Source organism: Muscardinus avellanarius (assembly GCF_963383645.1).
Source record: "Muscardinus avellanarius genome assembly, chromosome: 4".
NCBI lineage: Eukaryota > Metazoa > Chordata > Mammalia > Rodentia > Gliridae > Muscardinus > Muscardinus avellanarius.
The window spans coordinates 126,577,750-126,856,058 of record NC_137789.1 but is presented as its reverse complement, the minus strand read 5'-3'; the positions used below and the strand labels follow the sequence as shown (position 1 = coordinate 126,856,058).

The following is a 278,309-nucleotide window of genomic DNA, read 5'->3' as shown; positions in this document are numbered from 1 at the left end:
TGTGTTTTATGTCCTGTCCAGCTGTCCCACGAGACACGCCCCCTGGTCCATACACGTGGGGACCAAAGGCCCGGGCCCTGCTTCTGACTCAGCTGCCCACTGAATGACCAAGGCCTTTTCCACATGTATAAACTACAGGGAATAGCTGCTTGTGAAAAGTCGTAAGGGGAGCAACATCCTTGAGGAATATACTTATACTTAAACACTACAGTCTTTGTTGTACTGTTATGAGCCAGAATGAGAACCATCTGGCTGAAGACTACTCATTGTTTGTCCAACTATGGCTGAAGAGACTGTGAACCTGAGACTTTTAAATAAGGGCAACATTTTTATTTCCATACATAGATCTATATAGTTTCTACGGTCTTTTGCTACCTAGATAGTTTAGCATGCTTACTGTTTTGCCCTTGACACACATAAAATTCTACTTATTGACTGAGAGTTACTATCTGTTCAACAGAGATGGCGGAAAGCATCTGTTCCTTCTGCCTCCCTCGCACAGTTGCTGTTTCTGGAGTCTCCTTAACCCCCTCGTCAATTCAGAGCGTATGTTAATCTGGAACCCTGGCACTCCTCTTGGGGTGGAATCTTAGAGTGTCTTTGACATACATATACAATAGACATAGCAAAACTTATTAAATGATTTTATTCTTTTCTCCTTTACATTGCTAACAGTAGCCCAGTGCTTACGCATGTTAGGAACCTGAAGAAAAAAAAATGTTTTTGGTTTACATAAAGCATTTGCAAAAATCTAGTCGGAGAAATCAACATGTGATAATGACATTGCCCAGCTGTAAGGGTGCCAAAGATAAAGAATAATAGACATAAAATACCTGAAAATCCAGTGAGAAGGCAAGATGGTTCTGTTAAAATTCATTTTAACAATTTTAACTAACCAACGTGCGCTAGTACAATCGAAGTTATTAACAGTTATAACCAGACAATGTGAGAGAAAACGTTTGTGGCCACGTAAGAGAATCCTCAAAGGGAATCTGCTTTGTGCTTAAAACGTAGCTTGGTTTACAATTTCAACAGTCAGCAGCAATAAGATTATGAAAATTCCCAACTTCTCTAGTAACCGTTCTACAATAGAAAGAACAAACTGGAAATGGCATCGCTACTTTTTAACAATGAACGTCAAAACTGTAGTCGCCGCTATACTAAGTGCTCAGATAAAAAATGTCAACACAGAAAGATCCTTGGTTAATTACCTCTGATTTTTTTTTAAAAAAAAAAACCCTCCAAAATATAAAATATTTGCTTGCCAATACAAAAGATTTAATGCACAAGCAATAACCTGAATTCTCTTTTATCAAGTATCTGACAGTGCAAAGTGTCAGTAGTCTCAGCACACACTTCTCACGCATCCTGTCATTACAGCCTGGTCGGGAACCCTCCTGGGAGGTATTACTGCCAAGAAAAATGGAAAGCAGCCCCAGAGATATGACAACAGGCTCATGTGCCAGAGTGTCAGAGGTCGACAGTTCCTTATGCAAGATGTGGAATATAGAATTCAAAACGTCCCTAAGCAAACATAAGATACAGTATGAAGTCTTTTGGCACAAAAACAAAGAACACTTGGTTTGCTACTTGGAACAGTATTCAACGTGGACGAGCAGGTCGCGGTGCTCCGTGGCTGGGTACTGCACGCTGCACTTGGGGCACTCCACCAGGCTCTCGTTGAGAGCAGCGGGGGGGCTTTTTGGCGAGGCGACCTTGGCGGGGTGCTCCGTCGCCCCCTGGAAAGCAGCTAAGGGCTCTGTGAGGGCAAATTCATGAAGCTGTTTCTGAAAAATACATTTCAAGTAAACACTACTTGTATATAGGCCCGCCGTCCAGCAATTCTAACCATTCCCCACGTCTTCCACCGCCTCCAGCCTGCAGACAGATTTTCTTTGGAATCTCTGCGTATCAATATTTTGATGATAATATAGGAGCTGGTTATAAATTATACTGCTAATTACTCAACTATTAAATTGCCCACTGACTAAATTTACTAGTTTTATACAATGGGTAACTCTGGCAATAAAAAACTACGTGGAATTAAGACCCGCCAAGAATTTCAGCAGATGGAACAGGCAATACACAGAAATGAATAAGGTCTTCATAATACCCTTGAGACTTTTCTTCAGGTGTTTTTTTTTTCCTAAAGAACTTACAATAGTTAAAGTGTAAAAGTGAATATTTTATAGCATACCATGAAGACACCAGACAGTAGGAACATAAAGAAAAATATAGGAAAATTTCAAACCCATTCACGTATCCTCTGCCTTCCTATACTTAAAAAAGAATTAATGGAAATGATTCTAACTTTAACTTCAAATATTATAAATGGCTGAGATCAATGACTTACTAAACAATAGTCAGACATATTTTCTTTCTTTTATTCATCTAGAAACTATAAATTACTTTTTAATTGATTTTATTCTCTTCTTTGAAGACTGAAGAGTTACATTTGTAACATTGCACTATCTCTAAATAATCTTCAGTACTAGAATGATCTATGACATATATACTAATGGGATACACACACACACACACACAAATCAGGTTTGGTCTGAAAGCTTATAGTAAAATGAAAATAGAGCTGAGCATGGTGACACATACCTTTAATCTCAGTACTCGGAAGGCTAAGATAGGAGGACTGCAGAATTGAGGCCAGCCTCTGCAAGTTGGCCAGACCCTAAGCAACTTAGTGAGACGCTGTTTCAAAATAAAATAGATAAAAATGGATGAGGGTATAGCTCAGAGGTAGAATGACCCTAGATTCCCCAATACCAAAAGAAAAAGAAAAGTAAAAAACCATTTCTCATAGAAACAATGGTATTTAAAAGGTTTTTTTGAGCCAGGCATGGTGGCGCACGCCTATAATCCCAGTACTTGGGAGGCTGAGACAGTATCGCAGGTTCGCAGCCAGCCTCAGCTAATTAGCGAGGCCCTCCGCAAGTTAGTGAGACCCTGTTTCAAAATAAAGAATAAAAACTCAGGCTGGGGGTGTAGCTCAAAGGTAGAATGCCCCTGGGTTCAATCCCCAGCACCACACACACACACACACAAAAAGGTTTGAAAATATTGTTTTCAGGGTTACCCCTAAAAATATACTTAATTCAAAATATAATGAAAAGCATATAAACAATAATCCATTATCTTTAAAAATAGCATTTTCTTTTTTCTCTTTTACTAGAAAATCATCATGTAGGATTCTACGGCGGCCCCTCCCTTCTACCCTCTCTCCTCTAAGCCAGGTGTTGTTTAGTATCCCTAGAATCACAGCACCTAAGGGGGGGATGACCCCAGACACCCAGACACCAGTAACATAATTATTACTGAAAGCTACAGAATGTCCCCTTTTCTGAGCTCTGGATTGATGCTCTAAGGATAGTTGCTTCAACTGAGGCAGGGACTTTGCCTGTTGATTTGACCTAAAGCTGGTTGTTCTTTCTTTTTGTTTTGTTTTGTTTTGTTGAGATAAAGCTATATGCTCCTAGTTTGGGAAATGCTCTGACATAGAAATGAAAAGATGGCCGGGGGTGGTGGGGCGGGGGGGAAGAAGAAGAAAAGTCTTAGGCTAGCCATACCAGACTCACCAAGGATTCCAACTGTGTTATTTGGTCTCTTGCTTTTCGGAGCTCCTTAAGAATTACATGCAATTGATGCTGCATATTTTGACGGTCAAGTTTTTCATTTTCAAAGTCTAAAGTACAAGCCTGCATCTGCAAAATGCCCAGGACAAGACAATCACGGCCGGCAGACGCTGTCTCGTTCTCTTGAAGCTGGCATCTTTTATTAGCACAGTAAGAAAACACGTTGTGCCACCACAGCAAGGATTCGTCTGAACACAGTTTGACATTAATAAATGAATTCACGGTGGAGGGAAGGCTTGGCTTAGCCAAGAAGCAAAGCTCAGGTTTGCGGTACAGGTGAATGAAGAGGGGCCTGGGAGACTGCTGTTTGGAATTGTTCCTCCCCATTCCTCTTTTTTGGGGGGAGAGAGAGAGAGAGATGAGGAAAAGAGATGGCTATTCCCTGGTTTAGATACACTAAGAATCTCTGCTCTACATTCTGAAATAAGTGGAATCTTTCTGAGTTCTGCTTGAAGCTACCAGGCAGCGCTGTTAAGAGACGCCATGAGGCCAGAGTGGGAGCTCTAGCCACAGGAAGAGCAAAAGGTGCCAAGGCCGACCTTTACCTGTCAGAAAACTGCCACCATATCGCAAAGATTCTGGTTTAGCACGGAGATCTGGGTGATACCGAATCTCTCGAAAAATTGTTAGTCTTTTAAAGACATTTCACAATTGTCAAATAATTCTCCACAGAAGAGTGTAAGCACAAGGCACAATTCCATTTTCTGACAGATCGAACTGAATTGAGGAGAACCCCCAGCGAGTACCTGTTGTTCCAACAGAGCTATCCTCGTGTGTTCTTCTTGCTGCTTTAACAGCGACGTGTAAAGAAACTGGACCTGCAGGAAGCAAAGAGCCAATGTTCTCTCATCTGACCTGGGATGGAGAGGCCTTGTCACAAGGTGGTGACTCACGCCAGCTGGTCGTCGGAGAGCTCCCTGCGCAGCAGCCCAGCGCCGCCTGGCTGAGCACTCCCCGGGTCACCAGCCTGACCCCCACCAAGGGACATCGCACTCCCCAGTGGCCGCGCCCGCCTCCCAGGGGGGGGCGGGGATGGGGGGCGATATTGCTACCATTTCACAGTAGGAAAACAAAGCAGGCCGCGCCCGGCCGCCTTGCCCATAGAGCTGGAGTACAAATGAATCCTTTCTGCTTAATCTTTCCCAAATATCACTGCTCACACCTACAGGTAGACCTGAGAGCTGTGAAGGTGAAGGAGGAAAATGTTAAGCTACTAACTCCTCCTCCCCTCACATCCAGCTTTTAGAGGATCTTTTAAAATGACTATGAAGGTAGCAATAACCAAGATTGACCTTTATTTAGTTGCCAAGGCACTTTCACGTCCCCTCAACTGGCTCTTGCAAAAGCCCTATGAAGCAAGTAGAGGTCATTATTCATCGGACCGGAGAGTAATCTGAGTCAGAGGAGGCAGGGAGTCTGCCCAGGGCCATGGATCTGGGACTAGAGACCAGGTGTGGACTCCAAATAACGTTCTTTCCATCTCTCCAAGCCAAACATATAATGGTGCCATGCAAAATTTATAATAACGACTTTCTGTCAAAGTTGTAGTCAACGCAAATAATCCTAACGTATGACCCCCACATTTCCACGCCATTCTAGCTCCGAGCTGGGATTTTTAAGGAGCACGGGGAAGGCGCGGAGTGACTTCACGGAGCACGGAGATACAGATGCCATTCATAGGTATAGCTGTAATTACCAATATTAAAGATAGAAGTGTTAAGATGGGATGGCCATCAGCGAGGCCCGGAAACAGCCTCATTCTTCTCCCTGCGTCACATCTTCTTTGGGCTTGTCACCCACACCCACCTCCTTCTCTCCCTCAGAGGGAATTCCCACAGAGAGCCACCCCGTGGGATGCTTCTTGTCACCAGGACTTTGCCCAAATGCCACCTCCTCCGAGAGGCTCCACGTCCCTCTGTCATCTCACCTAAGTCATGTCCCTTACTTTCTCACTTAAATAGGTTCTTCTTTCTGGTCTCTCTCCAGGCTGGAACATACACTCCTGTGAGGGGCAGGGACTTGCTTTGCTCCTTGCTAGTTCCCTAGTGACTGCACTAGTCCCTGCCGCACGCCAAGTGCTCAGTGAACACGGGAACGGCGGCTCGGGAGGAAGCGCGCTGGCTGCGCTCACCTGCGACAAGAGCTCTTCGGACCGCTTCCTCTCTTCCTCCAGTTTTTCCCGGGCAATGTCATTCTCCTCCTTGAGTCTCTGAATTTTCTCGGTTTTATGCCTGTCGTCTTCCAGATGCTGCACATCTGCCTTTCTTTGCGAGCACAAGAGCTGATTTAAATCCTGAACCTCTTTTTGAGTTTCCTCGTATTTTCTCCGAAATTCACTAAGTTCAAAACTCAGCTGAGTTATGGTCTGTCGTTCGACTTCCAGATCCTTTTTGGCATTTGCCAAGAGGTGGTTGTAGTATTTCTGCTTCTCTTCGTGAAGAGAGCCTACGATAAACATGAGGGCGCAGTGTTTTATAAAAATGGTGCTGCTCCCAGGAAGTGAGACTTTGAGCCTGTCTCCATAAACCAGATCACGCCATTTCTTTAGTTTACAAAATGAAGAGGCAGGAGAGGGGCACAATGGCTGTTATTTGATGGATTCGGAAACAGAAACTCAGGTACGTTAGTTGAAGTTGCAAAATAAACAAACAAAAGAAATAAAACAGTTATATAACTATTCAGTAGAGAGAGGAAGTCCCTGAGGTCTAAAATAAACCACCAAATAGGGACATAGGTCATAATGCATAGATACAGATGTAATTACCAATATTAAACTTAGAAGTATTAAGATGGGATGGACAGGTATGGCAGAGCCCAGAGCCCTTCTGCACTATTATTAAGTATTTATTTATTATTTATTTATTTATTTACTGAGACTGGGGATTGAATCCAGGGCATTCTACCTCTGAGCTACTCCTCCAGTTCTTTTTTTTTTTTTCAGTACTGGGGATGGAACCCAGGGACATTCTACCTCCGAGCTATACCCCCAGCCCTATTTTTTATTCTTTATTTTGAAACAGAGTCTCACTGAGTTGCAAAGGGCCTCACTAAGTAGCTGAGGCTGTCCTCAAACCAAGATCCTCCTGTTTCAGCCTCCCAAATGCTAGGATTACAAGCGTACACCACTGTGCCTGGCTCCTACTTTTATTTTTTAATTTTGAAACAGGGTTTCATTAAGTTGAAGAGGGCTGTCCTCAAACCTGTCATCCTCCTGTCTCAGCCTCCCAAATACTGAGATTACAGGTGTGTGCCACCATGCCCAGATCATAAGATTATTTTACTAAGTGCCTATACTGCTTTGAGAAAACAGAGGTAGGTGAGGGAGAGGGAGAAAGAAAGACAACACTGTGTTTCCTAAGAAAAATATTAGACTTAGCCCCTAACTAAAATCCTACTTGCATATGGAATAAATAATATAAAGACACTACAGCAATAACTTTGTCCTGTTAAGGCTGAACAGCTTCAAATTGCCTCTAGAGATGTTCCCCTTGTATTTTCTTTTTAGCATTAGCTTCATTTGAAATATCCCAACGGGCGGCCCCAGAAGAGGAGCCTGGCTCCCCGTCTCCCGCCTCCTCTCTATGTACGGCGAGACTTCATTCGCCTGGGGCTGGTGGTCTTTCAAGCAGGGCTTTGCACAGGGGTTGCTCTTTTTTCCTCGCTAGTCATGTAGAAGTACTGACCCCAGTTCTTCATCTGAAAAATGAGACCAACAGTCCTTCCTGTCCTACCTTTTAGAGTTGCTGTCAAACACAACCGAGACCGGTGTTGGGGAGACGCAAGGCAAAAAGACAGCATCGTGTCCATGGTGAGGTCGGACCAATCCACTACTAAACGTGTCGTTGGTCCTGATATGAGTGAGTGTTGAAGGTAGGTGAAGGGAAAGGATAACTGGCCATGAGACCAGCTCTGCAGGAGATAAAGCTAGAGGGGGTGACGAGGCCAGGGGCACGCGGGGAGCGGGAGGGGGCGGGACTTCAGAGCCTCCGGTGCTGTCCTCTACCCTGACGCTTGAGGAAGAAAACAGATCTGTGGCATGGCATTTCTTACTGCAGACTTAGACCACTTGCTCTCATTCTACTTTCTAACACATCTCTAGAAAAGTCTAAATCTGATGAATCACTCTTGTTGGAAAATGTCAGGCCTGTCCCCAAAGAACATTTTTATACCAGTCGGTACCTTCTGATTCGGTCTTTTTTGTCTGCTGTGGGAGTAAAGGAGCAGCTGTTTCCGTTTTCTTTTCCAGCTCAAAGATCTTGGCTAAAAGTCCTTTAACATAGGCTTCTCGTTGCTGGTCATACACAAGCCACTGCTGATTTTTCTCTAGAGCCTTAGAGTGAAGAGAAAATATAAAAATCAACCATATCATAAAAATGAAAATCTTAAGGTGGTCAAGGGAGTGCAAGGGATGCAGTCATTTCCAACACATAAAAAGGCCTCTGAAGCAGAGACAGGACCGCAGGTTGGAAGCCAGCCTCAGCAAGTTAGTTTCAAAAGAAAGAAAGAAAATAGGGCAAGGGGTATAGCTGGGAGCTACAATGCCCCTGGGTTTAAAAAACAAAACAAAAAAAATCCTATAGCTAAGAGAATTAAGGGCAAGCATCGTGCGCCCCACACCTTTAGAACGCACAGCAAAGAGAGTTTACACAGGACACAGTCGTGTGCTTGCCGCCTCCTCCAGACACAGGTGGTACTGTGGTGGAAGCCAGGGGCCTTCTATCTCCGGGCTCCACTCCCAGACCTATTTTATATTTTATTTGGAAACAGGGTCTCTTAAACCAGCTGAGGCTGGCTTCGAACCTGCGCGATCTTCCTGTCTCCGCCTCCCAAGCGCGGGGATCACAAGCGTGCGCCACCACATCCGGCTGACACAGCGGGCTTAGCATCTCCTGCGTGTCCCTCTCTCTAAACCAGAACACCTTTGTGGCAGGCAGGTGCTGAGCTGCTCACGTCCCACCTCAACAAACAGCCCTGCCTGCTCTGCTCTGCAGGGAGAGACATGTTGGCTGCCAGCCTCCTGAGGTTAACTCCTTCAAGTCTCTCAGCATGGGGGCTGGGCTGAGTGGACCCAGCAAAGGGCAAAACAAGGGACTCTGCCGCTCCCTTGGGGCTCACAAAGATCTGGTCAGGTTTTCACCAAGTCTGGCTGCCCTCTGGTATTCCTGCCTCCTGTTTTTTTTCTTTTAGAGGTTGTTTCTCAATAAACCATTTGCATTCCTAACTCCATCTCAGTGTGTCTACTCCCCCAAGAACCAAACCTAAATCATCCTTTTCTTCCACTACATCTTTTAGAACCCAACTAAAACTCCGAGGCCAGGCGTGGTGGCGCGCGCCTGTAATCCCAGTACTTGGGAAGCTAAGACAGAAGGATCACAGGTTCAAGACCAGCCTCCACGGCTTAGTGACACTCTTAGTCACCTCGCGAGACTTGGTCTCCAAATAAAAAACAAGACAAAAAATCAGTAACTCAGAGGTGGAATGCTTCAGGGCTCAATTCCCAGTACCACAAAACACAAAAAACAAGAACACCCCATACTGGGATCGTCCACCTGTTTGTCCAGGGACTGCATTCTTGCAGTGGATTGAATGGTGTTCCTCCCAACTCTGTCCAACTGAAGCCCCAGCATGTGACTTATTTGGAAATAAGGTCTTCATAGATGTAATTAGTTAAGGAGAAGGGTGAGCCCTGAATACAATGAGCAGCGTCCTCATTAGAGGAGAGGGCATACAGACATTCAGTGCTCACACAGAGGAGGGCAGGAGAAGATGGGCAGAGGCTCTGCCGCGGCACCCAGCAGCGCAGGGAGGGGCTGGACTTCAGGCTTCTGGCCTCTGGCTGTGCAAAACCACATTCTGTTAAGCCACCTATTTTGTGGTGATTTGTTTGGGCAGCCCTAGGAAGCTAACACAGGACTTCCTAATTCAGTTGTTAATAAATGTCTACTTCCTTTTTAAAATGACTTTTATCAACCACCGTCAGCCTTTTCTCTGTTGTTTCTCTCAAACAGGTAAGTTCTTTAAGGTGAGATCATGCTTTTCTAAGGTTTTGACTACAGTATCCACTCAAAAGAAGTTATTTGTTTGATGAGATATTAAGAAAACAGCAGAGTCTGTTTCTGTGAGCGGGTAAGCAGGTGGGGATTCATTTTACTATTACAGCTACTACAGTGTTGCGCTTCAACCATCTTTTCCTCAAGAACCTGCAGGTGCTCTTGAGGGAGCCAGGCCACCCCATAGGAGGTTCAAATCCTATAAAATCAATCTACACTCTCTGTGGATCATGCAGCTGATCTGTCCCAAGATGTTGACAAACATGTAAGGAGTTAAGTGGATAAAACAAAGTGGAGCAAATGATCATGGGCAGTCGTAGGTCGTGGGTAGAAAATGGTCACGTATAGATTTCTGAATTGATTTGCTTTTTCTTAATCAAAAAATCCTATTAATACTGTTAGCTAGGGCAGACTCATAGGTCCTCTGACTCGAGTGATGCTCACTGTTCTTGACTATCTGGTTCCTGGGAACTCAGTTACAGGCACAGCAGAAGGGTCTGTCCTCGGCCTGGCCATGCCCAGGAATCACGCTCCAGTCCTCCCCTCGATTTCCACCCTGCCTGACCCGGGAAGGCGACAGCTCTGTTGCTGAAGGCAGGACACGTTCAAGTTGAAAGCTAAAGAAGACAAGTAATTTGTTGGTGCTAAGGGGGAAAAGACTAGAAATGTCCACACACGACTAATGTGCAGTGAGATCATAACTCCTCTCTCCCAGTCTAAGTGTTAGTTCCCAAAGAAGAGGCTTGTCCCCTCTCATTCTTTTTCTGAGAAGCCAGACATCTCAGTGACGACTTGTGCCAAAAGGACACGCACATCTAGACCTGACGTCCACGCATATAAAATGTTTGGGATGAAGGGTCCCAGAAGGGAGGCACACCCAGGGCTGGGTACCGGGGGCCAGCACTCCTTCCCATGGGCAGGTTCCTTTGTCCTGATCACTCAACCCTGCTGCTCACACTAATTCATTCCTTGAAGACCTACAACAGTACCCACCTCAGCCTCCCAAGTGCAGGGATTCGAGGTTTGTGCCACCACGCCTAGCTCTTAGGACTTCTTTACTGACACAAGCAGTCGAACCTCGTGTCCATAAGATCCGTGCACAGGGAAACTCTCGAGACTAGACAGTTCCTCCACGTTTTATTAGTCTCCTTCTATACGCATCCTACAAACAGACGCTTCCAGGTGTGGGGTTCAAAACATTTTCAGTGTTTGTTTTCTCTAGAATTAAGAGATGGATTAAGAAGCAGAAGGAGCCTCTGGAAGCAAAGACAGTCCAGGGCCCTCAGCCCCTGGGCCAGATACTCTGCTCACAACCTTTAGGCAACTGTAACTGTAGTTCCCCTTGTGTTGCTTAAGAGTTTATTTTTCAAGATACAGATATTGTACATCCAATCTGTATTATATCCTCAATAATGTAAGATGCTATGGATGGCTATTTTCTTTTTTTCTTTTTTCTTTTTTGGTGGTACTGGGGTTCCTGGAAGCCCTTCTACCTCCGGGCTACACTCCCAGACCTATTTTTACATTTTTATTTGGAAACAGGGTCTCCTAAGCCAGCGCGCGCGGCTGGCTTCGAACCTGCGCGATCCTCCTGTCTCTGCCTCCCAAGCGCGGGGATTACAAGCGTGCGCCACCACGCCCGGCTGGATGGCTATTTTCATTGTAGCAATTTGATTTAAAGAACCTATCTCTCTGGGGAGGTGGCACGCACCTGTAAACCCCAATACTTGGGAATCCGAGACAGGACAATCACAGATTTAAGGCCAGCCTCAGCAACTTAGCGAGGCCCTGTTTCAAAAGAAAAAAATAAAGTAGGGATAGGAATGTAGCCCAGAGGTAGAAAACCTGTGGGTTCAGTTCCTAGTAACACACACACACACACACACACACACACACACACACACAATCTCAATGTTGAATCCTACTGGGAGATCTATGATTGATAATTGTACTTTCAACTTTCTTATATATTTACAATTTTTCACAATAAAGGTTGGAGAAAAAATAATCAACCTCAAAGAAATATAAATACTAACATCTTGACTCCACAGTGATTGCTAAGATTCACGGTCTATCTCAAGGCAGGTCGCAGTAATCATGCTATTATTTGGATCCACAGCCATCCTCTCTGAATCATTCAAAGAAAAAGACTCACGAGGACCTCGGGTTCACACTCAAGTTGAGTCGCTAAGAGAGGTAGCAAATTGGTGTTAAACTTTATATCAAGCCTTATATTTCAAAATTTTAATCCAAATAATTTCAGTCAGCACTGGATGGTTATGAAATTATTTTCTTTCAAAAGAACCTGTCAATATTCTACTGAAATGGGACCAAAATGCACATTAGTTTAGAATTTAAAAGGCAATATTCTGAAAGGCCACATGGTGGCGATATTACTCCAATAAAGTAAACATTCTTTCCTTGCAGCCTCTTCTGATGGTGTGCACCTGCTCTGTCCTCTCTACTAGTATCAGTGGATGGATTAAATAGCTATCAGTAAACATCGATATTAGTTTTGAATCTTTAGAGCCAGACTGCATCTTATCTTGTGTTATCTACACATGTGTAAGGCATGCACTTCACATATATACGCAAATTATTGGGCATGGTGGTGGTGCCTGTAATCCCAGTACTTAAAAAGCTGAGACCAGAGGATCACAGATTGGATGACAGCCTCAGCGAGTAGATACTTTTCAAATTTTCAAAATAAATAAAATAGGAGCCGGGCTTGTTAATCCCAGCATTCAGGAGGCTGAGACTCGGAGGATCACGGTTCGCGGCCAGCCTCAGCTACTTAGTGAGGCCCTCTGCAACTCAGTGAGACCCGATTTCAAAATAAAGAATGAAAAATAGGGCAGGGGGTGTAGCTCGGAGGTCGAATGCCCCTGGGTTCCATTCTCAGTCCCACAAAATAAATAAATAAAATAAAATAAAAAAGGACTGGGGGTGTAGCTCAGAGGTGGGCTGCCCTTGGGTTCAATTCCTAGTAAAACACACACACACACACACACACACACACACACGCACGCACGCACAATGTGGACAGAAGGGAAGCTGTGTGGGATGCAGCTGATGTTCTTGGTCCTATTTTGACAGGACTCTACTAAATATTCTGTGGGCAAAAATTCCACTGGAGGTAAAATATTTGCTTATACTGGAGAACTGTTGGGGGGGGGTACTGGGGATTGAACTTAGGGTCATTCTACCTCCAAGCTACACCCCCAGTCCTATTTTTTAGTCTTTTTTTTTTTTTTTAATTTTTGAAACAGGGTCTCACTAACTTGCAGAAGGCCTAAGTAGCTGAGGCTGGCCACCAACCTGTGATTCTTTTATCTCAGCTTCCCAAGGGATTATTGGGATTATAAGCATGCACCACCATGCCCAGCTTTCAGAGTAATTTTTAAAATGTGATCAACTGATGAAATTAAAATTAGTGATGGTAGATTAGATAGAAGTATTGTATCCATGTTAAAGGTACTGAGATCACTATCTGAGCTGTAGTCATGTTAGAGAAAATTCTCTTTCTCGGGAAAAACACTGAAATATTTAGGCTTACAGCAAGATGGATATGAATAATCACTCTTGAATGGTTTAGAAAAAAGTAGTGTGAGGATAGGAAGAAGGTAAAAAATGGGGCAAAATGTTAATAATGGTAGAATTTTGGTAAAGGGCATATGTGCATTCTCTGCCAGGTACGGTGAAGCTTGCCTATAACCTCAGCATTTGAAAAGCAGAGACAGGAGGATTGAAAGTTCAAAGCCAGTCTCTGTTTCAAAATATTTTTTTAAGAAGGGCCAAGCTGGACATGGTGGGACACGCTTGTAATCCCAAACTTGGGAGGCTGAGACAGAAGGATTGCAGGTTCACAGACAGTCTCAGCTACTTAGTGAGGCCCTTTGCAACTCAGTGAGACCCTGTTTCAAAGTAAAGAATAAAAAATAGGGCTGGGGGTGGAGCTTGGAGGTAGAATACCTTTGAGTTCAAGCCCCAGTTCTACAAAAAAAAGAAAAAAAGAAAAAAAATGGCGGTAGAGGGTCTAGCTCAGAGGTAAAATGTCCCTGGGTTCAATCCCCAGTACTCAAAATAAGATAAAATAAAACTAAATTTTCATTCTCATTCTTGGAACTATTTATTCATTTTATTTCTTCCAGATTAAAAATGTTTTAAATAATTATTTCTCTTCACTAAATTCAATTTAAAAATCATATTTTAAAAATTTAGAGCAGCTGGGAGTGGTGGCACAGGCTTGTAATCCCAGTACTTGGGAGGCTGAGACAGGAGGATCGCGCAGGTTCAAAGCCAGCTTCAGCTAGTGAGGCTCTCAGCAACTTAGTGAGACCTTGTTTCCAAATAAAATATAAAATGGGTCTGGGAGTATAGCCCAGAGGTAGAAAGCCCCTGGGTTCCATCCCTGGTACCACCAAATAATAAAATAAAATAAAATAAAATAAAATAAAATAAAATAAAAAAAAATATAGAGCAAGCCAGGTGTGATGGTACACACTTGTAATCCTAGTAATTGGAAGGCGGAGACAGGAAGATCTCAGGTTTGCAGCCAGCCTCAGCTACTTAGTGAGGCCCTCCACAACTTAGTGAAACCCTATTTCATAAAATAAATAAAAAATAGGGCCGGGAATGTAATTCGGAGGTAGAATGCCCCTAGGTGTAACCTCCATTTCTACAAAAAGAAAGAAAAGAAAGAAAGAAAGAAAGAAAGAAAGAAAGAAAGAAAGAAAGAAAGAAAGAAAGACAGCCATAGGTTTTTAGGACTTTAAAATAAGCCCCAAAAGCCAGGTGTGGTAACACATGCCTATAATCTCAGTACTTGGCAGGCTGAGACAGGAGGATCGCAGATTAAAGACAGCCTTGGCAACATAGCGAGGCTCTCAGCAATCTAGTGAGACCTTGCTTCAAAACAAAAAATAAAAAGGTCCGAGAGTGTAGCTCGGAGGTAGAATGCCCCTGGGTCAATCCCCAGCACCAAAACAATGATAATAATAACAATAATAACGACGATGATGAGTGTAGTCCCTATACATGTCTATGATGAGCGAGCCTCTACAGGAAGTTTTCTGGGAACTCTGAGGGGGTGATGGATGGTACTAGAACCACCAAGCTCTCAAAAGCCAAATAATGCACCAGTGATACCACTGAGGCGTGAAATGTCTTCCCCACTCCCTAAGTCCTCCAACAACAATTCTTTTCTGAGTCACAAAGATTTGCTGAGACCCCGAAAGGGAGATCAGCACTAAACTACCTCTTGCTTCCCAAACAAAAAATGAATGGTTCTCAAAGTGTGGTCCCAGGACCAGCAGCAACACGACCTGGGAGCTCGCTGAAGACCCAGAGCTATCACGTCAAGAGTCTGCATTCCGAGAAGGCTTCCTAGATTCAGACACAGCCTGGGAAACACTGCTCCAGCTAGACTACCGTTTGAAGGCTATTTGGGTTAAATTTTATTGCATTTGTCTGAAAGCCTTTCTAAGGTAGAACAGAGCAGAAAGCACAAGCCTTAAAATAAGACCAGAAGATAACATAACAAAAAGATTGGACATAACTATAGTGCACCAATAAAAAAATTAAAAAAATAAAAATGTTAGAAGGAAAAATATGTGTAATAATTCAAAGTTAATTTTATAAAATGAATGGTCAGTATTTAAAAATCACTTAAGGTGCTATTTGAAGCAGTTAGTGTTCAGAAGGGCAAGAATCACCAACGGATTTAAGATAACAGCATCTATTTCCAGTTCTTTCTAGAAGAGACATGAGTAAAACTCAAGAAACTTCACAAGACTCTGTACGGTCATTGTGCCGAATGTTCTAGACACTGCGGAGATAGCAATGGGCTCAACAAGCAAATACCCTTCCCTCATCTACCTTGTACTCTAGTGGAGGAGTAGTTTAATAAGAGAAGAAAGTAAAATAGATGGTAAGCTTAGCAGTAACACATGATGGGGAAGCAGGAAAGGGAACCAAATTGTCTGGGGGCTGAAATTTTAGTCAAGGATAGGAAAGTCCTGTTCTTTTCTCTGCCCAAGAAAGTGATATTTAAGTACAGACCTGAACAAGGTTAGGGACACGCCAAAGACCTGAAGAAGAGAGTGTTCCCGGCAGAGGAACAGAAAGAGAAAGGCGGTGCCTGCCAGGGATGATGGGTGGCGAGCCAACAATGATAGAAATGGTGTGAGGAAAGGGCAGGTGAGTCAGGTGAATACGTGCATCTTACAGGTGGTACTAGTATGCACTGACTGGCAAAGCTCAGTGTTATGTATAACGTGCAAAAACAAAAAAGACAAAAAAAAAACTACCTGGATGGCTTTTTAGAAATTATGTTGCTTCTTTATACCAGTTATCTCTAGGCAAATCACTTTGATACGGGTATTGTAGCCCCTAAATACAGATGCATAGGAGCTTAAAAATTCTTCTTTTGGTCGGGCGTGGTGGCGCACGCTTGTAATCCCCGCGCTTGGGAGGCGGAGACAGGAGGATCGCGCAGGTTCGAAGCCAGCCGCGCTGGCTTAAGAGACCCTGTTTCCAAATAAAATAGTATAAAAAATAGGTCTGGGAGTGTAGCCCGGAGGTAGAAGGGATTCCAGGAACCCCAGTATCACAAAAAAAAAAAAAAAAAAAAAAATTCTTCTTTTGAAGATCAAATAAGACTTGAAGGGATATTTGCTAAATTAAATAAAGTAGAAGTCTTAGGAGCATGCTTATCAGGGTAGAACATGCCAGTAAGATTTCTACAATCAAAACACCTATTTATTGACCTAATAATTAAATCAAGAATTTTATATCTCATATATCTAATATTAAAACTTGAAAAGACACACTGTGACTAGCAGTCCTGTGTCCTCAGTTTATTCAATTCCCAGCAAAATTTACCTATCCATTTAAGACTGAGTTTGAAATATAGCTTTATCACATAACTAAAATAACCTCATATCAAATTCTAGAGAAAAGTACCGATGTGTACAAAGAATATATTCCCTTTTCAAACTAAAAAAGGAAATCCTTGTTTAAAAGAAAGATTTCAAACTAAAGAGTACATCTTGCAGAGATAAAAAAAAATCTATAATTTAAATTCCATTATAAAAGTAAAATAGTTGGGCATATTAGATTTATGTGGAGAAGGGATGTTGTTCAGATGTTTGGTAGCAATGATTAATATCTAGGGCTTTCTAAAGAGAGCACGCTGAGAGGACATGGTTCTTCTGAATGCTTGGACACTTAGGCTATGACCACAAACTCAGGCAGCCTGTCTCATCACTAAATTTTGTTTTAGGTCACAGCAATAATGCCACCAACTTCTACAAAATTTAAGAAGAGATGAATTAGTCTCGTTTCCCATAACGTAAAAGAAATGAACTTACATCTTTCAGCTGCATTTCCATTTCATGAATGTCATTCATTGATGAATTCAAGCAGCTCGCGGCCACAGTCTGTAAATAACCCAGTACTAGTTAACACCATGCATTCAGTAAGTTCCCTCATTACAGTTAGTTCCATAAAAATGTAGTATACGTCTCAGAAGAATCCCCAAATCCAGACCCGATATAAGACGGTAAAGCACCCATCCAGATGATAATTACCACGAGCTCACTGTCAAAATCTCTTGGACGTTTCCTTAAACAAATTGGAAACCCTGAGATTTCAGATCTCATTTGACTTCTAACGTCCCCCGAGCCCCAGGACCACCAGAACAGCCTTCCGTGCACATGAATAACCCAGTGGTATTTACCAAAAAGAGTTCAAATAAAACAATTGGGCTATTTCAATGAAATCTGAAAAATACATATTGTCAAACGAGAGATAAAAAGTGCTCTTCTAGAATTATATTTTGTATCAGGACAGGCTGAGTATCCCTGATTTGAAAAGGCTAGGACCAGAAGTTTTTAGTTTATATTGTTTTCAGCATTTGAAATATTTGCATATACATAATGAGATTATCTTGGGGTGGGGGCTCTTCTCGAAACACATACACCTTATACACATATACACTGTCTGAAGGTAGTTGTATACAGAAGTCCGGTCTGTCTGCACTCTGACAGTGGGGGGTCACATGAGATCAGGTCGAGAATTTTCCGCTTGGGGTGCCATGTGAGCATTCAGAAAGCTGCAGGTTTGGGAGCATTATGAATTAGGATGCTCAACCTGTAATAGCATTAATTGCTATTAATTCATAAAGATTATATGGAACTAAAAATGAAATTTCTCTTTTTTTTCTTCCTTTTCTCAAAGAGAAAGAAAAGGGGAATTCAGCAGCCTATGCACCTGAGCTAGCCAACAAGCTCAGGAAGAGCTGTGGTTTAGATTTTTTTACATAAGCTTTAAAACGAGAGATTTGTGTGAATGCTGCTAAGGAAGCCCCCCTCCAACACACATATGTATTTCTCCAAAAGATGCTCTATTCACGCACCCAAATATGTAACCCTTCTCGTGGTCAATTTAGCCCTCCGGGTGAGAACTATGACAGGTTTCTTAAGCCCTTTTCTCCACCCACCCCCTCCCTAGGCACACTGAGATTGTTTCCCGGTCTCACCTGTGATGAATTCTGTCTAATGAAGTATGGATACAAGCAAAATATACTGATCCCCAAGTCTGGTCCCCAAACCCTCCTAGGCAAGTCTCCACCCGCTATCTCAAAGCTGGACATAGGGCATTTAATGGAAGACCGCATCCTAAAAGATGGAGAAGCCCCTAGGAGGGAAAGGCTGGGATGCTGCGTTCCCTTGTTGGGGGGCGGGGGAGGGTACCAAACATAGTCTGAACGTATGCCATTTTCAGTATGTTCCACATAAAAAAAATAAAATAAAAAAATAGCTGGGGAAATAGCTCAGTGGTAGAGCATCCTGGGTTTAATCCCCAGTATAGAAAAAAAAAAAAAATAGAGAAACTAACTCTTGAACTTCAAGGAAAGATTATGGTCAACCATTTTGGATCTGGCTGTAATGCTTCCTAAGTTTCAGCTCTGTAGAAATTCTCTGGGAAAACTCAATCTCTTTGTACGCATCTGGAGAAACACTTAGTTGCCTCCTTATGAAAGTTACACATAAATGTACAGGTGAGATCACTGTGCCTCCCAAAGAGAGGATAAAGACAAACCAGTAGAAGCACTGAGACATTATATTTAAAAGCTACAGATTGTCTTCTATAGGTGGTATTAATAGTGCTAGTATTATTCAAATATCCAAATTTCCAAAAGAATTAAGGTTTGACGAATAACCTTTTATAGAGCACTTAGTTTTTTGGGGTTTTTTTGTTTGTTTGTTTTTGGTGGCATTGAGGTTCCTGGAAGCCCTTCTACCTCCGGGCTACACTCCCAGACCTATTTTTATATTTTTTATTTGGAAACTGGGTCTCTTAAGCCAGTGAGGCTGACTTCGAACCTGCACGATCCTCCTGTCTCCGCCTTTAGAGCACTTAGTTTTATGCCAGGCATTATGCTAGGTAATTTGCAAACATTGGCATATTTAACCAGAAGTATCTTCTTTTTTCTTTTGGCACTGATGACTGAACCCAGAGGTATTCTGGGTTCTACCTCTGAGTTACACCAGCCTTCCTTGTTGTTGTTCTGAAAGAGGATCTCATTATATTTATGAGGATCTTGCTTAATTTATGAAGCTGGCCTCAGACCTGTGATCCTTCGGTCTCAGCCTCCCAAGTATTGGGATTATAGATGCACACTACTGCACCCGGCTCAATTAGTATTAATGTATATTTTGGTGGGGGCACTGAGAATTAAGCCCAGGAGCATTCTACCTTTGAGCCACACGTTCAGCCCTATCTTCTTTTATTTTGAAACAGGGTCTCACTAAGTTGCTGAGATAGGCCTAAAACGTGTGATACTCCAGCCTTCCGAGTATTGGGATTACAGGCATGCGCCGCCATGCTCGGCTTTCACTCGGTTTTACTGATGTGGTAACTGAGGTTTAGGAAGGGATCTGCTGGACTCTACTACTGTCTCCAAGGCTAAAGGTGAAGGAATTTGTTCAGGACCACACAGCTAGCAAGTGGCCACACCAAGAGCCAGTCCCAGGGAAGTGGCCAGTAAGTCTGCTATGCTGCCTCCTCATTTAGTTAACATCTTTAACAAACACATCCTTGGTAAGAATAAGAAACGGTAAGTCAGGCATGGCTCATGCTGGCAATCCAAGCAGTGGGGAGGTTGAGACAGTCGGAGGCCCTCTGCAACTTAGTGAGATTTTGTTTCAGAATAAGAAATAAAATAGGGCTGGAGGTGCAGCTCAGAGGTAGAATGTACCTTGGTTCAATCCCCAGTACCTCCCCCCCCAAAAAAAAATGACAAATTGTATCAAAGAGAAATCTGAGTAGAAAGAAATGATCGGCACCTGTGACACATGGAGAGTGCTGGCTTTGCTCTCAAGTTCGGCGAGTCTTGCCGATGAGGCGGACAACTGTCTCTTCAGCACATCCGTCTCTTCAGATAAGGCTTTCAGCAGCTGTTCCCTCCTTTCGCCTTCCTTTGTTTTCTCCTCCAGCTGTTCAAGTAATGAATTAGTGCTGTATCTGGCTTTCAGCTGCTCTCTGAGCCGCTGGATTTCTTTGTCCTTCTCTGTGAGACGATACGCATTCTTCTCCCTCTCAGCTTCAAGAACTCGAATTTTCTAGATGGAAACTGAGAAGAAGCTTAGAACAAAGCCAGGTCAACCATCCAGCTAAATGAGGTCATTCCACAAGCGTTTATGAAATATGATCCTATGACAAGTTGGCTTTATGATACCAGGACCAAAAAAAGAAGAGGAAGACAAGTTCTATCCCCGGACAGTTCACCGAGAGACAGGCCGAGACATGAATGCGATAGGTGCTCAAGTTAACACACACAGACAGCCAGTGGGCACAGACAGAGAAAGGAGAAATCATGTCTGCCAAGGGCAGTGAGAGAAGAGTGACAGAAGGCTCTCTTAAGTACGAGAGAGTCCTCCCTTCATCATATTAGATCTTCTAAACCAAAATGCAAGTGTGGGTCCCACAAGGTATACGTGCATTACTGAACTCGAGTCAGCAAAATTGAAAAGTTACACAATGTTACAGGAGAATAAAGATGCACTCATCACCAGCTTACTGTAGCTAAATTATTTGATAGCAAATCTAAAAGGTGACCTTTACAGGAATGCTCAAGATTTTCCAAGATTTGAAAGATAATAAGTACACTGCTACACTGTAATCTGCATGTAGGGAAAAAAAAAACAATAAAAATAGCTGGGTGTGGTGGCACACGCTTGTAATCTCAGTACTTGGGAAGCTAAGACAGGAGGATCATGGTTCACAGACAGCCTCAGCTACTTACTGAGGACTTCTGCAAATTAGTGAGACCTTGTTTCAAATTAAAGAATAAAGGAGCTGGGCATAGTGGGGCACGCTTGTAATCCCAGCATCTGGGAGGCTGAGACAGGAGGATCATGGTTCATGGACAGCCTCAGCTACTTAGTGAGGCCCTTTGCAACTCAGTGAGACCCTATTTCAAAATAAAGAATAAAAAATAGGGCTGGGAGGGCTCAGAGGTAGAATGCCTCTGGGTTCCACCCTCAGTACCACACACTCACAAAAAAAAGAATAAAAATTAGGGTTGGGAGTATAGTTCGGAAATAGACTGCCCCTGGGTTCCATCCTCAGTACCCCCCCCCCACACACACACACAAACACACAATAAAAAGATGAGAGAAATGATTATGAGATGACTAGACTTTGCCAGGCATAGTGGCACATTCCTCTAATCCTAATACTTGAGAGGCTTATACAGGAGGATTGGTAGTTTGAGGCCAGCCTCAGCAACTTAGTGAGAGCCTGTTTCAAAATAAAAAATAAAATAAGGTTAAGAGTTAGCTTAGAGGTAGAATGGTCCAGATTCAATCCCTAGAATGTGTGTGTGTGTGTGTGTGTGTGTGTGTGTGTGTGTGTGTGAGAGAGAGAGAGAGAGAGAGAGAGAGAGAGAAGGAGAAAATGAATGACTAGGCTAAGAAGGTCAAAACTTGTAAATCGGGAGAAAAAAGAAGCTATTGTCCAAAAAATAAGATGGGGAAATTGGGGAAATTACAGGTTAGGTAGATGGTTGTTAATGAAAATGAAGAGGGGATCTTGGCTGGCCACAAACTTACATCCAGTCAGTACAATACAGACGAGACCCATACGGCTTCTGGCTTTAATCGAGTACAATGCTCAGGTAAGTGAGTATAACAGTGTTATTTCAATCTGTGTTTGCCAACAAAACATTTGGGGCCCTGTGTTTAATTCTGGGTGCATATTCAGGAGGGACACAGACCAGTCAGCAAGTGCTGAGGGTGACAGGAAGCCAGAAAAGCTGAAGAATGTGAGGCTGGTCTGCAGAAAAGCAAGAGGAAGCAAGATCTCCTCACACATCTGATAAAGCGTCAGTGCAGAGATGAGACGAGGGGCTTGTTCTGTATAGTTCTAACAGGCACGATTAGAACAGCTGGGTAGCGAAATTTAATTGCAGAAGTTTAACTGCAACTGATTATAAAGGAACAAGGCATTCAGTGCTTCTCCAAACCGGAATGGGCTAAAAAGATATCTATAAAGAAAGCTGTAAGATTCCTTTACCTGGTTGCAAACAAATCATTATATCTGTGATTTGGTGATGGTTCCTTCTCAATGCTTCAGTAAGTATTTATCTCAGTGTATGGTGTTAAAAAATAACAAATCATTCAGTTTTATGATGTCTCTAAATAATATAGTTTAGCAGCATAAAAATGCCAATATATGTAATAATTTGACCTTGAAGAAACTGGAAATGAGAATACTTGGAAAGCAGCCACTAGAACAATAAAATAGATTGTTCAAGCCTTTACAAGGAAATCTGAATAGTATTTATCACTCTGAAATGGAAAGAGGATTTACGATGCCCTAATTGGATAGGTTTTATTTTTTATAGCTAGTGAACTTATATATTATATGAACTAGTGAACTACATTATGTGATTATTGGGTACTTTCTCCTCTCATATACTATAAATAATATAAAAATGGCAAAGTATCCTTAAATTACACTTCAACGACTAAGAGAGTATTCTAAAAAGCATAAGCCAGGCGTGGTGGCACACACTTGTAACCTCAGTACTTGGGAGGCTGAGATAGGAGGATGAGAGGTTCCCAGCCAGCCTCAGCTACTTAGTGAGGACCTTCACAACTTTGTGAAATTCTGTTTCAAAAATAAAGAATGGCTGGGCGTGGTGGCACACACTTGTAATCCCCACGCTTCGAAGGCAGAGACAGAAGGATCACACTGGTTCGGAGACAGCCTCGCTGGCTTAAGAGACCCTGTTTCCAAATAAAAGTATAAAAATAGGTCTGGGAGTGTAGCCCAGAAGTAGAAGGGTTTCCAGGAACCCCAGTACAGAGAGAGAGAGAGAGAGAGAGAGAGAGAGAGAGAGAGAGAGAAGAAGAAGAAGAAGAAGAAGAAGAAGAAGAAGAAGAAGAAGAAGAAGAAGAAGAAGAAGAAAGAGAGAGAGAGAGAGAGAGAGAGAGAGAGAGAGAGAGAGAGAGAAAAGAATGGAGGGAGGGAAGGACTGGGGGTATAGCTTGGAGGTAGAATGCTCCTGGGTTTAATCACCAGTACCACAAAAAAAAATAAAATAAAATAAAATAAAAAGCATAGAAATAGAGCACTTCTAAGTTACACAGTCAATTTAAAACAGCGAAAGCAGGAGCCTGGGAGTGTAGCTCAGTGGTGAAGCACGCGCCTAGCTTGCTCAAGCCTCTGTGTTCCATCACCAACATGACACACACACACACACACACACACGAAAACAATAAACTAGTATGTTTAACAAACTTAAGTAGGATGTGCTATGGTTTGAATGTATCTCCCCAAATTCACTTAATCCTTGGTGTGCCAGTGATGGGAAGTGGGGCCTATTAAGAGGTGACTGGGTCCTGAGTGCAACTTTCATGATGGATTAGTGCAGTTGTTTCAGCACTGGGTCAGTCTCACCGTTGGTTGCTATAAAAGTAAGCCTGGCCCCTGGTGCACAGCGTTTTCTCTGTCATGTGACTGCTCCCCTTCTACCATGTTATGATGTAGTACGAACGCCCTCTCTAGATGCCAGTACCATATTATGCCACACTATGGGGTTTTCCAGCCTCCAGAATCAGAAGCCAAATAAATCACTTTCCCTTTTAAATCGGTGTAGTTTTATCTAATCTGTGGCATTTTGTTATAGCAATAGAAAATAGACTAAGACATAACAAAAATTATCAAGAATAGCTATGTGATTCAGCTAAAATACAAAAAAAAGGAGAAATTATGAATTGGGTTATTACTTTGTTTTAAATAATGAAAAACAGATTATAATTTTGTTGAAGGTGCAGAACTACTAATCAAGATGGCTTTATTCCTGAAACAAACAATACCTAATAACCTTAAAACACGTACTCGATTATATTTAAAGAGCAAGAGAAGTTAAGAAGAACTAAAGCATGTCAAAAAGCTGGCAAAGTCATAGCAGGGCTTTTTTTCTTTTTCTTTTCTCTTTTGCAGTACTGGGGATTGAACCCAGGGGCATTCTACCTCCAAGCTACACCCCCAGCCCTATTTTTTATTCTTTATTTTGAAACAGGGTCTCACTAAGTTGCAGAGGGCCTCCCAAGTTGCTGAGGCTGGCCGCGAACCTGTGATCCTCTTAAGTCAGCCTCCCGACTACTGGCATTGCAGGTGTGAGTCACCGTGTCTGGCTTATCGTAGGAATTTAAGATTCCTACTTTAGATTCCAAATCCAAGGTCAACTTTCCAAAATTAATAAATTGGGTGAGACCAGGATAATGGCAAAAAAGAAGAAGGTAGCATGAAAAAACAGTAATTCACTATTTTCTAAGGAAGTTAACTCCAAGGTAAAGGGTTGATAGGTCGTTTACCTCCAAAAGCCTGTGTCTGTCTTTATCCGCCAGTTTTCCTTTGCCACTTGTGCCACTTGTGATCTCATCCACCGATGTTTTCAAAGCTGCAATTTCTCCCTTAAATTTCTCTAACGCAGTTTCTGATTTGGAGTTACCAGGCTTCACTCCCCATTTACTCTTTATTAAATCTTTGGGACTTCGGGAAGACATCTCTGAAATGGTCTGTAAAAATAAAATCATTTGTATTTTATGAGTCCGACAATGTCAAGCTTGAAATAGGTCTAACAGCCTATTCTGCTCTAAATAGAAGTGATATATCCAGAGCTTCCTTAGAAAATAGTGAATTACAGTTTTCTTATGCTACCTTCTTCTTTTTTGCCATTATCCTGGTCCCACCCAATTTATCTGGGATAAAGACTTTTGGGGGTATTGTAACAATCATCTTTAAAAATCTTGGGTGGTAGAAACATAGGGAGTATTCACCTTCTAAAAATGTTGCATACATGAGCCGGGCGTGGTGGCACATGCTTGTAATCCCAGCGCTTGGGAGGCTGAGACAGGAGGATCGCACAGGTTAGAAGCCAGCCTCAGCTACTCAGTGAGGCTCTCAGCAACTTAGTTAAGACCCTGTTTCCAAATAAATTATAAAATAGGTCTGGGAGTATAGCCTGGAGTAGAAAAGCCCCTGGGTTCCACCCCCAGTACCACACACACACACACACACACAAAAAAAATGTTGCATACTTAATGTTTTGTGTGTGTTCCATACATGTGATTATCATATTTTGTTTGGGTTTTTTTTTTTTTAAGTTTTTTTCTTTGTACTGAGGATTGAATCCAAGGGCATTCTACCGTTAGCCTTTTTTATTTTTTATACAGAAACAAAGTCTTGCTAAGTTACTGAGACCTATGATCCTCTTGTGTCTCAGCATCCCTAGTACTGGGATTACAGGTAATGTACAACTAAGCCCAGAGTGATATAGTTTAACAGAAATATTTTGTCCAAAAAAAAAAAAAAAAAAAAAAACAATGGACAGCCAGGCATGGTAGCACATGACTGAAATCCCAAACTTGGAAGGCTGAGACAGAAGTTTATGAGACCAGCCTCATAAACTTAGCAAGACCCTGTTTCCTGTTTCAAAATGAAAAATAAAGGCCGGGCATGGTGGTGCATGCTTGTAATCCCAGCATTCTGGAGGCTGAGACCGGAGGATCGCGGTTCGCGGACAGCCTCGTCTACTTAGTGAGACCTCTGCAACTCAGTGAGACCCGGTTTCAAAATAAAGAATAAAAGTTAGGGCAGATGGTGTAGCTCGGAGGTCGAATGCCCCTGGGTTCCATCCCCATATCCACAAAAAAAAAAAAAAAAAAGAAAGAAAGAAAGAAAGAAAGAGAAAAAGGGCTGGGGATGTAGCTCAGAAGTAGAACGTCCCTGGGTTCCATCCTCAGTACCAAGAACAAAACAAAACAAAAAACAATGGAAACCCAGCTGCAGGGGTGCACACCTGTAATCCCAGCATTGAGAGACTGAGACAGAAGGATCACGGGTTCAAAGCCAGCCTCTGCGATTTAGCAAGACCCGCAGCAACTTAGTGAGATCCTGTTTCAAATAAGAAAGGGCTGGGGTAAACTGGGCGTGGTGGCGCACACTTGTAATCCCAGCATTCAGGAGGAGGATCATGGTTGGTGGACAGCCTCAGCTACTGATGAGGCTATTGGCAACTTAGTGAGACCTTGTTTCAAAATGAAGAATAAAAAATAGGACAGGGGGTATAACTTGGCAGTCGAATGCCCCTGGGTTCCATCCCCAGACCCTCAAAAAAAAAAAAAAAAGGCTGGGGTGTATACCCTTGGATTCTATCCCCAGTAACCCCCAAAATGGAGGGGACCCCAACCATTATTAAATGGAGAGACTGAAAGAAGTAGGTCATAATCACCATACCCAAGAATAAAAAACTGGTGAATAAAAAACTGGTAGTAAATCTAAATCTGAATTAATTGGCATTGAAATGTCATCATTCAACATCCTGTGCCTTAAAGGGTACGTCTATATCAGATCTAACTTCATAGCTACTTGCGAAAGCACACTTGGAAAAAGTGCGGAGGATCCAAGAGGAGATACTTCTAGAAAACGATGGAGAACACTCAGGGATCCAGAGATGAAAGGAGCTAAGAACAAGGGGCAAAGTTAAGAAGAGAGAAGCTTCAGATCTGCTACGCTGCTCCATGACAGTTTAGAAGCAAGTATATAACATGAACTCTAGCAGGCAATATATATACATACATTATACATATAGTGAAAAATGCCATGTATATAATGGAAAAGGAGCTCTAGGGCTGGGGTACAGCTCAGTGGCAGAGTGCTTGCCTGGCACATGCAAGGCCTTCAGTTTGATCCCCAGCACCACAATCAATAAATACATACATTAATACATGGTAGCTATTCATTGGGAAGGTTAAAAAACATGTTTCCTACACTTTTAATCCCAGTACTTGGGAGGCGGAGACAGGAGGATGGCAGGTTCCCAGGCAGCTTCAGCTACGTAGTGAGGCCCTCCGCAACTTAGTAAGATCTTGTTTCAAAATAAAGAATAAAAAAATAGGGCTGGAGGTATAGTTTGGAGATGGAATATCCCAGGTTTTAATCCCCAGTACTGCGAAAGGAAGGAAGGAAGAAAGGAAGGAAGGAAGGAAGGGAGGAAGGAAGGAAAAAATAGCTAGGCGTGATGGTGTACGCTTGTAATCCCAGCACTTAGGAGGCCAGACAGGATTGCAGTTCACGAACAGCCTCGGCTACTTAGTAAGGCCCTCGGCAACTCAGTGAGACTCTGTTTCAAAAATAAAATAAAAAATAGGGCTGTGGGTGTAGCTCAGAGGTAGAATGCCTCTGGGTTCCACCCCCAGAACCGCAAAAATAATAAATAAATAAATAAATAAATAAATAAATAAATAAATAGGGATAGGGTTGTAGCTTGGAAGTAAAATGCCCCAGGGTTCAATCCCCAGTATCACAAGGAAAAAAAAAAAATGTTTCCACCTCATGTGTCCCAGGGTAAAGCAATGGTAATGTAAGGAACCTAGAGAGTATAAGATCTTTAATGTGCCAGGGATGGTGGTGCTGAGCATGGTGGCCCAAACCTGTGATCCCAGTTCTTGGGAGGCTGAGACAGGAGAATCATAGATTTGAGGACAGTGTCAGCAACTTAGTGAGACCCCATTACAGAACAAAATATCAAAAGAGTCTGGGGGTGTAGCTCGGAGGTAGAATGCCCATAGGTTCAATCCCCAGCACCACCAAAAAAAAAAAAAAAAAAAGACCTTTAATGCATTCAAAAATTATCAAAAAGCCTATTTACCAAGCACCCTAATCAATACTGGGTACAAACTGGTAGGAAGAAAAAAAAGTTCTCTGATGGTGTGGAGCTTTCAGTGTAATAAAGGAAGCAGGCAAGAGCCAGAAAAAAAAATAGATTCACAAATTCTCAGATTGTAATACTATACAGGAAGTGAACACAGTACAGAGATAATGATACCAGTAAAAACAGGCAATCTACTTAGATAAGATGATGGGGAAGTGACTTGTAAGGTGGTCCTATGTGAAGTCAAAGTCTAAAATACTAGAACTTGGAGCCTGAACTGAATAAACCATGTATCAAAAGGTTGGTCCTGGATTTTTGCCCATTAGAAGGTCAAAGACTAGGAAAACTAGTAAATCTGCTGAGGCAGATGTGACGCTATGGTGTCTCAGGAACCTGCTGCCCCAGGAAGTTCCTTTCCTTTTTGTGTGCTTCTATTGATATTCCGCTATGAACTTGAGATGTACTGGGCTGATAGAACAGAAAACTACTAAGTCGTTGACAAGAAAAAACGATGGAAATATGGATCCCTATAACCTGAAATAACACAGGGCATTTGCTTCCTAAACTTTCCAAAATCATGCAGTGAATAATGACTCTTGTTTCTAGCTTCTGGCCTAGACTCTGCTGGCATCCCACCCCACCCCACCCCACATAGTCTTACCAACCTTCTTTCCCTAAATTTTCTATTCCAGTCACCCACAGAGTCAGCCCTTACCTCACAGTGGCATCTTCCTTTGTGACCTTAATAAGGGATACAGCACCCCACCTAATGTGGTGCCCAATCATACTTGACGCAACCTTTTCTTTTTTTTTCAATCGTTCAACAGTTTAATGGATTGCCCTTGGCATTTTTTGTCATCTATGGAGTCTGTCAGCAGATGCTTAGAAATTATGTTGATTTCTAAGTCACGCTGGACACGAAGAGACCAAAGAGGCCCTTCAATCCAGTAAACACAAGGTATCCATCATGGACCATGTATTGTTACAAGGGTAGGCAAATCGCACAGAACCCCTCACATAAGATCTTATGTGGGCAGACAGGAAAAGAAAAACTAAAATAAAAAGTAATAGTAAAATAAATTAATTTTTAAAAGGAGACACTTGTTTCCTCACTTCTAAAGTGAAGGTGTTTGTAGGACCATGAAAGCGCTTGCCACTCAGCAATAAACTACTAACAAAGACCTTGGCAGAGTCACTGGCCTCGCTGCAACTCTCGGTAAGGAGGTGAGAATACGCCCCACTAAAGTCCAAAGGACAAATCCAAAACACTACGGTCGCAAGGCGCCCAGCCCGGTGCCAGGCAACCAAGCGGGCGAGCGCCGGGGCATACAACAGAGCGAGCAGAGATCGAGTCGGGCGGCCGCGATCTGCCCTCCCACCCACCTCCCTCGCTGTCCGGGGACCGCCGGCCCGGGCGACCCTCTGCGACCGCCTACCTGGACCTGCCAGCACCCCAGGAGAAGCGCAGCCCTCGAGTCAGCCCAGCCACAGGCTGCGGCGCGAACGCGCTTCCGGGAGTTTGAATCCCGCGGCTGTAGGGCGGGGCACGTCACTGCCGGCGGGACGCGGCTTCCCGATTGGCTGCGGCTCCTCATCCGTGGGGGGCGGAGCCTGAAACATGATGCTGCGTGGGCAAGGTCTGTGGAGGGGCGTGGTCGTCGTGGGAGGCGTGGCCGATAACGGCACCGCCTCTTCCCTGTGAGCCACCCAATCAATTCTGGGGCTGTCTCAGAGTTCTCTCCCGGCCCACACTTTACTACTTTTAATGGAATAAACCTAGTGACGCTGGGCCTCCGTGACTAGCTCATTTTGTGTCCTCGATCATAATTCACTCCTTTAAGGACCAGTTTCTTCCCATATAAAATAGTTTCGCCATCCCTGAGAGAACTGGATTTTACAAGGGAACACAGCCTCGCGGCCTTTCCGTGGACAAAGCCATTTTTATGTTGCCAAAAATCGGTGCAGCCACCGAGAAGTGCAACTGGAGAGCTCAAAGGCCACGCCCAGGTTAACGCTGAGACTGAATCTCTGAGCGACCGAGTAGTGGCTCCAGGTCGCTCCCTCCAGCCCAGCCAGCTCTCTATCAGTTAAATCTAGGTCTGGGTTAGCCCAGATCGCTCCCTCCAGCCCAGCCAGCTCTCTTATCAGTTAAGTCTAGGTCTGGGTTAGCCACCTTGAGGTCTTTCTTTCTTTCTTTAGTATGGTAGTAGAAATTGAACCCAGGGGCATCCTACTTCTAGCTCTGTTTTATTTATTTGAGTGTGTGTTGCGGGGTGGGGGTAGTGGGGATTGAACCCAGGGGCATTCTGCTTCTTAGTTACATCCCCAACCATTTATTTGTTTGTTTGTCTATTTATTTATGCTAGGGATTGGACTCAGGTACGATCTATCTTTGAGGCACACACCCTAGCCCTATATTTTATTTTTATTTTGAAATAAGGTCTTGCTAATTTGCTGAGACTAGCCTCAAACCCTGTCTCAGCCTCCCAAGTACTAGGATTGCAGACCTGCACCATCACGCCCAGCTTATTTTATTATTATTATTTTTTTAAATTTTGAAACAGGGTCTCCCTAAATTGCAGAGGGTCTCATTAATTTGCTGAAGCTGGCCTACAACCTACCTCCCTCCTGTCTCAGCCTCCCAAGTACTGGGATTACAGACATGCACCACAACACCTGGTAAGGAGTTTCTTTATTGCTAAGGTTTTATTTTAAGTTTCTTTATTGGCAGGGTTTATCTGTGACCAAGCACAAACTCACCTGAAAATTAAAATGCATATACATAGTAATAAAGCATCCTAGGAAAATTGTATTGTTCAAGGGTTAAACTCTAGGACTATCTGGTTTAGGTCCTGACTGCCTCTTACTAGATATGTGACCTTGGGTACTGAACTTTGGTTTTCTGATCTGTAAAATAATGCAAATAATATCTACCACATAAACTTAAGTGGTTATGAGACTTAAGTGAAAGTCCATGCAAAATATTTAGCATTTAGTAAATGCTCAACTGATGTTAGCCATCATTAAGCAAAAGGCAACAAATTCGTATGTTACTGAATAGAGTGGATGAGAAAACATCCAGTGAATTTTAAAGAAAAAAAAGTACAAGAAAATATTTGGTACTGCTTCCAAGGAACTCACATTCCTGGTGGAAAGTGGATAGTCTTGGTCTGATTACTAAACAGGGTCCCACTAAGTTGCAGAGGGCCTCACTAAGTTTCTGAGACTGGCTTTGAACTTGTGATCCTCCTGTCTCAGCCTCCCAAGAACTGAGATTACAGGTCTGCACAACCACACCCGGCCTACCTCTGAACATTTTTGATTTGCTAATGGTGAGCTTTTAATCAGTGTCAAAGTATCCAACAGGCTTAGGATGGAAAAAAGTCTGCAAGTCTTAAATTATGATGTGAACATTAGTCATTGCCCAAAGTTGAGATGAGGGGCAAAATTAGTTTCCAAAGCCAGGCACAGTGGTGCACACCTGTGATCCCAGTACTTGGGAAACTGAGCTAGGAGGATCACAGGTTCGAGGACAGCCTCAACAAGTAGTGAGACTATTGACCCTGTTTCAAAATAAGGCTAAAATAGGGCTGAGGGTGTAGCTGGGAGGTAGAATGCCCTTGGGATCAATCTCCAGCACTACACACACACACACACACACACACACACACACACACACACACACTTTCCAAAGAAATATGCCAAGTTGTGATTTGTATGTGGGGGGGGGGGTAGAATCTCCCTTCCTACCTTAGAACTAAATGCGGAGCAAAAATGGAGGAAAAGTAGGGGAAGGGGCTCTGTAGAGAAGGGTGGCACCAGCAGACTAACAATTATGCAACCATGCTGGGTAATATGCCCACTGAGCCGGGCGTGGTGGCGCACGCTTGTAATCCCTGTGCTTGGGACACTTAGACAGGAGGATCGCACAGGTTCGAAGCCAGCCTCAGCTACTTAGTGAGGTTCTCAGCAACTTAGTGAGACCCTGTTTCCAAATAAAATATAAAAAAGGTCTGGGAGTATAGCCCAGAGGTAGAAAGCCTCTGAGACAGACACTCCAATTCCACACCTGCTTTCCAGGACCTTCTTTTTTTCTTCTTTTCTTTTTTTCTTTTTCTTTTTTTCTTTTTTTTTTCTTTTTCTTTTTGCAGGTCTGGGGATGGAACCCAGGAGCATTCGATCTCCGAGCTACACCCCCTGCCCAATTTTTTAAATTCTTTATTCTGAAACAGGGTCTCACTAAGTTGCAAAAGCCCTCACTAAGGTTGTTGGCGAACCATGATCCTCCCGTCTCAGCCTCCTGAATGCTGGGACTACAAGTGTGCGCCACCATGCCTGGCTCAGGACCTTCTTTTCTGGTGCGAGCTCCTTCTGTGAGTAAGAAGCCCTAAGGAAGAAAAGCAGATGGGAGGCTTATTGGTCTGGCCTGGAGGTTAGTGCAATTTTGGCACTGCCCTTGTCAGACCTAAAAATCCGAGTTTGTCTTTGCAGACGGGTGCTGCCTGTCATGAAGTTGTTGGGGCTGGTGGTCCCATGAGGTCTCACAAGGTAATAGTACTTGGATGTTGACATTCTCTCAAGGATATTCTAGGACAAGAATTGAAACTCATCTTTATTTATGTGGAGAGAGAAATAGAACAGCCAGAGCAGACTAGGTCTTTATCTCTGCAGGTGAGCTCATTTTCTTCCCAGTAGGAAAGTGTTCGTGTTCTTAAGAAACCAAAGCAGTATCAAAGTGCTGCTGTGTGGATTTCAATGTTATTAAATGGAAATTGGGAGGCTGTTGTGGTTGAGAGTGTCCATCACCTTTAAAGGGTTACATCTCCCAAAAGGATGCTAAAGAATGCGCAGGGCCTCTTGGGATGATGGGCCTGCATGTTCCAGTAGAACTTTCAGCGTGATCTTCTCCCTGCTCTACCCAACACTTCAGCACTAGCCATGTGTTTCAGTCAAGCATTCTCACTCACCGTAACCCCAAATACCTGATGACCACAACTTAAAGGAAGAAAGATTTATTTACTCTTTGTTCTGGAGGTTTCAGTCCATATTACTCTGGGTCACGGGTCACATCTGCAGTGCTCAGGGGATGGTGGCAGAAGCAGAGTGAGGGGAGGGGGTGAAGAACATGTATAGAGTCCCCCAGGCCATACCCCAGGGACCTACTGCCTCCAGACACACCCTACTGGCCTACCTGGCCACCTAATAAATACATTAATCCACCAATAGCTTTATCCACTGATAAAATTAGAGCACTCATGATTCAATTATTCCACCTCTGATTTTGGGGGGTACTGGAGATGGAACTCAGGGGGATTTTACCTCTAGGCTATACCCCCAGACCTATTTGATTTATTATTTGGAAACAGAGTCTCACTAAGTTGCAGAGGGCCTTGCTTCTTTTTTTTTTTTTTTTTTTTTTTTTTTTTTTTTTTTTTTTTTTTTTGGTGTGTGGGGGTACTGGGGATGAAACCCAGGGGCATTCTACCTCCAAGCTACACCCCCAGCCCTATTTTTTATTTCTTATTTTTGAAACAGGGTCTTATTGAGTTGCAAAGGGCCTCACCAAGTAGCTGAGGCTGTCCGCAAATCATGATCCTCCTGCCTCAGCCTCCCAAATGCTGGGATTACTAGCGTGTGCCACCATGCTAGGCTAGGGCCTCACTTCTGAGACTGGCTTTGAATCTGCAATCCTCAAATTTTCCCAAGTACTCAGATTATAGGCATGCACAACTACACCTGGCCTACCTCTGAACATTTCTGAGTTGCTAATAATGAGCTTTTCAATAGGACATTTTGTATCCAAACCATAACACCATATATGGCTAATGAATGCTTAAAATATGGCTACTGTGGTTGAGGAACTGAGTCGTGTGTGTGTGTGTGTGTGTGTGTGTGTGTGTGTGTGTGTGTGTGTTGCTAGGATTGAACCCAGTGACATTCTGCCTCCAAGCTACATCCCCAATCCTATTTCATTTCTTATTTTTAAATAGAGTCTCACTAAATTGCCATCAGCCTCACTAAGTTTCTGAGGCTGGCTTCAAATCTGTGATCCTCTTATCTCAGCCTCCCAAGAACTGGGGTCACAGGCCTGCGCCACCATTCTCAGCTGAGACTTAAATTTTACTGTGTGAGTGTGTATGTGTATATGTGTGTATGTGTGTGTGTGTGTGTGTGTTAGTACTGGGATCAGAGGCTGGCTGAGTCTTAAATTTTACTGTGTATGTGTGTGTTACTAGGAATTGAACACAGGGACTTTCTACCTCTAAATTATACCCCCATCCCAGTTTTTTTATTTTGAAACAGGGTTTCACTAAGTTGCTAAGGCTGAGCTTGAACTTGTGACCTTCCTGTCTCAGCCTTTCAAGTCCTGGGATTACATGACCATGCCAGGCTTTACTTTTGTTTTAAAAACTGATATTTTATTCAGTTGCTAGAAAACTTTTAAGTATGTGTGGAATTACTCGGATACCTATCCTTATTTTTTCAATTATAAATTTTATGAAATCTATATAGATCAATTAATTATTTCTAATGGAAATTTTGTACCTACATTGATATGTGTGATACACATGGCACATTTCAAAGGCTTAGTATGAAAACGAATTTAAAATATTTCACTAAGCCAGGCATAGTGGTATACGCCTGTAATCCCAGTCCTGGGAAGGCTGAACCAGAAGGATCACAGGTGCCAGCCTCTACAGTTTAGTGAGACCTAAATTGCTAGCAAGATCCTGTTTCAAAATGAAACAAAAACATTTTTAAAAGGGCTGGGGGTGTAGCTTGGATGTTGAATGACCTTGGGTTCAGTCCCCAAAACCACTATATATATGCATATATATAGTCCAAAGAAGTATGTATGTTGCACTAACACTTGCTTATATTATTACATGTTAAAAATCACAAAATTCTGCATATATTGGGTAAAATAAAATATGTTAAAATCAATCTCATTGATTGCATTTTACTTTTTTAATGTGACTATAAGAAAATTCAAAATGATAAATATGGCCCAGCTTGCATTTCTGTTATGTTCACAAGAGAGTTTCTTTAAAATAGGGCATTTTTTTCTAGGTTTATTTTAGAAAATACTTGACTGGGAGTGTAGCTTAATGATATAGCCTGTGCCTTGGGTTCAGTCCCCAGCACCACCATCACAGCAACAACAAAAAAGAGAGAGACAGAAAGAATACATTACTGCTTTCTTAGACAAAGTCAGGTTCATTCTTGTCTTATATTTAGCTCCAAGCATTCGAGTAATGACAATATGGTGATGCCAGTCATTACGAAATACTTTATCTCCCCCTCACGTAGACTCAGTCATTGTCAACCACTTTCATAAAGGATTGGAACTCAGGTATAATATATAGTCAGCCCCCTGTGTTCTCAGGTTCCACATCTATATTCCACATATATTGCTGGATTCAACCAACTCTGAGTCAAAACTATTTGAAGGAAAAAAAAAGGCATCTGTTCTGAACATGTACAGACATTTTTCCTTGTATTTCCTAAACAATATGGTATAATAAGTATTTACATAGTTTTAGGTATTATAAGTAATCCAGGGATGATTTGCAAAAGGATGTGAGAGGGCCAGAAGCAAACGCCACTCAGTGTCCTACAGGGCCTTCGGCACCTGCGGGTTTGGGATCTGAGGTGGTCTTGGAGCCGGTCCCCCAGGGACGCCGAGGGATGACTCCGTGAGGGTACCTGAAGACAGCGTCTGTGCAAAACCCTATAATAAGCTACTAGGAAGAACTAGTACTTTGCTTCTAAAAGCGTTTTAGTTATCAACTGAAATAATTCTTGAATAAGTATTTCAGCAACAATAGATCTTAACAAGGGACCATCCGTGTGTGCCAGTTTGAAATGGCTGTTAGGTAATAAGTACCTAGGATCCTCTTGAACTGGAACTGGAATTACATGTTGCGAATCAATCTTCATTTCTCTTCCACTCTGTCCTCTCTGCTAATCCCTATTGCTTTGCTTCTCGCGTCTAGATGTATTTATTTATTTAGCTAAGTTTGCCCTCTTTCCTTCTGCATGTTTTTCTTTTCTCTAACCCTTGTCTTGTGACCCAGGGCTCAGGGCAGGCCTGAGGGATTAATGCCCGAGTTTGCTTAATTAATGAGACAGGTGAGGAATAACGGGACGGAGACAGCTGAGATCAGGAGGGAGTTGGATGAGAAGACACGCATTCAAACCTTGGCTCAAGACTAATTCTTCTGAACCCCTATTTCTTCAGCTGTGAAGCAGAGGACAGGATTCCTCTCCCACAGAGCCCTTGAAAACACTGATAAGCTTTGTGGAAGCAGGTGGTCTCCACGAGCCCAGAACGCCATCAAGATAGAACTTTGTCTGCTGGTACCTAATTTATAGTCTGGCTCCAGAATTTGTTGAACAAATGAACATATTATTGATAAATAGATGGTCAATATTCCCTTCATATTAATTTATTCTTCTTTGATTTTTTCCACAGGGAAATATTTTGACTGGCAGCCTCTCAGACCTCCACCCTCCCCTAAACACAATCTTAGGCTAGTTTCTGTTACTATCTCCTACTCTTCATGGGCCTTAAAGCCCACCTTTCCTCTTTTATTTTTATTTTTATTTTTATTTTTATTTTTTTATGGATCTGGGAATCAACCCAGGGCTGTTTTAACTGTGGGCTATACTGCCAGCCCTATTTATTTTGAAACAGGATTTTGCTAAGTTACCCTGCTGTCGCCTCCTCTTTAAACCCTGCAAGGACTGGGATTCAAGGTGTGCACCCCCATGCCCAGCTTTTCTTTTGTCAATGAAACAGCTCAGAGCCTGCCTCAGGAGTCTTGCTGATTAACCCTCCTTACTCCCTCTGTCCTGGGGGCTGAAGCTGACTTCGGGCCGTCTACCTCTCCTCTCACAGTTTCCAATCTGTAGCTTTTCTACTCCAAGTATCCCAGCCTTCTCCTCATGTGTTTATTCCTGACAGTGAAGATGATGTTTCTTCCATGGCATAGAAATTTGTAAAGCTTTTTAACAAGAGTCTGGGGAGCCGGGCATTGGGGTGCATACCTGTAATCCCAGTATTTGGGAGGCTGAGACAGAAGTATCTCAAATGTGAGGCCAGCCTCAGCAATTCAGGGAAATTCTCAGCAATGTAGAAAGATCTTGTTTCAAACCAAAAACTAAAAAGGGCTAGGGGTGTAGCTCAGAGGTAGAAGGCCTCTGGGTTCAATCCCCGGGCCACACGCAAACAAGGGGTTTGGGGGTTTGGTCCTTTTAATATTCCTACCTATGACTCACCTCCCAATCTCCATCCTTTGTTTATTCAGGGTTACATAAAGTAGTGCCAAAGAGAAGACTCCATGAAATACTAGGGATTGGGGAGTGAATCCTTGTCAGGATTTACTTAACAATTTGACAGGATCTTACTTTGGGATATATCTCATTGACACACTTAAATGTACTTTATGTGACATTGAAAATAAGTTTTTGGCCGGGCGTGGTGGCGCACGCTTGTAATCCCCGCACTTGGGAGGCAGAGACAGGAGGATTGCGCAGGTTCGAAGCCAGCCGCGCGCGCTGGCTTATGAGACCCTGTTTCCAAATAAAAAAGTATAAAAAATAGGTCTGGGAGTGTAGCCCGGAGGTAGAAGGGCTTCCAGGAACCCCAGTACCACCACCAAAAAAAAAAGAAAAGAAAAGAAAAGAAGTTTTTGCTGTAAAAATATGAAAGAATTTTAAATAATTATGCTGTTTAAAACTCAAAGTATGAGTTACTTATGAGAGAGTGTGATTTCTCGGTATTTATGCACACTCAGGACTTCTCTCACAGTTTGGAATCTAACTAAGTTCTTTTCAAATAAAAGAAATGTTTTATGAATAGGAAAAATTACCAGTTAATGAAGCAGACATTCTTGTTTTGCTCATAGGTTATTTTTTATTAGACTTTAATGTTTAGACTCATAGCCAATGAGCATAAAGGACATTTTCTCTGTACAGCCCTGCACCTACACCATAAATTTCCCCACTAGAGTGGCCCGTTTGTTATTAACCAAGATTGGCTATTACCAATTTTAAAACATGATCAGACAATCCCCAGGGTCTTTGCAGAATGTTAAATCTGGTATTATGGAAGAGTGTGTCTATATCTATAAACTCCCTTTTATCCAAATGTGTGTTCTGTGTTCACCCTGATCCAGCATCCTTAGAATCCATCCAGGGCATGGTGTCCCACACCTGTAAAGCCAGTACTTGGGAGGCTGAGACAGGAGGATCGCAGGTTCCAGGACTACTTGCCTCAATAAGTAGTGAGACTCTCATCAACTTAGACCCTGTTTCAAAATAAAAATTAAAAAAATGGGCTGGGGTAAAGCTTGGAGGTAGAATGCCCCTGGATTTAATCCATAGTGCCACTCACCCCATGCACACACACAAAATCTAGCCCCATGTGTACTCTTGCCTTCAGGAGGCTTAGTACACCCCAACAATATGTTAGGACATACCCTGGGATATTGCCCTAATGGCCAGGAGGGGAGGGGAGAAGAGAGCCCAACGGAGGAACAAGTAGCTGTGCAGGGGAGAGGCCTGTGCATCATCATCCAGCTCCCGAGGGCTCAGGGGACTCTGCGGATTCAAGGTTTTCAAGGGCAGCTGGGTGTGGTGGCACATGCCAGCAATCCCAGTAGTTGGGGGGCTGGGACAGGAGGATCGCAGGTTGAAGAACAGCTTCAGCAATTTAGTGGGGTTCTCAGCAACTTAGCAAGACTGTTTCCAAATAAAAAATAAAATAGGTCTAAGAGCGTGGCTCAGAGGTAGAATGCCCCTGGGTGCTCAATTCCAGCACTTCTGTCTTTGTGTGTGTGTGTGTGTGTGTGTGTGTGTGTGTCTGTCTGTCTGTCTGTCTGTCTCTCTCTCTCTCTCTCTCTCTCCCCCTTCGTCCCTCCTTCCCCCCTTTCTCATACACACACGCACACGCGCGCGCACGCGCACACACACACACACACACACACACACACACACACACACACTCAGCCCATCCCATGTTCGGTCCATTCTTCCCCACGCAGGGCCTTGGCCCTGTCTTGGTTGGGAGTTGTCTTCTCGGAGCTCTTCTTCTTTTATGACTAAGTTTGTCTACGGGTTCTGAGCGTTTCCTGCCCTCTCCCTGCAGGAGAGGAGGCCCTCTGGCTTTCATTCTTAGCTTCTGGTTGGGAATTGGTCATCCTCAGCCTTTTTTGTTACTCTTTTCCAGAGTGTCAACTGTGTTTAGCACTAGCCACCCAATGCAAATCCTTAGAGTTATGATTTCCTCCATATATGTCATCTGCCTCCTATCTCCTGCCAGCTAACGTGTTCCTTTCCATTATATACCTGCCTAGTTGGCTGGCAACACCTTTTACAATTGTCCTCTGCCATGAATTAACAGTGATCCCCCTACCACCAATAATGGGGTCTTAGTTGCCAGCGGGGTGGAAGGTGATCACACCCTAAATGCCAGTTAGCATCTACTTCCTTGAACCATTTCTGGTACCTATTGTGACAGATTGAATCCCCCAGTGGAAAATCCAGAGATGAAGATTAACATACAGGGCATTTTTATTTTTTATTTTTTGTGGTACTGGAGACAGAATCCAGGGGCACTGTACCTCTGAGTTGCAACCCCCATCCCTTTGTTTTTAAAATATTTGTTTGTTTATTTATTTATTTATTTATTTATTTATTTATTTATTTATTTATATAGCAGTACTGGGGATTGAACCCAGGGGCATTCTACCTCCAAGCTACACCTCCAGCCCTATTTTTTATTCTTTATTTTGAAACAGGATCTAAGTTGCAGAGGGCCTAAGTACCTGAGGCTGGCTACGAATCTGAAATCTTCCTGTCTCAGCTTCCCAAATACTGGGATTACAAGTGTGCACCACCACACCTGGCTGGCCTTTTTAAAATTTTGTTTTTGTTTTGAAACAGAGTCTTATTAGGTTGCTGAAAATCTTGCTAAGTTGCCAAAACTGACCTCAAACCTGTGATCCTCTTGTCTCAGCCTCCCAAGTACTGGGATTATAGGTGTGCACCACCAGGCCTGGATCATACAGAGCACTTCTTAGAAAGTATTCTTTCTTTTTCTTTTTTGACTATTTATTTATTTATATTATAAATTAAACCCAGGGGCACTCTACCTCCGAGCCACACCCCCAGCCCTTTTTATTTTGTTGTTTTTTTTTTTTTGGTTTTTTTTCATATTTATTTTTAATTGGTGCACTGTATTCATACATCATAGTGGGATACATACTTTTGTAGACATACATGCACACATTGCCCAGTCAGGCCCCACCCGATCCCCACCCCGTTCTCTCCCTATCCCCCCCTCCTATGCTTGGCTTAGTAGTTGACATCTAGTATTATAGCAATTTATCCAAAATTAAAAATGATAATCTCACATAACAGTTTCATTTGTCTGATACCAAGCTTTTGATGACTTAAAGATAACATTTCAATATTTCTTTTTGCTTTCTTTCTTACCAGAGAATCTATTTTTCCTGTTTTTTAGGTGAAACTATCATATATTTATATATTTATTTATCAGAAAAAAAAACTCTATCCTAATATGGAATATGGACTCTAGGTACCCACAACGATCTTGAAAAAGAACAAAGCTAGAAGATGTATATTTTCTGATTTCAAACCATATAAAGCTACAATAATTGAAACAGTGTAGTACTATTCTAAAGGCAGATATATAAACCATTGGAGTTAAATAAAAGCCTAGACCTAAATTCTTCCCTATATTGTCAAGTTATTTTTGACAAGGTTTCCACGAACATTTGGTGGTGGAAATATTAATCTTTTAACTAAATATTGTTGAAAAATAATAATTACATGGAAAAGAATAAAATTGGACCCTTACCTAATCCCATATACAAATATTAACTCAAAATAGATAAAAGACCTAAATATAAATCTTAAGACTATAAACTTTTAGGATAAAATCTGGGTCATAAAACCTCACAACATTGAAATTGGCAGTGATTTCTTGGTTATAATTTCAATGGCACAGGCAACAGAAGAGTATACAAACTCCCTAAAAAATAAAAAAACATATTGTATATCCAAAGACAATGTAAACAGAGTTAACAGTTACTAATAGAATGGGATAAAATATTTCCAAATGCTATATCTGAAGGTATATTAATATTCCAACTAGAAATCCTATAAATTAACAACAATAAAGGCAAACAATACAATTTAGAGATAGGTAACAGACTAACATAAATAATGAATCTCCACAGATAACCAATCTTAGTTGTCTGTTGGATGGAAAATCTTGTTTCTCTAGTTCTGATGTGTGTTACCTATTTCTTCTTTGTAGTTAATCTCTTTGAGTATTTTCTCTAGTGCTGGTTTTGAAGACATAAATTCCTTCAGTTTCTGTTTGTCATGGAAGCTTCTTATTTCTCCATCTAATTTGATAGAAAGTTTTGCTGGGTAGGAAATTTTTGGCTGGAAGTTGTTTTCTTTCAAAATAGGGAATATGTTACTCCAAGCCCTTCTGGCTCTCATAACTTGGTTTGGGAAGTCTGGAGTGATTCTAATTGGTTTGCCTCTGAATGTCACTTGGCCCTTTGCTTTTGTTGCCTTTAAGATTCTCTGCTTGGCTTCCACATTGGTCATTTTGACAATTATGTGGCGTGGGAATCCTCTTCTCTGATCCTGTCTAAAGGGAGTTCTATAAGTTTCCTGGACCTGCGTATCGACCTCTTGCTCTATGTCTGGAATATTTTCTGCTATTACTTCCTTGAAGAGATTGTTGATCCCTTTGGTTTCACTTTCTTTTCCCTCCTCTATTCCAGTTATTCTTAGGTTAGCTCTCTTAAAATGGGCCCATATTTCTTCAATATCAGATTCCTGCTGTCGGGTATTTTTTTCTAGATTAGAAACTATGCGTTCATTTTTGGATTGCTCATTTTCTAAGAGCGAGATTCTGTTCTCCATGTGTTCTAATCGGTTGTTTGTGCTTTGAATTGAGGCCTTTACTTCATTAATTGCATCCTTTATCTCTTTTTGGCTCTCTCTGAGTTCTTTTCGAAGCACCTCTATTATTTCTACAGTTATTTTCCTGATTTGATCTTCTAGAAATCTCTGATTTTCTGTTTTATCGGGTTCTGATGTTGTGGGGTTGTGAGCATTCATTGCTCCAGTATTATTCCTCTTTCCTATGATTTCGGAAGTTTGTGCCTTCTCTGGGTTCTTCCCTTGGGTCACTATGACTTCACTTAAGGTGTTCTGGATCTCGATTCAGTAGTATCTCAGACCCCACTACTCCTTTACTGGGTTGTATCACAGAGTCTCCGACCCAGAGAGTCGATAGAGGCTGCTTTAGACTGTGTGGGGTGCCAGGTTGCACGTTCTCTTATGGTGTGATATCACTGCCACCGCCCTTCTCCCACTGGGTCAAGTCCCAGTGAGTACAGTACTGGGATTTCTCCGCTGTGGCCCGCAATTTGACTCACTGTTCTTGAGTACGCAGATGTAGCTGTAGTGAATTCGGTGCTGCTGCCGCCGGTAGCAATATGGTGCCGCTGCTACGCCCTCGGCTGTTGGGCTGGCGTTTTTTTTTTTTCTTGTTTTTGATTTCCACTCTGAATCCCTGCAGCGTGTGCTGAGCTCAGACACTGGGAGCTTTATATGTCCTCTGCGCTGAGAAATCCCACCTGGCTGTTCCGCAGCGGCTCCCCTTGGCTTGCTGTGGCCGTCCCGTGAATTCGCCGGTACCGCCGGCAGTATGGTGCTGCTGCCGCGTCTGCCGCGTCCTCGGGCGTGAGGATCTCCTCTGTGGCTCTGTTCTCAGTCCGCTTTCTCTCTGGAGCCTGGTGATTTTTTTTTGTTTCTCTGGTGATGTTGTTTTCTGGCTTTGAAAGGCGCTGATTTTGTGGTAATGGAGATTTGTTGTTAGCGGGGCTCTTAAGCCCCGCTTTTCTTGGTCGCCATCTTCCCGGAAGTCGAGTTACTCCCTTTTTATTTTGAAGTAGGGTTTCACTAACTTGCTGAGACTGACCTCAAACCTGTGATCGTCCTGTCTCATCCTCCCAAGTACTGGGATTACAGGCAGGTGCCACTACGCCTAGCTACTTAGGAAATATTCTTGAGATCAGTGTTGTAGGTGGGAAGAGAAGAAAGCAGAACTTGAAATGATTCTGACTCTGTGGGGAGCCCAGGGTCTGGGATGGAGCCGCAGATTGTCACCACTAAGGCAACCAAGCCTTGATAGCCCTGCCCTGTGAGCCACGGGAGGCAGGCTGCTCCTGGGGAAACATGATCCGGGAAAATTTATACAATTTGGAGGACATTTAAGTTTAAAAACAACATACTAATCAACTTAGAAAGAGAAAGTGAGAAGGGGGGAATAAAAGAAAAGGTATAAAGCACATCATAGTATACCTCATGGCTTAGTTGTGAACAGTGATTATAGAGTTAGAATTAGAATAAATAAGCCTTGTTCTGTGTATGTGTGTGTGGTACTGGGGATTGAACCAGGGCCGTTCTAGCTCTGAGCTACACCCCTCACCCAACTGTAACTGATTATATTTTGTGTAAAGTTGAAGGTCATGTTTCATTTTTTTCCACACAAATAGGCAAAGTACAAATTAAAACTACAGAAAGATACTATTGCATACTCATCAGAGAGCCAAATATGTAAAAACCTACCAATGCTAAGTGTAACAATTTAGAGGCACCAGAAATCTCATGCACCATTGGTGAGAGCATAAACCACTTGCCCATTGTGGGGCACGACTCAGAATTGCCTAGGATGTGAAGAAACGCATACACACCCTGCTCCGGCAGTTCCACTAACACTCTCTCTGTGTCCACTAAAAACAGTCCTGCACAGAACACTGGATACGTGGCTTCTTACTTTGTGTAAGGCTTGAAAAAATTAACTGAGAGAATTCTGCAGGTTAAACCACATTTTTTTCAATGTACTTGAAGTGTTTGCTTATGGATGGGGTCTTGTCTGGTGTGTGTTTAGAAGCAAAGAGAAGTCTGATGTGTCTTTACTCTGGCCTTTTCTTCTGAATCACAGTGATATCCTGATTTAAAGCCAGTGTGCGTTCATAGTAATGCTGCAGAAAAAGCACGAGTGTCTGGCATGCTTGGCGCCAGGTCCCACATGACATTTATCTTATAACAGACTTTCTATTTCACAGGTAAGGAAACTGAGGTAGGCAGTGGTTAAGAAATTGCTAAGGTGATGTAGCTCAAAGCGGTTAAAGCAGGGACTCACACTCGGGTCTGGCTGTGAACCCTAGGTCTCCTCTTGGGATCGTAACCACCAGGCTACAATGCCCTACAGTATCTTCTGGGACAGGAAGACAGTACATACCCAGGGGTAGGCCCAGAAGCAGTGGAGAGCCACTTTCTTCTTTTTTTGTGGAAGACGGTAGCACTTGATGGAGCAAGAAAACTTGGATTCTCACTTCTGAAAGATTTTTTAAAGAAATCACATGGTAAATCCTTTTAAAAAGCAAAGGGCCAGCACCCCCAGACACCAATTTTGTAAATCCATACACTCCCCAAGCCTGGATTGGGCTTATTTAAAATAGTCATTCCTTTGCCATACAGTAGGAGGCGTCTTTTAACTGCTTTTTAAAAGCTGTCTGTAGTGGCTGCCGAGTGGGTGTGTTCCACAGTGTGAGAAGAAATAGCAAAAGTAAAATAAAAAAAGAATGACTAAGTTTTAAAACTGCTTGAAACTCAGAAAAGAATGAGAGAGATAGCAGAAAAAGCAATTAATTTGGTTTCAGCCGTTTTTACTAAAAGTGGGCAACATTTTAGTGACTTTCTGATCTTCCCACATTTACTAATCAAATCCAGTTTAGTTTCATTTGTTGCGAAAAATGTTTTGGGTTGGGGTTTCCTCCACTTAACTTCCACATTTCCTGAATTCTTAAGTCGGTGCCTGCGCCACTGCGTGGACTCTGGGAGTCTGGGTATTGGTTTACACATAGCCTTCAGTAAATAATCCTCCGAGGTCCACCCATTTGCCTTTCCCCCTTCCCTCTGGCCGGGAGAAACCCTCCCTCTCTGGGAGACAACTCCCTCCCGGGCGGGCGGAGGGGCCGGAGCTCCAGGGCCAGCTCCCGTCTGCTGAAGGAACTTCACTTGCTGAAACTTGCTTTCTGCCAACCAAGAGCCATGCTTCGCGTGATTGTGGAATCTGCCAGTAACATCCCCAAAACGAAATTTGGGAAGCCGGATCCTATTGTTTCTGTTATTTTTAAGGGTAAGAAAAAGTTCTCTTGTCTTTCTGAAGTCCTGTTTTGGAATGTTAGTTGATTGGGTTGCATTCTTTTAAAAGCCTGTGTGGAGGAGGCTGATAAAGCAATATACCCCTCTCTCTTCGCTGGTTACCTGTACAGGTCAAGGGAGAGGACCTGCTTGCTCTTGGAAGGTTTTTAAATTTACCCAGAGCCTTGAGACTCATTGAATGACGTGCTATTTAACTCTAATAATGTGATCTAGGGGGAAACATGCATTTGCTTATATCTTAAATTCAAGTATCAAAATGATGTTGGTTCACAGTTCAATCCCCAGCGGTCTTGCGTGCATTTAATTTTTTTCTCTGCCTGGAAGAAATGGATAAAGGAGGAAAAACAGCAATTAAATTGTTGGAGGCACCATTGATGTGCTGAACAGCCCCGGGCTGTTTTTATTGTTACTGGGCTTCTGGTAGGGTAGATGGAGTTAATCTTTCTCGGATTAGTTTGATCTCAAGTTATTTTGTGCCTCTTTGCAATTGTTCTTCTTCGCTAAGCAGTTGGGTGTTGTGTGTGTTCTGGAGCTTTTAAATTGCTGTTGGAGAAAGGAACCGTGAATAGCACGTCTGCAGTTTGGAGAGCTGGTTCTGTCTTGCTTAATGACCTTGGGCAAGTGACTTCATTTTTCCAGATCTCAGTTTTCTTCTGCAAAACAGGCGAGGACTAGACCAGCTTTGAGAGGCCAGTCGTGATTCCTCGCAGTTATTTTTCTATGACATTTCACTGTGATTGCGGTGGAGGGGCGGGCGTGCCTGGCTTCCAGGTAACTTAAGTCATCTCAGCTCTGGCTAGAGCGGTGTGTCTAGATCTGGGTTGGGGGTTTTATCTATTTTCTCTTTGTCTGTGGTCATTGATAAGGTTGCCAGCTCTCTTGGTGGGGGGCAGAGTGAGAAGGGAGCTTGGATAGGCAGATGCTTCCTGACCACGCCTTTACATATTTCTCTCTTTCTCCATGAACTGAACTACTTCTCCCTTATAATTTCTGAGTCATCTATCCTTTTTTTTTTTTTTTTTTTCAGTACTGGGGATGGGACCCAGGGGCATTCTACCTCCAAGCTAAACCCCCAGCCCTACTTTTTATTCTTTATTTTGAAACAGGGTCTCACTGAGTTACAAAGGGTCTCACTAAGTAGCTGAGGCTGTCCAGGAACCCAGATCCTCTGGTCTCAGCCTCCTAAATGCTGGGATTGCAAGCATATCCCACCACACCGGGCTCCTTCCTCCTTTCTTGTCTCCATTTTTGTTTTTTTATTAATCCCTATTTCTTGTCTCAAACTTCTTGTTTTTTTTAGGGTTGTCAAGAAAATGAGGTATGGTGGCACATGCCTGTAATTCCAGTACATGAGAGGCTGAGACCGGAGTATTACAGGCCCTGGGAGACTCTCAGAAACCTAGTGAGATCCTGTTTCAAAGCAAAAAATATGCTGGGTGTGGTACTTGGGAGGCTGAGACTAAAGAATCACAGGTTCGTGGCCAGTCTCAGCCACTTAGTGAGGCCCTCTATTACTTAGTGAGACCCTGTTTCAAACTCAAAAATAAAAATAGGACTGAGGTTGTAGCTCAGAGTTCATTTGCACGTGTTAGGAGGGGTTTTTTCTTTCTGGAAGCAGTTACATAATAGGGACATAAAATGAAGTCTTTGCATCCTGCACCATTGACATGTAAAAACACGTCAAATGTTAGGTGTGGTGGCACGTACACTTCAATCCCAGCATTCGGGAGGCTGAGACAGGAGGATCGTGGTTCGAAGACAGCTTCAGCTACTTAGTGAGGCCCTTTGCAACTCAGTGAGACCTTGTTTCAAAATAAAGAATAAAAAATAGGGTTGGGGGTGTAGCTCAAGGGTAGAATGCCCCTGGGTTCTATCCCTAGTACCGAAAAGAAAAAGAAAAAACCTTCAAATATATTAGGTCCAATCTGACAATGTCTGTATTTGAAGCAAGTCATATAGATTATAAAGGAATTAGAACTGACACTACTGAAATCTGACTTGTCTGGGGCGTATATACATTAATTGACTAAATGACTAAAAAGGAAGTCTAAGGCTATGAGTGTTAATATTGGAAAGCTTCAACTCGCAAACAGACTCTATCCACGCAATTTCATTTACTTCACTATTTAGCTTTTCTCTCCTTTCTGCAAGCCGATACATGAAAAAAGTTGAACTCAGCGTAGGAAGATCTGGACTCTAGCTGACATTAGCTAAGTATCTGAGCCGGCCCGGGGTTAACCAAGTGGGGCTCAAATTTCCCGGCTGTGGAATCCAGGGGACTGATCTTCTGGCTTTGAGATTCTAGGATATTCTAGTTCCATGTTGGACATCAGCTCTCAGCAAGACACGGAAGGCAGAGACGCTGGAGGGGATATAGAGATGAACATGGCATTCTTCTTGCTTTCAATCTTTCTCGGTGGCTTTCAGCACTGGTGATAGTAAATTCCTTCCAGCCATGCCCCCCAATTTGGAGCACTATGTAAAATCAAGTAACATTAAGTTCTGACAAAACTGAGGATACCGATACCACGATAACGTTCATCAGCGGGGATATAGAACGCAGCCAGACAAGCTCTGCGGTGTGGAGTGGGGTCGTGTGCGGTGTGGGAAATATAAAATCCCTAAGAGATCCAAGTGGAGCCAAAGAAGGTCCATGTGTCAACAGAAACGTGTAAACACTCTGCCTCTTGAGTACACAATGCGGCAAGGACAAAATGATAGCAGCTCTCTCAAACCGAAGGAGGCAGCAGGCTTGGCCAAGAGAAGGGCGTGTCCGTGGGAAGCCAGCGGTGAGGCTGCCTTAGTCAGCTCCCGTTACTTTAACAACCACCTGACACCAACTTAGGAAGAGCAGAAGCTTGCTTGGGCTCACAGTGTTGGAGGTTTCAGCCCACAGTGGGGCAGGCACATTGCTCTCAGTCCTCTAATGGGGGGAAGATGGCATTATGGTGGGGGCATGTGGCACAGCAAACCTGTTCACATCCTGGCCAGGAAATGGACAAAAAGCCAGGTGTGGCAAAGGCCCGTAAGCCCAGTACTTGGGAGGCTGAGACTGCAGGATTGCAGGTTTGAGGCTAGCTCAGCAATTTAGGAAGACCTTGTTTCAAAATAAAAATTAAAGCTGGGCATGGTGGCACATACTTGCAATCCCAGGACTTGGGAGGCTGAGACAGGAGGATCAGAGGTTTGTGGACAGCTGAGGCCTTCCTTGACTTAGTGAGACTCTGTTTCTAAATAAAAAATAAAATTGGAGCCAGGTGTGGTGGCACATGCTTATAATCCCAGTACTTGGGAGGCTGAGACAAGCCTCAGCTACTTAGGCCCTCCACAATTTAGTGAGACTCTGTTTCAAAATAAAGAATAAAAAATAGGTCTAAGGGTGTAGCTTGGAGGTAGAATGCCCCTGGGTTTCATTCCCAGTAAAACACACACACACACACACACACACACACACACACACACACACAATTGGTCTGGGAGTGTAGCTCAGAGGTAGGATGCCCTTGGGTTCGATTCCCAGTACCACAAAATAAATTAAAATTAAAATTAAAAAGGGATGGGATGTAGCTCAGAGGTAGAATGCTCCTCCCTGGGTCTAATCTCCAGTAGAAAGAAAGAAAGAAAGAAAGAAAGAAAGAAAGAAAGAAAGAAAGAAAGAAAGAAAGAAAGAAAGAAGGGAAGAAAGAAAGAAAGAGAGGGTAGAAGAAAGAAAGGAAGAGGGAGCGCAGGGTCAGGCGTCTCATAACCCCTTCCAAGGCAATGATCTAGAAACCCCACTAGGCCCTCCTTGTAAAAGTTTTTATCACCTCCCAATAGCAGCACACTGGGGAGCGAGCCTTTGGGGGACACTTCTCCAATCCACAGCAGAGGCCCTACTAGACTAGAGCCACATGGCAGCTGAAATTGTACTATACTGACAACAGGTTTAGAAATGACCTCAGTCTTCTGTATTCAACCCCATTTGGGGGTTAACTGTCGAATTACTCAGGGCCTGCTGTGAGCCAGAGGATTTGGGGGTGACTGCAGTTCCTGTTGGGCAACTGTCCTTGACAAATCATGGGAGCCACAAAGCTTCCGTGATGTTTCTCTTCCTTCAGGTGCGCGAGGTCCATGAAGCAGCCCTGAATCCTGAGGCCAGCGTGTCTGAGCCGCGGGTGACCATTTCCCCTCGAGAGTCACACAGACAGCCACAAATTAGGTTACACAGACCTCTATCAGCGCTAAGACATTGTGACTCCGAAATCATGGCAGGTGTTAAAAAGTTTTAATAATATATATAATATAATATAATAATATAACTTTAAATAATATAATAATATAACTTTAAATAATATAATATTTTGTAGCTGGGCGTGGTGGCGCATGCTTGTAATCCCAGCATTCTGGAGGCTAAGACAGGGGGATTGTGCAGGTTCGAAGCCAGCCTCAGGTACTTAGTGAGGCCCTTTGCAACTCAGTGAGATCCTGCTTCAAAATAAAGAATAAAAAATAGGGCTGGGGGTGTCGCACAGAGGTAGAATGCACCTGGGGTCCATCCCCAGTACCACACACACACACACACACACACACACACACACACACACAAAATATATATATATATATATACATATACACACACATACATATATATGTATATATATATGTATATATGTATATATATGTATATGTATATTTTATATCAAAAGTAATGCATGTAAAAATAAAATAATCTAAGCCAGGTGTGGCGCATGCTTGTAATCCCAGCATCTGGGAGGCTGAGACCAGAGGATCACATTTCAGGGACAGCCTCAGCTACTTAGTGAGGCCCTCTGCAACTTAGTGAGACCTTGTTTCAAAATAAAGAATAAAAAATAAGGCTAGGGGTATAGCTTGGAGGTCGAATGTCCTTGGTTCCATCACCAGACCCGCAAAAAAATACAATAAAATAAAATAATCTAAAAGGGATTATAGAACTGAAAAGTGAAAATTCCTACCCCACCCTTTCTTCTCTGGTTCCTTCTCTTAATACCTACAGACCCACCACGCTGGATATTCTAATTTATATGTCTGTCCATCTTTTGCCATAGACGCACAAGTTCTCCAAATCACTTGCCACCTGCTAGCAGTGATACTGCAGTGGATATCCTTGCAGTGCATATCTTTGTGCATATGTGCATTTCTGAAGGACTGATTCTGTGGTGTGTTTCACTTTTCTTTCTTTTTCTCTTCCTTCCCTCTCCTCTCCTCTCCTCTCCTCTCCTCTCCTCTCCTCTCCTCTCCTCTCCTCTCCTCTCCTCTCCTTTCTGTCTGTCTGTCTCTCTCTCTCTCTCTCTCTCTTTCTTTCTTTCCAAGTGCTGGGGTTACAGGCGTGCTCCACCACATCTGGTCTAACTTTTAAAGATGTTTTTTCTGGATACTGGCACTTCCATCTCCCTTGCTTCTCTGTGTTCAATCTCTTGAAAAGGTTGGTTGAGAGGAGCTTTTCTTGTAGATTTTTCTATCTGCGTGCCTTTGCAATGTGGCAACATTGAATTCATAGAAGACATCCATCTCCTGGGGAACTGAGCTGTTGTCTGAGTAGCAGTTTTCTCATTCTGTCCTGGGGATATTGTCCGTTCCACACGCCAGCATTTTCTCCTGCTTCTAGCCTTGTGCAAATCTTTTTCTTGTGGAATGGCCACTGCTGCTATTCAAATGAGCACCAAATAATTGCTAGACTATTGCTTAGTTTTCGAGATTTTTGTTGTTTTATTTGGACATGTTTTGGGAGTGCAAGCTTAGATTTTTCTAGGACCTTATTCCAATTAGCACATCAAATTTTGTACCTTGGATAAACTTTACCTTTCTGAGAATCTTTTTTTTTTTTCTTAAGAAAAAAAAAATCAGGGCAGTAATGGCTCATCTGAAAGGAAATAAATATGTAGCGGTTCCCCAAAGCTGTAATTTATCCAATAGAGACTTGCCTATTTTTAGCAAGAATCACTTTGCTATTTTAAATTGTATAGTTGATTTTTTTCCCCTTGGGGACATTAACACTGGAAAAAAATATATATATACACACACACATATATATTCCAATTATATGAATAAATATATATTCTATTGTATGTTTTTTGTTTTAAAATGTTTTATTTATTTACATATTTATTTTTTGGTACTGGGGATCAAACCTAGAAGATTCTACCTCTGAGCTACACCCCCAGCCCTATTTTATTTTTATTTGAAAACAGGATCTCACTAAGTTGCTGAGGCTGGCTTTGAACCTGAGATCCTCTTGTCTCAGCCTCCCAAGTACTGGGATTACAGGCATGCACTACCATGCCCAGCTTATATTTTTTAATGACATAGTAATTGTACATTTTTGTAGGGTACAGTGCAACATTTCATTATATGTATACAATAGTAGTGATCAGATCAGGGTAACTGGCCTATCTATCGTCCTGGACATTTATTTATTTGTTCATAGTAGAAACATTCAAAGTCCTGAAAAAAATTTTTTTTGTTTTTTCCAGAATCTTTTAAGTAAGCAAAAAAGCTGTGAGACTGCATTTACGAATGGCGGAATACAGAGGGGGAAGGATCTCACGGGTCACTTTTGCCGTGATCTATGAAGGTTCCTGGGGAGTTGCCCATGTGGAACCTTGGCTCACTCAGGCCACCCCAGAGGACTAGTCCAGAAGATTTCCCCCAGCTCAGATGATAGTCACACAAGTGGGTGCTCCAACAGAACCACAGTATTGTGTTGACAAAATACTTGGGAAAGCAAAAGTGTTTGATCTACTGAGTCATTCCCGTGGCTTCCTGGAGAACAGGGCTGGAGACTCCCCGCCGAGGCACAGTGGCCCCACCCTGCTGAAGCATGGGAACTCTCAAAGGTACCCTTCCCAAAGGCACGGTCTGCGGCTCTCTGCCACGTAAAGACACAGCGGCCTGTTAGAGATAATTAATGTGCCTTTTTTTTTTCTTTCCTCCTCCATAACATATCTCAACCTTCATGCCCTCAGCCAGAGGTACTGGTATTTTCCTTGTTTACGTTTCTCTTCTGATTCTTGATGGGTCTCTCCAATCCCCAAGGATTTGGCCTTGTCAAGAAAGCATGGCGTATTCTAAATATAACATCACCGATGTTATGTATCCATTTTCAATATTGACCTTGGAAGCAAGAAGCTGGCTGGCAAGAGGTTGGAGATATCTTGGTGTAATGAAGTCACAGATTCTTTGTCTTGAAAGAGACCATGAGCCGGGCGTGGCGGCGCACGCTTGTAATCCCCGCGCTTGGGAGGCGGAGACAGGAGGATCGCGCAGGTTCTGAGCCAGCCTCGCTGGCTTAAGAGACCCTGTTTCCAAATAAAAATATAAAATAGGTCCGGGAGTGTAGCCCGGAGGTAGAAGGGCTTTCAGGAACCCCAGTACCACCAAAAATAAATAAATAAATAAATAAATAAATAAATAAATAAATACATATAAAAAAGAAAGAGACTATGAGAAGCTAGCCAGTGTCTCTTCACCCAGGCAGAATTACACTTAACTATTCACTCAGGTGCTTTGCTTGGCAAAAGGCCACGTCACACATTCCTGAACACTCAACACAGCCAGTTCCCAGCACCTGCTACCCAGGAGCAAAGTGCTGTCTTACACTTTCATATTCCTGTTGCTGGCAAGAAAAAGTTGGACCTGCCAGGCTTTGTGCTGAAGATTCCTATGCAAAACATCCAGTGGTTTATAATACATGTGATATTTGGAATGCCATGATATGGCATCGGTCACCTTACCTGCGGTGTCATTTCTATTGAACAGCTGTTCTGTTGAACAGGGCAGTACTTTGAACATAATTCTCACTCAGAAATAGCCATGGAACATCTGGCATCTTGTGGTTTTATTTGCTGACTCCTTATTGGGCATTAGGGAGCAAAGGCCCTGGGCTTTGGAGCCTGGGATGCCTGAATGAGGGTTCCCGTTGCCACCTCTTGTTCCCTAATTATCCATGAGCAAATAAAATCTCCTGCTTCAGTGTTTTTAATAATAACCTCTTAACAGGCAGAGTTCTTTGAGCATCAAAGATACATGTGACATTGCACATGGGGATTGCTAAATTTCCCTAAATAATTTGATAACAGTTACTTTCATAGAGCCCATATACATGGCCTTGGAGACCAACTAGTTAACCACTAAAATGAATTATAAACTAGAAGTTGCCAGGATGGCCAAAGCGGCCTAAGGACCTGTGTTCAGGTTGAAGTCTCCTCTGGAGGCAGGGGCAAGCGTTTGAATCCCGGCCCTGATAGTCGTTGTTTTTCCTGGTTCGTGGTTGACCTACCTCTTGGGCTGGGGACGCAGGTCAGTAGTGAAGTGCTTATCCAGCATGTGGAAGGCCCTGGGTTTAATCTCCTGTATCGCAAAAACAAAAACAACTACAAGATACAAACCAGAATAGACAAATGCAAAAATTACAATTGAAGAGGAGACAGAAGAGTGAAAAGCTTTGTGAAGAAAATGTCATTTGATTTGGTCTTAAAGGGTAAGTGGAAATTAGAAAGAATGGGAGGGAAGCCATTCTAGCTTTTGGAACAGTACAAAAGAACCAGAGGCGTGGACTGTGGTGAGGTTGACTTAGGAGTCTCTGGTATGGCTATGAATCGTATTTTAGCTGGGCGCGGTGGCGCACGCTTGTAATCCCAGCATTCTGAAGGCTGAGACTGGAGGATCGCAGTTCAGGTATATTCTCAGCTACTTAGTGAGGCCCTTTGCAACTCAGTGAGACTCTGCTTCAAAATAAAGAATAAAAAGTAGGGCTGGGGGTATAGCTCAGAGGTAGAATGCCCCTGGGTTATATCCCCAATACTGAAAAAAAAAAAAAAATCACATTTTACTTACCTGCCACTGCGGATCGCCTAGGCAGCAACGTGTGAATGGCAGCTTAGTATTAGGGAGACTACTTAGGTTCACTAGTTGAAGCAAATACTTTCCAGGGCAGAGTGAGCTCATTCCAGGCCTGGAATCAGAAGGAGGAACTAATAATGAAAGATACTAAAGAAGCACCCTGATGCATTTAAATTAATAAGGAAGAAAACCAAACCTTCCACACAGGTGAGCTGGAGCGTGAGACTGCCCTCCTGCTCGCGAAGAGTGCAGGGCCCTGGGTGGCCCTGTAAGAGGCCAGCATTAGCCATCTGAGAGGGGAGGGAGGCCACTCCGAGAAAGAAGGAAGACTTGGAAATGAAAAGTGATATTTGAAGATAAATATTGCTGTCTTCCCAAAGGTCAGGCTGCAATGTGGATCTCATTCCCGCGAGATCCTTCTCTCCCTATGCCATTGTTGGACCTGGAATGTAAGGGTCACTGTCAGGAATTGGGTAATTGCAAGAAATGGGATCCACTTAAGCTTGCTCAAGGAAGTCTTGAGGGGAAGGAGGAATTCTAAGGCTAGAGAGGAATCTCCCAGAATCGAAAGTCTGCGCCCCACAGAAGCCAGAATCCTGTCAAACAAGGTGTGCGTTCTCCTTCCCCAGGCGGGACGCTGGCTACTTTAACGGGCCTCTTTGGGTTACCACCGGGTGACTTGGTCCTCAATTAACATCAACTAACATGTCACTGTCTCCTAATTGAAATGTCAAGAGAAAGACTCTAATTGGCTCACTTTGAGTCAGATGTTCATTCCTGGTCCAATCAGCTGTGGTCCAAGGCTGCAGAAGCCCAGGACAAATGAAGTAGGAATACCATGTACATGGAAAACTTCTGAGGACCTGGAACATCAACCACGCAGCTTAAAGTGGGAGCTTTAATCTCTTATTTCACAGATTCTTCCACATCAAGAGCCCCCTTTTTTCTATGATCAACACAGTTTGTAGAAAGGCATGACTTTTGGAGTGGGTCCTGGTTTTATCGCTAGGAACTAAATATCCTTGGATAACTCTATTTCTTTTTCTTATTTTATTTTATTTTATTTTATTTTATTTTATTTTATTTTATTTTTGTGGTGCTAGGGATGGAACCCAGGGGCATTCGATCTCTGAGCCACACCCCTAGCCTTATTTTTTATTCTTTATTTTGAAACAGGGTCTCATTGAGTTGTAAAGGGCCTCACTAAGTAGCTGAGGCTGGCTGTGAACCACGATCCTCCTGTCTCAGCCTCCCAAATTCTGGGATTACAAGCATGCGCCACCACGCCCGGCTTGGGTAACTCTATTCCTAAGTCTTCATTTCATCGTCCATAGCACGGGGAGAATACGCTGCATCTCCTAGGGATAGTGTAAGGAGCAATGGTGATAAAGTATCTAAAGCACTCACCACAGTGCCTGACGCATAAGGATTGTATGGCAAAAGCTCTCATCCTCCCCCTGTAAGCCTGCTCCTTCCCTACTAATGAAGGGGGACACACAGAGCCTGGGGGACATGTCTGAGGGGCGGCCATGCTTAGATGTTCAGAATAAATGGGATGGTCTTTGTTGTGGCTGCACAAGGCCTTGAGGCAGAGCCCATGTCTGATTTATTGGCGAGAGCGTACCATGGCCTCTTGATTAGGCACATAGAGGGCTCTTTGTTTGGGTTTGATTGTGGGCAGGGGCTGAGGTACTAGTAAGCAAACTCAGGAGCATTCCACCTCAGAGCTACACCCCCAGACCTATTTTAATTTTTACTTTGAAACAGGATTTTGCTAAATTGCCTTGAACCTTCGATCTTCCTGTTTTAGCCCCTCAGTTACTGGGATTATAAGCCTGTGCCACCACACCCGGCTTCCAATAGAACTTTCCAAGTTATTGGAAATAGTCAAGATCTGTTTAAAGTGGAGCCACTAGACACACGTGAATACTGATAACTGATAGCCTAAATGCAGCCACTATGACCAAGGGATTAAAGTGTTAATATCAGTTAGAATTAATGTCAATGTGCATAATCACAGGTGGTTACAAATGGCCTCAGCAGGCAGCACAGACAGCAGCCGCCGCCACAGCGGCTGAGAGTCCAGCACTCAGACCTCAGGTGCTTCACCTGTAGACTGGAGAGGGCAAGGGCCCTGCGCAGAGCGCGGTGTGAAGAGCCGCGGGAGGACCATGAATCCACACAGATGGGGGGCTGTAAGTGTCAGTGGATGCTTGGGTCTTCCAGAAATTTGGGCATGGATGGACAGTCTGAGGAATCACAGCTACTTACTCTACACCATGTATTTTCTTTGCCCCCATGGCCACACCTGTGTGTCTTACCTAACCCTCCTTTCCTTCTTAAGGAGGGGTGTTACTTCATCTCATTCTCCCTATGGGGAAACTGAGGCAGAGTCAGGGCAGGGTTTTACTGGATTCCAGAGTGTCCAGGTGTGTCCCCTGAGCTCTGCAAGGATAGGAGGCAGCGAGCCACCCGGGCCATGTCCAGCAAGCCAAGTGAAGGCTCCTGCCCCCTCCTACAGAGAGCGATCCTCAGGGTATTGGGGTCATTTGGATCTAGCCTGGAAGAGGAAGAAAGTGTATCAAGAACAAAAGAGAAGAGGGGGAGGAAGAGGAGGAGGAGGAGAAGGAGGAGGAGAAAGAGGAAGAGGAGGAGGAAGGGGAGGAAGGGGAGAAGGAGGAGAAGGGAGAGGAGGAGGAGGAGATGATGACGAAGAAGAAGAAGAAAAAGAATAAGGAGGAGAAGGAGGGGGAAAAAAACCCTCCAGGCTGTTTGCCCCAGGGTAATGAAAACCTTTACGACATGCTGTGACTCAGAGGCTCAGGGGTGTCATAGCTTAGCAGTGAGTCAGTTCCACTGATCATCAGGTTGGAGCCATTTTATTAGTGGGAATTAAGGCCCTGGCCTAGTATATGTAAAGTATTAAAGGTCTAATATCTAACTGGCAGGATGAGGCTCCGCGTCATTTCTCCTGTCTCTGGTTTCTTACCTTTTTCACCTTTTCTATCCCAAGAGTGCGGCTTATAAGTTAGAAAGAAAAATACTCCCTGCTTTTATCTTTCTTTCTCTTAATAAGTAACGTAAAAAGTTGTCCTTGCTCACCTTTCCTCACGGGATGAGTTCTTGTCTCTCTCCCTCAATTTTATTGCAGCCGCCTCTTCCTTCCAAACGCGAATTCCTCCTGCAAGCATTGAAGGAGCGCAGTGGGCTCTGTGGGTCGGGTGGAACGAGCCGGGCGGGCGTGCCTGCACGCAGCTTACAGTCTAAGCTCTAAGTAGAGCCAGAGCGCCATGACTCAGGAGTGCAGTGGGCTTGGGCATTATCCTTCCCTACGCATCAGACTGCTGTAAAGCTAACTAGCTGTTAAGCTCTATGCTAAGGACTTCCCATAGATCTACTTACTTAATTCTACTTTACTCATTTATTTTCTCACACACAAAAAAAGAATAAATTGCAAAGGAGTCTTTTAGAGCTGAAGAGTCCTGGCAAGGTGAGAGTTTAACACCTGGCCGAGGTCCCACAGCGGGGTCCAGGCAGGGCTGAGACCTCAGTGGCCGTCCCCGCCGAGGCTGCAGCACCCAGCATCGTCCCTCATGAGTCGCTGGGTGCAGTCGTGGCCACATCTACGTAAGGCTGGTGACAGGTGCTTCTGGGCTCTCCCTTCCAGCTTCCTCCTATCATACTCCCTCGGGCAAGTTCTGCCCTGGTGGGTATCCGGCCAGGACAATGCCAGGGCCTGGGGATGGCGGCCTTTGAGGACACTGTGGGCTCGGAGGCCTTGTCTGGGGCTCTCGGTGCTCTCCTGTTTACCCCAGGGTGCCGGACACATTTTGATGGCTTTCCACGTGCGTGACATGCCACAGGGAAAGGGGTCCTCCCAGGGCACTGATGATGTGCCAGGGCTTGGTGTGGGGACAAACACATGGTGTGTGTTAGGCTTCCTCGCCTCCTCCTGGTGAAGGCCACTGTTGTATGAAAAACAGCTAAGCCTGTTTTGGGGGATGCCAAACTGGAACTCTGTGCCCTGGCTAGTAGCCACTTTTGTTCTGATTTGGTCTATAAACTGGACCGAGGGTGTCCAGTGTGTGAACGTGCCAGTGTGTGGATGGCGGGTGAGCGATGGCGAGGTCTCCACGCCACAGGGAACCGGAGGCCTCCTGCTTCAGCCTGCTGCAGCTGGAATCAAGCCGTGCCCCAGCCCCCCCCCTCCCCCAGGGCCTTGCTCCTTTTATGGGTGGACCAGATGGAGCCACAACCTCCCAGCGTTGGTGGGCTGCACAATACTTGACCTCCTCTGTTCTTCACAGTGAGAGCAGGGGCTGAGGCAGGTATTTCTGTTTTGCAGATGAATATATTGAGTCTCAGAGAGATCAAGGGAGGCCAAAGCCGTGCAGCCCAGAGGAGGCAGAAAAGGAACAAACAGAAGCTGGGTCTTGAGACTCTTAGCCCATGCTTGGAAATTTGCACCCACTGCTTAGAAGATTGCACGGCTGGCTTTCTTGGTCCTTGGCATTCCCCTTGCTTTACTTCTACCCTCTCTCTGTCCCTGCCCCAGGCAGCCAGCACCGAGACACAACCGTGCACAAACACTCCCGACTCCCAGCTCTCCCTCAGATCCACGCATGGCAGCTAGCCAGCTCCCTGGAGAGCCCAGAGGTCCAGGGGCTGGAGCCATTCTCAGCACGAGAGAGGGCCAAGGAGAGTGGAATAAAATGGCAGGCAATGGCGGGAATCCCATTTAAGGAGATTATTACTGGTGGGACACCAGGGTAGAAGGCCCAAGTACATTCAGCGAGGTGTTTTCTGTCTAGAGCAATAGGATTTAATTATCAAGATTTTTTTTGTGTGTGTGGGTCTGGGGATGAAACCCAGGGACATTATACCTTCTAGCTACAGCCCCTGCCCTATTTTTTATTCTTTATTTTGAAACCGGGTCTCACTGAGTTACAGAGGGCCTCACTAAGTAGCTGAGGCTGTCTGCAAACCGCAATCCTCCAGTCTCAGCCTCCCGAATGCTGGGATTACAAGCGTGCGCCACCACGCCCGGCTTATTATCAATATTTTGACTCTGAACTTTGCTTTCAAATTTTCTCTCGATTCCCTCTTTGCGCAAGGGAGGGCAGAGGACTGGGTCTCCTGATGCTTGCCTGACGGAGTGCTTGCTGATTCGGATTCTGACCCAGCGGGTAGTAATGTCCCCTATGTCCTGGGTACTTTCATGCTTTCCTGTTTGATCCTTGCTGCCACTCAGCTGGTGGACTTTTTTTTTTTTTTTTTTTTTGGTGATACTGGGGTTCCTGTAAACCCTTCTACCTACGGGCTATACTCCCAGACACCTATTTTTTTTTATATTTTTATCTGAAAACAGAGTCTCTTGATCCAGCAAGGCTGGCTTCGAACCTGCATGATCCTCCTGTCTCAGCCTCCCAAGCGCGAGGATTACAAGCGTGCGCCACCACACCCGGCTGCTGGTGGACTTTTTAACCCTCGTTTTTACAGGCTGTTCAGGTGTTGAGAGGCCCACTAGGCTCCACTTTCTCAGCTGGGTTGGAAGTGAAATTGCCAAATTCATTCTCTACCAACTTATGTCTCCAAATTAAGGATGCTACTCAGACGCTGGATTGGTTAAGAGGCTCAGGAGTCAGAGCACCTACATTCAAGTCCTAGCCCTCTTCCCTCTCCTCCTCCTCTTCGTCGTCGTCCTCTTCCTTCTTCTGTGGTACTGGGGCATTCTACCTCTGAGCTATATCCTCAGCTCTACTTTATTTTTTATTTTGAAACAGGGTCTTACTAAGTTGGTAAGGGTCTTGCTGAGTTGCCGAAACTGGCTTCGAATCTGTGATACTCCTGTCTCAGCCTCCCAAGTGCTGGAATTAAAGGTGTTTGGCACCACTCCAGGCTTCCCTTTGTTTCTTAATAGCAGTGATAGCCGGGTCTGGTGGGTAATCCCAATTCTTGGTGGGCTGAGATCACAGGTTCAAGACCAGCCTCAGCAACTTCCTAGCAGTCACCCTGGACAAGCTACTTAACTTTATTATGCCTTGAAAATAATAACAGTAAGATTAGGCACAACAGATGAATGTATTACAAAACTATGTGATGTACACAATGGAATTTTACTCACCCATAAAAAAGAACAAAATTACATCAATTGCAGGGAAACAGATGGAAATGGAGAACATTATGCTAAGTGAGATTAGTCAATCACAAAAAGTAAAAAAATCACATGCTTTCCCTAATATGTGGAAGCTAGGGAGAAAAAGGGTCATAGGAGGAACTCTAGCTGAAGAAGCAGAAACCAGAGAGGAGCAAATAAGGCGACCTGACTGAGGGGTATGGGAGGGGAGAAGAGAATGTACATGATGTGCGTTCACAAACACACTAAAGTCAATCACTAAGCCCAATATGAGAAGGAGGGAAGAGGGAGGGAATGGAGTGGGAATTGGGGAAGGGCTAAATGAGTGACGTGTGCATGTATGCCTCCACCCCATTAAGACGTATGACTATAATGCACCCAAAAAAAAAAAAAAAAAAAAGAATAGGTAACATCTACCAAGCCCTTAGAAGAATGTCTTGCAGATTACAAATCCTATATAAGATAGCCATTGTAACTGGGCATGAGATACTAATTTTTATTAAAGAATAAATCTAGATATAAAAGTTAGCGGCAGTAGCCCGAGGTCACACAGCTGGGTAGGGCCACCTGAGACCACGGTGGCATTAGGAGGACAGGTGTGGACATGAGCCAACTTGAGGCTGAAGCTCGGCTCTGCTACCTTAGCCCTGTGCTCTTGGGCAAGTCAGTTAACTTCCCTTAACCTCAGTTTCCTCATCCTTAAAATGGGCACACTACTGCCTCCCTTGCAGGCAGTAGATATGGGTGTGCTTAAGGTGCTCGGCACGGAGTGGATGCACTCACACAAAAGCAACACCAAAGCCTGGGCTCCCTCCAGCTGGCGCAGCCGGGCCAGGACTGCTCCCCAGGTTAGCCTCGGGAGGGGCTGCTGGGCATCTATCAGGTTGACAGGCCTCACCGCAGTCGCCCTGGAGGACAGGTTTGATCAGAGAGCTTGTGGAGTTGAAAGGGCATCTGAAGGCCCATGGGTGCGGGGTGCAGAGAGGGGAGCAGGAACCCAGCCTGCCTTCATTGGACGTTCCCGTTTATCAGCACTATCTGCGGCCGCTTCAGAAAAGTACAAAACAGCCTCTCTTTGTACCATGGTTCCCACTTGGCCCAAATACTTTCCTCCTGGAACCTGTTTGGCGACATCTTTCTGGAGCATTGGGGTTGCCGGGGTTGGAAAACCTGCAGTCAGAGACACGCCCCAGGACAGGTGTCCCTGGAAGGCCGTGTGTCTCCATGCCCCTCCGGCCCCTGGTTATTGTGGAAATTGCCCCAACCCTGGTGGCTGCTGGCCTGGCTGGCTGCCAGGGAGGACAGTCACTGCCCACATGGCAGCTGCCCCAGGCAGCCGCTGAGCCCTGGAACGGAGCCACGTGGAAGAGTTACTCCTCCAGGGCTGTGCCCAGCCTCACCGGGCACTTCCTGCAGTCACTGGGGCCCTGCCGCCCAGGGCTACACTGCCTGGGGTCCCAAGGGGGCTGCCCTGGTGCCATAATAAGAAATAATCTATTACCTCCTGTTTGCTAAGTGCCTACTGTGTGCTAGGCCCAGAGCTGAGCACTTTGAATTCATGCTCTCATTTAATCATTGAAACAACCCTTGCCTGGGCATGGTAACCCATGCCTGTAATCCCAGTACTTGAGAGGCAGAGGCAGGAAGATCACAGATTCGAAGCCAGTCTTGGGAACTTATTGAGACCCTCAGCAACTTAGTGAGACCCTGTTTCAAAAACGAAAATGAAAGAAAAGAAAAAGAAGTAAAGCAACCCTAGTCATGATACTTAGGTGACCTTTTAAAGTCCAGTTCACTCAAATCATGGCAAAACGACTGTGCAGTAAGCACTCTGGGGAGAATAACAATATTAATAAGTAGTCGCAGTCCTCACCACCGAGTCACTGCCTGGCCTCAATCCTCCTTCTCTGAATACTTTCTGCACCTCTCTCTGTCAGAGTTCGAATCCCAGCCCCACCACTCCCAGGCTGTGTGACTTCTGACAAGTTGCGGACCTCTCTGCCTTGCGGTTTGCTCCTTCATAGCTGGGGATGATCGTTACAGACCCTACCTCTTAGAATTGTTATGAAGATTGCATCAGATCACTCAGGGGAAATACGGGGAGCGGGGCCCGGCTCAGGGCGCTTCATAAATGTGAGCCACGTGTGGATGGGATGGCCTCTGGGGGTCTCTGAGATTCTATGCACCCTTACTTCTGGGGACGCTTCAGAAAGACACAGCCATCTAAGCATTTAGGATGGGGTCATTTCCTAAGGCTCGGGTATCTCAAAACTTGGAGGAAATTTATAAATTATCTAATCTAAATCCACCAGTTTCCACATGAGGGCCTTAGCTGGGTGATTAAGCCATACTTCTCCAGATAACACCTCAAATAGTGGAGAATTCACCGATATGTAAGCTTAGTCAGAAACACTGAGCCAGCACCGGTCCTTTCTCTGCAGGATTATCAGAATCAGTGAGACACTGTGTACTGGGTAGTGTTTAGAAATATGTTTATCATTAGTGGGGCGTTGTGGCGCAAGCCTCTAATGGGAGGCTGAGACAGGAGGATGGCAGATTCAAGGACAGCTTCAGCAAGTAGTGAGACTCCGCAACTCAAGGAGACCCTGTTTTGAAACAGAACAGGGCTAAACAAATGTTACTATCGTAGATATTATCCCCTCCACTGGCACCTGCTGTGGATTTTCTCCAGAGAAACCAAACCAATCGCATGTATAAGTATGTGTGGGGGGAGGCTAAGGACTTGGCCCATGTGGTGGTGGGGCCTGGCAAGTCTGAAATTTGTGGTGCCGAGTGGCTGACTGAAAGTTCGGGTAACAGTGGATGCCGGGTCTTGAGTGGACAATCTATAGAGCAGGCAGCAGGCTGGAAACTCGGGGTTCTATGTTCTGGTCTTGAGGCAGAATTCCTTCTCCAGGAACCTTCAGCTTTTATTCTTATAGCCTTCAACTGGTTGGATGCAGCCCACCTACATTATGGAAGGTAAATCTACTTCAAGCCAGCTGGTTGTAAACTGTGAATCACACTCTACGGATCAGAGCTGACAACTCGGCACAGATACGGCAAACTGGTCTTAAGAGTCCCAATTCTGCTGGGCGTGGTGGTGCGTTCGAGTAATCCCAATACTTAGGAGGCTGAGACAGGAGGATCGCAGGTTCGAGGGCAACCTCTGCAAATAGTGAGACTTTCATTCACCTAGCAAGACTCTGTTTAAAAAAAAAAATAGGGTTGGGGATGTAGCTTGGAGGTAGAATATTCCTGGGTTCAATTCCTAGTCACACACACACACACACACACACACACACACACACACACACACATGTCCCATTCTCTCAGGCCTTTCAACAAGATTCCAACAGTGTTTGGCAGGTGAGCAGCAAAAATATAATTCTTTTGTGAGGAGGCCGAGGTGGGGAGCTCACCGGGAGGCTGGCATTCCGGTTAATCACTCTGGCAGTGACCTTCATGGAACTGAGTAAGAGGCGGGCATGGCTAATCAGGAAACAGGAAACGTCCCGCAGCGGAACGCCTTCGTCCTGGCCCAGGGCGCCCCGCACTTGAGTCCGCTGTTGTTTTCTTTGGGGATGAAAGTACTTAATTCCTTTCCATAGGAAGGAACAGTCATCTCAGTAAAATTAGAGGTGGCGGCAAGGGGCGAGGTCGGTGATGGGGAGAAAGGAGAAGGAGTTTCCTGTAAACAGTTTAGTGGCTGCAGCTTTGAGAATCAAATAATTGGATAATATAAATGTCTGACTTTGTAGCTGCTGATAAGAAACAAATTCACCTACTCTCTTTTGGCTGACTTGTTTATGTGTAAGAATTGGCTTTCAGTAAACTGTAATGCGCTCACATTTTGAGAGAAATCAGAGTTTCCTTCTTGGAGGGGATTGGGCAGGGTTTCTCCTGAAGGGGAGGAGTTAACGCCGGTTACTTTTTCCTCATCGACTAGGGAGATAGGTGTGTGTGTGGTCAAATGTTAGTGTTTATCGTCACACTAGTCCTGGTTCGAAGGCTTTTCCTGGATCTCTGATCTTGGCAAGTTACCTAACCATTATGAACTTGCTTTGTTTATCTGCGCACTGGAGAGATAACAGTGGATGTGCCAGGAGGAAGAACTCCAAGGATGCCTGTCCAGGGCTCGCAGTGCCCTGTGACCATAACCTTTCCACACAGCCCCCTCCCCTCCCTTCCACACCTCTGCACACCGGGCAGTGCAGCGTGCCCGGACATGGCCCCGCTCTCTCTCCTTTCCTGCAGAGCCAACCTACGAGCTGGGTTCCCCCTGCCCAGGGACAGCTTTTCTTCTCAGCCCTGCATTTTTAGCCTCTCCTGGTCCTCGTTCACGCTCAAGCTGGGCCGCTGCCTCCTCCGTGAGGCCCTACCTGGCACACAGACTTGGGCTCATCTTTCTTTCCTTCTGAAGATGGGTTTTCATCAGTACCTCTCCAATGGCAGCTGGCGCCCTCCTTACTATAGAAGTCACCTGTGGCCACATCTGCCTCCCCGCTGGACCATTGGTATTTCTGTATCTCCCACAGTGTCCAGCTTAGTGCCTGGCTAGTGGTATTTCAAAAACCTCTGTTGGGTGGAAGACTCACAGAATTGATTACATCTGGAGGGAAACTCATTTAGTGGGCCATTGTTTTTCTTTAAATTTTTTAAAAATTTATTTAGTTGTGGTACTGGGGATTGAACCCAGGGGCATCTACCTCTGAGCTATACCTCCTCCCAGGACCCCTCATTTTATTTATTTATTTATTTTTCAAGCTGAATCTTGGTAGGTTGGTAAGAGTCTTGCTGTGTTGTTAAGGCTAGTCTTGAACCTACGATCCTCCTGTCTCAGCCCCCCTCGTACTGGGATTACAGGGCCCGGCTTAGTGGACCATTTCTGTCATCTCTGCTGTGAGGGCCGAGCCTGAGCTGGCCACTCATTATTCCTACACTTTCCCTCTTACAGTAGGGAATTCTGGGATAAGAACAAAGCAGGCCAGAGCACGCTGGGGCTTTTCACTATTTGGTAGAACACGCATAAAGACTTTTTTGGCTCCACAAACTACGTTTGTGGAACTGTTCAGGACCGTGACTTATCTGACACTCTTCTGTTTCTCCAGTTACTGGCACGTACCGGGTGCCCAATAAAGGTTTGAGAACGCACAGATGAACAGGTAAATGCTTTTCACACCACCCAGCTGCTGGGTCCGGAACAACCCTACTCCCTCTTGTGGGCAGGAAGCATCACCTGTGCGGGCTCAGCATGGAGATGTTGGCAGCCGGGCTTCCTCACGCTGCTTCCTAGGTTGCAGCCGGGCTTGGAGCAAGAGCTGGCTTTGCCCCAACCTCTCCCGAGGCCCTGCCCTTGCCTTGGGTCCCTGAGTGAACAGCCTGCCTGCCTTCCTTTTCTTATTTCTTTTTTCTTCTTTCCCACTCTCTTTCTTTCCTTCCTTCTTTGTTAATTATTGGGGATTGAACCCAGGAGTGTTGTACCTCTGGGTACCTCAGCCCTATTTTTTTTTTTTTTTTAAACAGGGCTCACTGAGTTGCCGAGGGTTTCGCTAAGTTGCTGCCGCTGGTCTCAAACCTGTGATCTTCCTGCCTCAATCTCCCCAGCACTGGAATTATAGACATGCAGCACCACGCCCAGAGAGAATGGGATTTCAGTAAAATGTACTCTATTCACATTTTGATACAAAACAGAGCCTCCTCCTTACAAAAGACTGAGCTGGGTTTTTCCAGGAGTGAAGCTGATGCCAGCTACTTACTTTTCCCTTATTAGCTAGGGAGATAGGCACAGGAGTCTCGGGAACTTGGGCACTGGAATTCTGCTTCAGTACCATCTTTCACCCCCAGCCTCCAGCATTTTCTCACTCTGTAACCAGAGAGAAAGATGAGTTTTTGTCAGGTGAGGGGAGGGGTGGGTGGGTTCACTATGGTATGGGAGGGAAAGTTTCTGGACAGCTTCTAGGTGACACCAGAATCAATCTGATGAGGGACCTGTCTCTCTCTCTCTCTCTCTCTCTCTCTCTTCTCTCTGTGCTAGGAATTAAACTCTTAAGGGCATCCTGCCTCTGAGCCACATCCCCAGCCCTATTCTATTTTACTTTTTTTATTTTTTGAAACAAGGTCTTGCGAAGTTGCCGAGGCTGTCTTTGAACCTGCGATCCTCCTGTCACAGCGTCCCAAGCGCTGGGGTTTCAGGTCTGCACCAGCACACCCGCTGTCTGTCACTTCTATAAATTGTTCTCTGCTTCTCCTCGCTTTACCTATTTGTTGGGGATTCTTGGGTTTGCCATCTTCTCTCTTGGGGGCTTCAGGCTCCAGATTTCTCCTTCAGGACAGAGTTTACCCACCAATCCTTGGCTCATGGTACCTTTTAATTTTTTCGTTACTGGGGATGGAACCCAGGGGCATTCTACCTCTGAGCTACACCCCAAGCCCTATTTTTATTCTTTATTTTGAACAGGGTCTCACTGAGTTGCAGAGTGTCTCACTAAGCAGTAGCTGAGGCTGTCTGTGAATTGCAATCCTCCTGTCTCAGCCTCCCAAAAGCTGGGATTACAAGCCTCGCCACCACGCCCAGCTGGCCACGAACCTTTGATCCTCCTGTCTCAGCCTTCTAAGTACTAGAATTACAAGCTTGGGCCATCATGCTTTTCATGCCTGTTGAATGCAAGGCTCCCAACCCTTTTTCAAGGTCACTCATTCATTTGCGAATCCAGTGAGAACAATGAGCTCTCTCCCCGGAAAAACTCACAGGTGTAAAGTTTTGTATATTGTAGTAGATAATTACAGAAAGTTTCAGGACACCCTGAAATCTAACCCGGACTTCCCTGTGGACATCACTGTGAAGCCCATCAAACGTATCGTATGTATGCGAGCCCATTATCATGTGTCTGACAGCTTCCAGGGAGGCATGGTGGTGTGCGGAGCCAGAGCGATGCTCTGGGTATCTGAGCCAGAGAGAGAGGTCATTGCAAACACCTGACTCTGCTTTCTCGTTAGTTGAGGCATCTTGGACAGGTTAACTAACTTCTCTCAGTTTCTGGGTCTGTTAAATGGGGGTGATAGTGTGTACCCTGAAGGGTGTTGTAACAGCTGGAGACTCTGGGTAGAAGGCACCTCTACCTGGGTAGAAGGAGACTCTGGGTAGAAGGTAGAGGAGTAAGTAGACGGAGCCCCTACTGTTACATGCAGGAGGCATTTTATCCAGTTCCATTTCAGTTAACAATTCTTTGCATGGCTTCTCTTTCTCTCAAGGGTATCTTTTCATCCTGTAACCAGAGAGGAGGAGAGCTTGTGTCAGACGAGGGGAGAGAGGGGAGGGTGTGCTATGGAAGTGCGGGAGGGGAAATTTGTGCCTGGGGGCAGACCACAGTCAGACCGAGCTGGTACAGGTCCAGGGGCAGGCCACGAGAGGGCCTTGCTGAAGCTCAGCCAGCTGGACTCTGCGGGGCCCACTCAAGTGGAAAAGTTAATGCTTAGCAGCACGGCCGTGACTCATGGCCTTGCTATGCTGAGGCCCTGCAAGAATGAGGTGGTGAGTCCCGCAGACGGGCTGTGGGCTGTGCGCTGGGAGCTGGCAAGGTGGTGTGCAGCTGAAGGAAGCCAGCTGCCTCCTACATCCCTCAGCAGCAGGGGGAAGCGAGCACCCAGGCGTGGTGCAGCGCGGGCTGCCATGTGACCTTGCCTGGGTTCAAATCCTAGCCCTGCCATTACTAACAAGGCGACTTTAAATAAATTTTGAACTTCTCCGGTTTTCTTAGCTATGAAGGGATGGCAACAGGAATCCGTGCTGTTTCTGAGGAGATGAGATAATACTTACAAAGCTTTTGGAACCCATAGATGAGCTTTCATTCTGGTAAAGCATTTGGGGTCAGGGACCCAAGAAAACCCCTTGCTTTTGACTCTCTGGCCTTTGCTGCAAGGAGACTGGAAGCACTGGCTAGATTATCCATCCATTGCTCTAGGTAGGTGGACTGTCCAGGATCAGCCAGAGAAGGACCTTGTGTCTTCAGAAAAAGTGGGCAGGAGTACAGGGAACCCCAAATTCTCCATGCTGGTCCTAGAAAGTGTTCCTTTCCTAATTTCCTCCTACCAGGCAGGGAGTCTGGCTTCATGTTGAACCTGTGTTGGGGTCTTATCACACTCGGAGGCAGCGTGGGTTTCAGCAGAAACTCCAGGTGTCTATGAGACCCTGTTGCCATGGGTGAGCTCAGGCACATCTCCTCCCCGGCCTCAGTCTCCTTGTCTGTACAGTGACCGTCCCTGCATCAAAGGCCAGCTCCGTTGGCTTCTTTCTGCTACAGGCTGGTGGCTCAGAGGCCCTGGGTGAACTGGCCAGGGAGGGCCATGTCTTGAATCCCCCATCCTGTAACTCCTGTCACCTGGGGACCAGGAAGACACTTGAGACCAAAAAATGCCCCTCCATTGAGAAAATGTGATTCTGCGTGTAGGCAGAGGACTGAGGAAATGCAGGCGCATAGTAGGCTCACTGGTTGTGTTCTTTGAAGGGATAAATGAAAGTTGCATGCTCTTTAATTATTTCTAGTTGGCCGACTCTCTTATTATTTTTTCTTCATTTGCAGATGAGAAAAAGAAAACAAAGAAAGTTGATAACGAGCTCAACCCTGTCTGGAATGAGGTGACTTTGTTGTTTTCTTTACTTTATGTTAGTGGATGAGGCCTCGCTTTGGGTCAGAGGTTAACTCTTTCTCCAAGAGAGCCAAGCAGCTCAAGGACCATCTTCCCAGGGTGCGGGTGAGCCGAGCTGGGCTGGGGGTGAGGAGGGCTGAGGCCTGGCTCAGCTGGGAGCTCACAGTGTCAGCATGGCCCACTACTGGGGCACATCTGGGGCACATCTGTAGAGCATGGGGGAAGATTAGATCATTTCCAGGATTTCAGAAGGAAAGCTTTATGATTATAAACATATCTGTATGTGATTAATCAGGAGTGTGTCACATGATGCTTGGGGTAGCTATCTGAGCGGTGAGATTTATGTGTTTTTTTTTTTTAATGTTGCTAAAATATTATGTAGAGCCGGGTGTGGTGGTGCACGATTGTAATCCCAGCATTTGGGAGGCTGAGACCGGAGGATCGCGGTTCGCAGACAGCTTCAGCTACTTAGTGAGGCCCTCTGCAACTCAGTGAGACCCGGTTTCAAAATAAAAGAATAAAAAATAGGGCAGGGGGTGTACCTCAGAGGTCGAATGCCCCTGGGTTCCATCCCCAGACCCACACACACAAAAAAAAAATTATGTAGAGCCAGGTATGGTGGTACACCCTTATAATCCCAGAATTTGGGAGACTGAGACAGGAGGATCCGAGTTCGCGGCCAGCCTCAGCTACTTAGTGAGGCCCTCTGCAACTCAGTGAGACCCTGTTTCAAAATAAAGAATGAAAAACTGTACTGGGGCTGTAGCTCAGAGGTAGAATGCCCCTGGGTTCCATCCCCAGTACTGCAAATAAAATTATGTATATTTAATGTAGAATTTTTGGAAACCTCAGGTGAGCATTATAGAATTGACTTTGATTCCAGTCTATGCTATGCTTTCTTATTGTTATATTTCTGAGCATAGTAAGAAAAATATTATTGTGTAATATTCTATTGAAGGGATATAATATAACTTACTTATCGCCCCTCACTGTTGACTTTAAGTCGATTTTATAAGTGGTTCTTGCTTTAGGGTTTTCACAGACATGTGAACATTTACATTTTCCCCTGAGTAGGGTTTTCCTACTCTGAATAATTTTTAAAAGTTGATGATGAGTCCCACGGCTTATTTCAAAAGCTGGGTCAGACCTTCCTGGACAAGAGCGGCGTGCATAGCTCGACTGTCTCAGAGTCACTGGCAGCGCGGGCTTGCCTTCTGGATCTGCTTTCTTCTTTCAACTAGTTTCAAGGATTTTGTTTTTTTTTTAAATTTTATTTTCCTTTCTTTGTTCGTGTGTTTTTATTTGTGTGTGTGTGTATGTATGTTTGAAGCAGGGTCTCCAATGTCACTGTGAGTCTCATTATTTGCTGAGGCTGTCCTGGAGCCTGCAATCCTCCTGTCTCAGCCTCCCAAGTACTGGGGTTATAGGCGTGCACCACCACACCTGGCTCCTGTCTAGTTTTGGGTCATCCTGACACGCCTCTATTTTTTAGCTCAATCTGCATGACCAATGGCGTGGAGGTGATGTCATGCGAGCTGGCCTGTCCTCTGCCGGGCTTCATCCATCTTATGCCATTATTTTTTTTTTTCAAAGTGTTTTTTTTTCCTCATATTGCAAATGTATTTATCAACTAAGTTTTACACTTACTATTTTGAAACTAAAACCAAACACAAATGAGCCTGGTGGGTATGTTCTCATATGAGCTATGCAATCTTCCTTACACTCCAAACCCACTAGAGAGGTTCAAAGCCCTGATTCTTTGGGTTCATTTATTGCCTTGTCAATCAGAGATGTCACTGGTGCTGTGTTGATTTTTCTTTGCACTTATCATTAGAGACCAATTCGTTGCATTAAAATGAGAAACTCAGAATGCTCACTTGACTACAGCATTGACCAGAGTGGAATTTCAAATAAGGGGCTGATGCACTTTAGAAAACATTTCCTTAGATTATTCATCTTCTTTGTTTGATAATACTATTATTAAGAAAAGAAAGTCACGAGCCAGACATGGTGGTGCACGCTTGTAATCCCAGCACTCTGTTTTTTTTTTTTTGGGGGGGGGGTTGAGGATGGAACCCAGGGGCATTCGACCTCTGAGCTACACCCCGTGCCCTACTTTTATTCTTTATTTTGAAACCAGGTCTCACTGAGTTTCAAAGAGCCTCACTAAGTAGCCGAGGCTGGCCTCGAACCTCGATGCTGGGATTATAAGCGTGCGCCACCACGCCCGGCTAATCCCAGCACTCTGGAGGCTGAGACAGGAGGATTGAGGTTTGCGGACAGCCTCAGCTACTCAGTGAGGCCCTCCGCAACTTAGACCTTGTTTCAAAATAAAGAATAAAAAAATAGGGCAGGGGGTATATATAGCTCGGAGGTCAAATGCCCCTAGGTTCCATCCCCAGAGCCACAAAAAAGAAAAGAAGAGAAAAGAAAAGAAAGTCACTTAAAAATAACCACTGAAGAAAGCATTTTTACATAAACATTTTATTTTATTCTTGCAACAGCTGTGGTGGGCATGAAGTCCAGGTCTGACGGTGAGACAGAGGTCCAGTGACAAGCCTAAAGCCACAGAATCTAAAAACTGGGGAGGCAGGAGTTGCTTGTGGGCCCTTGGGGTCTGGGCTGCTTTGCTTTCCCACACTCTCAGCTGCTTGCAGGCTTAGAATTTAATAATTCCTGCCTAACCTTAGAATCGAGTCATTCAAAAGATTGTCGTTGGGGAGAATACGGTCCCGACATGCAATACTGATGCACCGTGTTATATTCCTTGATGCTCTTAACAGCCTTTTTTGTTTTCATAACCTTTACATGAACAGATTTTGGAGTTTGACTTGAGGGGCGTACCCCTGGATTTTTCATCTTCCCTTGGGATTGTTGTGAAAGATTTTGAGACAATTGGACAAAACAAGTAAGTAACTTTCAGTAGTTTTTCTCATTTTACATCTGATCTTACTACTGCTTATTTTGTTAAAGAAATGCATCTTTAATAATATATCATAATACTTCCAATATCCTAATGTTTTAATTGCGTCCCTACCCCTCATGAGCCAATATCAGATGTGGCTAGTGAATCATAGCACTTTTTTTGGACTAGGGATTGAACCCAGGAATTCTACTTCTGAGCTACAACCCAGCACTTTGTGTGTGCGTGTGTGGGGGTACTGGGAATGGAACCCAGGGCCCTTCTACCTCCAAGCTATACGCCCAGCCCTATTTTTTTTAACTATTTATTTATTTATTTATTTATTTGGTGGTACTGGGGTTCCTGGAAGCCCTTCTACCTCCGGGCTACACTCCCAGACCTATTTTTACATTTTATATTTGGAAACAGGGTCTCCTAAGCCAGTGCGTGCGGCTGGCTTCAAACCTGCGTGATCCTCCTGTCTCTGCCTCCCAAGCGCCGGGATTACTAGCGTGCGCCACCACGCCCGGCAACTTTTTATTTTTGAAATAGGGTCTCACTGAATTGCAAAGGGCCTCACTAAGTAGCTGAGGCTGTTTATGAACCACAGCCCTCCTGTCTCAGCCTCCCAAGTACTGGGATTACAAGAGTGTACCACTGTGCCCGGCTTCCAGCCCTTTTTAATTTGTATTTTGAAACAGGGTCTCACTAAGTTACTGAAGGCCTTGCTAATTTGCTGAGGCTGGTCTCGAACCTGCAATCCTCCTGTTTCAGCTCCCCAAATACCGGAAATACAGGAGCGCACCACTATGCCCAGCTATTCACAGTCACCCCAGTGACTACAGTATTCCAATAGGCTACAAACACCCAGTCGCCACTTATCTATCCTGCAGCTTCTTTGGTAACTGCAAAGAATCACTCCTTACCTCTGGCTGCTTATCTGAACTGTGGCTATATTGGACACAACCCAAAGCTTTTCTTTTCCTGATTTGATGTGTCCTGTATACATCTCACTCAGATTGGACTCTCAGCCTCACTTCCATTTTAATCCCCCATTCACATTTAAATCCATGAAATCCACCAGACCTAAACCAGAGGACTCCTGTTACCATCGCTTCCAGTTTCAAATGGAGAGGGGTCCTGGAAGTGCCCCTGGCTGCACTGAAGAGAGTCCTCTGAGTAAAACTGGGGGAGGGGCTTCCCAAACAAGTATCCAGGAGACAGAATGGCCTCAGTAAGTTCTCCCCAGTCCTGGAGCTGGATTTTAGTCATGTGGACTCAGAATCCAGTCTCAGGCTACCCATTCAAACTAACCAAGTTTCTGCCGGGCGTGGTGGCGCACACTTGTAATCCTCAGTCTTGGGAGGCAGAGACAGGAGGATCGTGCAGGTTCAAAGGTTCGAAGCCAGCCGCGCTGGCTTAAGAGACCCTGTTACCAAATAAAAAGTATAAAATAGGTCTGAGAGTGTAGCCCAGAGGTAAAGGGCTTCCAAGAACCCCAGTACCACCAAAACAAAACAAAACAACAACAACAAACTAAGTTTCCAAGAAACTAATGTTTAAAACCAGACCACCCTTTGTCATCTTCTAATGGAAACCAGTTGCTTGGCGAGTGGGCATGGCCACCCTCTGATCTATAAGGGTGTTTTTTTTTTTTTTTTTTTCCTAGTCATATAACATGGCAAGCTAGATTACTCTATATCCTTGAGTGGAAAATGTCATTGAGCCAGGCCGGGCATAGTGGCGCATGCTCGTAATCCCAGCATTCGGGAGGCTGAGACCTGAAGGATCATGGTTCGCTGACAGCCTCAGCTACTTAGTGAGGCCCTCTGCAACTTAGTGAGACCCGGTTTCAAAATAAAAAATAAAAAATAGGGCAGGGGGTGTAGCTCAGAAGTCAAATGCCCCTGGGTCTCATCCCCAGACCCACACACAAAAAGAAAAGAAAAGAAAAGAAAACAAAGAAAGAAAGAAGTCATTGTTTAAGATGTATTATTAAATTAATAAGAGGTCAGGGGGCAGAAAAGAAGCCTGGTATTTAACATCCACATCAACTGCAGAAGCATCTCAGTTGTTTTTTTTTTTTTCTCAGTACTGGAGATGAAACCCAGGGGAATTTTACCTCTGAGCTTCACCCCCAGCCCTATTTTTGAAACAGGGTCTCACTGAGTTGCAAAGGGCCTCATTAAGTAGCTGAGGCTGGCTGCGAACCGCAATCCTCCTGTCTCAGCCTCTCGAATGCTGGGATTGTAAGCGTGCGCCACCACGCCCGGCTCATCCTGGTTTTTTATAAAGCTAGTGCGCTTAAAAATGCATGTCACGGCTCTGGCACACTTTGTATATTCAGAGGGCTGCGAATGAGAACAGTAAATTAAAACGAATCCTTTGAGGTGGAGTGACCATATGACCTGAATTGCTTCAGACAGTCCTGATAACTAGCCCAGTCCAAGGATTAATAATACTCATTTTGCTGCCAACAGTGGCTTGGCTTGGGCAGTAGATGAGGTGGTCACCCCAGACATCTTCAGATCTCCCCTGGTGACGCACTCAGGGCATGTGGACAGACATCCACTCCCTGGACAGCTCTTTGACGGGGGTGACCCTTTCTTTGGTGTGGTCCTCTTTCCTGGGCTCTGTTGCTAACCAGGGTCCCTGTGGCGGATTGAATTTTTTCTTACATCACATGAATGCACCCTGGCAGGCTGTAGTCCACTCTCCTAGAATGGATACCACTGTGGCTTTTAAGGCCAGGCTGCCTGTCTTGGCTTTGAACTACTGTGCGGTTACTTCCATTCCACTCCAACTCCCAGGAGACAGTTTTATTCCCCATATTTCAAAGTTCTGGGGAAGTGGGTGGCAGCGCCTCAGGGGAGCCTCTGACTGCTACCGCTAGTAACCTCGTCTCTGCTTTGCTTTCCTCTTTCTGTAAGTGGAACCACCACTGATATTCCGATTTGCACCCTCTAATAGAAATACGGTACAGGGTGCATATGCAACTTGAAAATTTCTAGGAGTCCCATTAGCAAAATGAAACAGATGAAAGTAATCTTTGTATTTTTTTCTAGAGTTTTTTGTTTTGGTACTAAGGATTGAACCCAGGGATAGTTTGCCTCCAAACCATTTCTCCATCCCTATTTTATTTTTTTATTTTAAAACAGTGTGAGTTGCTGAGAGTCTTCTAAGTTCCTGAGGCTGGCCTCCAACCTGAGATCTTCCTTTCTCGGCCTCCCAAGTACTAGGATTACAGCTGTGTGCCATCACACTCAGTTAATCTCAATAATATTAATGTCCTGGTGTATCTAAAATGTTATCATGTAATTATATGATTAACTTTTTTGGGGAGTGGTACTGGGGATAGAACACTTCTACCTCTGGGCTACACTCCCAGACGATTTTTTTTTTTTTTTTTTAGTTATAAAGGTTTTTGTTTAATAGAAATAAAACTTAAGAGGAAAAGACCATTTTTTAAATATGTTTTATTTGGAAACAGGGTCTCTTAAACCAGGGAGGCTGGCTTTGGACCTGCACGATCCTCCTGTCTCTGCCTCCCAAGCGGGATTACGTGCATTTGCCACCACGCTGGCCTATAATCAACATTTTAAAAGAATTAGCAGGATATTCCCCTTGGCTTCTTTTTCTTATTAGGTGTTTAAGACCTGGTATGTGGTTTCACCTTACAGCTCATCTCAATTCAGACTTCAAGCACTCTGTAGCCACATGAGGCTGGTGACCGCTGTACTGGACAGGACCTGGCCACACCGCTGGGCTCAAAACCTCCGACCTCTCTGGATCCTCTCCCCTCTGCATCTCATCCGGTCTATCCCCAAGTCTCCCATCTCTTCCTGCCCGTGGTGTGTGCAGTGGGTTTTTACCCATGCCCAGAGGCAGCCTGGTGCAGGGCCCGTGATGCTGGGCCTTACCTCTTTTAGCACAACAGCAGAGCACCATGGGCTGCCTCGGAGCTCCCATCAGTTTGTTACAAACTTGAGGAAGAGGCAGAAAAGAAATACACAAAGAAACATATAGCAGGTTGAGTACCACGAACTGCTATGGCTAAGGGAGAGACAGTTAAATCCCACAAGGAAGAACAGAGGCGAGCCAAGGGGGATTTTTAGCTATAGCAGGAAAAGGTAAACTCTAGGGAAAACACGAAGCTGGTCTGCATCACTCTTTCCGTGTCCCCGCACCCCCTTCCTCTGGCTGACTTTCCCAGGGCCCCGGTGCCCTTACTTGCAGGGCTCCTACCAGGGCACCACGCTCAGCCTGCCCTCGGAGCCCTCCCTGAGCTCCCTGCCAGTCTCTACCCCAGCAAAGCTCACCTGTCCTTTGGCTCGGACCTCTGAGGTCCCGCTTGAAGGTGCTTTCAGAGCAGCTACCCTGAGCAAGGCTGTAACCAGCGCTGCACAGCGTTGACTGTGTGTTCTTCCCAAAAACACTGCCTTGGATGGAGGCCAGCCACTTAGCTGAAAGAGCGAGCAAAGCCAGGCGTTCAGCCTTCTCCCTCCAGACGACAGGTGAGCTCTCCATCCTGCAGATTTCCCTGGACAGCTGTCTCGAGAGTCTCGGCTCTGAAACGAGCCAGGCCTGGTGATGAGGTCCCTCCCGCTGTCGCCTCTGCTCTCGCCAAGCTCAGCTGCGTGCTCCCCCTCACCCGCGGACAGGCTCGACCTTTGGTTTGCTTGCCACCAACTAAGCAATACACAGTCCTTAGTCAAATGACACAGACATTTTAGGAAAAAGAAACACCACCTGTGAATAAGCATGCGTTATTCTGACACACTTGTGCCGTTTGGCTCGAGTGTCCTGCTGGCTTTTCTGTTAGAGTCTTGGCCTTGGGGATCTGCCAGGTGCCCAGTCTGGGTCCTTGGGCCGCTCTCCTCACCTGCAAGCACGGGGCGGGGCTGGAGGGCTTCCCGATCAGCTTAAGGATGGTCCTGCGCGCTGGCTTGCGCATTGCCATGGAGACTGCCCTTGCAAAATCTGCTCTCCCTGGGCATCTGCTGCCTCAGGCCTGTCAGCCAACAGTGCCGTGGCCTGGGTCTGCCTGAGTACCGTGACCGTGCCCCTGGACTGGAGCCCGGTGGGCCCAGCACACGGGGTCCTGGCACCGCCGCGCTGTCTCTCCTCGGGCTCTGGGCCTGGGATGGGTCATCCGGTGCCACCATGGCTTGCACTCATTTTATTGTCGTCCAGCCAGCCATGCAGACTGGGTAAGGGAGACAAGAGCCAGAGGGGCCTTGGTCACATGATACACAAAAATGTATTTTTAGCTGGAATGTCAGAGTGGAAGGATTTTCCCAGTGGCTGAAGACTGCAAGTTGCTCACACTCATCCCCTTCACCCTCACAGACACCCTCTACAGCAGCTCTTGTTTCTCCTCAGAGAGGTTTAGCAACCTTCTCAAGATCACCCAGCAGGCATGTGTCAGAGTCTGCTAATCCACATCAGCCCTGGTTTTTTTTTTTTTTTTTTTTTTTTTTTTGTACCGGGGATTGAACCCAGGGGCATTCCACCTCCAAGCTACACCACCAGCCCTATTTTTATTATTTATTTTGAAACAGGGTCTCACTGAGTTGCAAAGGAACTCACTAAGTAGTTGAGGCTAGTCGGGAACCTGTGATCTTCCTGTCTCAGCCTCCCAAGTATAGAAATTGCAAGCGCGTGCCACCACGCCTGTCTGAAATTCAACATTTATAAATCACCCTGTGGCCGTCTCGTTAGCCTCATGGTAATGGTCGCGTGTGTGGAGTCAGCTGTCCACTTCAGCTCTCTGGAACCGTTCTCTGAAGCCAACCTGGGTTTAAGTTGCAAAGAGGTCAGGACACACGGGAAGCCAATACCTCTCAGGAGGTCGTGCCCTTGTGTAGAGAGGTGGAGCAGCGCTGAGCTCACAGGAGGGCTTTAGAGCACGCTGGCTGAACGCTGGGATCCTGGAGCTGGCCAGAATCCCAGCTCTACTAGTTACTAGTGAGTGACCTCCAACAACTTATTTCACCTCAGGCCTCAGAATTCTCACTCATGAAGTGCCCGTAATTTAGTAGGTTTTTTTTTTTTTTTTTTTTAATGCTAAGATGACAAAAAGTGAGCCAGCCAGGCGTGGTGGTGCACACCTATGATCCCAGTATTTGGGTGGCTGAAACAGAAGGATCACAGGTTCCAGGCCAGCTTCAGCATCTTAGTGAGACCTTGTTTCAAAATAAAGCACAACACAGGGCTGGGAATATAGCTCAGAGGCAGAATGTTTCTGTGTTCAATTCCTGGTACCAGAAAAAAAAAAAAAAAAAGTGGATCAGATTTAATCTCACAAATAAAAACAGGACAGAGAGGGGAGAGAAATGAGAGGAGCCGTGTGCACAACAGCTGAGTGCTGGGGAGACCCATTTCCAGGGTGCAGGGCAGGGAGAGGGCCCCTGGCAGACCCCGGTTGTCTCCCACAGCTGGAGAGACGCAGGTGAAAATCTAGAGCTCTGAGGTGGCGCAGGAGGTGTGGGCGCAGGTCCAGCTGTTGAGCACGAGGTGCGTTGGGATGTTGGTTCTGCTGCTTACGGTTTGGGTGACTCCTGGTAAGTTTCTTCAAGCTTCCTCAATAAAAGCTGGACAGAAGGGCACATCTGATAGGATTAAGCAAAAAAGGATGTCAATTTCCTGAGGAAAAACAGACTAGCTAATGGTTTTTTAGTGGGATTGTGCTAAAACTCTTCCACACATAACTATGTTTAATTTTTATAACAAGTCTGAGTGAGATAGTCTTATCTCTGACTTATGGATAAGAAAAGTGTGGCTCAGAGACGTTCATCAAATTGTGGAAGGTCATCTAGCTCTTAAAGCAGAAGTGCGTAGAATTAATGTATGTTAAACTTCCCTTGCACAGAGCCCACACCCTCCAAGATTTATTCGTGTGTGTGTGTGTGTGTGTGTGTGTGTGTGTGTGTGTGCTAGAGTTGAGAGCCAGTGTGCCAGAATGTGAGCAAAGAGACACCATAATAAACACACAGGCACACGTGGTGGTTCTGGGGGCTCTGAATCAGAAAAGGAAGAAAGACAAGCATAGATTGTGAAATACGCTAACTCTTTGGGCAAAGTTTTTTGTTTTTTTTTTAATTAGAAAAACACAGAGACTGTGGTTTAGAATGAAATTAATTGGCTGGGGCAAAGTGTGGCTTATATGGCATGTTCATTTCCTGGTATGCCAAAGCCCTTGTCTTTCAGCTCTGAATACTGTCATTTCCCCTGGTTCTGAGGCTGTTCCTGACCTGGCATGCCCAAGTGCCATGGGGGTTAACCAGGTGCTTCCTCCTCTCCCTGGCAGAGAGCTTGGGCTGTGCTGTGACTTGAGGGGCTCTGCAGGGACCAGGAGAATTGGAACCAGAAACAGATGTTGCAGAGCCGCAGACTTCTCAGTTCAGTTCTGATTATTATTATTATTATTATTATTATTAGTAGTAGTAGTAGTAGTAGTAGTAGTAGTATTGGGATTGAACCCAGGGGCCTTCTACCTTGGAGCTACACTCCCAGCCCTATTTTATTTTATTTTATTTTTTTATTGAGAGATAGTTACTAAGTTGCAGAGGCTGTCCTCTAACCTGTGATTCTCCAGTCTCAACCTCCCAAATCCTGGGATTACAGGTGTGCACTGACTGCCACACCCAGCAACTCTCAGTTCTAATTTCTTTTGGGTCCCATACTTTCAGTAGCAAAACTCTGACCAGATCAGGGCTGGTTAAGCTGGCTATCTCTGGATACTGGAGGTGCTGAACTGCATGGTCTTGGGAGGCCTTGGAAGTAGCTGCCAAGGTCTGGGGGCATCCATTATATCACGGCCCTGTGAGTAAGAAAGGTTGGGCCGCATGCCTGGAGAAAGAAGCCTGGGGAGGCGGAAGAGAAAGGCATTTATAATGATGGGAGCTGCCATCCTCTTCTCGTAGCTCTTGGAGGATGGTATCTAGGAGAGGAGCCTTCAAAAGGTTATAAGGCTTGTAATTTGCAAGGTCGTTGGACAGCCTTCAATTCATGTATTCATCCCACAATATTTACTTATGACCATGGTGTGTCAGCAGTGGCTCTGAGCCCATGAGTTCATGCCAGGTCTTTCGTGGATCAAAAAATCTGAGTGGAGGGAACTAATAATCATCAATAAATACACATATCGTAATATCAGATGGAAAAAAGTGCCAGGAAGAAAAATAAAGCAGGGTAAAGAGAAGAAATAGGATAAGGTGCGTGTTCACTGGTTTAGAGAGAATTTTTATAAATGGATTGGCTTAAGGGGCCCTTTGATAATGAAGCTTTTTTTTTTTTTTTTTTTTTTGCGGTACTGAAGATGGAACCCAGGGGCATTCTACCTCCGAGCTACACCCCCAGCCCTATTTTTTTACTCTTCATTTTGAAACAGGGTCTCACTGAATTGCAAAGGGCCTCACTAAGTAGCTGAAGCTATGCCCGATCTGTGATCCTCCTGTCTCAGCCTCCCGAGTACTAGGATTACAAGCGCGTACCACCACGCCCATCTATAAGGAAGCATTTTATAAGACTCGTGACTTTAAAACTAAATTCAGATTCCAGCACATTGGATTTCAAAGCTGAAGTTGGCCTCTGATCTAACTCTGAAAATAAAAGTTACCTCCCAAACAGACCTGTGGTACACACAGCCCTGACTGTTAGGAGGGGACTGTGGGATTGGTTTTAGGAACTTTGCACAGCGGTCACGTAAGAGTGCACGTGGGTTTTTCTGTATTCACTCATGCCTGACTGCCTGGCCACTGGTGAGAAGCACCCAGCCTGTCACCTGGGCTGGGCTTGGTACAGCCAGCTTTGTGCAGGTGGATGGGAGAATCAAATGAGCAGGCGCCCGCTGAGGGCCTTCGCCTTAGCAAGGGGGTTCTTGTGACTTGCTCTATTTATAGCCTGGAGCCACATCCTTCTGTGATTTTTTTTTATAGAGCCCTCTTCTTTTATGTTTTCCGTGGGTGGGTGGGAGAGAAGGGTACTGACCTTGAACCCAGAGGCATTCCACCTCTGAGCTACACCCCTCGCCCTTTTGTTGTTGTTTGGAAACAAGATTTAACTAGGTTGCTGAGAGGCTCGCTAAGTTGCTGAGATTGGTCTCAAACCTGTGATCTCTTCCCGTCTCAGCCTTCCAAATACTGAGATTACAGGCGTGTGCCACCAAGCCATGCTTTATAGATTCTTTTGCTAGAGGCCTGTCTGAAGAAATAATCAAAGGTGAATGTTAAGCAAGTGCCACATCTTTCTTTTGGTCCTGCCGCGGTACTATTAGATGGACCTTTCATTATCCCCAGCACAAGCCGGGAAAGTGAGGCTCAGCTAGGTAAGCTGTACACAGTCTACCTAGACCATTGTTTCTTAACTTTCTGGGTATAAGAATTATCTAAACTGGACATGGTAATACATGTCTGTAATCTCAGTACTTGGGAGGCTGAGAAAGGAGGATTGCAGGTTTGAGACCAGCCTAAGAAACTCAGTGAAACTCTCAGCAACCTAGTGAGACCCTGTTTCAAAACAAAGCGTAAGCCGGGCGTGGTGGCGCACGCTTGTGATCCCAGCATTCGGGAGGCTGAGACCGGAGGATCGCGGTTCGTGGCCAGCCCCAGCTACTTAGTGAGGCCCTCCGCAACTTAGTGAGACCCTGTTTCAAAATAAAGAATAAAAAATTGGGTAGGGGGTGTAGCTCGGAGGTCAAATGCCTCTGGGTTCCATCCCCAGACCCCCCCCCCACACACACACAAATAAAAGTGTAAAAAGGGCTAAGGATATAGCTCAGAGGTAGAATGTTCCTGGGTTTAATCTTCAATATCACAAAAGAAGAAAAGAAAAAGAAAGAAAGAAAGAAAAGCAAGAAAGACAGAAAAAAATAGTTATCTAAAAAAGAGCCTGACTCGGGGTCCTGGGAATCTGCGGCGGCCAGGTGATTTTCCTACAAAGGAATGGGGGCAGCACATTCTAAAAAACACTTAGGGCGATGGTCAAGAAGCCTACCTGGGTCGTGGGCAGGTAGGAGACGGGAGGTGCCGTGGAAGAAGTCTCACCTTTGCAAAGGATTCCTGTGATATGAACTGCTGCCAGGGTTAAGCTAAAGAAAACAGATGATTCAGTGACACTCATTAAAGCGTGGTCAGCAAAGCCTTATCCAAGACCATTTCCGCAGGTCGAGGGACCGTTGCAAAGGGCCAGGCAGTAGGAGAGAGAGATCGATTCAACTCCGCATACCGGGTGCGCAAGTGGGAACTTGTACCCGGCAGCAGAGCAGGGACCCCTGGGGCTCTCCTCAGAGGGAACCTCAGGGATAAGGGGATTCTGGTTAAAGCCATCTGATAAGATTCTTGCTGAAGGCAGGCCAGGGTGATCAGCCGTCCCCCAGGGGGCAGGAGGAGGATGAGCAAGCGGGTCAGACGTGAGGGTGATCAGATATCCAGGGTGGGGACCTGGCTCAACTGATTTAGCTCCAACTGGACTTTCAAGGAGGTAAGCGGCTGCCTAGGAGAAGGCTGAGGAGGCTGGCCGAAGTCTGGCCAAGCGAAGAATCCGCCACCCTCCTGGCCATAATGAGCAGCAGGGGCAGGCTTGGCTCTCCCACCTATTGGTTCAGGATCTGGGAGAAACTTGATGAACACTCGCCCAGGGGAGGGGTGAGTGTGGGGAAGGGACCCTGGAACCACACAAGTGAGGCTCGGCCAGGGGAGAGGAGGTCACCGTCTCTTCTGGTTCTCCACAGGGGACCTGGGGGCAGCTTAGAACCCTTTTTGTCCCCAGCCCAGCTATGGGCTGTTATTCCCCTCCAGAGGGTGACAAGTTGAGACTGCTGCCGTCCCCAGAGGCTGAAATGTGTGGTTACATTCCAGCCCCAGACAATTTTTTTTTTCTTTCTTTCTTTTACTGATAAATTTCCAGTAAGCCCTCCTGTAGTCATCTACGCAGGCCGCACAGGGAAAGACTCGGCAACCCCGAGCTCCCTGCTTAAGACCTCAGATGGCAGAGCCCTTACTCACCAGCAAGGTGCAAGGCTCCGACACTCCCTGGTGCTCACAGAAACATTTCCCATTCCTCTTTTTTAAAACAAACTACTAAGCCGGGCACAGTGGTGGCTCACGCTTGTAATCCCAGCATTCGGGAGGCTGAGACTGGAGGATCGCGGTTGGCGGACAGCCTCAGCTACTTAGTGAGGCCCTTTGCAACTCAGTGAGACCTGGTTTCAATATAAAGAATTAAAAATAGGGCTGGGGGTGTAGCTCGGAGGTAGAATACCTCTGGGTTACATCCCCAGTACCGCAAAAAAAAAAAAAAAAACAAAAAACCTACTATTTTAAGATGAGTGAAACAGTTAAAGAGTTTGGCCAACACTTGCATAACTAAGTTGCTAGTTTACCACGAAACTCTTTCATTTCCCCCAGTCCTAATGTCTAACTGTCAGAGAGCTGTTCTTGTGGCTTACAGTGACACCTGTAATTGCAGTATTTGGGAGGCTGAGATGGAGGATCACAGGCTTGAGTTCAGCCTCAGCAGACATGGTAAGGCCCCCAGCAACACAGGATACCTTATCTCCAAATAAAAAATAAAATAGGACTGGGGGTGTCTCTTGGAGGTAGTGTGTCCCTGGATTCATTCTGTATCAAAACAAATAAAAATACAAACAAAAGCCAATTCATTTCATGTCACATAGAGACCCAATGTGAAGCTCTGTAACATTCCTGGACTGAAAGGAAACCATGCGTGACTGGCTTCTCCTTCATTTTAAGATACATCTGCAGCTTATTAACCCCTAAGCAGAGCCGGGGAGCAGAGGCCTTTCTAGTCCTTTGGCTGAAGTTTCCCTTCGAGCCCTGGGTCCATCTGTTTTGCTGCTGGGCATGGTCCAGAGGGACACTCTTCTTTTTCCATGAAGTTTAGGGCCAAGCTTCCCCATTACTGTCCCCTGTATCATTTTGGCTATTTATAGCACTAGTAATATGAAAGAAAGAAGGCTCTTGGTTCAGGGTCATCTCCTTTAAAGGAAATTGGCTGTGGTCAGATTGAGCTGTTCCAGTTCCCTGTGTAGGAGGCCGAGTCATCATGTCCAGTTTTTCGCAGTGTTCTGTATCCAGGCAACATCACAGCAAATAGGCCAGGCGAGGCTGCCCGGCAGAGCGCAGACTCACCCACAGGGGGCGTCCTCACCATTGAAGCTCTTAAAAGTTGAAACTGGTTTGCATTTTTTTTGCTCAACCAGCCTAGCTGTAGCAATATCACTGGGATTATAGTCTTTCTAAGCTTCTATAGAAATGTACTATCCTTACTTCAGGAAAGAAAATCAAGTTTCTTTTACGTGTTCCCCTCTCATCTACAAAACATTAGAATTTTTTGATGAGAAAGCAACTCTTAGAAACGGGGATAAAGGTTTCTGAAAGAGGGAACTAAGGTTGGACTTTCTAACTGGCTCCTTTTACTTTTATTCCATAAAACACTTTTTCTCCCTGCTTCCCCTTGCTCACGATTCAGTGTGCTTCCTGATCAGTAATCCGTTGCGACCTTCTCACCAGGAAGAAAACGTCAGACCAGACGTTGCGCAACCACTGGGGCCCATAACAGATCAGCAGACGGGCTCCCCGTTAGCCACAGGCCCCACCATTCCCTGGTGTTTGCATAACACTCACTGTGTTTCACATTTCTGTGCCGGCCTCGCCTTTCCTTCCGACACTCTGTGTGAAGTCATTTTGCTATACAGCATTATAGGCCAGTACCTTAAAGGAGAAAGTCTGCCCATTATTCTGGATTACACAAGTTAGGAGATTCCCCTCCCCAAATTAGAAAGGAAGCACTTTAAGAGAAAAGAAATATTTAACACAAGATAGTTTCCTAAGTAGATGAATATAAAAAGCATCTCATCTACCAGTCTAGTTGGGAGAATTTTAGAGCTAAAAAGGGTCCGTGGAAGTGTGTACTTCCGTTCATTTGTTTGCCAATAACAAAGGGGACTTAGAGAGTTGAGTGACTTAGCCTAGGCCTCAAAGAGAGCTGGGACAGAGATAGGGCTGGAGCAGCAACTGATCTCAAGGAGACTTTGCCCTCCAAGGGATGGAAGACTGGCTCCGCTCAGGGACGTGTTTGACGGTCACAGCTGGGGAGGCCAGGGCTGCCGGCTGAATAGCTGAGGAAGTGCAGGGTTCATGGTATCATACTGCCGAGGCTGTGGCCCTGCACCCTGCCACCCGCCTTCCTTGCTCAGGTCTCAGTGTGCTTCCTTGTTTGTTCCAGGATTTACTTACTGCTGATAGAGATTAAGATTGAGATTGAGGGCATTTTGACCTCAGCAAACGCATATCAGGACATGTTCAAGTGTGCGGTGCTATCTTAATTAGAGTTAGCCTGTGAATCATGAACCGTGAGAAAAAGAGTCTCTTGTTTTCATGTTTTTCAAGGGAAGTATCCTTCTTTTTTTTCCTTCTTTTTTGGTATTGGGGATAGAATCCAGAGGCATTCTATATCTGAGCTACACCCTTAGCTCCATCATCATTTTATTTATTTATTTATCTCTTTAAACAGGATCTCACTAGGTTGTTGAGGGCCTCGCTGAGTCTCTGAGGCTGGCCTTGAACCTGTGATCTTCCTGTCTCAGCCTCCCAAGTACTGGGATTACAGGCCTCGCCACTGTGTTCCACTTCATTGAGACCTTTAACACCAGTCAGATGACTATTTCACATTTCATTCTTTTTTGGGGGGAGGGGAGCTCATGAGTATTGGGGATTAAATAGGGATACTCTGCCTCTGAGTGACACTCCCCAGCCTTTCTTTAAAAAAAAAAATTTTTTTAAAGAGCATCTTTCTAAATGGCTGAGGCTGGCCTAGAACCTGCAATCCTCCTGTCTCAGCCTCCCAAGTACTAGGATCATAGGCATGTGCCACTACGACTGGCTCATTCTTCTTAAAAACTCAGTTAGCCAACCCTACAGCCAATGGTTCTATTTTTAAAATATAGACGGCAGCCAGGTGTGATCCCACTTGTAATCCCACTACTTAGGAGGCTGAGACAGGAGGGGCGCAGGTTCATGACCAGCCTCGGCTACATAGTGAGGCCTCCGCAACCTAGTGAGACCCTGTCTCAAAATAAAGTATAAAAAATAGGTCCAAAGTTATAGCTCAGAGGTAGAATGGCCCTAGTTCCATCCCAAGTACCACAAAAATAATAAAATAAAATAAAATATAGAACACGGTTCTCCTCAGCACTCTGTGGGGCTGAGGGAGCTGTGAGAGAGATTTTAGGGCTCTCACTTTATGTTAGAGGCTCACTTTTTTCTGGTGGAGGCGGAGTAAAGTATAGAAAATCCAACTGAGGAGAAAAAATTACTCTCAGCAATATGCTGAGTGTACAGACCCATATGAAAAACACACTCTATTTTACTCTCTGAGGTCCCCATCAATTCTCAGCACGGAGTGGTAGGCTTGATTACTGTATTGACCTGAAATGCACGAAAAGTTCACTCTTCTCTCTCTGGAGACAAATTTTATTTTTCATTGCCACCTCCACACTCTGCTTATGATATTAGAAGAGTCGAGAACCCATCACAGCTGCTGACCGTCGTGTGTGGGTCTCTGTATGAGAGAGCGCACTCTTCCAAAAGCCCCTATGAAATGGTCCATGTCACTGGGTGATGGAGTGGAGCAGGGCTCCGTAGCAAGTGCCTGGTCTGGGCAACAGGACCGCTCTATTCTGAGAAAGTAAAGTCACTTTATATTGCGGAGTCACTGATGGATGTGGTTGGGTTGAAGGCTCGCAGCTCCACAATCTGGTCTCGTTTCTAGGGTCTGAGTAGGGGAGAAGAGATGGTATATGTCACTTTCAAAACGATGTGCTAATATTAACATCAACTTATACTTCCTGATTTTTAAGGAACCTGTACTAAATTTCATGATAATATAAATGATTTATCCAGAGACAGACACAGTGGTGCATGCCTGTAATCCCAGTAATTGAAAGATTGAGACAGGAAGATTACAGGTTGGAGGCCAGCAGAAGGTAACTTAGTAAGATCCTGTTTCAAAATAAAAAATAAAAAGGGCCAGGAGTGTAGCTTAAAGGTAGAAAGCGCCTGGGTTCAATCCCTAGTACCACACACAAAAATGATTTCTCCACAAAATGAACTTTTCTGATTATTCTTTTTATTCAAAAGCCCAGAATGACATAAAAACACTCAACTACAGTTTCCTTACCGTGAGATTTTTTACATTAAGCATCTCCTCTATCAATTTAAGGGATCAGTGCTTAATTTTCTACTTTAATGCGAATGGTTTTCTGCTTAGTCACATTTGCTATGAATTAGTGTAAGTCGTTGCAAATGTAGGCAAGGTGTAAGTAACATTAAAATATTTTTTCCTCTTATGCCAGGCACGGTGGTGCACGCTTGTAATCCCCACACTTGGGAGGCCGAGACAGGAGGATCGCACAGGTTCGAAGCCAACCTCAGCTACTTAGTGAGGCTCTCAGCAACTTAGTGAGACCCTGTTTCCAAATAAAGTGTAAAATAGGTCTGGGAGTATAGCCCGGAGGTAGAAAAGCCCCTGGGTTTCACTCCCAGTACCACACATACAAAGTATATTTTTCCTCTTTTCCTTTTCAGTATCCATACTGGGATGAAAAGCTCACCCCTAGGCCCTCTTATCTTTTTCTTTCTTTCTTTTATTTATTTATTATTATTTTTATGGTATTGGGAATGGAACCCAGGGGTATTGTACCTCTGATCTACCCCCACAGCCCTATTTTTAAATTATTTTTATTTTTATTTTTATTTTGAAACAGGGTCTCACTAGGTTGATGAGAGTCTCCTTACTTGCTGAGGCTGGCCTTGAACCCATGATCCTCCTGTCTCAGCCTCCCAAGTACTGGGATCACAAGCGTGCACCACCAAGCCCGGCTTGTCTTCTTGCCTTTCTGATTGTGTTTCACAAAGGGAACATCTTTAATTCCCCCACTCTCATTCATGTTTCATGTTATATTCTCCAAGTGATAAGACTATTTCTTATGAGTGCATTTTTATGTTGACTCAACTCCCTGGGGATGTGTTCTATAAAATTTTTTTCAATCATGTGCCTTAAGTACAAAAATGTTCATTCTAAATAAATGTAGACTATTTTTTTTCTTTTTTTGCAGAACTGGGGATGGAACCCAGGGGCATTCTGTCTCCAAGCAATATCTCCAGCCCTATTTTTTATTTTGAAAAAGGGTCTCTCTAAGTTACTGAAAGCCTCACTATGTAGCTGAGGCTGGCCACAAACCTTCTGTCTCAGCCTCCCAAATACTGGGATTACAAGCCTGTGCCACCAGGCCCAGCTAGACTTATTAATTTTTTTTAAGTACTGGGAATTGGACCCAACAGTGTCCAATTCTGAGTTACATCCCTGTCCCTTTTTTATTTTTTATTTTTTATTTATTATTTTTTTGTGGGTCTGGGATTGGAACCCAGGGGCATTTGACCTCCGAGCTACACCCCCTGCCCTATTTTTTATTCTTTATTTTGAAACCGGGTCTCACTGAGTTGCAGAGGGCCTCACTAAGTAGCTGAGGCTATCTGCGAACCGTGATCCTCAGGTCTCAGCCTCCTTTATTTTGAAACAGGGTCTAAGTTACCTCTCTCTGGCCTCAGACCTGCAGTCCTCCTGTCTGAGTCTCCAAGTACTGGGATTACAACTGTGAGCCATTATGCCCAGCTATCGGCTTACTTATTCTTTCCTTCATTCAGTAAATATCCGTTAAGTACTTGCTGTGTTCCAGGCACTAGTGAAGAATAGTGAACAAAACAGGAGTAATCTGCACCACTAGGGAACTTCACTCTAGTGAGAGGGACACAAGGCACCTCTGGACCAGCCTGTCCTGTGCGAGAGAGGTGGGGCCGTAGCTAAGACTTCAGAACCGCAGGGGCCGGGAAGGGAGAGGAGTACACACATCCGAATTGCAACGCTGGTGCAGAGCATATGGGTAGCAAGCCAGCCCCATCGGTCATCTAGCAACCCACTCTCCAAGTAGACACTTCAAGAAAGTCTGATGGAGGAACGTACGTTTCTACAGTGGGCTAAATTGTATGGGTTTCTTTTAAATTCCCATTACAGGGAAGTAAGTCCGTCTCTTACTGAGTTTTGTCGTACTTTTCTCTCTTCCTGGTTTCGGGGGTGAGGGGAGGTATATTTAGTCTTTCCCTCTGGCCCATCTAGCTGGTTCATGACTGTTGGAATTTCACAGTCATTACATGGAATGACTGTTGAGGAGAAGTGGCAAGAAATATAACATATCACCGCCCAGGCCCCTTGGCCCACATCCCATGATGAGGTGATTTTAATGATACAGTGAATGCCTGGGCATTGGGGGTTCCTAGGAGCCACTGAACACATGACCCCCACTTAGGCTGCTGTGTGCTTTCTTGTTTCTCCTGCAGATTAATTGGCACCGCGACCATCTCCCTGAAGGACCTGACCGGTGACCAGAGCAGGTCGCTGCCCTACAAACTCATCTCCCTGCTAAATGAAAGGGGGCAGGACACTGGGGTGAGTATGTCCTCCTTGTTAAAAGGTGTTGACGTGGCATGGCTAGGCAAAAGCTTGTTAAGAAGGGTATGGGTTGATAGTTAGCTTATTACACATAAAGCTAAGAACTGGGTTTGAGAAACTAGTCCATTCACAAGTGATATGGACGTGTGTGTGTGTGTGTGTGTGTGTGTGTGTGTGTGTGTATCCCTAGTCCTATACTGTACTTTTAATCACAGAATTAACAAATTTGGGGTTGACTTTCTACAATAGAATTCTATAGAATGAGAGAGACTTCTCTGGGTATAACTCTGTGTTTATTTATCCATGTGGGCATTAACATGTGGGTGGCATATCTCTATATCAGACACCCCTGAAACAGTCTGTAGGCGATAGTTGATTAATATCACCACGGAATATCAAGATGCGAGTATTGTGATCTCTATCATCTCACTGGCAGCTAAATGTGTCCTGATGACAGCCTCTCCAAGTACATATCGTCTGCTGGGAGACCAGGATTCAGGTGTGCTTAACCAAAATCAACTCGAGCCAGGCGTGGTGGCGCACGCTTGTAATCCTAGCATTCAGGAGGCTGAGACAGGAGGATCCAGGTTCGTGGCCAGCCTCAGCTACTTAGTGAGGCTCTTTGCAACTCAGTGAGACCCTGTTTCAAAATAAAGAATTAAAAAAAAAAAAAAAAAAACTAGGGCTGGGGCTATAGCTCGTTTCCTCCCAGTACTGCAAAGTAAAAAACAAAACAACAGTAAAAAAAAAAAAAAAAAAAGTCAACTCAAGTGTCACAGGTCCCAGTTTCACATGACTGCTAACAAATGCTCATAAGCTGCCATGATCAGTCTGTGACCTTTACTACTTTGTTTCCCAACTGACTTCTTTTGCTTGAGTGCCTGAGCAAATGGAAAAAAATTAAACCAAGAGAGGACATCCCTACTGGTAAGAGTACACGTTAGGCTCTCAACATTCATGAGAGAGCTCCAATTTTGCCAGCCTAGCCTCCAAAATGATCTGTTTGCTATGAATACATTATATATATATATAATTTTTTGAGTGTGGTACTGGGGGTGGAACCCAGAGGCTTTCTACCTCCGGGCTATACTTCCAGACCTATTTTATATTTTATTTGGAAACAGGGTCTCGCTAAGTTGCTGAGAGCCTCACTGAGTAGCTTAGGCTGGCTTTGAACCTGTGCGATCCTCCTGTCTCAGCCTCCCAAGTGCAGGGATCACAATCGTGCGCCACCACGCCCGGCTGTGAATACATATTCTGATCATAAAACATAAATTTACAATGTCATCTATCATCTCTTCGCCCAAAACCTAGCTGAGAGGAATGCTACCTAGGAAGGATGGTATGTCAGTTATTTTTCTGAATGCTTTTTGCTTTTTTAACACATAGAAGAAGGCAGTAGAACTCTAAAATGACAGAACTACTGTGGTTAGTGGAATAAGGACTGTAAGGGCCTCCAGCTCTGCCCCTGGGTCCCCCTCACCTGCTGCGGCTCCCGGAGCACCTCTGGGGGACCCTGAGATAACTTGCACTATAGCATGAAAACCCCTGACCCAGGGATGGGCCATCTACGTGCTCTTCCAGGTTTTGCAAGTTTGACTCTTAGCTTCACTTAGCAGTGGAGCCCCTAGGTGCTACTGTGTTTCGCCTTCATGTTGTAGCCTTGGTCTTTGATAGGCAGCCATAAGATGCTGCTCTTATGACTGTGTGTGTGTGTGTGTGTGTGCACACGTGCGTGTGCACGCATGCCTGTGATGCTGGGGATCTTGCACATGCAGGACAAAATTACCACTGAGCTACATCCCCAGGCCTCTTTAATTTGAGACAGCATCTTGCTAGTTGCCCAGGCTGGCAAACTTGGGATCCTCCTGCCTCAGCCTCCCAAGTTACTGGGCTTACAGGCGTGCACCACTGCATCTGGCTTCTTACAATTCTAGTTTTGCTCTGGACTATGCATGGGGTATTTTTATTGACTGTTCAGTCTCTCTCAGATCAGCAGCTCTAACTTACTAAATGTGCTGATGTTCCAGGGAGTATTCAGTGAAGAGCAAAAGAAACAATATGGCAATGCAGTGTGTGTGTGTGTGTGTGTGTGAGAGAGAGAGAGAGAGAGAGAGAGAGAGAGAGAGAGAGAGAGAGAGAGAGAGAGAGAGAGACACAACAAAAACAGAAAATTATGGTTTGGATGCCTATATAAATTTGAATGTCAAATACACAATGAATTATTATCTAGTAAATGTCCGGTGTGCGTGTGCGCACACACACACACACACACACACACACACACACACACAGTCATAAGAGCAGCATCTTATGGCTGCCTATCAAAGACCAAGGCTACAACATGAAGGCGAAACACAGTAGCACCTAGGGGCTCCACTGCTACACACACACACACACCCTCATTTGCAAAGAACTTTATTCTGAGATTTGTCTTTTCCCGTTTGTGGCATTAAAATGTCTGTATTTTATTAAATGATTGTGACCAATGGGAGTTGTGGGCACGTGTTTGGCAAAATAAAAGTTAGTTGATTTTCCCTAGCAAACTTTTCTGAAATTCTCTAGGTTCATGAAAAATAAAAGTATAAAATGTCCTATCTTAATACCCTATGTGAAAAATTATCTAGATTTTATAAACAGAAATAACTTTATCTCCTATAGGGAACTAATATGTTTCATTCTTTCTGGTAATAAGTTACAAAACATTTTCTATTTCCCTTTTTGCTTTGACCCCTAGGCATCTTGAGATCACTATTTATGTGAGAGGAATAGCAATTATGTTTAACTTTATAATTTGCATACTTGTTTTCTTTTTACTCAGACTAGATTTCCCTTTTTATTCTATTTTATGAATCATATCATTATATCCATTTTTGTTGGTTACTTAAATTTTTATCAGAGAGAAATATGGCAATAAATCTCAGCAGCAATCAGTAATCATATGAGTCAGCTGGGCCTGATGGCACATGCCTGTAATCCCAGTATTGGAAAGGCTGAGAAAGGAGGGTTGCAGATTGGAAGCCGGCCCTAGCAGGTTAGTGAGACTCTCAACAACTTAACAAGACCCTACTTCAAAATAAAAACTAAAAAGGACTGGGGGTGTAGCTTGGAGATAGAATTTCCCTGGGTCTAATTCCCAGTACCAAATAATAATAATATATGTCAATGAGCAAAAAATAAATTAATCGTGAGCATCTGTGATTGTAATTCTGTGAACGGAGGCTCATTACAGATTCACACTTGCTTGTTACAACTTGACATCAGTTAATGAGGTTGCCTCTTAGCAATGATACACCTGGCCATCTGTAAGAGGCCACTCCTTCCCCTCTCCACCTTGGCTCACACGTGGGAAGAGAGAAAGTCCAGTATGTGTGGTCCCCCTCTCCTTTCTGGTCTCTCCCTCTCCTGCTCATCACTTCTAAAGGCCTTCGTCCTACTGGACTGATTGACCTTGCATCAATACCATTCCGATACCCTGCAATGATTCTGTGACAAATTATTTCTTCCCAGGCCACCATTGACTTGGTGATTGGCTATGAACCACCTTCAGCGCCACATCCAAACGACCCGAGTGGAAGCAACGTGCCCGGCACAGGAGGTAAGCTGACCCTCTGAAGGCCAGGCCACCCTGAGGGGAATGTGCTGAGACACACGGAAGTGTCTGCAGAGAAATCCTGCCACGTTCTTACACCATCCGCCGCCCCCTGACCCCCAACAGGGGCTCTGTACGGCCGGTGGAGCTGCAGGGTTGGAACATTGCAATTATTCAGAAATTGCTCTTCAAGGTAGAGGGGAAGGGCAAGACAGACTATTGAACGACCTCACAGCGAGCCCACCCAGCACACACAGACTCCAGAACAGTGCCGCAGTGCCGCGAGCACAGCGTTGCTTTGGGCGTGGAGTTCCCACCCGTGCAGCGTCCTGGGTTGTGAGGTTCAAGGAGGGACCCCTGCTCCTCCCCATGCATCTTCTCACCTTCCAAAGATGCGACCATAGGTCCCGCTGTAATGGTCAGTGCTCCCTCCCCCTCAGTCCTCATCCCTTCCCATCTGCAGACAGCCCCTGGTCCTCTAGCCAATTGCTTCCTTTCAAACAAAAAAACATTACCAAGTGCTGGCCAGCGAATGAGCTAGCTGAGTCTGTGGTGCAATTTGATTTTTAAGTGTGAGATGAAAATGTGAAATTTATTGATTTTTTAAAAATGGGGTTCTTTGATCCGGAAGTGTTGTTTACTCAATAAAATGAATGTTCACGCCGGGCGTGGTGGCGCACGCTTGTAATCCCCACGCTTGGGAAGTAGAGACAGGAGGATCACGCCGGTTCGAAGCCAGCCTTGCTAGCTTAAGAAACCCTATTTCCAAATAAAAATATAAAAAATAGGTGTCTGGGAGTGTAGCCCGGAGGTAGAAGGGTTTCCAGGAACCTCAGTACCACCAAAAAAAAAAAAAAAAGAATGTTCACCAAGGCTGGGCCAAGGGTGGCATTCTGAATGTTGGCTTCATATTCTGGCTGAAAGAAACTTTCCTTTGAGGAATTACTGAAACTTCACGCTAAGGAAGATGAAGAGCCAGACTTGGTGGCATATTCCTGGAATCCCAATCCTTGGGAGGCTGAGACAGGAGGGTCGCAGGTTCAAGGCCAGCCTCGGCAATTTAGTGAGACCGTGTTTCAAAATAAAAAGGACTGGGGGTATAACCTGAAGGTAGAATGCCCCTCGGTTCAACCCCCAGAACCAAAAAAAGAAAGATGATGAGGGAAGAAAAGAAGGGAACAAAAATAAAACAATCTGGACCAACCAATGTGAGCCAGATAAATAAAGCCATGCATCTTGCTATTGCCTAATGACATGAACAGGACACCTGACCCAGAATTTGTTCTTTTCCCCTTCAATTGACCCTTTGAAATTTTACCATTTTGTATAAAACTAATGTCTACTTCCTCTAAATGGGTAAAGATATTTTTAAATTTCTGAAATGTTAGCTTGTTTATCTTTCTTTGAATATGAAAGAAATATTTAATTATTAAAATGTAAGTATGGCAGATAAAACATCATAAGACACTGAAAGGAGAACTCTCTCAGAGTCCCATGCTCCTGAGATAACCACTGTTGGAAATTGCCAATGCTGATCTCGAAGACTGCCATTTACTGAGTGGCTCTTGCTAATAGCAATGACAGGACACACACGTGAAGATTCTCAGGAACGTAACCACTGCAAGCTGAAGAAAGTGCTTATGACTGTAGAGGGAGGAGCTAAACACCTCGGGTTTGTTTTTAAGGAATGGTCTCTGGAAGCCCTTGCATCATGGTGACAGAGGGATGAAGCCTGGGCCACTGGTACCTGGCAGGAAGTATGTGGTGCATCCTTTAGTGGACCACCTGGTAGACTGAAGCCATGACAGAGGGATGGGCTGACCCAGGTTACAGTTTGACCTGAGAACTGTTACCATGGAGACTTGATTGGCCAGCTGTCAGGCAGCTTGCCTGGAGCCCATATTCCTATAGCCGGAATGAACTATTTTTAGAATCTCACATTTATTTTTGAAAGAAGCCTCTGTTAAATTTGTGCTTTGTCCAACTATAGATGTGCAAAAATTCATTCATAGCTAGATTTCCTTGCTTTTGAGTGTTTCCCAATCCATGAGCACCAAAAACCTTGTGCTTGAAATTAAATTTAATCCCATTCAGAAAACACTTTTGCTTGTCTATGCCACATGCAGGGGAAAGAAAGGCATTATTCTACCACTGCGGAGCTTACAGGCAATAGGAAAATAAGATAGACACCTGCATAATGATAGCCCAGAGCAGAATATAACAAATTCCTCTAGGTAGGACCAAGCAAATTATTGTGTGTTTTCCTGGTTAGCATTAAATTGCCCAGATTTAGACAGAACTCATGGGCCAGAGTCTCCTAGACTGTTCCACAGCCTGGCTTCATCAAAGGCAGCCACTGCCGAGACCGCCCCAGAAGCCTGCATCTGCATCACTGCATGTTGGGTGCTATTCCACGGTATCTGAGAATGGTCCATGTCTTAGAACCGTGCCAGAAGATTTTGGGGGCACATCTAGTGCTATTCCTCAAGAATTAGGGTGAGGAGATAATGACTTTGTCACTCAGCTGTCCCAGATCTGCAGGCTAATCCTTCTCCACTCCACCATCGCTCTCTGTCCATATCTTGCAGGGAGGAAGAGCCTGTTAAAATTTCCCAGTGAAGGTGACTCCCAGGAGTGGCAGGGTGCTGGCCCAGTTGCCGTGGGCTTCCTCCTAGCCTGGAGTTCAGAAGCCCTGCCCCAGCCAGGGTTTGGACCCCTTTATCCAAACCCTCCCAACCCCCCACCTAATCCTTACCATTCCTAGATATAGAGGTCTTTCATATCCTGTGATTTGGGGGGTGCCACTACTATTTGCCCACAACCAGCCAGTTTTTCTAGAGCACTAGAATGCCTCTCTCTGCCTGCGATATCAGCTCTACTTCTTATGATGAAGTCTTGTTCCGGCATGGTTCTAATACGTAGATCAGACATGGCGGCACAGAAGAGCTATAAGATACAGTGAATCACACAGGCGCCCGGCAATCCTGGCAGCATGGCTTGGTAGGGAGAAGTGCTACAGGAAAAGCATATGGGATCCTGGGAGGAGGAGAGGGGCGATACCAATGGGGGAAAGGCACAGTTGGGGACACCAAAGACAAACATGACCATGGTTTGAAGGCAAGGTCCTAGGGCTGCCCAGTCGTCAGCACTGAGTGGACAGACAGAAACTGTTTAGGAAAGTGTCGCGTCTCAAGTGACCGCACACAGGGGCTGTTTTTCAGGCTTGTTTCTAGGGAGCTTCTGGAAGAGGACTGGACATCTCAGGGGTTCTGAAGACTTGTTCTGTTCAGTCACTGGAGTCATGATAGTCATTCCCATGTTAATTAAAGTATTGCTTGTCACCATGTAAGGGTCACATAGGAAGTTGCTGTTACTCAGGGAGGGGACTGGTCAGCGTTGGCTGCGGTCCACCCTTGGTAGCATTTGACCCAGTGGCCTCCTAATTGTTGGGGAGGCGGGATGGTATTCACACAAGGGAATTGTAGAGAGCTAGTCATGGCTGGAGAGGGACCCGAGGACCCCGAGCCAAGGTGAGTCTGAGCATGGCCGCACTGTCAGGCTGTCACCTACCCTCTCTCAGCCTCACATTCCATCCTCACAACAGAGGGGATGGGATTGAAAGATGCATAGCATGTCCTTCAGCTCTGAAGTTCTGTGATTCTATTAAAATGGCTGATCAAGCCAGGCGTGGTGGCGCACACTTGTCATCCCAGCATTTGGGAGGCTGAGACCGGAGGATTGTGGTTCACGGCCATTCTCGGCTACTTAGTGAGCCCCTTTGCAACTCAGTGAGACACGATTTCAAAATAAAGAATCAAAAATAGGGCTGGGGGTGCAGCTCGGAGGTAGAATGCCCCTGAGTTACGGCAAAAAAAAAAAAAAAAAAAAAAAAAAAGCCTGATCAAAGCCTAAGTTCATGTAAGCAGCTAGGAGGACAGAGGCTCCCCTGGCAGTGGCGTCTCATTGCTGAGCCTGGCCTTGGCCCGTGAGGCTGGATTGTTGCAGAGAAGTGTTACAGGGATGAAGAGAACCAATGCTTCAGAGTTTGAGTAAGAGGAAGCCTGAGACTGGACTAGCATATTTCCCAACGTGAAGGCCTTCGGCCACCTTGACAAGAGGAGCTTTAGTGGAGCAGTGTGGGGAAGAAAGACCCAACCCTAGAGAATCAGAGGAGAGAAGTGGAGAACAAACACTCTTCTGAGGAGTTTGCTATAAATAGGGGTGGATAAAAATGGAGCAGTAACTATAGGGAGAGTTGTTGAGTCAAGGAGAAAGACAGACAGACAGACAGAGAGAGACAAAGTGGGAGAGAGATTAATGATTTCATTGTGTTGATGCTGAATATTCAGTAGCTTGATCCAGTAGAAAGGGAAGACCTGGTGAGTGGATGCGGAGGCAGATACTGCCAAAGCACCATCTTGAGTAATGGACAGCTGGCCTCAAGTTGGGGAACAGATGCAGGCAGGATGGTTGATTTGAAGTTGGAAGGATGTGGAAAATCTCTCCTAACTATCCATTACCCCATGAAATGAGAAGCAAGGTCACCAGTAGAAGATGAGAAGGATAGAAAGAATGTCAGATAGCTGGGCGTGGTGGTGCACGCTTGTAATCCCAGCATTTGGGAGGCTGAGACGGGAGGACCCTGGTTCAAGGACAGACTCAGCTATGTAGTGAGGCCCTTTACAACTCAGTGAGACCTGGTTTCAAAATAAAGAATAAAAAATAGGGCTGGCGGTGTAGCTCACAGGTAGAATGCCCCTGGGTTCCATCCCCAGTACTGCAAAAAAAAAAAAAAAAAAAAAGAGAGAGAGAGAGAGAGAAAGAAAGAAAGAAAGAAGAAAGGAAGGAAAGAAAGAAATTAAGAATATATATATCAGGTGGAGTTGGGAAAGGTGAAGTGATTTGACCTTGTCGGCTAATCCGTGCTCACTGCAGATCAGAATCCAGGCACGCTTGGGAACAGATGCCTTGGAAGTGTGGTGGGGTGGCCAGGCAGGCCTCTGAGTCCACTGAGGGTTTGGGATCATAAAGTGAAACCCGCCGTGCAGCGTGCGTCCTCCTCAGCCGAGTTCTGCTGCCCATGTGCAGAGGTGGAGGGAGCAGAGATGGAAAGATTGGGAAGATCGGAAGCTGGCCTCTCCGGTGGGTTGGGCAAAGTCCCTTGAGAATCCGTGTCTAATGGAACTTCAGAATATCACTTTCTTTGGAAATAGGGTGTTTGTGGATGAAGTTAGTTGAGGCCATGCTGGATCGGCCCTAAATCCAATGACTGGTGTCCTTCTGGGAAGAGGCGGGGACACAGAGGCGAGGCGAAGGCAAGAAGGCCACGTGGCCACAGGGCAGAGACTGGGGAGATGCCGCTGCACGCCAGAGCCTGCTGAGGATTGCCAGGAGCCACCGCTGAGGAGGAGCAAGGGAGGGTTCTTCCTGGAGGCTTCAGAGGGAGCTCATCCCTGCCAGGCCCTTCAGCTTGGATGCTGCAGTTTGAAGCTATCAGAGAATAAATTGTTTTAAGCCATTGGGTTTGCAGTACCTGGCTGTGATAGCCCTTGGAGGCTGTTACAGCCAGCGATTTCCTATTGGATCAGTGGTTCCCAGCCTAGGGTTGCCCTCTGCCGTCATGCAAGAATCATTCTTTGTAGATCCTCTTGGTGGTGAGTCAGAATCCTGCCTGTCTCAGGAGCCGGGCATGCCGGCGCAGCCACTAAGGTTTTAGGAATGAAACAGTTTGTGCAGAAGGGTGTGTTCAGCAGGACATTCAGGCCTCTTGTTCTTTGTGGAACACTCTGTGCAATTGTTTAATCCTGTGCAGCCTCCCTCATGTAGAGAGGAGATTTCCTGCCCAAATATCCTTCTGCTGTGAGGCTGAGATCTGTCTGTCTCCACTGCTGAGACTGGTTTTCCTCTGATCCATCCGTTTGGCCTAAAGTCTCAATAGCAAAAGGTGTTTCCAGAAGCAATGGGCTCTTTGTACCTGTAGACTTTTCACCAGCCCAGGTGAAACACCCCACACTAAGCGGGAGTCCTCCTGCACCTGAGACGAAGGAAGCTCCCGTGAGTTGTCAGGAGGAAACTGAAAGGCATCTGGCCTGACCATTGCTCAGGCGGGGACAGGTTTGTAGCCGGGGGTCTAGCCCTCGGTGCCCCCCGGAGGCCACTGCGGAGGCTGAGAGCTCCCCTGCCTCCGTGTTCTTTCCTGTGAAGTGTTTAATAGTTTTGCCCAACTTCTGAAGAGCTCCAGGAGGCATGTGCAGGGTCAGGATCCGTCCCCCACCCCTACTCCACATCTGTCAAGCCCCTTCTATGTACCGTACCAAGATTGGGGTAAGGCGCAGAAGCGGCTACCAAGAGGGGAAAGGGCAAGTCCCAGGTTCTGAAGAGCGTGTGGCCGGGGAGGCAGGTTAAGGAGAAGATGTGAAACTTCATGCTGAAGACCAAAAAGAACCATGGGTGGTGGAAGGGGGAGGTGTGAGGTAGGAATGGCCTCTCCCAAGAGAGCCAACTTCATCTGAGACTTGAGGAGGAAAAGAAGTTTCCTGTGGAAAGTAGGAAGAAGGATGTTGAGAGAGAGAGATGTCAAGAGAGCTTGGATTCCAGTGTCCTAGGAGAGCCAGCAGGCCAGCCCTTCTTCTTTTTTTTTTTTTTTTTTGCAGGTCTGGGGATGGAACCCAGGGGCATTCTACCTCTGAGCTACACCCTCTGCCCTATTTTTTTATTTTTTATTTTGAAACTGGGTCTCACTGAGTTGCAGAGGTCCTCACTAAGTAGCTGAGGCTGTCCACGAACCGCGATCCTTAGGTCTCAGCCTCCCGAATGCTGGGATGACAAGCGTGCGCCACCACGCCCGGCTAGGCCAGCCCTTCTTTTGAAGTCTCTCCAAGAATAGGAAAGAAGACCTGAGTATGGTGGCACATGCCAATAATCCCAGTACTTAGGAGGCTGAGACGGGAGGATTGCATTTCAAGGCCAGCTGAAGTAACTTAATGAGACTTTGTTTCAAAATAAAAAATAAAAGGGGATGGGGTTATATCTAAGAGGCATAATATCCTTGGGTTCAATCTTAAATCCCAAATACCAAAAAGAAGGAAGAGGAGGAGGAGGAGGAGGAGGAGGAGGAGGAGGAGGAGGAGGAGGGGAGCCAGGTATGGTGGTATACACCTGAAATCCTAATACTTGGGAGACTGAGATAGGAGCATTGGAGGTTTGAGGTCAGCCTCAGCAACTGGGTGAGACCCTCGGCAATTTAGTGAGACCCTGTTTCCAAACAAAAGGGCTGGGGGTGTGGCTCAGCGGTAGAATCAATGCGCCTGTATTCAATCCCCAGCCCCTCCCCACAAAAAACCAGGGACGAAGAAGACCCCCCACTAGACCGTCTTGCAGAAGACAAAGGCAGCTCTTCCCATTTTGGGCTTCTACAGGGTCTTCCCAGTACCCTGACAAGGATGTTGGGGCCCTGGGAGGAAAGTACCCCCCTCACCTGTAGCCTGGATTTAGATCTAGTTTTAAACCAGCGATGCAGGAGAAGACATGGTCCAGGGTTTAGCTCAGCTCCTAGTAACCTGCCCTAGGCAAGCACTTCAGCTTTCTGAACCTTAGTTTTTCTATCTGTAAAATGGGATGAGGGGTCGGTCGAACTGAGGATCTGTAAGATCTCTCTCGTGTAACGTCCTGTGGGGCTCCCACAGCAGAAAGTGAGATGCAGGGAGTCAGAGAGCATTAAATCAGGACAGAAAGCAAAGTCATGTGCAGAGAACAGGAGACGGAAAGAGGGGCCATGGAAGGGCTGAAAAGCTTTGGTTAGGGAGGAGAGCTGCGTGTGCAGGGCCCAGGGCCCAAATCCCAGGAAGATCAAGCCTGAGGATGTGCAGAAGGGTCCTGAGCTTAGCAAGAGGCCGCGAGCCACCGGAGGAGGACAGAAGCCAGGTGAGGACAGAGGACAGGCTGGGCGTGAGTGATGCAGGGGAGGAGGGCCGCACACTGGGGAGGACTCTTCCTCCTCATGGTGGCTTCTCCTCACTCTGCCTCTCCTTGCCCCGTGCTGCTCACTGACCACTCCCCAGTCCCCACAGTGTGCCTTCCCAGGAGCAGGTCTGTGCTCCAGAGAATTCTTCTTCCATCTGCCCGGTCTGAATGTTTGTAGCCTCCCACGATTCCTAGGTTGAAATCCCAGCTTCCAAGGTGACGGCCTTAGAAGATGGGACTTTTGGGAGGTGACCAAGTTATGAGGGGGGATCAGTGCCCTTGTAAAACAGGCCCAAGGGAGCCCGTTTGCCTCCGGGGCCAGGTAAGGATGTGGGGAGAAGATCCCATCTGCGAGCCAGCAAACCATCTTCATCAGACCCTAGATCTGCTGGAACCTGGCTTGACTTGGGTTTTCCAGGCTCCAGGACTATAAAAAATGAATTTATGTTGTTCATAAACCACCTGATTGCAGTATTGTGTTATAGTCTAAAACACCAAAAAAAAAAAACCTAGCTCAGTAAAGCTAAAAGAAAAGTTAAAAGTTCATTTATTGAGTGCTAATATATGCCCAGCAGTATGTTAAGATGTTTTGCATAGCTGGGGCTGAGGCTAAGACATGGCGGGGCTGCTTGGTAATGTGGAACAGGGGGACTTCTTTCCCTGGAGGCTGAGGCAAAGCTGGGGGCACACGTGGGGGACAGAGGTGTGTTGAAGATAAACCAGGAGGACAGAGGGAGAACAGCAAGGCTGCCTGGCTCTGCATGGCCAGAAAACAAGGCGAGTTTCTCATCTACCATGAGGGTGCAGCAGGCCTTTGGTTCGGAAGCTCACAGAAAAGGAGTCAGTGCAGATGGTCCGTCTTGAGTCAGATCCGCGGTGGGAGGGGTGGGGTTGAAGTCTCTTTGCAAGGTCCATTTTCCCACGCATTTCTCTTTTCTCTGTCCCCCTCACCTCAATCTGACTCCTGGATGAGAACCTAGGGATTCCTAGAGGGGCCTAAGGGCGCCATCCTCCTCTCATTGTCTGTGGTCTCTGGCTTTCTCTTGGTCTCTTTAAAGGCACCTTGATATACCATGAGTATATTTTCCTAAAGAAACTGTATTTGAACCCCAAGTCTCTGTCACTGTCACCAAGAGCATCTCCTTCACCTTCTACCTTGGGCATACTGAAAACCTAACAGCAGGTAAAACTCAGTATGCCCAGGAAGCTGGAGTGTTCAGACAGAAGCAAGGACCACCTCAAACTGGATTGTCTTTGATGCTTCAGGAGAAGAGGAAGAAGACGAAGGAGATGAAGACAGGCTGGACGGTACAGTCAAGGGTCCTGGACCCAAGAAACCAGTTGGGACATTGTCTGAAGCTCAGCTTGCCCGGAGACTCACCAAAGGGAAGAACAGCCGGCGGATGCTATCCAACAAGCCACAGGACTTCCAGGTAGAGATAGCCAGCCGGGTGCTCTGCATCCTTGTTCAGCCACAGCGTGGCCCATGGCCCCGCAATGGCAGTGATGCTATGACGGACTGGTCCCAGGGGTGGTGACTCACTCAATAAAAAAGGGATGTCAGGGCTGAGGACTTTGGTGCACACCTCTAATCCAAGCTATTCAGGATGCAGGAGAACCGCAAGTTCTAGGCTAGCCCGGGCAACTTAGCAAGATCCTGTCTCAAAATAAAGATGTAGCTCAGTGGTGGTGCTCTCCTGAGTTCCACCCCAAGTACTGCAATAAGAGAGGAGGGGTGTCAGGGTGTGGCCCCAACAAGTGCTCCCCATGTTTCTTCCATAGCAGGAGTGGGTTTAGTCAAGCCAGATGAGGTTCTTCAGAGGAATAAAACTAGAGCCTGCCTTCCCTTTGGAAGTTGGCATAGGATAATCAAAGACTAGAAGCATGATATTACATCTTTATAGCTCTGGGTATTGCCTTCGACTTGGGAGACAGCTGTGGGGTGAGCAGCCCAGTCCCATCTTGGGATGATCCGAGGTGACCCCTCCCAGCCCACAAGTACCAGGACATTGCAAAGCGGCCAGGCCTGCTTTCAGCTGTCCCTAGGGGTCAAAGAGCAGAGCCTGCCCACCCAGGGTTCTTTTACACCATGCACTAAGGGGGTCTCAGTAACACCACCCCCTTCCCCCCTGCAGATCCGTATCAGAGTGATCGAAGGCCGACAGTTGAGTGGCAACAACATAAGGCCTGTGGTCAAAGTCCACATCTGTGGCCAGACGCACCGGACCAGAATCAAGAGAGGGAACAATCCATTTTTCGATGAGGTAAGTGAGCAGAGAATGGGAGCTCATGTTCATTGAGTCTGGGCTGTTTACAGGCACCCCCTGCCTCCCTCCACCTCTGCCCTGACCAAGGGAGGGGACCCCTGATCCAGCTGGTAGAGACAAGACAGAGGCCCAGCTGCAAACATGCAGAGTTAAGAACCACCTGGTCTTGAAATCACCCGGTGGGCTTGGCCGTTGGTTCTCAGAGCTGCCCTGGACTTTCTGATATTTTACAGCTTCCCCATGGGTTCTTTCACCCTGGTAATATAATAGGTGATGTCACCTACATCCGCCTCTGCCTTTTCTAGTTACAGGATGTCTGTGTGACTAAATAATCCAATTTTTATAGAGTCAAAACTAATTCCTTGGCCAAGCCATGTTTGGCGTCATACGCCTGTAATCCCAGTAACTGGGAGGCTGAGACAGAAGGATCGCAGGCATGAGGCCAGCCTCAGCAATTTAACAAGGTTCTTCAGCAACTTAGAGAAACCTTGTTTCAAAATTAAAAAAAAAAAAAAACAAGGCTGGGGTTCTAGCTTGGAGGTAGAATGCTGCTCAGTTCAATCCGCAGTGCCACACACATACTTCCTTGGCCATACAAAGAATTTGTTAAAGGAAAGCAATTATAAGCAAATCAGGTTTTTATTCCCCATACAGAGAACATAGGCCTAGCTCAGTTGACCACTTTTCTGTGACACTTTTCAGAAATACTTACTACCTTAAAAGTCATCTCAAATGCAACAAAGCTCCATGACTGGGTTATGAGCAGAGACAGTAAGTTTGGGGAATCGTTCAGAGTCCGGACTCACTCTGCCTAGGGGACGCATTTCTCGGCTTCCCCAGCCGGGGCCTCATGCTCTGTCTCTGAGCCCAGGTCTTTCCTCTCCCGGTCTCCCTCCCCTCCCTTCAGCGTCAAATCTCAGCCCCGCTCCAGCTTCCTTTTTTCCCGCCTCCATTCATAAAATACATTTGATTTCTTTCGTCTGGTGTTCCTGTCTCTTGCCCTTTGTCCAGGCTGCACAAGAGGCCCTATTTTCTTCTCGTCTCTATTTTCCCTTCTTAGATGAATCACAGGCTATAGCACGGGGCCAAGCGATGTAAATGCTCGCACAACACCGAGATGGGGCGCTTACTGCGGATTTTCCAGAAAAGCCCGGGGAGGGTCGAGTTGGAGAGCCAGACTGGATGGAGGGGGAGCAGGGTGCCGGGTGACGTGGGGCCTGAGGTCTGAGCCTGCTCAGCGAAGGCATTTATGACTCGGGCTTCGTGTTCACTCCACAATACTCCAAGGAATATAGCAAAATTGCCCCCACCATGATAGCATCAGATTCCGCTAAACCTGAGTCCCCTGTTAACATTTAAATATGTTCTTCAGCTGAGCATGGTGGCACGCTTGTAATCCCAGTACTTGGGGAGGATGAGACGGGAGGATCACAGGTTCGAGACCAGCCTCAGCAACTTGTGAGGCCCTCCACAACTTAGTGAGACTCTGTTTCAAAATAAAGAATAAAATAAGGGTGGGGGGGTGTAGCTCAGAGGTAGAATGGCCCTGGATTCAATCCCTAGTACTGCAAAAATTAATTAATTAATTAAATAATAAATAAATATGTTCTTTATCCTTTTGGCAGTTATTTTTCTACAACGTCCACATAACCCCTTCTGAGTTGATGGATGAGATCATCAGCATCCGGGTAAGAGTGTCGGGGTGGGAAAGCACTGTCACTAACTCACTAGCAGACAGAGGCCGCCATATTTTCACCACTCTTCTTTCTTCCAGGTATATAATTCCCATTCTTTGAGGGCAGATTGTCTGATGGGGGAATTTAAGGTAAGTGACAACAGTCTGCTTCATTCAACTTACATCAAGATGAGAGAACTTCCATAATAGGCAATGTGATTCCAAGCCAGGTCTCAGAGCACCCGTCTTGGTGACATCTCAGGTTATGTGTAAAAGATCAACACTGTGAACCTTGCTGAGGGCCACCTGGGTCTTTTCTAAAGGATAAGAGTTAACAGGGTCCTCAAGCAGAGGCCCTGAAGTATTTCACCTATGGATGGAAGCAAGTCCACTACTCTAAAGAGCCAGGGCCCTTGACTCGAGCAGGAAGCTCACCATCCCACTCCACTTACGAGTGGCTCCAGTACTCTGTCTACAAAGCAAGTTGTTGTAAATCTGGAATGTAAAAGCCAAGCCAAGTCAGGCAAGAGAATCAGCATGCGTTTCCAAGTCACTCTGGCTGGAATTAAAAGGATATAGCCCTGGCTGGCTCCTCTGCAGGAAACAGGCTTCCTCCCGAAGGAAGATGCTGTAGTCATGAGAAGTTCTGGAGGATGATCTGGGTCAGACGGACCTGTGTTCACAGCCTAGTTGCCACCAACTAGCCACATGTCCTCAGGGAACTCAGCCTCTCTGGTCTTTAGTTTATCTATAAAATGGGATCCTTATGAAGATTAAATGACATAGTATATGCAAAGTACCTAGCACAGCACCCAGCACACCAAGGTGCCCTTGCAATGGTTATATTAATATTAGCAGTAGCTGGGGGAGGAGGAGTGTTGGCTAGGAAGTTGTGTAAATTTCTACAGGGTGATAAGTGCATTGTCCCAGTTTTTCTGGGACTCTCTGTGCTGCTAGAAAAGTCTCAGGCAAATTGGGACGTGCCCGTCACCCTACTCTCGTGATCCTATCCAGCTCTAAGACTAGCTTGTTCATTCAACAGTGATTGAAAGTCTTCCGTGTGTCACACATCAAGCAAGGCATTAGGATGCAAGGAGGGTAGGATGGAAATGTCCAGTCTCAAGGAGATTTAAGTCATCAAGAGCTTTTAAATATAATATTGCATTTATATATAATATTGATGGTTTCTTTAAAGTGACTAGACTTATTTTTAAATCTACTTGAATTATATTAAATTATTTTTTTTCCAGATTGATGTTGGATTTGTTTATGATGAGCCTGGTAAGTAATATTCTCCCCATCAATTTGAGGCCTCAAATTCATTCCTCTTGACTCTGAATAAGATTCTAGGAATCCAGAAATTTTTAACAATTAAAGAATAAAAACATGATTTCTTGTTGGGGAAGGATGTTTTCTTGGGAATAAAAGTGGCTTATCTTAATACTCACAAAAAGGTAATTTTTATGTTTGGTGAGGCCATTTTGATCTTACCAAGATCAAATCATAAAGCCAGTAAATAGTCTTGAGTCACATCAGGACAGGAGGGCGGAGGGACGGCACCGAACAGAGGACAGTAAGACGCAGCCTTGTCTGCGAATGTGGTGCCATGATGAAGCTCCCAAGGCAGTGCTCACTGTTCTAGGAGATGAAATCGCAGACCCACAGACCCGCCATCATTTCTTCAGTGTGTCCCTGCCCTTTTCCTCCTTTGCTCTAGGCCATGCTGTCATGAGAAAATGGCTTCTTCTCAATGACCCTGAAGACACCAGCTCGGGTGCTAAAGGCTACATGAAAGTCAGCATGTTCGTCCTGGGCACTGGAGATGAGCCCCCCGTGAGTCCTCAAGTTCTCTACCCTTTACTCTTGTCACAAAAAAGAAGGCCGAGAATCAAGTAGGCAGGCACGGTCAGGCACGGTCGATGTGAGACGGAGCGTGCCCGCAGTGGGCCGCCCTGGCCCCGCTGGCTCCTCCTCTTCTGCATCTGTCTTACCTTCACCATGGAGTATCATTCTCGCTCACTTACACTCCTACCTGGTGTCCACAAGTAAGTGTTTAATTTAGGAGAGACGTGTGGTTTTACAACTTCCTTGCTTCATTGGAAAGACTGGTTTTTTTTATCTACAGATCATGGCTTACTTGTAGAATTAGGCATTGCTATCTAAAGAGATAGTTATGATTCTGGAAAATTGGGCAGCAAACCAGGGAAAAGTGGCCAGAGAGAAATTCAAAGAATATCAGGAACACACACACACACACACACACACACACACACACACACACACGGTGCCCATAAGACCACAAAAGGACACCAAAACATATAAGCATTGATTTTTGTAGGACACTTTTGAAGTTGAGAGAAAATGGAGGGCTGAAATCCTAAGCCCAAGCAAAGGAAATCCTAATGCAAGTGCTTGTGGTCGGGTTCAATTTGCAAGCATCGGCATGGCTTTTTAGACGAGCTGCTTTTCTGTATGTGTAATTTTAATCACATGCCTCCGATAGCCTGAGAAACGAGATCGTCACAATGACAGCGACGACGTGGAGAGCAACCTGCTGCTCCCCGCTGGCATCGCCCTCCGCTGGGTGACCTTCCTGCTGAAAATCTACCGCGCTGAGGACATCCCCCAGAGTATGTATTGATTCCATCTTTCCCCCTGATTACCAGTTATGTGCATGATGAAATGTGTTAAAATCCTGCTCTGGATACTGACCGGTGCTTCCTACCATAGGTTTCTCTTCTAAAGGGTCTTCGTGGATTTATTTCCAGTTATCTGGCCCATTGAATGAGCTGACTCCTGGGGCAGCCAGTTGGTTGCGGATGCATGGTCCTTGTTAAGAACCTGCCTTTGGCCCACTCTGCTCTATCCCTTCTTCCTTCAGTGTTCTGTCTTCTCTTTCTTCTAGAAAATGCTAATGAAAGGTGAGCAGATAGTACTCCCAATCCCTTTTATCCCAAATGAAATCATACAATTTTATAATAAATAAATGTTTTTGCTATTAAAAATAACCTAGAAAAGGGTGATAAAACTATTTAAAATAACCTAGAAAAGGGTGGTAAAGTCCTAATAACTAGAAGTTCATCCCTATTGTATTATGAGATATGTTCAGCAAGGGATTGGACACATTAGTTGGGCATGGTGGGGTATGCCTATAATGCCTATAATCCCAGTACTTGGAAGGTTGAGATAGGAGGATTACACATTCAAGGCCAGCCTTAGCAACGTAGTGAGACTCTGTTTTAAAATAAAAATAAGAAGGGCTGGGGTGTAGCTCAGAAGTAGAATGCCCCTGGGTTCAACCTTCAGTACTAGAAGAGAGGTAGAGAGAGAGGGAACACATTTAACAGAATGGGTTTCGGTGATTCTACCGTAATCACTAGAATCACTACTTACAGTAGCAGCCAGTCTTCTGTGACTGCTGATGGCCCAGCATCCTCTATTTTGCAGGCCTGTCTACTTCCTGCAGGGCTTGGGAACATAGGCCCCTTTCCACATCTCTAGCAGACAGCACCCACTGCACAGACCAAGGTCTATTCCAGATTTGCTACTATTCCTGGGAACCCTTCTCCTGCCTCCTCATCCATCTTTTACTCAGAAATATCTTAGAGTAAATGTATCTTCACATTATACTTCCTGGACTGAACTCTCTAACTGGTTCCTATTCTTCTGGATTTAACATAAGGGGATTTGTGTTTGTCATTGATTCAGTGTGATATGACCACATTATTTATGATTAGGCCAAATTTTCTTGAATTTCTCTATGAAGTCAGACTAGATCTATAACCTGAAGCACCTTTTCCACATTGACACCAGGCCTACCTTTGAGAATTGCCTCTTATTCTGATTAAAGGAACTTTTTTTTTTAACTGAAGGAACTTCTTACATTCTAATTTCTTCTTCTCCAAGTGATCAATTCTCAACATAATAATTTTTGTAACTCTTTTATTTATTTATTTATTAGTGCATTATATTCAAACATCATATTGGGGTAAAAAACTTGTGTGTACAAACATGTACTCATCGCTGATTTAACCCGTACCCAATTCCCACCCCATTCCCTCCCCATCCCTCCCTCCCTTGCTTGGCTTAGTGATTGACTTCAATATGTTTAAGTACATTGTGTGTTTTAGAGATTTTCCTCTTCCCCCCTCCTTTCTCCTCTTTTAGGTTGTCTTGTTTGCTCCTCTATAGGATTTCCTTTTTCAAGTGTTCCTACTATGACCCATTTCTCCCTAACTCTCACATGTTAGGGAAAGCATCTGATTTCTTATTTTTTGTGACTGACTATTCTCACTTAGCATAATGTCCTCCAGTTCCATCCATTTCCCTGAAAATGATATAATTGAGTTTTTTTTTTGATGGCTGAGTAAAATTCCACTATGTACATATCCCACAGTTTTGTAATCCATTCATCTGTTGATGGACATCTTGGCTGGTTCCATAGTTTGGCTATGGTGAATTGTGCAGCTATGAACATAGATACACATGCATTAGTTTGGTAGTTTGGTTTCTTTTCTTTTGGATAGATACCCAACAGTGGTATTGCTGGATCAAATGGTAGATTTGTTCCCATTCTTCTGAGGAATCTCCATACTGTTTTCCAAAGTGGTTGCACTAATTTGCAATCCCACCAACAATGTCTTAGAGTTCCCACTTCTCCACACCCTCGCCATCATCTGTTGTTGTTTGTGTTTTGAATGATTGCCATTCTAGTTGGAGTTAGGTGAAATCTCAGGGTAGTTTTGAGTTGCATCTCTCTGATTGCCAGTGATGTTGAGCATTTTTTCATGCATTTATTGGCCATTTGAATTTCTTCTTTTGTGAAGTGTCTATTTAGTTCATTTTCCCATTTTGTTATTGGATGCTTTCTTTTCTTAGTGTTGAGTTTCTGGAGTTCTCTGTATATTCTAGATATTAGTCCTCTATCGGTGGTATAGGTGGCAAAAATCTTCTCCCATTCTGTTGGCTCTCGATTGAGGTTCTTGATAGTTTCCTTTGCTGAACAGAAGCTCTTCAGTTTCATGCAATCCCATGTATTGATTCGCCTTTTAATTTGTTGTGCCTTTGGGGTCTTGTTGAGGAAATGTTTGTCTGTGCCTATGTGTTGTAGTGTTGGACCTATGCCCTCTTCAAGGAGCTTCAAGGTCTCTGGTTTAATTTCCAAGTCTTTGATCCATCGTGAGTTGACTTTTGTACATGGTGAAAAAGTGGGATTATTTTCCAATTTTCTGCATATGGTTAACCAGTTTTGCCAACACCATTTGTTGAAGAGGCTTTTTTCCAGTGTATGTGTTTGGCCCCTTTGTCAAAAAAAAATTGGCTGAAAGTGTGTGGACTTGTTTCTGGGTCTTCTATTCTGCTCCATTGATCTATATATCTGTTCTTTTGCCAGTACCATGCTGTTTTTATTACAATGGCTTGTAGTATAGTTTAAAGTCAGGTATTGTGATTCCTCCTGCATGTTTTTTGTTGCTGAGAACTACCTTGGCTATTCTGGGCTTTTTGTTATTCCAGATAAATTTAAGGACTGATTTTTCTATGTCTGTGAGGAATGATCTTGGTAGTTTAATTGGCATTGCGTTAAATCTGTAGATCACTTTTGGGAGGATGGCCATTTTAATGATATTTATTCTGCTAATCCATGAACATGGAAGATCCTTCCATCTTCTAAGATCTTCTTCGATTTCTTTTTTCAGTGTTTTATAATTTTCTTTGTAGAGATCTTTTACCTCCTTGGTCAAGTTTATTCCTAGGTATTTTATTTTCTTGTGGGAGATCCTGAGTGGAAGTGTTTTCTGAATTTCTTTTTCAGTGGATTTATGGTTGGTGTACAGGAAAGCTGATTTTTTAAGGTTGATTTTGTATCCAAATACTTTGCTGAATTTGTTTATCAGTTCTCTAAGCCTTTTGGTTGAGTTTGTTGGGTTTTCTAAATATAGTATCATGTCATCTGCAAATATTGAAAGCTTGAGTTCTTCTTTTCCTATTTGTACTCCTTTGATTTCCTTTTCTTGCCTTATTGCTCTGGATAGAGTCTCTAGTACTATATTGAAGAGAAGTGGTGATAGTGGACATCCTTGTCTCGTTCCAGTTTTTAGGGGGAATTCTTGAAGTTTTTCCCCATTTAATATGATGTTGGCAGTGGGCTTATTCTAGATTGCCTTAATAATGTTGAGAAATGTTCCTTCTATTCCAATTCTCTGCAGTATTTTTATCATAAATGGATGTTGAATTTTATCAAATGCTTTTTCAGTGTCTATTGAGATGATCATGTGATTTTTGTCTTTGATTCTGTTTATATAATGAATTACATGGATTGATTTTCGTATATTGAACCAGCCTTGCATCCCTGGGATGAACCCTACCTGGTCATGGTGTATGATTTTCTTGGTGTGGTTTTGAATGCGTGTTGCTAGTATTTTGTTTAATTGTTTTGCATCCAAGTTCATCAGAGATATAGGCCTGTAGTTTTCCTTCCTTGAACTGTCTTTATTTGGTTTGGGTATTAGTGTGATGTTGGCTTCATAAAATGTATTTGGGAGAGTCCCGGTTTTTTCTATTTCGTGAAATAGTTTGAGTAGTATTGGGGTTAGCTCTTCTATAAAGGTTTTATAGAATTCACTTGGGAAACCATCTGGTCCTGAGCTTTTCTTTGATGGTAAGCTCTTTATTGCTGTTTCAATCTCTTTGGTTGTTATTGGTTGGTTTAAGTGTTCTATATCTTCTTGACTCAGTTTAGGAAGGTTGTATTTGTCTAGGAAGTTGTCGATTTCCTCCAAATTTTCCATTTTTTGGAGTATTGTTTTTCAAACTAGTTTCTGATAATCCTCTGGATTTCTACACTGTCAGTAGTAATGTCTCCTCTTATCTTCATAATTTGGGTTGATTCTCTCTTTTTTTTTTAGTTAGGTTGGATAGTGGTTTATCAATCTTGTTAATTTTTTCAAGAAACCAGCTTTTGGTTTTGTTGATTTTCTGTATTATTTTTTTATTCTCTATTTCGTTAATTTCTGCTCTAATTTTAATAATTTCCCGTCTTCTGCTGGCTTTGGGGTTCAATTGTTCCTGCTTTTCAAGGGCTTTGAGGTGTGTCGTTAGGCTATTTATTTGAAGATTTTCTGTTTTTCTTATGTGAGCACTCATTACTATAAATTTTCCTCTTAATACTGCCTTCAAAGTGTCCCAGAGGTTTTGATATGTTGTATCTTTATTTTCATTTGTTTCTAGAAATTTCTTGATTTCACCTTTTACATCTTCTATGACCCATTCTTCATTCAGAAGTGTGGTGTTCAGTCTCCACATGTTTATGTTGTTTCTCTGGGTCTTCTTATAGTTGATTTCCAGTTTCATTTCATTATGGTCTGAAATGACACAGGGAAGTATATAACATTTTTTAAATTTTCTAGTGCTCATTTTGTGTCCCAGGATGTGATCTATTTTGGAGAAGTTTCCATGAGCAGCTGAGAAAAATGTAAACTCCGCTGTAGTTGGGTGAAATATTCTATATGTGTCCAACAGGTCCATTTGGTTAATGGTGTTCTTTAGTTCTGAGGCATCTTTACTGACCCTTTGTCTGGAAGATCGGTCTAGTATTGTGAGAGGTGTGTTGAAGTCTCCCAGTATTATTGTGTTGGGATTTATGTGTGACTTCATGTCACAAAGAGTTTGATTTATGAAAGTAGCTGCCCCTATGTTTGGGGCATAGATGTTGATTATTGTTATTTCCTCTTGCTGGACTATTCCTTTTACCAGTAAAATGTGACCTTCTTTGTCTCTTCTAATAAGTTTGGGTTTGAAGTCTAACTTGTCTGATATCATAGTTACTACTCCTGCTTGTCTTCGAGTACCATTAGCATGGATTACCTTGCTCCAGCCCTTTACCTTGAGTTTGTACCTATCTTTACTTGTAAGGTATGTTTCTTGTAAGCAGCAGATGGATGCATTCTGGCTTTTAATCCATTTTGCCACTTTATGTCTTTTTATTGGGGAGTTGAGGCTGTTTACATTCAGCGTGATTATAGAGAGATAATTTTTAATTCCCAACATGTTAAGATCTTATTTCTGTTTGAGATACTGTTTATTCTTCTTTGCTTAGTTGTCTGCTGGATGGGAATTCTTGTTTCTTTGGTTCTGGCGTGTATTACCCATTTCCACTTGCAGTTAATCTTCTTGAGTATTTTCTCTAACCCTGGTTTTGAAGACATAAATTCCTTCAGTTTCTGTTTGTCATGGAAGCTTCTTATTTCCCCATCTAATGTGATGGATAGTTTTGCTGGGTAGGAAATTTTTGGCTGGAAGTTGTTTTCTTTCAGAGTTTGGAATATGTTACTCCAAGTCCTTCTGGCTTTCATGACTTGGTTTGGGAAGTCTGGAGTGATTCTAATTGGTTTGCCTCTGAATGTCACGTGGCCTTTTGTTTTTGTTGCCTTTAAGATTCTCTCCTTGGCTTCCACATTAGTCATTTTGACAATTATGTGGCATGGGGATCCTCTTCTCTGATCCTGTCTAAAGGGAATTCGATAAGTTTCCTGGACCTGTGTATCAACCTCTTGCCCTATGTTTGGAAAATTTTCTGCTATTACTTCCTTGAAGAGATTATTGATCCCTTTGGTTTCACTTTCTTTTCCCTCCTCTATTCCAATTATTCTTAGGTTAGCTCTCTTAAAATGGGCCCATATTTCTTCAATGTCAGATTCCTGCTCCCGGATTTTTTTTTTCTAAATTAGAAACTATGTGTTCATTTTTGGAGTGATCATCTTCAAGAAGTGAGATTCTATTCTCCATATGGTCTAATCTGTTGTTTATACTTTGAATTGAGGCCTTTATTTCAATGATTGCATCCTTTATCTCTTTTTGACTCTCTCTGAATTCTTTTCAAAAGTCCTCTATTATTTCTAAAGTTATTTTCCTGATTTGATCTTCTAGAGATCTCTAGATTTCTGTGTTATCAGATTCTGATGTTGTGGGGTTGTGGGCATTCACTGCTCCATTGTTATTCCTCTTTCCCATGATTTTGGAAGTTTGTGCCTTCTCTGGTTTCTTCCCTGGGTCACTACGAGTTCACTTAAGGTGCTCTGGATCTCGAGTCTGTGGTATCTCAGTCACCACTACTCCTTTACTGGGTTGTATCGCAAAGTCTCAGACCCAGGGAGTCAATCGAGGCTTCTTAGACCGTGGGGGGTGCCAAGTTGGGTGTTCTCCAGCGGGGAGTTGTGACTATGGTGTGATATCTCTGCCACCACCACTCCCCCACTGGGTTGTACTGCTAAAATCCCTGACCCAGGGAGACTATCTGAGCAAGTTCCTGGGAGTGCAGTACTGGGATTTCTCCCCTAGGGGCGCAATTTGACTCACGGTTGTTGAGTGCGTTGATGGAGCTGTAGTGGACTCGGTGGGTTCACAGCTGCCACCACTGGCAATATGGCACCACTGCTACACCCTTGGCCGTGATGCTGGCGTATTTCTTCTCTGGTTTTGAGTTCCGCTCTGAGTCCCTGCCAGGTGTGTTGTGCCTGGCCCCTGGGAGCTTTAGATGTTCCCTGCGCCGAAAAGACTGCTGACTGCCGCCCGGCTGTTCAGCATCTGCTCACCTCGGCTCACTGTCCACCCCTCCTCTCTGGAGCCTGGTGGCTGGTTGAGCGCGTTGGTCTTCAGCTGTCCAGTGAACTCACCGCTGCCACCGGCAGTAAGGCGCTGCTGCTGTGTCCTAGGCCGCGAGGCTGGTGTACCTCCTCTCTGGATTTGAGCTCCGTTCTGAGTCTCCCTCCTATCTGGAGCCAGGTGCTGCTAGGGAAGATGTAGCCTGTGCTGTTCCGCGCCGCGGTGGCCATGGCACTTCAGGCTGGTTTCTTTCTGGTGTCTCGTTTTTCCAGCCCTCTTTTTCTCTGTCCCTTGTATTTACAGTTTTTATTTCTTTTCTGGTGGTGTTTTATGGCTCTGAAAGGCCTTGGTTTTGTGGTAATAGAGATCGATTGTTAGCGGGACTTGTAAGTGCCGCTTTTCCCCGTCGCCATCTTCCCGGAAATCCTTGTAACTCCTCAACATAATATTTTATTGACATGTTTTTTTAAGGCGCTCCTGTTGGCTTTAATACATTGCAGGGAGTTGCAGGGAGAAGACATTTTGTCTCTTCAAATATAACACAAAAAAGGAGTTCTGCTGCTAGCACTTACCACCCCAGAGAACTTTTTTTTTGTAAACTATATTTTTATTCAAAAAATTATTTGTAATTATGGAAGATCATTTTAATGGAATCTGAGACACATCAAAGAAGAACAATTACAAAAGCACAGTAAAAATCATAGCATGCAATTACATAAGACAATACTATTATATCTTTAGAAGAAATTGACAACAATAAAGTTGAAGACCTTCTGGTTCCTTGTCAGAGCAAAACTAAATCAATTCTAGTGATTTGATTAAAATAATATCACTATATATATACATATTATATATATATATATATATATACACACACACACACACACACACATATATATAGTAACTACTTGTGCTACACTGAGAATTTTCCATTTAAATATTTTTGGTGTATTTTTAATTTTATTATAATTTAAGCTATACTAAGCTCAATAAACTGAGAAAATAAAATATATCCTCTTGAAAAGCACTGTGAAATACTGGAAACTCATAGTAAAAGACTACAAAAACAAACACTAACTTGACTTAATCAGTATACAAATTATTCTAGTGAATTAGCTCTGAGTGGATTCCTGTAGTTTTGAATATGTATCTTTATCATTACTTTTTTTTTAGCGGTACTGGGGATGGATTCCAGGGGCATTCTACCTCCAAGCTACAACCCCAGCCCTAATTTTTATTCTTTATTTTGAAACAGGGCCTCACTGAGTTGTAAAGGGCCTCACTAAGTAGTAGCTGAGGCTGTTCATGAACCGCAATCCTCCTGTTTCAGCCTCCCAAATGCTGGGATTACAAGCGTCCGCCACCATGCCTGGCTCTTTATGATTACTTTTGAAATGTTCTTTTACTTGTAGAATTGATTCTCTCCTTGAAAGAAGTTTTTTTTTTATCATTTTGCAAAAGATCTCATCCAACACACTAAGAAAAAAATGTACATTTGTGCAAAAAAATTAAAGCATCCTAAATTTTGGCCCATGACTTTGCAATTTAGAATACTGAATGGAGCCCAGAGCTGAATGAGACCATTTTTATTTGAATCTTTACTTCGTTACTTTGCAGCCATGTGACCTGGGCCAACTGGTCTACCTCTCTGAACTCCGGTGTTCTTTCCAAAGAGCAGTTCTTATTGCACCTATCTTTATATGTCGAAATGTTTTAATTTTGCTGACTAATGTCTATCCTTTTAAGAGGAACCAATTTAATTTCTGCTGTGTGATTCGTTGCTTTCCAGTGGATGATGCCTTCTCACAGACAGTAAAGGAAATCTTTGGTGGTAACGCAGATAAGAAAAACCTCGTGGACCCTTTTGTAGAAGTTTCCTTTGCTGGAAAAAAGGTTTGTATGTCATATAAGCTCAGATGCCTCGGCTATGAATAAATATTTAAAGGACTGTGCTTTCCTTGGAGTGAATTCCTTCGTGTTCTTTGTTAAAATGGCCCCCTGATGGGCGAGCTGCCCTGAAGGAACACAGATTGAATCTAAGCACACCAGACTTCTCCACAGCTTTATTTTAGAATGGAAAGTATGCAGGATTCAAATTAGAAAGTTCAGTTTTGGGAAAGATCAGAATAGTGATAGCTACCACTGAATTATTGGAATTATTTCCTGGATCTGAACATTATCTTCATCTTAGGCAAGACTCAGGCCTGCCATACTCATCTCTGATCAATGTGGTATTGAGCAGTGGCTCCCAAATGGCTGAAACTGGAGAGTTGTATGGAGATGCCCCACCCCTGTGATCTCAAAACAGCTGGGAGACTCTGGGTGTAATCACTGCCAAGTTCTTCATGAAAGGGAATTTTTTTTTTTTTTTTTTTTTTTTTTTTTTGGTGGTACTGGGGTTTCTGGAAGGACTTCTACCTCCGGGCTATACTCCTAGACCTATTTTTATATTTTTGAAACAGGGTCTCTTAAGCCAGCACAGCTGGCTTCAAACCTGCGCGATCCTCCTGTCTCCGCCTCTCAAGTGCGGGGATTACAAGCGTTTGCCACCACGCCCGGCACGGAAGGGAGCTTTTTATTATGTTGAATAACAACATACCTTAGACAGTTAAAGGCATGAAGAACCAGCATCTGCTATGTGTTAGAGCTCTTTACTTATGAAAGAAGGAGTTAACAACCCGCACACACACAGGGCTGTTATTTCCTAGAACAGTCATTGGGAATGTGGTGGGAAAGATGTAAGGTAACAGGAAGGTAAGATGAAGCTTCACTGAAATGCAGGCTTCACCTACCCCATAGTAGGACTTTGGGTAATAATAATCTTATGGGATCTTGGAGAGGTTAGTTATTTTGAGAAATAGTTATTATCTCATGTTCTGAGGCTATATAAATGAGTACATGGGATAGCCATGGTTCTCCAGAGCCTGGAAGAAGATACAGACTGTCATAATCTGTTTTCTGTTGCTATAACCATCTGACACTGGATTGTTTATAAAGAAGAGAGTGTGTTTGACTAACGGTGCTGGAGGAGGAAGTCCAAGAGCATGGTGCTGGCATCTGCTTGGCATCGGGTCAGGGCCTCTTACTGCATTGTGACCTGGTGGGGGTATCGCATGGCAAGACTGAGTAGATGTGCGAGCTGCTGTCTCTTCCTTTTCAAATAAAGCCACTAGTACCATCATGGGAACCTCACCCTCATGGGCTTATCTAATGCTAACTATCTCCCAAAGGCCCCATCTCAAAATACTAAGATTGTATGAATTTAGGGGGTAACACAGTAAAACCAAAGCCCAGAAAGTAAACAAGCAAACAAGTAACAACGCTTAGAACTATATAGAAAATAAAGCAGGTGATACATGATTGAGGGAGGGGGAAGCAATCAGATGGGATGTCTTTCAGGAGGTGACATTTGAGCAGAAGTGTAGATATGCAGAGATCTGGGGAACAGGGGCTTCTTCCAGCAGAGAGAAGAGTCATGGAGGAGCTGAGGAAGAAGCAATGCCTTTGTGGCCGCAGGGGATGGGGCAAGGGGAAGCCGTGAGGCAGAGGCAGAGAGCCTGGGCGTAGGGAAGGCGCTGCTTTCTCAGCCAGGTAGAGATCTGGAGCTTGTTCTCAATATATTTTGAGAGTTCACTGAACATGTTACTCTACGGAATGGTGAGCAAGTCAGAAGGCAAGAGATGGAGTGGGGATGCAAGTAGGAGCCAGCTGGAAGTGTCTGAGGGAGACACGGTTCAGGATCTGCATGAAGGTACAAGTATCAGGATTGACTAATGGACAGGATGGAGCAGGTGAGTGAGAGAGGGACTCTATGCTGATTCTTGGTCTAGCCCCAGGTGCTGAGTGAGCAGCCAATGGGGACACTGGACAGTTGTTGGGGCAGGCAGGAGGCTGTAGGCAAGATCCAAATCTCTTTGGCTGTGTTCGTGATGAGATGCTTATTGGACAGTGTATAATAATATACAATGCCTGTAATTCCAGTACTTAGGAGGCCGAAACAAGAGGATCACAGGTTCAATGCCAGCCTCAGAAACTTATTGAGGTCCTTAGTAATGTAGCAAATCTTTGTTTCAAAATAAAAAATAACATTTTGGAGGCTGAGACACGAGGATTGTGGTTCGAGGACAGCCTTAGCTACTACTTAGTGAGGCCCTTTGCAACTCAGTGAGATCCTGTTTTTAAAAAAAATAGGGCTGGGGGTGTAGCTCAGAGATAGAATGCCCCTGGGTTCCATCCCCAGTACCACACACAAAAAAAAATTAAAATAAAATAAAAATTTAAATAGGGCTGGGGGATATAGCTCAGAGGTAAAGCACCTGTGGGTTCAATCCCCAGTACCACCACCAAAAAAAAAAAAAAAGTGCTCAATAAACCCAATTTCTCTCATTCTTACATGAATCTAATATTAGATATCTGGAAATTGAAAACAAATTGAAGACATGGATAAAAATAAAGCTTTTAAAGTATAAAATAAGAAGAGATCATATTAAATCCAGGTCATATTCCACCAAGTTATTTTCAAGAAAAATGAATTTTAGGGGCGGGTGGTGCAGCTCAGTGGTTGAAAGCCTGCTTTACAGATACAAGGCCTTGGTCCATACCCAGCACCAAAAACAAACAAACACGGACTGTGACTAATAAGTACTCGACTAACATCACAATCTAGTGTGCGCGTTATAAACCTTTAGAAATCACAAACCTGAATAATTCCTGTTTTGCTCTGGTGATTTTACAGGTTTGCACAAATATAATTGAGAAAAATGCAAACCCTGAGTGGAATCAAGTTGTCAATCTTCAGATCAAGGTTTGACTTTCTTTTTTTCTTTTCTTACTTTTTTTTTTTTTGAGAAAAAAAATAAGAATGCTTCTTTAACAGTTACTGAATGAGTGGAGAAATAACCCCCTTTTCTTTGTTTTACTTAAACAGTTTCCTTCAATGTGTGAAAAAATAAAGCTAACGGTATTCGATTGGTGAGTTGAAACTGGATGTGTGTTTAATTCAAGTCATGAATGACATTTGTTTTGCACAATGCCATGACTAATGACATATTTGGATAATGTGGATATTATTATAGATGGCCTAACTTGATTTTTTTGGATATATGCTTTCCTTCTACATCCAATAAGCTGGGGGGAGGCATTTTTAAAATAGTGGTATCTAGCTGAGCGTGTTGGCACACGCTTGTAATCCCTGCGCTTGGGAGGCTGAGACAGGAGGATCGCGCGGGTTCAAAGCCAGCCTCAGCTACTTAGTGAGGCTCTCAGCAACTTAGTGAGACCCTGTTCCCAAATAAAATATAAAAAAGGTCTGGGAGTATAGCCCGGAGGTAGAAAGCCTCTGGGTTCCACCCCCAGTACCACCAAAAAAAATAAAAATAAAATAAAATAGTGGTATCTAAGCCAGGCATGGTAGTTCATGCTTGTAAGCCCAGGACTTGGGAGTCTGAGAGAGGAGGATTCAGGCTCCAGGCCAGGCTTAACAATTTAGCAAGACCTTATTTCAAAACAAAAAGTAAGCTGGGCGTGGTGGCACACGCTTGTAATCCCAGCATTCGGGAGGCTGAGACCTGGAGGATCGGGGTTCGCGGACAGCCTCTGCTACTTAGTGAGGCACTCTGCAACTCAGTGAGACCCGGTTTCAAAATAAAGAATAAAAAATAGGGCAGGGAGTGTAGCTCGGAGGTCAAATGCCCCTGGGTTCCATCCCCAGACCCACACACACACACACACAAAAAAAAAAAAGTAAAAAGGGGGCTGGAAGTGTAGCTCAGAGACTGCCCCTGGTTCAATCCCTAATACCCAAAGGAAACTGTATTTAACTACTTCCCCAAATCTAATATACTGTGCTATAATCTTTCCCCCCAATACTGAGGAGACCGTATCATAGGTGAAGCCGTATCACAGGCATTCCAACATATCCGCAGAAGGATGCACATTATTGTATTCCTTGGAGTGGCCATGGGCAAATTTGTCTGTATAGCATAGGCAAGATTTAGGTTTTAGATAAGCAACTACACTCAGAGAAATAGCAGCTATCACACTAGGTGCTAAATTAGATATTTGAATTGAATTTGAGGGGAAGTTTCCTATGATGGGCCCTTAGGTATATCCCATTATAATTGTTAGGCCATCATAATAATTAGTATGAGCAGAGTCAAGTAAAGTATATACAAGTACTTTATATAATACTATTATACTCATAATGTAATGCACTTATAATTGATTAACTCATTTTATGGCAATAGTATTCAGTGTGGCCATAGAGAAAGTTCTGGAACTTGATGTAAAAATCTCAATTTCATAACTACTGAATGTTTATCCACCAGACCAGTGTTTCTAAAGGTGGTTGGAGAAACATCTGCATCAGGACAATGATAAATATACTTATTATAGATGTAGACTCTTGGTCTCAAACTCAGGCTTATGAATCAGAAGCTTGGCAGGAGACAAGGAGTTTTGATATCTGAGTTCTGGGGTCTTCTCCAGCTCTGTCTGTTTTATTGTTGAAATGAACACATATCTTTATAGGCAGAGTTCTTCATCTGTTCTTTTACACAGGGACCGGCTTACCAAAAATGATGTAGTTGGAACAACATATCTCTACCTCTCTAAAATTGCTGCCTCTGGTGGGGAAGTAGAAGGTAAGTCACTTAGCAGATATGGGACAAGACAGGACTCAGAACTTCTAGAGGAAAAATGAACTGAGGGAAATAGACTTGGTTTCTTTTTTTCTTTCTTTTTCTTTTTATTTATTTATTTATTTATTTATTTTTTGTTTAGTGAACCATTTCAGTGATTGTCTCTTGATGGCCAGCAATGTAATTAATAATCAAGGCAACTAACGTCTTGAAAGCTTTTGTCATCCCATCCAAAACCTCTTTGCCAACAGCTATTTTATAAATTTTTGTTAGTATAGAGTGCCAATACATTTTTTAAGAATGGCCCCAACACAAATCCACCCAAATATAAAATAATATTCCCTCTTCAACTGATTTTCTTGGTAGGAATAATGAGGTCAGATGCCAGTGAACCCCACAAAGTCCACCTCCTACGATAGCGTGTGTTTTGCTTTCACTCTAACAGACATTGGTAACCAACACATTTTTTGTTGTTGTTGTTTATGCTTGAGAACTACTCACCTGTACCTGGCATTATGGTTTTGTGCATATGTCAGAAATGGTGGTAGAAAATGGAAGAAAGAAGTTAAGATGACAAGAAAAATAATGCTAGCGCATTAGTAACAGTGGCTTTATTTTTGTTACCAAAACAAAAATGCTTGTAATTGCCAATAGGTTAAACGTATTGAGTAAAGTGAGAAAATTGGAGACAAATTTTGTTTCAGGAAACGGGAGTTACGTTTCATCCTCATCTTGTTTAAGAGAATTTATCTGCTCAATATGGTGGCACATTTCTGTAATCTCAGTATTTGGGAGGGAGGCTGAGACAGGAGGGTCACATATTTGAGACTAGCACACAGTGTCTTAGTGAGACCCTGCTTCAAAATAAAAAATAAAAAGCTCTGGGGGTGTAGCTCAGAAGCAGAACACCTCTGGGTTTGATCTCTAATACAAAGAGGGGGACTGTATACCTTTCTTAAAAAGTATTATTAATCCAGCTAATGCATCAATGCGTGAATTAGGATCTGGAAAACATTAGAGATATGGTAAAGTAGTAAAATTTATATTTCAAGAAACTAAAAAGAGAGGCAATTATAAGTCCCAAGAAAAACAAAGAGGTGAACTAAAAAAGATATGATTTGAATATAAAGCTACGTGTGACATTATTTTAAGCAAATGGTAGAAGATAAGAAAAAGATCCCATCTGAATGTTCACTGCTGAACGGCACAGGAATCATGATACTAGAGCTGCAATGAGAGACTTGTCCTCACGAACCTTTTCTTTCCTCTGCAGAGGACCATATTTGTATGGTTGCCATAACATCAGTACTATTTCTCCTCCTCCTCTTCCTCCTCCTCCTCCTCCTCCTCCTCCTCCTCCTCCTCTTCCTCTTTCTTCTTTAGCTAAAAGTTCTGAACAGAGTGTAAATATATAAAAGAAGTACAGAAAACACCTGTAATCCCAGTATTTAGGAGACTGAAACAGTAGGATTGTGATTCACGGACAGCCTCAGCTACTTATGAGTCCCTCTGCAACTCAGTGAGACCCTGTTTCAAAATAAAGAATAAAAAATAGGACTGGGGGGGGGGTGTCACTCGTAGGTAGACTGAACCTGGGTTCCATCCCCAGTGCCACAAAAAATAAAATAAAATAAATAAATAAATAAGAGAACCAATAGAGGAATTAAAAGTTGTGCTATAATTATATGGGGAGGAGGTTAAAATTATCTAAATCCATTATTATTTGTAGGAAGTCACTAATTAATATCTAAAGATAATTATTCAAGAATTATTGGTACAAGTATTTAGTTTGATAGTTTGAACAGCTTTTATTTTGCTCCCATCCAGAAGAACACCAGAAGCCGGATGGACGTGGTGGCGCATGCTTGTAATCCCTGCATTTGATTGTAATCCCAGGCTGAGACAGGAGGATCGCGGTTTGTGGACAGCCTCAGCTACTTAGTGAGGCCCTCCGCAACTAGTGACACCCTGTTTCAAAATAAAGAATCAAAAATAGGGCAGTGAGTGTAGCTCAGAGACCGAATGCCCTTGGGCTTCATTCCCAGACGCGTTAAAAAAAAAAAAAAAAAAAAAAAAAAAAAAAAAAAAAAAACAGAAAGGTTCAGAAGCAGTTTCAACCCCAGTCTCTGAGACCTTCTCTCATGTATGCCCTGCAAGCAGTCTTTTACAGTCTCAATAACAGTGAGCTGTCATCGCATCCCCCCCAAAATACAGACCATGCTTTCAATAACAACGTATGATTCACTACAGGCTTAACTACAGGCCTTTGCTTACACAGCCTCAGACTAAATTAACTTGGATTTTCTGGCCTTGGTCTCGGCTAAGTCATCCATAAGACAATTAAATGTTTCATTAAAAACATGAAGAAGCCGGGCGTGGTGGCGCAGGCTGGTAATCCCAGCATTTGGGAGGCTGAGACCTGAGGATCCTGGTTTGCAGATGGCCTCAGCTACTTAGCTAAGCCCTTTGCAACTCAGTGAGACACTGTTTCAAAAATAAAGAGATGAAAAAATAGGGCTGGGGGTGTAGCTCAGAGGTAGAATGCCCCTGGATTCCATCCCCAGTAGTGAAAGAAAAAAAAAAAAATGAAGAAGCAGTAGCTCTGCCGGGCTTCCTTTGGTGGGAAGCTCGCTTTTAGATGCCTGGCTCCTTGGGGCTGGTGAGTTTGGGTTATTCATAGGCGGTGGTTTTGACAGTCTCCGAAAAGTTTTGAGTCATTTTACATTTACCTGTAAGATTTGAATTAGTTACAAAAGAGTCATGTGATTTGGGTCTGAATTTGGGATGTTTCTGTTGTTGCTAAACCACTTACCCATCACAGGTTTTATTAACTTTTCAGTGTCTGTTTTATAATGCCCATGTTTTTCTTGTTTTTTAACCAATCATATTTTTACTATATAGATTTCTCATCTTCGGGAACTGGGGCTGCATCATACACAGGTTTATGCTTTGTAATTTTGTTGTCTTTTAGCACTTCTTATCTCCTTTTATCTTACTAAGAATATTTTAATCAATTGTTCTCTGAACCTTTTTTCACATTTTTCTCTCTCAAAATAGTGTTGCTAGTTAGAATTTTGTAGGAGTATTATATGGTTGTCCTGCATGGCTAAGCTTAAAACGAATATGCTAACCAGATTTTGTTATGTGTTCCATGTTTTCACTGGATGCACACACTGTCCTGTTTGGCTTTATTGCAAATAATTTTTTTGTCCGATATAACATGTTTTTGTTATTGTTTACATTTAGTAAGGCAGAGATATGAGGCATTAAATCAGTTGTTCTGAAATGTATGAAGGATCTTTCCCCAACTTCCAACATGGATCTTTAGGAAAACATGAACATCTTCCAGTTTTCGCCTTGACAATCACCTTCTAGATACGAGTCGTCATAACATGTACTTTGGTTTGTACAGCACTCGCCGTTTTTTGCAAGTTTGCTCAATCTTGACCATCACAATTCTCCTAAGGCAGATGTTAATGTTCCCCTGCTAACATTTAGAGAAGTCATCTATCAAATAAATATGGTAGCATTTGCCATGATAATTGCCCAGAGTTGTAGTGAGAGGGGGAAAAGATATTGCATGCGTGGAAGAAAAAAATGTCAGATTTTTCATTGGCATGACCAAAATACCTTACAAGAGCAAATTAGAGGAGGAAAGGTTCATTTGGCTCACAGTTTCAGAGGTTCAGTGCATATTTGGCCAGCTCCAAGGCAGAAATGTCAAGGCGGCAGAGGAAAGCTGCTCAGCTTATGGCAGCTGAGAAGCAGAGAGAGAGGGAGAGAGAAGGTAGCCATGGGCAGATAGAGTGTGCAAGCCCATGCTCCCCATGACCCACTTCAGCCATTTCCTACCTCCCAACCTTGCTACATTGGGGAGCATTATGCAATACATAAACTTTTAGGGGGATATTTCATATCTAGACCACAACACAAGACTTTGCAAACTCTCAAACTCTGTGGAACTACAAGGTGGTCTCATGTGCCTTTATATAATACATACAATGCCCAATTCTTAGTCATTTTAAGAAGTCAATCTCATTGAAGCTGGATGTGATGGCGCACGTTTGTAATCTCAGTACTTAGGAGGCTGAGACAGAAGGATTGCAAGTTCAAAACCAGCCTCGGCAGCTTAATGGGACCCTGTTTCCAAATAAGAAATAAAATTGGGGCCAGGGGTATAATTTGGAGGCAGAGTGCCTCTGGTTTCAATCCTCAGTAACATACAACACACATGAAAATAAATCTCATTATTTCATATTCATATGAATACAGAGAAGGCCTTAGGTTGCAGTATATATGGCAGATTTCAAAACCTTATTCTTTCATTTATTTATTTATTTATATAACCAATTAACAAATAGTAGTACTCTATGATAGAACCAGTAGGGTGTTTAGAGGATAAAAATTAAGAATGCTTAACTCCTGCCACTCTCCCTGAAAGTTTATACTGATAGCAGGAATTATTTTGACAACATCCCCCTGAAAGACACGCTGAAACCTTTGCTTCGACATACCTCCTGATTACCCCTAATTGCAATCTTTCCCATTGCTTGGCATCTCTAATTCATAGAAAGTTCTTCCTCAATGAGTGAATCCAAGCTGGATTTCACGTGTCTCCCAGCAGTGGTCCTGACTCTATTTTTGGAGACATGTCCATCCCTTTTCCATACAGGCCTCGCCCACAACTTTCTCTTAATTTTCTTACACTGCCATCATTGCCCTCTAATGGTTAGTATTCTTGCTGAGTCTAAGTAGCAGAAATATAGAGTTTATCAGGTGATCATCAGAAATAAAAAAGTAATGAATGGCAGGTGATCTTCATATTACTTTTGAATGGTCTTATAACCAAAGGCAGATAGTTCACTATTACATGTAAATTTAAAAAATTTATTTTAATAGTGTCTTTCAGATTTATACTATTTAAGGCCAAATGACATAGTTTAAGAACAAAGTTAATTGAATACATCACTTAAATGACTTCTCAAAAATATAAACTTTTACCCCACTTGCCAATTTCATGTTTAACATGATGCCAATTATAAACTTGCAAAAAATGTGAAGATCAACTTGAGAACCACATCATTCTTTCACATGAATACCGTTGCTTTTTGTAAGAATATGTTTACCTGAAATACCCCCAAAGTGTTTTATTTAATATTTTATAGTAATAAGAAATGGTAAATATGGCAAGTCTCACGAGTGCTTATAATCTTCACTAATATAACTAACTCACAAAATGGAGGAAAATAGTTTCACCTAACTAGCTAATAACTAACATTTATTTCTATAGACTGAATATTAAAAACCTAAAGTCCAATGATGATGTCTCTCTCTCAGCAAATACAGGAGAAACAGAGGTGGGTTTTGTGCCAACATTTGGACCTTGTTACCTGAACCTTTACGGAAGCCCCAGAGAGTACACGGGATTTCCAGACCCTTATGATGAGCTAAATACTGGAAAGGTTAGTCTCTCAATTAAGATTGTTATTAATGAGCACTACCTAATAGGGTTCCTGTTATAATGGTTATAATTTTAAGTATCATAGTTAGTGGGCATTCCCCCCATACACGCATGCACATAGACCCGCCATAAGACTGAGGAAAGGTTAAAGGGTAGAAGTTTCACACTCCCTAAAGTGCAAGAATAGGAAAGAATCCTGGAGATCTTCTAATCTAATTTGGTGATGGCCAATGGCATTTCCACTCCCACTCCACAATCTTTTACACTTATGAAAAACACCAACGGTCAAACCTGGCTCTCTTTCCTAATAAGACACGGTGCTGCCTTCGAATTCTTTCCAACACCATATTCCAAGAATTCGCCAAACAATTGGCAGTGGCATGCCTCTGAAACACTTTTTGAAATTGCAGTCTGATCCAAACCCTTTGTTTCATAGGTGAGACCACAGAGAGCCAGCAATGGGAAATTCTCTTTCCAAATTAACAGAAGCCAAATGTCTTTTGGTTCTCTCCCAAGGCTCTGGAAAGAGACTAAGCTAGAGAGGAAAACCCATAGGAAGGGAAAAGTGAAGACAGCGGTGGAATTAAGAGTCTTCCAATCCTCTCTGAAAGATTCTATCACCAACACTGCTGGGTATGGTGGGAGAAGTCGCCAGCCCTCATCCTCATACTCTGCCACACCCAGAACATCTTCCTCCTTTACTTCCTGGCTACCCTGAGACTGGCCATGGTTGCCAACATGACAGCCTCCTTGTTCTGAGAAGAGGAGAGAAGGAAGTGGGTCAACACAGACAAACGCAGAGCTGTTCTGCTGAAGTTAGATCAGGGAGACTTAGAACCCCACTCACCTCCAGCTCCGGGCCCCTGGGAACCCCTCCCAGATCAGAGCAGGGCTCCAAAGCCTCCATCCCCCGTCATGGCTGAGATCTACCTCTGCCCTAGCACCCCTGGCACTCTTTGGGATCCTTCCTTGAATCCAGCTACAGGATTTGCTGCCTGATTGATTTTGGAGGATGGGGCCATGTGAAGGAGACTTTTTTTTTTTTTTTTTGGTCTCAATATTAACAGGAGTAGAAAGAATAGAGTTCTTTTGGCTGCTGCGTATGCCTAGCAGGGTAATCCTATATTCTTGCCTTTCAGGGAGAAGGTGTTGCCTACAGAGGCAGGATCTTGGTTGAATTAAGCACTTTCCTTGAAAAGACACCACCAGATAAGAAGCTTGAGCCCATTTCAAATGACGACCTGCTGGTTGTGGAGGTAAATGTTAGAGTGTGAATCATGCAGGGTGTGGGTTAGAAGTACAATATCTGGTCCCAGCCACCCTGAGCAAACAGACCTAAAAGAGACAGCCAGAGCTTGAAGGGCCCGCTGTGGCAGAGTTGGAGCAAGACCTTGGTGGTAGCCAGTGTTTTCAGTGACCTCCCGAGAGTGATGAGGCTCGCTTCAGCCTTTGAAATGGTAACGCCCTACAGAAAACTGGCAAGAGCAGAGGTAACCCTGGACCAAGTGCCCTGTTTGCTAACTAGGGTCGAGGAGTCAGAGCCATAGAGCCGCCCCCAAGGGTTTAGGTGCCACCACCATCCATTTCCATTTCCACATGTAGCCATGTAGCTCAGGCTTTGCAGCCTATGGGGAATGTTTACTTAAGTAATGTAATGCCTGTGTTGCAATGGCTCTGACTCCCTCCTCCTCAAAGTCAAGAAGTCTTCCAAGTTCACCTTTCTTGCTAATTCTGAGAATCCTAGGTTGATGCTTCCGAAAATCTGAATTATTGCAAGAGCAGCCTGCTCATGATTGCTCCTCTGCCAAGGACTCAGTCCTTGCTGGGTCCAAGTCACCCCCAGCTGCAGCTCCCGCCAGCTGCTGCCCTCCTCTTACCTCCATCCCAAGCACGGGATGGGTCTTTCTCTCATTATCTTACATTATGGGGAAACCAGGCAGTAACTTTAAAAAAAGCTTTCAGCACTGGGACAACACTAGGAACTCCATAAAGTCCAGGGATCGCAATAGATGTTGAGACAAATTAAGAAAAAGGAAAAAAAGGAGAGGGCAGACAAGGAGTCGGGGCGATGTACATGCAATTTACTGCCAGGATCATGCAGGAAGATGGCTTGACGCCATTGGCAGGCCTCCAAGGACACACGGTGATGGCAGTGGTTCAGGACTTGAGTGGCTACAGGTAGGAGTTCAACATGTTGGTTGGAATTAGAACAATTATGAAGAAATACAGTGATGGATGGATCTTCTACCATTACGATGTCTGTATATTTTGCTCTACTCCCAGAACACAATTGAAATTCAGGGGTGTGTGTGTGCGTGTGTGTGTGTGTGTGTGAGTGACTGGGGATTTAACTCAGAAACATTCTACCTCTGAGCTATCTTGCCCATTCTTTTTTATTTTTTGTTTTGTTTTGAAACAGGGTTTGATTAGGTTGTTGAGGGTCTCACGAAGTTTCTGGGGCTGGTCTCAAACCTGTGATCCTTCTTTCTCAGCCTCCCAAATTCATGGTGATATGTGCCACCATGTCCCGCTTTTTTTTTTTTAAACTTTAAACTACTATAGTGAGGAAAGGGGGAACAGAGTGAGGAGAGAGACCCAACAAAACTAGAGAGAAAAACCCTGTATTAACTGAAATGCAGAATCAAATTAGTTTTCCTGAGTGCAGATAATTAAAAACACAAGCAGAGAAGCTTATTCCATTCACTTGGTAAAAATAGAGACAAAGAGCCAAGAATATATATTTCCCACAGTATATGTCAGCAGTAGAAAAGAACAGCTTTATTTATTTATTTATTTATTTATTATTTATTTATTTATTTTTGTAGGTCTGGGGATGGTACCCAGGGGCATTCATCCTCCGAGCTACACCCCCTGCCCTGTTTCTTATTCTTTATTTTAAAACAGGGTCTCACTAAGTTGCGGAGGGCTCCACTAAGTAGCTGAGGCTGTCTGTGAACCATGATCCTCTGGTCTCTTTATTGGTATATAAGAGAGAATTTGGCCGGGTGTGGTGGCACATGCTTGTAATCCCAGCATTAGGGAGGCTGAGACAGGAGGATGGCGGTTGGGTTTGCGGCCAGCCTCAGCTACTTAGTGAGGCCCTCTGCAACTCAGTGAGACCCTGTTTCAAGATAAAGAATAAAAAATAGGGCTGGGGGTGTAGCTTGAAGGTAGAATGCCTCTGGGTTCCATCCTTAGTACCACACACAAAAAAAGAAAGAATTTGTTCTCTTGGCTCCAAATTATTAAACACAGGCAACAAAATAAGAACCAACATCAAATATAAAAATGAAAGGAAACAAAAATGTAAAAGCTTAACAGACTTAAAAGGCAAGAGAGGAAAGTCATGTATAGTGGTGCATGCTTATAATCTCAGCACTTGGGAGGCTGAGACAGGAGGATTCAAGACCAGCCTCAGCAACTGAGTGAGACCCTGTTTCAAAATAAAAAATAAAATAAGGCTGAGGGTATAGCTCAAGGGTAGAAAGCCCCTGGGTTCAATCTCCAGGAGAGAGCGAGAGCGAGAGAGAGAGCGAGAGAGAGAGAGAGAGAGAGAGAGAGAGAGAGAGAGAGAGAGAGAGAGAGGGGTTCTGAGGACATATCCACACTTGGAGCCCCCAGAGGAAGTGAGGCAGCCCATCTGTCCCCTGCCAGGAGGATTGAGAAGAGTCAACCTAGAATGCATCCCATAGTGACCCTTGTCCATCCTGGAGAGGGGCTTCCTCATTCTGGGTCATTTGCAAGAACGACACTTTTTGGTAGAGCTCAAAAGGCAACTTGGTTGTCAAAAAGCCAAGACCCCTCCCCCTGCACCTTACCCCCCTAGAGCAGAGCTGACCTTGCTCCTGGTGGGCCAGCTTAAGAAGTCTTACATTGCAAGAGGTCCAGCAGGGTTCAGCCTCGCTACACCCACAGAAGAAAGAAGGCAGAAGAGAGAAGACCAGATGTTGCAAACAGCATGGTTTAATACCTGCTGACTTCTGGAACCCCTGTCCTGCCAAAGAAGGAGACTATTTATTATCCCCATGATCTGGGATCTGTTCTTGAACCATATCCTCCCTGCTCCTCCTTTCCGATCCCCTGTGTATGACCTAATATATTCTCAAAGCAGTTAATAAACTTGCAATCTTCTCCTGTCCAGCCAAAACCCCCTTGGAGGTCTCTTGTTGGTCTGGCCCACATCACGAACTCAGTAAATATTGCTTGAAACAGCACGTTTGGATTCTTCCACCAGCTACATCAGTTGTCAGCCACCTTTAGTAACCGATCAATGATAGCAAGTTGGGGCAATTTGCTGTGGCGCATGTTGTCCTTGTCACTGACCTTTAACATCCCGTGTCTGTGTTCCCACAGCCACTTGCAAGAAGTCCAGTTCTCTTGTATCAGTGTCCTGCTTAGGAAAAAAGAAATCACCTTCTTCCCTAACTTTTCTTCTAAAACTCTGCCCAATGTCACCTTATTTTCAGTCTCTGACGATTAGAAGAAGTTCCCTCAGGCCTGACACCATCAAAGATACTTCCATCTGTGTTCAAGAGACTATAATTTACAACCTACAGCTTTCCCCTGCTGTAGGCAGTTTTGCCCCAAGGCTGCTAAGGGCAATAAAAGCTGAGGCTCACCGCTTCTCTAGATGATGTTTATAGTTCTTCCTCTCTCCACCTCCTTCTGCCAAGGGCAGAGAGGAAGTGGGAAAGGGCCGAGGGCAGGCAAGGTTTCTCAGCTGTCCTAACTTAGGGCAGTGGGGCTCTGCGCAGGTGGGCAGATGGCAGGGGTGGGCCTCATGGAGTTTGGACTTGCCAAGTGGTCCAGGGGTGCTCTGTGTTTAGCAGCTGTCTCACAGTGCCGCCACTCTGCTGGGAGTTGTGATGATGCCCCAAAGCCCAAATTGTTCTTTTGAGAGCTCAGCCTCTCCAGGAGCAGGTCCTATCAGGGTCTCTGTGGGCGACTCTGTAAGCTTTGCAGAACATCCAAAGAGTTCTAGTGGCTCTTGTGAAGGTGTGCAGGGCGGAGCAGACAGACCCAGCCAGGAGCAGCCTCTCCTCCGCCCCCAACAGCCTCCCCATGAGCTGTCTCTGTCCCTGTAGACCCTGGCTTAATAGGCGACTTTGGCTTAAATACTGTTCATTTTCTCCTGGGCTTTGACTCGGGCCTCAAATTTCATTTTCTATTTTTAGCTCTTCCCTTCTCCTCTATCATTCTAGGTGGTTTACAAAGAAGTCATACTGTATATGTGAGTTCTAATACAAGTATCTTCCTATTTTTTATTTTTTGCATACTTAAACTCAAACCCATAGTTTTTATAGCATTCCTGAACCCTGGATGTAGGTAGGGGACTTAGTGTGAATAGTTATACAGAGATCCTGACAAGTAGCTTAAGTTCCCCAATCATCTCCACCAAAGTGTCAGTCCACTAAGATCAGGAACTTTTAAACTCACAATGCCCAAGCTAAAGCCGATGGTGACCTAGTGAGCAGATAAGGTTGCAAACCAAAGTTATAGAAAGACTTCCAAAAAAGATCGCAGCTCAGAGGGGTTTCTGACAAAGAGGGTTCTATTAAACCATATCAAAAAATATTTTTTTAACCAAAATGGAGATTCTGTAATGTTGGGATGTCCGAGGATACTTTGGGACTACAAGCTACAGTCACTGTTAGAAGTTCTTAAAACAGTCCTCAAAAAATTAAAGAGTTACCATATGATCCAGTACTTCAGCTTCTGAGTATAAGCCCAAAAGAATTGAGAGCGGGGTATCAAACAGGTATTTCCACAGCCTGTTCATAGCACAATCATTCGCAATAGTCAAAAGATGGGCATGGTGGCTCAGGCTTGTCATCCCAGCACTTGAGAGGCTGAGACAGGAGGATCGTGGTTCAAGGACAGCCTCAGCTACTTAGTGAGGCCCTTTGCAACTCAGTGAGACCTTGTTTCAAAATAAAGAATAAAAAAATAGGGCTGGGGGTATAGCTCAGAGGTAGAATGCCCCCGAGTTCCATCCCCAGTACCGCAAACAAAACAAAACAAAATAAAACAAAACAAACAAACAACAAAAACAAAAAGATGGAAGCAACCAGGTCTATTAGTGGATGAATGGATAAGTAAAGTGAGGTATATTCATACAACAGGATGCTATTTGGCCTTAAAAAGACAGGAAATCCTGACATATGCCACAATATGGGTGATAGGATATTATACTCACTAAATTGAGACAATATTTTTTATGTGGTTTAATAGAACCCTCTTTGTCAGAAACCCCTCTGAGTTGTGATCTTTTGGGGAGTCTTTCTAAAACATTGCTTTGCAACCTTATCTGCACACTAGGTCCCCATCACAAGGGCTCTGCTTATGTGAGATGGCTGCAGTAGTCCAGTTCATGGAGACAGAAAGCACAGTGATGGTTGCCAGGGTCTGGACGGAGAGGAAATGGGAATTAGTATTTAATGAGAGCAGATGTCAGTTTTGCAAGATGAGAAGAGTTCTAAGAATGGATGTGGTTGGTATTGATAGCACATTATGAATGTACTTAATGCCATTGAACTGAGCACCGAAAATGGTAAATTTTAGCTGGGTGTGGTGGTGCACACCTGTATCCCAGTACCTGGGAGGCTGAGATAGTAGAAGTGTAAGTTTGATGCCAGCCTCAGCAACTTAGAAAGACCTATCTGAAAATTAAAGAGGGCTGAGGGTGTACCTCAGAGGTGGAACGTCCCTGAGTGTAATCTTCAGTGCCAAAAAAAAAAAGGTAAATATTTTACCACAAGTGTCTGGAACGTTTTTGAGATGGTTGTCTGAGTACTTCTGTAAATATGTGGCCACATTCTTGCTTCCTACAAGCCAAGAGGGCCACCTATAATTGTGATTCATTTTATTGAGTAAAGGCCACAGCATGTGTGGACAATGAAGGAAAGGATAATCAGCCAGCATCCTACAGGGATCAAGTCATGTTTACTTACATCCTGGAATTGAACTGTGTCACTACATTATTACTGAGACTGCGGTACAGAATCAGTAGTGAGGTAACCCCGGAAAGAAAGAAAATGCAACAACAGAAAGCCATCCTGTGCTCAAGCTTGTTAACCTATGTTTTTTCGAATCTCCAACCAAAGAAACAAGAGCTGAATGCTTCTCCAGGAGCTTTCAAATTAAACTTGCTAGCTGGGCACAGTGGCGCACGCTTGTAGTCCCAGCATTCGGGAGGCTGAGACCGGAAGATCACAGTTCACAGACAGCCTCAGCTACTTAGTAAGGCCCTTTGCAACTCAGTGAGACCCTGTTTCAAAATAAAGAATAAAAAATAAGGCAGGAGGTATAGCTCAGAGGTCAAATGTCCCTGGGTTCCGTCCCCAGACCTGCAAAAAAAAAAAATTAAATTTTCTATGGAGAAAAATTTATCAAGTCACTTGAATATAATCATGTGTGGGCCTCATAAGTTCACCAGTGGAGCACACAGTCAGTGTGGCTATAGCGATAACCACTCATGGTCTCACCTTCTACTGGGGGAGGCACAGACAGAGGCCAGACACCAACAGGGTTCCCGAACAGAACAGGTTGAAACAGGATAAAATGGGAATGCCTAGCACATACGAAAGTACAGCTATTAAACCACTGCATGGCTGTTTGACTGAAGAAGGCCAAGTGCCTGGGGGTCAGGAGGAAGGAGGAGGCCTATGAGCAAGAACTGGTCAGGATGTAGATGCAAGGGGGGATGTGCCCACCAAGGGGCCTGAAGGGCACAGGGTCCTTTCTGCTGGGCTGATAGACACTCCATGTGCTGTGTGCTTATTGTTGGCCGTATCTTCAACTCTCTTATGTTCACATATATTTAATCAACAAGTATGGAAGGGAAGAAGGAAGGAAGGAAAAAGAAAGAAGAGGAAGAGAGAAGAGTGAGCCAAAATCTCTCTACTTCTTCTAATATAATGTTAACAACTTGAATTATATTCTTCCAGATTTTCTTCATGCATATGTCAATATTTAAAATATATTTCCTGAATTCACCTAAAATATACCCTTTCTTTGTATCTAAGTAGATCTTTGTAAATCTATATTCTATTATGTATGTGACTATAACATAAGTTGTTTAGCCAGTGACCTGCAAACAGACTTTTGTATTGCTTTCACATTTTCCCCTTTAATGTCAATTAGCCCTGAAATAAACATCCTCATACCTCTGCCCACTTGTAAGAGTGCAGGGGGAACTCCTGGGTCCAAGAGCATCCTCCAGTGGTATTTTATTGGGCACAATCTATTAGTTTTAGGATTACGTCTGCTAGCAGGGCATGGTGGCACATGCCTATAATCCCAGTACTTGGGAGACTGAGACAGGAGGAAAAATGTGAGGCCAGCAGGCATGTGGTAACTTAGCAAGACTATTTTAAAATAAAAAAAGGGCTGGGGTGTAGCTCAGATATAGAATGTCCCTAGGTTCAATCTCCAATCCCCCCTCTCTCCTCTTCTCTCTCTCTCTCTCTCTCTCTCTCTCTCTCTCTCTCTCTCTCTCTCTCTCTTTCTCTCACGCACACACACACACACACACACACACACACACACACACATCTCTGCTAGAAACCGTGTAAATAAGGGCAAAAGGCATTTCACTGAACCTACATCTGCTCATATTTGTAGAAATACCAGCGAAGGCGGAAGTACAGCCTGTCTGCCGTGTTCCATTCAGCCACCATGTTGCAAGATGTTGGGGAGGCCATTCAGTTTGAAGTCAGCATTGGGAACTACGGCAACAAGTTTGACGCAACCTGTAAGCCTTTGGCATCAACCACTCAGTACAGCCGTGCCATATTTGATGGTAAGATCGGCCCTGGCCATCCTCCCCTAAGCTTGCGTACAGTGGGTGCACCCAGGACGAGAAGCATGCGCTGTATTCTCACTCTGGTAGCCTTTATCCTCAGCAAGTCACTAGTGGAAAGGAAAAGGTTACGTGAGAAAGAGAGTGTGGTTGAAGTTTAGGCACCTTCAGGAATGACCAAACCCAAGAAGCTGCAGGTCCCATTGCCAGGAGCTGTACCCAAGACCCGGACCAGGTGCCTGCCTTTACCACCAGCTCTGACTTGTAAAGTCCCAAGATGACGACACTGATAAATACTCAAGCTGCCTGAAGCCGCTCCTGCCCCTCCCAAGTCTTTCCTACACTGAGTAATTGAAGTGGGTGGGACCTCGGCTTTGCTGGGGCGCTGCTGGGTCAATTGATCTTCACTCTGTTCCTGGGCAACCTTGTGACCTTGAGCACACCACCTAATTCTAACCCTCAGCTTCTTCATCTTCTCCAGAGTGATGTGGGCATTAAATAGCTGAATTGGAGCAAAGACGGGTACAAAATGGTCCTTGCTTTGAAGGAGCTTCCATTATAGTGTATAAAATACAGGCAGACCTCTGTGTCCACAGCTTCTGGGTCATTGGACTCAACCAACAGTGGTTTGAAATATTTGAGAGAAAAGTGCATCTGTATTGAACCTGTCCAGGCCTTTCCTGTTCACCATTATTCCTATGCAATACAGCGTAACAGCTGTTTACTTAGCATTTCCGTTGTATTGGCTCTGCTAAGTAATCTTCAGATGCTTTAGGGTACATAGGAGGAGTACACAGGTCATGTACATATACAAATGCTACACAGGACTTGAGCATTTCTGGATTTTGGTCTCCGCAAGGAGTCCTGTAAATCACAATAGATGGCAATGTATGAAAACACCCTAATAAGAGTATCAACAAATGGTTTGAGAACATAGAAAAGGGAGAGATTAATTTTGATCAAATACCCAAGACTATTGCTGGATCTTTACCTAATGTTTGTACAAGCAGTTGTAAAACAAAATGCTTTAGAAAACATTGACTTCTAATTCTTTATCACAGTACAGCTCGAAGTAATACCAAACCTCACGCAGCCAGCTAAAGCTTACAAAAAATAGAAACAAAATAAAAAAATCTTACCCCATTTCCAACAAAAGTATTTATATAAAATTACAGTTCTCAGGGACAAACGCATTCAGTGTAATTTCCAGGGCTCTCTGTACTTCTTTCTGCAGCCCTGTTATTGTAATCATCAATATCATTAATCTCTAGATACATGGCCTTGAATCAGTAAAGCTTCTGAGATTGTTGTGCTTACTTTACTAGAATATTTTAGAGAATTTTTCAAAGCATGCCAAATGAAAAAGAACTTTATCTATTCCTCTATTGCATAATTGAATAAAATTACCTCAGACCATTCTCCAATCATATGGATTAATCTGCACATCTCTTTTAAAAAATCTTTTCAAGTGTCCAGTTTCTCCTGACTCCTGATTCTTTATACCAGGGAACTACTATTATTACTTGCCTTGGGCCCACACAAAGCCAGTTGTGACCCTGACTTCATACTGGGAGGATATTAGTCATCGCCTGGATGCAGTGAACACTCTCCTAGTCATGGCAGAACGGCTGGTAAGAGTTGATCTCTTCTATATTCCCTTTTCACTAGAGCAAGTTATGTATTAGCGGGTGTACATGCTAGGCCACTACATATAACTAGCAAGACCTCAAAATACAGTGATCAACAAGGTAAAAGCAATCTCTGTAGTAACAGTTGAGGTAAGCGGTCCCAGGCTAGTATTGTAGTTCTATGGCAGTGGAGACCCAGGTTATTTCGCCCTTGTTGCTCTGCCATCAATAAGGCATTACCACTGTCTGCCTGCTAAAGGCAGCTCCCCATCACATCCACTCTCCAGCCTAAGGATAGGGGAGAAGAGTGAGGAGAAGACGACATGGGCTCTGAGTTAGGAAAAACCCAGAAGTCACACACTTGATTTCTACTCACTTTCCATTGGACGGAATCCAGGCATACAGCCACATCTAAGTACGAGGAAGTGGGGAGATGAGGTCTCATGCTTGGGTAGTGTAGACAACGACTAAAGTTTTCTTATTCTGGAAAAGGGGAGGATGCACAGGGCAGGGGGAGAGGGACTCATAATTTCTGCTACAATTCATTTATGGAGGATGGTTCATCCCGATAGCAATATGAAACGCCTTGCTATTAATGCAGTAGAAACCTCCACTCTAGGAAGAGGTAGGTTACAGGAACCAGTGCTTGCTATTTTGTACTTTTTCTACAGATTAAAGGAACTACCCTTTTTATGGAGGTTAGAAGATAGTTTCTTTGGGTGGTACTACATAGATATGATATCTATAATTATCCATTTTGTTGGCATTGGTCAACTAGATTGGTGAGGAGAAAGGAGCCATATTTGGAATATTTCTAATGAAGTCAAAGATACTAAGTTACTCTTATCACACATAGACAAAATCCATCTAGCATTAGTGTTTTGATTTCAAAATTATATTAATGTTGGACGCAGGGGTGTATGGGAAATGGTAGTTGGATATGATCAACATATGTATGGAACTATCACACTGAACCTAAGTCATAATGTTAATAAAAATAAAATGTTTATATTTTAATGTTAGTTTTTTTTTCCAAGATCTAAACTCTATCAGAGCTACACTAAGGCATACGGGGCTTATTTGATCTAAGACTTACTTCATGGTAAATTCTAAAAATATTATTTGATTTTATAAAAGGCAATACAGAATGAAAATTGTATACTTGTTCATATAACAAAGTTACATTGATAGGCAATGCTGTTGTAATAGTAATTTCCAAAACCCTTTCTTAAGGGAATTTGTGAAGAATTAGTCACATCTGTATTCTAATTATGTTCTAGGTATTCTCCAGCAATTTTCATCCTGGTTCTTTTTTTTTTTTTTTTTTTTTTTTTTTGTGGTACCGAGGACTGAACCCAAGTGCATTGCACTTCCAAGTTACATCCCAGCGCTAATTTTTATTCCTTTATTTTGAAACAGGGTCTCACTAAGTTATGGAGGTCCTCACTAAGTAGCCGAGGCTGGCCTGGAACCTGAGATCCTCCCGTCTCAGCCTCCCACGTACTGGGATTACAAGTGTGTGCCACCATGCCTGGCTTGTCCTGGTGCTTTTTATCGGCTTTCTCCTAGACAGGCTGGCCCAATTCCATGCTGCTCTGAATGGCATCATTGCTTTCCATGACCAGGACTTTGGCTGTCCTGGCGGGCTCTCCCTCAGCCTCTCATGGGGACAAATGCTCCCCATGGCACAACAACATGTTCTGGGTTTATCTTGTACTCTCTCTGCCCCAGCCCTGGAATCACCATTTCTTCAGGAGCTCTGGTTCCCTTAGTGAGAAATTATATTTTAAAAACAAGACCTGGGGCCAGGTGTGGTAGCGCATGCTTGTAACCCCAGCATTTTGGAGGCTGAGATGGGAGGACTGCATCCTGGACAGCCTCAGCTACTTAGTGAGGTCCTCCGCAACTTAGTGAGAACCTGTTTCAAAATATAGGATTTAAAAAAATAGGAAGTAGGATGCCCCTGGGTTCCATCCACAGACCTGAAGAAAAAAAAAACAAGACCTGGGTTCTAGACCGCTCACTATTACTCTGATAGGTCATTGCTTCTCAGCCTCGTCCATGGACATGCTCATGTGTGTTCACACTCACACATGCACGCACACACACATACATACAGATAGATATATATTTTTATTTCTATGTATCCATAGATACAGGCCATGAGTTCATACAGATTCTTCCCATTCCAATTTAAAAAAACCACTTATTCTAGTCCTTCTTACATTGAGAAATCTGGTCTCTGTTATCCTTAATATATTCACTTACTTGTTCAAACTTGAAAATCCATAGATAAGCCACAGCAAAAAAAAACAAAAACAAAAACAAAAACAAAAAAAAACAGGCCCGATATGTTCATGGTTGTCTTGTCTTTTGCAGTACTGGGGATGGAACCCAGGGGCATTCTACCTCTGAGCGACACCCCCAGACCTAATTTTTTTTTATTTTTTATTTTTGAAACAGGGTCTCACTGAGTTGCAAGGGGCCTCACTAAGTAGCTGAAGCAGTCCATAATCCTCTGGTCTCCACCTCCCAAATACTGGGATTACAGGCGTGCGCCACCGCGCCTGGCTTGTCTTGTCTTTTCACTGAGAGTATATAGTCCAAAGTTGCCTGGGTTAGTTCAGTGTAATTATGCTATTTATGTGAAATATAATCAGGTCCCTTTTGCTTCTGTTTATATTTCTTTTTAGGGTTCCCTTTCTTATCCTGGCTGGTTTCATTTTTTTTATTTTCTGAATACATAAAATATTTACACAGTTTCAAAGGTCAAAGTCTCTGATAAGATTGTCATACAGAGTAGAGTTTTTACATTATTACATTTCCAAGAAAAAGAAATAGTGCTAAGCTATGGTGAATGTTTTAAGTGTGGAATCTTCCTCTGACTTTTCTGTAATTCTTATTATCATTGTCATTATTACTATTATTATTATTTCTTGAAAATAAAAGTGAAGTCCATGCTAGGTATAACAACAATGCACAATTACCAACTGTTTCCTCTCTTTACAAATTCTCTAGCAATCCAACATAGAGGCTCTAAAATCAGGGATACAAGGTAAAATTCCTGTGAACCAGTTGGCCGAACTGTGGTTGAAGCTAATAGATGAAATTATCGAAGACACCAGGTATTGGGATCTTATCCTGTCTCATTTCTCCAGCCCTGCTCCACACCCACCTCCCACACCACCCCCCAAAGAGCTTCTAGAATTGTCTCAAGTGTTTTTTGTTTGTTTGTTTGTTTGTTTTTGTTTTTGGTGGTACTGGGGTTCCTGGAAGCCCTCCTTCCTCCGGGCTACACTCCCAGACCTATTATATATTTTTGAAACAGGGTCTCTTAAGCCAGCGTGTCTGGTCTGCGCGATCCTCCTGTTTCCGCCTCCCAAGCCAGAGATTACAAGCGTGTGCCACCACGGCCCGGCCTAAGTGTTTGTTTAAAAACAAATGAATTTAAACTATTTGGGTCTTCTTAAAAGGCCCTCACTGGGAGGAGTTTTTGAATCACCACCAGGAAAAACTCTGCTTTCTGATTTGGTGCCAGTTCTAAAGTAGTCTGGAGAGACCAAGGCCCCACTCCAGGAAGCCAGCAGGGCAGGCTGGGAGGGAGGAGGAAGCAGCCTGTGCCTCCCAGGGGTCCCTGAGTGCCCACCGCCCGGCTGCGACTCCCCAGACCCGGGGTCTGCGGGTGGAGCATTGGTTTTGACATTTGGAACAATGTTCCTCATTCAAAAACATATTTTTAGAAACAGCCTTTTTTTTTTTTTTTTAACTTGTTCTTTTCCTGACTGCCTAAAGAACAGGGTGGCAGAGCCAGTCAAAGGATTCCGGCCAGAGGACCTTTCTTTTGTGGCTGTGACTTGGGGAAACAGCTCAGATCTTTTGGCATTTGGAAATGAAAGGGGGAAGTGATTCATTCCAAGCTCATGTTAAATACTGGCGAATAAAGCAGTGGGCGGGAAAGTTGAGGAAGCCAAGCATCTGGAGGACTTTTCTAAGCACCAGCAGGGCTGGGGTTTTTTCCCCCTCTAGGGTAAAGCCCAGTCATCCTGTCTTCTTGTGCCGCCTGGTGGTTCAGCCAGGTGGTTGCAAAGCAGCTGGAATCAGAGTTGAGCTGGGGCGCTTGTTTACCTTTAGAGAACTTTAGAACTGAGTCTTAGGGGTCATCTCTTAGTCTCCTTATCTTATAACTGAGAAAACAGAGGCCCAAAGGAGGTGACGTGATTCTAGGCGTTGAGTTTACCAACTCGGGCTTTCTCTCTGCTCTGCGGTTCCCACTCAGCATCCATATCAAAGGTCTCAAGTATGACTTTTGAGCTAACAGTTTTCACATATACTTTTGCCTTTCAGAATCATTCCAGGGTCTCAACCCTTCACATGTATTGCCATATTTATTCATGAAACAAAACTGAAATGTTTAGCAATAGCATTCATTTAGAAAAAGCCTGCAAATGTTAAGGTTTGCTGGGCAAAACATAGTTGCATCTACTTATACTTTGAATTTGCAGCTTTTTGAGATTTGTTTTGTTTTGCTTTGTTTTTTGGTACTAGGGATAGAACTCAGGGGCGTTCTACCTCTGAGCTACAACCTCTGCCCTTTTATTAGTTTTTGTTTTGAAACAGGGTCTTGGCGAGTTGCTGTAACTAAGTTGCTGAGGCTGGTCTTGAACCTGTGATTCTCCTTATCTCAGCCTCCCAAATTCTGGGATTACAAGTGTGAGCCACCACTCTTATAATACAATATAAATTGTATATAATATAATATAATATTATATAATATAATATAAAAACGCATATGAGCTGTTTTTGAAGAATCAAGTTGGAATCTTTTTTAACTTTGACAGGAAATTCAGTGTTTAAGGAAAATCATGATAGGATTTCCTTCCGTTAAAGAGCTGGGTGAAATTCAAGCAAGTGGAAATTCTAGGTAGAGAAAATGTGAGTAGAACTTTCAGGAACTGCTGATGGCCTCGCCCGTGGTCCCACCAGCAGTCCTGGTGAGAGGAAGGAGCTGGTGGCAGGAGGCTAATTTGGGGCGCAGCTCGGCCATTCTCTGTAATCCTTTGGGGTCCGGTCAGTAGACTTCCCCGGTCTTATATGCACAAAAAGTTCTTATTCTTTTTGGAGCTCTTGGACCTCTTTGAGAATGAGTTGAGTTGATGGCATGATGGAGATGAGGATGGGATAATGATGATGTTGGTGAAGATGCAATCATTTAGACTTTACAGTAGACACCATTCAGACTCTTCTCCATCTACTGAGTCACTTGATCCTCACAACAGCCCTAATGAATGGATATTATTCCCATGTGTGAGCAGGTAGAAGAGCGAGAGTAACTGACCAAGATCTCAGAACTAGTAAATGGTGGAGCCGTGTTATTTTGTTTTGCTTATGGTACTGGGGATCGAACCCAGGGGCATTCTATCTCCAAGCTATACTCTTCCCTTTTCTTTTTTATTTTGTAACAGGGTCTCACTAGGTTGCTGATAATCTCGCTAAATTGCTGAGGCTGGCCCCAAACCTGTAATCCTCATGTCACAGCCTCCCAAGTAAAGGACTGCAGCTGTGTGCCACCATGCCCAGCTGGAGCCACCATTTGTACCCAGATAGTCAACTTCAAAGTCTCTCTTTATGTCACCTTGCATGTGGGCACAGACATACGTGCTTTTCTTTATAAGCTCCAGGGAGTCTTATACCTCCTGAGATCCATATAGACTGCCTAAAGGCTCAGGGCCCCAAAGCTAACACTTTAGCTAAATGAACTCTGACCTCGCTTCTCCCTCGTCATTCTACAACTCCATATGAAGATCCCAGGAAGCAAAAGAGGCTAAAGCCAGTGACTCCCAACTCCCATATTTTCGTCTCCTCAGCGACTCCGTGGTCATACCTAAGGCATCACTTTGGAATTTTAATCTCTTTTTCGGCTCTACCAATGCCAGGCACACTCACCTGCAGCACAAGCCAGACCATGCTTGGAGAATCAGTTAGGAGATCAGTGTGGTGCAGGATGGGAACAAAATGTCACTGCTTGACAGTTTTGAAACCTAGAATGTGATTCTTCAAATTTTGTTTTTTCTTTTCTTTTCAACAGCTGCAGCTTGCCTCTCACAGAAGGAAAGCCTAATGTCACAGTTCTGGATACTCAGATCCGAAAGTTGCGGTCCCGATCTCTCTCCCAGATACACGAGGCAGCTGTGAGGATGAGGTCTGAAGCCACAGACGTGAAGTCCACATTGTTGGAAATTGAGGACTGGCTTGATAAGTTAATGCAACTGACAGAAGAGGTGAGCCGGAAACTGCACACATATTCCCTGTCAGGGAAGAAGGATTCTGTGGAATGGAGCCCCAGATGGAGAGGCTGGTGGAGTCTCTAGGACACTGTCTGGGATTTTGAACAGAACTGACCGATGATAAAAATCAAAGACGTTGCATGTACGGTGATGCATGCCTGTAATCCTAGTACTTGGGAGGCTGAGACTGGAGGATCACAGGTTCAAGGCCAGCCTCAGCAGTTTAGTGAGACACTTAGCTACTTAGTAAGATCCTGTTTCAAAATAAAAGATAAAAAGATCTGTAAGTACAGACTGAAGGCAGAATGCCCCTAGGTTTAGTAAGAAGGCAGGCAGAGAAGGAGGGAGGGAGAGAAGGAAGAAAAGAAAAGAGAGAATAGAAGAGAATAGAATAGAATAGAAATCAAGGAGTTACTGAGCTGGGAATACTACTGGGTACTGGGGACAAAAAATCATTGAAACCAGGAAAGGAAAAGAATTTTGAGTTGGGTCTTGGAAATGTTTTCAAAGTGAACAAATCATTACCATGTCCCAGTATTCAGAGAGTATTTTGATTGATGATGTAGCAGATCTATGAAGGAAAGATGTCTAAACTGTCAGCTTTGGCTTGGGTTGTAAGAACCTGGACTTACATCCTGAGTCTACCATGTGTAACCTTGTCCAAGCTATCCAACCTGTGTAAGCTTCAGTTCCCTCATTTGTAAAATGGAGATAGCACTTAATTATTGCACTGCTGTGTGACGATTTAAAGATGGTGACTGTAAGCTGGGCGTGGTGGTGCACGCTTGTAATCCCCGCACTTGGGAGGCGGAGACAGGAGGATCGCGCTGGTTCGAAGCCAGCCGCGCTGGCTTAAGAGACCCTGTTTCCAAATAAAAACATAAAATAGGTTTGGGAGTGTAGCCTGGAGGTAAAAGGGCTTCCAGGAACCCCAGTACCACCAAAAAAAAAAAAAAAAAAAAGATGATGACTGTAAACCAGATGTGGTGGCCATACCTTTCATCCCTGTACTTGAGAGGCTGAGACACAAGGATCACAAGCTCACAGCCAGTCTTAGCAACTTAGTGAGGCTCTCCCCAACTTAGGAGACCCTGTTTCAAAATAAAAATAAAATGGGCCTGGGAGTGTAGCTTATCAGTAGAATGCCCTGGGTTCAATCCCCAGTACCACCAAAATACAGACATAAATAAAAAGATGATGAGGGTAAAGGTCTTAGCTCAGTCCAGGGCACATAGTAATGCTGGCTGCCACTCGCCTTGGTGGACTAGAACAGGGTCATGCAGGGACCCTTCCTCCTGACCCTCAGATGTCAAAGGAATAGGGTCTTAGTTCCTTTTGCGTTTCTATAACAGAATGCTACAGGTTGGGGAGTTTGTAAAGACTTGCATTTATTTGTTGGTGTCTGGAGACTGGGAGGGCCAAGGTTGAGGGCCACATCTGATTGGTCTTTTCTTGCTGTGTATTTCCATGGTAGAAGGCAACAGGCCAGAAAGGGTGTGAGAGAGAGAGAGAGAGAGGGAGAGGGAGAGGGAGAGGGAGAGGGAGAGAGAGAGAGAGAGAGAGAGAGAGAGAGAGAGAGAGAGAGAGATCTGAACTCGGCTGGGGGTACTGATCGGTCTTTTCTTGCTGTGTATTTCCATGGTAGAAGGCAACAGGCCAGAAAGGGTGTGAGAGAGAGAGAGAGAGGGAGAGGGAGAGGGAGGGAGGGAGGGAGAGAGAGATAGAGAGAGAGAGAGAGAGAGAGAGAGAGAGAGAGAGAGAGAGAGCTATCTGAACTCGGCTGGGGGTACAGCTCAGGGGCAGAGTAGTTGCCTATTATGGGAGGCCCTCATTTCTATCCCCAGCTCTGCAAAAGAAAAGAAAAACCTACCGGAAGGGGCTGACCTTGCTTTCAGTACAAGCCCACTCCCACACTAGCTATCCCATGACAGCGGGCTAGCTGACCTACTCCTTGAATAATGACATTAATCCATTCACGAGGGCAGAACCCTTTTTAGCTAATTACCTCTTATCAGGACCACCTCTCAGCACTGTTGCATTGGGATCAAGCTGCCAACATATGGACTTTGGATGATGTATTTGAACTGTAGCACACAGGTAGTAATGTATTTTTAGGGGGAAATATATTTTAAAATACATACATGCCAGGCGTGGTGGCGCACACTTGTAATTCCCGTGCTTGGGAGGCAGAGACAGGAGGATCGCACAGGTTCAAAGCCAGCCGCGCTGGCTTAAGAGACCCTGTTTCCAAATAAAAAATATAAAATAGGTCTGAGAGTGTAGCCCAGAGGAAGAAGGGTTCTATCCCCAGTACCACCAAAAAAAAAAAAAAATCATGTATATATGATTACAGATTATTTTATTTTCTATTTTGTATGTTTTGGTACTTTTGGAGTTTTCTATAGTGAATTTATAACTCCTTTATGATCAGAAAAATGTTTTGTTTTTTGTTTTTTGTTTTTTTGGTGGTACTGGGGTTCCTGGAAGCCCTTCTACCCCCAGGCTACACTCCCAGACCTATTTTATTTTATTTTTGGAAACAGGGTCTCTTAAGCCAGTGCATCTGGCTTCAAACTTGTGCGATCCTCCTGTCTCCAACCTCCCAAGCGCGGGGATTACAAGCATGCGCCACCACACCCGGCAGAAAAAAGTTTTTTAAAAAAACTAAATTAGTATTTCAGATTTAGCAAATACTGGGTTGTGGGTCAGAGATGCTCTATAAAACATAAGCAACCTGTGGCCCCTTGACTGCAGCTCATGGCTTTCTTCAAATGATGCTGAAGATAAGAGAGTATTTCCTAGCCAGGCTCTGTGGCAAGTGCTTGTAATCCCAGTACTTGGGAAGCTGAGACAAGAGGATTACAGGTTGGGGGCCACCTTTAGCAACTTAGTAAGATAAGATGCTATCTCAAAAAAAAAAATTAAAAGGGTTGGAATGGGATTAGCACAGAGTTAGAACGCACCTTGGTTTCAATACCCAGTATCAAAAGTCAGGGGGTATTTTTCTAAACCACCTCCTAAGGCAGAGTGGGCAGGCTTCCTCTGATCCCTTTATCCCCATTGGCCAGCAGGGCCTGCCTCTCAGCTCTGCATGCTCACAGTGTGGTCCTTGAAGATATGAGTCTTAGGAATTTGACACAGAGCCCTGATCACAATTTCTCTGCTGAGTAGAACCCCTGGGGGTCCAGTCTTCAGGGTCTCCCATCCCTCTGCATTTGACTAACCACAGCTTTGCTTCCTTTTCCACCCAACCCTTGTGCCCAGCCACAAAACAGTATGCCTGACATCATCATCTGGATGATCAGGGGAGAAAAGAGACTGGCCTATGCGCGAATTCCCGCACATCAAGTTTTATACTCCACCAGTGGTGAGAATGCATCTGGGAAATACTGTGGCAAAACCCAAACCATCCTCCTGAAGGTACGTGTCTTCACCGTGCCAGGTGCGATACTTCAAGGCAAAACTCATGTCGACTGGCTCAGGCGACTGTGATCAGTGCTAGCTCATTCTGGCCCCTCCTTCTGGGCGGGCGTTCAATCGCTGACCCCTTACTCCGACATCCATATTAATGTAGCATTGTAAATATTTTGTTTGCTGGTGTGAATTTGCTACTTACTTATAACGTTTCATGCAAAGCAATGCTTTTCTTCCCTTTGTCCTAGGGAGTGTTTGGGGGGAAAAAAAGAGAAGTTGGCATCACTGGTCCATGGGATATATTGCCGTAATCTAATGAGTCCTTAAATTGAAATGTTTGCTAACCTCTAATTAGATTAGATTTCCTAATCTTTGTTAGGGCAGAGATTCTGAACATGTTTAGAGTCGTGGGCTCCTTTAAAAGTACCCGATGGAAGCTTCTGGCCCTTCCTCCAGAAGAATACACACCACACGTGCATCCAATATTTTCCCCATGTTCTGGGAGCTTCCTAGGACCCAGAATCCTTTCCCAGGAGCCCCAGTGAAGAGCTTCCGTGCAGGTGAATCCAGAGAACCAAAGGAGGGCTGGGGGCTGGAAATAAAGAAATAGAAACAGTTCCTGTCTGTGTGTTTTGGCATCCCCCCGCCCCAATCTGGAATGGTTTGGGTTTGGAGAAGAGGAATCGACAGTACAAAGAAAAGCAAAGTCAAGGGCAGGTGTTCCCTTGGAAGAGGAGATCGCTACCAACTTTTAATGAATGCACTCATTGCTCTGTAATCAGGAAAATGTAAATAGAATCAGGGTGATTATTGTCTTCAAGTGTTCTTCACAGAATCAGTCTTCCTTAAGATAGAATTACAATTATAATTGACCTCAGCAGAGGATGGAAGGAAACTGATTAATAAATAAACTTCATGGGGGGCAGGGAAAGAGTTGGGGAGCATACTCTGTGCTGGGTTTTACAACTCAGTGGGTAACAGCAAAATGCTTTTAAGAAATTGCTTGATATTCTTATTTTGTTAATGCTCATTATCCAGTTTAAGAAACCACTTAATTTGGTGGGATTTTTGATCTTCAGACGCCTTTATAACTTAAAAGATGATTAAGACCCACAGAGCTTTTATTTATGTGGGTTGTATCCATCAATATTTGCCATAATAAAAATTAAAACAAAATTTTAAAATATTAACTAATTCATTTAACAGGACCTAGGGCTGGGAATATAGCTCAGTGGTAGAGTGCTTGCCTAGCATTTTGGATTCAACCCCTAACTGGGTTCAACTTCCAGGACCACAGAACAACAGCAGCCACACAGAAACAATAAACCATTAAATGTTAGCATAAGTCACAATTTTTTTGTTTTTGGTGGTACTAGGGTTCCTGGAAACCCTTCTACCTCCAGGCTACACTCCCAGACCCAATTTTTATCTTTTTATTTGGAAACAGGGTCTCCTAAGCCAGCGAGGCTGGCTACGAACCTGCGCGATCCTCCTGTCTCCGCCTCCCAAGCGCTGGAATTACAAACATGCGCCCCCATGCCCGGCTAAGTCACAAATTTTTATAAAATATAACTAAAGATTCCAAAACAAAATCAAAGAGCAGAGTGATATTGTTTCACTGTTTTACAAGCTTTGTGAATGTCTTGCTGAGCAGAAATATAACTTGATTCTCAGATCTGTACATCTAAGCTGACATAGTTAAGTTATTTGGCTGAAGTATAGAAAGAAAATCTGGCCTCACACAAATTGTAAAAAGGAGGGGATTTAATAATTTTCCATGTAATTGTGGATATTTATCTTTAATATAACACTAAAATCAAGTGCTAGTTTTTAAAACGTTAGTTACAATGTGGAATCTGAAACTATATCAATAATTTTTTTGTACTCGGCTAACCTATAAAGTTGGTCTTTCCAGAATGATTTTAACTCTTTTTATCATTATTATTATTATTTTTATTATTATTATTATTATTATTATTATTATTATTATTTGGCAGTACTGGGGATTGAACCCAGGGCCTTGCTCAATCCCCACTGAGCTACATCCTCAGCCCATTTTGACCCTTTTACCCATGCATCATTTTAAATATTCGGCATGGTCACTGGGAAAATACTGGCTCACTAGGCTGTGTAGTCTTCTTAATGTTGGCACATTTCATCATACAATGTGAAACAAATGGGAAAAACTCCTATTTGTTAATATTTATCAGAAAAGTCTTAGCCAGGCATGGTGGTGCACACTTGTAATCCCAGCATTCGGGAGGCTGGGACCGGAGGATCGCGGTTCGCGGACAGCCTCAGCTACGTGGTGAGGCCCTTCAGAACTCAGTAAGACCATGTTTCAAAATAAAGAATAAAATATTTGGCAGGGGGTGTAGCTCGGAGGTCGAATGTCTCTGGGTTCCATCCCCAGACCCACAAAAAAAAAAAAAAGTCTTTATGTAATTGGCAAACTGTCGAGCTCACCATGACAGATAGGGGTTTTCCAAAACTCTGATTTTAACTTGAAAGCTTGAATTTTGTCACTGGCAACAAAGGCAGTCAATTATTTTCCTTGAAATGATGGGCTCACTCTGTTTATCTTCAAGAACATGTCTGCTCCATAACCAATTCTAAATAGGTATATGTGACTGTCAGTTGCTATTTTAAGTAAAAATGGTATAAAATGTCTAGTTCAGCCAGGCATGGCGGCACACGCTTGTAATCCCAGCATTTGGGAGACTGAGACTGGAGGATCGTGGTTCGTAGACAGCCTCAGTTACTTAGTGAGGCCCTCTGCAACTCAATGAGACCCTGTTTCCAAATAAAGAATAAAAAATAGGGCTGGGGGTGTAGCTCAGAGGTAGAAATGCCCCTGGGTTCCATCCCGAGTACTGAAAAAAAAAAGTCTAGTTCAATTCACAATTCATACAATTGTATGAGAGCTTTTTCTTGAGACAGCCGTCATCCAGTAGTATGCAGCTGAAGTACTGTATGTGTTCTTCCCATTCCATTGTATTAAATATTGAAAAGACTGTACGTAAGGGCCAACATTTAATAAGATGAGAAATTGTTAGTGAATCATACTTTTTTTAATTTCTAATTTTTTTAATTCAAGTGAATTCTTTAGTGAAATCATCTTTTTGCTTTTCTTACTTAAGACTGCATAGTTACTGTGACTATTGCTGTTGTCACCACTGGGTACAACAGTTGGTACTACTGCCTTGATTTCTAATGCATTGCTGGAAGTTTTATACATTGCCTTCACACTGTTAGTGCAAATATGGTCAAGAAGATAAGTACTATATTAGTGCCATTAGGATTATTGTTTTGACCTTGTGGACCTCCTGAAGAGGTCTCAGGGACACATAGGAACCTAAGGGTTATTTTTTTATTTTTTTAATTTGTGTGTGTGGTACTGAAGGTGGAACCCAGGGGCTTTTCTACCTCCAGGCTATACTCCCAGATCTCACTAAGTTGCTGAGAGCCTCACTAAGTAGCTGAGGCTGGCTTCGAACCCGTGCGATCCTCCTGTCTCAGCCTCCCAAGTGCTGGGATTACAAGCGTGCGCCACCACGCCCGGCTCTAAGGGTCACTTTTGAGAGCCGCCGCTTAGGTGTTATTTCCGTCTTTGCCTGGTTATTTAGGAATCTTTTAACTAAAGCAAACATAAAAGTAGACTGCTGAGGGCAACGATGGAATGTTCAGTCCTGCTTTTGGCTTCAAGTTAATGCCACAGGGCATGTGGTGACCAACATAAGGTAACACGTTTTTGTCCATTTCACAGTATCCTCAGGAAAAAAGCAATGGGCCCAGGGTGCCCGTGGAACTGCGAGTAAACATCTGGCTGGGCCTCAGTGCCGTTGAGAAGAAGTTCAACAGCTTTGCAGAGGGAACTTTCACCGTCTTTGCTGAAATGGTACATTTAATGATATCCCTAACTTGTCTTCTTTGGTAGGGGAAGTCTTTTACTTTTCATCCTTGGGGAAAATATTCACATACCCAAAACAGCCACGGTTGTCACCTAAAATCCCTTTCAGGGGACCTTAACCAAAGGCATAGAATGAGATCCTTTTGAGGTTTGTCAACACTGGAACTCATAAGGAATGTTTGTGTGATTAAAAGAAAAGAAAAAAAAAAAAGATGACCTTAGCAAACAATACTGAAAATGAGTGCCCTTCCAGCTCTCAGCACTAGAGCCCAATAATAGCCAGTTGTTTGGGTACCTGATGGTGAGACACTAAAGAGAGTACACACACACACACACACACACACACACACACACACACACACACGGAAATATTTGAGCTTTTTTGCTTGGGATGGAAAGGCTTTAAGTCACAGAAGACCTAGTTCATACTTAGAGAATACCTCAGATGAGTTTGCCCAAGGGCAAAAAATATGCCACCTGATCAATCACTAAGTCAAACATGAGAAGGAGGGAGAGGTGATGGAATTGCGGAAGGGTTAAAAGAGTGTGTGCATGTATGCCTCTACCATCTTGTACCCCATTAAGATGTATGACTACAATGCACCAATTAAAAAAAGAAGTAGGACAGCAAAAAAAAATGCCACCCGAATGCTTCAAACTTAATAGAGATAATTTATAAAACCTTCACTGAGTTTTAAACCTATTTGGTTAACTAAATCTTTTTGCAATGAAAACAATTTCATACTTTTAGAGATAAAAGTAGAGGGGTTTTTATTTCTTTATATGCTATTTTTAACTCAAAGTACTCATTGATTTAAATTTACTAGATGTATTTGGTGGGTCTCTCCTGACAACTTTCAAATGAGTTTCATTTACAGATGGACCTTCATGCTCAGACAGTTCACCTATAAATACATTCCTGCTACTTATCCACTACTATGCCTGATAGTTGGCTCAATATTATAGTTCTGGGCAGGAAATCCCATGACCATTTTTTTTTTTTTTTTTTTTACTTTTTGCTCATTCAGCTATGGTTGGCACAAAATAGGTCCCTGTAAAAATTTATTGAATAAAGAAATGATGATATAATTTAGCCATCCATTCCATCATTTTCCACCTGTGCATCCCAGCTTTTAAGGAGAGTGGCCTTTTGCCAGGCACTAAGCTAGGTACTGAAGATGAAGAAACCAGGCCTTGTCCTCAAGGATCTCACCATCTATCACAATGATTGTTAACCTGATCTCTTGCTAAATATGCAGACTCTAAGGGCCATTCTAGGAATTCAGGCTCTATAGCTAAAATAGGGATTAACCCCAAAGGTGATTCCAATGTGACTCCAATATGGGGCCTCTGTGGACCACTTTAAGAAATCATGGACCATGGGAGACACACAAACACGTCCTATAGCTCAGGCTTGGAAGTGCTATTGGAGGTAAGTGGGAGTTGTGCTGGAGGCCACTAAGGAGGCCCTGAGCGGAGGATGCTGACTCCCAGCCAGCTGGGCAGTGTGGAGTGGAGGCATGAGCAGATGGTGAAGAGGCTGGTTCTTACCTTTCTCTAGGATTTCTTGGCATCCACCTTCCTTACAGCTGTGTAGCTCAGACTCAGCTTGGAGGGGCTGCTCCTGAGCAACAGTCAGTCAGTCAAAGCCTCCCTTTTACTCTTTCCCATTTCCAGATCCTACCCTGCATAGAGCTGAGCCTGAGTTCTAACTCACATTACCCTCCCCCCAGTCTCATGGCTTCTTATGATGGCATCTCTTCTAGCTTCTGCCCGAAGTTGATCTCCCCTCCAGGCTTAGAGCCTGAGACAACACTACTATGCTCTCGATCCCAATTTCTTCAACAGTCCCCTACTCAAATTTCCTCCTTCCTCCTTTGCCTAAAACTCCTTCATGGCTTATGAAGTCATCCCCTCAGTGGAGTCATTAGCAGAGAAATGGAAATTTCCGTTTGGGACCAAATAGTCTCAAACCTTTCTAAGATTTAGAGCATAAAGAGTAGACCATGGATTTATCAGTTCTGACTTTGAAGGAACACTTGTAAACCAGTCAACCATTGCCACTAGATCAGCTTCCATAAAGGTCTTGGTCCACCTACCACACTCTAGAGGGAATTGAGGCTGAGAATGTTTAGGTCCCATGAGGGCTGGGTGCTAAAAGACCATCATGTTTCCAATGTGTTCTGTGTAGACTGCCTGGGAAACACACCATCAGTTATATATTATTTCTATGGGAAAATGTGGCCCAAGTTCTAAGCAGTAAATACAAATAAACTTTTTAAAATCTACACTCATAAGTTGAGGACTTACAGAATTCAGAGATAAGGTTCAGAGAACTATTTGGGAATCACTCATAATAATAATAAAAACAAGTAGCGCTATATATCATTGTTCACAAAGCATGTTCACAATCACTTGCATATTTGAACTCCAGAATAACTCACTAAGAGAGGTAATATTATCCCTAGTTTACAGACGAGGACATTGAGTCTTAGAAAGATGAACAATGACTTACCCAAAGCAGCATGATTAGTAACAGCCCTCGTTAGGTCCATACCTTCTGAGTTTTCTCACTTTTTTACTTTTTCTGATTATCTAGGCTACTTCCTAAATGGACCTGAAAATGAATGGGCAAGCTTTATTTCCTTTTCTCTGACAGTGTTACCTCAATTCATTTCTTAACAGTATGAAAATCAAGCTCTCATGTTTGGAAAATGGGGCACCTCTGGATTAGTGGGACGTCATAAATTTTCTGATGTCACTGGAAAAATAAAGCTCAAGAGGGAATTCTTTTTGCCTCCAAAAGGCTGGGAATGGGAAGGAGAATGGATAGTTGACCCAGAAAGAAGGTAAGTTTTTCATTCTCTGAGGAAAATAATAATAATAGCAATGAAGATTTTCTTTAGAAATTGCTAACAAGACTGTCTCCATCATCATTCTTCATAATATTTTTGTAACATCCTTTGAGCAAGAGTAAGTCCATAGAAAGGAAAGATGTCGCCAGGCGTGGTGGCACATGCTTGGGAGGCGGAGGCAGGAGGATCATGCAGGTTCGAAGCCAGCCACGCTGGCTTAAGAGACCCTGTTTCAAAAAAAAAAAAAAATAGGTCTGGGAGTGTAGCCCGGAGGTAGAGGGGCTTCCAGAAACCCCAGTACCACCAAAAAAAAAAAAGAAAGGAAAGATGTCATAAATGTTCCATATGATAGACAAATATAAAAAAGCACCTGACAGCTGACCACTGTCATTGTACATGTGCCAAGTAGTTTATTGAACACCAGTGTCATGTGATTTAATCTTAACTATAGCCTTACCAGATCGCTAGTGTCAAGAACAGTGAAGGGTCAAAGATTTTACCTTATTTGTACTAATAGGGTCACTCGCTCTCGTTTCATGGATACTGAGGGGAGACAACATGACTCCTGGTTCAGATGCAAAGGACTTTATTAACACTGCTGTTGCTCTCCCTGCCCCAGTTCCCATAGAGCGACACAAAAAGAGCCAGATGGCACCTGCAAGTGCAGTGGATTACATTGCAGGGGCAGAACCCTGAGTTTAGGGACTCCAACTCTTTTATAATAGGCAGTAAACATGCTGGCCCTTTGCTCTGGAGAGATGCACTACCTCTGTCTTCCAAGGCTGTTCCTCACATGAATATTCTTGAAAAAATAGTCCACCTCAAAGACAGTCAGTGCTCCAGCTGACAAGATATGTAGAAACCCAAGATGCTCACAAAGAGGTATCTTCCAGCAAGGTAGTATATTTGCACATGAGGAACCCGAGACCTAAAGAGATTAAGTAACTTATCCAACGGCACAGAGTTTTTCAGTGGTATATCTGGGCCAAGCCCCTCAAACCGGCACTCAACTATTATGCTAGGACATCTTGCAAGGAACTTTAATGGGGTGAACTGTATACTGTGTGAGTTGGATCTCAAAAGCTGTTATTAAAAAGAAAAAAGAAACAGCAGAAGGACGCAAGTGTGTTTCCCCTGAAGTCTGGGAGAAACTCAAGCCTGGTTTCTAAATGTTGCCAACAGCACTAGAACCAGAGCTCAGTCTTCTGGCCGCCTCACGATGGTGTGCTTGAGTTTGAAGGAAACATGCTCATAAAGTGGGTTTTAAGGCTTCCAACTAGAGTCTGTCCTTCCTGGCATTTGTTTCTTTTCATTGCAGAGGTGTTAAGGAGGGAGGGAAGCATGCTGACCTGTTAAGATCAGGCGTCACACATCATTGCTTCGGATGGAGGGGATGAGGGGTGGACTAGAAAGAACATGGGATGTTTTTGTCCTGGGGGATAAACCCAGAGCCATTCTATCTCCAAGCAACACCCTACCTAACCCTACTTTATTTTTTAGCATGGTCTTTCTAAATTGCTGAGGGTCTAAGTTGCTGCGGCTGGCCTAAAACCTGCAATCTTCCTGCCTTCACCTCCCAAATACTGGGATTACAGGCATGCCCACCTCGCCCCACTAGAAAGAGATTTAAACTGGGCAGAAGGCAGGGAGGACAGCAAGGGCGGGGAAAGAATGGGGAGAATTGTTATTGCAAAAGCAAAAGGTCAACACGTGTCGGGGCTGGATGGATTCTTAGAGGAGCAGCTGGGGCTTTTGCTCTCCTCTGGGGCCCAGAGAGGTGATGGGTAAACCAAATTTATACTAATAATTGGGACTATTCTTTTCCTTGGCATATACCTTTCCAATGCTTGATATGCATGATTCTAGAGGAGGACATGGCAGGAAAATATACAGAGATGGTGGAGGAAATAGGCCCCTCATTTGAAGTAGTTACCTGGCAGAAAACTCAGATCAAACCTCTATACTTCCCTCTGTGGCTTTTCAAAATAGTTCCAAGTTCAAGAGGAAAATTGGCAAGGCCCCTGGGAAGTCAGTATGGAATTCTCAAGTGCCCAAATGGAGTTTGGAGTTTTATAAATGACCTGGTTTGGCTGACAACCTAGGGTTCATTCAGAACATTTAAACCCCTCCCATCAGCTGTACAGACCAAGCAGCCCAGGACTATCTCCGCTCCACTGTTAAAAGTAGGAGAGACCCAGAGGAGTGAGTCCTTATTCTTTGAACTGTTAGCCAAGAGTTTCACTGAGAAAAAGCTGAACAGCCCTACACTAAAACAAAAAAAGACACAGGAGGCGCTGTCTGGGATCCCCAAGAGAAGCTGCCCACTACTCTGTTTTCCTCGTCCCTGCCCTAATTATTAAGTAGGAGTGCCTGGCTCATTTGAGATCTTATAATTTAGATCTCCTCTTTCCAGTCAGCACTATCTCCAAAGGAATGTCAAAAGCTGTTTGTACAAAGATGAGCTTGGAGGGGAGAGCCCACGGGGCCAGGCGAGGGGGAGCTGGTACCATTCCCAGGGTGTAGATGTCTCCGGACTACTGGCAATCACTGGGGGTGCTGGTTACCACTTCTCCTTGGGTAACACAAGCCCTTGCCTGCCTGCAGCTTGCTGACAGAGGCAGATGCGGGTCACACCGAGTTCACGGATGAAGTCTACCAAAATGAGAGTCGCTACCCTGGGGGCGAGTGGAAGCCAGCCGAGGACACATACACCGATGCGGTGAGCTCTCCAGGGGACCCTCAGGTGTCCCCTCTGTGAATCACGGTCTGCTGGGAACCCACCGCCACCAGGCCTCACGTTACCCTCTCTTCTGCTACGTCTTTTGTCCCAGATAGCCTTCCAGTTGCAATTTATGCCATCATCATTCCTTCCTTAGAAAAGAAATTAGGCCTCTGTGACTAGAGGCTGCTGTGTGGTAAAGTTTGGGTCGTGCATACTTTTTAGGGCAAATGTTTATTTATTATTTAGCTAGTTTTAAAAATCATAACACAAAATATGGTCATGTCTTTTTTAAAAATTCAAACAGCATACAAGAAAACGAAATGTAGCTCTCCCCCACTCAATTCTACTCACCAAAGATACCCGTTTTCTGTTCATATGCAGTTGTTTGACTTCTCTTTTTCTTTCACCTAAATGGAATTGTGCTGTGTGCACAATTTGGCAACTTGTATTTTTTACACAATAATATATCTTAGACAACTTTTGGTATTAATACATATAGTTCCATGAGCTTTTTAAAACTGGCTCTAGAGTATTTTATTACATATGTCTACTATAATTTATTTAACTAAATCTCCTTATAACACTTAGGGTTTAGTGGTGGGTTTTTATCTTTTTTTTAATAAACAATGTGATAGTGTCTATATAAATATATTATTCACTTGTGAAAAATTTTCTCTAGGAAATATCTTGGATATGCCTGATTAAAACTTAAATTCATATAAAAATATTTTTGTGTATATGGTACTAGGGACTGTACCCAGAGACATTCTACTTCTGAGCTACACTTCCATTCCTATTTCTTTCTTTCTTTCTTTTGGAACAGGGTCTCACTAAGTTGCAAAGGGCTGTATAAGGTTGCTAAGGCTGGCCATGTATCTATGACCCTCCTGTCCCAGTCTCCCAAGTACTGGGATTGTAGACCTGGCTTAAAATTTTGATAAACATTGCCAAATTGCTTTCAAAGAGGTTGTATACATGTCTATTTTCAGCAACAGTATATGAGGGGACTTTTTGCCTAAACACCATTCTACTTTGCCATCTATGTCAGTATACAAACAGTGATATCCTGTTGATTTCTCAAATTTCCACTCTTAATTTAAAGTAAAACGAGTGTTTTCTCATGTTTATGGGCCACCTTTATTTTCTTTACTTATGAATATCCTTTTCGTAATTTTTCTATTAGTTTTATATAAACTCAAGTTAATATTTTACATGAACTTTGTTCGATCTTCTATGATTAGCATCATGAACCTCCAGTAGCTTTCCCTGTACTTGTGAACATGTATATTTAATGTTTGATCCATTCTCTGATGGTTTTTTTTTTTTGGGGGGGGGGTTCTAGGGATGCAACCCAGGGGCTTTTGATCTCTGAGCTACACCCCCTGCCCTATTTTTTATTCTTTATTTTGAAACCGGGTCTCACTGAGTTGCAGAGGGCCTCACTAAGTAGCTGAGGCTGTCCGCGAACCGCGATCCGCCGGTCTCAGCCTCCCGAATGCTGGGATTACAAGCGTGCGCCACCACGCCCGGCCCCAGATGGGTTTTTAAACTATATAATCCCTCATAAAATTAATTTGCACCATTTCATAATATTAAGTTGGATAATATGAAACTTCTAATATTCGAGCACTTTGACCTACAAAAATAGCACCTTCACAAGTTTCAACCTAATACTATTTCCTAATAGTTAAGGCAGAAGATAGTCCAAACAATTTTTATGTAGCAATTGTGCATAAATACAGATTGGACATTTTTCTGAGTCAGAGGAATCTCTAAGATAGCATCTGCATAAAGGCAATACGAGGAATCTTTTCTCATCGTTGCATCTCATTAGCACAGCAGCTCACACCCCCCCTTATTTGTTTATTTGAAGAATGGCGATAAAGCAGCATCACCCAGCGAGCTGACGTGCCCTCCAGGGTGGGAGTGGGACGATGATGCATGGGTGTATGACATAAACCGAGCGGTGGATGAGAAAGGTAATATTTCACATTTGTTTTCCTGACTACAAGCCCTGCGTCAGGGCCTTGGTTAACCAGAGTAAAATTTTCTGGGAGGAAGGTCCTACCTCTTGTTGGTCTGTGACAACTGGTTCATGTGGTACTCCACCTGTGACTATTCAATTGTGCAGTCTGAGGGATGAATAAATACTTGAACAGGTTCTGGAGGGGTAATCATGAAAAATAGCAGGTGACAGGGGTCTAGGAGGAAATTTAGAAGAGAGCAGGGTTTGGATTTTCTCTATCCTGATCACACCCTATAATCACACTCAAGGGCCCCTTCTACCTCAGAAAAGGAAACCGTAAAATGCCTTAAAAGTCATCCTATTCAGTAAAAATGTAGAATATTGAAATATCATCGACTAATAATGATGTTTACTATTTTCTATGATCAGTAACCTAAAGTTAAATGAACTATAGCATTTGGAATTATCAGTAGAGAACATCTGATTGACACTTTTTCTCCTAAGATGGAATAGAGCATAGATACAGAAGATCTCAAAGAGGTTCAAAGTTCCTTACTGGTCTTGGTACACACACCAGGTCTTCCGATAATACTTAGCACTGGTCAAGTGTGACGACACACGCTTATAATCTCTGTACTTGGAGGGCTGAGATAGGAAGATCACAGGTTCGAGGACAGCCTTAGCAAATAGTCTCATTAACCTAGTGAGACCCTGCTTAAAAATAGAATTAAAAATAAAAATAGGGCTGGGGGTAGAGCTGGGGGTAGAATGCCCCTGGGTTCAGTCCCCAGTGCCACAAAACAAATACTTAGCATTGATTGACCGGTGGCGAAGCATGGACCTAGTATTTGGTATGCATTATTTTGATTGTCTTAAATTAATCCTATCAAAAGGTATATTTTGCCTCTGTAGGGAGGAAACTGGGCTATTGGTGGGTTTACCAACATTTAGTGAGTTAGCAAACAGCCTTCACATGGGAGTGCTGGGTTTGAACCCAGGGCCTGTGATCATGCAGTCCACACCCTTACTTGCCCTCCTCCTTTACATCTTGAGCTGTGCACTATTCTTAGATGCATTCAGTTATCATGAGTGATTGGAGCCTATTGGTGGGGAGAACCCCATAACCAACCAAAAGGAAGTCTGTGTTTGGTTTGCCTGAATTGCATCAAAGTGTTTGGGGGCAGAGAGAGGGACTGGATGTTTCCCAAAAGTGTACTCGGCGATGTGGCAGATGCATCTCTTTTGGATAACTGGAAACAAACTCTGTTCCAGGCTGGGAGTACGGAATTACCATTCCTCCTGATAATAAGCCGAAGTCCTGGGTTGCAGCAGAAAAAATGTATCACACTCATAGACGGCGAAGGCTGGTCCGAAAACGCAAGAAAGATTTAACACAAACGGCTTCAAGCACTGCCCGGGTAAGAGGAGCGGGGAGGAAGGGCATCCCAGCTGTGACTTCCCCTAAGCCAAGCCTCTAGTAGGTAGCAGAGCTGGTGTTTAAAACCAGCTCAGTTCTTCACAGAAACTCTATTGTTGCAACGGCTTATCTCTGTAGATGCTATGAAGTTACTTTTTGTTCTGTGGTGAGCTTCCTGGGAGCAGAAATGGAGCCACAGTCGTCTCTGTAATCACCCTGGCTTGCTCAGGCACGTGGTCCAGGGAATGGTGGACTAGCATTCACACTGGGGGGACCAGTGAGTCTTGGCTAGTGAATTCTCCCATCCCAATGAGGTGTGAAGTTTCTAGAGATGCTCGACTCTCTCCTTCCACCTAAGAACACTAACATGGAGTGAGATGAACCCAGGGGCCACCAGGCAGAAGACCCAGGACTGGCCCCGCTCTACTGATGCATGTCACTGAGACTTGGATCATGTTCCCTAGCCTGCCTCATTTTTAACTACATGAAATATGTCCTTGTAACTATTTTTTTTCTTTTTTTTTTTTTTTTTTTTAGCCCAGGATGATTCTGCCTCCAAGCTATACCTCCAGTCCTTCTAAAAATTTATTTTGAGCTGGGCATGGTGGCGCACACCTGTAATCCTAGTACTTGGGAAGCTGAGAGAGGAGGATGGCAGGTTCAAAGCCAGCCTTGGCAACTTGGCAAAGTTCTCAGCAACCTAGGGAGACCCTATTTCCAAATAAGAATTTTTAAAAAATCAGACTGCGGGTGTAGCTTGGAGGTTGAATATCTCTGGGTTCAATACCTAGTACCACACAAAAAAATTGTTTTTGAAACAGGCCCTTGGTAAATTGCCAAGGGTCTCACTAAATTGCCAAGACTGGCCTTGAACCTGTGATCCTCCTATCTCAGCCTCCAAGTACCGGGATTACAGGTATGTGCCACCATGTTAAACTTCATTGTCACTGGTAATGCTACTATAGGGTCAGTTAAAAGATTATACTTAACATGGATTTTATTTTACAAATAGGAAAAAACACCAGGCCCTACAATAATAATGATCCTCCATATGGAGCTCTTATTTCTAAATTCATAAATATTTCTCAATATTAATTTACATTTGTTAAATCTGGTCACTTTTTTTTTTTTTTTTTTTTTGGCAGGTCTGGGGATGGAACCCAGGTGCATTTAACCTCTGAGCTACACGCCCTGCCCTATTTTTATTCTTTATTTTGAGACAGGGTCTCACTAAGTTGCAGAGGGCCTCACTAAGTAGTAGCTGATCAAACAGCGATCCTGCAGATCTGGTCACCTTTTAAAGCTACTTAAATTGAATTGTGGCCACTAAAATATCAGTTCCATGAAGGCAAAGACTCCATCTGTCTTTTTTCTCCACTGCGTTCTCAGCCTTTAATATGATTCCTGTCACATATTTGATCAATGCATAGAATAAAACATTGAAAACGGATTTTATTTATGTATAAATAGTGTTTAGGATGAAAGTACTCTATTCTCTAATGTTATGGAAGTACAATATTCTGATCTGCAACTTAATTATGAGCTCTGACGGCCATTAGCTAAAGCAAAACATTTGAAAACTGAGGGAAGAATGTCATTTTCTTGCCTTCATATATAAAATGGAGAATAATCATGCTTTCCAAACTATGTCACCATAGCAACATTCTTATGAACTAATACAGTCAGACAAGAGAAATCAATTTGAAAAAGAATCTACTAGCTCACTCCACCCCCAGGCCTGAATGGAGTGCCCCTCCTTGGTTTTGGTTAGTTTTTGTTTTTTGAGTTTTTTTGTTGTTGTTGTTTTGTGATGCTAGGGATCAAATCCAGAACCTTGCATGAGCTAGGCAAGCTCTCTCCCTGGGCCATACCCCCAGGACAAGGTGCCCCTCCTCAGGGTATATCTGCCACATCTCTTTGCGCTGTAATTGCCTGCCTACCTCTCTGTATTCCTACAGTCCCTCAGCTCTCAAGGGCAGAGGTCCTGTCCCTTTTGTTCTTAGCTACATCCCTGGCTTCTACCATAAGCCGGACACCAACCATATCTTCATTCCTACATATTTGTTGATTGACAAGATGACCTGCTTTATCAATATATGGGATATAATCATTGTCATTAAATGTCTTACTTCTGTTTTAGGCCTTGGAAGAATTTGAAGACAGGGAGGGATGGGAATATGCTTCTCTAATTGGCTGGAAATTTCACTGGAAACAGCGGAGTTCAGATACCTTTCGTCGCAGACGCTGGAGGAGAAAAATGGCTCCTTCAGAAACCCATGGCGCCGCTGCCATCTTTAAACTGGAAGGTGCCCTTGTAAGTAACCAAGAGCCAAAGCCCAAATAACATTGCTATAGAGAAAACATGTGAGTGTTGGACACAACCCCACCGACGTCATGGAGGGCCCTGTAACCCCAGAGCTGTAAGACTGCAAGTCATTTGGGGGAAAGTTACGCATTAAGGTGTCTAGTAGGCCTTATAAGATGAATAGGCCGTTAACATATGAAAGGTTCCAGGCAATACACTGCAGACACACCTGCCGTATCCACCTTTGTCCAAGTGTCTATTTCAGAACCTTCTATCAGGTAACGTCTATTACCATCCCGGGCACAGGTTCCTTGACTCATCCTTTGGGAATCGCAACTATTCACCAAATAAAAGAATTAACTATACAGATGTGAGGGTGAGGAAAACAGAGGGGTGGCTTACAAAATTAGAGGACATTTCAGATGGAAACGCAATAAAGAAGGCAGGGACCTAAAACAAAACACAGGCAGGTAGAAAGAATGAGTAAGAAAAAGACAGTCAATGACCCCAAAACAATATGGTGGCCAAGCCCCATTTCCAGACAGCCCGTTTTTGTGTTTCTGTACTTCTGCTTTATCTCTTCCTTTCCCTATCCCTTTAGTCCTCTTATTTATCCTTTCCATTTTCCCTCTTTTCCCCTGTTCTTTGAGCAGCAGGGCTTGGTAAACCGGAACTTGAGGCTGAGGTTTGGCCTTGACCCCTGTTGCGTTGTGTTCCAGCTCAGTGACTCACTTGCTATCCTGGGTCTTACTCATCCTGAAAAATGGCGTGATTGACTGATACCATCTCTCCTTAAAGCCACCACTCTGTCTGTAGGTCCTGCTGACCGACTCTCCTGCCTCCTACTTTAGGGCGCAGACACCAGCGAGGACGGCGATGAGAAGAGCATGGAGAAGCATAAGCACAGCGCCACCACTGTGTTTGGGGCCAACACCCCCATCGTGTCTTGTCATTTTGACAGTGAGTTTTCAGCATGTCTTTGTGGATTCCGCTTCTATGACTTGTCTCAAGGGAATTCTTGGAATCACCTAATAGGATCAAAATCTCCTCATGAGAACCTGACACTGTGTGTGTGTGTGTGTGTGTGTGTGTGTGTGTGTGTGTGTGTGTGTTGTACTGGGGATTGAACCCAGGGGCAGTCTACCTGTGAGCTACACCCCCTTTATAAGATGGGGGCCTTATTTTATTCTTTATTTTGAAACAGGGTCTAAGTTGCTGAGGGCCTTACTAAGTTACTGAAGCAGGGAGCTAAAACCAAAAAAACAAGCAGGTAGAATGAAAGACAGGAGGATTGCTGGCCGAGAACCTGCAGTCTTCCCGTTTCAGCCTCTTGAGTACTGGGTATCACAAGCGTGCACCACCATGCTGAGTGGAATTTTTAAAATACAGTTTTGCCTGGTGTGGTGGCACATGCTTACAATCCCTGAACTCAGGAGGCTGAGGCAAGAAGATTGCAGTTTCGCAGCCAGCCTCAGCTACTTAGTGAGGCTCTCGGCAACTTAGTGAGACCTTGTTTCCAAATAAAACATAAAACAAATAAAACATAGTGCTGGGGGTGTAGCTTGGAGGTAAAATGCTCCTGGGTTCAATTCCCAGTACCACAAAATAAATAATTAAATAATTACACACATACATACATACATACATACATACATACAGTTTTAAAAACTTTATCATATTCAGAGTGAAGGATGCTTGAGTCACTGCTTATAACAGTCTGATGTATACTATTTCTATCGGGTAAGTCCTCCAAATTATCATTTTATTTTATTTTATTTTATTGTTTTGGTGGTGCTGGGGATGGAAACCAGCGGGCCTTCTACTTCTGGGCTACACTCCCAGACCTGTTTTATATTTTTATTTGGAAACAGGGTCTCTTAAGCCAGCTGAAACTGGCTTTGAACCTGCTGGATCCTCCTGTCTCAGACTCCCAAGTGCGGGGATTACAAGTGTGCACCAGCCCGGCCAAATGATCATTTTATTTTATTTTATTTTATTTTGCGGGTCTGGGGGTGTAACCCAGGGATCCAGGGGCATTCGACCTCCAAGCTACACCCCTGCCCTATTTTTTATTCTTTATTTTGAAACCGGGTCTCACTGAGTTGCAGAGGGCCTCACTAAGTAGCTGAGGCTGTCCGCGAACCGCGATCCTCCGGTCTCAGCCTCCCGAATGCTGGGATTACAAGCGTGCGCCACCACGCCCGGCTTCAAATGATCATTTTAATTGAATAAGAAAGGTTCATAGTTTAAGTAAATGTTAGTTTCAATGACAACCTTCGGGAATTTCAGAATAAGGCAGATCTACTTAATAATAACAACAACAAACACTTACCTAGTTCTTAGAATGCACCAAGCACTGTACACAAAGTATATAATTTTCATAATGACCTTTAAGGTGCATGCTACTAAGGAATCCAGTTTACTGAGAAGGGAACCAGGGTATAAAGATTAAATAAATGAATTCCAGCAGTCAGGGTCCCAAGTCTGTACACTCAATCATGGTGCTCTGCTATCTCTCAAAGTATGTATGTGTGTGTTCGGGTGTGGATAGGGTGTGTACATCTTGCATTAGCATAATAACGAAGAGGAGTATGTAGATTTTGAAAGGTCAAGGAAACATTTAGCAGATAACTGTATCCCAGATCTGGTACTAAAGTAGTACCGGCAGCTCTATATCAATAACTGCTAGAGACCCAGTCTTATTTTAAAGGTATGTATTATACCAGGGAGTAACCTGAATCCAGGTGTTTTACAACAAGAATAATGTTCTCCTGGTTGACATACTTGATTGAGTTTATTGTGGTGTTTTTTTTTTAAATATAGTAGTCTCGCTGGGCATGGTAGTGCACTCTTGTAATCCCCGCGCTTGGGAGGCAGAGACAGGAGGTCCGCGCAGGCCTGAAGCCAACTTCAACTCGCTTAAGAGACCCTGTTTCCAAATAAAAATATAAAATAGGTCTGGGAGTGTAGCCCGGAGGTAGAAGGGTCTCCAGGAACCCCAGTACCACCAAAAAAATAGATAGATAGATAGATAGATAGATAGATGGATGGATGATAGATAGTAGTCTCTCATTATGCAAAACTGGAGATAGTACTGAAATCTCAGCATACTGTCTTTGTTTTTATACACGCATACCTACAAGAAAGTGGTTTTTTTTTTATTTTGTGGTATTGGGGATGGAACCCAGGGGCTTTCTACCTCGGGGCTATACTCCCAGACCTATTTTATATTTTATTTGGAAACAGTTGCTGAGAGCCTAAGTAGCTGAGGCTGGCTTCAAACTTACGTGATCCTCCTGTCTCAGCCTCCCAAGTACTGGGATTACAAGCGTGCGCCACCATGCCCAGCTTACAAGAAAGTTTAATTTATAAGTCAAGCAGAGTAGGAGGTCAATAATAATAACTAATAATACTATGAATAGTTATAACAACATATTATAATAATCGACAGCATCCCTACTCTTGCTCTTTGGGGTTCTTATTAAGTATAATAAGGATTACTTAACACAAGCACTGCAGTACTGATACCACAACAGTCTGATCTGGTACCTGAGATAGCTACTTGGTGACTAATGCGTAGGCAGCATATACAGCATGGATACACAGAGGGATGATTCCCCTCCTGAGTAGGATGGAGCAGAATTATTTCATCCCACCACTTAGAATGGAATCCAACTGAAAACTTAGGAATGGTTTATTTCTAGAATTTTCCACTTAATATTTACAGACATTGATTGACTATAGACAACAGAAACCGTGGAAAGCAAATTCAGATGAGGAAGAATATTGTAAGTGTTATTTTACAGGAAACAGAACTACCTTGGGGAGCGCATGATCTAACCACCATGTGTGCTCTTTATTCTGGGGGACTAGATTCAAGGGATCCGTCCATTTATCCAAGACATATGTTATCTCCCAATATCCCAGAGAAACACCACAACACAGTGTCATATTTCTTGTATGTAACCTCCATCTTTTTTTTTTTTTTTTTTTTTTTTTTTTTAGGGGTCTACGTCTACCATCTGCGCTGCTATATCTATCAAGCCAGGAACCTCATGGCTTTAGACAAGGATAGCTTTTCAGGTAACAAAAAAGTCCCCGTGACACATGCGATTGCAGAGCAGGTTAGCTGGGTGCCCCTTTCAGGTGAATGTTTTGCTGTTGTAATTTCTAACTCCAAGAACTATTACGGGAGCGTACTTCGGTATCCTTGGAGTAAACTGCTACGTAGTTAAAGAATTACCTAGTGCGTCAAGATCCATTGCTAGGTGCTGGAGAGACACAGGAGATACCGGGCACTTTAATGTTAGCAATCACTGATTCAGTAACTAAAAAGTGCCAAGAAGAGCAATTCTGTTCTCTCTTTGTACACATGGGTGTGGTTTTGATCCCAGGCTCTTGGGTGGACTGGTAAATTAATGTCCTTTATGGTCTTTGTAGTTCTTAGAGGTGACAAATGGATCACACACTTGCCCATCTGCCTATATGGCAGCAGGCTGGGAGCATCTGGAGTCTGTCTTTCCTCTGCTCCTGCTCCTCATACTCCCAACACCATCAGGTGATGATGATGTTGAGGCCTCATCACCCCCACACAAATGCCCTGCGTGGCTTTGCTGTCTTGGGACCTCTTCTAAGGGGGAGTCTGTCGGCAGAGCGGGAACATGGCAGAACCTTCCTGCCTGGGGATTTGTGCTCTGACCTCTGGAACCATGGGCAGTGGGGGCCATCCTAGGCTGTTAGGAAGCACTCCACTTTGGAATCGGAAGCCCAGGAGAGCTCCCCTGGACCTTCTAATGGAAGCAGCTCTTTAACCATTTGCTTGGCACTCCAGTGAACTCACTGCAATTCTCAAGTGTGTTTCAAGCACAAATGTTATCTACTTTTCATGAAGGATTTCCTTTCCTTACAAACTAGACCAAATTCAAGGCCATCCCTCTACTGTAATACACATAGCCATCATTTTTTAAAGACATTTTCAAATATTCTCCACCAGGGGGCACTCCATCACTGTAAGACAGAGAATTCTGTCAAAATTCTCGCCTGCCATTACATAAAACTCTAAACATATTTCTTGCCGTTTGAGATACATGCGATTTATCATCAGGACAAAAGCAAAGACTTCCATTCATATGATGGCTGTCTGCTATGCTAAAAACTAGGCACCTGTAAGGTATACACAAGAGCTTTGGTTTAGACATGATTTTATTTTCATTTATTCATTTTATTTTATTTCACTTTATTTCTTGAGATGGGGTCTTGCTATGTCAACCAGACTCGCCTTGAACTCCTGAGCAAAAGAAATCCTCCTGCCTCAGCCTCCCAAGTAGCTGGAACCGGAGGGGCGCACCACAGTACCCAGAACTTAGACATTAATTTATGGCTCACATAAGTCAGTCTCCCAGCAATTTTTGGTGCCTGCCTATAATCCCAGTACTGAGACAGGAGGATTGCAGGTTCAAGGACAACCTCAACAACATATTTGAGATTTTCAGCAACCTAGCAAGACCATAGATAGAAAAAAAGAAAGGAAGGAAGGAAGGAAGGAAGGAAGGAAGGAAGGAAGGAAGGAAGGAAGGAAAGACGAACGGATTGGGTGTAGCTCAGAGATAGAATGCCCCTGGGTTCAATCTCCAATAGCCTTCCCCCAAAAAAGAAAAACAGGAAAAATAAAAGAAAGAAACCCTGTCCTCAGATGGGTGCTGAGAGCACATGATTATTGCATCCATAGGAAAAGCATCATCAGGTTGAAATAAACATGGATGGAGAGCTAGGCTTTCTCCATGACCCGCCTTTTATTCTCTTTTCTAATTTAGATCCCTACGCTCATGTCTCCTTCCTCCATCGGAGCAAAACCACCGAGATCATCCACTCCACCTTGAATCCCACATGGGACCAGACCATCATCTTTGATGAAATTGAAATCTACGGGGAACCTCAAACAGTTCTACAGGACCCACCCAAAGTTATCGTGGAACTTTTTGACAATGACCAAGTGGTGGGCAATTTGGAATTTCTAAGATGACCTGGGGGCTGGTGGAGCTTTGAAGGGATGTTTCCTTAGAAAAATTGAGTGTTGCTTGTCTCTTTAGGGCAAAGATGAATTTTTAGGACGAAGCATTTTCTCTCCTCTGGTGAAACTCAAGTCAGAAGCGGACGTGACACCTAAACTTCTCTGGCACCCAGTCATGAATGGAGACAAGGCTTGTGGGGATGTCCTTGCAACTGCAGAGCTGATCCTGAGGGACAAGGTACATCTCTGCATTCTCACTCATGTGCCCTTTCAGCTGCTTCAACACCCGGTAATAATTCTAGGCACCCTTTGATTGAACGAAAAGGAGGCATTGACATTTCATGTTTTTTTCAGGATGGCTCCAACCTCCCCATTCTGCCCTCCCAAAGGGCACCAAACTTATACATGGTCCCCCAGGGGATCAGGCCTGTCGTCCAGCTCACTGCTATTGAGGTATGTTCCTCCTCGTGGTTTTTGGTGGCTTGTTTAGTTCTTCTGTGTCTCCAGTGGAGGCTCGCTATGATGCAAAGAGGCCAAGATGGGTCCAGTGTTCACGCAGCTTACTTGTGGGGGGAAAAGAGTATTCTCTGTTTTATTTGATCAAATCCAATGGATAAAGCCAGGCATGGCAACGCACGCTTGTAATCCTAGTACTTGGGACACCGAGACTGGAGGATTGCAGGTTCAAGGACAGCCTCAGCAATTTAGTGAGGCTCTCAGCAACCGAGTGAGACCTTGTTTCCAAATAAGAAATAAAATTGGTCTGGGAGTGTATCTTAGAGGTAGAATGTCTCTGGGTTCAGTCCCAGTACCACAATGTTGCTACAGAGCAGGGATCTTTCGAGTAGGGAGCGGCATCCTGCTATATATGTTCTCACTGTCTCTGACTTCCTATAGAATTGGTCCCCAAACTTGAACTAGTCATAGAAGCAGGAGACTATGGAGGCAGCAATGCCAATATCACGAAGGGAATCTGAAGTCTTCATTTACTGGGGGCCAGCAGGTTGCCGAGTGTTTCAGGTCAGGTGGAAAACTGGGGAGGAGAGAAGATAGCTCAGAAGAGTGTGTGTGTGTGTGTGTGTGTGTGTGTGTGTGTGTGTGCACATGCATGTACACATGTACAGATTGGGGGCCTGTGGAGGAGGCTGAGGGGGGCTATGGAAAGGGAGGAGGAGGCAATGGTGACATGTTACACAACTGGGGCAGATACAGGCTGATGAAGCTGACCGGGTGGCCTGAGGGACAGTGTCTGGCTTGGTCTCAGGGCTTTCCCCGTCCAGGTGAACAGCTGTTACTCTAACATTTCCTTCTCCAGCTGTCTTGCTAGGAGTTCTCAAAATCTGAGGCAGGTGGCTTTAAAAAAGTTGTTATTATTATTATTACTATTAATGCTTTCATGTCAGGCACTGTGTTAAGAGTTTTGGGCTTGATCCTCAGAGTGCCCCTGTGATAACTAACCCCACCAGCCCTGCTTGGAGATGAGACAGAGATAGGTTAACTAACTAGTCAGCATTTACCCCGCTGTACCCGGCTCAGCCAAGATTGGTTCCTGGGCTCTCTGCTGCTCTGCTTTTTATTGGCTCAGGCAGGAGAAGAAAAGAGGAAGAGCTGCTTTCTCTGCATGACCAACAGCTTTCTGGAATATCAGTCACTGTATTTTACACGAGTTTGAACTAATCAATCTTAAAGACTTTACCAGGCCCAGGTGCAGTGGGGCACAGTTGTAATTCCAGTACTTGGGAGGCTGCGCTAGAAGGAGCACAGGTTCGTGGCCAGCCTCAGCTACTTAGTGAGGCCTTGTTCCAAAATAAAATAGGGCTGGAGGTACACCTCAGAGGTAGAATGCCCCTGGGTCCAACCCCTAGTACTGTAAAAATTAAAAGAAAAAGACCTGCCAATGGGTAAGGTAGGATTTTTCCTTTTGAATAATAGTTTTAATACATCAGCTTTCCTTCACATCTCTAACTTGTTTTCCCAGATCCTAGCTTGGGGCTTAAGAAATATGAAAAACTACCAGATGGCCTCTATCACCTCACCCAGCCTTGTTGTGGAGTGCGGAGGGGAGAGGGTAGAATCCGTGGTGATCAAAAATCTTAAGAAGACGCCCAACTTCCCAAGCTCTGTTCTCTTCATGAAAGTGGTATGGTGCCCAGACTCTAACAGTTCATGCATGTCGAGTAGCTGAATTCTATTTGAAATATGAATATAGACTCCATGCCCAAATATGACAAATTAAAAATATCAAAGACTCTGCCTTCTGTTTAGCTTGTCAGCAACTTTACCCCTTAGATTCTCACACTGTGGTGATGGTTTCGGTAAGCAACAAACACCCCCAGAGACAGAGAAGTATCTGTGAACAGTACTGATTCATTTCTCCAGTAAACTTCCTATCCACTCAGCTATCTGTTTCTGACAGGCCCGTGGTCAGCGCCCTGGCCTCCTGGGGAAGCGGCGGCTGTGTGAACCTCTGTGGGGTGATGGGCCACTGTCCTAACAGCCCTTGCCTGTGTCCTGGGATGGTCCCTTCTTTGTTCCATCTGGGTCACCTCTGGTTATTGGGAGTGTGAAGCATCAGTGTCCCAGGCCCTGCATTGTTACCTGAAGTCAGAGGAGGCCACCCAGGCTTTCTGTTTTCAAAGCAGTTAAATCCTGAAATTTTAAAAAATGAAAAAATTTTTTTTCTTTTTTTACTTTATAAAAGAGGTCCAAATAAAGGCAGGCATCTCCTTTGCTTGAAGGGATGGAAGGCCTTCACGGTCCTTGAGCCTTTGGCGTCTCTGACACATTGCTCTGGAGCTCAAAGGCCACGTGGTTTCAGCTCTCATCTTACAGATGAGGAAACGGAGGTCCAGAGAGGGACAGTGCCTCATCCAGCGTCATGTTAGGCCACCCCTGCTGCGCTGGGGTGACTGTCCCAGCTTCGTCAACAGCTGGGGCTCGGTGCTGAGCAGTCACACACTGTGCACGGAGCCTCTAACCCTGCAGGTGGACATCTCCACCCTGTTTACACTCCCCATGGTGGAAACGGAGAGAGTAACTCATGTACACAGGGGCACATGGCCAGCAAGTGGGGGGCCACAGTTTGAACTCAGCTTCTTCCAACTCTCCAAAACCTACGCCCCTCCCCCACAATGCTGCCTCACGGATGCTGGAAGCCAGAATCCCTGACTGGTCCCTCCGGGGCCACCACTCTACTCATCCATGTCCACCAGTCACCCACCTGACCGCTTCTGGCATAGTCTCTAGCCTTGGTCAGCAGACCTGGAGGAAGCCACTCAGCAAACCCCAGCTTCTAGTCTTGTATGAGAGCCAGAGAGAGCAGTCCACCTGAACCACAAGCAAACTCGTGGGTAGACCGTGATCTCCACACAGGCCATGCCATCCAGCCCCCTGGTCCCAGGGGCAGTGAAGGAAGAGTGAGAATTCGGCAGTGAGCATCTAGGGCCGAAAGATTCCCACCCCAGCTATTTCCCTTGGCGGTTCGGCTTTGTCTTGACCACTTCTAAATTCTGCCCAGGACTTGGCTAGTAGGTTACCCAAGCTCTGGACTCATCGGTCTTACACAAGCCCTCCCCCAACCTTAGGAAGCGGGGCCCAGGGTCAGTAGTAAAAACATTCTGATTCCACATCATGGTACCTAACACAGGGCACTTAACATGGGCCAAGTACTATTCTAAGCACTCCATATATATGAATTCCATAACTCCACTATTACTGATGAGATAGCCGGCCATAGCGGGGTTGGAAAAATCTTCTAAAGTCAATTCAGTCTGTGGCAGCAGGGCCAGGATTTGGTCCCAGGCAGCCTGACTCAAGCACTGAGCCACTCGCCTAGTAAGTTAATTATTGAACTGCTTATTCTGACTCCAGCAGGTTGTGCATAGTGGGCCAAGAGAACTGGGTTGCTTCCTTGGGGGAGTTTATTGGCAAAGCTGCCTTTGTCTGGTCTTGCAAAGAGAAGTGACACCCACCTTTCTTGTCCACCAGTTCTTGCCCAAGGAGGAATTATACATGCCTCCGCTGGTGATCAAGGTCATCGACCACAGGCAGTTTGGGCGGAAGCCCGTCGTTGGCCAGTGCACCATCGACCGCCTGGACCGCTTCCGCTGTGACCCGTATGCAGGAAAGGAGGACATTGTGCCCCAGCTCAAAGGTAAGATGCAAATCTGGAAACAAGTGTGGGGCTTGTCATGCACAGTCTTTATACAACCTTCTCACGGTACGTATTCGCTGTCTAGATTCTACAGAGGAGGAAGCATTTTTATTTGCAATGTGTTATATAACTTTCCCAAGGAAATAAAGACAGTAAGTTGTAGTGCTACTAAGATCCTGGCCTGGGGGGAGGGCTCAAGAGATTACCTTCCAATGAACATAAGATAGTCTTTTGAGGAAGTTCAAAGTGCTTGATGAACTTTTCCCACTTGCCTACCTGTCTGTCTGTTTCTTTCCTTCTTTCTTTCCTTCCTTCTTTCTTTCTTTCTTTCCTTCTTTCTTTCCTTCTCTCCTTTCTTCTTTTCTTTCTTCCTTCCTTCTTTCCTTCCTTTCTTTCTGTACTAGGGATTGAACTCAGAGGCATTCTACCTCTGAGCCACACCCTCAACTCTATTTATTTTAATTTTTATTTTGAAACAGGGTCTTGCTAAATCCATGAGGGCCTTGCTAGGTTGCTGAGGCTGGCCTCAAACATGCAATCCTCCTGTCTCAATCTCCCGAGTACTGGGATTACAGGCTACTATTTGCGTTTTAAGATACAACCTGGAAATGCAGGGAAAGCTGTTGCCACATTAGTGATAGAGATAAAGTAATTTCCTTAAACCTTCAACAAATGATAATTGAACATTCATTAAAAGCCATTCATCAGTATAAATGTTTGAGAGACTGAAGAGCCCAAGATAACCATGTACCCATGGTGCAAGAGTCCAGCAGGGAAGATAAACAAGGGCACGAGTGGTCACGGTCCACGGTGATAAATATCTCATGGGAAAATATAGGGAACCATTCTCTCCATGAGGATTGAGGGAGCAGGAGATTTTTATTTCAAATTACTTTCCACCTGTGATCCCACCTCACTAATGCACAACAACAATGTTGTTGTGATGTAATTTGAAAGATATCTCATTGTTACCCATAGAGGAAAGTTTTAGGTCATGTAATTAATGTGCAAATGAGAGAGCAGGGCAACATACCTTAGATTTCCATAATAAATAGTAGATATCATTTTGCTATTATTTACTCAGTGGTTTTCTGTTTTTCACTCACTGTGTGCCCAGGACTGTTAGAGTCCTGTCTAGACTCTAACTGACTGTTAGAGACTGTTAGCTCTGTCACTTCAGTGCACAGGATCATAGGGCCCTAACTTCATGAGGTTAGATCGCAATGGAGGACTGAAATACCCTGCTCAGCTGGCATTGGTGACTTCTGCACTGAAACAGATCTATGTAAGCAGCTAGGGCACAGTCTGATTCTCTAAGCTTTTCTGCAAGGTTTGGTCAGAGTTTCTGAAACTCATCTTCTCCGTGGGTCTGAACATCCTGTATCCCTGATGGGGGAAGGGGGGACTCAACAATAACATTTGAGCATGTGTTTATCAAAAAACATTCCATGTAAGACATTCTGTGCTGAGTCTATGGTGCTTACAATTGCAACAGCTTTTTATAACAGGAGGATCATTGTAATTGCAGGGCTTGTTTTATCTGAAGTCACTCGATGCAGAGCACCTATTTTCATCACATTTCTTTCCTACTATTTTTGTGAGAGAAAGGTCTTTGGTCCAAATGTGGGAAATCATTAGGCAGGTACAAATGTTTCGAGCTTTCCCTGGCCACGGAGCACTTGTGTAGACCACAATCTCCGTGGTCAGGGACAGGCATGGCCCAGGGCAGAGGCTTCCTGGTTAGTAATGCTGTGGAATTAAGGTGGAGGGTGGGCAGGGCTTCAGAGAACACCAGAGGAGGGAAATCTGGTACTTTCTTAAAACCAATGATAGGTTTCTGGGTGTAGTGGTGCATGCCTGTAACCCAGCAACAAGGGGAGGCTGAGGCAGGAGGATTGCAAGTTTGAGGCCAGCCTGGTCAACTTAGCAAGAACCTATCTCAAAAAACGAACATTTAAAATAAATGTTGAGGATGTAGCTCAGTGGTACAGTACCCTTGGATTCAATCCTCAGTCTCTTAAAAAATAAAAATGATGGGGTACAAGTTGAGGAGTGAGACTTGCTTGGTCTAAGGTTTGGAGCACACACACAACACACTTTCCCCGAGTCTCTCGGGCTTTGCTTGCATGAGGATAGTAAAGCAGAGAACTGAAATACGAGAAGGGACTTGCATATAGCGGAGCTCACACATCCCCACCCAGCTGGCACTCACGTTCCATATTGCTGCAGTTGTCCGGAGTTGCAGACCAGCCTACCTGGAAAGTAGAGACGCTGCTTATAGATCCAGGGATCCTCATGCATGGAAAACAGCCTTGTGTAACAATTAGTACGTCACAGATGTTCAATAAGGATCCGTCTCCCCTGCCTCTACGACCCATGAACACTTCTCTGACATTTTTTGAGCATCTACTTTTCAATAGGCTCAGGTGTGATGATTAAAATACAAACTTTGTGCCGGGCATGTTGGTGCATACCTGTTAACTCTAGTGGCTGGGAAGCTGAGACAGGAGGATCTCAGCAACTTAGCAAGACCCTGTTTTAAAATAAAAAATAAAAGTGGTAAGGGGTATAGACTAGAGGTAAAAAATGCCCCTGGGTTCAATCCCCAGTACTAAGAAAAAAGTACAGACCTTGGGGTCAACAGACCTCAGTTACTTCTACTTACTCCTCGTTGTTTGACCTGAAGCACGGGACTCGCTTTCTCTTAGCTTCTGCTTTTCTTTGCTGTTAAATCTCAAGCATGGAAATAATGGTACATATTCTAAAGGGTTACCAAGGAATTGCTAGGTAAACCTCGTGCTGAGCCCTGTGCCTGGCACGTGGTACCTAAAACCGTGTCTTCCCTCCCCTCCTGTCTGTCCCATTTGTTAATTGCCTGAGTGGATTAAACAGAAAGTTATCTTAGCTTGGCAGACTCACAGCTACCTGAGGAATGGCACATAAACTCAGGGCATTGTCTCTCCCTCTACATACAGTGTGGGAACAAGGGCCAGATCCACCACTGCACCTCAGGCCCCAAATATGCACCACGCTTTTCCCGCTCCTCTCTTCTCCTCTCCTCTCTTATTATTGTTTATTTTTTGTGTCTGATGAACAAATCCCAAAAAGGAAGCTCCTTAAGATATAGGTTCCCCACCTTCACCCTGAATCCCACAATTCCTTTCTGTGTACTTCCTATATATATGCACTGTGCTAATTGTCCACAGCACAAGAAAAGGTGGGCCATGCTTAACACCACATCGTATTTTTTAAGCATTTCTCCTGGAAAACGCTTAAAACCACATTGCATACTGGGGGAAAATGTTGAGTGATTCGGTGGTTTTCTACACTCAGGTGTGGTCTCTGTTCAGAAATTCCCATCTAAGGTCAACCCTACCATCTACCCTGTGGTTGTTCACCGTGAACTTGGAGTGGGGTGCTCATTATTTTTCTAAGTCTCTTAGATTATAAAATTATTTTGCTTTGTAGCTTCCCTCCTCTCTGCACCTCCCTGCCGGGACATCGTTATCGAAATAGAAGACACCAAACCATTACTGGCATCTAAGGTAGGCTTCAGAACCAGTCGTTGGATACTGTCAACTTTACCTTCCAGACGTCTAAGCACTTGGTGAACTGAGTTAAGCAACCATTCAATGCCATAAAAACAATAGTCATGAAATCAGTTTGTTGTGGGCTGAGTAGACTCAAGAAGCTGAATCGTGCACTCAGTTATAAAGATGTTAGGTAGACGAGAGGCCTTTGGTCCTCACTAGTCACCCAGGATACTCAAAATATGATCCACACCCACGCCCCAGCCCACTCACCAAGAGGGAGAGAGGCCCAGACTTCCCTGTATTTTCAAACTTCCTATATATGTGTGCAAGTAAAGAACCTCTGGCATTAACAATCCAACTGATGTCATTCTCTGGAAAGAGAAGTTTCGGGAACAAACTGATAACACTGCAATGTTAAGAACAGGGCTGCATGAGGCAGGCCTGGTTTTTCCCTGTACAAAACTGAAATGTCATGAGTTTTAATGACCTTCTTTGTCAGTATACGGACCATCCCAGACTTTTATATTCACACTGTGGTTTTGAAGTGAAGTCATTGGTGGAAATGCTTACTCAGGACCCTATTTTAAAGCCACCCAGGCTCTTCTACAAGAAGGAGAGGAGAGAAAAGTCTCAACCCAGAAAAAAAGAAAACGCAAGATATCTCACTGTTTCTTTTGGCACTTATGATAAACACTCGCAGCATGTTGTAATGTGCAAACTGGCCCCAAAATGCACATGATTGCCCTTTAATATCTTATGACCATAAACAGGGCCATTAAAGAAAGGCAATTCCTTCCCACTGGTGTTAAACTCACTAACAGTTGGAACGTATTAAATATGGTCTCCACAGCCAGTATTATAGTGCGTTTGATTCTACTATCGGGAAATTCTACAGGGTGGCAAATAACAGTATCCAATTTTCCATCACTAAGACAGTAGTACCCCTGGGAGAAGTTAGGTATAATAAACTCAAGATTTTTTTTATGCTGGGTGTGGTGGCACATGCCTGTAATCCAGTACTTGAGAGGCTGAGGCTGGAGGACCACAGTTTTGAGACCAGTCTCAACAGCATAGTGAGATTCTCAGCAACCTAGCAAGATCCTGTTTGAAAACAAAATAAAAAGGGCTGGGGGTGTAGCTTGGAGGTAGAATGCCACTGGGTTCAATTTCTAGTACCAAAACAGAGAGAGTTTTTTAATGTATATTTTCACAATTAGTCCAGAAAAAGGTAGTGTAAGATCCTGCTGAATAATCTCTTTCCAACTTCACCATCTACTGTTGTCAGTTCTTCTCACATGCATCTGGGTACTCGGTAGCCCTAAGTACTACTGGGAAATAAGGAGAAAAAATTGATAATCTATGTAAATATTTTTACTTGCATCTTGACAATAACTCGGCTCCTGTAGTGACCCATTATGAAAGGTCAGTTTACATCCTAGACTTTAGCCTTGCAGCACTGCAAGATGGGGATGGCAGACCACTCATTCCTGCCGCACTATAAATAACTGTATCGGCTAGCTCTCCTCATACCTCGCTGAGATGCACCGGGCTCGTGTGAAAGGTGGGTGGGAATCTCCTCTAAAAACCCGCGTCCACCTGCTAACCGAGGTAGACATTGTCCATCTTCGCAAACTCAAGTGAACCGTGCTTAGCTTTGGAAGAGCCGAGGGCCAGCTTGTTGATGTTCCCTTTTACACATATGTAATGTACACGGAAAGTACATATGTTACCATTAATTCAATTCAGGCTTCGGATCTGAGGAGCAGGTCAAAACTGACTGTGCTGCTGCTGGGGACTGGAGGCTGTGTCTTGCAGTGACCATGGAGTGACTCTATGATGTCCTCAGGAGCTCTGTGGGGGTCAGCACCATCACAAGAAAAGGGAGAAATCAGGGTCATCATGGTCTGGGGCGAGTTGCTCTAGCGCTAGCCAGATGACTCGGGAATCCGACATAGTCATCTCAATACATGCCTTCCAATTCCAGTGCTTGAGCGGCATGTCAACAGCGCTCAGCAAACTGGCTTCTCCGAAGACAGTGCATGTATGTATGATAAGACGATGCATGGAGCTGCCTGGGACCGCGGGCCCTTGCTCTGCAGGCACGAATTCTTCCTTCAGATTCTTTCTACTAGTAGATTTTGGAGTGAGTGGTGACTTAAACAAATAGGGTTGTTTTAAGCCTAAGGGGAGAATATTCTGTGCCACTAAATGATTCGACTCTCATTTGCAAGTTCATTAGTAGATATAATAAAGGGAGTTTCATTCCTTGCATTTGTTCTTCCTTTTCATAAGAATTAATGGGCAAAGCCGATTGTGGTGGCACATGCCTATAATTCCAATACTTGGGAGGCTGAGACAGGAGGATCGCAGGTTCGAGGACAGCCTCAGCAAGTAGTGAGATTCTCGTCAACCTAGCGAGACCTTGTTTCAAAATAAAAATAAAATAGGGCTGGGGGTGTAGATCAAAGGTAGAATGCCTTTGGGATCAATCCCCAGTACTACTACTACTACTACTAATAATAATAATAATAATAATAATAGTAATAATTCATGGGCAAGTCAGCATAAATGAATTGTTCTATATTACTCCTAAATTTTATTTTAGTTAATACTAAATTTTAAAATTAGCAACTTGTCTTAAATCATGCTTTTTTATTAAAGCACAGACTACTCTTTGAAGCAGTTTTCTAAATGACTGAAAATAAATGCGCATAAAAGAACTCTAAATTATCTAAATTCAAAAGCCCCTGAGAGTATATGAACGCACTTTTGGTAAATTCCTCTCTCCAAAATCTCTATTCGGCTACGATGATCTAACCCTTAATCCCGCTTTGGAATGAATCTAATAGGAAGAACTGACGCGTCTGTCTGTCTCTCTGCCTCTCTTGGCAGTTCTGTTGCATGAAACAAAAAGCAACCTGGAAATAACGGCGGAGCCCTGCGGAAGCCTGGTCTCCCCCCACGCAGCCGTGGGGAGCGGGGCGGCGAATCCTAACTTGAGAAATGAACTCGAGTTAGGATTTCAGAGCTTGGGAGTCTGAGCAGCATTTCTTCAAACTGCCCGTGAGGGTGAGCTTGGCCAGTGTCCCAGAAGATAGCAAGAGAAACTCCAGCCCCGACCTTCTGGCTCTCTCTCCTCCCATCTCCTGGAGGTGCCCTGGGATTCGGGGTGTGTTCTCCACCCGGAAATTCATTTGGAAGGATTTGGCTTCTTCATATTAGGACGAGTCGATGGATGAGCAAGTGTTCATGTGGTTCCATGACGCAGGGCTGGGGACCCGCGTGGTAATCATGCAGTCGTGCTCCTCTTAGGACAGGAGAGCTTGGAAGGGGTGAGGATTAGGCCAGTGGGGATACGCTCGAGGTGCAAAGTGGGGTGCGGGGGCCGGGGCAGGAAGACGAACAGCTCCGCCAGCTCCCTCCTGAGTGGCCGCTGTGACCATCGTCCAACCCACTGAAAACATGAACCCTGAGCGACTACCTCTAAGCCTCTCGTTTGTTACTGTGTGGGACTCTTGCGCATTTTCTTAGGATGAATCAATAAGGTGAATTCAATGATGCGGTTGTCTTGACTACAATAATTTATAATAATCTATCAAAATGCTGATGATATAAAGCATGCACGAAAATAATCTCTCTCTTTCTCTCCCTCCCTCCCTCCTTCCCCCCTTCTTCTACCTAATGCTCATGGATTCGTAAACCTAAAATCCATGTGACCCGTTATATGGTTTCTCCTCTTCATGACCATACCTGTGCCTGTGCAGCTGTCAGAAAAGGTAATTATTGTGCACTCCACTTAAGATTCGCGTATGTTCTGTCTATAATTGACATATAAGTAAAACTTTTCTAAATGATATATTGCTGATCCACTAAGAGAGTACCTCTCTGTTGCCTGTGTGGAAGACATAAGTTTGTCTATAAAAACACATGTATGGTTATAAATATATGGTTAATAAACATCTATATGTATTTATGTATGTGTATATATATATAACATAATTAAGAAATAGCCTTTCATGTGCCTTGTTCCTCAATCCCAGACTCACTAGGAGGCTATATTACAAGTGATACTTATATACCGTATTTTTTTTTTTTTTTTGGTAGTACTGGGGGTGGAACCCAAAGGCTTTCTACCTTTGGGCTAAACTCCCAGACCTATTTTATATTTTATTTGTAAACAAGGTCTTACTAAGTTGCCGAGAGCCTCACTAAGTAACTAAGTGGCTGAGGCTGGCTTCGAACCTGCACCATCCTCCTGTCTCAGCCTCCCAAGTGCAGGGATTACAAGCGTGCGCCACCACGCCTGGCTTTATACTTGTATTTTTTGACATCGCTATTTCTGACAGATTAAAATAAACAATGAGTGAGACTAATGATTTTTTTTTTTGCCATACTGGAGGTTAAATCCAGGAGAACTTCTGGCCTCCCAGAAGTTCTATGCTACAGAACTGTGCTACACCTCATCCCCCTTTTTATTTATTATTTTGAGACAAGTGCCCCTCAGTTGCCCAGGATGGCCTCAAATTTTTGGTATTCCTCCTCAGTTTCCTGAGTAACTGGGATTACAAGCATGTACCAGTGCACATGGCTTGATGATCTATTCATGTAATAAATTTGAGTAGGAGAGGTTCTGTAGTTTGAAAATGTACAAGAGATTCATATGTCGTCCCTTCTCCCCAACAAAGAAGCACCCAGCCAAACCAGAGCTGCTTTGGAGCCGGGGTGTAGTTCACTGATAGAGACCTGCTCTATGTTCCAGACCTTGCAAAACCAAATATGAACAAAAAACCAAGGTTGTCCACGCTGGCTACACATTAGAGTCACCAGAGGAGCTTAGGAGGCCAGACCGGATGCCCAGGTCTCAGCCTCGACCGATTGCATCAGGATATGCAGATTGGTTGGAGGCCGCTGGTCTAAATTTTATTAGACCAGAATGCTGCCTTCCTTTTATACCACATTTTGAACTTTTTAAATATCTTTTTCTTAATGATCTTGTTTGATTTCCAAATCAACTCTCTGAGGCAGAAGGCAGGATATTACCCCACTGTCATTATCGGTGGATGAAGAAATTGATGCTGAGATGTTGAACAACCTGCCCCAGCCAGCATGGCTTGTCACCTGAGGGTTTGGCTCAGAACATAAGGATGAAACTTGAATTGGAACCAGTTTTTCCCACTCTTAGCTTAGCAAGATGCATATTACAATACATTGCTGGCTAAGGAAGCCAAGGAAATGAGAGAGTAGAAAATGCATATTGGAGGTTTTGTCTTCATTTGTTTGCATATATAAATATCAACAGGGTAAAAAAGATAACAGTGAATTAATAGATTGTGTGTATAGGGCGAACATTAAAACAAATACATTCCACTGGTCATTTCTCCTCCAGTTTCTAAGTCGAAACATCATGAGTATTTTGTGCGGAGTGTACATTATGGGCACACGATCTCACTTAAACAAGGCCAGAAGTACCTATGTGCCTATGTGTTACATAGGAGTTTCCTGCATAAACTGGAAGTCCAGGTCATCACTAATAATTTTTCCTTTTTGACATGCTTTAGGAGGAAGAAATTGTTGACTGGTGGAGTAAATTTTATGCTTCCTCGGGAGAGCAGGAAAAATGTGGACAGTACATCCAGAAAGGCTACTCCAAACTCAAGGTACCTGAACCTGTGCACTTGTGGGTGGGGGAGTCAACAACATTAGAACTGGCTCCAGCAAGGCCCAGCAGCACATTCCTGTAATCCCAGCACTTGAGAGGCAGAGACAGGAGGATGACAGGTTTGAGTACGGCCTCAGCAACTTAGCAAGACATTCAGCAACCTAGTGAAGATCCTGTTAAAAAAAAATAATAAGAGGGCTGGGGGATAGCTTGGAGAGGGGTAGCCCCCCTGGGTTTCATCCCTAATACCAAAAAGAAGAAGGAGGAGGAGGAGGAGGAGGAGGAGGAGGAGGAGGAGGAGGAGGAGGAGGAGGAGGAGGAGGAGGAGAAGGAGAAGGAGGAGGGAAAGCACAGAGCTGAGAAGGCTGAAGGGCAGAGGATGGATGCTGAGGGGCGGGGCCAAGAGTACCTCTGGCCTCCAGACAGCCCTGTTACAACAGGATTGGCTTGGCCAAGACTATGGCTTCAGGATGACTATTGAGTTAGGGTTGCAGGATGGCTACTTTGGGGCTTGGGAGCATCTGGCAGAGGGCTGGGGATGGGTTGGTACCACACTAATGAGGCCAGCAATTATCCAGGTGACTCAGGGAAGCTCGGAAGTCACAGTGTTTTTCTGCAGAACAACACTAGAGGTCAACATGCTTCCTTTTATCTTCTGAACAGGGATCAGTTTTTCTGGCTGACAAGTTGATTCTGTCACACAGAAAATCACAACGACGGGCACCTGTGGCCAGGAGAATGCCAAGCTATAGAACTAGGCAGGGCTGGCTCGCTCTGATCCTTCTGTTAACGTTCCAGGTTTTCCAGTTCTTCCTTCAACTTTTCAACCCATAATGCACTCAAGTAGAAGCAAATGAGAGTCAGAGCAGTGTATAGAAGAAAAAAATTAAGTGAGAAATATCAAGTCATTAAAATACTTTTCCTCTTAGGAGGCTGACACAGGAAGACCGCTGGTTCCAGACCAGCCTCAGCAATTTAATAAGGCTCTCGGCAACTTAGCAAGACTCTGTTTTTAAATTAAAAAGTTTTTAAAGGCCTAAAGGTGTAGCTCGGAGGTAGAATGCCCCTGAGTTCAATCATTTGTACCCCCCAAAAAAAGAAAATAAAATGTTTTCCTATCAAAGTGGAAAAACCTACCTCTTATATATAATTATCATAATATCTTATTGTAGCTTTAAAAATACCAGCATGTTAAAAGGCTCTAATTTTAAAAAATGATCATACTAGGCTGGGGATCAATCTCGTACTCACTCTGTCCCCTCTCCCTTTCTCTCCCCTTCCTCTTTACGTCTTTCCTTTTTTCCTTTTATTCTAGCTTTTTATTTCAGGCATAATTTACACACAATAAGATGATACATTCAATAAGTCTTGATTGTACACATTTGCACAAACCCCTACCCCCTAACACCCCCCAATCAGATCCTTCCAGCCAATTCCTCCCAACCCTCCCCCTCCAGAGGCCACTGATCTGATTTCTACCAACATAGATTGGTTTGGCCTATTTTTATTCTTGATACAAATGGAATCACAGTGTCTATTCTGTGTGTGTCTGACTTCTTTAGCCCCCATTTTTGAGAGTCATTGTGTTAGTGTGTATATCAGTAGTGTGCCCTTTTTATTTCTGAGTAGTATTCCACTTCGTGGATATACCGCAATGTGTTTATTCATTCAGCAGTAGCAGAATGAATAAACATGTCCACATGAAAACATATGGACATGTTTTCATTTCTCTTTGGTTAATATCTAGGAATGCAGTTTCTGGATGCTAGGATCTAGATTTTTTTTTTTTTTTTGAGGGTCTGGGGATGGAACCCAGGGGCATTTGATCTCTGAGCTACACCCCCTGCCCTATTTTTTATTCTTTATTTTGAAACAGGGTCTCACTAAGTTGAGGAGGGCCTCACTAAGTAGCTGAGGCTGTTCGCAAACCGCAATCTTTTGGTCTCAGCCTCCCGAATGCTGGGATTACAAGCGTGCGCCACCGCGCCCGGCGGATCTAGATATTTAGCTCCATAAGAAACTACCAGACATTTTCCAAGGTGGCTGTACCATTCTGTACTCCTGTCAGCAATCGGAGAGTTCCAGCTGCTCCATCCACAGCCTCGTGCCCATTTGGCTATTTCGGTTTTAGCCTCCACTTTTTTTTTTTTTTTTTTTTTTTTTTTTTTGGTGGTACTGGGGTTTCTGGAAGCCCTTCTACCTCCGGGCTACACTCCCAGACCTATTTTTATATTTTTATTTGGAAACAGGGTCTCGTAAGCCAGTGCGGCTGGCTTCGAACCTGCGCGATCCTCCTGTCTCCACCTCCCAAGAGTGGGGATTACAAGCGTGCGCCACCACGCCCGGCTAGCCTCAGCTTGCATTTCAATGAGAAATAAGGAATCTGTTGATGTGTTTTTAGATCTACAATTGCGAACTGGAGGACGTAGCCGATTTCGAGGGCCTGACTGACTTCTCAGATACTTTCAAGTTGTACCGAGGCAAATCGGATGAGAATGAAGATCCTTCCGTGGTCGGAGAGTTTAAGGTGAGTGACGTGAGCACGTGCATCCTGCTTCGAGTCCACCTGGGCTCCGGGGGGACCTAGGATAAAGGCCAGCCAGCCTCTAGCAGGGTCATGGTCTCTGACCTCTGAAGGAAGCAGCAGTTGCTAACGCGCTCCAGGCGTTCTCAGCCGCTCGTCCTTCCTCGCTGCTTCATCCAGCCAGTCTTCAGTCCTGCAGAGGCGTGCCGTCCCCAGGCCAGCTCCCCTTCCCATCCCACCCCCTCCAGGCTGACGCAGAATGGCTGCGTCAGCTTCCCAGGCCTCTGTCCTCACCGTCCCCGGGACATCTGCCTCCTAGCCAGTCTCTTCCCCCATGCAACCCAACGGGATCCTGCACGTTGCTGGCTTAGAGATGTCACTTGGGTTTCCACAGGATCGAGTCTTGGCTCCTTCCAGAGGCAGAGCTGGCCTTTCACAAGTGACAAGTCCCCTCCCTCCCACGCCCCGCCGCGGAGCCTCTCCCAAGCCCCACACACCTAGTTCTTTCATGGTGTGGAGCCCTGGGCAGGCTCGTCTCTCTTCCCTTGATGCCCTTCCTTCCCTCTTTGTGGTCTGACAATCCCACACATGCTTTAAACGCCAGCTCAGATGTCACGCTCTTTGTCAAGCGTCCGATGGCTTCCAGCGGGGTGACTCACGCCGCTCTGGGCTCCCGCAGGTCTGGCTTTGGCTGCCGCATGAAGGCGCCTTTCACACTGCGTCAGTTCTATGGCCGCCCCTCCTTCCAACCACACTCAGTAAAGATACCCAAGATGTGCCACCTCGTCCTAATCCTTTGCCCCTAGCAGACATGACTAATGGATCAAGGGATTAAACCCTACACACAGTTGTCAGATCCTTCTCTTGACAGCCTCCCACCAAGCAGCCAAAGTGGACAGAAGACTAGGGCTAAGTTACCCTCCTCAGGCCAGATGGGAGTCCTTGAGTTTGGGATTCTCAACACCTGGCACATAGTAGGTATTTCCTTCATGCCACTTTGCTGAATAAAGACAGATAGAATTTGTGCTCAGACTCCAGCTTCAGTGCTCCCCCTGTGCTTAAAGTGCTTTCAAGATACGCTCAACATCCTCTCCAGCTGGCTAGCAAGCACACTCGCTCACAGACATCCATTGAGCCGGGCGTGATGATGCACACTTGTAGTCCCAGCATTTGGAAGACAGGAGGATTGTGGTTCGCACAGCCTCAGCTACTTAGTGAGGCCCTTTGCAGCTTAGTGAGACCCTGTTTCAAAATGAATTTAAAAAATCAGGCGGGGGATATAGCTTGGAGATAGAATTCCCCTGGGTTTCATCTCCAGTACCGCAACACAAAACAAAATAAAAAAGCATTCCTTGTTGCTGGGCATGGTGACATGCTGGTGATCCCGGTACTCGGGAGGGTGAGACAGGAGGATCACAGGTTGAGGACGGAATGAGCAATCAGGGAGACTCATCAACCTAGTGAGACCCTGTTTCAAAATAAAAATAAAATAGGGCTTGGGTATATAGCCCAGAGGTAGAATGGCCCTGGATTCAAGGTTCAAACCCCATGCGCACACACACACACACACACACACACACACACACACACACACACACTCCTTTGTGCTGGGCCCACTGGTGGCACTCAGCTGGAATCCCAGGACCTGGGAGACTGAGACAGGAGGATTGAAAGATGGAGGCCAGCTTCAGCAATGTAGCAAGACCCTGTCTCAAATTTTAAAAATTTTTGAAAAGGTCTAGGAGTGTAGCTCAGAGGTCAAATGTCCCTGAATTCAATCCCAGTATCCACCCCCAGATACAAAATAAAACGTCTACTAGTCTCACAGTCCCGTGTTTGACCCTGGCGGCAGGGTGATGACCAAGACCTGACATCTGGTCAGGAAGCTCACGGTCTGGTGGAGGAAGCAGACACAGCAGGACATTCGGGTGGCTCTCAGTACTGTGAGGAGACTGCGCAGGCTCTGAGGAGGGCAGGTGGGGCGCTCAGGAAGGGGTCCCCGGCAAAGTGGCCTCTTTGAGTGGAGTCTGAGGGCTGAGCAGTTCTCCTGAGAGTGAGACGGGGTGTGTGTGGGATAATGCGAGAGAAAGGAGATCACCCCTACTTCACTGGGTTTGCTCCTGTCTCCAAAGGATGGGCACCTTTTCACCAACCTCCCCACTTTTTTGGTACTGGGGGTGGAACCCCAGAGCATTCTACCTCTGAGCCGTAACCCCAGTCTGCCCTTCCTTTTTATTTTGAAGCCGGGTTTCGCTGTCGCCGAGAGTCTAAGTCGCTGAGGCCGTCCTTGAGCCTTCCATCCTCCTGTCTCAGCCTCCCAAGAACTGGGATTACAGGTGTGCACCGCTGTGCTCAGCTGTTCTCCACCCCCTCTTGCCACCAGCTCCCCTCACGCTGACCAGAGTCACCTCCACCCCCTGACCCGGGGATCGCCTGGCTCCTGGCCTGCCCTGCCCTCCTCCACCCCATCTCTCACATAATTACTTTATAATCATTTCCCTTTCCCTCCTGGAAACACAGGAAGTGCGGAGGATTTTTTTCACACACATACACACAAAATATCCCTCCCTTGCCCAATCCCTCCATCCGTGACTGTCCCCGAGTACCCTGGGGAGGAGGGCACTGCCCAGGCTGCCCAGGCCCCGTGAATCACCCATGTGTCTCTCTTAGGGCTCCTTCCGAATCTACCCCCTGTCCGATGACCCCAGCGTGCCGGCCCCTCCCAGGCAATTTCGGGAATTACCTGACAGTGTCCCACAGGAATGTACAGTTCGGATCTACATTGTTCGAGGCTTAGAGCTCCAGCCCCAGGACAACAATGGCCTGGTAAGAGCTTGGGTGTGGGACCTTCTCCTGTAGCAGGATAATTACAGTCCTCAGCCGCAATAATTGTCACGTTCTTTCTCTCTGGGCGTCTGTTATCTCACTAGGAGAAAGATACTCTATCAAAACAATGTATTCAGCAGGACCGTCCCCACGGAGATTTTCCTAAGAGCTTGCAAGGGCTTAAGGCCCTCTGGTTCGGCTTTCTCATTTTGCAGATGTGACCTGGGACTCCCCCCAACCCCAGCCGCTGCCACCCTAAGGAGACTGTTGCGCAGAGCTGGTCCGGGGCACGCAGGGTCATGGTGCCACCTGTCGTCACATGGGAGTGGATGTGGAAGCCGGCCGAGTCTATCCCCGAAATTGACTTCCACTTGCACCCTAGGCTGACATAACATCTCATCCGTCTTGTCCCCGCAGTGTGACCCTTACATAAAAATAACACTGGGCAGGAAGGTCATTGAGGACCGAGACAACTACGTGCCCAACACCCTCAACCCAGTTTTTGGCAGGTAAGGTCTATTTTGAAAATATTCTGCGGTTCATCTCTCCATGGAACATTAATAATACTAAGCATGTAATGTGTGTCTGGTATGGAGCGAGGCCCTGAAACTGTGCTCATGAGTTAGACAAGTATTCTAGTCAGGGGAGTAGGTAATAGTAAGTAAGTAAATGCACAAATAAAGAGCTCAGGAAGCCAGAGAGCGTGGTTAGTCAGTCCGGAGATGTCTTCTCGGAGGGCAGGTGTGTGCGCAGGTCTTGAGGGGTGAGGGGCGGCTGGCCAAGCCCGGGAGCAGCGGCCTGTGGGCTGTGCACAGGGAGAGGTGGAGCGGCTTGGCTGCAGTGAGGTGCTGTCTCCACCTCCAGAATCTAGTCTGGGCTGTTTTCCAGAACATCCTGGTCTCATCATTTTGATGCAGTGAATGTATTATTGCCTCTGTTATCCAAACCAGGAGGGGGCGGAAGATGATAGGGTCAAAGTGTCCTATTCTGATTTTTGTCTTCAGTTCCCAAAGAGAGAGAGAGGGAGAGAGAGAGAGAGAGAGAGAATATGTGTGTGTGTGTGTGTGTGTGTGTGTGTGTGTGTGTGTGTGTGTGTTACTGGGGGTTGAACCCAGGGACATTCTATCTCTGAGCTACACCGCCAACCCTTTTTATGTTTTGTTTTGAAACAGAGTCTGGCTAGGTTGCTAAGAGTCTCACTAGGTTGCGTTGCTGAGGCTGGTCCTGAATCTGCAATCATCCTCTCTCAGCCTCCCAAGTACTGGGATTATAGACATGACACCACCACCCTCAGCTTGTTCTCAAAGATTCTTGAAACAGCATTATTTTCTTCATGGTTAAAACCTAGGACTTGAGGCGGGCGTGGTGGCGCACACTTGTAATCCCAGCATTTGGGAGGCTGAGACCGGAGGATCGCGGTTCGCGGACAGCCTCGGCAACTTAGTGAGGCCCTCTGCAACTCAGCGAGACCCTGTTTCAAAATAGAGAATAAAAAATAGGGCAGGGGGTGTAGCTCAGAGGTCAAATGCCCCTGGGTTCCATCCCCAAAAGATCCACAAAAATAAATAAATAAATAAAACCTAGGACTTGTTTTTAGACAGACATATTCATCTTCTCAAGACCACCTCAGGTGCTCAGACCTAAGGGATGTGTGAATAGGACCACATTTCTCAGCTGTGAGCCGCTTCCAGCTCAGCTGTTATTTACTGAGCATTTCCTGCATGCAGACACTAGCTGAGCCACTTCTACAAAACATCTCAAAAATCTCACAGCTCAGCCAGGCCTGGTGGCCTGTGCCCATAACCCCAAGCAACTCTGGAGGCTGAGGTAGGAGAATCACAAGTCCAAGGCCAGCCTAGGCAACTTAGCAAGACCCTGTCTCAAAATAAAAATTTATTTTAAAAAAGGGCTGGGGGTGTATCTCAGAGGTAGAATGCCCCTGGTTCCATCCCCAGTGCTGAAAAAAAAAAAAAAAAAAAAAGAAAAAGAAACCTCACAACTCCCAGATGCTATTATTATTATCCCTGTCTTACACAAGAGGAAATGGAGGCCCAGAGAGACCCTGCGTCTTCCATCCCAGCTGCTAAGGGCAGAGGCAGGATGCTGCCTCCGATGTCCGACCCCAGCACCTGAGCAGCTTCTATGGGGCATCCCTGTCAAACATCTTAGCCTGGTGGGCGGGGCTTAGCAGCCAGGCATCACGGGCAGTGAGGAAGGGATGGAGCCTAGGTAGAGGCAGAATTCCTGACTCCAAGCCGGGGATCTTCCAGCACCACTGGCAACACTTCACATTTATGGCAAAGCTGGCACCTGCAGAAAAGACGTTCTTTGTCCAAAACTTTTGCGATATTTCTCCAGAACATTGCTGAGTGGGAGAACACTGAGTTCTGGTTTGCCAGGTGGCCTCTTTCCTCTCTCATATGTGTGTGTATACACACACACACACACACACACACACACACACGAATTTTTAGCAAAGTCTCTCATGTTCAATGTTCAAACATAACCATTCCCACAGTCAGTAACACACATACACACAAGACACCCACTGGGTCCCCAGGCTTGCACAGGTGCGCGCACGTGCACACACACACACACACACACACACACACTGGCACACATGCGCACCCTCTGTGCTACACACCCCAAGGCCACGAGCCAGGGAGTGGAAGTAATCCTCTGGCATGGCAATGTAGTCGTTCTCCTTTTCTTCCGCTGATCCAGCCCCGAGGTCTAGACAGGAAAAGGCACGTAAAGGCGGAAGGAGCCCGTGAGGGAGCTGGGGCGGGCAAGCCAGCTTTGAAAGGAGAAAGGCGTCCCTGTCTCGCTCTCTGGCTCACAGAAGCCAGGCTCCAGCTTAACTGAGTGGCGAAAAGCCTTGTGTGGAGCGACCAGGAGGAAGAGTTCTGCTCCGCCAGAGGCCGTCTAGCAGGCAGGACGTGCCCTCGTCCATCAAGGTGGAGTTGAGGAGGAGATGCAGGCTCCGCGGTCCCTCGGTGGCTCTGCTCCCTGGCTTCTGTCTTAGGAGATGGCTTTCCTCTCCGCAGAAACTCTTGAGGACTCTGGGATGGGGATTCAGGAAGGAGTGACCTTTCCTATGTGCTCGACCATCACGCCGCATCCTTCTCTGACATCCTGACATTCTCCGGGTTGCGTTCAACAAAGTATCAGTGTTTTTGATAAGATATGAATTGATGTTGCAGGTGGGAAAATAATAAAATTATTCCTTAATCAAACCAAGACATCTCAGTAAAAACTAATTGCAGGACTTTGCTGGGCCTTTAGTTTGCCCAGAGGAACTCTGAAAGAAGTGGTTCTCAACCTTATTTGGCCTTTTATCTCAAAGGATATGTATTGCCTGTCCCCTGGACTGGAAATGCGATGGGACATGTGTGGGTGGATCCAAGTGCCTTTTCTCCTGTGGTTTGCAGCCTCCTGCGGGCCTCAGGATGGCTAGCGCAGCCTTGAAAGTCTGGAATCTACCTAAGAGACATCCTGCGAGTTTCTATCAGAGCCCCTCTGATATGCAGCCTTCTACTCCAATGAATCAATATCCCTGGCTCTTTGGGCAGAAACGAGTCCACCCACGAGAGTGCAGTGCAAAGGGGAGAGGGAGAGAGGAAGGAGAGAAGAGGCCTTCCACAGATTCTCCTTCCACATACTGTACTGAGCGCGTACTATGGGGCCAGTACCTCCGTGGACAGTGCCAGCACAGGGCTTCAACCCTGCCTGTGTGGCACACTTCAGCATTTTCTGTACCGCGCTGCCCACTTGCCCCCAAAAGGACTGTCTGATTATTTCTCTACCTCAGAAGCATTTGCGCTTTAGTACGGATCCTACAGAAAAATCTTAAAGAAACAAAGCACAAGTCAGCTGGGGACCTGGGAGGGGTGGGGAGACTACCGGGCTTCCCGCACACCCCACAGTGTTGGATTCCGTGCACAGCCCTCTCCTGTGCTCTTGGGGGGCAGGACAGAGGTGTTTTGTGGGGAAGGGGTCCCCAGTGAAGGAGAGGAAGGGACACAGTGGGGGTACAGGTAGGGAAGGAGCTGTCAGAGTTTTTGTGACTTTCCAATCTCCCTGCTGGAGAGACACACTCAGGTGCCCTGATTAACAGACATGTGATAACAATACAGTCACTGATGTTATAATTATTATTATACTAGACTTTGATCAATGCCCTTTTGTCAAATGCTCCCTAAACATTTCTTCACTTAACCCTTTTTGTTCAGTTATGATACATGCTCAAATGGCATGTGTTATCACCATTTTACAGGTGGGAAAACTGATCACAGAGAGGTTAGGTAGACAGCCACAGCTAAGCTGGCTGCCTGTAATCCCAGTACTTAGGAGGTGAAGACAGGGGGGTCACAGGTTCAAGACCAGCCTCAACAACTTAGTAAGACTCCCAGCAACTTAGTAAGAACCTGTTCAAATTTTTATAAAAGGGCAGAGGGGGGTTATAGCTTGAATGTAGAATGCCCCTGGGTTCAATCCCAGGCAGGCGGGAAGGCAGGAAGAAGAAAAAAGAAAAAAGGTCTCACACCTAGTAAGCAGCAATGCTGATATTCAAAGATAGGTATTTGAACCAGGCGTGACGGAACACACCTGTAATCCCACTACTTGGGAGGCTGAGACAGGAAGGTCACAGTTTCGAGGCCAGCCTCAGCCTTTTAGTGAGGCCCTCTGCAACTTGGTGAGACCCTTGTTTCAAAGTAAAATTAAAGCAGGGCTGGGGGTGTGGCTCAGAGGTAGAATGCCCATCGGTTCAATCCCCAGCACCACAAAAACAAGACAAAACAAAAAACACCCAAAATAAGATAGCTGTTTAGGCCCGGGCTCTCTCCTGAGCAAGCGTATATTCTCTTGTATTGCTCTTGTAATATTTGTATTACAAAATTCTTTTGTATTGCTCTCATTCCCTACCTATCAGCCTCCACCGCTGGCCATCCTGGCCGCTTGTGCTCCAGCCGCCACAGTGGCGGCCTGGGAACTGCTTGCATAGAGTTCCGGGCTTTTGTGAGAAGCCTGAATAGAGTGTGGCGATTCTGACCCTGCATTTCTTCATTTAGGATGTACGAACTGAGCTGCTACTTACCTCAAGAGAAAGACCTGAAAATTTCTGTCTACGATTATGACACCTTCACCCGGGATGAAAAAGTAGGGGAAACCATCATCGATCTGGAGAACCGCTTCCTGTCCCGGTTCGGGTCCCACTGCGGCATTCCTGAGCAGTACTGCGTGTAAGTTGTGTGGATGAGCTCGCCCCCTCTGACCTTAGCACCAGGGGGGCCTCGGCAGCCACTGCTGCGTTCAGTAGGTTAAATACTGGTACTATGGGTATGATTGTGTTAGGGAGAATCAGGGCTCCACATTTGTACCGTAGTCTGTGTATATGGTGCCCAGCCCCTGGAGCAACGCAAGACTCTCCAGGGCAGCGTAGGTAGCTGTGCTCAGAGACCCTCCATTCTCTCTCTTTGACCTTCTCCTGGACGTGAAGGGCTGCAGGCTGGCAACGTGTGGCTGCAGGAATTCTCTGACTTTGAAAATAAATCTTCCCTGAACCCCTCCTCCAAACCGATCAACATTGTGCTGTCTTCTTCCCCTGCCTGCCGGCCAGTCCCTACCCAAGTATCTAAGGAGACAGAGCTTGCCATCTCTAGCTTATGAGTTCGCCTATTATGAGCACGGTGATCTTGAACTCCCCATTTCAACTGAGGACAAAAATAAATAGTAAATATGATAAGTAAATAAAAGTGGATTTGGTTAAGGCCAAAATGACATGTGGATTTTAGGCCTCCCTCCAAAATAGATTCCTAGGCAAAAGTCAAAGTATACAGCACAAGCTGGGCATGGCGGCACACCTTGTAATCCCAGTACTTGGGCAGCTGAGACAGAAGGATTGTGGGTTTGAGGCCAGCCTCAGCAACTTATCAAGACCCTCTGCAACTTAGTTAGACCCTGTTTCAAAATAAAAAAAAAAAATAAAACAGAACTAGTGGTATAGCTCAGAGGTAGAACAACCTTGGATTCAAGTCTCAGTACCCCCCCACACACAAAAGTGTAGAATACATTGCCTGCTCCCGTAATGCCGAGTACCCAGAAGTACATGAGGATGTGTGTGTATAAGTCCAAGAAGAACCCACAGGCCCTGAAGTAACTCCAGAAAAACGCAATGTTGTTCACAGTTCTGGAGTAAACACTTGGCGAGATCAACTGAGACCAACGCAGTTGCTTCAAAATGTAGCCAGATTCAAAGGCTTCCCGCCACCTGTCCTCTCTGAAGACGGAAGCAGAATCAGATATGGAGGGAGAGACTACAGCTTGGATGAATTTGGTGAGCACACAGCTGTGGGTGGGAAGGAAAGTATAGTCATAACCCCTCTCTGCTGCTGGGCGGGGGCAGAGGGCATGGGCAGCCCGTTCCCTAACTATACCAGAGGCGGCTGTGCACACGACTCTCACTAACAAAAGCCGCACTACAGTGGAGTTTGGCTGTCTTGTCAAGTGTCAGGGTGGCCGCATTCTCCCGTCTGTCTCATGTTTTACATGGTCTTTTCAGGTCGTAGCCACATGAGCTTTGAGCACAGAGTTCTAGTAATTACCTGATTCCCATGTAATATATAATTAGCTCACTAATGCTCAGATGGTAGTCCAGAAACTTCTCTTCCATGTCCATTCCATCATTTCATTTAATCCAGCTCTTCTCTGAGAAGCATCACAGATGCAGGGGTACCAGGACTTGAAGACCCTGCTAAGTTCCGTCGGGCTCACATACAAGTTTGGGGTCTTTCTCCTTCCCAAACAACAATTTATAACAAAAGCAACCCGTTCTGACACCTAGACAGGTAGCCACGCTGTGACAAAGGCTGCAGTAACCTTCACAAGCGCACGAGCTGTGGTCTGCCTCCATATTTTATAGCGGGGAGGAACTGTGGGATGGAGTCCTGGTGTGGCTGGCATTCCATGCCCCGAGGCAAAGCTGAACAAGGACTTGGGAGCAGAAGTGCTTCCTGTTCCTCCACCTGATTCTTGACATTGTAAGAAAGTGGGCTTTGTCTTTCCAGTTTAAAGAGGATTTAATCAATCTCAAGAACAATTAGGAGTTTAAGAAATACCGGTGTCAAGCACAGTGAGGCATGAGACAGGAGGATCGCAGGCTCGAGACTGGCGCACGGTCACTTAGCAAGACTCTGTTTCAAAATTTAAAACTACGAAATAAAAAGGAAAAGGGCTGCAGGTATATCTCAGAAGTGAAATGCCCCTGGATTCAATCCCAGTATAAGAAAGAAAGGAGAGGGGGAGGGAAGGAGGGAGGAAGGAAGGATAAACTTGCGAAAGCTATTGGAAATGAACTGAGGAGTACCATAGTCTAGTGGTGAAGGATACCTAGGAATTGCTCCCAATAATTAACTTTCTTCTCCCCCCAAAAAACTATATCAGTAATGGAGATTGTTCAAGTTACTATTGTTATATGACAAGTCACCCTAAAACTTAGCAACAGAAAATAACCATGTTTCTTTTGCTCAGTTTTGTGGGTCAGGAATTTGGGAGGGGCCCTGCCCAGCTGCTCTCCCTAGAGACCTCTCATGGGACCCTACTCATCCAAGAGCTGGGCCGGAGCGCTGGCCCGGGTGGCTCACATACCGGCTGGCAGCCAGTGCTGGTTCTCACTGGGCCTGTGAGCAGACAGCTACTACACAGCCCTCCCTGCAGGGCGATCTCTGGGTACTCAGCCTCAGTGCATGGTAGATGGTTTCCCCCAGAGTTATTCTCTTAAAAGACCCAGGCAGGAGCCTCCTGTCCTTTTATTGCCAACCTTAAAAGTTGTCACAATATCCAGCCAGGTGTGGTGGCACATGCCTATAATCCCAGTACTTGGGAGGCTCAGACAGAGGGTTACAGGTTCAAGGCTAGCCTTCTCAAGTCAGTAAGGCTCTGTTTCAAAAAGAATAAAAACACAAAGGACTAGGAAGTAAAGCTCAACAAAGGTAGAATACCCCTGGGTTCAATTCCCAGTACCCCCCAAAGAAAGATGAATCACACAGCATCCTTTCTCCATACTTTAGTGTTTCAATATATCTCCAGATCCAAAGAGAAACAACACAGAACCCACCTCCTGATGGGAGAAGTGTTCAAGAACCGGAAAAACCATGTTTTCATAATATCACCATGATGCTAGCTGCTTAACAGTTGAATTTCTAAAATTCAGTGGCTTAACACATCTCAATTCAAAATGGGCATCCCTATGAGCATGGTGGCACAGCCTGTAATCCCATTACTTGGGAGGCTAACAGGGGATCACAGGTTTGAGACTAGCCTCGGCAACTTAGTGAGACCCTGTTCCCTGTTACAAAATTTAAAAAGGCCAGAAGGTATAGCTCAGTGGTAGCGTGTCCCTGGGTTCAGTCCCAAGTCTCCCTCCCTCTCTCTTTCACACACACACACACACACACACACACACACACACACACACACACACACATTTTGGGGGAGGGGGATCCTCCAAGCAGAACTTCATGGACTCAGGGCCCTTCTGTCATATAGCTCTACCATTCTCCAGCACAGACGTCTGAGGTTGCTGTCCCCTTCCACGCCCACAAGAGAAAGGCCAGCAGAGGGTCACACAGGAGATATTAACGGGCCAGATATTAATGGCTGGTCATACCTAGCCGCAAGGGAGGCTGGGAAATAGGCTGTGAGCTTGTGCCACAAAAATAAATGCATATTCCTCCCACCCATTCTGGGTGTTCTGGTCCTGTGCTACTAGAAGTCCACAGATTGGAGGTGAGCCTGGGCAGGAAGGGCCCCTGGTGACCAGCCATTTCTACTCACTGTTCCTTCGAGTCACTGTTTCCACACTAGCAGCATCTGTCCACTGTCGCTGAGTTTAGGATGAAGTGCTACAAGCATCTCAGGGCCATCTGGCTGAACTCTTCATGATCACCCATCCCTGTCTCGTGTCACTCTCTATTCCAGAGCTCAACAAAATTCTGCACCAGCACCTTGGAGCCCCAGAAGAGCGTCTCGCCCTTCACATCCTCAGGACTCAGGGGCTGGTCCCTGAGCACGTGGAGACGAGGACTTTGCACAGCACTTTCCAGCCCAACATTTCCCAGGTGACCCAGGAGACTCAACCTTTGAGGACGCTTCATCTAAATGCAATAGCAAGAGCTGACAGAGATCTGCCCCTTGTATCACATTTGAATGCTTATAGACACGAAAGAAGAAATGAAACTCGAATCAGCCTCATTACAATTAGGAATTCATTGTTAGAATTTTCCAGGGACTCACTAAAAACCGGTGCAGATTATCTGTGACTCAGGTCTCCCACTTGTCTTTAAACTGCTTCTCTCTCTCTCTCTTTCTCTCTCTCTCTCTCTCTCTCTCTCTCTCTCTCTCTCTCTCTCTCCCTCCCTCCCTCCCTCTCTCTCTCCCCCTCTCTCTCTCCCTCTCTCTCTCACTGTCTCTGTCTCTCTTTCTCTCTCTTGTTTGCTGTGATCATCCTCCTATGAGTCTTAATAGTGCGCACACAGTTTCTAGGGTATTGTAATGTATATACTCCTAGACATATATGGATTGGTTACTCCAAACTATCCCAACTCTCCACCAAAGGACCACTCTGCTGTAGCCAGGAGGGTAGGTTCTGCAAAAGTGACTGAGGTAGGCCCATCTTGGGGAGGAGCTGTCATCTAAGACTACAGAGTCAGGGAACCCTGGCACCCCCCAAAATAACAAAGAGTCAGGGAAACAGACCATGCACATAGCAACGGAGGCAGGTCAGCTCCTGGAAGATGGGGAGCAGCTACCAGACGAGCAAAACAAGGCATGGCCAATGACAAAATCGTCTATGCGAAGACTTTATATAGTGAACATCTCCAGGCTGTGTCTATAGAGATTTGGATCCAGTAGGTCTGGTTTAAGGCCAGGAATCTGAATTCACCTGGAGGGGTTCTGATACAGGTGGCTAGGTGATTTTAAGAATATCAGTCTTGTTGGGCGTGGTGGCACACGCCTATAATCCCAGTACTTGGGAGGCTGAGACAGGAGAATTGCAGGTTTAAGGACACCTCAGCAACATAGCGAGATTCTCAACAACCTAGCAAGACCCTATTTCAAAAATAAAAAAGAGCTCAGAGGTAGAATGCCCCTGGGTTCAATCCCAGTAACACACACACACACACACACACACACACACACACACACACACACACACATTCATATTCTCTCTTTTGCGCTATCTCTCTCTCTCTCTCTCTCTCTCTCTCTCTCTCTCTCTCTCACACACACACACACACACACAGAATATCAGTCTACTGGATGCAAATATTGTCACATCTACTAAGGTTATAGGCAAGATTGTCACTAAGGAATGGGTCCAAGTGGCTGGGTGTACTAGATATACTCTCTTCCTTTTGGTTTGTGCTACATTTTCCTGTCTCCCATTTCTTACTCTTCTTCCTTCCACCAAAGAGCCTATTTTCCCTCCTCTTTGGCCTCCTGTTATATAGGAGTCTCAATAAATGACCAAGTGAGGAAGATCCCTCCCTGGGAAACCTCCAGTCCGCCATCACTTCTGCCTGCAACATTGGACACTGGCTGGCTAGGTTCTAGGAGACATCAGGTCACTGTTCTGCAGCCTGATGGATTATAGAACCCTGAGCCCTAAACATTTGTTGGAAGAAAGTCAGGATCATAGGAAATTATATCTCTTTTCAAGAGGTCTAGATAATTCATTTTGATCACAATGCATTAAGAAGCATTGTGGCTTCCTTGACAACCTTCTCTAAGACCAGTTTGTTTTTGTCTGAAAGCACAGTCTACAGACCATCTAAAAGGATAAGGAGACTATAAATTGGTTTGTATGTATGATAGAGTTTTTTACTGGCATTCCTAGCCTGTCTGAAGAACATTCCAGGCAGATGGATGGGCCCAGTCTGGGGCAAAGAGCTGAGCAGGGCCTCAGCAAGATGGCTGCACAAGCGTCAGCCAGGGCCTGCACCCTTCCCATCCCGAGAGCCCCGTACCAGAAGCGGGCATTGTTAACCAGTCACAGCGCATCCTCACCTTTGGGAACAGTAACAGTCTTGTCATTGTTGAGCCCCTCCTTTGAAAAAGTCCTGGAGTGAGTTTTTCTTTTACAAAGCTCAGTACCATTTATATAACTTTGATTTTGTGTCTTGAGGTAAGTGGAGACTCCCTTGCAACCAAACTGGGACCCATCCCAAGTAGACAACGTGAGGAACCACAGTGACAGCGTGCGGATTGCTAGAGGTGAAGAGCTGAGTCTAAGTTGTTGTGAGAAGGTGTGTGTGTGTGTGTGTGTGTGTGTGTGTGTGTGTGTGTTGAGAGCTGGAGAGGTGATAGAAAATCCCTCATGTTATTAACTAAAGAAAACTCAGACTGTGATACAAATGCCATATGCTGCCATCAGGGTCCCCTGGCTGAGAATAGGGAGAGAGTGGCCTACATGACCCCAGAGACCTAAGGCTAACCCTGGCCTGCTGTCTCCACTTACTGCCTTCCAGTGTGGACTAGAACATTAGCAAGCCTGAAGAAATATGGTAAGAGACTGAGTCTACCACCCATGATATAACGTCAGTGCTCTTTTTGTTTTTGGTTGGTTTAGGGCAAACTTCAGATGTGGGTGGATGTTTTCCCCAAGAGTTTGGGGCCGCCGGGCCCTCCTTTCAACATCACACCCCGGAAAGCCAAGAAGTAAGTGATCCTGAGACCCTGCTACCCTGGACTGGGCACTTGCTCTGGGACCAGATAAAAAGCACTTTCAAAATGTGCTCCTTTCAGATACTACCTGCGTGTGATCATCTGGAACACCAAGGACGTGGTCTTGGATGAGAGAAGCATCACCGGGGAGGACATGAGTGATATCTATGTCAAAGGGTGAGGTTCCATGCAGGTACCTTCCACAAACTTAGGCCCACCATAGGAGTCTTGGGTATTTGAGTCTATTTTAGTGTGTGTGTGTGCATGTGTGTGTGTGTGCGTGTGTGTGTGTGTGTGTGTGTGTGTGTGCATGTGTGTGTGTGTGTGTTGACAGGGATTGAACCTGGGGGCATTTGCCTCCTAGCTACACCTCCAGCCCTATTTTATTTTGAAACAAAGTCTCTGTCTGCTAAATTGCTGAGGCTGTCCCCAAACCTCCCATCTTCCTGTCTCGGCCTCCCAAGCACTGGGATTACAGGTGTGTCCCACTATGCTGGGCGATTTTATCTTATTAGTGTGAACTGTGTAGGAAACACTAGCAAAATATAGATGGGGGAAGAGCAGACAGAAAAGAAAGAATTGTATGGACCTTATGTATGAGCAGGAATGCCTAACACTACAAGAAAAGATAAATATGTCATCATTTCTCATTTAAAAATGCAGATTTTCTCCAGTTCATTAAGCAGACTAGCAGACTTGTTATTTCTTAGTTTTTTTAGTCACACACTTTCTTATTCCTCTTTGATACATTGAGCAACTAGCCTTAGAAACACAAGTAAATTTTCCAAAACAAACTTTTTAATATATTTTATTGTAAGGAACCCATGTCCATTAAAAAGAGGAAACATTGGCAGATTTTTATTTTATTTTATTTTATTAGTATTCATCCACCAGGCACTGTTTCCAAATTAAAAAATAAGAGGTATAGCTCAGAGGTAGAATGTACCTGGGTCCAATCCCCAGTGCCACACACACACGCACACACACACACGCACACACACACACACACACACACACACACACACAGCATTAATCCCACCAACACATGAAATGCCATAGTTCATGATTCTCTTACTTGCATAATTCAGTTTCCAACAGTCCTTGTTGATGTTAGTGTCTTCATGTCTTGTAACGCTTTGATGTTGAAGGCAGACAGCTCAGTGATTAAGAAACTAGACTTGGAGTTAAACTTTCTTGGTTCATATCCTGGTACTTTCCCTGTTTGATGGGCAAAGTCACAGGCTCACTGCTCCTCATCTGCAGAATGGAGATAATGATATCTACTTCCTCGGGATATCCAGAAGATTCAGTTACTCAAAGCTGTTGGGGTGGTGTCTGGCAGATGGCATGCACCCTATGGGTGTTAGCTAGAATTCTTGCTACTCTGTATGGACTGAGTTCTCTCTTTGATAGTAGGAGATAAGACATGTTGAAATGTAATCTCTTCACAGAGTGAGAACAAAATTCCACTTATCATCCTAAGGGGCCTTCAATCAAAACGAAGTTAAAGACATAATTATTATTATTTAGTTTCACTGTAAACAGGGACTGTTTCATCAAGTTCTTCATTATTCTTTCTCCTTTTAGGATCTCATTACCATTCCTCAAGGAAAACTAATCCCAGCTAATTATATCTATGCAAATTTATTTGGCTATTATAGCATTATTCTTTTTCAAATCAAGAGAACAAACTCAAGTAATACTGGCTTGCAAAAAACAAAAAAAACAAAAAAAAAACTCTAATCAAAGAACAAACTTCATGAAAAAGTACCATGTAAAATTTGGAATTAAAATCTGAATACTAGGGTTAAGGGTTTAGTTCGGTCGTAGCATGCCTGGCACTATACATGTATGAGCGTTACATATAAAGCTATGTGCGCATGCACAAAATACATATAACTGGAACATTTGCTTAACTTGTCTTTTTTGTGTGTGATACTGAGGGTGGAACCCAGAGGCTTTTTACCTCCGGGCTAAACTCTCAGACCCATTTTTTTATTTTATTTGGAAACAGGGTCTCACTAAGTAGCTGAGGCTGGCTTCGAACCTGGCGATCCTCCTGGCTCTTAAATTGTCTTAAAATTAAATGTGAAAAGATTCACCATAAAAGAGATAAATAACTGCAAGGTGTGAGCAGTCTAGAGTAGAATAATAGAGATACTTTACGAATCATCAGGAGGTGAAGCCATCAAGGTCATAGCCAGGAGAATGTGAACTATCTTTTATGACTTAGGTAAAAAGTTAATTCAAAAGGATTCCATTTTTAGCCGGGCCTCACTAAGTAGCTGAGGCTGGCTTCAAACCTGCGTGATCCTTCTGTCTCAGCCTCCCAAGCACGGGGATTACAAGCGTGCGCCACCATGCCCGGCTAAAAGGATTCTATTTTTAATATTTGTTTTTTACTGTTGTTTTGTGGTACTGAGGATTAAACCCAGAGGCATTCTGCCTTCAAGATACACCCTCAATTTTAATTTTATTTTTTTTTTAAACTGGGTCTCATTAAGTTGTTAAGGGTTTGCTAAGTTGCTAAGGCTGGCCTCAAACCTTTGATTCTCCTTTCTCAGCCTCCCAAGTACTAGACAGGTAAGCACCACCATAACTAGGTCTCAAAGGAATCTTATAATTTAACTAATCAACTAATTTATCTAATCAGTTAATTGACTAGCAAAAAGAAAAACTATTGTAGTTGATTGATTTTGATACAACTACTAATAATAGAATTTTTTTTTTTTTTACGGTACTGGGGATGGAACCCAGGGGCATTCTACCTTTGAGCTACACCCCCACAAACCCTCCTCCAATTCCCAGCCTGCCAATCTCCACTCTCAAACTCAATCAAGATTTTGGAGGTGGTGGCCAAGGAGACCAAATGATATCACATTTGGATGTGAATAAGTGCTAGAGTCAGAGACTTTTTTTTTCCAGTACTGGTAATTGAACCCAGGGGCATCCTCAGCCATATATATATATATATATTGTTGTTGTTGTTGTTGTTTTGTTTTGTTTTGTTTTGTTTGGTGGTACTGGGGATGGAACCCTTCTACCTCCGGGCTACACTCCCAGACCTATTTTTTTATATTTTATTTGGAAACAGGGTCTCTTAAATCAGCGAGGCTGACTTCGAACCTGCGTGATCCTCCTGTCTCTGCCTCCCAAGCATGGGGATTACAAGCGTGCACCACCACGCCCGGCTTATTCTTTATTTTGAAAAAGGGTTTTGAGTAAGTTGCGGGAGGCCTCACTAAGTAGTTGAGGTTGGGCGTGAAACGCAACCCTCCCCTCTCAGCCTCCCAAGTACTGGGATTACAAGCGTGCTCCACTACACTCGGCTTACCAATGGTATTTAATGTTAGCAAATGACATTATAGTCTCTATGGTCCTTTGAGGCAGAATAACAGGTGGCCTTTGAGTTAGATTAACCTGGAGTGACACTTTCATCAGTCACATGATAAGTTAATCAGTCCTCCCTGAAGCTCCGCTTTCTCATCTGTAAAATGGAAATTGTTGCACTGTTATTGGAAAGAAGTTAATGCACATGAAGTACCTGTTTATGATTATGTGATCATCATAAGCCTGAGTTAAGGATTCTCCATTCCCCCTCTGCCCTTCCAAGCTAAGACCTCTCATTCGGTCCTCAAGCCCACCGTGTTCAGGGAGCACAGACAGGACAAAGGCTCAGAGAGCTTCACAGCCAGGCCCGCCTCCTCCCCGCCAGGCCCAGGCATCAGTACTTTTCAAAGCTCCCTGGTGATTATAATGGAATTCTTTTTTTTTTTTTTTTTTTTTTTGCGGGTCTGGGGATGGAACCCAGGGGCGTTTGACCTCCAAGCTACACCCCCTGCCCTATTTTTTATTCTTTATTTTGAAACCAGGTCTCACTGAGCTACAGAGGGCCTCACTAAGTAGCTGAGGCTGTCTGCGAACCGCGATCCTCAGGTCTCAGCCTCCCAAATGCTGGGATTACAAGCGTGCGCCACCACTCCCGGCTTCTAATGGAATTCTAACACGCAGTGTTGAGAACCATGTATTCTACCCCTGTGCCAGTCTAAAACCAAATAGCACCCCTTGGTTCCAAAGCAGGAGTCTTCCCAGTAGCAGACAGATATGACTGCTTCATTCTGGCACACTCATTCATCCATTCCATCAGCAGATATTTATTTAGTGTCTGCCGCACACCAGACACAAGCAAAAGGAAATGTTTCAAGCCCTAAGAGTTTAGATGTTAAGTCATTTCTGAAATGAATGTGCACAGAGAGGCATGTGGAAGTAACAGCTTAGATCTCTTTTGCCGGTCTCATTAATAAGATCAGAGTGAATTTAAGAATAATAAAAAAGGAAGCTGCGAGATTACTTGATTTGTGCCCCTTTTTGTTTGCTTAAGTAAAATATGGGAAAGGAAATGCTAACTTTTCCAGTTACAGCTAGCTTGTATCCATTGAACCTATCAGCAGCGATGACAGATTGTAATGAGTCATAGTTGTGAAGACCAAAACCGTAGCCAGAAGCTTCGCTGTACCCAAAATAGAAGCTCCATTGTTGATATTTTCCAGAAAATTTCACCTTAGGCCTGCTAACTGAAGTCTAAAGGGTTTCCTGCTTTGGTTTTAGAGGAATTATATTTTATTTGGCTCTAACCTGTGTTGGATGCAATGGAGCGCCTCCCCTTCATAAATCACCCCCAGCTCTGTAGATAACTGGAAACTGCCCAAGAAAAGTGCATTAATTCTCCGGCTCTTCACTCCCCTAATCACTGCACAATTTTGCGGCGAGATTACCTGTCAATCACATCTCGCTAAGTCCGTTTGCCTCTGCTTTTCAGCTGGATTCCTGGCAATGAAGAAAACAAACAGAAAACAGATGTCCATTACCGGTCCTTGGATGGCGAAGGGAATTTTAACTGGAGATTTGTGTTCCCATTTGACTACCTCCCTGCCGAGCAACTCTGCCTCGTCGCTAAAAAAGTGAGCTCAGAAATGTGCCAGTGGGAAGCGGGTGTCAAGGGTCTTCCTTAACTCAAAAATTCAGGGAAGGTCAAAGCTGCTGTGGACTTTGAAGGTCACTGAGTCACCCTCCTGGTACAGATGGGAAATCTGAGCCCCACAGAGGTGTAGACGCATGCCCAAGGTCACACCGCTTTGAAAGGTATTCGTGTAATTGGGCAGTAGAAGGAATGCAATTTTCTTTCCCTTAACACATCAGCAGGGGATGAAAGATAAAGGATAGAAACAAGAGGCTTGAACCTATATATTATGGGAAGACAGACATATTTTCCCCATGACTGGGAGGACCAAACAGTGGCCAGACACTAAAGCGGCATCTTCAGCCTCCTCCTTCAGAAGCATCTCCGGGAGCATTCAGGGTCCTCACGGTCTTACCTAGTAAGACTTTCAGTTTCCGGATTCAAACTGGCTTGGGCCAAAAGAAGTGATTTATTGGTCCACATTCCTAAAAAGCCCAGGGTTGCCTGGCTTCGGGCACATCTGGATCCCACACAGAGGCGGTGTCTTTGGAAACTGGTCTACACCCCGCCCTCTGCTCTGCGTCCCTCGTTGGGCCTCACTTCCAGATGGGCTCTTCCCTGGCAGAGGTGAGCCGGCAGCCGGCAGTCCTGGCCCCCTCCGGCCCTCTCCTCGCCGGCATTTCGGAGCTGGGCCTCAGTGTTCCCAGTGAGGACGACATGATCCCGCCTTTTGGGGATCATGTCGTCCTCACCTGGCTGTGCTTTGGGAATTTGTTGTTTGGGGTTTTTTTGTTTGTTTTTGGCACTGGGGGTGGAACCCAGGGGCTTTTCTACCTCTGGGCTACACTCCCAGACCTATTTTATATTTGATTTGGAAACAGGGTCTCACTAAGTTGCTGAGAGCCTCACTAAGTAGCTGAGGCTGGCGTCGATCCTGTGCGATCCTCCTGTCTCGGCCTCCCAAGCGCAGGGATTACAAGTGTGCACCACCACGCCCGGCTGTGCTTTGGGAATTTGAAATTTCAAATGGAAATTTCTTGTCTTTCATATTTCTAGAATGTTCTCCTTTGCAGGGCTCACAGGGCTCACAGGGCTGGGTAGCCCACTCTCCTGTCATCATAGCAGACGGTCATAGTCGTCTGACCATCCTATAGAATCATGGTCCAAGCACCACTCAAGGAACGGGGAGCTTCAGCCCTAGAAGTGCATAGACAGGAAAATGAACTCTACCTGAGGTCCTGCCTCCTGCTGCCCAGGAATGCAGCGCTCTGATCGGCCAAGCTCAGCAGTTAAGGATGGAGTCAGATCCCTCCAGATGGCACTGCCCGGGGAAGGAGGGGTCCCCCAAGGGAAACCTGGGTGCTTTCATCCCACAGTGGGGCTTGAACCTGGGTAGACAAGAGCAGGTGCTCATTCCCACAGCCCATGTTCCATCAGGTTTCCTTGCCTCTGCCTGATCACTCGTCTCCTCACTCCATGGAAACGCTCTTGCTCTGTGTCCCATCGCCCCAGGTCCTGCTCAGTGCTGATGTCGCAAGCATTTTTTTTTTTCATGCCAAGCGGGGTGGATGCCTTCGGAGGACACTTTCTAGAGGCACAGAGTCTCAGCATGATATCAAATCATGCACTTTCAGATACTGGGGGAGAGGGGGAGGCAGGACCTCAGGTAGAGTTCATTTTCCTATCTATCTACTTCTAGGACTAAACCTCTCTATTCCTTGAGTGGTGCTTGGATCATGACCCCATAGGATGGCCAGGGCTACTACTACAGCAGTGTGCTACGATGACAGTTGTAGGGTGGGCTTCCCAGCCCGCAGAGCCAGGCCCTGTGAGCCCCACAGAGGTGAACATTCCAGAAATATGAAAGACAATAAATAATAATAGTGGCCTTCTTTCAAATTCCCAAAGCACAGCTAGGCATGGTGGCACACACTTGTAATCCTAGTACTTGGGAGGCTGAGACAGGAGGATCGCAAGATCAAGGCCAGCCTCAGCTACTTAGTGAGGCCCTCTGCAACTTAGACCCTGTTTTAAAACAAAGAATAAGCCGGGCGTGGTGGCGCACACTTGTAATCCCTGCACTTGGGAGGCAGAGACAGGAGGATCGCGCGGGTTCAAAGCCAGCCGCACGCGCTGGCTTAGGAGACCCTGTTTCCAAATAAAAATATAAAATAGGTCTGGGAGTATAGCCCGGAGGTTGAAGGGCTTCCAGGAACCCCAGTACCACCAAAAAATACATATAAATAAAAAATAAAACAAAGAATAAAACATAGGGCTGGGGGTATAGCTCAGAGGTAGAATGCCACTGGGTTTAATCTCTAGTACCCCCCCACACACACACACACATTCCCAAACACTGGGGAAATTCCTTTTCAATGGGGGCTCCAGGAATTTAGTTGTAACTGGACTGTGAAGGTGTTAATATTTTTGCCCAATATTGTCTGGATTGAAGCACAGACCAGCGGTGAACACTTGAACAGCCTTTCTTAGGCCTCCCTCTCCCTACTTCTGGTATGAGAGATCTGAGAATCTTAGATGCACACAGGCATATAAGAGCCAGCAGCATTAAAAAAAAAAAATGGTAGGGCATTTTAAACCTGCACTGATCAGAGTGGAATCTAAACTGAGAGTATACGTGGTCTAGGGTGGGGGTGGGAGGCTACTGAGCAGAGGTAACACCCAGCGGGTGATACTGCGGGCTTGCATACCTGGCTTTAGCAAGATAAGCTAAGCTGGCCATACTGGTCTTCAGTGGGGAGAGTATCTCCTCCCCCCAGGGTGGCAACAGGAAGTCACACTGATAGGAACAGGAAAGCCTCTGTTTGGGAACTGCCTGGGACATCCTTTTTGTCACAGGCTGTGGCCTCTTAGACTTCCCAGGGAGTCTGCCCCTGGCACGCACATGGGCCAGAGGGAGGGGGCGCCTGCCCAGGCAAGGTATTTAAAGGCCAGAGGTGAGAGTCCACTAATCAAGGCCACTTGGCTCGTCCATGTCTCTTGTCCTTCCAGGAGCATTTCTGGAGTATTGACCAGACAGAATTCAGAGTCCCGCCCCGACTGATCATTCAGATATGGGACAATGACAAGTTTTCTCTGGATGACTACTTGGGTATGTCTTAGTTACACGTGGATAGTTTTCTCTAAGAAACTGTACTTGGAATGAATGGAATCAAGTAAAACTTAGGAAGCAATTATTCAAATTTCTAATACTTGTTAGAAACCGGAGAAGGCCAGAGGGCACGCCCCTGGGCCACTGGTCTGACGGTGAATGTCACCCTTTCACACACCCTGCCCGCTCCAGGAGGGGCTCCCGCCAGCTCCTCTCTGCCAAGACCCAAATTCTACTTTCCCAGAGGGATGCTATGTCTGTCTGTCTGTCTGTCTGTCTGTCTGTCTGTCTGTCTCTCTCTCTCTCTCTCTCTCTCTCTCTCTCTCTCTCTCTCTCTCTCCACCCCCTTCCTCCTTACAGCTCTCAAAAGCTACCAAGGTCTCCAAGGACCCCAGTAGCCATGGCTCTTTGTCCTAGGTCTGTCCGCCCCTGAGGCTCAGAGCACTGGTCAAAGCACCCCACCCACACTCATTTGTTTGTTCCACTCTTATGAAGCACTGACTAGGGTAAATAATTGTGGCCAGATGTGGTGGCGCACACCTGTAGAGTTCCCCCTTATTCCTTTTTTGGCTCTTTCTTATTCCCACTCTTTAAAAACAGGCCTTCTGGGCCGGGCGTGGTGACGCAGGCTTGTAATCCCAGTATTTGGGAGGCTGAGACAGGAGGATCACAGTTCGTGGACAGCCTCAACGACTTGGTGAGGCCTTTTGCAACTCAGTGAGACCCTGTTTCAAAATAAAGAATGAAAAATAGGGCTGGGAATGTAGCTTGGAGATAGAATGCCCCTGGGTTCCATCCCCAATACTGCAAAATAAATTAATTAATTAACTAATTAATTAATTTTAAAAAGGCCTTCTCCCAGGCATGGTGGCATATGCTTATAATCTAGTTCTTGGGAGGCTGAGACAGGAGGATCACGTGTTCATGGTCAGCCTCAGCAACTTGGAGAGATCCTCTCCAACTTAGCAAAACCTCTTTCAAAACTGAAAAATAAAAATGGCTGGGATATGGCTTGGAGGTAGAACTCCCATGAGTTAAATCTCCAGTAAAATACATTCATACATACGTACATGTATACAGGCCTTCCCTGACATTTCCGGTGGCTGCCTTCCCAACCCCAGTGGTTTGGGCGTAAACCAACCTCAGTGCAGGCGAAGCTTCAACTTTCCCTCTCAGCATGGTACGGCTTCCAAAACAGGATGGGGAGCCTGACCCCTCGCCGCGCCGCTCAGAGTCCTGAGAAACCACTGCAGCGGCTCATCCCAGTGTGACCTCTCACCCTCTGTTAACTGGCGCCAGTTTATCCTGACTCAAATCAAACTCAGGATTGCTTCCTTGGGTGAAAGCCCCCAAAGGCCTCTGCGCCTGCTTCTCTATTCCCCACCCCTGGGAGCCAGCGGTCCTCACAGTATCATCTGCTCTACTTCCTTTCTCATTTCTGTGAGCTCGTCACTTGCAGTCAACACTCATTTTCTCTTGGTTGCTGTTGCAGAAGCCCCTGACGAGTTCACCTGGTTATGTTGTGCTCATCCCTTTACCCCTCCCAGCACCTAACACAAATCTCTTTTTTTTCTCTTTTTTTTTTTTTTTTTTTTTTTTTGAGGGAAGAGGGGGTACTAGAGATTGAACCCATGGGGTATTCTACCACTAAACTACATCCCTAGCCTTTTTAATTTTTTTTTTATTTTGAAACAGGGTCTCACCACATTGCTGAGGCTGAGGCTGGTCTCCCTGCGATCCTCTTGTCTTAGCCTCCCAAGTGCTAGGATTACAGGTGTGCGCCACCACATCTGGCCACAATTATTTACCCTGGTCAGTGCTTCACGAGAGTGAAACAAACAAATGAGTATGCTAACTTATAGAGCAGATGGGTAGAAAATTCTAGGAGAGTAGAGTTTCCCCTTAAAATTTCAGAAGTTGAAATAATCTGGAAACAAATAAGGAGAACGTCTTTAAAATGGCTAGTGAACCAGTCACCAAAATGACAGACAAGAAGAAATCAGGCAGAGACTCCAAAAAAGGCTGAGTGAGGTGACGTGGGGTCTATGGATGCATGATCCGAGGAAGGGCCGCGCTCAGCCTGGCGGCTTAAAGAGCATCCACCACAGCATCCCTGTTGCTGCCACACTTGATCAGACTTCAGCCCTATGAGCTCACAGACTTGGCCTCACACCACAGACACCATTTCCTTAAGGAAAGGGCTCACAGGAGTTTCCAAGCCTAAAAGACACTTTTCACTAAAGAATTAATGCAGCTGGGCATGGTGGCACACACCTTGCAATCCCAGTACTTGGAAGGCTAAGACCGGAGGATCACAGATAGGAGGCCATTCTTGGCAACTTAGTGAGACCCGTAGCAACTTAGGGCTGTGGATGTGCTCAGAAATTCAATCCCCAATAATAAAAAATAAAAAAAAATCAAAAGAGGTTTTGCCTCCCATTACAGAAAGAGAACGTGTGCTTCTCCAGACACCTGATCCTGGCCAGGATTCTCAGTTCCTGGGGAGGATTTTCTGTTGACTTATGCTCCTTCAAGCTCTCATTCCTGAGGCTAAGAGACTTGAACACAAATGTTCCATGGAGCTTCCCAGGTTCCAAGCACTAGTCATTTTTACCCAAAGCCAAGTGACCTTGTTCAGGTCTGATCAGAATCGAAATGAGTGAATTCCCAATACAGGGCCCCCCTGAGTTCAGTGGAAATTTTGTCAATAGGTGTTTAATTGCTTTGAGTTTATAGAAGAACACTGTTTATGCTCACGTCTTGGAGAAAGAAAACATGTAGTCCTCTGGAAGATGCTGAGCAATGGGCAGATCATTCTTCTGCCGTTTTTCCATCCTATCTGGAAAGAATTTAGGAGTGGATCTCAGTATCTTTCTCCAGCTGCTTACCCATCACCTGTTTAAAATCACTGTCTGCTTCTCTTCTGACAAGAACATTCTGTCCACTTGGGAACAATGGTCCATTCACTTGAAGCTTGCTTGGATTCAATGTTGTCTCCTTGGCTAGGTTTCCTGGAACTTGATTTGCATCACACGATCATTCCAGCGAAATCATCAGAGAAATGCAATTTGGACATGATTCCGGACCTCAAAGCCATGGACCCTCTGAAAGCTAAGACCGCCTCACTCTTCGAACAGAAGTCCATGAGAGGGTGGTGGCCATGCTACGCAGAGAAAGATGGCGCCCGCTTGATGGCTGTATGAGTATTTCCTGGCTGGGGATCACTCATTCCCTTAATCATTTAGGGTTTGCCCTTTATCAGTAGATTTACTCCACATGAGATAGGAAAGTGTTAGGTTGGTTAGAAACAGTTTGTGCCTTGGATTCTAAGAAAAGGCAAGAGACATTGTGTGGGTGTGTGTTTGGAGTTTGGGGAAGGTGAAGAAGTTGAAATGGTAATAAATAAATAAATAAATAAATAAATAAATAAATAAATTTATTTTAAAAAGGCAGGGGCCTACCTGGGTACATTGGATTTTCTTAGCATCCTCCTTCGCCAGGAAGGTTAATTTATGCTGAGCTCCTGGTACTACATAGTATAGAAAAAGGATCTTCAGATTTGAGCTTTTCTTATCTTTAAAGAAAAAGTAGAAAAAGCTGGAAATGCTAAACAAGAAGGCCATGAATTACAAGAATGACTGGGGAACTCAAGATGTATTTTGAGCCAGGCACAGTGGTGCACACCCGTAATTTCAGCTGCTAGGGAAGCCAAGGCAGGAAGATTGTGAGTTCTAGGCTAGTCTGGGCAACTTGGCAAGACCTTGTCTCAAAAGTAAAAAAAAATATAGGGGGCCGGACGTGGTGGCTCATGCTTGTAATGCCAGCATTTTGGAGGCTGAGACAGGGATTGTGGTTCGCAGACAGCCTCAGCTACTACTTAGTGAGACCCTTTGCAACTCAGTGAGACCCTGTTTCAAAATAAAGAATAAAAAAATAGGGCTGGAGATGTAGCTTGGAGGTAGAATGTCCCTGGGTTCCATACCCAGTACCACAAAAAAGGTAAAAAATGTAAAGGGCTGTGTGTATACCTCACTTGTAGGATTCCCCAGATTTGATCTCCAATACCAAAAAAAAAAAAAAAGGAAAGACATCTTTTGATAAAGAAACAGTAGTGTAGGCTATCATGCTATGTCACAAAAGACTACCTAATTCATTACATATAACTGTGTGTGTGTGTGTGTGTGTGTGTGTGTGTGTGTGTGTGTGTGTGTTACTGGGGGTGGAACCCAGAGGCTTTCTACCTCCAACCTATACTCCCAGACCTAATTTTTTATATATTTTATTTGGAAACAGGGTCTCACTAAGTTGCCAAGAGCCTAAGTAGCTGAGGCTGGCTTTGAACCTGTGCAATCCTCCTGTCTCAGCCTCCCAAGTGCGGGGATTGCTAGCGTGCGCCACCACGCCCGGCTACATCTAACATATGTGATCAGTAATTACAAAGTAGGCAACACGTTTAGTGCTTTCCATTCATGGTCTCATTTTTAAAAACTTTAATGTATGATTTTCTTAAACTGCACCCATTCAAAGTGCACAGTTTTCCAGTTGTGGCGGTGTACACCTGCAATCCCACTGCTTGGGAAGCTGAGACAGGATGATGGCAAGTTCACAGCCAGCTTCAGCAACTTAGTGAGACCCTGTTTCAAAAAAAAAAAAAAAAAAGAATAAGATAGGGCTGGGAGTGTAGCTCAGAAGCAGAATGCCCCTGGGTTCCATCCCCAGCACCAAAAGAAAAATGCACAACCCAATGGGTTCTGACACAGGTCTGCACCCATGGAATCACAATCATAATCAGGAGCCTAAACCTTCCGCCACCCCACGTGTCCTGTGTCTGTGCAGTCTCTGGGTCCCCTCACCCCAGCCCCAGGAAACCACTGACCGATCACGTCTGTCACTAGAGTATAGTTTGCACAGTCTTGTTTAATTCCCCAGGAAGCCTGGGAGGTAGACATTACAGCTCCGGTTTGGGTAGATGGAGCCACTTGCTGCCTTTGGCTGGTCAGCACATGGGCCACCTGCATTCCTCCTCCTAAGTGTGCATCAGCATCACTTCTCAAACTGTTGGGGACCTCGTGGGCTTTCCTAGGTTCTAGAAAGTCTGCTGTAACCTTAGTAAAGACAGGCCATAAAAGTGGGCACACTTCTTATGCCTTTTTTAACCTCCGTGTCCTTGTCCACACACGAGAACTAGAACAGTACCTTTAGAGGACTGCCATGACTTTACCTAAGATTACCCACATGGAGGACCTAATCAGTACCAGGGCATCACTCAGGAATCTGTCAGCAGGGAGATGGCATTCCTTCATCCACTCATCTATTCATCAACTTAGCTAATACACAGCAAGTACCCACTATGCGCCCACATGGCTGTACACAGTTGGGATGCAGTGGTAAGAAGGAAGAATCGTGGTTCTGGTGTCCTGGAGCCTACAGTTAACACTCCATAAATGTTATCCATAAATGTTAGATGGTGTTCTTGGCAGACTCGGATTAGACTGGGTGCGTGTGGAGTTCCAGAGGAAGGTGTGTGAGAAGACGAGGAGGCTGTCGGGACAGTGCTGTGAGGACCAGGATGCCGGGAATGAACAGCAGGCAGGAGGGAGAGCAATTCATCCTCCGGCTTTCCCACCTGGAGTCAGTTCAGACCACGAGGAAGGGGAAATGTGAAGCCTCTGGAGGGAAATTTCAGGCAATCTAAGGATTGTTTTACAAGAATAAAAATTGGCGCTCAGGGAATACTCCTTGGGTCCAAGTGAAAATATTTGTGAAACGTGATGTCATGTGTTTAACCTGCTCTGCTCTACTGCAGGGGAAAGTCGAGATGACCCTGGAGGTCCTCAACGAGAAAGAGGCTGACGAGAGGCCGGCTGGGAAGGGACGGGATGAACCCAACATGAACCCCAAGCTCGACCCGCCCAAGTGAGAGGCCCCCTTTGTTCTCCATGTTGTCTGACCCCCAAACACCTGCAGTCTAAAAGCTCCTCCTTCCAACAAGCTTAATGGGATGGATTAGCCGTGGTCCTCATTTTGTGTGTGGTAGGAAGCCTAGGGGTAGGGAGAGCTGGGTGATCTGGCTTCACTTTTTTGTTTTTGTTTTTTTCCTGCTAAATGAGCTATTTTACTTATTTTTAACTTTTATGGGTACATTACAGTCTTGCAGTCTCACATCGTAAGGTAGTAAATAGCGATCGTGACCTACATGCACACCACTCTCCTTCCCCCCAGAACTGAAGCGAGGTTCCTCAGCATCCTGGCCGGGAGCCAAATGGGTACCCGGGTCTTTCTCAGCCTCGACAGGGAATGGCATCTTTTCCTGGCTTTATAAACGTCATCAGTTATTTCCTTGAACTGTGCTAAGCTCTGAGGTGCGGTACTTGTTCTTCCCAAGTTGGGTGGATAATACCATTTCTTTGGATTCCAGCCGACCGGAAACCTCCTTCCTCTGGTTCACCAACCCCTGCAAGACCATGCGGTTCATCGTGTGGCGCCGGTTTAAGTGGGTCATCATCGGCCTGCTGGTTCTGCTCGTCCTGCTGCTCTTCCTGGCTGTGCTCCTCTACTCCTTACCGGTAGGCAGCAGGGCTTGGGTCCGGGTGTGTGAAACCAGTTTTGAAAGGGATTTGCCTGGACTGTTGCTCCGCAGAATGACCCACTTAGCCGCTGTGGTGTCCCAACCCTTCTGCTTTGGAGAGTTGAATGCAATGTGTCAGGCTGTTAAAATTACATTCTTCAGAATTTCGCATAGTACAGATGGGATTTTATAGTCTGAAAAAGAAAAATACCAGCTTCAGGAACTCTAGGAGAAAGCACCTCAGGCCTTAATCACTGTCTGGACTGTAGGTCATGTTTCCCAGTGAGAGTCCAGTCTGCCTCAACCAGTTAAAAACTCTATGTAGTTGTTTCTTTTCCTTGACTTAGATTCTATTGATGGGAGCCAATCAACTGGGGTTGGGGTATTGTCTCCCAAAGGATGGTTGGCAAAGTCAAGACACATTTGGATTGTCACACTTGGGGTGGGATTTTCTGGCATTTGGTAGAGAGGCCAGGGAGACTGCTGAGCATCCTGCCGTACACGAGTAACCCCACTGCAAAATACACCTGGTCCTCAATGTTAATACTGCCAAGATTGAGCCTGGCATGGTGGTGCACACCTAGAATCCTAGTACTTGGAAGGCTGAGACCAGAGGATCTCAGCTTTGAGGTATGCCTTGGCAATTTAGCAACACCCTGTTTCAAAATAAAATAAATAAATAAATAAATAATTTTTTAAAAAGGGTTGGGGAAATCTAGGCATGGTGGTGCATGCCTGTAATCCAAGTACTTGGAGGCCAAAACAATAGGATCAAAAGTCCACGGCCAACCTCAGCAACTTAGCGAGGCCCTCCACAACTTAAGGAGATCCTGTTTCAAAATAAAAAATAAAAAAATAAGGCTGCCAGAGTAGCTTGAAGGTAGAATGCCCCTGGGTTCAATCTCTGGTTCCACCAAAGAACAAAAAGCTAAAGGTGCAGCAGAGAGGTAGAATGCTCCTGGGTTCAAGCCTCAGTACCAAAAATAAAATAAAGAGTGCCAAGACTGAGAAGCCCAATTAAACATGCTTATTTAATACGTGGTTTCCATCTCCTTTTCAGAACTATTTGTCAATGAAGATTGTGAAGCCAAATGTATAACAGAAGCAAAGGCGTCGTCCAGCGATGTGGGCATCCTGCCTCTGTTTATGGACCAGATCCAAGTGAGGCTGTTTGAGCCAGAGACGACAGTCCAGGGCGTGTTACACCACTTCACTTCTGGGCTCATCTGTCTCCAGAAGACCTCCATCCTGGAACAGCAAGGTCAACAAGCAACATGTTTATCTTGTTATCCTCTGAAGTATTAAAAGTTTTATTTTCTAAACCTTTTTTTTTTTTTACCAAGGTGGCTGGTTCCATTTAAAAATTGTCTTTTCATGTATCTTCTGGGATTCAAGTTTTGAAAAGTGCTTAAATGGAATTTAAGTTTTCTGTGTCTTGACATCATATACTTATTTGTAATCAAGAAAAAAAAAACTGTGTATCACAAACACAGAAGAGAGTGATTTTTATTTATGCCTGCAAGCATTATGATATTTTATATGGATAAACACCATGAGACTCTATCCCATCTCTGTGATCAATGCAAATAAAAATATTTCACCTTTTGCACACAGCTGTTCGTTTTATCCATGAGTCAAGTTGGGATGGGGCAGCTCTAGCCCCTGGTCCTAGTGTACAGAATACTCCAGCATACCATTTGTCCATGAATCCTTCCTAAGTGTGTTGCCAAATTCCATTCAGTGGAGCCAACTAAACCTAACATAATAAATAATAGAAGCTAGCACCTACTGAAGTTTATATATTCAGAGCATGGCATTGGTATAAGTGCTTAATTTTTACTTTTTAAAAAATTGTTTATACTGAGGATCGAACCCAGAGGCATTCTACCTCCGAGCTACACCCCCAATTACTTTTACTTTTAATTTGAAACAAGGTGTTACTAGGTTGCTGAGAGTTTCATCACTCGCTGAAGCTGTTCTCCAACCTGAAATCCTCCTGTCTCAGCCTCCCAAGTACTGGGAATTACTTGCTTGATATATTATCTCATTGGATCGCCCAGGTGACCCTTCACACTTAGGTAACATTATTAGCCTCGTTTTACTATCAAAGAAACTGAGGAACCAAGAGATTAAGTCACTTGTCTAAGGCCACACAACCAATTGATGATAAAGCTGGAATTTGAACCCAGGCAGTGTGGATTTTTCTTTTTTAACATCTCTTAACCACAAGACTGCACCACCTGTAGGCGGTCTGTTAAGAACATGGAGGTAAGAAGGTCAAATAATGAGTGACGGGAGGAGCGCGACGATGTAACTCTAAGCCAACACGGACGACAGCCGGCACATTTTCTAGAACATATGAGAACAATGTCCTGTGAATATATGTAAGATCAAAATAAACTTCTATTCAAACAGCAACCTAAGACTTAAAGATGCCAAAATGGCAATGCTTTTCGGCATTTAGACAAAGTTCTTCCTCGTCCTCCTTCTTCCATGACGGGGATCAAACCCACGGCCTTGTGCATGCTAGGCAAGTGCTCTGCCACTGAGCTACACTTCTAACCCATGTTTTTGATATTTTAATTCCCTTCAATATTCTGCCAAAAACATAGCAGTCAAAGCGTGCTCAATCATAAAAATATTAATAAGCACAGCTCTGGCTGCACTGGCACGTCAGAGAGCATGCCCCACACACTTTGTATCCTCCTCCCCGTGAGGATGCACAAGACATCCATCCACATGGGGGGCCACCCCACCTGCATACCTTGCCGTTCCTTTCAAATGCCATTTTCACCTTGATGCCTTTTGGACCCCAAAGCGATCCTTCAATCTCAGAGGGAAACATATTAGTACAGCCTTTCTGTGTGTATATACATATATATATTTTTTTTTAAAATATATATATTTAAATTATTTGAATCTTTAGCTCAATAACTTCTCTACCAAGTATTAACTCCAAGGAAATAATCAAAAAGACATCCAAAGGTCCGTGTACTAAAATATATGTGATAATGTGCTTTATAGTGGCATAAATAATAAACAACTTAAATGCCTACATATTGGAGAATGACTATGATTGAACATTTGATACAATCCCACATATTGGAGAAAGAATGACAAAACAGCCGGGCGTGGTGGCGCACGCTTGTAATCCCAGCATTCAGGAGGCTGAGATGGGAAGATCACGGTTCGTAGACAGCCTCAGATACTTAGTGAGGGCTTCCACAACTCAATGAGACCCTGTTTCAAAACTAAAAAGACTAAAAAAAATAAAAATAAAATAGGGCTGGGAGTGTAGTTCGGAGGTAGAATGCGCCTGGGTTCTATTCCCAATACCGCAAAAAAAAGAAAAAAATGAATGAAGAAACAAATTTTGGTTTTGTTACTAGCATAGGAAAATGCTGGTAAATGAGAAGCAAAAAGAGAAAAACATAATGCAAATATATCTAAAGCAAGGACTCCAATGCCTGCGTATATGTATAAGAAAACACATTAAAATAATATAGGACAGAGTGTTCATGCAAAGTTTCTACTTGTGCACATTTAATCATTTGTAAATTTTAGTCAACACTGGAGGTTCATAAGTTTTTTCCTATAAAACCACAAGCTCACCGGGCGTGGTGGCGCACGCTTGTAATCCCCGCACTTGGGAGGCTGAGACAGGAAGATAGCACAGGTTCGAAGCCAGCCTCAGCTACTTAGTGAGGCTCTCAGCAATTTAGTGAGACCCTGTTTCCAAATAAAATAGAAAATAGGTCTGGGAGTATAGCCCGGAGGTAGAAAGCCCCTGGGTTCCACCCCCAGTACCACCAAAAAAATAAAAAATAAATAAAACCACAAGCTCAAGCTGGGTGTGCTGGTACATGCCTTCAATCCAGTACTTGGGAGGCTGAGACAGGAGGATCGCCGGTTTGCAGCCAGCCTCAACAACTTAGTGAGGCCCTCTGCAACTTATTGAGACCCTGTTTCCAAAAGGAGGAAGGCTAAGGGTGTAGCTCAGAGGTAGAATGCCCCTGGGTTCAATCTTCAATATCACACACACAAAAAAAAAAAAAAAAATTGAGAGTGGCCATGTCAGTCACTGCAGGCTGAATACTAGCTTGCTTTCCCCGCATGCTCGCCACAGAACCTCCTTCACGGAACAGCTGTTCAGTGGACACAGGAATGGCTGCAAAGAGAGCCTCTCCTTGATTGCCTCCACCACTCCTGAATCCACTTATGGTTTCTTCCTGTAAACAGCAGCAAAGCCCAGTGAGAAATGAAATCATTCCCATGGAGAGGAGAGGACTGAGCCAAGCTCCCTGGATACACCTCCCCTCCCTCCCTCCCCCAGAAAAAGCTTCATCTTGTCAAAAGATAATGGCCCCTCAATTGAGGTTGTTAGCCGCCTGGTGACCTATAAATGATAGCTAAAAGCTGGAACTAATCACAGCCCAGTCAGATTGTCGCTTCTCTGTGAATTAAATAATGCTCAGTCCTAACTGAATGTAACAAGTGCCACCATTAACATGGTGGCCTTCGTTAGGAAAATAAATCTCCATCAATGCCACGGGGTGACAGGGAACTGAAAATTCTGACAGGCTAACTCTTGATTTTGTTTTGTTCTTCCTTTCTCATTTTAAGGCTACAGGGGGGGGGAAAGTGGTCACAATTAGACCTGCATGTTTGCTTTAAAGAGCTATTTAAAAGGGGGACGGAGTTCTGAAACCCATTTTGGAAACCCATTTGGGAGCAGAGGGGAGCAGAGCTGTTTGAGTTTCCAGGTGCCGGCCGAGTGGCAGCTCTTTGCCCCTCTGAGTCCACTCTGGCCCAGGAGGTTGTTTTTCCAAGGACCAGAGGCAATCGTTTCACCAGGGGAGCAGATGTTACTACAAATGCTAAAAGGTGAGCGTGCTTTCCAGAAACTCCCCGTTCTCTTTAGGGAAACCCAGAGGCTAGCACAAAGTATCACTTGCCTACCATATGGAGAACCAACAGGGAGTGATTTCAAAGCCTAAAACCCCTCTACCAACCAGGCATGGAGGTGCACGCCTATAACCCCAGTACTTGGGAGTCTGAGACAGTTAAGATCACAGGTACAAGGCCAGCCTCAGCAACTTAGCGAGACCCTGTTTCAAAATAAAAGATCAAATAGGGCTGGGTGTGTAGCTCAGAAGTAGAACGCCCCTGGGTTCAATCCTCAGCACCACCAAAAAAAAAAAAAAAAAAAACAACTCTACAGCTTAAATTTTGCACGCTCTACGGCTTAAAATTTTCACGCAAAATAGATTCTTTGTTGAGGATATTGCCATAAGCACGCAGCCTCCAAAGGCAGATGGGAATTCCAGGAAGAAGAATGCTTTTTACAGTCTGCTCGAGGTGGAATGAGTTCATAATAGAGTCGATGTTGTAAATAGATTAAGCGCCCACCATCTTTGCAGCTGAGTTCAGTGTTTGTTCAGTGTTGAATAAAAACTCCCTAATCTCCCCTAGGTTAAACACGATGAGGTCCCGGGAAGATCAAAGGGAGATGACTTTCCCCTTGGGTAGACATCCGAGAGAAGAAACGCTGGAGTTCATGAAGTTCAAGAGAAACGTGTAACGGGGACTAATAAGGAGCTAAGGGACATAATGGAAAGCCCAGGCCAGCACGTGTGCGGCTCACTCAGCCTGGGGCTGCAAGCTCCCAGGAGATGCAGACCCCACGTTTTTACTATTTGATTCGACTGACCAAGTTAAAAAAAGAAATCTTGATTTTTTTTTTTTTTTGAGAGACTCCCTCACAATGCACTGAATGCTTCTCAGGGTAACCCGGTGTTGCCAAGATTTATCTCAACTTCTTAAAAAGGCTCTTTCAGTCCTTGACTAGTATTAATGTACTACTTCCATGCATTTTCCCAGAACCCTAGAGCCAAACCCGTAATCCTCTCCAGTCATATTTCAGTGAAGTCGTGCCCTGGTAATTATCAGAAGGAGGGCCCGGCGTGTCCAGCTGCGTTCGGACGCGGCACAAAGCCTCTCAGATGAGGTCTCACCTGGGTCAGCGGGATAAAGGAGATGAATGGATGCAGTCCCATCTTAGCGCAGCAAGAGCGGGGGCCAGGGGACTCCAGACGTCTGGAAGCCTGTGCGCTCACCCCAGCCGGGTCACGAGGGAAGCCTGGGACTCCAGCATCTCCTCTGGGAGCCTCCCTTCCCTCATTTATGAAAGTAAGCACTGGATTGCGTGATCTTGTCCGTCCCCCACATCCTTTTATGGTTCTACAAGGTTTCCTTACGTGGAAGGTTGGGGCAATAACCTTCATAGAACCTTCATAGATTGTGAAGATAAAGTCATTGAAGATTTGCAAAAGAATCCCAGCTACTCTGGAGGACCAGGCAAGAGGATTCTTGCAAATTTGAGTCCACCCTGATTCAAAATAAAATAAAATATGTGCCACACACCTGTTATCCTAGTACTTGGGAGGCTGCGGACAGGAGGATCACAGGCTCAAAACCAGCTCCAGCAACCTAGTGAGATCCTGTTTCAAAACAAAACAAAACAAAACAAAAAAAAAACAAATAAAAAGGGCTGAGGAGATAGCTCAGAGGTAAAAATCCCCTGGGTTCAGTCCCTAGTACCCAAAAAATAAAATAAAATAAGAAGGGCTGGGGATGTTACTAGGTGGTACAGCATCCCTTGCGTTCAATCCCCAGTGCTACAAATAAATAAAAAAAGAAAAATTCTATTCTCAAATCTATTTTGATCTTCTTTTGCCATATTGAAAGGGTTGTCAATAATTAATGCAGCGATTGGCTGGTGTCACATGCCGGCCAGGTCCCCACTGACCACTGTCTTGCTCCATGGACGTTTGCTGTCCAGCTTCTCGGGGTCCCGTGTGTAGGACTCAGGTCCAAGTTGCTGTCAAGGGCACCAGACTAGTGGTCTCGACCCAAGACAGAGAGCCAAGAGGAAGCCAGCACCCAGGCTGGGAGCTCTTTCAGCTGCAGCCCTGGCCCATTCCCCAGGCCAGGCAGGCATTGCCTGCACATTCCACAAAGCAGAGGAAGAGGTGAAGCAGGGTCCTGTCTCTCCCTTCCTTCTGCCCTTGTCTCTGCAGGACCACCCCTGGCCAAACCAGCCTGGCACCCAGTAGAAAAGAAGAGAGGGCAGCCGGAGGATGGGAATGGATCGGAGCCCTGGGGTACAGCATCTCACCACTTTGTGTGCATGGTTTTATTTAATCTACTTTCTCTATTTCACAAAAGAAGAAGGCTCAGAGAAGTGAAGTAACTGGCCCAAAATTCCACAGCAAGTTAGTGGAGGAGCCAGGATTTGGACCTGGATAATTTGACTCTAGGGCCACTCTGCTTTGTTAACTGTACAGGGTGACATCCTGCTCGATGGTTCAGGTCAAACTGACACGTTAACAAAGTCAAATGAAGGGACCCAAAATGTAAAGATGGGATTAAATTGCTGACTGAGGATCCTTTTCTCCCCAGGAGGTTATGTTTTTAATTCTGCTGTAATTTCCATTCAGATATATTGATCAGTCCTAGGCCAGGTTTGTCTCTGTGAAGTGGGAGGGGGCTCCCAGAATTCAAACCAACTGCCTTGACTTGCTGATGCCACTGTGTTCGCTGAATTTCCATGCCTGGCACACACCTGCTCAGGCCGCCTGTGAAAAGCTAGAAGGAATGTTGTACTCAGGAAACACAAGCGTCTCCCTTCCCTCTCTATATCCACATTGCTAAAAGTCTCTCTCTCTCTCTCTCTCTCTCTCTCTCTCTCTCTCTCTCTCTCTCTCTCTCTCTCTTTTTCTCTCTCCCTCCCTCCCTCTCTCTCTCTCATCTTTGAGATTATAGAAGTTTTTGGAAAATAAACAGAAAATATAAAAAAGAAAATTAAAAATATTCATAATGGCACTATCATAAAATAACTATTATAACATTTTATAGTCCTTCCTACTTTGTGTGTGTGTGTGTGTGTGTGTGTGTGTGTGTGTGGTACTGGGAACGAAACCCAGGGGCACTCTACATCTAAGCTACACCCCCAGCCCTATTTTTTATTCCTTATTTTGAAACAAGGTCTCACTGAATTCCAAAGGGCCTCACTAAGTAGTAGCTGAGGCTGTCCGCGAACCACAATCCTCCTGTCTCAGCCTCCCAAATGCTGAAATTACACGCGTGCGCAGCCACGCCTGGCCCTTCCTCCTACTTTTTATTTTCCAAAGACATAAGACTGGGCTCCCGCCCCAGAACTTCCCTGACTTTGCCTTTATAACTCTCTGGTTTTATATCTTACTTTTCTTTCCTCTCCTAAAAATTGTATTTCATAAACATTTTTCTACCGCATAGGGGAAAATCATTTTTAAATTGTTGTTTAAAATTCCATCTTTTTTTTTTCTCTTGACACTCAGGAACCCAGTAAAGAAAAAAAATGTCCATTTTAAGAGTCAATGTAAGCCGGGTGTGGTGGCGCACGCTTGTAATCCCCGCGCTTGGGAGGCAGAGACAGGAGGATCGCGCAGGTTCGAAGCCAGCCCCGCGTGCTGGCTTAGGAGACCCTGTTTCCAAATAAAAATGCAAAAATAGGTCTGGGAGTGTAGCCCGGAGGTAGAAGGGCTTCCAGGAACCCCAGTACCACCAAAAAAAAAAAAAAAAAAGAGTCAATGTAGTCACTCAGATTCAGGCTTAAGAAGTGGCATGGAGCCATGCAGGCATGGTGGTCCATGCCTGTAAGCCTAGTACTTGGGAGGCTGAGACAGGAGGATCCAGTGTGGGGGTGTAGGCCTATAATCCCAGTATTTAGCATTTGGGAGGCTGAGATAGGAAGATCTCAATTTTGAGGCCAGCTTTAGCAACTTAGTGAGACCTTCAGCAACTTAGTGAGACCCTGCTTCTAAATAAAAAATAAAAAGGATTGGGATAGCCAGGCATGGTGGCACACACTTGTAATGCCAGTACTTGGGAGGCTGAGGCAGAAGGATCACAGGTTCTAGGGCAGGCTTAGCAACTTAGTGAGACCCTCCACAACTTAATGAGGCCCTATTTCAAAATAAATGATAAAACAGAGCTGAGGGTATAGCTCAAAGGTAGAATGCCCCTGAGTTCAATCCCCAGTGCCAAAATAAAAGTGGCTTGGAACTTTCAGAAAAAAATAAAGTGAAGAGAAAGCTATCATATGGTAAAGACCATATCATATGGTCTTTACCCTGCTTAGTAAAAATAAAAAACATACAGGTCATTTTTTTCCCCTCTCTCAAAAAAAAGTTATTTCTTCTACCAAAAAAAAAAAAAGATAAAAATGTGTCCTCCAGATCTGAGTATAGTCCCTACATTTGCTAAATCCACAGTGTTCACTGGTATTGTTATTATTATTATTATTTGTGGAGTACAGACGTTCTTCTTATAACAACTTTAATAAAAATCAGAGCCTAAGCCAAACTCACAGTCCTTTGAAGGATAATGTTGATACGGCTGACATATGTACCTACTATGAAGAATATGACTTCTAAATTCTTTCCCAAATATTATTGGTTTCTACCAGACTTTGGAGCACGAGCTGGGTGGTAGACAGATCAAAGCCTTGCCCTCTGGGGAGGTCTGGCCTCGGAGTCCTGCTGCTGCTGGGGCCATCCCCGTGAGCCCTGCTTGCAGAGAGGGATGGCATCCAGGGGCGTGCTGGAGGCACGCCAGCCCCTCCACACGGAAGCTGCGTCTCTGGCGGCCGCTCATACCTGTTGCACAGGTTGGATTTCACGTGAGTTTCCATCACTGGGACCCTTCTCACTCCAGACCTGGTCCCAAGCCCTCCTGCCACCCACGAGCCTGGCACTGCCCCACAGCATGATGACGTAAAAATAGGAATAACAGTGATGCTCCTTCCTCAGCAACACTCCTGACAGCTGAACGAAGATGCCAATCCTGGGGACACAGGGAAAGCTGGTCGGGAGCTGGAGATGGAGCTTAGTGGTAGAGGCTTGCCTGGTAGCAACGAGGCCCTGGGTTTGATGCCCAGTGAACAGAAGAGAAGGAAGGAAGGAAGGAAGGAAGGAAGGAAGGAAGGAAGGAAGGAAGGAAGGAAGAAAGGAAGGGAGGGAGGGAGGGAGGGACGAGGGAGGATGGATAGGTGTGATGGTGCATGCCTGTAATCCCAATACTTAGGAAACTGAGACAGGAGGGTTTTAGTTCAAGGCCAGCTTTGGCAATTTAGGAAGGCCCTATTTCAAAATAAATAAAATAGGGCTAGGGGTGGAGCTTAGAGGTAGAATGCCCCTGGGTTCAATTCCCAATACAAAAGAAGAAAAGGAGGAGGAGGAGGAGGAGGAGGAGGAGGAGGAGGAGGAGGGAAGGAAATCTTCCATCAACAAAAGAAGCATGAACAAAAAAATCTCTGTGCCCACCAGCTTTGGCCAGCCCTCAGGGAGCTGTCTCTCTGGTTGGGGAATCAAATCACTGAGACGTGCTGTGATTGCAGGTACCAACATGTTATGGTTTGGATACGGAATGCCCCCTGGAAAGGCTTGTATATTGGCAATTCAAAAGTAAGCGGTGAAATAAGTCAATCCTAAGGGATTTAAGGTCATCAGGGAATAAATGCATTGATGGGTTAGTACTGTGATGGAATTTGGGGTGGTGATGTAGGCAGGGGCATTGGGGCGTGGTCTTGAGGACCAATCTGTCCATGGCCAGCTTGCTCTTGGGCTCCGCTCTTGCCCTCCTTCCAACCTCCATGATGTGACTGTCCTCCAGGCACCCTGTGGCCACCATTTACGCTTCAGAGCCAGCCCTGTGGACGGAACCACTGAGACCCTGAGCCCAGGTAGACCTTCCCTCTCTAAGTCGTTCTTATCGGGTGTTTTGGTCACAGCAACAGGAAAGCTAACTAAAACACAGTGTGCTGTCACAACAGGGGCCGGAAGGGAAAGAGGAGAAAACACAAAGAAGGGGAGAGTGTTCTGTGTGTGGTAAAGCACACCTACAATCCCAGTGCTTGGGAGGCTGAGACAGGAAGATCACAGTTTGGAGGCCAGTGTATGGGAAGAAAGGAAGGAAGGAAGGAAGGAAGGAAGGAAGGAAGGAAGGAAGGAAGGAAGGAAGGAAGGAAAAGAAAGAAAGAAAGGAAGAAAGAAAGAAAGAAAGAAAGAAAGAAAGAAAGAAAGAAAGAAAGAAGCCAGGCATGGAGCATGCTTGTAATCCCAGCATTTGGGAGGCTGAGACAGGAGGATCTGGTTTGAGGCCAGCCTCAGCTACTTAGTGAGGCCCATTGCAACTCAGTGAGACCCTGTTTCAAAATAAAGAATAAAAAATAGGGCAGGAGTATAGCTTGGAGGTAGAATGGCCCTGGGTTCTATCCCCAGACCCACAAAAAAGAGGAAAAAGAAGGAAGGAAGGGAAAGAAAGAAAGAAAGAAAGAAAGAAAGAAAGATAGATAGATAGATAGATAGATAGATAGATATAGATAGATGCCAGGCATGGTGGAGCATGCTTGTAATCCCAGCATTTGGGAGGTTGAGACAGGAGGATCTGGTTTGAGGCCAGCCTCAGCTACTTAGTGAGGCCCTTTGCAACTCAGTGAGACCCTGTTTCAAAATAAAGAATAAAAAATAGGGCAGGAGTATAGCTTGGAGGTGGAATGGCCCTGGGTTCTATCCCCAGGCCCACAAAAAAGAGGAAAAGGAAGGAAGGAAGGAAGGAAGGAAGGAAGGAAGGAAGGAAGGAAGGAAGGAAGGAAGGGAGTCACATAATGGCCAAGAGTTGGGCCCAATTCGGCTGGAGTCAAATTCCAGTTCTTATCAACAAATGTGAGTTATTATTATCATTATTTCCTGAACAACAGAACAGAAGTAGGTTAAGGATGACTCTGCAAACATGACCTGAAGCATTGCAAAGAGAAATCTTCCAGTACATCCTCAGCCAAGGTTTCATTGGAAGAAACGGTGTCGCGTCTCCTGTATTTCAAATATTGTCCACTGGGTGGCAGCAGCGGACACAGGTTCCCACTGGGCCTAAAAGGCATTCCATTCAGTCTGCATTCCGTGGAACCCCACCCCAGACAGGCATCTCTGCGACATATTTTAAGTGAAAGATGACTGGCACTGCATCATCTAAAAGATGCCCTTCCTTCTGAAATTTTCTGGAAGTCTGGCTAGAAAGACACACACACACACAACTCTGATCTGGAAATTCATTCATTCGTTCATTCATTCATTCATTCATGCCTCCTACAAAATATAGAGAACTGCTGCTTTTCTCCTGCAAAGAAAGAAGACAGAGAGGGGGGCCTGTTCGCTGCTCTCTGACCTCGCAGCCAGTCATAGACAACTCAGAGAAGCAGTTCACGCCAAAGTCCACAACTAAACGTGATAACGCACCGTTGAGGGTGGCAGAGCACGGGGCAGGACGCCCACACTGACTCAGCGTCCTGTGCTGACAGGCAGCAGGATTCGCTTTGATAGAACTTGGTGGAGTGAAATCATGATTGAGGATTTTGCCCCCTGTAAAACTACTTAAGTGCCTTTCTTCCTCTTCCTTTAAGCTAGAAGTCTGGGCCAGCTGATGGAAGCCACCACCTGGAAAGTCTGGGGCAGCCGTGCAAGGTTACATTCCAGGCTCCAAGCAAAAAAATGCCAGCAATTTGCCTTTTGTCAACAGCAAATTAAAGTAATTTCCACGCAGAGGGCTTCTCCTGCTGGCGGTGAGCACCCCAAAACGCTAGGTCTGGTTGTAGCAAGCTTTGACCTGCCCGCCCCACCAGGCCCGATGCCCCGAGCCACAGGCTTCCTGGGCTGGAGTCAGGGAAGGGTTTCCTCGGCTCTGTCACCGAGGCTCCAGAGCAAGGGAGCACTCATAGGACCCAGAGGTGGGAAGCAGAGGGTCATCCTTTTCTGACCTTTAGCTTCCTCGCGGTACTTTCTAGAATGGAAAGGCATTCCTTTTTAAATAAACGGAAAGAAGGTAAATCTGTGTGTGTGGCTGCATCTAGTGCCAGGATGACAATAACAAAATAGCCATCATTAGAGCCGGGCGTGGTGGCGCACGCTTGTAATCCCTGCGCTTGGGAGGCAGACACAGGAGGATAGCACAGGTTCGAAGCCAGCCGTGCTGGCCTAAGAGACCCTGTTTCCAAGTTTTAAAAAGTGTAAAATAGGTCTGGGAGTGTAGCCCAGAGATAGAAGGGGTTTACAGGAACCCCAGTACCACCACCAAAAAAAAAAAAAAAAAGCCATCATGACCCAGAGCACCAGGCAGGCTTGGTATTAAGAATGTTATGGCAGGAGCCGGGCCTGGTGGCGCACACTTGTAATTCCAGCATTTGGGAGGCTAAGACCGGAGGATTGTGGTTCACAGACAGCCTCAGCTATTTAGTGAGACCCTTTGCAACTCAGTGAGACCCGGTTTCAAAATAAAGAATAAAAAATAGGGCAGGGGGTGTAACTTGGAGGTCAAATGTCCCTGGGTTCCATCCCCAGACCCGCAAAAAAAATAAAAATAAAAAAGGATGTTATGGCAGCCGAGTGTGGTGGCACACACTTGTAATCATAGCATTTGGGAGGCTGAGACAGGAGGATGGCGGTTCGCAGACAGCCTCAGCTACTTAGTGAGGCCCTTTGCAACTCAGTGCGACCCTGTTTTAAAATAAAGAATAAAAAATAAGGCTGGGGGTGTAGCTCAGAGGTAGAATGCCCCTGGGTTCCATCCCCCGTACCTAAAAAAAAAAAAAAAAAAAGAATGTTGCCAAATCATCCAAGAGATCCTAAAATGAAAGAAATGTTATTCTCCTTATTTTATAATTTTATAGCTGAGGAATTTCAGGTTCAGTGAAATTCAGTGAATTGGAGAAAGTCACCAATCATAAGTGGTAAAGGTGACATTTAAACTCTTATTTGTCAACCTGGCATGGTGGTGCACATCTGTAAACCTAGTACTCGGGAGGCTGAGGCAAGACGATTACAGGTTCAAGGCCAGCCAGACTCAGCAACTTAGGTAAAGACCCTGTTTTCAAAAATAAAAAGAGCTGAGGTTGTAGCTCGAAGGTAGATTCAAACCCTAGTACCAAAAAGAAAACAAACAAACAAAAAGCTTTGTTTGTCAAACTCCCGGTTCCGTAACATCCATGCAGCCATCCAGCTTGCAAAGGCAGCTAGAGCCCCATCCTGGCCAGAACCAAGGCGGGTTTGCTCATTCCCTGGTCCTGTGTCTATGAAGCAGTCTCCAGCAGACACAGGGCAGGCAAAGGGAAGCACTATAACCAAACAGCAAAGGGATGTCCACACAGACGACTCCTGGCCAACTCCTCTGTCCCAGGTAGAGGCTGGAGATGGAACCAGGCCCGGGATCTCACCCACCGAGAGGGAGGGCAATGGCTAGGATCTGGAGCGAAGTACCTTCGCCTGCAGACAGCTCGTGTCTCCGGGTCTCCGGGTGGACTAGTCACCCTGGAAAGAGATAGGCCTTACCCTCCCCCACCACACATCTGCAGACAATCCAGTCTGACCCCAGTGCCAGGCCTGCCTGAGAACCTTGCAGATTCTGGAATCCGGGGTCTCCTCTGTCCTGAACCTACCCCACCCTGCACCCGACCCCCCCCCCCCCGTGTGGCTTCCACGGGAGTCCTCGCTCACTGGTGACCTCATGGACTCTGTCATCTCCTCTGTGGCCATTCTGGGTCTCCCTTTCCTTGTCTAGAGGACGGGATGACCTGAGGTCTCTCTCAGCTGAGACACCTCTTAAAGCTGCAACTGACAGCCCACCCACTGCGTGTGAGGGTTGTTCCAGAGACTTATCAGTCATTACCTTTTTCAATCCTCTCATGTACACACAAGAAAAGAAAAACAAAACTTAGAGATCTATCAAGTGACTTCTCCAGAGTCACACAAATTGAAAGCCAGGATTGGAAACCAGCCTCATCTGACTGTCTCGGTTCTTTCTAGCTGCTATAACAAAACACCCTAAACGGGGTGGCTTGTGAGCAATGGGCCTCCAGTTCTCAGAGTTCTGGAGGCAGAGACACCCACAACCGAGGTGCTGGCAGGTTCAGCGGGCGTCTGGTGAGGGCCGGCTTCCTGGTTCCTAGGCACCCATCTCTTTGTTATGTTCTCACGTGGCAGAAAGGGGCTAGCACTCTCTAGCGCCTCTTTCATAAGGACACTAATCTCATTTAGGAGGGCAGAACCCTTCCAAAGACCCTACCTACAAATACGCTCACACCAGGGACTGGCTATTGTGCTTTGTAACTCTACATCATACTGAGTGATACAGACATCCATGCACGCAGCATTTGTGATTCCCTCTGGATCCCACCCCGCTCCCCTCCCCCATACACGTTAGTGAGGTTGTAGTGAAATCTTCCTGTATGGATAGCATTATTTGAACAATTTTCTTCATCAAATTCTCCCCTTCTCCCTCCCCTCCCTCTCCCCCAATCCCCTTCTACTATTTTACTGGTCTCTCATTGATTTTGTTTCCTATTTTCTCCCTAGCTTCCACATAAGAGCAAAAAAAAAAAAAAAAAAAAACCATGACCCTTGACTTTCTGAGACCGGCTGATGTCACATAGCACAGTGTTCTGCAGTTCTTTCCATTTTCTTGCCAATGAAATAACTTTATTCTTCTTCATGGCTGAGTAAAAATTCCATTGTGTGATAGACCACATTTTCTTTATCTATCCATCTCCCGATGGATAGTTCGATTGGCCCCATAGTTTGACTGTTGTGAATTGTGTTGCTATAAACATGGGTATGCATCCATCACTCTGGTATTCTGGCTTTAATTCTTTTGGAAAGATACTGAGGAGCAGTGTTCATTTTCAACATGTGGATTTGAGGGAACACAAACATTTAGTCTATAACACTGACCCTTGAAGCTCCAACATTTCTCACTGCCTCTGAAGAGAAGAGGCGAAGACGTTATCCTCCAAACCATTAGGCCACTGCCACGGTCCCCACCTTCCACGGGAAGTTCCTGCGACCTCTCCCTCAGCTCCCCCCCTTGTCCTCATCCTCTCCGTTAGTGGTGGTACTGGGGGAAACCCTTCTACCTCCAGGCTATACTCCCAGACACCTATTTTTTATATTTTTATTTGGAAACAGGGTCTCTTAAGCCAGCGAGGCCGGCTTTAAACCTGCACGATCCTCCTGTCTCCGCCTCCCAAGCGTGGGGATTACAAGCGTGCGCCGCCATGCCCGGCCTATTAGTGGCTTTGATTCTGGGGGACCTGAGGACCGGGCTACGTCTGCCATCACCTGACCCCTTGACCTTGGCCTTCCAAAATCCCACAGTGTTCCATCTTGCCTCTCATGGGGACCTCCCAGCCCAGCCCATACTCCACAGAAAGGCTCCTCTTTCAGGCTTGAAACTCCAAGCTCCTGACCCCCCCCCAACCTTTGTCCCCTGCACAGCCTGCTCACCTCCTGCATCGTGACCTTAAATTGTCCTTTTCCCCACTCCAGCACCCCTCACCCGGCCCTCGGGATCTTGTCCAGGACAAATGCCAGCGGCATCCCCTCCGCCTGTGACCTCCCAGCTCTCCTCTCAAGCAACCCTCTCCTCCCTAGCTTCAGACACCATATATCTTTACACACCTCTCCTTCACCGTTTCTTCCTTCTCAGGGCCAGTCAATCTTCTCCCTGTCCCTCAAGTCTACTCTTGAGTGGCACCTCCTCCAGGAAGGGACCTGTCTTCCCCCAGACATTCTCTCTCCTTTGAGAGTCTTCAAATTTCCCTCTCTGCAACACACTGCCCTCAGCCTGCAAACCGGCTCAGGTCTCCCCCAGTCCAGAACACTTCTCCTAGTAAACCATTACCGCTATCTTCTTCCCTGTGACTGTCTTGGAAAGATGCAATCTTCCTCCAGTTTTCCCAATGTCTGAGCTTCCTTTCACCCCACTGAACCCCCTTCTAGAGCCCCCTGCAGCTCCTAGTTTCTGAATGTCTTCCTTTAGTTCTTATTCCTAACAACCTGTGCAAGTAGAATATACAGTCAAACCTGGGTCATCTTTAACTGAAGGGCTCTTGACCTCGCCTCTACACTGTCTCTCACTTCCAAGTTTCCTGACTTTGCGGAGCCTCAGTTTCCCTATCTGTTAAAGAAACAAAACAAATGGCAATGTCGGAGTTCAGAAAACAATAATCCTGAGTGTGGAGCTTTGGCATGCTAAGTACTGAGGACCGAAGGAAAGGGGTCCAGGAGCGAGACCTCTAACTTCCTGCCTTTCTTTCTCCTGCTCCCTTTCTCCCCAGAGGCAGGTCACAAAACCCAGAATTTCTCTTCCCCAAAGCATGTCATAGAAACTAGAGCCCCTGTCCCCCAAAACCATCCGTAAAACTAGAAGTATCATTCTACCTTTCCCCTACCTTTCTATGCAGGAGCTGGCCATAAAAAAAAAAAAAAAAAAAAAAAAAAATTCTTCAGCCTATGTCGTCTGATTAGTAGGTCATAAGAAGATCCTTCCCTATTCTGGAAGGGTCCTGCCCTTTACCAGGAGGGACCACCACCCAGAGAGGCCAGGAAGAATCCAAACAGGGCCTGCTGCGGTCCTCCTCAGTCTATCACTTATAGGTCAGGCCCCTTTTGTCCAATCATATTTCTACACAGTTGTCATCAAAATCAAACATAAAACATTTTTCCCTGAGTCTGTTTTTTTGTTTTGTTTTGTTTTGTTTTGTTTTGTTTTTGGTGGTACTGGGGTTCTCCCAGACCTATTTTATACCTTTTATTTGGAAACAGGGTCTCTTAAGCCAGCGCGGCTGGCTTTGAACCTGTGCCATCCTCCTGTCTCCGCCTCCCAAGTGCGGGGATTACAGGCGTGCGCCACCATGCCCGGCTTCCCTGAGTCTTTGGGTCTTCACTTCTGAAGACTCCACTGTCACGTAAATGAAAACACTGGGCGGGGGGCTTTTCTCTCGCTGACCTGTCACGTTATGAGAGTGTTGACTGTGATCCAGAAACTGGGTGGGGAAGGTTTCCACCCTCTACTCACATGAGAGTGGCAGAGGACACAGGAACAGTCACCTCTGTGTGCCCGACACACTGAAGGGCACATGCTGGATGTCATCATCAGGTATTGCTTTTCTATCTTGTACCGCAACAATCTCTTGATTTGCCAGCCTTTAATCCACCCCGCAGCAAAAATCACTGTAGAGCTGGCATGTTGGCACATACTTGAGAGGCCCAGACAGGATCGAGGCCAGCCTTAGCAACTTAGCGACTCCCTCAACAACTTAGTGAGACTCTGTCTCAAAATTTAAAAAAATAAATAAAGATAGATAGCTGGGGTTGTAGCTTGGAGTTAGAATGGCCCTAGGTTCAGTCCTTAGCAACACACACACACACACACACACACACACACACACACACACACTCAGGGTAGAAATGCTATGGCCCCAAGAAAACCCAAAAATTCGCACACAGTAGGTACAAAATATAAGTCTCCGTTGGCTGTCTTGTGACCTCCAGCTATTTCCCGGCTTTTAATTTCAACGAACCACAAATGCTTTTTCCACCATGGTCTTGGCTGCTTAACGGTTTCAATCCTTTGAAAAGGAAAATGACTCCCGAGTTTTCCCTTACTGGCTAGGGAGTGAGAACCCTTTGAAGTTTCCAGGGCCTTTTAAGAATGCCTCCTTAGAAATAGGAGCTTGGCTTTTGCCACAGGGAAGTGAACTTGAACCCCGAAGGTTGGGCTGGGACCCTGGAGTCCCGGCAGGCCTTCTGCTAAGGCCCCGGGCCTGACCCGGCCCCAAGCTTAGAGAAATGCTATTTTGCAAGCTCTCCGGCCTGCTCAAAGCTGTCATTTTCGTCAGCCCCACTGGGCATTTTGACAAATGCCTTTGCTAATTACTTAATTATTTTGGCCTGTACAAGTGTAGGAGCTGTTTTCTTAAAGAAAGAAGGGCTTAGCCGGTCCATTCTCACCCATCAGAGGCCCCAAAATTAGCCTACTTCAATCCTATTAAAGTGTTTGGGTAACCGAGCACCCCCACCGGCCAAATTAATGCGAATGCATTCTGATGCGAAGTCCCCTGGCCCGGAGCCCTCAAGCCGGCTCAAGCTGGCCCTTGTTTCCTCAGGCCTTCGCTGGCTTCTTCTAGCTTAAGCTTTTTTTGCATGGGAAAAGAGCCCTTGCTTATCTGCTAGCTTTCAATTAAAGAAACAATTAGGCTAAACGGTGAATGTGTCTCTGCTGGAATTAGCCGGGAGTGAGAGCCGGCACCCCAGCGGGGCGCAGGGCAGCCGGGAAAGCCCGGAGAGATTCCGCCCTGGCTGGGAGGTTGAACTGGCGACCCAGGCTGGTCAGCCCTCACGTCCTCGGTCTCTCTAAGCAGTGGTCTGAGCATCCTCTCCCAGCACCGCGGCTTAGCATCTCACCACAAGCCCGGCGGTGTCTCCGTTGCACCCTGGAGAAAATGTCTTTCGCTTTCTTTGGCTAAGGCCAAAACTATCTCACGATCAAGCCCAAAACACAAATTACACCTCGGAGGTCTAACTGATCAAAAGTGGTCGTCCACCCTAATCAGATGCACAGCCGCCCTCTCCAGGGGAGCAGGGGGCCTGGCATGGTAGGTGCCCAATGGCCGGTGTGGGAGGAAGCTGCTGCCCGGCCTGCTGGGTATCCAGCCTGCAGGGAGAGTGGGGCGCACCCGGTGAGCCGCTGGGAGGGGGCCGGGGACCCACACGGGGCTCCAATTAGGGTTGACCCAGGTATTTGTTTGCACAGCTGGGACCAGAGAAACTGAGCTGACCCTGGGTCTTTCTCATGAAAATGCAATAAAGGCAAAACTGCCCTTGAAAATAGCAACAATTTGCACATAACTAAGGACCACTTCACAAAGCCCAGCTGGTTTAGATGGCACCATTTTAAGAATGGCTCCTCTTCTTCTTCTTCTCCTTCTCCTTCTTCTCCTTCTTCTCCTTCTCCTTCTTCTCCTCCTCCTCCTTCTCCTTCTTCTTCTCCTCCTCCTCCTCCTCCTCCTCCTCCTCCTCCTCCTCCTCCTCCTCCTCCTCCTCCTGGCATTGAACCCAGAGACATACTTGATAAGTAAAATAAAAAATTAAATGCGAGTAAAATAAAAATAATGTGCGTACGGCGGAGTGTGAAAAACACGAGAGAGGTCCGGTACACGTGGCATGTAAAGTTTTAATGGCACGGCTCTCCCGGGGATCAGGGCGAGGCACCGTGGGGCCCGCGCGCCTGTCCGAAGCTTGAGGACGCGGGCTCTCCTTTTAAAGGCATGCATCTCGCGAGATGGGGGTTTACTCGCGGGAATGCCCAATTCTCGCGGGGTTTTCAGCCCCTCCCTTGCCCTGCAGAGGTCATGTGACACAAAGTCACATGAGTGCAGGACCCAACTTAACATTCCGGCCTTTTGATGGTAGGGATAATGGATGACGATTGGACCCTCTAGCTTCTTCCTGCTGTCAAGGGGCGTCGTCAGGGGCCCCAGGCCGGGAGGAGTCGGGAGTTCAGTCCCCCAGAAGGGGGTGCAGGTGGGTGCATAGCTGCAGTGCGAATTGGAGGTTACCCTGGACAGCTTAGTGATGTGCGCTTGAGGAGGCTTGAACAGGCAAGGGCCTGAGCTGGCAAAGAGGATGGAGGTTGAGGGATCCAGGAGCCGTCAGTCTTCAGCCAGGCTGAGTAGAGCCAGCGGCAGGGCCTGGTCTGGAAAGGTGCTCCCCCTGTGTTGAGGCACCTGGGGCTCAACGTTTTCCTAGGGCACTGTTCCAGTGGCCCTCCTGGCCACACGCCGGGCACAGTCTGATTGGTGGGCGTGGCTTCGCCCCACTTCAGGCAGGCTCCTGGAAGTAGTTGTTGTTGCAGTCCTCCACACCTAGGTGGCGCTCCAGAGGGCTGAGCCGCCACTGCCAGCTGAAGGGCAGCTACCAGGGATCTGCTTTTTGGCAAAGTCGGAGTGTATGCTCCATTTCCGCCTGTTTCTCTCTGGAATTAAAACTTAGATACTATGTTAAGGTTCTGTCAGCTGTGACGGACCTATACTCACAAAGAGCACTTCCAGGGGCTGGTGTCTGGCAAGAATGGCAACGCATACTCCCCACGGGCAGAGGGTGTCGCCCCAGCCCCGGCGTTTCCCACAGCACCTAGGGCGCGCCCACGCGGGCCGCCCAGCAAAATTGCAGTCTGGCGCGGGCCAAGATGGCGACTGTGACATCACCAGGCAGTGACTACGCGCCATCACAAAATGGCAGCTGGCGGGAAAATAAATGGAAGCTGATGGGGGAGAGCATTTGGAAGGATACCAGACCGCTTATAAAAGTTCCTAACTATTCCTGGGCCACCGCAACCTATTTCCCAACTCGTATCAAGGCAGACAGGCTCTCAGGGCATCTGCTAGTATAAAGGTTCGACTCCCCATAATTGGTTCGCGGGCGGAAACGAAGAACAGGAAATGGGCGTCCCCGATTTCCCTGCTCAATCGTTCGGAAACAGAGGTTAAGAGATAGGGAAGAACGTCTTCATTCCTTCTCAAAACCGGAGGATGACCTGGTCATCCGCAGCGTGGTCCCAGTGGACCGGGGGACAATGGGTCACCAAGCGCTTGGATTTTTAGGTCCCAGTGGACCGGAAGACCCAAGTCCGGAACCCGCTAACCAAGGGAAGGAGGCAGTTTACCGGAGTGAAGTGTTGCCAGCCAGCGCTGGCTGCGACAGAAGCGCTGAGAAGCTGCTGGGAGCGTGGTGGAGCTGGGGCGCGTGGATGCCGGTGGCTGGTGTGGACGGCACTGGCGGCTAGCGCAGGTGGGATCAGTGGGGGTGCGCAGGCGGCATGGCTTGCCGGGCCCGCGGCGTGGAGACAAAATGGCTTCCAGGCACACGCCAGACGCTGAGGCTGGGCCCCGAGGAGCACCGCCAGTGAGCCTGGCTCGGGGCGGGTGGGGCAAACCGGCCAGATGTCCCGGCGGTGACCGGAGAACCAAGCTGGAAAGGTGCTTTAGGAGGTACAAGCGGCAGGCAGAGGTCCTGGCCCGCGCAGGCGGTTGGCAGGCAGAGCAAGTGCCAAGCTGCCTGGCTCGGGCCAGAAAGATGGCCGCCGACTCCTAGGATTGGTTAGGAGTGGAAAGTGGGAGGGATTAAAGATTGTGAGGCCTCCAGTGAGGCCATGAGGTGGGAGGGGTTAAAGATGGTGAGGCCTCCAGTGAGGCCATGAGGTGGGAGGGGTTAAGGATGGCGAGGCCTCCAGTGAGGCCATGAGGTGGGAGGGGTTAAGGATGGCGAGGCCTCCAGTGAGGCCATGAGGTGGGAGGGGTTAAGGATGGCGAGGCCTCCAGTGAGGCCATGAGGTGGGAGGGGTTAAAGATGGCGAGGCCTCCAGTGAGGCCATGAGGTGGGAGGGGTTAAGGATGGCGAGGCCTCCAGTGAGGCCATGAGGTGGGAGGGGTTAAAGATGGTGGGGCCAAGATGGCGGCCCTCCAGTGATTCCACGTGTGCAAGATGGCGGGCCAAAGCTGGCGACCCCCCCCCCCAGTAATCCCATGTGGCTGCTTACCGGAATGGCCAGGCCCAGGCAGCGGGGGTGGGCAGGCACAGGGTGATGGGCGCCAGGGCGCGAGTCCGAGTGGAGGAACCAGCTGGAGCGCGGGCTGGACTTGGCGGGCTGGGGGCTGTTTAGCAGAGTGGCGGCCACCTAGATGGAGGAGGCAGGCGGCCCCAGCAGGCGGGTCTAAGCAACGCCAGGCGCGGAGAAGACATAGGCACGCAGTGTGGCGCAGTCCGCGGGCTGCATGGTCCCATTCCAGCGGCGGGCGGCGTGGGCAGGCGGGAACGGTGGTTTTAGGAGGTCCAAGCAGCAGGCAGAGGTCCTGGCCCGTGCAGGAGGTCAGCAAGTAGAACAGGTGCCAGCATCACCCAAGGAGCCTGGCTCCGGGCGGGTGGAACTAGCAGCCTGGCGGCCGGTGGAGCCTGCACGCCCCGGCGGTGGTGGCCGCGGAAGATGGCCGCCGGCGCTCCGGAAGAGAGCACATGGGCAGGAAAAGATGGCCACCGGCTCTCAGCAGAGCTTGGGGCCGAAAAGATGGCCGTGAGCTCTCAGCAGAGCTCGTGGCTGGAAAGATGGCCGCGAGCTCTCAGCAGAGCTCGTGGCTGGAAAGATGGCCGCGAGCTCTCAGCAGAGCCCGGGGCGGGAAGAAGGCCGCCAGCTCTCCCGGAGAGCGCGGGGCCAGAAAGACGGCCTTGAGCTCTCAGCAGAGCGCGGGGCTGAAAAGATGGCCGTGAGCTCTCAGCAGAGCTCGGGGCTGGAAAGATGGCTTACGGTCCGGGCAGGCACGGGGCAGCAGCAGCGGCAGTGGTGGGAGCAACGCCTGCAAGCGGAGCGCTGGTGTGGGACCTCACAGTCAGCTGCTGGCGGGTCGGAGAGTCCGGGGCTCAAAAAGAGAGTAAAAATAAAACGAGAAAACAGAAAAAAAAAAAAGGAAAAAAAATGGGGAGGGACCCAAGAGTTCTCCCGGTTCGGCACCAAATGATAAGTAAAATAAAAAATTAAATGCGAGTAAAATAAAAATAATGTGCGTACGGCGGAGTGTGAAAAACACGAGAGAGGTCCGGTACACGTGGCATGTAAAGTTTTAATGGCACGGCTCTCCCGGGGATCAGGGCGAGGCACCGTGGGGCCCGCGCGCCTGTCCGAAGCTTGAGGACGCGGGCTCTCCTTTTAAAGGCATGCATCTCGCGAGATGGGGGTTTACTCGCGGGAATGCCCAATTCTCGCGGGGTTTTCAGCCCCTCCCTTGCCCTGCAGAGGTCATGTGACACAAAGTCACATGAGTGCAGGACCCAACTTAACAATACTTTTCTGAGCTATACTCTCAGTTCTTTTTATTTTGAAGCAGGGTGTCACTAAGTTGCTGAGGCTGGCCTCAAACCTGTGATTCTTCTGTCTCAGCCTCTCAAATCCTGAGATTACAGGCTTACCCTGAACCACAGTGCCCTGCCCTTCCCCCCTTTACAGGAGAGGACATCAAGGAGTGATTTGCCTAAAATCCTACAGCCAGTTAGAATAAAAAGTAAGGCTGACCAGAATGAGGCGAGGCCCTCCCTAGGTTCTATCCCCACAGCCACAAGGCAAAAACAAAACCAAACAAAACATGAGAACCATATATTGATTTTCTGGAGGAGTTGAAAAGGTAAAAATTCCTAGGAATAAATCCAATAAGGAGTTTGTAGGATCCAGAAGTTTAAAAAATGCAAAGCTCTAATGGTTCATAAAATAAAGATGTAGTCAGTGGGGGAAATATGACCTTCTTTTGGGTATTTCCCTCCTAAGTTTTCTACAGCTTGATGCATTTTCAATTAAAATATCAAGAAACTTGGGGGCTTGATAAAATGGTGCTGCACGCTTGTAATTCCAGCATTGGGGAGGCTGAGACAGGAGGATTGCGGTTCGCAGACAGCCGCAGCTACTTAGTGAGGCCCTTTGCAACTCAGTGAGACCCTGTTTCAAAATAAAGAATAAAAAATAGGGCAGGGGCTGTAGCTCGGAGGTAAAATGGCTCTGGGTTCCATCCCCAGTACTGCACACACACACACACACACACACACACACACACACACACACAAGATATTAAAATTTATCTGTGAAAATGGATAGAAAAAGTACAAAGAAGAACAACAAGAAGGACTTTTCCTGCTAAACACCAAAATACCCAATGAAATAGCCACATGTTTAAAAGCTTATGGTGTAGAGAAAACAAGAAATGCAATCCATTAGGAGAGAACGAAGTAGACTGAAATAGGCAATACAAACAGGGGCTGTGGTGCACAAGAGGACCAAAGGTCTGAGGCCAGCCAGCAACAGTGAGACCCTCTTTCAAAAAAATTTATTATTATTACTATTATTATTATTATTATTATTATTATTATGGTACTGGGGGGTTGAACCCAGGGGCATTCTACTTTTGAGCTATAACCTTAGCCCCATTTTATTTTTGAATTTGAAGCAGGGTCTTGCTATGTTGCTGAGGCTGGTCTTGAACCTGAGATCCTCCTGTTTCAGCCTCCCAAGTACTAGGATTACAGACATGTACCACCCATGCCCAGCTAAAATAATATCAGAGTAGAATACCCCAGGGTTCAATCCTCAGTATCAAATAAATAAATAAATATGAAATACATAATACACATGCAAATATAGAGTTTGTGATAAAAGTGGCATTTAGTGAGGAAAAGACATCATTTGAGGACCATTGACAATAAATTGGAAAAAAAATAAAGGTGGACCCCTACTTTAATCTTTAACATCAAAATAAATTTTAATTGCATTGACTATTAAAATTTTTTTAAATGAAATTATAATAGGTCTCAAAAATGTCCAATTTATCACCTAAAAGTGGAGGAAAAACTTTCTAAACAACAGACTATAAAACCCTGAAGCCAAAAGCTTGACTCCATAAAAAAATGTAGTTTCTATGTGGCAAAAGAAAGAGAAAGAAAGAAAGAGAGAGAGAGAGAGAAAATGCTATGTACAAAATAAGACAAATAAATAGCAGTGGGGAACTGTAGCCTATAGCCAATGACTGGTAAAAGATTAGTTCCCTGTTTTACAAAGAGCTCACACCATTTAGCAAGATCTATGTGTAGAACTCAATAGAAAAAGAGGCAGAGGCCTGTGAACATGTAGTTCACAGGACAAATCAACCAGGGTAGAGAGGCAGAACTTACAGTGGACCCCCCAGCTCATTACATTCTCTTTCCTATGCGTTATTTTCATCAGAAATTCCACCTGTGGACATTTAGTTGTGCGCTTGTGTGAGATCATCATTGCTATTTTGTCGTTGTTGTTGTAACTGGAGATTAAACCCAGGTTTGCACCCCCAGTCCTTTTTATTTTTTAATGTTGAAACGAGGTCTCTCTAAAGTTGCTAAGGCTGGTCTCGAACCTGCGATCCTCCTGTCTCTGCCTCCCAAGTACTGAGATTACAGGTGTGCGTCGCCATGCCCAGCATCTTTGCTATTTTTGTCCCCCCACCCCAGCCAGCTCTTTAATGGGAAGAGGTCAGGTCATATTCAGCAATGGCAAAGCCAGCCAAGAAACCCACTGTCAACCCTCCCAGAAATAGCCAGAGGCACAGGTGACCACAACTTCCAGGGTCAGGGAAGCACAGACCCAGACCCGAGGCCATCCCAACACTAGTCACCAACATTCATTTGAGGTGTGTCTTGCTAAAGCCACCCAGCCCTTAACCAGGAATGAACGGTTAGCACTCAGCATAGCCTTGGGCTTCCTGAAATTCCAACCATCAGAGCCCAGAAGACATAACACAGCTGGGGGTGGGGGGAGACGCCTCTCAGGGCACCGTGCCTGTTATCCCAGTACTTGGGAGGCTGAGACAGACGGCTCAGCAACTTAGCAGGACCCTCAGCAACTTAGAGAGACCCTCCTATTTCAAAATAAAGAGGGATGGGAGTATAGCTCCAAGATAGAATGCCCCCGGTCCAATCCACAGTACCTAAATATAGTAATAATAATAACAATAATAATAATTAATAATAATAATAATTATAGTAACACCTCTCAACCATTGCCACTCTGTGCACCTTTGGGTCCGCTCTCCTGTGACCCCCTCAGTTCTGGCTTTATGGACAGTTCAGGGAAGACTGGCTCTCAGAAGCATTTTCAAAAGACAGTGAAAAGATTGCAGACTAGAGTGACCACAGCGACTGCCCTGGGGCAGGGAGGTTGGTTGGTCCAAGGCACAAAATTCGAGAGCAATACTGAGGCAATGACTCTGGGAGAGATGGGGAAAAAAAGGATTAAAGTGAGTTTCTCGTGCTGCATTTAAGAAGCAAGGGAGAAGCAGGTGCAGTGGCGCACACCTGACATCCCAGTACTTGGGAGGCTGAGACAGGATGCTGGAAGGTTTGAGGCCAGGCTCAGCAGCTTAGTGAGACCCTCAGTAACTTAGTGAGACTCCGCTTCAAAATAAATTAAAAGAGCTGGGGGTGTAGCTTGGAGGTAGAATGTTCCTGGGTTCCATCCACATGTTCCAAAAAGAAGGAGAGGAGGGGGGAGGGAGGAGGAAGAGGAGGAGGAGGACGAAGGGGGGGAGGAGGAGGAGGAGGAGGAGGAGGAGGAGGAGGAGGAGGAGGAGGAGGAGGACTACGACGACGACGACAACGACGACGAAGGGGAGGAGGGGGGAAGGGAGGAGGAGGAAGAGGAAGAGGAGGGGGGAAGGGAGGAGGAGGAGGAAGTAGAGGAGAAGGAGGAGGAGGAGGAGGAAGTAGAGGAGAAGGAGGAGGAGGAGGAGGAGGAGGAGGAGGAGGAGGAGGAGGAGGAGGAGGAGGAGGAGGAGCTAGGCACAGTGGCGCACGCTTGAAATCCCAGCATTTCTGAGGCTGAGACAGGAGGATCCTGGTTCACGGCCAGCCTCAGCTATTTAGTGAGGCCCTTTGCAACTCAGTGAGACCCTGTTTCTAAATAAAGAATAAAAAATCGGGCTGGGGGTGTAGCTCGGAGGGAAAATTCCCCTGGGCTCCATCCCCAGTACAGGAAGGAAGGAAGGAAGGAAGAGAGAAAGAGAGAAAGGGAGAAGAAAAAGAAAGACAGCATGTCACCATTTGAAAAATAAAAGCATGTGTTACCCTGGAGAGAATCCGTTTCAGGGACCATCTTCAACTCACACACTGGAGGATCAGTCCGTGAGGAGTGGATAAAGCTAGAGGACAGTAGTCACCTACTTTTTTTTGTCTGTTTTAAGCTCAGAGAGGAGGAGGACAGCCCGAACTCACATAGAGCACACAGCCTGGATGGGACTGTGGCTGCACTGGGGTCAGCAGCAAAGGACAGGGCGGACATTACTTCTACTGCTTTCCTTTTACAAATTAACCAAAGTCTTGATTTCCTCGTTTACACATTGGGGACAAAAATAGCTGCTTTCAAAGCTTTGTCGAAAGCTTTGAGCCAGGCAGGTGATGGCCTGCGCAGTCGGTGAGAAGCTGCTCTTCCTGGTACTGCGGTCCCATCAGATGAGCACAGTTTCCAGAATTGTGATACCTTTTTTTGCTTTATCTTGGTGTCAGGGATTGAATCCATGGGTGCTACCACTGAGATACATCCCAGCCTTTGCTTTTCTGTATGTATGTATGTATGTATGTGTGTATGTATGTATGTATACTGGAGATTGACCTCAGGGGCATTCTACCTCCAAGTTATACCCACAGCCATATTTTATTTTTTAATTTGAAACTGAGTCTAAGTTGCTGAAGGTCTTGCTAAATTGCTGAGGCTGGCCACCAACCTACAATCCTCCTGTCTCAGTCTATCAAGTACTGGGATTACAGGGCACGCCCCACCATGCCTGGCCCCAGTCCTTTTTATTTTATTTTCATTTTGAAACAGAGTCTCACTAAGTTGCCCAGCTGCCTTTGTTTTTTTGATTTTTGTTTTGTTTTGTTGCGGTACTGGGGATAGAACCTAGAGGCATTGTACCTCCGAGCTACACCTCCAGCCCTATTTTTTATTCTTTTAATTTTGAAACAGGGTCTCACTGAGTCTGTGCTAGAACGGTGATCCTCAGGTCTCCACCTCCTGAATGCTGACATTAGAAATGTGTGCCACCGCGCTGCTTTTGAATTTGTGATCCTCCTGCTGCCTCAGACTCTGGAGTAGCTGGGATTACAGGCACTTGCCATCTCCTGGCTTCTCTTTTATTCTTACTAAATTTCTCTCTCTCTCTCTCTCTCTCTCTCTCTCTCTCTCTCTCTCTCTCTCTCTCTCTCTCTCCCCCTTCCCTCCCTCCCTCTCTCTCTCCCTCTCCCTCTCTTTTCCTCTCTCTCTCATCTCACACACACACACACACACCCCTTACAGGCCTTAAATGACAGCTAACACTTTTGCAAGGCTCCCTGCACGTGCTGGGCACTAGTCTGATGACTTTACACACATTCACTAATTCCTACCGCAGCCATGGGGGGCTATTACCCCCACCCCCCATTTCACAGAGGAGATTGAGCACAGGACAATTCATGACATTCACAAGGTCTCATGACAAATAAATGGTAGGTCTGAAAATATTACTAAGTTTGTGGGGGGAGGAGCATGTCAATGCTCCTTCAATGCAAACACATTAGTACACACCTGCATGCGTGTGTACCTCACATCTGCACACACAGAGAAAGTGGAAAGAGGGACTCAGGAGCTAGGGATAAAGAGGACACTTGCTCCCAGTACTTGGGAAGCTGAGGCAGGAGGATCACAGGTTCAAGACCTCGGCAGCTTAGCGAGACCCTGTTTCAAATTTTTTAAATAAATAAAGCTGGAGTAGTGGTGCACACCTGTAATCCCACTACTTGGGAGGCTGAGACAGGAGATTACAGGTTGGAGGGCAGCCTCAGCAATTTAGCAAGAGTCTCGGGAACTTAGCAAGACTTTGTCTCAACAAACAAAAAAAGGGCTTGGGGATGTAGCTCAGGAGGTAGAATGCCCCTTGGTTCAATCTCCAATATCACCAAAAAAATTAATTAATTAAATAAAATATAAAATGGGGCTGGGGGTATAGCTTAGAGATAGAATGTCTCTGGACTTAATCCCCAGTGCCAAAGGCGTGGGGGGGGGTGCACTTGCTTTTCATCATAGAACCTTTAAAAATAATTGTGTATGTTTTATCCATTCAAAAAAATGTGTTAATAAGGTTATTGAGAAGTTCTCTGAGCTCTGGCTGCGTCCCTCCTTAGCCCTGGGCTCCCGGCTCCGCCCTGCAGCTCCACAACAGGGCTCTGGTCCCGAAATCTTGTGGAGAGGAAATGGACTGTTCTGGGTGACATCCGCCCCCAATTCTGCTTTTCATCTGCACCCGGCTTGGAAGCAGAAGGCCTGAAGCACCCTGAGACCCCCACTCGCCTTCACTGGGTCTCTGGCTGGCCCTTTCTTTCAGGGCAGACAAAGCCCAGCATTCCGCAATTAGCGACCAGGCTTTAAAATGCAAATTCCTGCAGGAGTTGGCAGTTCGTGTGAATGAGTTTCCACTTAGGTGTTAATTATTTCTACCTCCTTCCTGTGCCGGGCGGGGGGAGAGGAAGAAAGCCGGTGGGGCTCTGGGGCCAGAGGTGGATGTCCAGGGTGGAAGTGGGGGCAGATGCCAAATCCTCTCCCACCTCAGCACCTCAGCACCCCAGCGCCCCAGGCTGCGGGCGCCAGAGGCGGCCCCTGCAGCTCCCTCAGTCACAATCTCCATCACAAACCGGTCTCCAAGCAAAGAAAGTTAAGGGCCTCAGAGGAGGCAGAAAAATAACCTCCCGCTGGTCGGCTTCACAAAGCCCGACCCCATCTGGATAGGTTGATCCTCAGGGATGCTTCCTTGCCTGAGGTAGGAGAAGCCACTGGAAGGGTCCCTGCTGCCTCCGGGAACAAGAGTTGGAAAGGAGCAGAAGCTACCAGCAGAAATACGCAATGTACTTAGTTTAGTACCCAGGCATAATAAAGCTAATAAACGGGAGTAGGGGTTTAGCTCAGTGGTGGAGCACTTGCCTGCCCGTGCAAGACCCCCGGGCTCCATCCCTGGCACCACAAAACAAATAAATAAATCCCATAAATGATACCTAAAAACAAATGATTTGGGAGAAGGGGCTTAAAAAATCACAAGAGTAACATATGTATGTATGTATAAATGATACCTAAAAACAAATGATTTGGGAGAAGGGGCTTAAAAAATCACAAGAGTAACATATGTATGTATGTATGTACTATGTATTCCTGGCTAAACTTGGAGGACAGAAATAGCCTTCATTTATAGAACTGATTTTCAAAAATAAATCGGGAACTTTCTAATTGTTCTTTCTTATTGTGGTTCTAGTTGGATTTTGTGATGCACAGACAATGACCTGCCTCTAAATGACTTCAAAATAGTCCTCTTCCATTCCTTTCCCCTTTTACCAAAGAAGTTTTGGCTTTTTGCTGTCTGAGGACCTGGTCCTCGTGCTAATAACTTATGCCACTGGCTGTCAAAGAAGTCAGTACCAGCATGGTGGCATAGGCCTGCAATGCCAGTACTTAAGAGGCTAAGACAGGAGAATCACCGGTCCCAGGTCAGCCTCCGCAATATAACAAGACTGTCAGCAACCAAAATGATGCTGTTTCCAAACCAAAATAAATAAATAAATAAATAAAAAGGGTTGGAGTGTAGCTCAGAGGTGGAATACTCCGGGGATGGAACCCAGGGGCATTCGACCTCCAAGCTACGCCCCCTGCCCTATTTTTATTCTTTATTTTTGAAACAGGGTCTCACTAAGTTACAGAGGGCCTCACTAAGTAGCTGAGGCTGTCCGCGAACCGCAGCCTCCCAAATGTGGGGATTACAAGCGTGCGCCACCGCCTGGCTCCAGAGATTTTTTAATATTCCCCTTCTGCCTACCATCCAGGGTCCGCCACACCTGCCTGCATTCTTTTCTGCTGAAACCTTGCCTCTGCCTTCTTCCAGTGACAGCAGCCCCTCAAGCTTGTCTATGAAACTGTGACGTGTTTAATTTCAGTTCCTATATGCTCTATTTATGGACATTCCATTTGGTTCCTTTTCACTTCTGCTAGACTTTCTTAAAATTTATGATTCCCTTCAAATGTATTCCTGTTAAGAATTTTATAGTAAAGAAGCATATTTAAGATCAGTCTTCGAATTTCACTCTCAGTAGTTGGTGCTAGATCTATTTCTGCTCTCTGTTGTTTCTCTTGGTTCTTATTCCTGATGCATTTCTTGTGCAGGTCACAATCTCAAGGCGTCAAAATGCCTTTAAATGATACACACAAACAAAATCCCCTGGTTGTTCTTAAACCCCAGGCATTCATAATTATCCTGAAGCAGGAAAAATAGATGTTTTAGAAACCTGTGTGTAAGCCCAGCATCATCTGTCAAGGTATGCTACTGTTCAATCTTGTGGATTTTTTAACCTTGTCTCTTTGCAGAGCTGATGTCTTGCAATCTCTCTTCCTCATCCTCAGCCATAACTCACTCAGCACCCCGAGGCTTACATGATAATTGTATGTGATAGTTGCAAAGCGAACACATCCATTACTACTTCAATTCTTCCTAGTCTTTTGAGATAGGCAGAATTGGAAATTGTTATCCCCAATTTCCAGACAAGGAAACTGTTTCTGTGAGGTCAAGGGCCTTACCCCTAGACAGAGGGGTCAAGATTAGAAAGAGAATTGCCAATAGCCAGGCAGGCTGGAGCACACCTGTAATCCCAGTACTTGGAAGGCTGAGACAGGAGGATCACAGGTTTGAAGATAGCCTCAGCAATATAACGAGACCCTGTTTCCAAAATAAAATAAACAAATAAAAGGGTTAGAGGTATAGCTCAGAGATAGAATGCCCCTGGGTTTAATTTCCATTACATATATTTTTTTTAATTTTTTTTTCCCCCCAAGAGTTCTCCCTGTCCCTCCCTTGTATCCCTAGCAGATTTCCTCTACATGAAGCAAGTGTCCAGCCCATTTCCTCTCTCAGTCCTCCCTGGGCTATCAGCAGCCTGATAGAGAGGTCAGGACACCTTTGAAAAGGTGTTTACTGTCTCCCAGGGGAGGGCTCAAAAATGCCCATCTTTGGGCTCTCGCAGGCATTTTCAGGATGTCGCCCAGTGGTCCGTCTCTCTTGCTTCCTGCTGTAAAGATCTCCACAAGTAGGCGCAACATTTCTTTAGGGGCTTTTAGGCCATAGGCCCGAGCCCAGCAGCCCCTGCCTCCTCCTAATGAGATCTGTCCCTCCTCTTTCCTTCCTCCTCTGCTAGACGATTGCCCGCCTCTCATTTGGGGGACACAAAAAAGATCATAGCAATCTCTGGCTGCCTGTGCTTGGGAACCCTGATGTCACCGCAGGAGCGTTGAGGGCCGGGCTGTGTGGTCATCCTCCAACCCCTGCAGCTGGCCACCGGGGGTGCGGCTCATTCCCACAGCAGAGAGTGTTTCAAGCCTGTGGCTGAGAGGAAAGGTCTCTTAGTGAGCAGTCACGGGTATGGACTAAGCTGCTGGGGCTGGCCTCAAACCTGCGCTTCTCCTACCTCAGCCTCCCAAGGACTGGGATAGCAGGCACGTGCCACCACTCCTGGCTCCATGAGAACCCTGGATGACAGACAGACCTGGTTCCCGTGTCAACTCTCCACTGACTTCTGGGTGACCTTGGTCAGATTTTAAAAAATTCTCTGAGTTTCAGTTTCTTCTTCAGCAAATTAAGGATAACAATAAGGGCACTAATGTTGTAGGATGCTGTTGAGAGAACACCACCAAAGGCTACCAAGTGCCCAGCACCCGGCCGGCAACACTGCCTTTCTACAGACAGGGCCCCTGAGGTCCAGAGAGGTGACGCGAACAGCCCGCGGCCATCCAGGAGGGTCGGTCTGATGGGAGGTCAGGAGGAAATATAGAGCCAGGCTTGTTGGTGCATGCCTGGAATCCCAGTACTTGGGGGATTGAGACAGGAGGATCTCTGGTTGGAGGACAGTCTCAGCAACTTAGTGAAACCTTGTTTCTAAATAAATAAATTATTTATTTATTTATTACCAGGGGTGTAGAATGTCTCTGGGTTCAGTCCCCAGTTTTTTATTTTTATTTTTATTTGGAAACAGGGTCTCTTAAGCCAGCAAAGCTGGCTTCAAACCTGCGTAATCCTCCTGTCTCCGAGGCCTCCCAAGCGCAGGGATCACAAGCGTGCGCCACCACGCCCGTAATATAGCATCATGTTTAAGCACTTACATAGATTTCCTTTTTTTAATTTCTCAAGGATTCAGTTTCCTCCTCCATCAAATATGTAATACATGTTCTCAATGCCTTTCTCTGAAACCCTGGGAGCCAGGTTGCAAACCTTCCCTGTGAATACCATGCTTAAAGCAGGGCCTAGGGCCACACCCAGGAATCACTCAATATCTCTGCTTCAAACTGTAAGGGTAGTTTGGCTTATATTTCACTACAATAATTTTTTTCTACTCTGAATTGAACCCAGGGCATTCTACCTCTGAGCTACACCCCCAGCCCTTTTTATTTTTTGTTTTGAAATGGTCTTCGTAGGTTGCTGACAGTCTCGATACGTTGCTAAGGCTGTCCTTGAACCTGCCACCCTCTTGTCTCAGCCTCGCAAGTACTGGAATTACAGGCATGACCCATCAAGCCCAGCTGAATTTTGTTTTTTATAGCCTTGGAATTTCAAGTTATAGACCTTAATACCAACCTCAATGATGGTTTAGAAGAGTCTATATCCAGTGGGCAGCATGGGGGGGGGGGGCTTTGTAATAAAGTTAACTATTAGTGTCGGTGTGATGGTATGCACCTGTAATCCCAATATTTGGGAGGCTGAGACAAGAGGGTGCTGCCTCAGCAATTTAGCAAGACCCTGTTTCAAAAATTTTTTTTTTAAAAAAAAGGGCTGGGGGAGTGTAGCTCAGAGGTAGATACCCCTGGGTTCAATGCCTATTACCAAAAGGAAAAAAAAGTATCAGCTAGCCCAGTGCTTAGCCACAATGCTTCAACTGTCAGGTCATAGGAATGTCCCAGCAGGATGTGACAAGCTCAGAGAGCCTGTGGAAGATGACCTACCATGCACTTCATCTTCATCTAAGTGTCTCAGGCTCTTCCTGCATCCCCTTCCTAGCTGAGAAGGAGAGCACACTCTAGGAGACCACCTGTAGCATCAGGGTGAACCCGAGGCCCTCAAGCTCCCTCCCTCTGGGCGCCCCTTGCATCCTATTGTGTGATCCTGGTTCTGGGCCTTCTAGAAACTGTGCCAAAGGTTATTTCAGTTGAGGAACAAGAGGATGATGCTTGACACCAAGGACCGGAGCCTCCGGGGGCCAGGCAGGCTGTCTGAGAAACAAAGGGGCCTGGGTGGGGCCGATGGCAAATGGGGCCATACTTGCCCATCCCCGAGGGCAGATGCCACACACTTAGATTCATTAGTTGCCACATGGGAATTTAAGTCTGGTGTTCCCTGATTTTTTTTTTCCAAAATTATTAAAACCCAAAACATGTGAAATGTCCTGACTTTTGTGTTGACCAGTCACATTTTTAAAGACTATACAAACTCAGTATATCCATGACTTTTTCCCTACATAATACACTGAGTGTGATTTAATGGAGAGCTTACTTTATGTCCAGCAGTGCCCTGTAAGTGTCCTATTACTTTTTTAAGAGATAACGATGTTATTATGGTCCTCAAACTCCTGGGCCGAGGAGATCTTCCTGCCTCAGCCTCCTGAGTAGCAGATTCATGACACCGCATCTGACCAGGGGAATATATCAATGGCATATTACAAAGCTGAGACTCAGATTCCAATATCAGCAACATTGGTAAATGTTCTACGTGTCAAGAAAACTGATCTTTGATGCTCTTATATTTACAAACAGAAATAATTTTTATCTTTACTGGAAAGCTTACGAAGAAGTTATCAACGTTTTGCAAGTCAGCTCAAGCTGCCATAACAAAGTACCACAGACTGTCTGGCTTAAACAGCAACACTTGTTTTCTTTTAGTTTTAGAAGGCAAGATCAAGCCAGACTTGGTGTCTCACCCTATAATCCCAGTACTTGGAAGTCTGGAGAGGAGGATTGCATGTTCAAGGCCAGTTTTAGCAATTTAGTGAGACCTTCAGCAACTTAGTGAGAACCTGTTTCAAAATAAATAAAGCCGGGCATGGTGGTGCACGCTTGTAATCTCAGTACTTGAGAGGTTGAGACAAGAGGATCTCAGGTTTGCAGACAGCCTCAGCAACTTAGTGAGACCCTCTTTCAAAAAATAAAAAATAAAATAGGGCTGGCCATGTAGTTTGGAGGTAGACTGCACCTGGGTTCAACTCCACTACCATAAATAAACAAAAAATAATAATAAATAAATAAATAAGGCTGAAGGTGTAGCTCAGAGGTAGAATGCCTCTGGGTTCAATCCCCAGCACAAAGAGGAAGAAGAGGAGGAGGAGAAGGAAGAGGAGGAGGAGGAGGAGGAGGAGGAGGAGGAGGAGGAGGAGGAGGAGGAGGAGGAGGAGGAGGAAGAGGAGATGATGATGACTGAGTGTCTGGTTAATTCCATTTCTGGTGAGGGGGCCCTGCCTGGTTTTCAGATGGCCACTTTCTTACTATGTCCTCACCTGGCCTTTCTTTGGTGTGTGCAAACTAGTGTCTGCTTTTGTTTTGTTTCTTTCTTTTCTTTCTTTTTCTTTTTTCTTTTTGGCACTGGGGCATTCTACCTCCCAGCTATACCCTGAGCCCCTTTTATTTTTTTGTTTTGAAACAGGGTGGCCTCAAATCTGTGATCCTCCAGTCTCAGTCTCCCAAGTAGAGGGATTACAGGCCTATGGCACCACGCCCAGCTGGTGTCTGTTTTTATGAGGACCTAACGCTATCAGATCTGGTCTCCTCTCTTACAATCTCGTTTACTTCCATAGAGACCTATCTCCAAACATAGCCGCACTGGGGGCTAAGGCTTCAACAGATGCAGCTAGAGGGGCATACAGAGACCTTCAGCCCACTGCAGAGAGAGTAAATAGTAAGTCAAGCAAAACGGTAATTCCCACTCCATTAGAAAATTCATAAGTAAACTTACTAGACAATTCTCTAGTGCGACACTGAAACGAGGATACATAAGAGCTTCTTTGCTTATTTCTAAATTTTGAACCATTTTTCTCAACACAAACTCTAAAGGATCAAACCCAGGACCTTGAGCGTGCTAAAGATTTTATTTATTTACTTGTTTGTTTGTTTGTTTGTTTTAGGGGATGCTAAGGCTTGAACCCAGAGACATTCTGCTTCTGAGCTATAACCCCAACCCTTTTTTATTTTTAAAACAGGGTCTCTAAGTTGCTGAGGGTCTCACTAAATTGCTGAGACTGGTCTTGAATCCACAGTCTTCTTGTCTCAGCCTCTCAAATACTGAGATCACAGATGTGCACCGTGATGCCTGGCTGAAGGATTCCTTGCAGAAGCCACTTCTTTTTCTTGAGTCATTGCTCCAATTCTACTACCTAGAATGACATAGAGAAGAGTACCACAATCCAGATACATTCCACAGCTGGATACACATACACACGCTCACTTAAATTTCAAGATCGGTTGTCCCATCACATAAACAAATACTCGGGGATATTGAAAAGCCCCAAAGTCAAGACTCGGCTGTTATTTCCAATCAGGAAGTCATTTCCTCCAGATTTACTAATTATCTTCCTGCACGATGGGAGCTCCATAGATGTGTGACAGATGGGTGGGAGGAGGCAGGGATGGCGAATGGGTGACTGGATGGATGAGGGTGTAATCAGTGGAGCCTAGGGTGGATCTTGACTCCGTTTTTCTGTGCTACAGAGAAAAAGTGGGAACATTTGTTTGGTTTAGCCAAGCACAGCTTGGGCAATCTTGGGAATTTGGATTCAGGACCAAGGAAGCATCCAGGGCCTTGCCAGTGCCCTCCAGGGGACAGAAGGAAGTTGAATTTGTTTGGGCAGGTCCTGTCACGGGCCGAGCGCCCAGGAGTGCGCCCTGACTCACGCCCGTGAATTCAGCATCTTCCGAGCTATTTTTATTCTTTGTTTTGTATCCATGACGTTGTTTCTACACTCCTGAATAACTGGGCCTACCCGATTATATTTAGTATACATCTTCTCCGGAGCTTTTGTTGCCATATTATTGTTCTCTCTGGCCCGCTGATGCCATAGAATGAAAACACTACATTCCCAAAAGGGCAGTGTGTTTTTTGCATGAGGAAAGAAAGAGTCATAATTGGTTTTGATTGTTAGACATTAAGAATGGGCCCTGTCATCTCTTTTTAAACTCAGTGAAATGAGAAAACGATCTTCTAGTTCCAAATGAATAATCTATATTGCTTAAGTAGAGTAATTATAAAGGGATAAGTGGAGAAAACTGGAAAGAAAAATAAAGGTCACAACGCAGCACAAGGGAGGAACACGATCTCCAGGTTCCATGAGGCTACGCACCACCCACGGTCCCCGAGCGAGCCGGCCTCCCTCCCCCTCAACGTACTTCTTCATCCATGAAATAAGAAGCTGAATGCTGAGGGCCTCTTCCTACGGCTTCAAACCATATTTTACATTTTGTTTTTTTTTATGCTGTCTTTCTTGCTACCCTTGAATTTGTCATCTCTTCCTCCTTTTTTTCTCCCTTTCGTACTGGGAATTGAACCAAGGGGCAGTCTACCTCTGAGCTACACCCCTAGCCCTTTTAATTTTTTATTTATTTTATTTTATTATTATTTTTTGCAGCACTGGGATGGAACCCAGGGGCATTCTACCTCTAAGCTACTCCCCCTCTTTTGTGTGTGTGTGTGTGTGTGTGTGTGTGTGTGTGTGTGTGTGTGGTACTGGGGTTCCTAGAAACACTTCTACCCCTCCGGGCTACACTCCCAGACCTATTTTTGTACTTTTTTAAATTTGGAAACAGGGTCTCTTAAGCTAGCGCGGCTGGCTTCGAACCTGCGCCATCCTCCTGTCTCCGCCTCCCAAGCACGGGGATTACAAGCGTGCGCCACCACGTTCGGCTGTATTCTTTATTTTGAAACAGGGTCTCACTGAGTTGCAAAGGGCCTCGCTAAGTAGATGAGGATGTCTGCAAATCGCAATCCTCCTGTCTCCGCCTCCCAAATGCTGAGATTACAAGCATACGCCATCACACCCGGCTTATTTATTTATTTTGAAACAAGGTCTCCCTCCCTATGTTGCTGAGGGTTTCACTATCTTACTGAGGCTGTCTTCGAACCTGCAACCCTCCTTTCTCAACCTCCAAAGTACTGGAATTATAAGGGTGTGCCACCACACCTGTTTCTTCTCTTCCCTTTGACGTGCTCTTCTGGGCATTGCCATAACTGACAGCACTGTATTGTCAGTTTCAGGAAAAACAAAACAAAACGAAAAAACAGGTTGCAGCAGCTGTGACCCCTCACCATGAGTCAGGGTAGACAAAGAACACATGCGTGGAAATCCCTGAGGTATTTGCCTGCAAGGTAACTGTTATCAGCCAGGGTTTCTCATGAACACTTTCTAGTATTTGAGGGGGGTATGTGTGTGGTACTAGAGATTGAACTCAGGGGCATTCTACCTCTAGAATTCTACCTCTACTCCCCCAGCCCTTTTTATTTTTTTGTTTTTGAAACAGGATATCACTAGGTTTTTAAGAGTCTTTCTACATTGCTGAGGCTGGTCTTGAACCTGCAATCCTTCTATCTCAGCATTACCAAGTATCCGAATTATAGGCATGCACCACCATGCCCTGCTTGTATTTTACTTTGAAACAGACTCTCAATAGGTTTCTGAGAGTCTTGCTAAATTGCTGGGGCTGTCCTCAAATCTGCGATCCTTCCATCTCAGCCTCCCAAGTTCTGAAATTACAGGCATGCACCTGGCTTTAATGGGACCTTTGAGGATGCTTTTGACCCAGTCCTTGCTCTCTAGGAATGCTGCCTTCTGCAACACTGCCTGGAGGAGTTGAGAGGAAATGACCGAGGTGATCTACCATGGTTAGCTTAATGGCCCTGTGCCCAGGCAACGGGTGTTGTGCCTCCCCTCTGGGACAACGGGCAGACTCATCTATTAGGAAGCTTGCTCCCAAGACATCGAGCAACGCAATGTGGGCATCTTATTCACGGTCCTTTAAGGAACTCAAAAGCTGTAACAGCTTTCTTGGTATGGAGCAGAAACACGAGCTTCTTATTTGTTTATTTACCTATTTATTTATTTATCCATTTATCTATTTATGTGTTCATTTGATTGTTTTTTGTTGGAGTCAGACCTGGAACCTGTGATTCTCCTGTTTCAGCCTCTCACTTACTGGGATTACGGGTAGGAGCCACCACGCCTGGCTATGAGCTTTCTTTTTAGATATCAGCAGGGCCCTGACACTCTGTTTCCTAGTAAGTGTTTGTGCCTATGAAATCTTTGTGGTGAAAGATCTAATGTGTAGACTGTGCTTGACCATACATACAGGCTCCTGTCCAGATTAGCTCCTGACATTTACTGAGCTGGGCCAGGTGAGGCTTTGGAAAGGTTCAGAGCAATGGGATGTACACTGAGAAAAAGTCACCTGGGGGGCTGGGGGTAATATGGCAGTGAAACGGGGTTTTTTGAGAAGAAACACGGCATTTCCTTACCGGATTCTTGTCTGCGGTGAGCGAAGAATGACACCCGCAGACAGCAGGAAGGGGAGCAAGAAGTTTATTTGAAACAGCAGGGAATAGGGAAAAGTGGCAGAACACCCCTAAGGGATGTCGGGACTCTGGTGCCCAGCAGCTGCCTTCAGGACAATACTTGAGGGTATCCCAAGCCAAATGCCATCAGTTGCAAGCTGCTTTCTCCCAAAGTCTATGCGATCTTCCAGGAAAGAAGTGCAGGTCACCTCTAGGAGCCCTGGTTGGCCTTGATGTCCAGTGGAGGCCTTCAGGTCACTACCCAAGTGTAGCCTGGGCCAAGTGCCTTCAATTGCACCCCACCTTCTCTCAAAGCCAACGCAACCTACGAGAGAGAAAAGTTCCCCAAAGGGGAGGGGTTCTCAGAGTGGGTAACCACTCAGTCCTGGTGACTGGTCTAGGGGTTTATATATCTCGGTAAGTCCTCTGTTACTTGGAGTCTGGGAGGCAGTTCTTAAATTTTGCATAGGGTATTTGCATGTCCTTGAGGGGTCTCCTTCTTTCATTAGAGGTATCAGACTTGCTCCAGGGATGTCTCCTGGCTTTGTTGATTAGTAAACAGATGGTTTTGTGAAGCTTTGGTCATTCTTATCTCTGAACCTTGGAAGGGCTGGTCTCTTTTTAGGAGCCTTGGAAGTTAGTTACCATTCGTTGCCCCTCAGGAAATTAAGTTTTTCAACCAAGGCCTCTTCCCTACCTGCCCACTTCTCTTCTACCTCCTCAGCAGGTTGGCAGGGGTCAACCAGAAGTGGCTGAGTGAGGAGAGATTTCCTGGAGGCCAGCAGAATTCTGGCTGAGTAGAGAAGTTGGCTTTTCTGGGGGCACTCACATTTAGGGTCTGCCTGAACTGCCTCGCCCTACATCCTGAAGTCCAGAGCAAGACTCCTGTCTCTGTCTATGACTTCCCTCTTTCCCATTTTTCTCTTCCATCTTGGAAGCATCTAGCCTGTCCCACCTGGTTCTTTCCGTTTCCTAACCTGGGACTCCAAGGACAGCGTGGAACAGTAGCCAGGTGATGAGTGTTCCTTGAGAGACTTTAGCCTCAGTTTCCACACCTACACAATGGCAGCAATCATCCTCTGGATTGTACAGAATCGTTCACAGTGACAGCCAGCACAGGCGGCTTATCGGGTACTGAACGCTAAGCTAAGCTCTTTGTCCACCTGTTATCGCTTCATTTCATTCTCACAACAGCCTGGTGAGCAAGTTACAATGTTATCCCCATCTTGCATACCTGCAAACTGACCACAGAATGCCCAAGGGCCTTGCCAAGGGGACCAGCTATTCATGTTCTTATCCCAATATCTTGTTTCAGGGGTTAAGAGAGATAGTGAGTATGAGTGCTTAGCAGAGTGCAGGCATACCGCAAGTACTCAATAAAAGTAAGTTATTGTTGACTTTAAGTCCCACGTAGTACAGAGACTAGACTGGATTTTGCTCTATCCGCAGCACCCTGAACCATGCCTGATATACAGGTAGAAAGTCAAAATCTGTGTGTTAAACTTTCCAAGAGGGCTTGCTCCTGGGCTTTCTCCTGTTCCGAACCAGCTCTTTCTCTCTTAGTACTTGGGGGAAAGGGATCTCTGATACCTTAGGATAAGCCTGAGGTCACCGGAGCAAATCATTGATTTGGGTGACTTGTCCTATGATAAGTTGGGTCCTGCACTCGTGTGACTTTGTGTCACATGATCTCTGCAGGGCAAGGGAGGGGCCGAAACCCCCTCGAGAATTGGGCGTTCCCGCAAGTAAAACCCCCATCCCCCGAGATGCATACCTTGAAAAGGAGAGCCCGCGTCCTCTAGCTTCAGACAGGTGCGCGGGCCCCACGGTGCCTCGCCCTGATCCCCGGGAGAGCCGTGCAATTAAAACTTTACATGCCACGTGTACCGGACCTCTCTCGTGTTTTTCACACTCTGCCATACTCACATTATTTTTTATTTTACTCGCATAATTTTTTTATTTCACTTATTATCCTACTGCCTTATCTACTCTGGTAGAGGATATCTATCCAGAGTAGGAAGAGAAGTGTGCACTTCAAAGACCCTGAAGTCATACAGCCCAGGGGCTCAGAAGGATGAGTCCTGGAATGATTCACACCTTGGCTCTCCCACTTTGTAAACTCAGACAGGTCACTCACGGGGCAGTTTCTCCATTTTTAAAACTCACATAATCATAGCATAAGCTGCCTACCCGGTGGAAACATGAAATGAGACAATATGATTTAGCTGTTCAGCATCTGGTTCAAAAAAATGGCAGCTGGGGCTAAGGAAGCACAAATCTAGAGGTTTCAGATCGCAGACTCCCTTCTCTTTCTCCTCATCCTCGTCCTCCTTGTGTCCTGTGTCTGAACCTAGGGCTTTGTGCACGCTGGGCAAGCTCTCTGCCAACTGAGCTATACTCCCAGCCTCGGATTCCAAGTGTCACCATTGCCCTCTGGTTCTTTCAGGATGGAGCCTCACCAAAAGAAGTCCTTTGGCATCTGCATGTTTACATTTGCAGGGTTGCAACTGGAGGAAAATGCTTGCGTTATTATCAGATGCTATTATTAATTCTATCTGCCAATGGAAATTATTGTAGCCAGTGTTTTTCCAATAAATGTCCAATAGGCTGTTCAGAGAAAAGAAGAAAACGCCCTAATTAGGAACATTTGCTAATTTCCATGATCATACACCCTCCATGGCTGATTTCAAGTGCCGAAATGGGTGTCCCTGAATGTGGAGTTTGTAGAGACGCTAACAGCCGGCTCCAGTAATTTCCGGTGTTATTCCAGACAAAGATGCTCACTTTTAAGAGTATTGATTACAGTCTTCAGCTCTGCCTGACTTTTTTTCTTAACATTTTAGGAAAAATGTGATATACACCGCGGCAGACCTCAGACTGAGATGGGCTCAGCCGGCTGGGGTCACATCTTTGCTCAACAATTTACTGACTGTGGGACCTTATCTGGGAGGTAAGTTATTTACCATCTCTGTCCTTTAGTTTCTTCACTTGTTAAATGGGACTAAGATGGATCTGACCTCACTGATGTACACAAATGGTGTCTCAATTGCTTAGCCAAGTGCTTGGCCCTTGCACAATAGATTCTACACACAAATTTGTAACATGTGTTGGCCATCGTTGTTAGTATTACATGAGCTCAGAAAATTCTTTCTGTCGACACAATATTTATTTATATATATCTATATATCTATATGTAGATATCTCTATATACATGTATATATATATATGTAGATATCTATAGATATATAGATATAGATATACTGTGGTACTGAGGTTTGAACTCAGGGGCATTCTACCTCCAAGCTACATCCTCAGACCTTTTTATATTTTGTTTTGAAACGGAGACTTACAAAGTTGCTGAGAGTTGCACTTTGTTGCGGAGGCTATCCCCTAAACCTGCGATCCTCCTGTCTCGGCCTCCTAAGTATTGGGAATTCGGGTGTGCGTTACAACCCCCAGCTTCAATCCAATATTGTATAGCTTGCATCTGTGTAGCATCTCGTTGTCCATAAAATGCCCCCCCCCCAAATTACCACATTTGACTTCTTTAATAGACTTGTGCTGAAAACCACCCTGCCCATGGTTGAAAAGCAGAGCGCCAGCATCGGGTCGGCAATGGTGTGGCTGCTCCCTGGAACCATCTTCTTTCAACACTCGGTCCTAGGTTCTGAGCTCTGTCCTAATCATGCACATGGAAGAACATGCATTTAGACGACAAAGTTGAATCTATACCCAACACTCCTTTAAACTTTTTACAGTCCTCGGAAATGAGTCAAGAAGCACACCGTTTGTTATGTAACAAGGCAGAAAGCAAATGGAAAGGTCTACAACAGTGCTCCCAAGACCAGAGTAGAATTCGCCTTGTCTCGGTAGTTCAGAGAATCTGTATGTCCAAGAATGTCTCAGTTCTAACTAGGACAGACCTAGCTCACAGGCTCACCCATCAGGCCTTCTCCCAGGCACTGATGGAGTCCTTAGAAAAGACCCTTTTTTCTTTTGAACACTTGACTGTGTTCTGTTTGGGTGAGGTTGCCTCAGGAGTCCTAGATGGGAGAGATATCATTGTACTAAAAATCTCGAAATGAGGTTTCTGAGAAAGAAAACACTTGAAATGAGTTCAATGTTAACTTATTTTAGAAACTTTTTTGGTAAAAATTCGGGCGTGGTGGTGCACTCCTGTGATCCCAGTACTTGGGAGTCTGAGACAAGAGAAGCACAGGTTCGAGGATGGTCTCAGATAGTAGTGAGACTATCATCTATCTAGTGAGAACCTGTTTCAAAAATAAAGCCTAAATAGAGCTGAAAGTGTAGCTCGGAGGTAGAATGTCATTTTTTTTTATAACCCTTTATCTTGGGCCATCCACCTGTTTGTGTTTTATTTAATTTAATTTTTTGGGGGGAGGGGGTCTGGGGATGGAACCCAGGGGCATTTGACCTCCGAGCTGCAGCCCCTGCCCTATTTTTTATTCTTTATTTTGAAACCGGGTCTCACTGAGTTGCAGAGGGCCCCATTAAGTAGCTGAGGCTGTCTGTGAACCGCGATCCTCCAGGTCTCAGCCTCCCGAATGCTGGGATTACAAGCATGCGCCACCACGCCCGGCAACCTGTTTGTATTTTATTATTTGTTTTTTTTTTTTTTTGGGGGGGGGGTTCCTGGAAGCCCTCTACCTCCGGGCTACACTCCCAGACCTATTTTTTATACTTTTTTATTTGGAAACAGGGTCTCATAAGCCAGCGCGCGCGGCTGGCTTCGAACCTGCGCGATCCTCCTGTCTCCGCCTCCCAAGCGCGCGTGCGCCACCACGCCCGGCAACCTGTTTGTATTTTAAACTGTAGGCCAGGTAGCCAACCCATAACCCATTTGCAGTAGACCAGGAGTGTGTGTGTGTGTGTGTGTGTGTGTGTGTGTGTGTATTGTTAAAAGTTTTTGTGACACAAAGCCTGGAAAAAAACCCCAAGTATGTTGTTTCTAAAATTAGCGGAAACAAGATTCTGTCCACAGGATTTTGAACAGGAGTCAGATCCTCCAGGAGCTTACAGAAATAGGAATCTCCACTTCTTGTGGTATCTGATGGTCCTGGACCTATAAATCTTAGGAATGACAAGTTTAACTTTACAACATCTTATAAAGGCTTAACTGTTTTGGACATTTAGTGTCATATTTTATTTTTTGTGAGCCTTAACGCACAAGTATTACTGTAAGTTATAATGTAGAATATAAGGGGGAATCAGAGTCAGAAGATAGGTATATTATGTGGGTGGTCTTTTTTATTTTTTTAAATTTTTTATTGGTGCATTGTAGTCATAATCTTAATGGAGCACAAGATGGCGGAGGCATACATGCACACATCACCCCATTAGCCCTTACCCAGTTCCCGCCCCGTTCACTCCCTCTCCCTCCTTTTCGCGTTTGGCTTAGTGAATGACTTTTATATGTTTGTTAATGTACATCATGAACATAAGAGAATTTGGTCTTTTAAATAGCTCCATGAAGCCGGGTGTGGTGGCGCACGCTTGTAATCTCTGCGCTTGGGAGACTGAGACAGGAGGATCGTGCAGGTTCGAAGCCAGCCTCAGCTGGCTTAAGAGACCCTATCTCCAAATAAAATATAAAATAGGTCTGAAGCAGGGCGTGGTTGGTGGCTCACGCTTGTAATCCCAGCATTCGGGAGGCTGAGACAGGAGGATCACGGTTCGCGGACAGCCTCAGCTACTTAGTGAGGCCCTTCGCAACTCAGTGAGACCCTGTTTCAAAAAAAAAAAAAAAAAATGGGCAGAGGTTGTAGCTCAGAGGTCAAATGCCTCTGGGTTCCAGCCCCAGACCCGCAAAAATAAATAAATAAATAAATAATAGCTCCATGAGTATGCCTCTTTTTCTCCAGAGTGGCATGCTTATTTTTGGTTATACTTTCCTGCTGCATGCTTAAGACCAAGCAGTTAGCCCAATGTTGGGCAAACACAGGTTTGTGTAACATTTTTGTTGCTAAGGTCAGTCAAGGCTCCCTGGGGTTACTCTTGGGAATTGGTGGGGCTTTACTACCTCTGTCCGTCATTCCATCTGCCAGGACAGGTCTTGTTCTCACTGATCGCTTGGCTTCCTTTGAAGCAAAGACCATTTTTCTTTCTGGTGACCCTCCTTTTAGCAGAATACCTCGCCTCTGGGCCCTCATGATCTCCCCGTTTGGGGAGGTTAGATGACTCAGCGTTGGAGAGACCTTGAGCGAAGTTCATTATCCCTGGTTCCTATTTGACGTTAGAGGACTTAGGACCAAAATATTGATCGTTTCTTCTCAGTCCTTTTATTTCCTGATTATTGTGTAAGTCTTAGTTGTTGAACACCAAGAAGGTCAGTTCCACCCATTGTTTTAAACTCTTACAGGTGACAGGTATTATCTTAAAACAGTGTTGTACTTCTGCTAAATGTTAACATACAACAATTATACGGTTGCATAAGAAACGCACAGAATAGAATTATCAGGGATAAAACAAATCTCATTCGTATCTTTGCATAAAGAAGATGGTCATAACGCAATTAGGAACATATAAATATGGATCAGGAAAGGCTATCACTATTCCATTTTGCTTAGCTGTCATGGGCTTACTAATCTTACACTTTGTGAAATTATCATGTCACTGCTATGTGATTCTAGAACACTTTTATCATCCCCAAAATAGACTCCATGTTTCTTAGTAGTCTCTCAGTCTTCCCTCTTCCCCCAACACCTGGCATTGCTCAGTTCGCCACCCAATTGCCTCTTCTGGACAGAGCATCCATTTGGAATAACCTAATGTGTGGACTTTTACGCCTGGCTTCTTTTGGTCAGCATGCCTCCCCAAGCTTTACCTGAGCTGTGGCAGGTGTTAGCGTTTCGTTCTTTTTCATGAATGAATACTATTCTTCTGGGTGAACATACCACATTTAGCTTATCCATTCATGAGGAATGATGTGCGTGATGCTTTATGATGCCTCGGACTCAGAAATAGGAGAGAGATTTCTTGGCCTTCCTATGAAGAGGAGGCTTTACTTAGTCTACCTCAGCTCAAAACAGAAGCGATGCAAAGGAGAGAATTTTGAGAGTGATGGTTGATTCTTGACAATTCCCATCACCTTGTCTGTTCTGCTCATCATATTAGGCCTGGCTTGGCATCACCCATCTCCCCAGCTTTTTTTTTTTTCTTTGTCGTACTGGGGATTGGACCCAGGGGCCTTCTGCCTTCAAGTCACACCCCCAGCTTTTTTAGTTTGTTTTGTTTCGAAACAGGGTCTTACCAGATTGCTGAGACCCTCCCTAAATTGCCAAGGCTGGCCTCGAGCCTGCGATCCTCCTGTCTCAGCCTCCCAAGTACTGGGATTACAGGTGTGCGTCACCACTGCACCCAATTCCCCAGCTTCTATTTTTCAGAATTCCCATGGGAGTCTGGTCTCCAGATACACAGAAGCGAGTCCACTTATGGTCGTTGTGAAGCACTGGGCCCCGTCCCCACCACACCAGAGTTCTCTGCGGAGACTCTGCAGGTGGCCCCTTTGGAGCAAAGTGGAGCATGGGGGAGAGACCCTCCCCCCACTCACTGGGGCATTTCATCCCATAGGTTCCATGCTTGGCACAGTTTAAAAAGCCACTTACAAACACAGCTCCTTCTCTCTCTGGAGGCTAGGATGGAGCACAGGGAGCTAGACACAGTGGTTCCTGCCCTCCGCCCTCTCCTCCTCTCCCAGGCACTTCAGAGGGGAAAACTCCACCTCGCCCTCAACAAGAACAAGGATGAGGAGCTCAGATGTAAACAGGTCCTGGAGGGGGGGACCTTAGCCCCACCCTGTCTGCTCCAGTTCAGCCTGGGCAGCGACTTCCATACGCACCCTCAGTCAATCCCTGAGGTGAGGAACTGGCCAGTGTCATCCTCTTCACAGACCGGGAAACGGGATTACAGCATGAGATGTTCAGTATGAAGGCGGCCAGACCAGACCTATTCAGCGAGCAGGAAATTTAGGGACTTGACTCTGTTCTACTCTGCCAGGGATTTGGTTATCTTAAGGCACATAGCTACGATGTCTGGACACCTGTTTTTAAACTTCCCTTGTGATTTTCTTTTTCTAGCTAATTGTTTTAAGAATCTCCCTGCTGATCCCCTATCTGTGTTGGCTACGGGCTTTTATGGCCCCTGATAGGATCCCAGACCACCCCCTGGTATGTAAGAGTTCTAGACATCTTAGGGTCTGTGAAAACAAGATGCCAATCTTGGCTCCCAGGAGGCTGGGATGGAGGAAGAGCCAGAGTCTGGCTTGGCCGTGTTGTTTACGCTGGATGGCAGGAAGAAATCAGGCTCTGGAAAGCGTGGATGTAAAAAGCCTTCTATCTTGTCATCCATTATGGACGGAGAAAGGGATTTCCAGATTGAGATAAAAGCTGGGTCAAAATGTTTCCCTGGTTTTATGTATCTTTGAAAAGGTGCCTCCGGAGCCACAAAAAGCCACAGTGTGTATACTGGTATCTAACCACAAATGGGAAACTGAGGCTCATAGAAATTAAACAACTTTCCCATGTTCTCGAAGCTGGGCCAAGCCAGGAAAGGACCGCCCAGACCAAAGCATTTTCGTTTGGAGCGCTCGCTCAGGCCAGCATGGCTGCAGAAGCTCCTTGGAGTCCCCAGGCTGCCCTCTTCCAAGTTTCTGGCAGGAGAATTGCAGGGGTCCCTGGCTTTACATCTTAATTTTCATTAGATTACATTACCTCTTCATTTTCACACTTCTCTACTGAAATCTAGCATTTCCTTCTATTATGAGTATAGGCAAAAAACTTTAGTATGTTAGCAGGACCCAGGATTGTCACCATTGGAAATCACAGATGTTTTATATTGTAGTCTAATTATAGCAGGTATCTTAAAATAGCATTTACACTCCTTACTGTTTCAAGTTAAGGTCATGGGGCTGAGGGTGTGTAGCTCAGAGGTAGAGCACATGCTTAGCATGTACAAGGTCCTGAGTTCAATCCCCCACATACCCAAAAAAGTAAAAACTAAATTAAGGTAATTATTAGGCTGGCTGATAGAGCTTATTTATTGTATTAGTAAAGTAGCCAATATATTACTAGATCACAATTTGTCTCTGAAAATATATTGAGATAATTGTTTTCCCTTGTAATTATATATAATTTACATGTATACACAAATTTTATACACATATACATATATGCACACATTTATATAATTTATGTATTTTATTTTTTGCAGTACTGGAAATGGAACCCAGGAGCATTCTACCTCCGAGTGACACTCCCAGCCCTATTTTTTATTTTTTATTTTGAAACACGCTCTCACTGAGTTGCAAAGGGCCTCACTAAGTAGCTGAGGCTGTCCTCAAACCGTGATCCTCCTGTCTCAGCCCCCCAAATGCTGGGATTACAAGCATGCACCACCACGCTTGGATTAGAATTTATGTATTTTAAAACATTCTTCAGTACCTTATTTGCAATAACTGAAAGGTATAAGTAGCTAAGTATCTATTGATGGACAAATGAATAAAGAACAGGTGGTATATTCATAGCATTGAATATTATTCAACATTTTTTGGTACTTGGGATTAAACCCAGGGGCATTACACCTTTGAGCTATACTCCCAGCCCTATTCAGGGTCTCACTAGGTTGGTGAGAGTCTCACTACTTGCAGAGGCTGTCCTTGAACTTGTGACCCTCCTGTCTCAGCCTTCTGAGTACAGAGATCACAAGCATGTGACACCACACCCAGAAATAGTATTCAATGTTTAAAGGGAAGAAAATTCTGAATCCTAGCACAATAGAACACAACTGCAATCCCAGTACTTGGGAAGGTGAGACAGGAGGATCGCAGGTTTGAGGCCAACACAGACTAACTTAGTGAGACCCTGTATCAAAATAAAAATCACAAAGAGCTGGGGGTGTAGGTAGAGTGCCTCTGGGTTCAACTCCCTGGACCACAAAAAGAAGGAAGGAAGGAAGGAAGGAAGGAAGGAAGGAAGGAAGGAAAAGGAGGAGGAGAAGGAGAAGGAGAAGGAAGGAAGGAAGGAAGGAACGAACACTGGCTACAACATGGATGACTGAGGAGGACATTACTCTAAGTGAAATAAGCCAGCCACCAAGAACAAATGCTGGTGAGTCCACTGAGATGGGGCGCCCAGGGTAATCAAATTCATAGGGACAGAGTGCAGATGGTGGTTACCAGAGTCTGGGGATGGCCAGGAAAGGAGAGTGTTGTTAAAGGGTGTAAAGTTTCAGTTTTGAGAGATGAAAGGGGCCCTGTGGATGGATGGGGAGGACGGTTGCAAAGCAATGTGAATACCCCTGCGACTGAATCATACACGCACCTAAGACTGGTTAAGATGATAAATGTTCCCTTATGTGTTTTCACCACAATTTGAAAAAGCAAAAATTAAAACCAAATTTTGGCAAAGGGACCCATAGAGTTTCAGGCTGTCAAAGGGATCTGGCATTAAAAAAAAAAAAAAAAAAAGAAAGAAAGAAAAGAAAAGAAGAGAAAAAAGAAATTAAGAAAAATGCTTTTAGACAAACAATGAAAATTACACATTTAATGATTCAAGACGGTCAGTGCCTTCTCCTCCAATGTCCTCCTCACAAAGTTTCTATGGTTCCCTACTGCTTGAGAAATGAAAAGTGTGCGGGAGCCTAAGGACATATTTCTCTGGTAGTTTGGGCAAGTCCCAAGCCTCTTTGAGCTCCCAGCGTTTCAAATGAAGACGTGCCCGCTGGTGTTCCTACCTTGTGGGGCTGTCTGGAAGATCAGGGAGGTGTGGCATCTGTGACTGTCTTCCCTGTCTGTGGTGTCTTTGACCCTCTTCGCTGACCCCTCTCTCCTGGGTGAAAGGCCCCTTCCTCTCAGTCTGGGGAATTTTCCCTGCATCCTGCCCTTTGGCAAAGCCTTCTTTGACTATTTTGACTGAATCTATGGCTCCAAATTGACCTTCAGTTAGCGGATGGTGTTTCACAGATAAATGTACTCCCCACTTCAGCAGCGATAGAGAGCAAGGGATTTGGGAGCTGAGTGTGGCGGCTCACGACTGTAATGCCGGTACTTGGAAGGCAGGAGGATGCACGGCTGGAGGCCAGCCTCAGCAATTTAACAAGATCCTGTTTCAAAGTCAAAAGGGCTGGTGGGTGGTAGCTCAGGGGTAGAATACCCCCAGGTTCAGTTCCCTACACCAAACAACAATAAAGGAAGGGCTTTGCCGTTCCACAGGGTCCGGTCTGAATCTTGTTTCCGGCACTGGTCTGTGACTGCGGGTCCCGGATAGAGGGCGAACTACTCAACTTTCCCCTAGCTTTAGTTTCTTCATCTATAAAACAGGTTGATAATGAGCGCCTCATTACAACTGTGACGGTTCAGTGAGATCAGAAACATAAAATGCCCAGCACATAGTAGATATTTAATAAGCAACACTTGGCACTTTTGTTCTTAAGAGTTATGAGTCTTAGACAATACTTTCAAACTATGGATGGCAAATCTGTATGCAAAGCCTTAGCTATATTAGAAATAATTTGCCAGGCTCACAGGCACATCATAAATGTTGGCTACCTGGATGAAGTCAAGAAAGTATAGATGACAAATTATTTGTCCAAGGCTAGCACTCTTGGACCTCCTAACCACCTGTGGTGAGTCGAGGGGGCCTATGATTCCCCTCTCTGAGAGGCCAGCAGCGAGGGTTCTGAGTGTCCTGCTCAGGACTCTGCCTCTCTGAGTCCACACCCAGCAGCAAGCCACTTCATTTTCTAATCCTCAATTTGCCATCTGGGAAATAAGTATTAATGCTGGTGTGTGTGTGTGTGTGTGTGTGTGTGTGTGTGTGTGTGTGTGTGTGTGTTACCAGGAATTGAACTCAGGAGGTCTACCTCTTCTATACCCCCAGCCCGATTTTTTTTTTTTTTTTTTTTTTTTTTTTGCGGGTCTGGGGATGGAACCCAGGGGCATTTGACCTCTGAGCTACACCCCCAGCCCTATTTTTTATTCTTTATTTTGAAACAGGGTCTCACTAAATTGCAGAGGGCCTCACTAAGTAGCTGAGGCTATCCTCCGGTCTCAGCCTCCCGAATGCTGGGATTACAAGTGCGCCGCCACACCCGGCTCGGATTTTACTTTTTATTTTGAAACAGGTCTCACTAAATTGCAGAGGGCCTCACTAAGTTGTTGAGGTTGGCCTCAAACCTGTGTTCCTCCTGTCTCAGCATACCAAGTACTGGGATTACAAGCATGCGCCAGTATGCCCAGGTGCATGAATGCTTTTTGCTGCCCCCTCCCCATTCTTCTCAGCAACAGAACCTCCCCCTTCCCCAACTGGTCTAATTGATCTCTTAGGATCTCCTCTGTCCTGTCCAGGTCCCCTTCCCCAGGGTTCCCAGGAAGTGTCAAGGCTGGGACTCTCCATGCTGAAGGAGGATGTGGGCAGCTGGGCGGGGTCAGGCACGCCTCCCTCTTTAATCTCTAAGAACCACCCCACCTCCAGGTCCCCTCTCCCACCCACCCAGTGGGGTCCCCAGGCTCCAGCTGGGAAGATAATTAGCAGCCACATAATTAATGCTAGACTCCTGGTGTCCCAGGGAGCGCCCCCTGTGAGGGTACCAGCCCACCTGGCCTCTGCTAACCTGGACCCCCTGCCTGCCCCCTTCACACAGCAGGGGGAGGTGCCTCCAGAGACTAGCAGCCAGGGGATGCTCAGCCCAGCTGCACCTTAGCCATTGCACGACCCCCCCCCCCCCACTGCCCAGTTTCTCTTGCACTCACTCCGCCATGTCATTTTTTTTTCATCCTGCCTTCATACACTGTGGCAAGCATCTAGATACGTGTGTGAGTTGTTGTTGCTGGGGATTGAATCCAGGGACATTTTACCTCCAAGCTACACCTCCAGCCCATCATCATCATCATCATCATCATCATCATTTATTATTATTATTATTATTATTATTATTATTATTATTATTTTGAAACAGGTTCTCTCTAGGTTCCTGAGAGTCTAGCTATGTCGCTGAGGCTGGCCTCTAACCTGCAATCTTCCAGTCTCGGCCTCTCAAGTACTGGAATTATAGGCAAATGCCACCATGCCAGGCTTTTGTTATTTATTAAAACCTCTATTAGGTGTTACTGTTGTTGTTGTTGCTGCTGTTGCTGTTGTTGTTGTTGTTATCCCAAGATAAATAAAGCATAGCGAAGACAATTTGCTGGACACTGCGTAGAGAGCGTGGCAGAGCCCCAGGCAGTCTCAGTCCAGAGCCCCTTCCTGCCTCTTTATCCTAGATTGTCTCCTAAATGTACATAAAATGCAGCTGCAGTAGATGCTTGAGTTGGGCACATCATAAAGGAAACAAGAAACAGAACTCATAAGCGCACCTACTCCCACACTCCTTCTACCCTTGTTTAATAATGTTGGACGTCAAAGGCTTTTTGTCAGTGTCCCCACCTGTAACGGAAATAATGCTGCTACCATACAAGGTTACGACTGCTAGGATCACATGCAAGGTGGATGCAAAGTGCTCGGCACACAGTAGGTGCTTAGTAAATCATTATTGCCTCTCTTAACCCCGAGTTGGAACCACTTGGTCTTGGCAATTCTGCGAAAGAGCTTTGCTTCCGAGTGAACAACACGAGATTTATTTCTGTCTGATGAAACCCCAGTGTGGCGCGCAGAAAGCTGAGGGCAGAAGGCGGGGAAGAGCCACGTCCCCTGCTGGTCGTGGTCCAGTGGCGCCTTTTAGATACTGCAGAAGTGGATAGAAGGGACACTGGGGGCCATGGAAGGCACATTCCTGCCTCCCGATACCGATACCCTGTTTGGGATTTCAGATTCTTCATGTTCACAGGCATAGAGCAGAGGACGAGAAGGTGAACTCCAGACAGCCGATGTTCTCTAGGCCCAGAGATGGGAAGGCAAGAGGAGGGTGGAGGGAGGCAAGGGGCATGGGAAGACCTGAGCAGGGCCCAGCCTCAAGTTGTACCTCAGTGGAATTTGTGCAGCTTCCTGATTTCTTCAAGCAGCCTAGCTTCTGATATAGGCTCCCACTGTGCCCATGAATGGCCTTCCAAGACAAGCCCAAGCCTCTTCATTACTCACCCACACCCAGCTCAGCCTCCTGCGTCGCAGACACTTGCTCCCTATCTGTGGATAGCTTGGCCTGTGATCTCTTTCTTGCTCCTCATTTTTATGATGGCTCTTATAAAGAATTACTTGCGCTGACTTTAAGCGATCAAAGCAAACTGGGCACAGAGGTGCATGCCTGTAATACCTGGGAGGCTGAGATGGGAGGTTTGAGGCTGGTGCATGGTGACTTATAGAAACTCTGTTTCATAATAAAAATTAAAAAGGACTGGGGGTGTAGCTCAGTGGTAGAATGCCCATGGGTTCAATCCCTAGTGCTAAAAGAAGAAAAAGAGGAGGAGGGGTTGTTATTCAACGCTTTCTTCATGAAAAGTCTCAGCCAAGAGCTCTCGTGTATGATCTGTCACGGGCCACTTTGGGATCTAACTTTAGCACCTAATATAGGGTACTATGGGGTTGGGTTGGGTTCTGGAAAAGGAGAATATAAATGCGGATCAAATAGACATATGATTGAAGGTCCTCTGAGTGACCACCTGGAAATAATTAATATCCAAGCCAGACAGAATAAAACAAATTCTGTGGGGTGCACTCTACCACTAAACTGAATTACCAACCCTTTTTTCTTTTCTTTTTGAAACAGGGTCTCACTAAGCTACCACACGTTGGCCTCAGCCTAAGAGCCTCCTACTCAGCCTCCCAAGTGCTGGGGTTACCGGCATGAGCCGCCGTGCCTGGCCATTGTGTGCAATTTTTTTTTTTTTTTTTGTACTGGGAATTGGAACCAGGGGCATTCTAACTATGAGTTATATCCCCAGCACTATTTTTTTATTCTATTATTTATTTATTTATTTGTTTATTTATTTATTTATTTTTACGGTACTGAAGGTAAAACTCAGGGGCTTTTCTACCTCCGGGCTATACTCTCAGACCTCTTTTATACTTTATTTGGAAACAGGGTCTCACTTAATTGCTGAGAGCCTCACTCAGTAACTGAGGCTGGCTTCGAATCTGTGTGATCCTCCTGTCTCAGCCTTTCAAGGAGGGGATTACAGGTGTGTGCCACCACGCCCGGCTTTATTTTGAAACAGGGTCTCAGTGAGTTACAAAGGTCCTCACTAAGTAGCTGAGGCTGGCCGTGAACTGCAATCCTCCTGTCTCAGCCTCCCAAGGAGGGGATTACAAGCGTGCGCCACCACCCCGGTGTGCGTTTTTAAAGCAACCTTACCTCAAGACTCTGCTGAGCTCTAGTATTTGAGAGGCACGACCTCTGGCCTCAGCCAATTCACTCTAGAACTGGCTTCCTTTGGCACCTTAGCAAACTGGACATCCTCGTGTCCAAAATGGGTCATTTCTATTCTGAAGGTGCCCATACCTCCCACACTGCGACGGGGCCCACCCCGTTTCTGCCACCATACCCCTTACTCATTTAATTTCCCTGCTGCCTTCTCACATCTAACTTGATTAGCATGTAAGCCTCAAACCAAAACTTAGTATTTTAGGAATAAGACCTAGAAATAAGAATTTCCAAGGAGAAGGGGGGTGGTAATCATAGTTTCTGGCAAGGAGGAATATAAAATGAATATAAAAGGGCCCTTTCATCTTGAATCTCTATAAATGCTTAAAATAGGGTTGGTGATAATTAATGTTTCTATAAGTATATGCTTACGAAGTGGCTACAATCAGCCTTTGTCTGGCCCGAGCTGGCAGCCTGGGCCACTGTGTTTCCGAAGGGAATGTTTGAGGGTCATTTCGCATCAGCTCACTCCTAGCAATGGGAGAGCTGCAATAATTCTGCCAAAGAACATAGAGGGTTTCCCAGTCAAGTTCCATCCTGATTTTGATTATTGTTTATCTCCAGTCCCTGTCTGAATAGTCGTAGTAAAATAGAGGAAGTTTTACTCCTGAATCCGAGGTCAGCTCGTAATGAACCATGGTTTCAATTGCAGGAACAGCTGCTTCTTTTATAAGCAAGGAGGGTTCACTTACAGTTCAGGGTAACACAGAAATAATTTAAAGAACAAGGACGCTTCTATTCATTTCTTTATTTTTTTATATATTTTTTGAAACATTTTGACATTTGAGTGGCTGGAGAATGTGGATTATTGACTAGACTCAACAGGGGAAAAAAAAAAAGAGCCAATAAAGGCTTAAAAAAAAGAGGCACAATATTTCTTGACCCACCTCCCACCCAAACATTATATAAAAGTTTACTTTGTATAGGGAGAGTTCAAATGGTAGACCACACTTTTTTTTTTTTAAGGTATGTTGGATGTTCTCAAATTTTTACAAGATATCTTTAAAAAGTTCCAAAATATAAATGAAATACCACAAGGTATACAAAAAAAAAAGAGCCTTAAAGTTTAAAAATAGGTTAAAAGAGTATTTATCTCCATTACTACCAATTGGATAGAAACTGGAATATTTTAGGTTTGCATTTTTATGCTGCAAACATGTCCGACATTGAGCCAATATTAGTAGGGAACATGTTCATATTCTGGATCCACGGGGACCTTGCAGTCACACAGCCCTGCCTCCCACCTGCAGAAGGAATTTTTACTGCCACATCCCTGAGGCTGAGTTCCACAGCCTCGCCACCAAATAAGCAAGTCTACTGTCAGTGGGTAGTACTTTCCAGTATGGGCCCATCTTGTTCATAGACCCGCTCCTAAGCACAGTAGCATTCTGTATGGAGTTCTGCATGGCGGCCCCATTTGGACACGAGAGGACCAGTTTAAAGAGATCCCATGAGATCCCTGCACTGGGATGCTCTATCGGAGAGAACTCACATACAGTGAACGTCACCGCATGCCAGGCCCTGTTCTAGGTGTTTTAGAGGTATAAATGTATTTCATGGCTATTATTATACTGTTGTGCAAATGAGAAAATAGAGGGGGAAAAAGAGATTTAGTAACTCGCTCAAGATTTTATAACTAGTACATGATGGCGATGGAATTTTCTTTTATTTATTTTTGGCACTGAGGATTGAACCCAGGGGCATTCTATCTCTGATCTTCAACCCCCCCACCCCCCGATCTTTTTAGTTTTTTTTTTTTTTTTTTTGGTGGTACTGGGGTTCCTGGAAGCCCTTCTACCTCCGGGTTACACTCCCAGACCCATTTTTACATTTTTATTTGGAAACAGGGTCTCCTAAGCCAGCGCGCGCGGCTGGCTTCGAACCTGTGCGATCCTCCTGTCTCTGCCTCCCAAGCGCAGGGATTACAAGCGTGCGCCACCACGCCCGGCCTTTTTTAGTTTTTATTTAGAAACAGGGCCACGAGCCAGGTGTGGTGGGGCACACCTGTAATCCCAGTACTTGGGAGGTTGAGACAGAGGGATCACAGGACTCTCAGTCCCTCAGCAATTTATTGGGACTCTCAGCAACCTAGTGAGACTTTGTTTCAGAATAAAAAAGGGCTAGGGGTATATCTCAGGGCCTCACTAAGAATACCCCTGGTTTCAATCCCCAGTATCACACACACACACACACACACACACACAGACACACAAGCATCAAAAACAAACAAACAAACAAACAAACAAACAAATGAAAAACCCCAAATCAAGATCTCACTAAATTGCTGAGGCTGGCCTGTGACCCGCAATCCTCCTGTACTTCAGCCTCCCAAGTACTAGGAATACAGGCGTGCACCACCATACCTAGCTTATATAGGTCTTCTATATTTTGAATTAATTTTTATTATGGATCATTTGACACCTACAAAAGAATAGGTGCAGCGTATACACAAGTTGTAGAGTATAAGTTTTAAAAAAACAAGAAGGTTAGTGGCCCTCTCCCTAGCTGACACACATAGAGTGAATCTCACATCTAGAACATTCCCAGCTCGGTGGAGGTTACCTGTGGACTCTTTCTGGATCCCATCCTTGCAAGATCTCTTCCTAAATCTTATGTCTTTTATTCTCTTGCTACTTTTCACAATAACTTCATTGAGCTGTAATTCACATATTACATAATTCGCCGATAGGAAGTATAAAATTCAGTGGGTTTAAATATATTTGTACAGTTGCGCAACCATCACAACCAATTTTTGGAACCTTTTCATTACCCGCAAAAGAAACTGTATCCATTAATAGCCACTCCCATATCCTCCCAGTCTGCCCCCCACCCGCCCCATCACCCGGGCAACCAGCCCTCTGCTTTCTGCCTCTGTGGACTAACTTATTCTGGAATTTCATGGAAGCAGAATCAAATAATACGTGGTCCTTGGTGACTGGCTTCTTTCACTAAGCTTAATGTTTTCAAGGTTCATTCGTGGTGTGGTATATATCTATATTTTGTTTCATTTTACTGCTAACTAACAATCCTTTGCATGGATATACCACATTTTTATTTAATCCATTCATCAGTTGAAAGGTGGGTGGCTTGTTTCCAACTTTTGGCTATTATGAATACTGAATGCTTTCTCTTGTGTGTGTGTGTATACATACACATATACATACACATATACATACACGTATACATATACGTATACATACACGTATACATACACATATACATACACACATGCATACACATATACATACACATATACATGCACACATACATCCACATATACATACACACATACATACACATATACATACACATATACATGCACACATACATACACACATACATACACATATACATACACATATACATACACATATATACATATGTATTTGGAGGGTACTGAGGATGAATCCTGGGGGCAATCTACCTCCATACATCCCCAGCCCTTTATTTTTATTCTGAAACAGGATCTTGCTAAAATGCTAAGTTTGGCCTCAGACCTGTAATCCTCATTGTCTGGGCCTCCCAAGTACTGGGATTATAGGCATGCACCACTACACCTGGCTATCTCTTGTTATTTAAAAAAAATAACAAAAGATACATTCTTAAGCAATGTATTGTTTCACTAGGCTTGCTTTGGGGCATATAAAATTATATTGGGCTGTACATAGTCTTCTACAACTTTTTTTTCATAACAGCATTAAGTACCATATTGCATAGACCTTTTTTTTTTAACCTCCAGGCTACACCCCCAGTCCTATTTTTTATCTTTTATTTTGAAACAGGGTCTCACTAAGTTGCAGAGGGCTTCACTAAGTAGCTGAGGCTAGTCTCGAACCTGTGATCCTCCTGTCTCAGCCTCCCAAGTACTGGGATTACAATCATGCACCATCACCCCCGGCTAGAAATGCAGTTCTGGATGGCAAAAGCCAAGGGAAACATGGCCTGATCATGGGCTTCATCGCTGCTTGTGGGCAAATGTTACGATCCTGACTATACTCAGTTTAATAATAGCTAACGTTCCAACTTTACAGGTCACATCATACCCAACTGTCCTAAAACCTCTAGGAAACAGGTACTCTCTCCATGTCCCAGATGAAGAAACGGAGATATATTCAATCCTGGAGCCCCAGAAGTTTCTGTCTGACCCCGAAGTCCATACTCTCGGCAACCTGCTCACCGCCTTCGCTGCCAGCACAGGTCTTAGATGACCAGTTCCACAAAACCTACCACAGGTCTCCCTACTTGATCAAAACACAACAGCCTGGTTGGCTCTCCCGTTTTACCTGGGGTATCAAGTATCCCACCTCTTTATCAGCCCACATGGGCTCCTGGAATGGAATGCTCAGCGACCCTCTCTCCACAACAGGAATGCTCTGAGCCTGTTACGCTTCTCTACGTCCCACCGTCCTCTCTAGGTTGACGAAACCCAAATCTCGCTATCTATACTTAACTCCTACCTCCGTTCCATTCTAAGTCCCCTTGACCCCAGAAATGCATCCTGAGTGGACTCGCCAACAGGTCTTCCCTGGCTTACCTTCCACTGTGAGCTCAGCCTGAAAACTGCCCAGTGAAGTACCTTTTCTTTTCACATCGGCCACAGATATTTGGAATTCCACATGGATTCAAAAGCAGTCCAGAGTGCCAGGGAGCACCAAGCAGCATCTCTTCTCTCCCTATTTTTCTTTAATTGTGTTTGCAGATACCATGGTTAAAAAAAAAAAAAAAAAGACTAGGTTCCTGGATCCAGTTCTGACCTCTCCTCCCTCCCTGCCCCCCCATTTCCTAACTTTGCTTAAGATACAACAGGTGCAGTTAAACACCCATGGGGTTCAGGAGCAATGATGGGTATCACCAAAGGTCAGGACCTAATGATAAATACTAAATACTGACTGTCTCTTGTTATTTTTAAAAAAAATAATTTAGCTGGTTGTGGTGCCACACATCTGTAATCCCAGTACTTGGGAGGCTGAGATAGAAGGATTACGGGTTCGAGGCTAGCCTCATTAATTTAGTGAAACCCTGTTTCAAAATTAAAAAAGAAAATAGGGTTAGAGATATAGCTCAGACATGGAATGGCCTGGGGTTCCATCCCTAGTATTAGAAAAAAAATAATTTTTTTTATAAATGTAATATCCTTAAGCAATGTATTGTTTCACCTGGCCTGGGTTTGGGTTCATAAAAATGTGTAGTCTTAGCCAGGCATGGTCACGCATGCTTGTAATCCCAGCATTTGGGAGGCTGAGACAGTAGGATCCAGGTTCGTGGACAGCCTCAGCTAGTTAGTGAGGCTCTCTGCAACTCAGTGAGACCCTGTTTTGAAATAAAGAATAAAAAAATAGGGCTGGGGGTGTCTCTCAGAGCTAGAATGCCCCTAGGTTCCATCCCTAGTATCCCCCCCCCCAAAAAAAAAAAGTGTAGTCTTCTACAACTTTTTTTTCTCCTGTTTTTCCAAAACCAGTCAGCATCTCTATCTCCAAACACTGCCTTCTGGAGGAATCGGCTTCATTTATAGATGCTGCTGTCCTAGGGGGTCATTTCTCTACCATCTCACCCTGGCTACAGCCAATGGAACATCTGACCCAACGAAGAGACATAAGCCAGCCAGCCACCCATATCTTACATGGCTGCCCTTCATTAAATGAAGCAGACCAGTTAGGATTCCCTCTGAGAACTTAGATTACGAGCTTCCAGAAGTAAATTGCCACGTGGAGGTGATCAATGCGCCACCGTTGAAAAGCCAGGCGGAACTGAGGCTGGACAGCCATTATGCCCATGAGCGAGGCAAGATATGGGGAGAGGGGAAACTGAGGCCACAGAAAGAAAAAAGAAAAAAGAGGCAGGAAAGAGGGAATGAAGAGGCTAAGGCACGCCGAGGAGCCAAGGTCGGTGGGAAAAGCAGCCTTTGCTGGGCCCTGACCCAGAGGTTTTGCTGTTTTCCTTTGGGAAACAGCAAAATCCTTTTTTTCTTATTTTTCTCTTTCTCTTTTGCCTTCCTTCCTTCCTTCCTTCCTTCTTTGTTTCTTTATTTCTTTCTCTCTTTCTTTCCTTCTTTGTTTCTTTTTCTCTTTTTTTTGTCCTGAGACTTGAACTCAGGGGCACTTCTCACTGAGCTACATCCTCAGCCCTTTTAAATTTTTTATATACTTTTTATTTTTTGAGACAGGGTTTTCCTAAGTTGCCCAATCTGGTAAGCCCCTTCTCTTGAACACATTCAAATAGGCCTCTATTCTTTGTAACTGAAAAGACTTTGACTAGAATCCACCAAACTCTGAGAACCTGTGTCTACTGCCCTAGGAGAGTTTAGCTCAAAGCAAACACTGCTAATCTCTTTGAATCCTGGAAGCCCTATTAAGAGAAATAAAATTTTCTAGGAAACTTAAGGCTGAGCTCAATTGTTTGGCTTGTTTTAAAAAAGGAACACCTACACGCAATAGTTTTATCTAGTGTCTTTAATTCCAAAGTCTTATTTATGGGCAAGAAAATTGTACTGTATGAAAATTGTTTGCTCATACAATTATCATGGTAGATGGCTAACTTTCTTTGTGTGTAGTACTGGGATCGAGCCCAGAGGCATTCTGCCTTTGAGCTACATCCCCAACCTTATTTTATTTATTTATTTATTTATTTATTTATTTATTTATTTATTTATTTTAAACAGGTTCTCACTAAGTTGCAGAGGGCCTTACTAAGTTTCTGAGGCTGGCCATGAACCTACAATCCTCCTGTCTCAACCTCCTTAGTACTAGGATTACAAATGTGAGCCACAACACAGGCTGATCATTATCTAAAATTGTGCTTATTTAGACAATAATTACAAATTGCCAGTTGTATTCACCTGTCATATCTTATCCACTAGATTACAATTTCTAGAAGAGAAGTGTTTTTATATTTACAGCATTTTTTTTCTTTTCACTTCTATACCTAGAACAAGACTGACTACATAAATAGTTAATGATTTTTAAATGGAATTAAAAAGCCAGACATGGTGGTACATGCCTGTAATCCCAGTACTTGGGAGGCTGAGGCAGGAGGATTACAAGTTCGAGGACAGCCTCAGCAACTTAATGAGATCCTATTTCAAAATTAAAAATAAAAAAGGCCGGACATGGTGGCTCATGCTTGTAATCCCAGCATTTGGGGAGACAAAAGGATCACAGTTTGAGGACAGCCTCAGCTATTAAGTGAGGCCCTCTGCAACTCAGTGAGACCCTGTTTCAAAATAAATAATTAAAAATAGGGCTGGGGGTGGAGCTCAGAGGTAGAATGCCCCTGGGTTTCATCCCATTACTGCAAAATAAAAAATAAAAAGGGGTTGAGGTATAGCTTGGAGGTAGAATGTCCCTGGGCTCAATCCCAGTACAAAAGGAGGAGGAGGAAAAAAGGAGAAGAAAGAAGAGGAGGAGGAAGAGGAAGAGGAGGAGGAGGAGGAGGAGGAGGAGGAGGAGGAGGAGGAGGAGGAGGAGGAGGAGGAGGAGGAGGAGAGGAGAGAGAAGAAGGAAGAAAAAGGAAAAGAGCTTTCTGGAGCCCATATCTCCGTCACCTCTACTGTAGTCAGAGAAGAAAACTAAACCATCACGTTTAGGGCGTTCGTTGCCTGCGATTCCAGACCCCTCAATTCCGCTGATAGACTGGTGCCTCGGTGTATTTCTAAACCTAGACAGTTTCCTTCCCACATGGCAGAGACGAGGCTCTCAGAAGCCAGGGGAGACAGGGCTGGGCCATGCTGAGAACCTGCCAGCCTAGCACGGGCAGGCTCTGCTGGAAGGCACCCAGACCACATTCCTGATCAAACACCAGCGTCTGCGACCTTTGAAAGTGCCTTGCCAACCTCAAGAACAGCGCCGTGGCTCAGTTATTTAACTCATTCAGAAGCAGTAAGTATTACTTACATGGCCGCCTTTGGATCTTACACAGAAGAGATTTGTCTTCACATGGCTAGAGTGACCAAGGGAATATTCTTTCCGTTTCTTAAGCTTGTCTTTATTTGTGTTCTCTGTTTCTAAGTAGAGATGCACCCAGAGGGGAAAAGTTCCTCAAGGGTCACCTGTCCTGTGGTTTCAATACCCATTTCCAAATTATATGTACCTGGGCATGTCTCTCAAAATCAAAATGTGGAAGCTGGGTATGGTGGCACAAGCCTGTAATCTTAGTCCTTGGAGGCTGAGACAGGAGGATCACAAGTTGGAGGACAGCCTCAACCTGTTTAAAAAAAAAAAAAAAAGCAAGACTCTATTCCAAAAAATAAATAAATAAAAAGAAGTGGAGGTATAGTTTGGAGGTAGACTGCTCCTGGGTTCAATCCCCAGCACTAAAAAAAAAAAAAAAAAAAAAAAAAAAAGAAAAGAAAAGAAAAAAAAAGCTCATGTACTGGCAATTCAAAACTGTTCAGAGGTAGCCAGGAGTGTAAGCACAGGCTTGTAATCCCAGTACTTGGGAGACTGAGATAGGAGGACCCGGGTTCGCGGCCAGCCTTACGACTTAGTGAGGCCCTCTGCAACTTAGTGAGACCATGTTTCAAAGTAAAAAGAATAAAAAATAGGGCTAGGGATGTAGCTCGAAGGTAGAATGCCCCTGGGTTTAATCCCTAGTATCCCCCTTCAAAAAAAAAAAAAAAAAAACTGTTCAAAGGTGAAATAATTGAATTATGAGGGATTTAAAATCATCAGTGAATAAATTCATTGATTGGTTAATAATTAGAATGAAACTATTGGGTGGTACTTATTGGGTAGTAATGTAGGCAGGTGGGCACAGCTAAAGGATGTATGTCATTGGATATGTGGTCTTGGGGATTGTATATGTCCGTGGGTTCGTTCTCTCTCTCTTTCTCTCTCTCTCTTTCTCTCCCTCTCCCTCTCCTCTCTTCTCCTCTCCTCTCCTCTCTCCCTCCCTCCCTCCCTCTCTCCTCTCCTCTCCTCTCCTCTTTTCTTCTCTTCTCCTCCCTCTCCTCTCTCTCTCTCTCTCTCTCTCTCTCTCTCTCTCTCTCTCTCTCTCTCTCTCTCTCTCTCTCTCTCTCACTCTCCCCCCCCCCTACCTTGAGTATTTCTCAGAGCACCCTGTTGCTGCCATTTATGCTTCAGAGCCAGCGCTATGGACTGAAACCTCTGAAATATGGGGTTCATATTCAAATTTCCCATATTGTCCCCAAAGAGACCTTTATAGATGTGTGTGAGTTTGTGCACACACATGCATGTGCATAAATGGTCCACTCTAAAAACACAGTTTACAAGTACCCTGGGTCCCGGGCCGGACCGTGATTAGCACACCAGACCCCTGGAGAAACCGGGCCCAGTACCCTGGGTCCTGGGCTGGGGTCGCGTGGGGCATGCCAGCCGGGGCCCGGGTCGAGGGACTCTAGGCCCCAGGCAGAGTAGTGCGGAGCACGCTGGACCCATGGGGAAACTGACCGGGTCACAGTGCTACTGCGTGCCTGTCCCACTACCTCCTCAAACCACATATACTGTCTTCTCTTATTAAAAAAAAAAAAAAAAAAGGAAAAGAAGAAAAAGAAAAAGGAAAAATATCCGAGAGGAGTTAAGAAAGCTGTGGCGGATGCCAGGACACTGGAGATGCAGACAAAACTTATCCAAATGCACTGGAACTTATGGAAAAATTCCCCATGAAGGAAGACTGCTGTTTCCCTATATTGGTAAGAATCTTGGACATCACCTGTAAGGAGAGAGTTTAGCGGAGACCAAGGAGAAAGGCGGTGTTGAAAGCTGTCTCCGTGATGGCGGTGGAGACTTGTATTCAGGAGAAGCAGAAATCGGATACTACCAACCTTATTATTTTTTTTTTTTTGGAGAAATTACACCAAATGTCGAATGCTACCATCACGCATGCTTAGGAACACTGGACAACATTCAGAGTGGAAAAAGAGCCTGGGAAGGATTTGGAACGGTGGAGGCAGTGGCAATGGCAGTGGCCAGTACTCAGGGGAAGCAGAGATCTGATGCATTATACCTGGAACCTTTGAAATAATAACCCCAGAGACAGAATGTTACCACCACGCACCCTCGAGAACGTGG

At 45.1% G+C, this 278,309-nt stretch overlaps 2 protein-coding genes across 4 annotated transcripts; one reads left to right on the top strand and one right to left on the bottom strand.

Moving 5' to 3' along the window:
* Nucleotides 1–1,586: 1,586 nt before the first annotated feature.
* Nucleotides 1,587–24,774, bottom strand: CEP55 (centrosomal protein 55; the record flags this gene model as incomplete). 2 transcript variants are annotated; one of them, XM_080694381.1, is made up of 8 exons in its annotated part: nt 1,587–1,787; nt 3,588–3,713; nt 4,391–4,462; nt 5,776–6,089; nt 7,824–7,974; nt 17,065–17,133; nt 20,044–20,319; nt 24,583–24,774. In XM_080694381.1, 8 exons carry the CDS (start codon nt 24,772–24,774, stop codon nt 1,587–1,589), a joined length of 1,401 nt encoding a protein of 466 aa, XP_080550507.1. The 2 variants fall into 2 exon arrangements, with proteins under 2 accessions (XP_080550507.1, XP_080550508.1); XM_080694382.1 differs by having other exon boundaries at nt 1,587–1,784.
* Nucleotides 24,775–45,095: 20,321 nt separating this feature from the next.
* On the top strand, nt 45,096–213,945 carry MYOF (myoferlin; the record flags this gene model as incomplete). 2 transcript variants are annotated; one of them, XM_080693594.1, is made up of 54 exons in its annotated part: nt 45,096–45,183; nt 68,787–68,842; nt 71,670–71,761; nt 89,173–89,281; nt 92,795–92,882; nt 102,105–102,271; nt 102,974–103,102; nt 104,731–104,793; nt 104,880–104,930; nt 106,031–106,061; nt 106,498–106,613; nt 107,284–107,410; nt 116,170–116,273; nt 119,116–119,184; nt 119,308–119,351; nt 120,939–121,021; nt 123,920–123,958; nt 126,356–126,480; nt 127,619–127,735; nt 135,102–135,279; nt 136,786–136,910; nt 139,926–140,032; nt 142,993–143,185; nt 146,456–146,611; nt 150,372–150,503; nt 153,201–153,364; nt 155,975–156,089; nt 157,966–158,071; nt 159,331–159,476; nt 161,616–161,789; nt 162,632–162,740; nt 165,786–165,863; nt 167,594–167,775; nt 167,870–168,028; nt 168,145–168,243; nt 169,769–169,930; nt 171,778–171,943; nt 175,412–175,488; nt 179,241–179,252; nt 181,035–181,133; nt 183,537–183,662; nt 186,330–186,485; nt 186,903–186,994; nt 191,558–191,728; nt 192,674–192,822; nt 195,465–195,604; nt 198,115–198,203; nt 198,291–198,386; nt 203,029–203,170; nt 206,179–206,278; nt 209,285–209,475; nt 212,085–212,194; nt 212,697–212,844; nt 213,907–213,945. In XM_080693594.1, 54 exons carry the CDS (start codon nt 45,096–45,098, stop codon nt 213,943–213,945), a joined length of 6,186 nt encoding a protein of 2,061 aa, XP_080549720.1. The 2 variants fall into 2 exon arrangements, with proteins under 2 accessions (XP_080549720.1, XP_080549721.1); XM_080693595.1 differs by lacking the exon at nt 123,920–123,958.
* Between the last annotated feature and the right edge of the window lie 64,364 nt (nt 213,946–278,309).